Source organism: Anolis sagrei, chromosome 4 (assembly GCF_037176765.1).
Source record: "Anolis sagrei isolate rAnoSag1 chromosome 4, rAnoSag1.mat, whole genome shotgun sequence".
Taxonomy (NCBI): Eukaryota; Metazoa; Chordata; class Lepidosauria; order Squamata; family Dactyloidae; genus Anolis; species Anolis sagrei.
The window spans coordinates 35,600,553-35,888,910 of NC_090024.1; the positions used below are offsets into that span (position 1 = coordinate 35,600,553).

The following is a 288,358-nucleotide window of genomic DNA, read 5'->3' on the forward strand; positions in this document are numbered from 1 at the left end:
TATCTTCTTAACTGCAACTAATGGGGAAATCCTTAACTTCTAATCTGGGCAGTCTGTACTTGCCTCTGTTGGCGTGGAGCCCCTGCACCTGCTACCAACTGCGTCTGGCTTCCGCGAGCGACCCTTACTAAGCAGAGCTTTGTAGACTTCCAAGGGAAAAAAGGAGTTCAGGTTTCAGTGATGGCTGGCTGATGTCCTTCAGCAAAGGAGCTGTAAGGCTGTACAACCCCAGTCAGTCTGTAGGCTATATATCTCCCCGGCCAAGCTGTAGAAGACGAAGCTTTCTACAGGAGCTCTTGGTTTTATGTCCTGTACGAAAGGCTTCTCTGTGTGGACTGAACTCAAAAAGGCTCCTATTCCCTCCAAAACCCCAAAAAGGGGGCGGGACCAGGGAACCTAACTATAATTGACAGGTGGCTTGCCCTATGATTGCAGCCAAAAGAAGCCACCTATCTGCAGAGTCCCTGAAACTTAGGACTACAACAAACATTCAATGCAAAGCAAACAAAATTGGAGCTCCTGGTACAGTTGTACCTGCACAATTGCACTGTATGCACCAAACACTTGCAAATGTATGTCTACTTAAATAAAATTTAAAAAATTTAAACAGAATAATAATAATACAATATAATTATATATTTCATATTTCGTGTAATATTACTAATAACATTACAGTATAGTGGTATAGTACAGTATAGTAATATATAATACTAATATTGTGCTGTGATAATAATGTAATATATAGTGTACACATATAATATTGATAATATTATAATTTAATACAATATAATACTAATAATACAATAAAATAATTTTATATTTCATATTACATGTAATAATATTACAGTATAGTGGTATAGTACAATAAAACAATATAATACTACTAATAAAATATAATAATTATATATTTCATATTACATGTAATATTACTAATAACATTACAGTATAGTGGTATAATGCAATATAGTAATATATAATACTTATATTGTGCTGTGCTATTAATATAATATATTGTATACACATATAATATTGATAATATTACAATGTAATACAATATAATACTAATAACAATACAATATAATAATTTTATATTTCATATTACTAATAATATTATAGTATAGTGGTATAGTACAATATAGTAATATATAATACTTATATTGTGCTGTGCTAATCATATAATATATTGTATACACATATAATATTGATATTATTATAATGTATTACAAAATAATCCTAATAATACAATATAATAATTTTATATTTCATATTATTAATAATAATATAGTATAGTGGTATAGTACAATATGGTTATATATAATACTAATATTGTGCTGTGCTAATCATATAATATATTGTATGTACATATAACTTGTAAGCCGTTCTGAGTTCTCTTTGAGGTGAGAAAGGTGGCATATAAATATCATAAATAAATAAATAAGAATCACATGTGATTCATATATATATATATATATATATATATATATATATCTCAACATTATGTAAATTGAAGATGATAATACATGCATAATTATATATATATACATATATATATATATTGCATGTATTATAATCTTCAGTTTACATAAATTTGGTACTTACTTTGGGTCTGTCTCTACACTGTAGAATGAATGCAATTCAACCCCACTTTAATTGCCATGGCTCAATGCCATGAAATCCTGGGACTTTTAGTTTTACAAAAGTCTTCTCTGCCAAATATTGCTGGAGCATCTCCAAACTACCACTAGCACGATTCCATAGTGGTGTCAAATTGCATTCTTTCTACAGTATAGTATATTCAACCTTAGATTTTGCAATCTTTGTATATATATCATGATATATTTTGAAGAAGGGACTACAGTCTAAACATGAAATGTATTCATTCTCAATGGATCTACATTTAAGAATTAATATAGTTTGATACCACTTTTAGCTGACATGGTTCAATGCTATGGGATCTTGGGATTTGTAGTTTGGTGAGACACCAGAACGTTTTGGAAGAGGAGAAAGATCTTGTAAAAAGACAACTCCCAGGATTCCATAGCATTTAATTAAGATTAGTGAAAATTGTGTCAATTTACATTAATGCTAGCTAGTGGCTAGTTAGTCCTCCCTAAGTTTCCCAGTCTTTTGGAGTTATGCTTGCAAAAGAAGGAACAGATAAGACTGATTCATTAAGGCAGTCATGGCCAGAGAACAATAGACTATAGTTGTACTATTGATAAGGTCCCACGTGTGCCTTCATGCCTGCCAAAGTCATAAAGGGCCAATGCACATCTGTATAGCCAGCATAGACCATTGAAATGATTGATCTTTGGACACCAATGAGAATGTGTTTTCAATTTACTGTCAAAGTGATAAAAGTTTTGCAACCCCATTTGGAGGTGCGACAAAACCTTTGATTGCATGTTTGTTGTTATTGCTAGGGTCACAATAAAAGCCTTTGTTGTAAGAATCCAATTTATGATTTCCTCCTTGCACTGCTCCTTGGGCTTTTGAAGGGACTTCTAAACTTGTGCATTTGGAGTGCTGGTGAGCTGGTACTCCTACATTTGTGCCCTTCAATATAAGCAAGAATATCAAGATAGAATAACCCATATTATCTGCTTTGAACTATATTATATAATTCTACACTGCCGTATAATCCAGTTCAAAGCAGATAATCTGGATTTTGTATGGCAGTGTAGAAGGGGCGTTTGGCTGAATAAAATCCCACGTTTTACTTTGAACTGGGATATATGGCAGCATGGTCTCAGATATTCCAGTTCAAAGCAGATATTATGGGTTATTTTGTCTTGATATTCTGGGTTATATGGCTGTGTGGAACGGCCCCTTGACAGGTGCCAAATGAGGTATCGGACACAATGGTCCTTTTTTCAATATGTACAATTGAACAGAGAGACTGATATAATCCCAATTGTTGTTGTGCTCCTATAGGTCAGTTCCAATTCATGGCAACCCTACCATGGGGTTTTCTTTACAGAATTGATTCAGAGAAGGTTTGCCATTGCCTTTTACTTAGGATTCGAGACAGTCACTTCCTTAGGGACACCCAGTGGGTTTTCATGACTGAGCATGCATTCAAACCTGATTCCCCAAAGTCCCAATGTAATAGTTAAACCATTTGAAATTAAATTGATAATGCATCAGATATTAACAAATGTTGCCCTACTATTATTGAGCAGTAATCAACACATGTCATGTGGGGTTGATAACCTTTTCCCATTTCTAACCCACAGGAAACACAGCTCCTACTGTTTCTATGTGTATGTAATGTTTACCTATATATATATTTATAAAAATTATTTCCTCTAATTTGTTTATTTTAAAACATGTAAGATTTCTTTTGTAGTTATGTGTATGAGTGTGTATTTATATGATATTATATTGTCGTACATTAGGCATGCAGAAAGCTAGGACAAAGCAATATTTTTAGGTTTTGCCAGTCAGTTCCTCCCCCTCTCTCTCTCCTCAAAATCCATACTTCATATTTCCAACAAGAATGCTTTTAAGTCTTGCAACGGAAAGTTCTATAAATAGGGTTAAGAAAAATAGCAGACAGATTAGAGAAGAAATGACAGAAGCGCCATATGGAATAGATGATAGGATGTTGCAATAGCTCATGTTTCAAGATAAGAATAAGAGAAAGCTTCCTTTGTGTAAATGAAGACCTTGTCACCATAACTACTGTCATGTTAAATCTGCCACAGTAAAGGGAATTATGTGTCAGTAGCATATGCCAACTGGATTGACACTCCATCCTTTCATATAACACAAAGCACTTATAGAGCTGAATATTTCATTAGAAGAAAGTGTTTGGGGCACAAGTGATCGCAGAAAAGTATAGAAATAATATGCAAGGTGCTATTTTATTGCATACACTAATAGGAGCTAGCTAATATGCCATTAATGGGTTACAGATAAGGTTTCAGCCAGTTATAGGGTGTCAGTTTTTTGAAGAAAGAGGCTTGTATCCCAATTTTTCCTGTGATGCAAAATCATCTGTAATATTGAACTGTTCCTAACAATGCTGAGTTGCTGAACATCTAGGAAAATGTACTTAAAGATCATCTGTAGTTCAGTTCTGAAAGTAGAAGGACAATTGAGGAATAGTATGTAATCTTGGCTCATATATATATATATATATATATATATATATATATATATATATATATCCGATCTTCTTGATGAGGAATCAGTCATACATTTTCATTTCTATTTCTTATGCAGGTTACCACAAAGAAAGCAAATGCTGTTTATGGTAGCAGCTACTCATAGGAATAGCAAACTTTTAGTGGGCATACAAGGGAAAGGTCAAAAATCAGCACATAACCATCCTAAACAACAATTCTTACTCCCCAGCTGGAATCTATGGGGCTAGTAGAGATGGACTAGCGCAGAGATGAAGGATGATTGCATCTAATTTCATGTAGATGAAGGCCAGAAAGACAGCTGGCTGGACTTCCCAGGTCAGGATATGTAGGCAAAAGGTCATTACAAGACTTCGTGGCAAAGCTTCTCCAGAAAGGTTTTATAATTAAACATAAAGCATAACAGGTTAAGCACACACATGAGAGTCCACGAATACCGAAGCAACCCAGTTAAGATTGGTATCCACGGGAAAGGGGAAAACATGCTCAAAAAAGACCCGCGGATACTGGGGGAACCCTTTCAGGTTTCGATATCCACGAAGGTTAATGTTGACACAGATTGTGGAACATAGAGTGAGGTACAGGCAAAGGGATTATGAGGAGATAGTATATGAGTCAAAAAGAAAAATGATGAAGTTTTGTGGAAATGGAGGCTCCCAGTGTGAAAACTGGGACACCCATAGAGGCGGGAAGTTGGTGAGGGGGCTCAGGGGGCCATGCAGGAAACATAGATCATCTGTCCGCAGATACTGGGGGAGGAATGATAGATCTCGGTATCTGCAGTTCAGGGGAGCATGTATCAGGGTTACTAGGCCAAGGTTAATGCTCTCAAGGAAGGGGAAAAAAGGAAGGAAAGCACTGTTTTCAGGGCTGGCAGAAAAATGCAGAAATGGGAAGAAACAGATAAAAGAGAGCAAAGGAAAGGACATGGAGGCACAAGTTTAGGGAAACCCTTTTATGTGGGGTTTAAGACAATAAAGTGGGAGTCAATGAGTCTCCTGGGTGTTGGTAGCTGCTGGTGGGCTCCTCCAGACCTCTAGACGTATGAGTATATTTCTATAAATTTAAAAGGCACCAGTGACCTGCAGAACTCTCCGATGCAGTGCCAACTGTGCCAATGTAGTATCTGCCCTGGGAGCGGGGGGGGGGGGGGGGATGTCTGCCCTCGACAGCTGAAAATTTCTCCCAATCACAAATTTCTGCAAAGTTACCATATCTTGAAAAGCAAATAAGACAACATATTTACCAACAGGCTACTTCAAGCCACTGGTGGCTATCACAACTCTACCTTTAAATATCTCTGCTTTATAATCACTATTAGAAATACAATTGAGTCTCACTTATCCAACCTTCACTCATCCAACGTTCTGTATTATCCAATGCAGTCTGCCTCCTGCCCAGATCCACAGCTGCTTCAATACATTGAGATGTTTGGGTGCTAAATTCATAAATACTATAACTACTACATAATGTTACCATGTATTGAACTGCTTTTCCTGTCAATTTGTTTTAAAACATGATGTTTGGGTGCTTTATTTGTAAAATAATAACATAATTTGATGTTTAATAGGCTTTTCCTTAATCCCTTCTTATTATCCAACATTTTCGCTTATCCAACATTCTGTTGGCCCGTTTATGTTGGATAAGCAATACTCTACTGTATTCCTAAACTTTGTAGTATTTAACAACTGCTTTGACTATTTAATGACATTTTGTCCCATAGACTTGCATCAATCACACCTCTGTATTTCATAATTAAGCGGGGGGTGAGGGGAATCTTGTGAGAAAACCGATACTTTTTAAAAAGTCCCTGCACAGAAATGTTAGCTCTGTAAAAGAGTACATGTCTGAGGAAAGAATACTGTATGGCAACCCTTCTTGTTGCGTGCCTTCAAGTCATTTCTGACTTACACCATAAATGTAACGCTGAAGAGTCACAGTTCATAACTGACCTTTGAAAATGACGTCAGGCAAATAAATATACATGACACACGAACGGCATTTATGCATTCCTAATGTCATCTGAATTGTAGTCCATGGATGATGCTGAAATTACACGCTTCTTTCTGGTTCTTCATGTGGCAGATGTTCAAATTAAGCCTCAACCGTACACAACTTATATGCAACGCCCTTTCAAAGCAACATATTTGGGATGCCCTAAAACATTTGTTTCCATGACTGGAGGAATGTCGTATTTAAAAATAAGTGTTGTTGTGTGCCTTCAAGTTATTTTCAGTTTATGGTTACTCTAGATTGAACCTATCACAGGATTTTCTTGACCAGATTTGTTCAGAGGGGCTTTTCTTTTGCCTTCCTCTGAGGCAGAGAAATTGTGACTTGCCCAAGGTCACTAGATTTCCATGGCCTGTCTATTGAGAGTGCCTTCCTGCATGGCAGGGGGATGGACTCTTCCAGCTCTAGGATTCTAGGATTCTATATCAGGAGTAGACAATATAGGGTCTAATGGATACATTTTTTTCTCTCCCATCCACCATCTCATCCTGACCAAGGCCAACCCCTTTGGGATCCAAACGTTTCCCATCTTTCTTTCACTTTCTGCCTCCAAAAGAGAAGAGGAAGGGGAGAGGGTGGGTGCGTGGGTGGGTGGGGGACTAGGGGAGAACCCCCTCCCTCCTGGCCCGTCCACCCTGTTCCAGTCCGCCATGTGGCCCCAACTTAGAAAATTTGCCCGTGCCTGCCATAGACTATATTCAGAAGAAATAACTGATAAACCACCTCTGAGTATTCCTTGCCTAAGAAAATTATGAAATTCATAGGGCCACCATACTTACTTCCCCACTCAAATGCATACACACATTTTAGTAAGTGTTGTCAGGCTAAATAAATAATATGCAGCTACCCAGAATCCTGTGTTCAGCTAGAAATGCCCTTTGCTCTTATAGAAGCAATTGCTTTTGGATAGGTCTACAAGAACATTCAGGACAAAAATGGCTGTTTTCTAAAACATCTGCTCTTGATTTATTCCTTATCCAGTTTAAACATACGTGTTTGCATATTGGCTCAGTGTGCACTTGAATTAAAAAGTATTTTCCCAACTTGGCAGGACAGGAGTCCAAAATCACCTGGATGCTCGGCTATATCCACTTTGCCAACTTCCAGTATCTTACAGCAAACACTCTTTTATCAGCCAAACCCACAAACCAGTTAAACGGGAGCAATCCATGTACACCTCAGTTCCCAAACATCTGAATGCATCTCTGCAAATATGTGAATATGTGCTGTGGGGAGAATGAATGAACTGCAGCTGCATTGATACCACATCACAGGAAATACAATGATGCATCCAGACAGAGCTGGGAAATGTTACCTTTTGTCAAAATCCCACAGTCAGCACAATCTCCATACCAGAGGGAGACTTCTGGAAGTAGTCATCCAGAAAATAAAACCCTTTTCCCCAGGTCTGCAGCAGGGTTGCACGATATACAATTGAATTTGCAGGCAGAAAATGCAAGCATGCATAATTCAAGAGCCTTTCCAGACTGGCTTTCTTTTATCTCACAAGGCTATTCTATTCACCTTGCACACCAACTGTGCATGTGTCCCTTCAAAGTTTTGTTCCTTATTCCTTAAGGATTTTTATCAGCTTGCTGCCACATGTTCAAGACAGCGCAGGAAGTAAACTCCTGCTAAGAGGAAACTTTGTGTAGCATAGCAGGACATACTGGAATAAATCCTTTGTAAATCCGTTTTGAAAATACAACTGGTTCAGACTGATATATAGTTTTCAGGATGTTCATTAAAACAGTTTTTTTTTTCTAAACTTAAAACTTATAAGTGATAAGAAAACCCATATGCATTTTTGTATATATTTGATGTCTCAAATAGTTAATGCATAACACCTGGGCAAATACCTTCTTGCCTTTAGTTGACTGAATGGCTAAAAGAAAAGATGTAAATGTGATTGTCAGGGCTATAGCTCTAAAAGCATAAAACGCAGATACTCAAAATATTACATTTATATTGAGACTGTAGAGATCTGCACTTTGTAGTTATATTAATTTTTTAACATTAATTTACTTAACTGTTTGATGTTTTCATTACCATTCTTAATGAGACTGTGGAGATCTGCACTTTGTAGTTATATTAATTTTTTTAACATTAATTTACTTAACTGTTTGATGTTTTCATTACCATTCTTAGTCACCAGGTGGCAAACTTCCTATTATTTTTTTACTATTATTTTTTATTTACTGCAATTAAATGTCTGAAATAGAAATGCCTAAATTAATCACTCTCTCCAAAAATGTATTTGCAGGTATCACTCCTGAAATGCAAAACCTAGTACAGCATTGTCTTTATCTTTTTCTACTCATGGTGGTGGTTTTGATGGGGATCTTATACTTCCAGGTCCGTCAGTTCAAGCACCTTGTTGGACAGTGACTGGTGAATTATGAATGAAAAGCTGGGAAACAAGTGACATTGCCGCTGCCCCTCCCCCTAATCTTCACAATAAGTCCTCCTATTATTATTATTATTATTATTATTATTATTATTATTATTATTAGAAACACCACAAGATGAGTCAACAACAGACAAGATCATTCTGCTGGCTGTTATATTGGCTAACATGTCAGACACTTCCCGAGTGTTTAGGACTGTGTGATGTATCGGCGAATAATGTGTGCAGATCCCAGTAAGGTGGCCTTCTGCAGCTGGTAGATGGTAATTATGTCAGCGCCGAAGTGCAGGCCAAGGTCTATAGGCACTACACCCAGTGTGCCAATCACCACTGGGACCACCTTGACTGGCTTGTGTCAGAGTCTTTGCAGTTCTATCTTTAAATCCTCGTATGTGTCAGCTTTTCCAGTTGTTTCTCTTCAATCCTGCTGTCGCCTGGGATTGCGACATTGACGATCCATACTTTGTTTTTTAACACGATCATGAGGTCAGGAGTATTGTGCTCCAAAACTACTACTACTACTATTACTATTATTATTATTATTATTTTAAAATTGATTATTATTATTATTATTATTATTATTATTATTACTTTTGCTTTTCAAAAGTATTTATTCAGCCTTGTTTGCATTTGTTCTGTAATGCATCTGCTGGTGGTATGTATTATTGGTGGAGTACATCTAGCATGCCCGATTTAGCTGGATAAGACAGGTTAGCCCAGTGTTGCTTTTCATTCTATTTTAAAGACAGTTTCAGACTGTAACATTTAGTGCTGAAGTTGTTTGATCTATTTCTGAATTAAAATCTGCATGACATTTATGACTCATTCTATGATTTATTTTGCAGGTATATTTATCAGCTGGTGAGCACCTAGAAACTTTCCACTGGCTTCCCTACAGAGAACCAGATAGCAATAATAATTATTAATAGCTGTAAAGTATGCAAAGTTTTTTTATATGAACTGATCAAACACTAAGAGATATTAAGATAGCAATTGTTGAGCTCCCTCCCAAGTATAAGAAAGATTGCCAGAAATCTAATACAGTTCCAAGGTTCCTGAGTGCATTTATGCTGTAGAATGAATGCAGATTGATGCCACATTAATTTTATAGCTCAATGCTGTGGAGTTCTGGGAGTTATAGTTTGGTGAGACATCAGTAATCCTTGGCAGAAAAAGTGAAAGACTTTGTACAACTACCAGGATTTCATAGCATTGACCGCTGGCAGTTAAAGTGAGATCAAACTGCATTAATTCCATAACTCACTTGAATACTAACACATCCCAAGTGTTACAACAAGACCAAAATGCAGATGTGGGACTCCATTGCCACAATTTCATACCTTGTTGTAGACAAAAGCTAATAATCCTTTAAAGCCCTGCACCACTTGCAAAAATCCTAAATCTGCCAATCATTTTAATCCTGTTCACAAGGAGGAAGAATTTTCATCATGAGTTCACTGAGCCTTCCCCAAATACATAATTGGTTCCCGAATAGTTATCTTTTAATTACAACAATAGAATCAGCTTATACAGCTTCTCTTGACACATAACCAGACAGTCAGAATTCTTCACATGACTGTTGCTTGAGTTCATTGCAGAGGCAAATAGATCATTCACAGAAACTCTTCTTCTTCCTCTACCTTTGCTTTGCTTCTGCTTGCCTCATCCTTTTTGCTCTTTCAAGCCTCTCTCCCCCTGACCATCTTAGAAAGACGAGCTCCTGGTCTGTTGTTTCTTAAGATATTTTGCTACAACTGCAGTATAGCCTTGGAACAGTAGTAATTACAGAAGGTTTCTGGAAGTGTTCCAGTGAATAGATTAAGAAAATGTTGCAGAATAAATGGGAAATAATTGCAAGATTTCCTACAAAACTGGATTTGGAGATGTTTTTGCCTAGGGAGAGTAAGGGCCATTTGCCACTACAGTTAGGATTAATGAGTTAAAAATAACTGGCCACTTGTAATTAATTACTCTGTGTCCAGTAACAAAGATAAAGTTACATTATACTAGGATTATAACTTCATGATGGATAACTTCATTCCAGAGTTTGTTGTATAACACGAACTTTTCACATATGGTCTCACTAAATGATATAGAAATATCACATGCTTGTTCTATGCCTCTTATGGTACATCTACACCAGGCATGGGCAAACTAAGGCCCGAGGGCTTGATGCCCCCCCCCCCCGGGTGCTTACTAGGCTTGGTTGATCCAAACAAAAAAAAATGGTTCAAAACTTGTTTTGGATGCTGGTGGTTCAATTCTAAAGTCACTTCCAAATTTTTCCAAAAAAAATCCGAAACTATCCAAAACTTCTGAAACTTCTGAATCAATTTGTTAATGTGGACACACATGCACAGTAGGAAAAAAACAGCACTGGCACTGAGGAAATTTCAGGGGATTCTCCCCCCCTCATTTGTTGACCAATCCTGACGAAACTTGCTACAGTGGTAGAACACATGGACCACTGTTAGCTTACCAAATTTCATAACCTTTGACTTCTCCATGGATTTTTGACGAATTTTCAAAGTATATATATTTTTAATAATAAAGAAAATCTGTTCCTGGTTTGAAAGTGCTATTTCCTGTTTCATTTGATGATCTTTACTTTGAAAGTAGTTGTTCTACTCCAGAAACTTTGTTTGTGTGGCACAAACTCTGTTAAATTAGTGGAGAACAGAAATCATAGTACAGAACCCATCAAGGGACATCTAGACTGACCCCCTTCTTCTATAGTTGACCTCCTATAGTTTTTACTATAAGGATGCCTTCGGACTGAATAACAACAAAGAAACTTTTTTTTTTATCAAGGAATACATTGAAGGACTGATACCCGCAAGAACGAGAAATGGAAGATTTCCCCCCTCTTTTTTTACCACTCCCCTTTCCTTTTCACTTCTCTTTCCATAATCCTACTTCTCCTTCCTTCCTTCCTTCCTTCCTTCCTTCCTTCCTTCCTTCCTTCCTTCCTTCCTTCCTTCCTTTCCCCCCACTCTTTTTTCTTTCCAATCCCCATCTAATTTTATTTTATATTACTTCATTTGAAAATTTAATAAAAACTATTTTTTAAAAAAGAAAATACATCTTGCATTTCAGATATTTACATTACAATTCATAACAGTAGCAAAATTACAGTTCTGAAGTAGCAACGAAAATAATTTTATGGTTAGGGGTCACCACAACAAGAGGAACTGTATTAAAGGGTCGTGGCATTAGAAAGGCTGAGAAACACTGCCCTATGAAGAGCCCTCTGTTTGCAGAAAAGAAGTTTGAAAGGGGACAGGATTGCCATGTTGACATCTTTTAAAGGATGTCATATTGAGGAGGGGGAAAGCTGGTTTTCTGGTGCTCTAGAGCAGCATTTCTCAACCTTCCTATTGCCACAACCCCTTAATGCAGTTCCTCATGTTGTGGTGACCCCCAACCATAACATTATTTTCGTTGCTACTTCATAACTGTAATTTTGCTACTGTGATGAATCGTAATGTAAATATCTGATATGCAGGATGTATTTTCATTCACTGGACCAAATTTGGCACAAATACCCGACACGTCCACATTTGAATACTGGTGGGGTTGGGGGATTGATTTTGTCATTTGTGAGTTGTAGTTACTGGGATTTATAGTTCACCTACAACAAAGAGCTTTCTGAACTCCACCAACGATGGCATTGAACCAAACTTTTGGCACACAGAACTCCCATGACCAACTGAAAATACTGAAAGGGTTTGGTGGGCAGTAGACCCTGAGTTTCAGAGTTGTAGCACTGTGGACTCAAATAATGATGATTAAGACCAAACTTGGCACAGATACTCAATATGCCCAAAGGGACTCAGGGCAACTTACATGGGGACAAGCCTGAACAGCATAATAAAGTAAAATTGTTATTGTTGTTCATTTGTTCAGTCATTTCCGACTCTTCATGACCTCATGGACCAGTCCATGCCAGAGCTCCCTGTCTGCCGTCACCACCCCAAGCTCCTTCAAGGTCAATCCAGTCACTTCAAGGATACCATCCATCGATCTTGCCCTTGGTCAGCCCTTCTTCCTTTTTCCTTCCATTTTCCTTCCATTTTCCCCAGCATAATTGTCTTCTCTAAGCTTTCCTTTCTTCTCATGATGTGGCCAAAATACTTCATCTTTGCCTCTAATAAAATAAATAATAATAAATAATAAAATAAAATAGCACATTAAAATGATTGATTGATTGCTTTTATTTACAATATTAATAGCCCTCCTTTTTCAGCCATATGGTGACTCACGGCGGGTTACGGATTGGCACAATTCGATGTCAGGCATTCATAAAAGTACCATTAAAAATCAACATTACAATATAAAACATATATACAAACCATTAAAGCATATAATCATCGGTGTCATCCGGTTAAAAATGCCATCCAGTAAAATCATCTGGCCATTCCATGTTCATTCATAGTTCTGTGTTAGTTATTTATTTACTTTATTTATATACCGCTTTTCTCAGCCCTCAGGCGACTCAAAGCAGTGTTATCTATTCCACTGCATTCTCAAAAGCTTGCTCAAAGAGTGAGGTCTTTACTTTTTTTTTTGAAAGTCAGGAGGGAGGAGGCTGATCTAATATCCCAGGGGAGGGAGTTCCATAGCCGGAGGTCCACCACTGAGAAGGCCCTGTCCTTCCTCTTTCCTAATCGCACTTGCGAGGCAGGCGGGATCGAGAGCAGGGCCTCCCCAGACAAGCTCCTAGATCAGGGGTCCTCAAACCTTTTAAACAGAGGGCTAGGTCACAGTCCCTCAAACTGTTGGAGAGCTGGATTATAATTTGGGGAAAAATGAATTAATTTCTATGCACACTGCACATATCTTATTTGTAGTGCAAAAACACTTAAAACAATACTATAATTAAAATGAAGAACAATTTTAACAAATATAAACTTATTAGTATTTCAGTGAGAAGTGTGGGCCTGCTTTTGGCTGATGAGATAAGATTATTGTAGTTGTGTGCTTTCAAGTCGTTTCAGACTTAGGTTGACCCTGAGTGAGGGCCCAGTAAATGACCTTGGAGGGCCGTATTCGGCCCTCGGCCCTTAGTTTGAGGACCCCTATCCTAGATGGTTCATAGGAGGAGATACATTCGGACAGGTAATACATTGTAATACATCCTGCATATCAGATATTTACATTACAATTAATAACAGTAGCAACATTGGGTTGTTGTAGGTTTTTCCGGGCTATATGGCCATGTTCTGGAGGCAATTTTTCTCCTGACGTTTCGCCTGCATCTATGGCAAGCATCCTCAGAGGTAGCGAGGTCTGTTGGAAGTGGGAAAAGTGGGTTTATATATCTGTGGAATGACCAGGGTGAGACAAAGAACTTTTGTCTGCTGGGGCTAGCTGTGAATGTTTCAGCTGATCACCTTGATTAGCATTCAATGGCTTGGAAGTGCCTGGGGGAAATCTTTTTTTGAGAGTGATTTTATGTGCCTGTTTGTTTTCCCTCTGTTGTTTTGCTGTTGTAATTTTTGGGGTTTTTTTAATACTGGTAGCCAGATTTTGTTCATTTTCATGATTTCTTCCTTTCTGTTGAAATTGTCCACATGCTTGTGTATTTCAATGGCTTCTCTGTGTAGTCTGACATGGTGGTTGTGAGAGTGGTCCAGCACTTCTGTGTTCTCAAATAATATGCTGTGTCCAGGTTGGTTCATCAGGCGCAGTAGTAGTAGCAACATTACAGTTCTGAAATGGCAACAAAAATAATTCTATGGTTGGGGGTCACCACAATATGAAGAACTGTATTAAGGGGTCGTGACTTTAGGAAGGTGGAGAAACACGGCTTTATAGTATAGCCACCTTTTGAAAGTTTTTTTAAAAAACATCAGCTGGGGAACTCAGTAATGCAACCCCTTAACACACAAGGGTTGCTTGCATTCGACCAGGGAGGCATCAATAAAAGATGACTCTCTTCCTCCCTTCCCTCCCCAACTTTTCCTGCGATTGCAGAGAGAGCAGGAAGCGATTCCTGGGAACCCCTCCTCCTTTCCATTGATTGCCCGGGTCCCTTGGAAAATCATTAAAAAAAGAAGAAGAAGCCTGGGCCGGCTTTTCCCATCCTCCCCCGACTTTCTCTCCTCCTCCTGCTTCCCTTCTTTGCTCGCCCTCTCCCTCCCCTTTTGCTGCCTTGTGACTCGCAGATTGGGAGAGTGTGGGCTCCCTTTGGCAAGAGGCAGCCGGATCAGGAGCACACCCGCCTCTGCTTGGGCTCTTGCTGCAGTAGCCATGGCTGCGGATGGGGTGGATGAACGCTCCCCGCTGCTGTCAGCCCCCAATTCAGGCAATGTGACGCCCACCGCCCCTCCGTATTTCCCAGACAGCAGCCCCAGAGGTAAGCGCCAAGCTCTCCTTCTTCTCTCTTGCTATCTCTCCCATTGGCCTCTCCTCCAAGGTCGCCGGCTTTCCTTTCTCATGGCGCAATACGCATCCAACTCTCAACTCCCCCCTGAGCCTGGGAAAGGGGAGGAAAAGAAATGCCGTGCCTCTTGATGCCTATGCCTCACATTGATCCTTCCTTTCCTAGGCTTTCCTGGCCATTGCAGGGCTTTTCCCAGGAAGGAAGGGGGCGGAGATGGGTTGGCAATGCCTGGGTCTCCCCATCTCTGCTTCTCTCCTTCCCTTTCCAAGCATCAGCCATTTCAATGCGTCTAGCTGACTTCAAGCAAGCTGTGAGGGTGCTGTCTTGGACCTACTCCTGCTCTGAGTGGGTTCTGGTTGGAGAGATTGGGAGCCACTGGCCACACACGTGGGCTCCTGTGTCCTTGAGGGTCCACAGCCTTTCAGTCTGCATTGCTCTGCCTCCATCTTCCAATGGTGCTGAATCTAGGGACTCTTTTGGGTATGATGGGAGGCCACAGGTAGAGCCTTAGGCACCAGGTTTTGGAGAGTGTGGGGTGCTTTGCTGCTCTCCTAGCTCTATCCCTCATGTCAGAACCCACCCACACTTCATCTTGTGGTTAGAAGGATAGGAAAAAAGGGCTTGCTTTTGCTCCTCCAAATCAGAAGAAAGAGAGCTCAGGAAGTTGAATGGATGGATAAAGGCCGCATCTACATCAGTGTTTCTCAACCTGGGGGTCAGGACCCCTGGGGGGTCATGAGGGGTCATCAAAAACATTGGAAAACATCATATTTTCTGTTGATCATGGGGGTTTGTGTGGGAAGTTTGGCCCAATTCTAACTTCTGCAAGAATAGGACATACCCTCCAAGACAGTGTTTCTCAACCCCTGGAGGGGTCATGAGGAGGTGTCAGAGGGGTTGCCAAAGACCATAAGAAAACACAGTACTTTCGGTTGGTCATGGGGGAAGCTTGGCCCAATTCTATCGTTGGTGGGGTTCACAATGCTTTTTTTATTGTAGGTGGACTATACATCCCAGCAACTACAACTCCCAAATGTCAAAGTCTATTTTCCCCAAACCCTGCCAGTGTTCACATTTGGGCATATTGGGTATTCGTGCCAAGTTTGGTCCTAATCCATCATTATTTAAGTCCACAGTGCTCTCTGGATGTAGGTGAACTACAACTCCAAAACTCAAGGTCAATGCCCACCAAACCCTTCCAATATTTTCTGTTGGTCATGGGAGTTCTATGGGCCGATTTTGGTTCATTTCCATTGTTGGTGGAGTTCAGAATGTTCTTTGATTGTAGGTTAACTATAAATCTCAGCTACTACAATTCCCAAATGGCAAAATGAACCCCCACCCCAACCCCAGCAGTATTCAAATTTGCGCCTATCAGGTATTCGTGCCAAATTTGGTCCAGTGAATGAAAACACATTCTGCTTATCAGATATTTACATTATTATTCACAAGAGCAGTAAAATTACAGTTATGAAGTAGCATTGGAAATAATTTTATTTAATTATAAATCCCAGCAACTACAACTCCCAAATGGCAAAACTAACCCCCACCCCAACCCCAGCAGTATTCAAATTTGGACCTATTGGGTATTTGTGCCAAATTTTGGTCCAGTGAATGAAAATACAACCTGCATATCAGATATGTACATTACAATTCATAACAGCAGCAAAGTTACAATTACGAAGTGGCAACAAAAATAATTTTATGGATTGAGGGTGGGGGGTCACCACAACCTGAGGAACTGCATTAAGGGGTTGAGGCATTAGGAAGGTTGTGAACCACTGATCTACACTGTAGAATGAGTGCAGTATGAGAACACTTTAGTTGCCATGGCCCAGATCGTTGAGATGCTGAGAATTGTAGTTTGGTGAGGCATCAGCACTCTTTGGCAGACCAGGCTCAAGACCTTGCCAAAGTACAACTCTAATCAGTTTATCAAAAGGAAAAGAGCATAGACTAGGCATGGGCAAACTTCAGCCCTCCAAGTGTTTTGGACTTCAACTCCCACAATTCCTAATAGCCTACTGGCTATTAGGAATTGTGGGAGTTGAAATCCAAAACACCTGGAGATCCAAAGTTTGCCCATGCCTGGCATAGACTGACAAAAGATGCATCTAATGCAGTTTGACACCACTTTAACTGCCTTGGCCCAAAGTTATGGAATCATGGGAACTGTAGTTTTACAAGGTCTTTAGCCTTCTCTGTCAAAGAGTACTAGTGCCTCACCAAACTACAAATGCCAGAATTCCAAAGCATTGAGCCATGGCAATGTGGTGGCACGCTGCATAAATTTGACAGTCTTGATGCACCCAGAAAGGAACAGTGTTTAAAAAGGCACCCAGGGTTATAGGTTGAGTTTAATTTTTTGGAACATGGGTAAGTGAAAGTGTGGATATTGAATCTGTGGATAGGTGGTTCATATTGTAGCTGGAAACCCAAGCTTCCCTGATTACAATACAGTTATTTCCTCAGACCTGGAAGTGCCAAGTAGAAGCACAGTGGCCAACAGGACCTCACCACTGAGAGAAGAGCACTCTGCATATGCTTATGAAGCTAATTTTAATCCCTTTATTCATGTTAGATTTTTTTTGCAGCAGCAGCAGCAGCTGAAAGGTCAGAGCCCTGTTGCACTTCAATGACTAATAAATTTGATTATTTCCTAAGCTTTGGGGAAGTAGACCATAATTCAAAGAAAATATTTACTATAATACTTCAGTCAGTTGGCAGATGCCACAGAAATCTATAACAGGGAGCCTCAAACTTAAGCCAAGGGCCAGTTTATGGTCCCTCAGATTATTGGGGCCATATTATAGCTTGGAAAGTGAACAAATTCTTGTGCACACTGTCCATGTCTTATTTGTAGTGCAAAAAATAATGATGAAAGAATAATACAATATTTAAAATAAAGAACAATTTTAACAAACATTGACTTACCAGTAGTGTGGGTCTGATTTTGACACGTGTGATAGTCAAGTTAATTAGGATTGTTTTTGTGTGCCTTCAAGCCATTTCAGACTTAGAGCGACCCCAAGTCTGACGTTTAGGGCCGGGGGCTGGATAAATTATCTTGGAGGGCCCACAGGCCTTAGTTTGGGGACCTTTGATCCACACTGTAGATTTAACCATGGGAGTTGCAGTATTACAACAACTTTAGCCTTCTCCACGAAAGCATGCTGGTGCCTTAGTAAAGATAAAGGTAAACATTTCCCCCAACATTAGTTCTAGTTGTGTCCGATTCTGGGGGGTGGTGCTTATCCCCATTTCTAAGCCAAAGAGCCCTAAACGTTGTCCATAGACACTTCCAAGATCATGTGGCTGGCATGACTGCATGGAGTGCCATTACCTTCATGCCTGAGCGGTATCTATTGATCTACTCACATTTCCATGTTTTTGAACTGCTAGATTGGCAAAAGCTGCGTCTAACAGCAGGAGCTCACCTCGCTCCCTGAATTCGAGCCACCAACCTTTCGGTCAGCAAGTTCAGCAGCTCAGTGGTTTAATCCACTACATCACTGGGGGGCTGGTGCCTCACTAAACAACAAAATCCCAGGATTCCATGGGACTGAGCCATGGCAGTTAAATTGGTGTCAAACTGCATGAATTCTACAGTATAGACACACCCTTTGTCATATTATTGATGTTTCTTATGTTTCACTGCACATGAAAAGAGTTCGATACACCTGAAACATAGCCCTTGCTTTGTCTTGTTTTGTTTGTACATGCATAAGTGATCAGGAAATTGAGGTGTAAAAAGAAGGTTGGTCTTAAGTCTCAGTTGCTCAAATTTACAACATGACAGCTAATTGCATCCCGGAATATCATGCAGTTTTCAAACAATATGGAAGACTTATGGTTTACAGCAAAATCCTATGTATTGTTATTCAAAATGAAGTTCTTCTTTTGTCCATAGAGTTAATTCCAGATTGGGAGTATGCATTCTCCTATATATCTATTTAGAGTTGTTTGATTTCATCTCCTACCAGTTCTCACATTGCTGGTAGGAAAGGCCAATGACCAACTCCAATATACTGTCAGCCTGTCAAATTTGCCGGGTTGTTAGGGACACAGGATCGGTACTATCAAGGTGGATGGAAGCAACTTAAAGCAAAATTATTTTTTATCCCAAAATAACAAATCTCTATGAATCTCTTGGGTCTTCCATTTGGCAGAAGTTGATTGCAATATTGCATTGGACTTCTAGAGAGGTGTCCTCTTTAGGAATCTTTGGGTCCTTCAACACAATTCTATAGTCAACATATAGTGAAAGTTGACATGGAGTGACACTGGAAGACCTAGAGATACCTAGAAAAGCCATATTGTTCAAAATTTGCAAATAATCGAATTTGCAAAAGTTCAACCTGCAAATATAGAGTGCCAACAGTAGTGTATTGGGATTGCTTGGGCTAACACCTGGTAGTTCTAGACCCCTGATTCTGTCTAATACTGTACTTTTTACTGGTCTCTATTAACAACAGGTAGTTCTTGAAAGCAAGCAAGAAGGATCATGTTGCTCTTTAAACTATATCTAGATTAATGTCTGGACAATGTTGCACGTGTGTTTTGAAGCTGTAAGGCAAACTTGAAACAATCCAGCAATTTTTTTGAACAAACACATGAGCTCTTGGATAGGGATTATTTTGTTTTTATTAGAGGCAGGGTTAAGTGAAACTATGGAAAGGTATTTCCAGTTATTGTGATAAGTATGGTGAATTGTTTGATTTGAAGTTAAATAGTTATGTTATGTTCTTGATTTAAATGGATACCTGCTCTGTCATTTGGACAGTGAGATATAGGAAATGGTTAATCTCATGGTTAAAGTTTTTTGATTTATGACTATGGTTGCAACCCTAAACATACCGCAAGAACCCAATATTTGTGGAACCACTACCTGCAGTTTCACTAGGAGCCATGGTTTCACATATCCACGTGAAGTCCTGGAATGTATCATCTGTGACTATAGGGGTTGTAACTCCCCCAGCTTTTTTTTAAAGTTACAACAGATACAATATATTAGACCTTACTTGTGTATTACTTAGGGCACTTGTATAATGTGTGAGTTATAACAGTGGTTCCCACACCAGTGGTTCTCAAGAACAAAAATATGGTCCTCTGCCTCACCATTACTGTACCATTGCCTTGAAACCACGTGGCAACAAGAGTGACTAATCTCACAAAACTCTCTTATAGTGCCGAGGCAATGGGGATGTCGGGAAAGGAGAAATGCTGACTACCCAATAAATATTACTACTACCACATCAGCTCTAGATTATTAAATATGGTTTTCTGTGGGTGAGCAGATGGTTATTACTGATGGTATATGTTATGTATCAGAAACTAGAGCTGATGTGGTCTATCCAATGCAGCTTTCTGAATCAGCATCCCAAATAACCTAACCGAATCTAAAGTTGACCAAAAAATTATTTGTAACCATTTTGGTACTAATGTTGGAGAGTGAGTGGCCCCTGGTCAAGTGGTCCCTGGTCAAAAAAAGATTGGGAACCACTGAGTTAGAAGGATTTCCCCCCCACATTTCTGAGATATACTCATAGAACCCAGGTTTTAAAAATGATCACCTAAGAAATGCATGTTTTCCCTTTTGCACTTTCTAAATAACCATATCCTATAACTTCCTTTGATCTCATCAGGAATTAAAATCCACATATTTTCCTTACCACAGCCCATGTGGCTCTGTCTTGTCAGCCCTGAGACAACAAAATGCTCAAAGGCAGGGCTTGGTAGTAGTTACTGAGCATAGCATTTTAGGTAAAGGTAAAGTTTCCCCCCTGACATTAAGTCCAGTCTTGTCTGACTCTGGGGGTTGGTGCTCATCTCCATTTCTACGCCGAAGAGCAGGCGTTATCCGTAGACACCTCCAAGGTCACGTGGCTGGCATGACTGCATGGAGCGCCGTTACCTTCCTGCCGGAGTGGTACCTGTTGATCTACTCACATTTGCATGTTTTTGAACTGCTAGGTTGGCAGAAGCTGGGGCTGACTTTGTACTAGATGCCAGTACATTGAATGTTTTAGTATTATAAGCATAGATATGAGATACATTATTGTGAGTATATAACTGTATTACTTTTTGGTCTATAGTGGCCTTCCGCCCTTGCTGACAGAGGGAGCTCACCCCACTCCCTGGATTCAAACTTGTGATCTTTTGGTCAACAAGTTTAGCAGCTCAGCAGTTTAACCCACTGCACCATTGGGGGTTTTTATGCCCCAAAAATAAAAAAAATTAAGTACGTATTTTTCTGTGTATAGAGACTTATTCATAATGAGAGATGTCAAAAATTGTCTAGCTGGAGAGTATATAGACAAACAGGAAACCCAGCATGGTTTTTTTTAGTATTGATTAAATCCTACCAAGCATGTATTAAAATAAGCAGAGGTAATTATATTTTAAGGATCCCTGTGGAGTATCATAGCAAACTACCATATTCCAAAGATAAAGATCATTTATCTTATTCCCATTACTCCACATAATTATTTAGTGTTAGGTATTCAGCAAGTAAATATTTGCAGTGTGATCCTGCCGAAAGTTAAGCATTTGTTAAGCTTTATTGGTCTCAGTGAGAGTGAGATAAGCATTTTTTCAATGGAAAAAATGCTTATCTTTGGTTGGATCATACCATAGTCATTTGACAGGTCAAATTCTGATGACAAGAAATCTGATGTTTTCTTACTTTATCACAAGGCCATAACAAATAGTATGTCTTCATCTTAACTTGAAAGCACATTAAAAAACCCAGCATTTTAATATGTCGTGTAAGGTACCATCCTCTTGGGAAACTGATTTCCAGTTGTATTTAATCTGTGAATAAAAACCAAGAAATGAGATACGCAAAATTGGTAGGAGCATGTGCACAATACGAGGAAAGGGTATAAATGTAGTTAGTGAAATGTGATATAGTCACTTAGAGGCAGTGATGATAATTCTCCTAGGGTAGGAAAAAAAATCTGCTAGTAAAATCTTATAAGCAGCCATACTGACCTAGTGAGTATGTGAGTTATTCAGAGCTGTAATTGTTGTCTAGCACAGGAAGGAACTTTCTTTTTCCTTAAAATGGAAAGGATGAAACTTTGGGTTTTTGCAAATCCTTGGAAGAGAATCTCAATGTGTTCACCCTTTAACACACTATGTTAGAGACCATAAACTGTGTTATGTTAATCGATAAATGGTCAGGCTAGCACAGCGCGTTAAACCACCTGCTATAGAAAATCCTGCCGACCAGAAGATTGGCAGTTCAAGCCCAGGTTGGGGTGAGTTCCCACCATTAGCCCAGCTTCTGCTCACCTAGCAGTTCGAAAACAACAATGTAAGTAGATAAATAGGCATTGGTGGGAAGGTAAAAGGCACCCTGAAAAACATGCTGGCAAAATCCAACCAGGAAAGGTGTCCATTAACAACAGATTCCTTGGCATGGAAATTGAAACAACAGCACCTCCCCATGGCTGAGTCTAGCACAGCTGGATGTCAGAGATTAAAAGAGGGAAGCCTAACTTCTATTTATGTCTGTCTTTATCAATTGTATAACGGCATTAAATATTTGCCATATATGTACTTGTAATCCACTCTGAGTCCTCTCGGAGAGATAGAACAGAACATAAATAAAGTATATTATTATTATTATTATTATTATTATTATTATTATTATTACCCTAAGAGGGGTTGCTAATACTGAGAGTGTGACTCCCCCAAGGTCACCCAGTGGGTTTCATGGCTGAGTGGGGAATCAAACCCTGGTCTCCGGTGTCATAGTCCAACCCTCAAACCACTGTACCATTCTGGTTCTCACATATAATTGGGTCATTCTTAAATTGCAATAATGAGTGTCCCTAATTAACATAATAAAACTTAAGCTTAATTAATTACTGATTAAATTTACTGTATATATTCATGTGTAAGGCAACACAATTTATACACTGAGGGCAGATTTTGGGGCCAGAATTACATATTTTGATACGTTCCATGGATAAGTCGAGATTCACCACTGACTTGGGGTGCAGCCACCTTTTCTACCATTGCCATTTCCCTCCTGGGATTCAAAAAGGCCAGCAGTAGTACTGCAATGGAGAGGGTAGAGGGGCTGGTCCTTATTTTGGGTTCTCCTGGGATGGACCCAGTCTTAGCCACTCTACTCATAGGAAAAATAAAGAGTCACAGTACAGTACTTGTGTTGACCCAAGTTTTTTGAGTCAATGTTTTGATTGACATTCCTAAACGAATACATGAGTATATACAGTAGCTAATTCTTTCCACATAATATATATCACGTTGTATGTATTTTGCCCCTTGTATATCCCATTGGAGCCCCCGGTGGCACAGTGGGTTAAAGCACTGAGCTGCTGAGCTTGTTGATCGAAAGGTCGCAGGTTTGATTCTGGGAAGCGGCGTGAGTTTCTGCTGTCAGCCCTAGCTTCTGCCAACCTAGCAGTTCGAAAACTTGCAAATGTGAGTAGATCAATAGGTACCGCTCCGGCGGGAAGGTAACGGCGCTCCATGCAGTCATGCTGGCCACATGACCTTGGAGGTGTCTACGGACAACGCTGGCTCTTCGGCTTAGAAATGGAGATGAGCACCACACCCCAGAGTCAGACATGACTGGACTTAATGTCAGGGGACTACCTTTACCTTTTATATCCCATTACTTGTGCTCTCAAATCTCTCAGTGACAGAGCCTTTGACCTCTGCAGTATTGTTAATCTACATCTTCTGTCATCCTTGACCATTAGCTATGCTGGCTGCACTGATAGGAGATACAGCATAATATCATTTGGAGGGTCACACGTTTGTGACCTATGCATTGCACAATAACATTACAAGACTCATGGGGACTAGGCATGCTCTGTGCTCCATTCCTTCATATAATTCATTCCCAGCAAATGTTTGACTTGATTTATGCCTAATTCTGAAGGCAAGCCCAAGTGGCCAGTCTATATATTTCTTGATCGACATACTCTAGTAATGAATTTTACTATATTAAATAGAGCTCTGTGGGCTTGTTATCAAGGCTGTTGATATAAAGCTGTTGCCCGATAGCTTCTCTTTCCTGTGCATAAAACAGAGGTGTCAGAACATTATATTGAGGTCTAGTTCTGTGAAAATAATTGCACCGTCTTCCCAGTAACACCCCACCCCATCCTCCAAGATTCAAATGCTTTCCTTGGATCTATTGCAGAGTTTTTACAGGGCTATGATTTCTCCCTAGTCTTTCTGGATCATTTTGATCAGTTAACTGCTTTCTTGCAGCCTTGATTGCAGATGCCTGGTTTTCATATGTCTGGATAATCAGCTTGCTACTCATTTTAATGGAAGTGGGTTGAAGCTAGCATATCGAGGCTAACCTTTGCTTGTCTAATATCACATTTCAATCTTAAGGAGTTCTGCTTTGTCATTAAAAATGCCTGACTTGCATATATGTTTTGTTCAAGCTGAAAGCCTCTTAATGGTAATTTTTTTAAAAAGTAGCTGTGTTAGACTCCTGCAGAATACAAAGGAGGAATTAGGGGAGTGGTTGTTGTTTATTCGTTCCATTGCTTCTGACTCTTCGTAACCTCATGGACCAGCCCACGCCAGAGCTCCCTGTCGACCGTGACCACCCCCAGCTCCTTCAGAGTCAAGCCAGTCACTTCAAGGAAACTATCCATCCATCTTGCCCTTGGTTGGCCTCTCTTCCCTTTTCCTTCCATTTCCTCAAGAATCATTGTCTTCTCGAAGCGTTCCTGTCTTCTCATTATGTGGCCAAAGTACTTCATCCTTGCATCTAATATTCTTCCCTCCAATGAGCAGCTGGGCTTTATTTCCTGAAGTATGGACTGGTTGGATCTTCTTGCGGTCCAAGGCACTCTCAGAATTTTCCTCCAACACCACAGTTCAAAAGCATCTATCTTCCTTCTCTCGGTCTCCCTTATTAAGGGGGAGGAAAAAGAATTATGGCAGCACCTTTAAGACTAACTGGTTTTCATTTTTGCATGACCTTTCATGGATACAAACCCACTTGTTCAGATGCCACTGTAATTGAAACAATACTGTATCCAAAGAAGCTCATTTTTTTAAAAAAAAAAACAAACCCTAAACCAGTTTAATGTGCTGAAACATTTCTTTTTTCCTCCTCTTCCTTCCTCCTCTGTATGTTGTACCTCCTTTTAACATGAAAGTATCTTTGTTAGCTGAGCATCCAAGACATAGCAGTAGGTATGATGGTGGAGTAACTAACTACTCAAAACCATAGAAAATCAATTTTACGTCATTGGGTTATGCCTTTTATCAGTCTTCTCATCAATGTTTGATTGTTGCTCTCATCAACCTTAGCTAGAATGGGGTGGATTGTAGAATAATACTAAGCTTGCCTTATATACTAAGCTTATCTGCCTTGGTCAGACCACATCTGGAATACTGGGTCCAATTCTGGGCACCACAATTTAGGGGAGATGTTGACAAGTGGGAGTGTATCTAGAGGAGGGCAACTAAAATGATCAAGGGTCTGGAGAACAAGCCCTGTGAGAAATGGCTTAAAGAGCTGGGCATGTTTAGTTAGCAGGAGAGAAGGCTGAGAGCACACATGATGGCCATGTATAAATATGTGAGGGGAAGTCATAGGGAGGAGGGGGCAGGCTTGCTGCCCTGGAGACTATGATGCGGAGCAATGTCTTCAAACTACAGGAAAGGAGATTCCACCTGACCACGAGGAAGAACTTTCTGATTGTGAGAGCCGTTCAGCAGTGAGACTCTCTGCCCCAGAGTGTGGTAGAAGCCCTTTCTTTGGAGGTTTTTAAACAGAGACTGGATGGCCATCTGTCGGGGGTGTTTTGAATGTAGTTTTCCTGCTTCTTGGCAGGGGGTTGGACTGGATAGCCTACAGGGACTCTTCTAACTCTATAATTCTACAATTCTAATATTTTAAGAAGTGGCTTTAATTTTTACACATTTTCTTCCTTCATCAAAATGTGATGGGAATTTATGGTGTGTTTGGTCTATTGCTGTCCCCTTCACTTCTCTTCCGCTTCAGCTATAGTATGTTGTGAGTTCATCTGATCATTATGGCCTTGTTACTGCTAATTTCTTTCCGTGCATGGATAAACTGCAGACTGTGTAAATTGCCACACTTGACATTTCTTTTCAGTGGGAGTTAATTTTTTTTTGACCGTTTGACCCTTCCCAAATTGGATACATTGGGAAATTTCATTTGAAAAATAAAAGTATTTTACACATCACTAAGGGTATATCTGCTTTGTAGAATTTATACAGTTTGAAACCACTTTTATTATCTTGGCTCAATGCTGTTGAGTCATGGGAGTTGTAGTTTTGCAAGGTCATTTGTTTTCTCTGTCAAAGTACAGGGTTAGTCAAAATGAATAGGCCAATTCGGGTACAATTAATTTTCTTATTGGCCTATTCATTTTGACTAACCCTGTACTATCATCTCTCAAAACTACAGGTGCCTGGATTCAATAGCATTGTGCCATGACTGTTAAAGTGGTATCAAACTACATTAACCCTACAATGTAGATCCATCTTAGAAAGAAGCAGCTCAGTTTTATTGCATTTTTTACCTCTTAGTGTAAATCATGTTGGTGAAAGAGAATTTGAAACAGAGAATAGGGTTATTTTTGAGTTAATAATTTGATGTTTTTGTCCATAATCAATATTTGCAAAGGTTTGTTTACAAGGACAAAAAGCACTATGCTGTAGCCACATATTCTTGGCTATGATGACCATTCTCAAACACTTTCTGGAATCGTAGCTAAGTTAGTCTGTTGCAAAAAACAAGAATAAAAACAAAATTAATATTTTTAGGACTTTCAAGACCAACCAGTTTATTAGAATATAGATTTTCATAGCCTGAAGTCCACTTCATCAGATGTGTGAGGCATTATGCTGAGCTGAACGTATGTGTGCACAAATGGTGTCAAGGCATAAAGTGAGGTCAAAAAAATTTGAAATACTGGAAATGCAGACGTTAATTATTTTATTCACAAAGTTGTTGTTGAAAGGATAAGAAAGGCAATTTTGCATTGGTAAGCCGATTAGTACATGGTAATTGCAAGCGGGTGGTTGGCTCCTTTACAAACTTGCATATCTGCACAGGATGCTATAAATTATTGCAAGGCTAAACAATTTTGACCGCATATAACCGTGACCCAGAAAATGCATGAAATCAGGGGAAAATATAGCAAAATTGAAAGTCCTATTCTGATTTCAGCTGTTGTGGTTTTGGGGTTACTGTGAGTTTACCGGGCTGTTCCAGAAGCATTCTCTCCTGACGTTTTACCCACATATATGGCAGGCATCCTCAGAGGTTATGAGGTCTGTTGGAAACTAGACAAGTGGGGTTTAGATGTGCTTTTTGTTTGGAGTTGTCTACAGATTCACTGTTCCTGAAGGCATTCTGAAGTGACAAGGATGGATTTGGGATCAATTTTTATTGCTGGGATGGAGCTGGGTCAGACCCTTCATTTACCCTAAGTGATATGTTAAATGCAAGAAAAGAAGAGAAATAAAGAATTCTCTTCAAAGAAGTTATAACTCAACTGTGGTCTGAATATTTGTGAAAAACCTGCTTTCTTCTTTATCTCGGGGTTCTGTACTATAGGAAGAAAGAGGGAATATGGATCCATATGGCATCTCAAATGAGGAAATTACACAGATTTAAAGAAGTTCGCTCCTGTTGCTCTTAAAATACCAGTAACTTCTGCAAGAATAAGACACGCCCTCTAAGACAGTGTTTCTCAACCTGGGGGTCGGGTCTCCTGGAGGGGTCACGAGGAGGTGTCAGAGGGGTTTCCAAAGGCCATCAGAAAACACCGTATTTTCTGTTGGTCATGGGGGTTCTTTGTGGGAAGTTTGGCCCAATTCTATTATTAGCGGGGTTCAGAATGCTCTTTGATTGTAGGTGAGCTATAAACCCCAGCAACGACAACTCCCGGATGTCAAGGTCTATTTCCCCCAAACTCCACCAGTATTAGTACCAAATTTGATCTAGATTCCTCATTGTTTGAGTCCACAGTGCTCTCTAGATGTAGGCGAACTACAACTCCAAAACTCAAGGTCAATGCCCACCAAACCCTCCAAGTAGTTTCTGTTGGTCATGGGAGTTCTGTTTGCTAAGTTTGGTTCGATTCCATCATTGGTGGAATTCAGAATGCTCTTTGATTGTAGGTGAACTATAAATCCCAGCAACTACAACTCCTAAATGACAAAATCGACCCCCCCCCCCCCAACCATGCCAGTATTCCAATTTGGGTGTGTCGGTTATTTGTGCCAAATTTGGTTCAGTGAATAAAATACATATTGCATATCAGAAATTTTCATTATGATACATAACAGTAGCAAAATGACAGTTACGAAGTAGCAACAAAAATAATTTTATGGTTGGGGGTCACCACAACATCAGGAACTGCATTAAGGGGTTGCGGCATTAGGAAGGTTGAGAACCACTGCTATCCCTTTCTCTTATTTTAAATCCAACACTACATTAAATTATTAAGCATTACATTATGGCCCCTGTCCCACTGGTGGATCGGTATCCACAATTTCACTAATCTGCATCCAACAAAAAAGTCCTCTCTAGGAGGATTCTAGGTCCTCCAGGGCAATACTATAGTAAATTCCAGCAGAAGTTGTTTATTTATTTATTTACAGTATTTCTATACCGCTTTTCTCACCCCGAGGGGGACTCAATAGGGTTCAGTCATCCATGTTTGTGATGTGTCCTGGGGAAAGCATTTAATTTCATTGTACAATGACAATAATGCTATTCTTTTCTATTCTATTTCCTGTTTCCACAGTTAGGTTAGGAATGTATCCCCTGCGGACACAGGGATCATATTATGTAGCAATATAATGTCAAACAGTACAATGTTACAATAGAAATTGATTGATTTAATGCAACATTAAAATAACTCAAGTCCTTCTTGCATCACCTCTAGCTGTGAGTTTTGAACGCTGTGGCTCTAAAACTAACTTTTACAAAGATAAAAACAGAGTTCTGTTGCGTATTTTGTGTTTGTTTTGTGTTGTTTTTTTAATATGCGTATGCTAGCCTGTCTGTGGGACTATACAAAGAAGACATAATAGAAAAATATGCATTGACTGATTGGTGTTGTAGCTTTCAAACTGTACTTCTTTCCGCTATATTAGCATTCATTATGCATCCAAAAGTAATTAGAGGGTTGTCATCTCAAGGCTCCATGCTGGCAATTTCAGCATTGCAGACTAGAAGGGAAGTATAGCTAAAAAGAGCTGAATCTTCTTGTTCATTTGTTTCACTTCTCAAAACAAATGTTCAGCTAAGCTGGCAGTCAAGCAGGCATTGGGGAGGGGAGTCAAGGGAGTCCAGTGATGGTGACTCAGACTTCCTCTCTTTAGGGTGGAGTAAGATAAGCACCTCCTACATAGCTAGCCCCAAATCAGAAGGGATGAAGAAATTGCAATTTGCAGAGGTTTTCCTTTTTTTGTACTGTGGGAGCATAGACTCTTCCCAACTTCAGTTCTATCTAGATAAATAACAAGCATAGATAGGACTTTAAAATAGTGGTGATCAACACTATTGGAGAGGCATGTTAATTTCAGACCCATGTCTGGAATTTAATTACTGGCTTCTAGGACTGAGGGTACATTTATTGTTAATTTTATTGATGATGTTGTATAATGTTTTAAAATGATTTTATTGTTAATTGTATTTTTATGGTATTTGGTAGCATCTTCTGATGATTATGTGAGTCTGCTCAGAGTCCCCCTTGTGGGGAGAAGGGTGGGATAGAAATATACGAAATAAATAATAAATAAATACATTTACAATATAGAATTAATGCAGTTTGGTACTTTTTTAAATGCCATGGCTCAGTATTACAGAATCGTGAGAGTTGTAATTTCACAAGAGTTGTAATTTCACGAGAGCCACTCGTGAAATTACAGAAGCATACGAGAAGCTTGGCCTCTCATTGAACATTGAGAAAACTAAAGTGCTTCTCCAGCAGTCATCAGCCAATCCCTCTGCAATGCCATAAATATAGCTTAATGGTGTAATGCTAGAAAATGTTGACCATGTCCACCAACTTGGCAGCCACCTCTCCACAAAAGTCAATATTGATACTGAAATGCAACACCACCTGAGCTCTGCAAGTACAGCATTTTTCTAAATGAAGCAGAGAGTGTTTAAGGTGCTTGTTTATAAAGCTATTATCCTCCCAACCCTGCTATATGCCTGTGAAACATGGACTGTCTACAGACATCACATGCAACTCCTGGAACAATTCCATCAGCGCTGCCTCTGGAAAATCCTGCAAATCTCTTGGGAAGACGGGACAAATGTCAGTGTGCTGGAAGAAACAAAGACCACCAGCATTGAAGCGATGGTCCTCCGCCATCAACTCCGCTGGACTGACCACATTGTCTGAATGCCTGATCTAAAGCAGTTACTATACTCCCAACTCAAGAATGGAAAATGAAATGTTGGTGGATAGGAAAGGAGATTTAAAGATGGGCTTAAAGCTAACCTTAAAAACTGTGGCATAGACACTGAGAACTGGGAAGCCCTGGCCCTTGAGCACTCTAGCTGGAGGTCAGCTGTGACCAGCAGTGTTGTGGAATTCAAAAAGGCATGAATGGAGGACAAAAGGGAGAAACGTGCCAAGAGGAAGGTGTATCAAGCCAACCCTGACCAGGACCGCCTTCCACCTAGAAACCAAAGCCCTCACTGTGGAAGAACATGCAGGTCAAAAACAGGGCTCTACAGTCACCTATGTATCCACTGCCAGGAGACTACTTGGAAGGCTATAATACTCGGACAACAAGGGATCACCTAAGCAATTTCACAAGGTTTTTATCCTTCTTTGTCAAAGCGTGTTAGTTCCTCACCCAATTACAAATCCCATGATTCTATAGCAGTAAGCCTTGGCGGTTAACGTAATATCAAATGGTATTAATTCCACAGCATAGATGCACCCTGGGAAAGACTTGTGCCTGAAACCCTGGAGAGTGGATGCCAGTCAGTGTTGGTATAATATTAAGTTAAAAGTATGAGTGATATGGTCCAGTAAAAGACAGCTCTTTGCATCTCATGTTAACTTCTTGACTTTACAGCCAGCCAGCCAGCCTGCCTTATGGGTCTGTGGGGAATTTCTGAAACTGCTATGTAAAGAACTTAGTTCTACTTAGATATGACATTAACAGCCAATCCTCACTCTAAACCAGAAATATGTTCTCTCTGGGTACATTAATTCTACAGTTTAGATGCATCCTAAGTGTGGTTGATACCTTCCAAACGATATGTTGTAAAGTAGAATTTGCAGCTGCTTTGAGTCTCCTTGTGGGGAGAAAAAGCAGGGTATAAATAAACATCATCATAATAATGATTTGGAGTTTGACCATTTGATGTTTTGAATTTGAATTGAAACCCTTCCTGCTTTTTCCTTTCCCAGTCATCTCTGACATTCTTAGTTTTTTGTGAAATAGTGGAGTATGTACACACTGTACACTTGTAGCAGTTTGATACAATAGATATAATGGCTTCATTCTATGGAATCGTGGAATGTGTAGATTGGTGAGTTATTGAGAATTCACAGAGAGAGCGAGCTGTAACTCAGGGACTCCATTACAACTCTCTGTAGAGGATTCAAAATACCAGATGAAATTACAAATTTTAGAATTGTCAACAATTAGACCAAATAAGTCAAAGTGATATAAAACTACTGTAATTGGATAATATAGATGCAGTCCAAAATCCTAGATTTCCATTGGTAATTGGAAGAGGTGGCCAACAGAACCAAGGAGCTTGAGTATTTTCTGCAGTGTTAATTTGAACCTTTAAGGATCTCTGTATAGTTTAGAAGTGATAGCGAGCTTGTTATGGTCTTTATTTTTGTCCCAAATCAGAAATTATATTAAATTATATTAATCACATTCACTTTATAATCTTAGAGAACCTGCATGAGAATAAACAAATAGTACATATTCCAGCCAAAGAAATCTAAGTTATTTGTAAGTCTAGCTGTAAATTAAACTCATTCAAAAGCTTTAAACAATAGATTAAGTATTGCCAATAACAACTCCTCTTTTTACCCTGCTTATATATTTAAAGGTCACATTTTGAAATGGTATTCTTGGGGGTAATGCTTGGTTTATCCAGAAGAGAATACAAATTTATATGGCCTGTACTCCATGGATGGTTTGGCTTTCTTGGAAGTGCGAGAGAACTATTTATATCCTTTTCAACCTTTGCTGAACTGATGACCAAGCAGGAAAATGCCTATAGGATGTGAGTTAAATAGTACAGTTTGCATTCTTGCTTGACCTAGTTTTTCCCTTCTCCTGCTTATTTTGAAGGAATGGCTGATATGTGTTTAGAAGCAGCTATAAACATTTACAAGCATTAGTGCCAATAAGATGAATCAAACTTTATTACTTCAGGAATGTTGGAGAGCTTTGTAACTTGTAAAAGTAAGTCTTACTGGTAGCAGCTAGAAAACTAAAACAGAATACAGTAATCACTTCTATTTGCATTTTCACAGCTAACGCATTAATTGTCTTTGGCTGGATCTACATCAGCATTTCTCAACCTGGGGGTTGGGACCCCTGGAAGGGTCATGAGGGATTTTCAGAGGGGTTGCTGAAGAATATCAGAAAACATATAAATACCAGCAACTACAACTCCCAAATGTCAGGGTCTATTTTCCTCAAACTCTACCAGTGTTCACATTTGGGCATATAGAGTATTCGTGCCAAGTTTGATCCAGACCCATCATTATTTGAGTTCACAGTGCTCTCTGGATGTAGGTGACCTACAACTCCAAAATTCAGGGACAATGTCAACCAAACCCTTCCAATATTTTCTGTTGGCCATGGGAGTTCTGTTTACCAAGTTTGGTTCAATTCAATTGCTAGGGGATTTCAGAATGCTCTTTGATTGTAGGTTAACTATAAATCCCAGCAATTACAACTCCCAAATGACAAAATCAGTCCCACCCCCCACTCATCCACACCACTAGTTTTCAAATTTGGTTGTAACAGGTATTTGTGCCAAATTTGGTCCAGTGAATGAAAATACATCCTACATATCAGATATCTACGTTACGATTCATAACAGTAGCAAAATTACAGTATGAAGTAGTAACAAAAATAATTTTATGTTCGGGGGGGGGGGTCACCACATGAGGAACTGTATTAAGGGGTCATGGCATTAGGTAGGTTGAGAACCACTGAGTTCAAACTCCATTATATGGCAGTGTGGATCACATAAAGCAGTTCAAACCGTATTATATGGTAGTGTAAATCCAACCTCAGACATAAAAAGCCCAACTATCTTTGCAGTCTGGGCACTGGAAATCTTGGATTTTTTTAAAAAAAAGATGTAACTTCTGTTTCCTTATTTCTTACAACAAACGCCTTTTGGAAGTGTTGTTCACTTGATGCTGGAGCCCCTCCAAAATGTGTATTTTAGAATGAAGTCTGTTGCCCCGAGGTTGGTTTAAGCTTGTGTTGACCTTTTGCCCAGTTTGCAATCTGTCTTGCTCAGCTAAGCTCAATGCTGCTCTTGTCTCCAGTGCACTTAAAGTTAGCCATATTCCTTCTCATGTGTGGGAACAGATAAAATGGGCAGCGCCTTGCACAAGCTGAGACTTGCCAGGAAAGTAGCAGGAGGGAGGAGAGGAGATGTTCCGTTTTAACTTGGGTTGTAGGCTGCCATGGGTCTTATTTTGAGAGAAAGGTTCAAACAAACACGTACAGTGACCTCTGTGTCTGCAAACTTTGTGTCCATGGAATCAAATTCCCATTAATATTTTTTAGAAATTACATAAAGCAAATCTTGATTTTTCCATTTTATATAAAGGGCATCATTTTCTACTGCTATTGTAAATGTATAACAAGACTTGAGCATCTACTGAGTTTATTAATTATTATTTGTATCCCACTTTTCTCGCTGGATCGTATTAGACAACGTAATTTTTGAGAGAAGAACCAAAAAACCCTTTAGAGCAGAATGTCCTCTTGTAGTATACAACCCAGTATAATTATGCTAGGCAATGGTTTCAGTTGTTAGACTGTTGAATAGGCTGCAATCTCTGATCTGTCAGGAAAACAGACATTTGCCAATGCATAAAAGCAACAGAGCTTTACAAGTGTTTTTTATTCAGTGCTCAAAAAGGTGCCCCCATAAAACAACTTGTGTCATATCATCCATGAAGTAGACTCTGAAGTAAATAACATTCTTTGTTTACTCACAACTTTCATGTGTTCAGCACACACAGGTACAAAAAACTTACTAGTCTAGTTTCAAATATCTTTGAGATGGTTCCCTGTGCCAGCTGGCCAGGGCATCTCTCTTGTATTTCTCTTGTAACAAAATGGCTATCAACAGGTCACATAGTCAAAAGGAGAGAGAAATGAGAGCATGTCTGCAGCCCCTTCTATAATTTCTCAGGAACCAAAGAGTAAAGGAAGCTGCACACCTGGATATACATACAGGAAACAGTAAGCAAGAAGATTATAGACAACAGATTGCTAGGGAAGGCTTGATGAAGGTTGTAATAATAACAGATTGGAACCTAAAGTGGCTCATAACTTTAAAAAATAGAAATATTAAAATAGAGTGAAACATACATTTATTAAAATGAGTCAGTTAGAATCACATAAAAACACATCAGTTAAACATGTTAAAATAATTGAAATATCATACAGCACTCCTGTTTCAATCTTAAGAACTTTCTGTTTTAAATGCCTACCCAAATTTTAAAAAAGCCAGTTGTTGGAAGGACTACAGGGAGGGATCCATTCTAGCCTTTCTGGTAAGGAAATTCCAGAGTCCAGGGGCAGCCACCAAGAAGGGTTTCTCTCACCTCTTTACGAATCCTGGGTGCAATGGTGAGAGTACTAAAGGTGTGTCTACACTGTGTAATAAATGCAGTTTGGCACCACTTTATGTGCCATGGCTGAGTGTTATGGAACCATGGGGCTACTGTCAGAAGTTGACCAAAAAGGACCTAGCGATTCCTACAGAGGTGTTCTTGCAGGTCAAAAAATGTTTGGGTTTTTAATTTGCAGTTTTCCCTCCTTTGACCAACCCCAGCAAATGGTAATTTCATAATATTTTAAATAATGTTATGCATGAAACAAAATTTGTGTAGAGTAAGCCATTGTTACTCCTTTTACAGTTTCATTATTTGATCCCCTCATCAAATAATCCCTGGTTTACAATCCTAGTTTGGCAAAAGGAACAAAAATTAAATACACTTAGCCTGGGCTTGGGAATGTCTGGTCCAACAAGGGTGTGGGAGTGCAGTTCTCATCAGTCACTGGTAGCCCGGGCACTGGTCGGAGATGATGAAAACAGTGGTTCATTAACATTTGGAGGTCCATAGATAGCTTCTGATTTATACTAGTGTGTTCCTCCCATAGGTCAGATAGCACCAGAAAAGTAGTAAAGAGTGGACAGTACACAATGACACCAACACTTATGCTACCAGGAAGAATCCTGTCTTGTCATTCTGTGCACACACAGCCCAAGTTCAGCATTATGTAGATTGTGTGCTAACAGAAAGCGCTTTAGTATGCAAAAGCCTTGCATGTGTTTTTACTTTCCTCATCTTCAATTGAAGGTAATATTTAATGTGGTTTACTAACAGTTGTCCTTCTGGGTATATTTTAGCCTTTTTGTGAGGTGGGGATGGGTTGTCTTGCTCTCAATTTTCAATTCCCTGTCAGATCCTATTAGTCATCCTATAGTGCTTTTGTCTTTCTGTTTCTTTCATATTTGGTGATAAAACGCGATTGTCTCCTTCACCTCGCTTTTTCTTAATGCCCCACTTACCCTGGTGCTTGTTTGTTTACAGTATTGCAGAAATGCTTGCAGTATTGCTGAAGCTGTCCTGTCACATCCTATTGCTCTTCTCCTTAGTGATGGGATATCCTTGTAGTTCCTCCATTCTCATGCCCCAGTTCTATAATTGCACAGGTTATGCACCGTCCTGGAGAAAAAAGAAGTTATTCCAGCTCTGTATATAAATGCATTTACACAAAGAAAGAAAGTTACAAGTCTGCAGACAAAAAGTAATACTGTACAATTATGTTTCAAGGTATTGGAAACAGCCAGAAAGCATGGGTTTTGTTGAGAAGCTCAGGTATTTACACCTGAAAACTCATTCAGATTTTCACAAAACGTACATTGTTCAGTTCTCCCAGGACACGTCCACGTGGGAATGCAGAGAGCACACCATATGGCTGAAAATTACCGTAACCTCAGCTCCTTGCCAAATAGAAGCCAACCGTGTCAAAGAAAATAGTTTAAAAAACGAATGAATCCAACCACCATCAATAATGTGAAAAACTCAAATGTAGGGAGCTTTATTGATTTAAATCAGGAGTGGTTAGTGGGTTGCCCACCACTACCACGTTTTAGGTCTTCTGTTATCATCACATGATGCACTCCTTTGTGCAAAATCGGATGTGACATTCTGGTCACTTCTGGATGCAGTTTAAGTTTTAAGTCCCTTTTCTGGTTTGGTTTTCCAGAAAACAGCAATGTACCTGTGAATCACACTTCTTGGAGACCTCTGGGGATGTGATTCATCTCTTTTGTCATGTTTGAGGAATGCTGCAAATCACATGCAGCCCAAAGTCTGCAGATTTCTAACCCCTGATTTAAACAAAACACAAGTGCTTTCTATTGTCTTATCATTCTTTTTGTAATAGAAAAGCCAGATTTTTTAAATGGTAGAATATTGCTTTTCAGAAAGAATGTATGATAGTTCCCTGTATTACAGATATGATACAGCTGTGCAATTTGTATGATTGCATGCCTTCAACACTTTTACGAATATTTGCTTTAAATGGACAGCATGGCATTTAGTTCATGGATGAATTCATGAACTGCATTAATGGCTGTAACCCTGCTGTGAGATGTCACTAGTTCTCTTTTAGGGCAATTTGTCGAAGCTTGTAGGTTTCCCTTCACATTTCCTTTTGCAGAGGTTGATGGGAAGCTGAGGCCAGAATGTCATTAGTCCCGGTTGTATTTGATTTCAAGTAAAGCAGATTGAGAAATGAATCCTGAAACAGTGCCATTTTAATTTAAGGTGGTCTGTTTTCTACCATGAACAAGTTGATGAAACTACAATGTCATGTGAGCTGATTAGTCTGATGTTCTCTGTATTAACGACATGTTGTGACTGTGTTGTAGTGTGCCTTTAAGTTACTTACAACGTATAGCGATCCTATTGTGGAGCTTTCTTGGCAAGATTTGTTCAGAGGGGTTCCTTTTGCCTTTCTCTGAGCCTGAGAGACTTGCCAAAGGTGACTCCATGGATCTCCATATTGGTTTGAATCTGGTCCTCAGAGTCATAGTACAATGCTCAAATAACTACCTTTAATTATTTTTATTGATGGGGCAAACCCAAGACTGAGTGACACATTATACGGTTCCCCAGCCCAGTTGACACATGTAGTACCCTAAATTAATTGTGGAGTTTTTCCCCCACCCCCTGAGCCTGAAAATCTCATCATCTCATCTCCTTCCTGGCATTAAAAATGCAGTAAGTTATAACTAACAGATAGCTCTTCCATGACATGCAAATTCTCCTGTGTATAGCAGCTGTCTCACTCTTTCTAATGATGGTTGTTTCTGAGTTATAGTGACCATAAGACAGATCTGTCATGAGGTTTTCTTGGCAAGACTTATTCAGAGGGTGGTTGCTTTCCTATGAAGTTGAAAGAATGTGGTTGGCCGAAGAGCACCCAGAAGGTTTCCAAAGCCAATGTGGGCTTCATACCCTTAGGGCCCATTTCTGACTGAGCTGTTCAGTGTGGTGGAGACTCCTTCTATGGAGGCTTTTAAATAGTGGCTGGATGGCCATCTGTTGGGGGTGCTTTGAACACGATTGTCCTGCTTCTTGGCAGGGGGTTGGACTGGATGGCCCATGAGGTCTCTTCCAACTGTATGATTCTATGATTCCACAGCCATATAACCCAGAATATTAAGGCAGAAAAATCCCACAATATCTGCTTTAAACTGGATTATCTGAATCCACACTGCCATATATTCCAGTTTAAAGCAGGTAATGTAGGATTTTACTCAGCTGTGTGGAAGGGGCCCTAGAGTCCTACTTGAACATGCAACTAACTATACCACATTGCCCACCAATAGAAATTATGTATTATCAAGATATTTTCAGTTCATATGTATGCTTGCTTATTCTGATTGCTTTTCATCCTTTTTTGCAGCTGAACTCCCGCCACCTTACACCGCCATTGCCAGCCCAGATGCCAGTGGGGTTCCTGTAATAAATTGCCGCGTGTGCCAATCACTAATCAATTTGGAAGGGAAGCTTCACCAGCATGTTGTCAAATGCACAGACTGCAATGAAGCAACGGTAAATGGCTTTGCAGGCTCCCAGCCTGTATGGCATACTTTAATGAGTCCTTTCAGGTTTGAAACAAGGTGTGTCGGCATTGCTGTTCAGCAGCCAAGAACATGCATGTGGTTTTAGAGATCACTGGTGTGTGAGAAAGAACACAGTGAGTCAGTTAGCTTGTTGGCAAACACAATATCCAGATAATGTCAGGACTGTTTCGGTTTTCAGACGTCAACATTTTGATTATGCCATTCTTCTTTGAGAAACCACCTGCCCCTGTCAAAGAAAGTTGGGAAGCTTGAGTTTGCTGTCTGCTGGTTCAGCTAAAAACCTGCAAGTCAAAAGATTCATGTCCCAGATGACTCTATAAAACATGAAATTAATGAAGATTGAGCAGAACTGGAATGAGCAGATCTTCTGCCCATGGTGCTGTCCAGGAGTGGCCAGCTTCTGAATGCTGCTCCATTTCAAAGTTTGGAAAAGATACTATCTTGGATTATAGTTTCCAGAACTCTCAAATCAACGTGGCCAGGTCTAGGAGTTATCATCCAGGGTTTGAAAAGTTTTGGCCCTTCAGATACTTCAGACTTCTTCTGTTCCTTAAAGCCCTCGCCAATACAGTCAGTGTTACGAGATTGTAGAGTTACAGTATCTGGAGGCAGAGTCAGATTCCTTACTCCTGGATGAAATAATAGATAGAACTGCCTGCATCTTAAAAGTTTTTTCCTCTTGCCTCCTTTTTTTCCAGAGTGGAAAGTTTTCTAAAGGAATACAGTAGCAGACAGAATCAGAGGGAATATTTGATGCATTTATGTATAAAGAGAATAAAAGAGTGCTATTTGTTACATAATACACAAGCTTGTCCAAACTTCTAATTGTTCATGTAAATATTTTGTTTTCAACAGTGTTGTAACCAATCAGTTCTTGCAGGCTCTTATAAATGTAGGAATTCCTAATCACGAAACAGGATTAATGATTTCACTAGGTAGATTTCAGTTATTTCAGCCAAGCAGTGGAATATAATTATTTATACAAAAATGTCAGCTGACAATTAAATAAGTAGGTAGCTCTCTTCTCCGCTCACCACTATAAACTGCAGAGCATCCAATATTATTTTGCTCAGTTCGTTAAAATGTATTATAAAAGAAATACATGCATGCTTTTACTAACCAACCCAATCCAAAAATGTTCTGTTCTCTGTCATGGTCCCCCATTTTTGGAAACTTTATTTTGTGTCAAAAGCATTTCATAAATTCGTCTATTTGTGGAGGGAAGAAACACACTTCCAGGTTAAGATGTTGTAAAGCAATGCTTTTGGGTTGGAAAGATTAGCTGTTTACAAGAAATGTTGCCCAGGGGACGCCCGACTATTTACTCTGTCTTTGAGAAGGCTCTTTCCATGTCCCCATTTTTGAAAATTGTTCTCAGATCTGTTCTCACAGTTCAGTCAGGCCCCTTCTACACTGCCATATAATCCAGATTATCAAATCAGACAATCCAGATTATTTGCTTTGAACTGGATTATATGAGTCTATATTGCCGTATAATCAAGTTCAAAGCAGACAATCTGGATTTTATATGACAATGTAGAAGGGCCTCATTAAAACTCCAGACTCAAGGGATTTTTTTTGTTAACTTTTGGATTTAAGTGTGTTGTCATCCCAGAGGATCTCATTATTGTTCTTCTATTGAATTCAAATTTTATATACACTTTACTTTTAAAGTTGCTCATTTTTATTATTAGCTGTCCTGTTAGGTACAAGAAGAATGAGACATAAAAATATTAAATAAATGCATAGATTTGTGAACCATATCTATTTCATTAATATTCATTATGTATTTAGTATAATATCCCACTATTCTCCTTAGGAAGATTAAAAATACTTTAAAAAGCCCAAAAGCTTTTCTTCATCTCTGTCTTTCTTATGTTCTTAATTAGTTTCTAATGTCTGTCATGCTTATATGTCATCTTAAGCGTGTTCACAGATATAAATATTTATGGTAATATAAAGATTTTTAAATAGAAAGTCAAAGAGAAAAATATCTTAACAGTGGAGAAGAAGCCTTTGAGCAGTTGCTAACACATATGATGGATTCAGTATTCTGATGAGATAAAGAATGGGACTATTATACAAAGTTTGGCAAATGTTTGTATTTTTAAGTGGTTGAATGGTAATTGGGACCAATAGGTCACTTGATAATATGGCAATCCTACAAGCTCTTATTTAATTTCTTAGTTGTGTTTTTATTCCTCCATTTCTCTGGTGAGCCCAAGGTGGTATGAAATGCTCTCTTATTTATTTATTTATTTATTTATTTATTTATTTATTTACTATTCTTGTATACCGCTGTATCTCAAGCCCGAGGGCGACTCACAGCGGTTTCCAAACAGCAAAGACAGTAAAAACAGCAATAATTAATATACAATAACAGTTAAATTACACATTTCCCTTAATAACTAATAAGCAATCATCAATACACAATAACTAATAAGCAATCATCAATACAATTTCCCTTAATAACTAATAAGCAATCATCTCTTCCTCTCTGTATTAGCTTCAGAGCAACCCTGTGATAAAGATCAGGATGGAAGAGAATGATTGCCCTCAGTGGGCTTCACAGCTTGGTAGAAGATACATAGTACCATACAGCACTCAAACCACTACATCACAAGGCAATCACACAGAAATAGCTGCTGCCCTTAGATATTAATGCTATTTTCATTTAACACTTTTTGATACTAACTTTTTCAACAAATTAATAAAATGCTGGAGATTCTTTGAGTCCCATATTAAGAAAACGGCAGGATATGGTGAAAGTATGATAGCTGGGACCCAGTACTGGAAGCGCTATGTTGGTTGCGTAATGTGGCTCTGAATTAGAGAAGGGAACACGTGCACGAGTGACCAGACGCAGTGAGAGACACACCTGCGACAGAGTTGACAAGGTAGTTTGGTAGAAACGGGGAGGGGAAACAGGGAAGCATAGTGATGTAGGCTATCTGGAGATCCTAGGCAAACACGTTCAAAAATGTAGTTGCATTGGAATGAAGGATAAAAAAAGGGGGGGGGGGGAGAAATACCAGCAGGGGTAAAAAATGAATGAAATCCAATAACTGTTACATTACTTCACTGTTGTTCTGTCCCACCTGCGTTACATTACTTCACTGATGTCCTGCTGCAGCTACGTCTCTTACTCGGTGCACTGCCTCATGAGAGCCGTATTGTGCAACCAGCATAGTGCTACCAGCACTGGGTCCCAGCTATCATACTTTTACTTGGGATATTAATCAAACACAAATTATTTAAAAATGTACATGTCACTTACTTGTAATAATAAGGACTTATGACTTGCAGGAGTGTTTCCCAGGTGCACAAGCCTAATTCAACAAAAGTGTCATGTGTCAAAAGGTGTGGGCTGGAGTAATTAATTCTACCTGTATGTGTCTTATCTCACATTTCTGTCTTCTGCAATTGATAATGAGCAAGGCATCTCCAACGGATGCCTTGTTGATAGCAGGAAAAGTACTTTCTCGACTACTTGGGTTGAAAGACTTCAAAGGGCAGATTAACTGGTTGTTAATGCAGTTCTCTAATGTGATGGCACAATGGGTTAAACCCTTGTGCCAGCTGAATTGTTGACCTGAAAGTCGGTGTTTCGAATCCGTGAGATGGAGTGAGCTCCTGTCTGTCAGCTTCAGATTCTCATGCAGGGACATGAGAAAAGCCTCCCTCAGGATGGTAACACATCCAGGCATCCCCAGGGCAACACACTGCAGATGGCCAATTCTCTCACACCAGAATCAACTTGCAGTTTCTGACATGATAAAAAAATGCAGTTCTTTCAGAAGCATTATGATATGATCTCTCCTAGCCTTTATTCTATCAGGCAGGGTGCTGTGCTTGAGCCCCATCTCATAGTTTGGAATAAACTGTTTTAAATTAATGCTTAATTCATTTGTTTAATTGTTGTTTTTATTTCCAGTTGTATTTCCGTTGTTTTAACTTCATTTGTTTTATCTGAAATTGGGAGCTGTGTTCTCCATCCCTACTTTCGATTCTATAAGAAAGATCTCTCTTTTGTGAACAAGCTGTTTAGATAGATAGATAGATAGATAGATAGATAGATAGATAGATTATTCCATTCTATGTGGTGTCATCCTTAATACCCCTCAAATAACCTGGCTATTTACAGAGTTTAAGGTAGTAGTTCTCAACCTTTTGCCTACAACTCCCCGAAATCTCAGCCAGTTTACCAGCTTCTAGAATTTCTGGAGTTGAAGGCCAAAACATCTAGAGACCCAAAGTCTGAAAACCAAGGGATATAGACCTCCCATCCTTTGCACTTTAGTATGTATGTCAATATGCATGTGCCTTCATGTCAGCTGTCAACTTATCATGACTCCATAAATTTCAGGGGGGGGGGGGGTGTTAAAACAAGGAATAGTCACAGATGATTTTGCAAGTTCCTTCCTTTGAAATATAGCTTACAGCACCAGATATTTATTGACAATCTTCTATAGAGGCACTAGCCAGAGTAGTGAGAATTAAAACTGGAGATAACTTTAACACTTGCTTAAAAGAGGAAATTTCAGCAAGTGTTGCTTATTATCTGGCTCCATGACAAATAACACCTTCCAAAATCTGTTCTTCAATGCAAACATTAAAGGGAGATAAGCCCTCTCTGTTTTTCACTCTGACAGTATTAAGTCACCATATAAAAACATATGAAAACCAATGGAGAAGGGGAAAACAATGAAGCACTGAAACAAAGCACTGATGCAAATTAAATTACTTACAATGTTAACATGTCAGGAGTAGTAACTGCCGGTAAAAACTATGTGGTCTTCTACAAAGATTTGTATTATTTCTGTTGCCGTATTTGAATCACTGTATTTATTTCCACCTGCTTCTTTTGACAGTCAGTTCACTACATGTCATTTCTTTTTTCTTGTTTTATGTAGCCAATCAAAAACCCTCCTTCAGGGAAAAAGTATGTTAGATGTCCGTGTAACTGTCTGCTTATCTGTAAGGATACATCACGGAGAATAGGATGTCCAAGGCCTAATTGGTAAGAAAAGTTACCGTTTGTGTGGCTTTTTGTCATTGTTTTCTGACAAACATTTGTCCGGCTATGGTGATAAGAATGGCATAACTAAATAATTGAAGAATGCTTGTTTGTCCATTTATCTCTTTAATGTTTCAAATAGTGTTAGCCTGTTGAAGCAAAACACAATTAACAGTCTTGAATAATGAAAACATTTACTCACCTTTTCCATGACTGAATTAATTATAAGGTTTGATAATTATGAGAACCAGTGCGGTATAATGGTTGAGTGTTGGACTGTAATTCTTATTGGACCAAAGTACAAATCTCCTATTGGCCATGAACCCACTGGGTGACCTTGGGCAAGTCACACTCTCTCAGCCCCAGAGAAAGTCATTGGTATTGCATGTTTAATAGAAAATAATGCCCATTGTACAAATGGGGATTATTTCTTGATGTGTTCAAAGCTGTAGATCTGTTCACCCTTTTATATACTTGATGCAGTACATAAAAAAGGAGAGAAAAAAATATTGTAATAGGATGTGCCCAGGAGAGACAAAATTAGTCCATTTACATCAGTAGTTCCCAGCCTTTTTTGACGAGGGACCACTTCCCAACATTAGTACCAAAAAGGATTACAAATCAGTTTTTGGTCAACTTTAGATTTGGTTTGGTTATTTGGGGTGCTGATTCAGAAAATTTCACTGGATAGACCACATCAGCTCTAGTTTCTGATACAGAACATATGTCATACAGTAGTTGACATCTGCTCACCCACAGAAAACAATATTTAATAAGCGTTGGCCACAGACCACAGGTTGGGAACCAATGATTTACATTTACTTCTGTCTTACTAACTACTCCTAGTGTTCTAGGAGGCACGTTGTTCTAGAAACAGCCTGCATTTGTTTTGTTCATGCAAATGTTTGAAATACACAGAATTCTCTCTTCTGTATTTTATAGTCTTGCTTTGGGATTTGATGTTGGAGTCATCTCAGTTTAGCTAGAGGAAATTGGAACAAGCTATTGGCTATGAAACAAACTTTCCTATGCTGTATTGAATAGTATGTGTTCACTTCTCTACCTACAGTAGACGCATCATTAATCTTGGTCCTGTTATGCTGATCCCAGAGGAGCAGCCAGCACAGCCTGCGATACCCGTCCAGCCAGAAGGCACTAGAGTGGTGTGCGGACATTGTGGAAACACATTCCTAGTAAGTGCATTCATTACACTCTACACAACGGACCACACTTCCCCCCTGATTGATACCTTATTCAAAATAAACGAAACATCAGCTTAAAACACCCTTAAAATGACATATTTGACTGTCTTTTCTTTCATTGTCCAGATTTATTGTCAGATTCATTTTTTTTACATAGATTTGGATCTTTAATAAAATATAAACTTTTTCTCTAAGAATATGGTTTTTGGTATAAGTTATTCTGTGATTGAGAGGACGAGGGGAATTTCTTGCTGGCAGGCTATGCACTTCACCCGTAAAAGGTCTCCAAGTTCAGTCTATGACTTCTTCTGTTAAAAGGATGATGCAGCAGATGGTGTAAAAGACCTCTGTCCCATCTGCTTCCAGTCAGAAGAGACAGTGTCAGGATCAACTGAGAACCAGCTTCCCAGATTTCTATGATAAATAAGGAAAACATGTCTTAGGACCCTTCTACGCAGCCATATAATATCAATAGGAAGTGAGAGGCATCAGCCAGAATATCAAGGCAGATAATCCACAATATCTGCTTTGGACTGGATTATCTGAGTCCACACTGCCATATAAAACAGTTCAATGTGGATTTTATACAGTTGTGTGGAAGGGGCCCTAATCACACCACATCTCTGGTCTCTGATAACATCAGTTAGGTTTATGCCGATATTTGTGGGATATAATTCAGAGAGGAATTTCAGGGGAATGAAAAGTCTGAGCGATAGGAAGTGAGACGCATCATTTCCAATGATTGTATATGCTTGTGTATAAATGGTTCTCGTGTATAATTTGAGAGTGGGTTTGGAGACCAAATCTTCTTTTGTACAATATTCTGGCTTTACAGCTTGTACCACATATTCAGACAAACAGATTTTTAGTAATGTAGAGGTGATATTCATAGCTCTGAGTGCCCACTTCGATTATTTCAATAGTTCGATCAAATCATTAATACAGTAAAAAGGTACAGCTTTCCCCTGACATTAAGTCTAGTGGTGTCTAACTCTGGAGAGGTGGTGCTCATCTCAATTTCTAAGCCAAAGAGCCGGCATTGTTCATAGACGCCTCCAAGGTCATGTGGCCGGCATGACTGCATGGAGCGCCGTTACCTTCCCACCAAAGTGGTACCTATTGAACTACTCACTTTTGCATGTTTTCCAACTGCTAGGTTGGTGGAAGCTGGGGCTAACAGCGGGAGCTCAGCCTGTTCCCTGAATTTGAACTGCTGACCTTTTGGTCAGCAAGTTCAGTAGCTTAGTGGTTTAACCCACTGCACCACCGGGGGCTCCTATTAAAACAGTGCCACATCGGTATGCACAGGGGATATGCACAGATTTTCACATGGATACATGAAACCGTGAATAATAGTGGAACCTATTATTTTCAGCGGGATGAATGACAGAGGTAATGAGAAGAGGGTATAGCTCGTACAAGAGACTCTATTACAACTCCCATTATTCCATAGAATTGAGTCATGGTTGTTAAAGTGGTGTCAAAATCCATTAATTCTTCAGTCTGTCTCCTCTGAAACTTTAGTACAGCATCGTTTACAGATGAGGGATGTAAGAGCTGCCTTTACAAGCTCCTGCTCTCAGAGTTCCAGAAACAGATCTGCTTTTCACAATGCTGATGCTCTTTGCTCCAGGGAATAGTTTTATTACAGGAGTTTTTGGTCAGCTGAAAAGATGCAGAATGGCATTCTATCCTATTTAAAGCACCACAGAAAATAAACTTTTTCAGTTTGAGAACAGAGACATAGAAAGCTGATATTAGGCATTGACGGCCTTTTTCTTATTTCTTTATTGCATCTTCAAAGTCCAGACATCGTTTGTTTATTTTATTACTGTGTTACATTATTTAAGAACTGTTTTAAAGGGAAAAGTAATTAAAAGAGATCCTTGTAGAGTTATCAATGAAAAAACTAAAGAAGGAAGACCGGCACTGGTATAAGAATAAAGTAAATAAAAGATTTATTTACTTTATTCATATACCAGTACAAAACAAGAAACTCTTAGATATAGTGTAGGTCTCCTTGTCTCTGTGAGTCTCTAAATCCTGAAGAAAAAGTTTGAAATAAAATTCATTTCTTGCATCAAAAGCAACCAGTAATGTTTTTGATTTATTGTAAATTGCAAGATTGATAAATTGAACTCCAGCTTTGCTGAAATTTGTTGTTGTGGATCTTTTGATATTCAGGCTTTTCTTGTGGTAACTCTCCATTCTTGAAGGAAGGCTTTTGTTTTACAACAACATGGCTGCCTGGGTATGCTAGTGTTCTGTATTAATCGCACTGTGCACATTCCTTCAGTGTTTGCTTTGAATCAATAGGGTTTTGGAGAAGAGCTTTGGAGAATGCACCCTAATGCTCAACATGTTGCTCACATGCTGTCCAGACATGCTACCCTGTCAATCCCTTTGCTTTGATCCTTTGTCGTCCTTCCTATCACAATAACTCTCCTCAATCCCAAAGTACATGTCATGTTAAATATGTGGCTTGCATTGTGTTAGTCTGAATATGTGTGCATGAGGCAGAGGTCTGGACTGCATTATAGGAAGAACCCAATGCCTTTTCTCCCCATATTAATTCCTAACAAAAACAGCCTTTCCCAAGGTGTTACTTGCATGAGGAGTGTTCGTTTGTCACTCAATCTACCTTTGACATTTATTTTGCAGTGTTGTTTATATTTGATAGTAAACTAATTCTCAATGTTCCTGTGTAGCCTGAGCATTGCACCATTCATGCATTAAAGCAGTGGTTCTCAACCTGTGAGTCCCCAGATGTTTTGGCATTCAACTCCCAGAAATCCTAACAGCTGGCAAACTGGCTGGGATTTCTGAGAGTTGTAGGCCAAAATAGCTGGGGACCCACATGCTGAGAACCACTGCATTAAAGGGACACATTAGTAGATTTGAGAAAATCCCAAAGTTTAATAAGTACTGTATATACTCGTGTATAAGTCAACCTCATGTATAAGCTGTGGGCAGGTATTAGGGCCAAAGTTATGGATTTTGATGCAATCCATGGATAAAGACCTCATCATACTAGAGAATGAATCCACTTAAAATCTGGTTTCTGCCTCCTGCAGAATTCTGGGGTTTGTACTTTAGGGAGGAACCTTTAACAGCCCCATTAAACTACAAAGACCAGAATTCTGCAGGAGGCAGAAACTGGATTTAAAGTGGATTCATTCTCCAGTGTGATGAAGTAGAAAGTTGGGTCAGTCCCCAGAGATGGGAAAGTGTCAATACTATCTCAAGGAGTCACCCTTTTTCTGGCCCGGGCTTTCAAAAAGGCCAGAAATGGTGTCAAGATTGTCATGACCCTTGACATTGAAACACTGACAGGGAGTGTATTACATTCCCCACTATTCTGCTAGGTACCACTGTAACTCAATGAACCAATAATCTTCAAGTCAACTTCAAAATGAAAGTGTATAACAATACTGTGAATTCTGTTCCCATTCCCTTTAGATAGTAATGATTTTTCTCATTACATTTTCTTCCCCGTGTTTCTCATTTTTTAAGAAATTATGATCCAATCATCACTTTACTGATAGTAAAGGTAAAGGTTTCTCCTTGACTTTAAGTCTAGCCGTGTCCAATCCTGGGGGGTGGTGCTCATCTCCATTTCTAAAATAGAGGACAAGAGCCGATATTGTCTGTAGACACCTCCAGGGTCATGTGGCCACTATGACTGCATGGAGCGCCATTATCTTCCTGCGAAGCAGTACCTATTGATCTACTCACACTTGCATGTTTTTGAACTGCTAAGTTGGCAGAAGCTGGGGCTAACAATGGGAGCTCACCATGCCCTGAGGATTCGAACCATTGATCTTCCAATCAGCAAGTTCTGCAGCTTAGTGGTTTAACCCGCTGCACCACCACGGCCCACACAAAAAGCCTGAGAATACAATAAAGCAGGTATTGTTAAAAACATACGAAGTTAAGATCAAAAAAGTTTTAAATAACTCCAGAATGAAACCAATTAAAATCTCACTTTTAATCGGACTAAAAATTGTACAATAAAACATATTTCATGTCATAATCAGTTTCCAAAGTGGGTTGTTGTGTGTTTTCCGGGCAGTATGGCCATGTTCCAGAAGCATTCTCTCCTGACATTTCACCTGCATTCTGGCTATGAAAGCCTTCGACAATACAGTTTCCAAAGTTTTACTGAGAAAGATCTTAACCTGCTACCGAAAGGACAAGAAAAAAAGAAGCAATGATGACATTATTTAATGGGAAAATATTTGTAAACCTCACTTAAAAAATAGAGGACAAGGGAGAGGCTAACTGGACCATAGAGAACTTCCCATAAATACTGATACTGTAGTCATAGTTATTGAATGTCCATAGTACCATATAAGGTATAATTACTTTATTAATGAAACTATTGCTGATATTTGTAAACAGAAGTGCGTCAGACAACCTTGCAACTAGTAAGTCATGGGAAATGGTTTTGAGCTGAAATCCCAAGGGTGCAAGGGCGTTTCCTGGTAAAAGGGCATTCGGGCATCCCAGTGACGGAAGAAAGCATGAGACAAAATCTGAGAGAAACGTGAGAAATAAAATATCCCGTGATCCTCTGTGACATTTATCATAAAGCAAAATAACTTTGGCAATTTTCAACGCTCTCCCCCTAACCCCTTTATTTTTTATTGCAGTGGATGGAACTGAGGTTCAACACTCTGGCAAAGTGCCCACATTGCAAAAAAATGTAAGTTCAACTTATCACATGTTTATGTTATTTTAAATATTAGCCTTCATTTGGGGCTATTTTTTAAAATCTCAGAGTATTGATAATCAATGTCAGCTGACACTTCTCTTGCCATTTATAATTTTTTTCTGAGTTAAGAGCTATTGAACATTCTTGCTTGATTATAAATGCTTGGATGGTCATTATCTGAGGGATGAAGCTCTCCATGGAGATGCAGTTGTTAACATTAATGGATGCTGATTTCCAGCATACTGAACAGGAAAATTTATCTTAGAAGTGAAGGGTTTTGACAAGGATATGGAAGATCAAGCTGTGCACTGATTGACATATAAATTACGACTTTTTCAGTGCCATGAACTGAAATATTTAATACTATGCTCATTGTCCTGTTTAATTAATACTTTTGTGATGGTCGTTTTGATAAAGGTAAAGGTTTCCTCTGATATTAAGCCCAGTCATGTCCAACTCTGGGGGGTGGTGTACATCTCCATTTCTAAGCCAAAGAGCCGGCGTTGTCTGTAGACACCTCCTAGGTAATGTGGCCAGCATGACTGCATGGCGTACCGTCCAGGCTGAGTATTTTATCTGTAATTATGAAATCCAAAATATTCCAAAACCTAGAATTGTCCAGATAAAGTGGCATTTTTGCTCTCCAGTGCTTCAGTGTACACAAACTTTGCTTCATGCACAAAATTATTAAACATATTGTGCATAAAGTTATCTTCACATTAGGTTAAATGCTATAGTTGAAACATACATGAATTTCATGTTTGGGTTTAGGTCACATCTCCAAGAGATCTCATGATGTACTTTACTTACTTACTTATTTACTTACTTAGGTGATCCCTTGTTGTCCGAGTAGGATAGTCTTCCAAAATCAGTGTACTGGCAGTGAGTCCATAGGTGACTGTGGAGCCCTATTCTTGATCTACATCTTCTTCCGCACTGAGGGCATTTGTTTCCAGGTGGAAGGCGGTCCCGGTTGGCGGTCCCTTCCTCTTGGCATGTTTCTCTCTTTCACCCTCCATTCGTGCCTCTTCAAATTCTACAGCACTGCTGGTCACAGCTGACCTCCAGCTGGAGCACTCAAGGGCCAGGGCTTCCCAGTTCTCAGTGTCTATGCTAGAGTTTTTAAGGTTGGCGTTGAGCCCATCTTTAAATCTCTTTCCCTGCCCATCAACATTCCCTTTTCCATTCTTGAGTTTGGAGTAGAGCAACTGCTTTGGGAGACGGTGGTCGAGCATCTGGACAACGTGGCCAGTCCAGCAGAGTTGATGGCGGAGGACCATCACTTCAATGCTTGGTGGTCTTTGCTTCTTCCAGCACGCTGACATTTGTCCACTTGTCTTCCCAAGAGATTTGCAGGATTTTCCAGAGGCAGCGTTGATGGAATTGTTCCAGGAGTTGCATGATCTTTGTTATGTCAAGAATTTCAAACAATAATACAGTTTGAGTATCCCCTAACTGACTCTTTGGATATAACTCCACAGTGAAGTATTTCTTAGAGAATAATAACACTATGATAGACTCAACTCTAAAAATCCAGTCTTTCACTAGGAGAAGGAGTCTTCTGAGCTAAAGATCCAGGGGAAACTGTAGGAATATATACTTGGGAAGATTCGACATTGTTATAGGGCAGTGATAGTGAATTTTTTAGAGACGGAGTGCCCAAACTGGTGCAGCAAAATACTCTGGCCACCAGACATGCCCCCTGGTGACAAGTTATATTGCTACTAACAAAATGCATACTTCTCAATCGCACACAAAAATAGTGCTTCTATGAGGGAAAACTGTGTAGTTTTTCAAATACTACAATTAGAAACACTCTGTTTCTGCAACATTTTGCAGACGGATTTCAAGGGATTACTGACGGGATAGGATAAACGTCATGTGATCAGACTAATTGGAAATCGTCCTCAAACAGTCTCAGAAATGAAGTCTTTCCTAATGTGATGCCCATGATTCAAAAATACTTGGAAAAAAATGAAAACAAATCTTGAATTCGCTATGAATGGTATGTTGGTATCAGATCCCCAGGATCTCTCTAGTATTTGTTCTTTGCCATTTTATATTAGTGATGCCAATTTACCATACTACCGTATATAATGAGACATGAGCATCCATGGTTTTCAGTATCCATGGGGATTCCCAGTGGATAAAGTGGGCCCACTGTATCTCATTCTTTTAAGTTCTGCCAGATTTCACTTAGCCTTAGCATGGCAAAGTTATTGTGTTTTGAAATGGGAATTGGGAACAAAAATCACAGCATTAATTCCTTCAAAGTATCAAATTCATTTTTCCCTAGAGAAAAGTAGCCTTCATGTACAAAACAAAACAAAGGTGGTGCTCAAAATAATTTCAGAATGTGCACATAGCATTATGAACAAAAGTTTGATTTATTTGAGTTAGGTTTGGATTGGTGGGAAGTTGCAAGCTTTGAACTGAAAGTCTCAATAATCAGCACCCAGAGAATGTCATTTTTTGATTTACAAACCAGGAAATTCTTTTTTTGTAGTAAAGCTGCTTAAACCAATCAAATTGAAAGCTTTCCAGCAAGAATCTTTTTTAAAAAAAATCTAATCACACGCTAGGCATGAGGGATTTTTCTGTGCTTTTTGCTGATTTTTGAGTTCTGAAGTTTCTGGCCAAGCACATGACTGCCTACTGGTTTGTTTACGCTGCTGTGAATTATATTGCAATATCAAGAACTAAAAATCTGGCTATTCATTAGTGTTCACAGAAAGCAATATAACTTTGAAATAAAAGCTGATCATAGAATTTGTTACTATATATTATGTGACACTTAATGAATCTTCAAAATCATTGAGCACTGTTTTTCATTCTGCCCTCCTGTTGTAGTTCTTCTGTCGGATGTGCGCTCCCTCGAAGACGGTGTTGTGCATATATTACTATTGGAATGATATTTGTCTTCATTGGAGTTGGATTAACTGTGAGTAGAATACATTTAATTTCATTCTGATTGCTCAGCAGAGCTAGTGGTTTCAGCAGTTAGTATGTGGTCAAAAATGTGGAAGTTTCTGCTTTTTCATCTGTAAGAAACTGTCTCAATGTCTGGGTTGCTGTGAGTTTTCCGGGCTCTATGGCCATGTTCGAGAAGCATTCTCTCCTGATGTTTCGCCAACATTCTCTCCTGACTTTTCTCAATTCCATTTGAAGCCTTATGTCTGCATTTGTGATGGTGTTGGACGATTTGGCTCTTTTAACTGTGATGATAATGTTTTAATGTGTATGGTGCTGATATTTTAATCGTGTAATGAAGTGGCATTGTGTTGTTATTGTATATTTTTTGTATGTTAACACATGTTATGAACCGGTCCGAATCCCTCTTTGAAGGTGAGAGGGTCGGTATATAAAATCTCGAAGTAAATAAATAAATAAATAAATAAATTTCAGGACATTTAAAATGTCCTGTAGAAACATGGAGCCAATCTAAAAAGAAAAATGGTAAATCAGCTCCTACCTCAATGGTAAGTGTCCTCATGGAGGTCCTCATGGAGGTCCTGCCATAAAAGGGATATGTATGGTATCCTGGTCTGTGTTAGATGTGATTGATCAAGATGTAATCAGAATATTAGATTATTTATTTATTTCGCGTCAAAAGCGTTGAATAAATAAACAAGTATAAAACTGATAAAATAGAGGGAATACAAGCGATTAAATAAATTTAGACCAAAAATGGGCAACAGCAACAGCATTTTCTGTAGCTTTAAACAATTCTTCATCTGTGCATGAGGCAGGGCATGGTGGGCAAACATACAGATTAGGATTTGTTTGTTCTGCTCCACAGTCAGAAGATTCTTCTAGGTACTGCCATTTTATCTTTTGATCTCCCAACACCATGTCTGAGTCTGTTCAGGAACTTCCAAGTGGCCCATTCTTGGTTTGTCCCTGGAGGCAGACCCTCAAATGTTAGGTGAGCCTACTGCAACGTATTAATTGCATGGCAGGCTTGTTAATAGATGAGAGGTAGAGTGAGTGAGAAAACATCCAAGAAATGTTTGCCTTGGGCCTGGCAAGATAAGGAGAGGAGAACCAGGAAGGATGGAGCTGAGAAAGGATAGAACATAATGTTTTGATTAAGCAATCAATTAATGTAAAAGCCGGGAAGTGTAATGAAAGACCAAAAAACACAGACATGTGAAAAATGTAAACCATTCTAAGTTGTTCATTTGCTGACAAAGCCTTAGACCTGGTAACGAAAGTGTGTCAATTAATGTAAAAGCTGGAAAATGTAACCGATGACCAAAAAACACAGGCATGTGAAAAATGTAAACCTTTCTAAGTTGTGCACTTGCTGACAAAGCCTTAGACCTGATAATGAAAGTATGCAGTTTGATATTCTGTCTTTTTAAATAAATATCTCTTTTAAATTGAGACTGTTTTTGAGACACAGTTAGGCCTACATCTGTCATCAATGATAAGGGTTCTTTAATGCAGCCAAATCTATATTTGGTCAAAGGGGGTCTGCTTGAGACAACTCTATTTTGACCACAGTTTTGTGTGCATTAATAATAATAATAATAATAATAATAATAATAATAATAATAATAATAACAACACTTTATTTGTACCCCGCTACCATCTCCCCAAGGGACTCGGTGCGGCTTACATGAAGCCGAGCCCAATACAACAATACACGCAATAATAACAACAATATAAGCAATTAAAATAAAAGCATGGACAATAAGATTGAGATTATTTTTCTCAAAATAGCCAACTCTATTCCAAGTGCTTTCCCACATTAGACCAGCATTGAAGGTCCCAGTGGCAGATTCAGCATCTCCACTCCATAGACCAGCGAGCACACAGCCATTCAAACATGTGCATCTGCCGACATTGTACTGTATATAGTTTAGATAAGAAAGTGGGCATAGTGTGCAGTCCCTGGACCCCACAAATCTCCAAAAGCCCATCAAACATCCCCTTTTTAAATGGATTATTTTCAGGTTATGTTCATCCCCCCCAAACCATGTTAAAAGCCCACCAAACATGAAACACGCAACTATTCCAACACACATCCATTGCACCCAGAACCCCATACTGTGTGGGTGAGTGAGCTTATTAACAAAAGACCCTCCTCATAAATGTACAGCAGAGTAACTTATCAGCAGCATGACCCAGAACCTTTACGCACAGCAGCCTTCACACTGGAGCTTTCTCACATGAGGCTTCTCTCACACAGAGGTTTACCTCACACTCCACAGGCTGACACTAGCTTTGGGCCACTAATTCTAACAGGCTTCAGCCTACTCACTCTCCTCAGGACAACACTAGCTTTGGCCCACTGGCTCTAACAGGCTTCAGCCTACTCACTCTCCTCAGGACAATACTAGCTTTGGCCCACTGGCTCTAACAGGCTTCAGCCTACTCACTCTCCTCAGGACAATACTAGCTTTGGCCCACTGGCTCTAACAGGCTTCAGTCTACTAACTCTTTCAGTACTTGACTCACATTTTTGTAATCAAAAATACTTAGTTAACTTTTAATATTTCTAACAACCCTCCTATTTTTTATTACAAAAATCCCAAATTTAAATCATACATACATACATAAACAATTTGGTGTTAAATTCACAGGATTTTACATTTCAGTATTTACCCTCCAAATATCTCAATTTTCTTCTTTGGTCCCTTTTGAAATGACAATTCCTGGGAGTAATGCAATTTCTATTGCTATTTGCAGATGTGAGATTAACACAACACTGTCTGTCGTAAATGAGTTTGTGCAGAGAAAACTGAAAACAATTACAGTCTCCAGTAACAATTAAAAGTCTGATTCTCGCTTTTTGAATGGTGGTTCCAATAGGTGGACCTAATATCAAAGCTTTTTCAAGTTCAAATTGGGTTGATTGTTTTTGGAAGCACCTTTCACTTAATTTTTTAAAATTGTTACTATTTTACCTTAAAGACATAATCACAAGGACATTATTTCATTTTTTTTCTGTTTTTGTTTGTTTGTTTAACAGGTTGGTACGCAGGATTTTGCGAGAACCTATCACGCCACATACGTCTCTTGGGCTGTTGCCTACCTCTTAGGCTTGGTCTGTCTAGTTCGAGCCTGCTACTGGGGAGCCATAAAAGTCAGTTATCCAGAGCACAGTTTTGCATAGACACCTCATGGTATTTTATCAAAATCAGAGCTTTCTTAGAGAGCCTGCTGATGATGACTAATTTAAAACTTTTTTCCCTCCTTTTAATGTTTCCATTCTGTTACAAATAATTTTTAAGGCTGGGGATCCTTAGAACAAATGTTCGTTGCACTACATTATATGCAAATAGTTTGTTTTGCTGCTAGATTCCCAAGCTTTGAATACTAAAGCTTTGTTTACATCATGACACATCTGTCTTAAAAAAGTACTGTTGCATTCAACTCTGACATACAGTCTTCTTTTTCCGTAATACGCCTTGGTCTGTGCCATTTGGGGATGAGTATGCAAAAGCAAGAAGTGTTTATTGGTGTTTCTACAATTGCTTCACATTTGTATGTACACTTCCAGAAACAATGTCAGAATGGCTTGCTTTAAAATCATAAGCAATAAGCTAAGCCTCTGCTTGACTGCTCAATGTAACTTTTACCTAAAACCAGAGTGACGTTACCAAGTGTGCATCATTTTTGAAAAGTGGAGCTTTTGCTTGGAAGACATTATTGTAAACACTGTATGCTATCAGATTTCCAGGTTGAGCAATGCAATATTTTGATAGTCCAGCTGAAGATGAAAGTTCATTTCTCTATTACTGAAATTCAACTTGGGTATTTTATTTTATTTTATTTTTCCCCCCTCAAGGACCCTAGTACTTAATTTTTAAATAATGTTTTTACAGGTAAAGCCATCACTGGATTTATGGAACTTATCTCCATGATGTGTATGAGTTCCTTTACAGGGTCTAAGTAAGGGACGCATTTGATAATGACTCGTTTTTATAAATTTAGATGATTATCAGGTGATAATGGGTTACCTTTTTGTGTGTTTGGATCATGGTCAGTTTTCCATGATAGGAGAATAATTCTCCAGTCAATGCAAAGGGAGGCATTATAGCTTTACACTGATATGAAATGGAGTAAATTGTTACTCTGATCATTTAAACAATGTATAGCTGGTCAATACAGTTCCAAGTAGTTGTGTGATACAGATATGAAAGACGTTTTCTCGAGGGCTGTTTGCAGATAGATTATGGGGACCAGTTATTGCACTGCCCATCTTTGAAACTTTACACATAATGTTTTTCTAAATTCTCAAAGAATAACCTGAGCTCTCTAGATTACAGTAGTCCTTACTTAGGTAATGGGGGTCGAGAAGGTAGATGTGAATGTTTCAGGATTGTGTATAATATTTTCAATTATCTATATTCCTGTTTAGGGGGAAAGTAATGCTTGGATGAGGATTTGGAGCACAATAAATGTATCCTTCAAACTGTAAATGGAGGTCTTTGTATATTGTTAAATGTACAAAAGCAGTAGCTCAGGATTACCATGTACCTTTTAAAAGACACTAATAAAGATTATTATTCAAAACTCATTTGTAGTCTCTTATTGGATAATATCTCCGAATTTCACTGTTGTGGGCTGAATGCTTTTACTGACTGATTCAAAATCAACACTGAAGGCTGCCTAGGCAGATGTCCTAGTCTGTGAAAGAGAACTGGAGCTAACATTTCTATCTAATTTATATTTAATTTGGAAAATGCTATTTCTGACTTTTTGGGAATGGGAACCACATAAAGAATCCAATCATCAACTTAGATACTCTACTTAGGTAGAAAAAATGAAATGCAAAAATACAGAATGGGGGACGCCTGGCTCGACAGCAGTACGGTACATGTGAAAAAGATCTTGGAGTCCTCATGGACAACAAGTTAAACATGAGCCAACAATATGAGGCTGCAGCTAAAAAAATCCAATGGGATTTTGGCCTGCATAAATAGGAGTCTAGTGTCTAGATCCAGGGAAGTCATGCTACTCTTCAATTCTTTCTTGGTCAGACCACACTTGGAATACTGTGTCCATTTCTGGGAGCTGCAATTGGAGGGAGATGTCGACAAGCTGGAATGTGTCCAGAGGAGGGCAACTAATAATAATAATAATAATAATAATAATAATAATAATAATATTTATTTATACCCTGCCACCAACTCCCCAAAGGGGACTCGGGGTGGCTAACATGAGGCCAAGCCCAAAGATACAACACAACAAAATAAAATACAGAATGCAGACAACAAAAATTACATCAAAATAAAATATGTTCAGTAACAAAATGAGATACCAAATGAGAGACTCCCTCCTGGGCGCACAGAAAACTGGGCGACTTGGAAGGCGCCAAACAGACTGTGCTCTGGCACCACGAGATGCAGAGCCAATCTTTAGAAATGGAGCTACAGGGTGGAATCCACGACATGCGAGTGTGGAGAAGAGCAAACCACTGACCACCTGCTGCAATGCAACCTGAGCCCTGCCACATGCACAATGGAGGACCTCCTTGTGGCAACACCAGAGGCACTCCAAGTGGCCAGATACTGGTCAAAGGACATTTAATCAACTACCAAGCTTGTAAAGTTTGTGTTTTGTCTGTTTGTTTGTTTTTGTTAAAAATGTAATACAAATGTCTGGTTGCTGCTGACACGATAAATAAATAAAAAACAAAATAAGTTAAATAAAACAAATATATATATATGATATAAATGCTCTGTGCATAATGAGTACCTTAAAAACAAAAGAACCAATGAACGAAATCACACCAAATTTGGCAACAAAATGTCTCACAACACAAAGAGTGGCCATCACTCAAAAAAAATATGATTTTGTCATTTGGGAGTTGTAGTTGCTGGGATTTATAGTTCACCTACAATCAAAGAGCATTCTGAATGCCATCAACGATGGAACTGAACCAAACTTGGCACACAGAACTCCCATGAACAACAGAAAATACTGGAAGTGTTTGGTGGGCATTGACCTTGAGTTTGGGAGTTGTAGTTCACCTGCATCCAGAGAGCACTGTGGACTCAAACAATGATGGATATGGAGCAAACACAAGCACTCAATATGACCAAATATGAACACTGGTGGAGTTTGGGGAAAATAGAATCTTGACATTTGGGAGTTGTAGTTACTGGGATTTATAGTTCACCTACAATCAAAGAGCATTCTGAACCCCACCAACGATAGAATTGGGCCAAACCTCCCACACAGAACCCCCATGTGGGCCACAGCAACGCGTGGCAGGGGATGGCTAGTACAATATAAAATTGAACAGAATGGGCAGGCCAAATGGACAAAGTAAAATGATAAAACCCTGGATGAGGTAAGAATGAAAATGTGTAATTTAGGGGAACTCAAAAAGAATAAACAGTGGGGTAGGCATTCAGTTTCGGATGGGGGAAAGTGCATCATAGGGGCAACACTATAGATGGAGCAAACAGAAATGGGATAAATGGCCACTCTCCAAAGAAGAGCCGTGTTTTCAATTTTTTCTTGAAGGTTGCTAAGGTGGGGGCCTGCCTAATCTAACCAGGTAATGAGTTAACAGATATTGGTTCTTTCTCCCACCTTGAACACTCCACAGGTATGTGTACTCCACTTGTTTTACCACCATTGGATCCTCTGAAGATACCAGCCACAGATGCAGGTGAAATGTCAGGAGAAAAGGCTGCTAGACTTGGGACAGGTCTCCAGTAGAGGAGGATTCTTCTCAGTGTTGCAGCAAGCTTGGAAAGAGTTAACCTGACCTCCTCCTTGAGGAAAGCATCACAGGCTTCTGCCATTATCTGTACAGGCTTGCTGAAATGAACAGCAGCTGAGATCTCATGATAAAAAGGGACCTGTAAGCAATAGCTATTGGGTAGCAAGGACTATCATACCTTTGTACTCTTTCATAGAATTGGAAGAGACCACATGGGCCATGTAGTCCAACCCCCTGCCATGCAGGAAAAGCACAATGAAAAGCATCCCTGACAGATAGCCATCCAGCCTCTGTTTAAAAGCCTCCAAAGAAGAAGTTCCCTGGGGTTAGAATCATAGACCCTGTTGGATTCTGAAACTCTGACTCTGAATTCTTGACTAACTTCCTGGCTTTGATTTATGGACTTGGGCTTCAGTTTGACTCCTGACTCCTGACTCTCACTTTGGTATGTACTTGGTTGGTTGACCCCTGGGTTGCTAGTAAAACTGAATGGCTGTATTGTGATATACTTACTTACTTACTTACTTACTTAGGCGATCCCTCGTTTTCCGAGGATGATTGTCTTTCAGTATTCTGGTGGGTCCGTAGGTGACTGTGGAGCCCTATTCTTGATCTGCATCTTCTTCCGCTGTGAGGGCATTGGGTTCCAGGTGGAAGGCGGTCCCGGTCTGGGTTGGCTTGATGCACCTTCCTCTTGGCATGTTTCTCTCTTTTGCCCTCCATTCGTGCCTCTTCAAATTCCACAGCACTGCTGGTCACAGCTGACCTCCAGCTGGAGCGCTCAAGGGCCAGGGCTTCCCAGTTCTCAGTGTCTATGCCAGAGTTTTTAAGGTTGGCTTTGAGCCCATCTTTAAATCTCTTTTCCTGTCCACCAATATTCCGTTTTCCGTTCTTGATGTAATGGCTCTATTGTGATATAATGCATGCCTAAAAAGTATGTTACCAACACGATATGTTTGGGAAGCTATGACATACAGATTCAGGCAAAAGTATGATATCTGGGACTCTACGCTGGTTGCGCAACGCGGGTCTGAATTAATGAGGGGACACGTGCGCTGGACAGCTCAGTGACCAAGAGACGCAGCTGCGTCAGAGTCGTGGGAACATTGTTCTCCCAGAAAGGGGGAGAGGAAACATTACTATCCAGTACAGCCTTCGTAAGCTGTTGTTTATCATTTAACAGTAAATAACTCTAACATTACTTCACTTGCCTTAAGCATTATTTATTTATTTATTTATTTATTTATTTATATTCCACCCTTCTCACCCCGAAGGGGACTCAGGGCGGAGCACAGCATATGTACGGAAAAGATTCATTGTCGGGACACAAATTCATATACACATACATAAAGATTAAAAGCATTAATCTTAATATTAAAACACACCATTTAAAACTGTCCTAGTCATCAGCGTTGGCCTGGTAATCTTTCCTATTGCTCCTTTATTGCCCTGTCCCGAAAGCTTGGTCCCACAGCCAAGTCTTTACCATCCTTCTAAAGGACAGGAGAGAGGGGGCCGACCTGATCTTACCAGGAAGGGAGTTCCATAGCTGGGGAGCAATCACCGAGAAGGCCCTGTCTTTTGTCCCCACCAATCGCACCTGTGAGTATGCTTGGCTGTTTGTTGTCCCCCCCCCCCTTTCTGTCCCCTTCCTTTTCTGGCGAACTATCTTGCCACGACTGTCACACCTGCTTCTCTCACTTGCTCCTCAGTCTCACTCATGTCTTCCCTTCATTAATTCTGACCCGCGTTGTGCAAGTAGCATAGCGTAGGGTCCCAGCTATCATAGTTTTGCTCAGGCTCTATTTACTATGATCATTGTTATGTGTCCTCTAAGGTTTTATTTATAGTAAAGGTTTCCCCTTGACATTAAGTCTAGTCGTGTCCAACTCTGGAGGTTGGTGCTAATCTCCATTTCATGACTGCATGGTGCGCCGTTACCTTCCCGCCGAAGCGGTACCTATTGATCTACTCACATTTGCATGTTTTTGAACTGCTAGGTTGGCAGAAGCTGGGGCTAAGAGTGGGAACTACCCCTGCCCTGCGGATGTGAACTGCTGACGTTTTGGTCAGCAAGTTCAGCTCAGAGGTTTAATCCACTGCACCACCAGTTAATAATTATGTATTTCTTATTTCATTATATATTATTTATGGCAACTCTAAGGCCAATCTATGGCAGAGTTTTCTCAAAAACAATTCATCCAGAAGGGGTGAACTGGCTCTGCCTGCCTTTGGTGCTGAGAGAATGGGACACACCCAACTGGGTTTTCATAGCTAAATTGGGGATTTGAACTCCTAAGTCATTTGGGTGCATCTACACTGAAGAATAAATGCAGTTTGACTCCACTTTTAACTGCCCTGACTCACTCCTATACAATACTGGGAGTTAGGATTTGTTGAGGCAGGAGCACTATCAGGCAGAGAGAGCTCAAGAAGACCTTACAACTCCTATCAAGCTGGAATGTGTCCAGAGGAGGGCGACTAAAATGATCAAGGGTCTGGAAAACAAGCCCCATGAGGAGAGGCTTAAGGAGCTGGGCATGTTTAGCCTGAAGAAGAGAAGGCTGAGAGGGGATATGATAGCCATGTATAAATATGTGAGAGGAAGCCACAGGGAGGAGGGAGCAAGCTTGTTTTCTGCTGCTCTGGAGACTAGGACGTGGAACAATGGCTTCAAACTACAAGAGAGGAGATTCCATCTGAACATGAGGAAGAACTTCCTGACTGTGAGAGCCGTTCAGCAGTGGAACTCTCTGCCCGGGAGTGTGGTGGAGGCTCCTTCTTTGGAAGCTTTTAAACAGGGGCTGGATGGCCATCTGTCAGGGGTGATTTGAATGCAATATTCCTGCTTCTTGGCAGAATGGGGTTGGACTGGATGGCCCATGAGGTCTCTTCCAACTCTTTGCTTCTATGATCATTCCGTAGCATTGGGCCAGGAGATTTAAAGTGATGTCAAATGCATTCATTCTGCACTGTTAGTTCCCCAATGCTGGCCTTCCAAGGCATTTTGGACTTCAGCTCCCAGAATCCCTGATCATTAGCCAAGTCAGCGGAGGCTTCTGGGAGTTGAAGTCCAAAGGAGGGGTGGGACATTACTTCCGCATTGGCCCCTCGGCGCGTGCCGTTAGCTCCTCCCCTTTTCCTCACAGAAACACAACAATGGGCAAGTAGGGAGGGAGGGGGGATACCGGCGCGTGTCCCGCGTCAACGTCCGCCGGGCCACGCCCCCAGCACGCGGCCAAGGGAAACCGTTGGCCTCGCGCCACAGCGACTTCCGGCTTCAGTTGCATCCGTTTCCCTCCTTCGCAGAAGGTGTGAAGGCGTGAAGCCTTGGGAGCAGGCATTGCGCTCTGCGGGTCGGAGGATGAGGGAATGGTGAGCGGGCTTGTGCTACTGAATACTGGGGAAGGGAGCGAAGGGTGCTGGTCTTCTGTGGGAGGTGTAGTTTGCTAAAGCACTCTGGCAGAGAAAAACCTTTTGAAACTACAACTCCCAGGATTCCATAGCCTTGAGCCATAGCGCTGTCAAACTGCATCACTTCTACAGTGTAGAGCAGACAGGGGCTGACTTCGGTCCTCCAGGTGTTTTGGACTCCAACTTCCACAATTCCTAACGGCCTCAGGCCCCTAACAGCTTAAGAGGCTGGGGGGGGGGGAGGGGAAGGAAGGGGCCTGAGGCTGTTAAGCTGTCGGGAATTGTGGGAGTTGGAGTCCAAAACACCTGGAGGGCTCAAGTTTGCCCATGCCAGGTGTATTGATTTATTGTCTTTATATACCCCTTTTGGTGCAATGAGTTAAAACCCTGTGCCAGCAGGACTGCTGACCAAAATGTTGGTGGTTTGAATCTGATGGTATAACATTAGAAAATGTGGACCATTTCCGCTACCTTGGCAGCCACCTCTCCACCAAAGTCAACATCGACGCCGAAATACAACACGGCCTGAGCTCTGCAAGTGCAGCATTTTCCAGAATGAAGCAGAGAGTGTTTGAGGACCGGGACATCCGTAGGGAGACCAAGTTGCTTGTCTATAAAGCTATTGTCCTCCCAACCCTGCTATATGCCTGTGAGACGTGGACTGTCTACAGATGTCACATGCAACTTCTGGAACGATTCCATCAGCGCTGTCTCCGGAAAATCCTGCAAATCTCCTGGGAAGACAAGCGGACAAACGTCAGTGTGCTGGAAGAAGCAAAGATCACCAGCATTGAAGCGATGGTCCTCCAACATCAACTCCGCTGGGCCAGCCACGTTGTCCGGATGCTGACCACCGTCTCCCAAAGCAGTTGCTCTACTCCGAACTTAAGAACGGAAAACGGAACGTTGGTGGACAGGAAAAGAGATTTAAAGATGGGCTCAAAGCCAACCTTAAAAACTCTGGCATAGACACTGAGAACTGGGGAGCCCTGGCCCTTGAGCGCTCCAGCTGGAGGACAGCTGTGACCAGCAGTGCTGCAGAATTTGAGGAGGCACGAGTGGAGGGTGAAAGAGAGAAACGTGCCAGGAGGAAGGCGTGTCAAGCCAACCCCGACCGGGACCGCCTGCCACCTGGAAACCAATGCCCTCACTGCGGAAGAAGATGCAGAGCAAGAATAGGGCTCCACAGCCACATACGGACCCACAAGGAAATCCATAACAGAAGACCATCTTACTCGTCCAACGAGGGATCGCCTAAGTAAGTAAGTAAGTAAGGTTTGAATCCGGTGAGCCGAGTGAGCTCCCATCTGTCAGCTCCAGCTTCTCATGCAGGAACATGAGAGAAGCCTCCCACAGAATGGTAAATCATCCAGGCATTTGCTGGGCAACATCCTTGCAGATGATGATGATGATGATAATAATAATAAAAACTTTATTTGTACCCCCTACCATCTCTGAACTGTTTAAAATCTTAAAAGATGATGCTGTCAAGGTGATGCATGCCATATGGCAGCAAATATGGAAAACACAAGAATGGCCATCAGACTGGAAAAAAATCAACTTGTATCCCCATACCAAAAAAGGGAAATGCAAAAGACTGCTCAAACTTCCGTACAGTGGCCCTTATTTCTCATGCCAGTAAGGTAATGCTCAAGATCCTGCAAGGAAGACTCCAGCAATACATGGAGCGAGAGTTGCCAGATGTTCAAGCTGGGTTCAGAAAAGGCAGAGGAACCAGAGACCAGATTGCCAATATCCGCTGGATAATGGAGAAAGGCAGGGAGTTTCAGAAAAACATCTACTTCTGCTTCATTGACTATTCTAAAGCCTTTGACTGTGTGGATCATAATAAATTGTGGCAAGTTCTTGGTGGGATGGGCATACCAAGCCACCTTGTCTCTCTCCTGAGGAATCTGTACAAGGACCAAGTAGCAACAGTCAGAACTGACCACGGAACAACAGACTGGTTCAAGATTGGGAAAGGCGTACGGCAAGGCTGCATACTCTCACCCAACCTTTTTAACTTGTATGCAGAACACATCATGCAATGTGTGGGGCTTGATGAATGCAAAGCTGGGGTGAAAATTGCTGGAAGAAACATTAACAACCTCAGATATGCAGATGACACCACTCTGATGGCCGAAAGCGAGGAGGAGCTGAGGAGCCTTCTAATCAAGGTGAAAGGAGAAAGCGCAAAAACTGGGTTGCAGCTAAACATCAAAAAAACCAAGATTATGGCAACAAGAATGATTGACAACTGGGAAATAGAGGGAGAAAACGTGGAAGTAGTGACAGACTTTGTATTTCTAGGTGCAAAGATCACTACAGATGCAGACTGTGGCCAGGAAATCAGAAGACGCTTACTTCTTAGTAGGAGAGCAATGTCCAGTCTCGATAAAATAGTAAAGAGTAGAGACATCAGACTGGCAACAAAGATCCGCTTAGTCAAAGCCATGGTATTCCCTGTAGTAACCTACGGATGTGAGAGCTGGACCTTAGGGAAGGCTGAGCGAAGGAAGATAGATTCTTTTGAACTGTGGTGCTGGAGGAAAGTTCTGAGAGTGCCTTGGACTGCGAGAAGATCCAACCAGTCCATCCTCCAAGAAATAAAGCCCGACTGCTCACTGGAGGGAAGGATACTAGAGACAAAGTTGAAGTATTTTGGCCGCATCATGAGGAGACAGCAAAGCCTAAAGAAGGCAATTATGCTGGGGAAAGTGGAAGGTAAAAGGAAGAGGGGCCGACCAAGGGCAAGATGGATGGATGGCATCCTTGAAGTGACTGGACTGACCTTGAAGGAGCTGGGGGTGGTGACGGCCGACAGGGAGCTCTGGCGAGGGCTGGTCCATGAGGTCATGAAGAGTCGGAGACGACTGAACGAATGAACAACAACAACCATCTCCCCAAGGGACTTGGTGCGGCTTACATGAGGCTGAGCCCACAATACAACAGTAAAAAATAACAACAGTAATACAAAACAATAAATAAAACTCATAAGCAGAAAATAAGCAATAAACTTTAACAATAACACAACGATGTTTAAAAACCTATGGCTGGGCCAAATGTAATTATTAAAATTTTAAAAGTAATGGGTTGTAGGTTTTTCAGGCTATATGGCCATGGTCTAGAGGCATTCTCTCCTGACGTTTCGCCTGCATCTATGCCTTACACTAGGACTTTTTAAGTGAGGGCCTGGTTCACAATTCTTCAGATTGTTGGGGGGGGGGGGCGAACTATAGTTTGGGAAAAAAATGAACTGATTCTTATACACATTGCACATACCTTATCTATAATGCAAAAAAATAAAAATAAATGAAAACCAACACAATATTTTAAATGAAGAACAATTCACCAACATTAACTTACCCATCTTTCAATGGGAACTGTGGGCCTACTTTTGGATGATGAAATAATCAAGTTAATTAGGGTTGTTGTGTGCCTTCAAGTAATTTCAGACTTAGGGCAAACCTAAATCTAAAATCTAGGGCAGGGGCCAGATAAATGACCTTGGAGGGCCGCATCCGACCCACAGACCTTAGTTTGGGGACCCCTGCCTTACACATATAAAACAGCACATGTCAAATTAACCACATATAAAAAATATATCAAAACCTATAAAATTATAAATAACAATCACAAACACAACATAAAACATTTAAGTCTTGCATCGATCTCGAAGTTATCTTAACTATTTCCATATTTCAATCCTGTCATTCACCGAATGCCTTCTTGAACAACCAGGTCTTCAGTTGTTTCCTAAATGCTAGGAAGGAGGGGACCGATCTAATCTCAATGGGGAGGGAGTTCCACAGCCGAGAGGCCACCACCAAGAAGGCTCTCTTTCTCTTGTCCTTTCCAATGCACATGTGAAAGCAGCAGGAACAAGAGCAGGACTTCCCTGGCAGATCTTCATGTTCTTGCTGGCTCATAAAGGGAGATGCATTCAGACATGTAAGTTGGACCAGAACCATTTAGAGCTTTATAGGCTAAAGCCCTCTGGTGGTACAGTGGGTTAAACCGCTGAGCTGCTGAACTTGCTGACCAAAAGATCGGTGGCTTGAATCCGGGGAGCAGGGTGAGCTCCTGCTGTTAGGCCCAGCTTCTGCCAAACTAGCAGTTCGAAAACATGCAAATGTGAGTAGATCAATGGGTTCTGCTTCTTTGGGAAGGTAATGGCACTCCATGCAGTTATGCTGGCGACATGACCTAGGAGGTGTATATGGACAACGCCGCTTCTTCAGCTTAGAAATCGAGATGAGCACCTTCCCCCTAGAGTCGGTCACGACTAGATGTAGGAGCCCCCGGTGGTGCAGTGGGTTAAAGCCCTGTGCTGGCAGGACTGAAGACCGACAGGTCGCAGGTTCGAATCCCGGGAGAGGCGGATGAGCTCCCTCTACCGGCTCCAGCTCCTCATGCGGGGACAAGAGAGAAGCCTCCCACAAGGATGACAAAACATCAGAAATCATCTGGGTGTCCCCTGGGCAACGTCCTTGCAGACGTCCAATTCTCTCACAACAGGAGTGGTTGTTTCTGACACGACCAAAAAAACAAACAAACCAAAAAACGACTAGATGTAATGTCAAGGAAAACTTTTGCCTTTACTTTAGGCCAGTGGTTCTCAACCTTCCTAATGCCGTGACCCCTTAGTACAGGTCCTCATGTTGTGGTGACCCCCAACCATAATATTATTTTCGTTGCTACTTCACAACTGTAATTTTGCTACTGTTATAAATGGTAATCTAAATATCTGATATGCAGGATGTATTTTCAGTCACTGGACCAAACTTGGCACAAATACCCAATATTCCCAAATTTGAATACTGGTGAGGTTGGGGGTGATTGATTTTGTCATTTGGTAATGCTGGAGTTGCTGGGATTTATAGTTCACCTAAAATCAAAGAGCCTTCTGAACTCCATCAATGATGGAATGGAATCAAACTGGGCACACAGAATTCCCATGACCAAGAGAAAATACTGAGAAGGTCTGGTGGACATTGACCTTGAGTTTTTTGGAGTTGTAGTTCACCTACATCCAGAGAACACTGTGGACTCAAGCAATGATGGATCTGGATCAAACTTGGCAGAAATACTCAATATGCCCAAATGTGAACACTGGTAGAGTTTGGAGAAAATAGATCTTGCCATTTGGGAGTTGTAATTGTTGGGATTTATAGTTCACCCACAATAAAATAGCATTCTGAACCCCACTGATAGAATTGGACCAAACTTTCCACACAGAACCCCCATGACCAACAGAAATACTATGTTTTCTGATGGTCTTTGGTGACCCCTCTGAAACCCCCTCGCGACCCCCATGGGGGTCCCGAACCCCAGGTTGAGAAACACTGCTTTAGGCTAAAGCCAGCACTTTGAATTGTGTACGGTAGCAGACTGGCCGGCAGTGGAGCTGACGTAGCAGGGGAGTGTAGACACATCATCATGTCTAGGATTGGCAGAAATATTTCCTCCTTTGAACTTGCTCTCCCACACTCTGTGTTTGAGAACAAATGTTCATGTTAAAGAGAATTAAAGCTTTCTGGTTTTAAGTGCATTTTGGAGGTGCTGAAGGATTTTAAATAGGATTTTTATCCATCATGTTTCTAATAGTAATAATAATAATAATAATAATAATACTGGAGCAAACCATTAGAACAAATGCAGTTAAGGCCAGGATTGAAAAATCAGCTGATGACCCAAAATGCAAACTGTGCAAGGAAGCTGATGAAACCATGGATCATATCCTCAGTTGTTCCAAGAAAATTGCACAGACGGACTACAAATAAAGGCACAACTCTGTGGCCCAAATGATTCACTGGAACTTATGTCCCAAGTACCACTTACTAGCAGTAATAGAATCGGTGGGATCATAAGCCTGCAAAGGTAGTGGAAAATGAACATGCAAAAATACGGTGGGCCTTTCAAATCCAGACTGACAAAGTTTTGGAACACAATACACCAGGCATCACAATTGTGGAAAAGAAAAAAGTTTGGATTATTGATGTTGCCATACCAGGTGACAGTCACATTGAGGAAAAGCAACAGGAAAAACTCAGCCGTTATCAGGACCTCAAATTCGAACTGCAAAGACTCTGGCATAAACCAGTACAGGTTGTCCCAGTGGTAATTGGCACGCGGAGTGCTGTGCCAAAAGTTCTTATCCGGAATTTGGAAACAATGAACATTGACAAAATCACGACCTGTCAACCGCAAAAGGCCACCTTACGTGGATCTACACGCATCATTTGAAAATACATCATACGGTGCTAGATGCTTGGGAAGTGTTTGACTTGTGATTTTGTGATACGAAATCCCGCATATAGATCTCATTTGCTGTGACATACTGTGTTTTTGTGTCAGTAAAATAATAATAATTTTATTTCTTACTCGCCTCTCCTCATGGCTCGAGGTGGGTTAGAAAACAAAATACATAAACACAGCAAAAACACTACAAATGTACCTCCATAAAAGTTAACATACTAACACATATCTCTATGAAATACATATCAAAACAGACAAAACAAAGATTAAACAAAGGACATGGACTAAAATTCATGTTTAAAGTCTTTCTGGGTAGTACTGCCAGAAGAGATAGGTCTTCACTTCTGTCTTAAATTCCAACAGCTGATTTAGCTGTCGAAGCTCTACCAGCAGGTTGTTCCACAGCCTTGGGGCAGCCGATGAAAACGTTCTGTGGGTGGTGGTTGCCAGTCAGGTTCTGGCTGGTTGGAAAAGGTGCCCCCAGAAATGTGTGGGACGAGTTGTATAGGAGAAGGTGATCCTTTAGGTAACCTGGACCCAAACCATGTAGGGCTTTAAAGGTCAAAACCATATAGCAACAACCCTGTAATAGGGTTGCCATTGGTCAGAAACAATTTGAAAGTACACAACAACAAAAAATCTGACTTGAAGGCACACAAAAACATAATAAATATAGGAATAAATTTTGTGTAATAAAATGGTTATTGTAACGGATGTTAGAAAGAATGCCTTGATCAATTGCTTCGTTAGGTTTCTGGGCATTTTTTATAAGGTGGTGGACAAGAGAATAGATTTTGATAGAATATCAGAAGGAACCTCTTGACAGTAAGAGCATTTCAGCATCACAATCAACTGCCTCTGTAAGTGGTGGACTATGCCTTCCCTGGACGTTTTCGAAAAACAACTGGGGACATTATATCTTGAGATCTTGCAGAGGATTGGATTAGAAGACAGACTAGAATGCCCCTTTCAACTCTGATTCCATGATTTTTATTATTATATTTATTTATGCCCTGCTTTATCTGCCCAAAGGGGACTCAAAGTGGCTTGACATAAAAGTGTTAATCTACAATTTAAAATATACATTGAAACAGAATTAAACACAAAAAGTGCTAAAAATTCACAGTTAAAATTGTGTGTATTCAAATCATTTCCAGCTTAAGGCAACCTTAAAGATGTTCTTGACAAGATTTATGTAGTGGGGTTTTGCTAATTTCCTCTGAGGGCGTAAAAGTGAAACTTGCCTGAGGTCATCCAGTGAGTTCCCACAACAGAGTCCATTACATTACATGAAAAATGTGTCTTGTTAAGGGTTTGGGGAAAGTACAGTCAAATTCAATGGCTGTATCTAAACAAAAGGTGTGAGTAACAAGACTTTTGAGGCATATATGCTGCTGATCTGTTTCTTGATTGACAACTTGTCAGTTTCTAGATCCAGTTCAAAATGCTGCTTATATGGGTTTGTCTGATAATATCTGAAATGCTGTACTCCCTATGCGAATCTGCTTGCATTTTGAGACCCTCAAGGGATGGTTTTGGGGGAGGCGTCCATTACCATTCCAGGCACTTTTAGTGAGGTCCCTTGAGTAGACCTTCTTAATGTCTGATTTGGAGGTAGGAAATCCCTCCCAGAGGAGGCTAGGCTGCCCTATTTCTATTCTCTTTCCACTGCAGCCAAAGTTCACTTTTGACTGTTGACAGTTGTTTCATAAAGGCCTTTTAATGTGAGATGCTGTACTTATTATTCTTGCTTATATGTCTTAAACTTTTTAAAATTGTTTTAAATTAGTGCTTCATATAGACAGGGGCAAGCATGAATGTGAAGAAAGAGACTTTATGGGACTTCCTTTTATTATAAACTGAGTTTTAGTAATATTTCATTTTGTCTTGTGCTGTGAGCTGCTTTGGATCTCAATATGAGGGTATAAAATAAGTAATAGTTTAGGAAGAGGTGTTATGTGATAATTATTGGTAATTTATAGGACCTGAGGATTCATTATATAATTAACAAATTACACAATACCAATAATGCACATTGATTTGAACAAGAAGTTAATAAAATTATTAATCATGAAGCATTTATACTCTGTATTTAATGCCTGTGTGTCTTAAAAGAAGAGACACTGTCAGAAAATGAGTTGTACAAGAAACTGTGAAATAGTTTATTGGAGCAGTCCCCAAGTTACTGATTGTAAGCCTGATGTTTGTAACTTGGGGACTGTCTGTACTTTAAAAACATTTTTCTTAATACTTTTGAGTTTTGTAATTATTACATGTATATTTTGTTTCTCAGTTCTTGTGGGTTTTTTCGGGCTATATGGCCATGTTCTAGAGGCATTTCTCCTGACGTTTCGCCTGCATCTATGGCAAGCATCATCAGAGGTCTGTTGGAATTAGGACAACTGGGTTTATATATCTGTGGAATGGCTGGGGTGGGGCAAGGAGCTCTTCCCTGCTGCAATTAGGTGTGAGTGTTTGGCTAATCACCTTCATTAGCATTTGAAGGCCTGCTTGAGCCTGGGAAAGCCTGTAGCTGGGAGGTGTTAATCTGTGCCTGGTTTCTTCCTCTCTATTGTTTAGCTGTTATAATTTTAGAGTTTTTTAATACTGGGAGCCAGATTTTGTTCATTTTCATGGTCTCTTCCTTTCTGTTGAAATTGTCCACATGCTTGTGGATTTCAATGGCTTCTCTGTGTAGTCTGACATGGTGGTTGTTGGTGTGGTCCAGCATTTCTGTGTTTTCAAATAATATGCTGTGTCCAGGCTGGTTCATCAGGTGCTCTGCTATGGCTGACTTCTCTGGTTGAAGAAGTCTGCAGTGCCTTTCATATATTTTCATATATATTTTGTTTGTTTGTCTTTACAGCATGGCATTCCAAAGTGTTTTAAAAAATGGAAACAAAAAGAATGATTGGTAAACCACTTCAGCCAGCAAGACCTGTGCGACATCTCACTCCTTATGGTAACCTGTGCGACATCTCACTCCTTATGGTTTTTCAGTGAACAAAATATAATACCTTTGTTACTACCAGCAAACCGCTACATAATTTGTCCCTAAGTATAGTAATTTCAACAGATTTTTTAAAACTAGTTACAGAATGAACCCCATATCCATGGGATCATTACCATGGTCTCACCTAAATTTCTAAGTTTTCTAGAACATTGCTTCTTAAACCCTTAGTTCTGTGTTGGGGTCATAAAAGTGGATAAAGTACCAAGTTTCTGAACACCACCATTTACACAAACCTGTTAGCAACAACATGCAGTGTTTATAGTGGACTCTGCAGAAAATGGTTCAGCTGCACTTCACAATATTAAAAAGCAACTTTCTTAGCTAGTCTTGCAAATTTGTATTTGTTTACAGTAAAAAAAAAAATCTTGCTCGAAAAATTCAGTAAAAATTTCTCAGGTGAAAAGCGGTTGCAAGCATAAAAGTCTTAAGAAACTCTTTTTTAGAACACTTCAGGAAAGCACCTTTTAAAACTCCTTAAGGTAGTGGAAGACAGGCATGTAGCCGGGGGGGGGGGGGGGGGGGCTTGGGGGGCTTCAGCCCCCCCCCCCCCGAAATTCTCATGGTGGTTCATGAAAAGGCCTTACTGGTGCATTACTTAAACTGTTATGTTTATTCATATCATGATCTGATCACCATACTCAATATATCCCATATGCATGGGGGTATTGGGGTAATGATACAAAAGGTTTGCTCAGACTCAGCCCCCCCCAAAACTCAGCCCCCCGACCCCCCCTGAAAAAAATTCAGCCCCCCCCTCCCCCGAAACGAAATCCTGGCTACGGGCCTGGTGGAAGATTCTTTCTTATCTCTCCTTTTTTTTCCAAAACAGGCTCCAGATATAGACTTACAAAATAAGAGATTCCACTTAGAAAGATTAGAAACATAAAGAATTTTCTGAGCATAAGAGCTGTAAGACACTTGACTTGGAAGTTGTAGATTCTCCTCCTTTGACAGCTTTTAAACAAAACTGAACTGGGTGCTGTCTTTAGTAGAAAAAATAAATAAAATGTATAGATATAGGATAGGTGAAAAGAAACATGTGAAAAGAAACTAGGAGTCTTAGTTGACCACAAACTGAATATGAATTGTCAGTGTGATATTGTCAGGGATTCAAATCAGCATGAAATCCCCCGTTGTATAGCAGAAGGGACTCTTCGCTCCTGTTAGGGAGCCAAACACCTTATTGCAGTGAACTTGTCTTCTCAGGAACAAAAACAGTATTCGGACACAAAGCTGTTTGTTCCAACTGGAAGGCTTGTCTTAAGTTACAGTAATAGTACAAATACTAACACAGTATTTCAATATGCACAAACTCTTTATTCCCCTCTCCTTCATTGGACTTAGTCTGCTCAGCAGAACACTTTTGAACTTACACAAGGTTTTTTTGCTCCAATAATATATCAGAGGCACAGTCCAATGTTAAATCGGCTTCAGGTACGGTCTGCATTGTGAACACAACATTATCCCAACTCTCATCTGGAGAAGAAAGTAAAATAAATGATTTATGCGTCTCCGTGAAAGTCATCTGACTGTCATCCAACTCCATAAAAAACTACAACTGTTCTGATACACTTCAACCCCTTTTAAACTTCAATTTATAAAGTTGTCATGTCAAAATACTTTTGATACCGGTAGTCTTTGTCTGGTAAACATTACGCAGACACTCCCAACTATCTCTTGCTGTCATTGCATTCCTGAGAGAAGCCAGCTGAATGTTTTCCACCTAAACATTAGGGAAAACTTCTTGACGGCAAGAAAGGTATGGTGATGTCTCCTTCTCTGGAAATTTTTAAATGGAGATTGGATGAACATCGGTCAGGAGTAATTTGAATATGCATTCCTGTGTGCCAGAGGTTTGGACTGGATGGCCTTGTGGTCTCTTCCAACTCTATGATTTTATGAAAGGTTGGATGACCATCCCCAAAGAGCTTTTACGTGTTCCTTTGTGGTGGGCACTAGAAATAGATGATCTTGGCAATCTCTTCTAGCTCTGTGATTCTACAATTTGTTAAGAGATCCAGGGCCAAAAAGTATGTTACATTAACATATAATGGGATACCTACAACTTAAAAAACATAGTAATGCTATTATAGATGTTACTGATTTATTTCTATTGCATTCTATCCATAGTATCGCCAACCAATTTCAGCTTCCAGGCGAAGATTTCATGCAGTACTCCTGTACATTCACCTAATGAAATTGGCTCAGTAAGTTTACTATAATATACCAAATAAATAGTAAGTTTACTATAATATACCAAATAAATAGTAAGTTTACTATAATATACCAAATAAATAGATTTCAATTGTTGCAATTGAACTGGAGCTTGCTGTATAACTGCCATGTAATGCCAGCTATGGTTTAATGCTATGAATATCAACAATTCTGAAGTTGACCAGAGTTTTATTTGAACAAGGACAAAATAATCTTCCTTAAGCATTCATAACTTTGAGACAGGTATTATAGCAAGGAAAGGGGACTAAACTACTATGAAAGCAGTTTTATATTGATTACAAATTTTCATAAACACTTAAAAAAACCTAGCTTCTTATTGAAGTTGAAAATGGGCTGAGGGAAGATTGGCAAGACAGGTGCCAAGTGGTGTCATTAGCTACCAAAGTGCTTGAGAGATGGCTACAGCATTGCTGCAGACGTTTTTGAAGGGTATGGATTTATGTGTGCCTATTTCAGTCTGCATTTTGGACGAAATTTTGGACGATTTTGGACAAAATTTGCTTTGGCCTGATTTTGGGCGAAATTTGCTTTGGTCACTGTGATAAATAATTTCAACAGGAGAGAGATAAGGATTATTGCCTAGCTGCTTTTTAATTTTTTATGCCATTGACTGTGGCATTCTCCTAAACCACCGGCTCCATGAAATTAGAGTAGAAGTCACCGACTTAATGATTAGGATCTTGTGTGTAAATTTGGTTTTTCAGACTGATATGGATAATTGTGTCTCAGCCTGTAGAAAATTTCTGTATATTTCCAAATTCCCCAATAAAATTCTAAATTTCTGTAAAATGTTATATATTTTTAATTTAGATATGTAAATCCAACCAACTACTGGTTTTAAATGAAAGTCTGATTCCGCACGTATCAGAACAGCACAAACCTGAAGTTACAAAAGGTAAACATTGTATATACACAATCAGTGAAAAATACAATAAAACTATGGGATGCACTTTATATGTCTTAATCTGTTAATATTCTATATGTTTTATGACTATGTTTTAAGTGACATTGAATCTTGCCGGAGTTGTAAGCCACCATGACTCCCCCTAAGGAGGTGAGAAAAGCAGGCTATAAATGAAGCAAATAATAATAATGGGGAAAATGTGAAATTATACAATAATACCAAGTACTGTTTTATTTGAGACAACGACTGATGTGTAGCTAGATGTCATGAGTAGCTTCAGAGAAGTCTAAAACCAGTTTACAACCTAATCAATCTTGTTTTTAAATTTTCAGATATTTGACAGACTAAAACGGTGACCTATTAATATTGCAAAACTCATTCCAAAGACAGACTTCACTGCAAGATATTTTAGTTACTAGGATAGAAAAACTGTATCAGTCACATGGTCTTTCCTATTCCTTCCATAGGACCATTGATATTATAACACAGTCTGCTTTTGGTATTGTCAGATATTAAGACTACGACATAAAGGTTATCCCATCACCTCCATAAGTTAAAAATGGCTACATTTAAGTATCAATTAATAAACTTTCAAATCCCATAATGTAGAACTCAGGGCTCTTCCAGACAGGCCCTATATTCCAGGATCTGATCCCAGGTTTTCTGATTTAAACTGGATTATATGAGTCTGCATTGCCAGATAATCTGGGATAAATGGAAAACCTGGGATTAGATCCTGATGTATAAGGCCTCTTTGGAAGGGCCCTCAGATTTACTTACTTTGATAACATTTACAGTTTTAAAAACACGTCTTTGTTTTGGCGATGTAAAAATAATAAATAACATATTTATCTTTAATTTCTTGTTTGCCCAAATGCCTCTCAACTAAACATTTCTTAATTTTGTGTTGGCAGAAAGAATAACCTATAGTAGAGATTACCTTTTGAAACTTTCAGAAGTTTCACTTGCTCAAAAGAAACCAGAATTTCTGCCTGATCATCCTATTGTACTTGAAAAACCAGTAAGTATTTATTTTACAAATTAAGTTTTGAATGGATTTCAGTGCCACTTTAGCGTGGAGCTCATTCCTAGAATTCATTGCCAAATAATGCTTTTGCAAAAACACATTCTTAATCTCTTAGACTATTAAAACATTTCCCTGGGACGCGGTGGATGAAGGATCAGTGAGAAAAAATTGGCTAGGGGTAACTGATGTGAAGAGAGCTCTAGCGTCCATAAGCAGTCACAAGGTACACACACTACATTGAAGTTGGGATAGACTGTTGCTTGTGTATGTTTGAGCAACTCAAGATTATTGTAATCAGCATGCCCCACCCCAATGCCATTGAAATGTGTTGTATTGTGTCCCATCATCAACTAGTCAGAATAAAGGCTAGGTTCCGGAGGGGTCATGAAAGTTATTTAATGCATCTTGAAGGGATCAGGTTGGAAGAAGCTGTTCTAAATTACCCATATTTACTGAAGTGTAATGCACTATAGAATGTAATGTGCACTTCAATTTTGAAAGTGTACATTACAAACATTTTGAAGGTTCACATTGCCCTTGAATGTAATGTGCCCAACAACGGAGGTGTAGCATGTTGGAGAGGCAGACAGCTTGAATTAGAGCATCTGTGAAGCCATGCCGTCTGTCAGATCAGGATTGTGCTCAGTTCCCATCTGGCGTCATTCATGAGGCTTTCAAAACTGGGTGAGGGTGAAGGCCTTGTGAATGGGGGCAGTTGGGAACCTCATGGTACTGAGCCTGGGTAGGGGGTGGGCGATGGAGGGCAAGGGCAACCTGGGAGGCAGGATCCATAACTAAATCACCTGCTGGGCACTCCTTCTCCAGGTGCCATTGAGCCCCAAGACTGCTGCCGCCACCTGGAATAGCCTCCCCGTCCAGCCTCTGGCGTTCCAGTTTCCACCAGGCCTTTTCACACAGGTGGGTTTATGTACACAATTCTAACACACCATTGAATATAGTATGCATGTTGCTTTTGGCAATGTGATTTAGCCAAAAAAGGTGAATATTAGACTCTAGGAAATATGGTATTTTTCATGAAAGTGTGTGTGTGTGTGTGTGTGTGTGTGTTTTCAGCCCTTGGGAGAACACCCTTCATTTGCAGCATTTATTATGCCAACAAAAGGTATTGAATGACATGTTTAAATTTCTTGTAGTTCAGTATTTTTTATCGAAACTCCGTAAATTCTATTACGCTCCTGAAAACATTTAGAGTAAATTTGATCAGAAATATTTGAATAGGATTTTGGAGTAATGAGGCAAGGCTTAAAATTTCTTTAAGTTCAAAGCACAGTCGGTTGAGGGAAGTATTTTAGATTACTGAGATACACATCCTGCCTCACCCCAGCAGTAAGGTTTTTTTCTTGTTGGTACAGAACATTATTTGATTATATACTGAGAAGTTCTTCAGAACTGCTTTTATTATGTTGGTTGTTCAAGTTACTTTGATTTTCCTGATTCTATATTCCTGTACAGCAGGGGGGTTGGACTAGATGGCCCTTGTAGTCTCTTCCAACTCTATGATTTATGAGTTATCTGCTCAGAATTGAGTCAGGATCCATTATAAAATATTTCACTGTCCACCTTGATTAGCATTTAATGGCTTGGAAGTGCCTGGGGGGAAAGGCACTGCAGACTACTTCAACCAGAGAAGTCAGCCATAGCAGAGCACCTGATGAGTGAACCTGGACACAGCATATTATTTGAGAACACAGAAATGCTGGACCACTCTCACAACCACCATGTCAGACTACAAAGAGAAGCCATTGAAATCCATAAGCATGTGAACAATTTCAACAGAAAGGAAGAAACCATGAAAATGAACAAAATCTGGCTACCAGTATTAAAAAACTCAAAAATTACAACAGCAAAACAACAGAGAGTAAATAATCAGGCACATCAAATCACTCTCAACAAAAGATTCCCCCCAGGCACTTCCAAGCCATTAAATGCTGATCAAGGTGAACAGTTGAAACATTCACACCTAGCTCCAGCAGGCAAAAGTCCTTTGTCCCACCCTTGTCATTCCACAGATATATAAACCCATTTTCCTACTTCCAACAGACCTCACTACCTCTGAGGATGCTTGCCATAGATGCAGGCGAAACATCAGGAGAAAATGCCTCTAGAACATGGCCATACAGCCCGGAAAAACCTACAACAACCCAGAGTATGTTTAGCTTGGAGAAGAGAAGGTTAAGAGGGGACACGATAAGCATGATTAAATATTTGAAAGGTTGTTATATTGAGGAGGGGGGCAGGCTTGTTCTCTGCTCTTTAGAGACTAGGACACAAGGAGCAAAGGGTCCCAATTGCTGGAAAAGAAATTCCACCTAAACATTTGGAAGAACTTCCTGATGGTAAGAGCTATTAGACGGTGAAATATGCTGTCTCTGAGTGTGATTGACTTCCTCTGATGGTTTTTAAACAGAGGCTGGATAGCTGCCTGTTGGGACTGATTTAAAGTTCAAATCATACAATGAAGTAGCAGAAGCTGAATGTTGTTATCAGCTCCTTATTAATATATATGAAAACAATCACAAATCATTTGTTTGCAAATTTTATGTATCATTTCCATATACGTGGTGAGGCTGACGGTACTGTACATCAAATTATTAAGCCAAGGCAGCAGTGACTATTATAAGCAGTATTGTTATGTTATCCTACTTGATTTCTAAAAATTCACAAAATACATTACAAATAGTTAACACCTATAATAAAAAATAAATAAAACCAAAAGACAGTCATATGAAACAAAAGACCAGTTCACACCATTCCTGAAAGCAGCTGTGAGAATTTGTACAGTTTAGCTCTGTTCTTAAATGGGAGCCTGCGTCCATGAAGTAAAGCTTGTCATCTATTAACTTTATTGATTTTACAGTGATTCTGTTAGTGTTGTTTTAGTTATGTACAGATTATAAGGTAATTGTAATGAAGCTTCTAGTTGTTATTCAAGACCCACCAGGAAGCTAGAAAAAGAAAATAATAGATGGTTAGAAAATCATGTTCTTTTAGTAAAATATTTATCTGTAAGTTAAGATTTCTTGCTGCTGCTTAGAACATAACAGCTTTGCAGTATGCAGCTTATTCTTTTCTTTAACATCTAAGCACTGACTTAGAGGACCTTATATCTCTGTCCTCCCTTTTTACACTGTTTGAATTAGGGTTACAATGCTTCCCAGTCCCAGTGGCAACAAAGAGATGCAACTTTTGTTTCTGTGAGCAACCCCTAAAATTTCACATTACTTAAATTTGTACTTGCTCCTTGCAAGTCTCCTCATCATGAGTGTTTTTGTGTTGTAAAGCAAATACGTTCTTTTTGGTTGTAATTTGTATTTTGCACTTTTAGGGAGACTGTCATTGTATTGCTATGCAATGCAGTTATTTTGTATATCTTGATTTTTGTCTGCGCAGTAATATTCCCCCTTTAGAGAGTTATTTGTGAATGTGGTTTACATGTTTAGTCTAAAATGCAGTATTTGTCTAAAACACAGTATTTTCATAGGTATAGGTAAAGGACTCAGAATGCATAGGAGTTCATATATATGCTGTGAGTGCATACCTGCTAGTAGACCCCAGAAAGCAAAATTGTCCCCTGGAATTTGTCCATACCACCCCATTTGGTCTGAATGGAATTGTTGTTGTTGTTCATTCGTTCAGTCGTCTCCAACTCTTCGTGACCTCATGGACCAGCCCACGCCAGAGCTCCCTGTCGGCCGTTACCACCCTCAGCTCCCTCAAGGTCAGTCCAGTCACTTCAAGGATGCCATCCATCCATCTTGCCCTTGGTCGGCCCCTCTTCCTTTTGCCTTCCACTTTCCCCAGCATAATTGTCTTCTCTAGGCTTTCCTGTCTCCTCATGATGTGGCCAAAGTACTTCAACTTTGTCTCTAGTATCTTTCCCTCCAGTGAGCAGTCGGGCTTTATTTCCTGGAGGATGGACTGGTTGGATCTTCTCGCAGTCCAAGGCACTCTCAGCACTTTCCTCCAACACCACAGCTCAAAAGCATCGATCTTCCTTCGCTCAGCCTTCCCTAAGGTCCAGCTCTCACATCCGTAGGTGACTACAGGGAAGACCATGGCTTTGACTAGGCGGATCTTTGTTGCCAGTCTGATGTCTCTACTCTTTACTATTTTATCGAGATTGGACATTGCTCTCCTCCCAAGAAGTAAGCGTCTTCTGATTTCCTGGCTACAGTCTGCATCTGCAGTAATCTTTGCACCTAGAAATACAAAGTCTGTCACGGCCTCTACGGTTTCTCCCTCTATTTTCCAGTTGTCAATCATTCTTGTTGCCATAATCTTGGTTTTTTTGACGTTTAGCTGCAACCCAGCTTTTGCGCTTTCTTCTTTCACCTTGATTAGAAGGCTCCTCAGCTCCTCCTCGCTTTCGGCCATCAGAGAGGTGTCATCTGCATATCTGAGGTTGTTAATGTTTCTTCCAGCAATTTTCACCCCAGCTTTGCATTCCTCAAGCCCCGCACATCGCATGATGTGTTCTGCATACAAGTTAAAAAGGTTGGGTGAGAGGATGCAGCCTTGCCGTACGCCTTTCCCAATCTTGAACCAGTCTGTTGTTCCATGGTCAGTTCTGACTGTTGCTACTTGGTCCTTGTACAGATTCCTCAGGAGAGAGACAAGGTGCCTTGGGATGCCCATCCCACCAAGAACTTGCCACAATTTATTATGATCCACACAGTCAAAGGCTTTAGAATAGTCAATGAAGCAGAAGTAGATGTTTTTCTGAAACTCCCTGCCTTTCTCCATTATCCAGCGGATATTGGCAATTTGGTCTCTTGTTCCTCTACCTTTTCTAAACCCAGCTTGAACATCTGGCAACTCTCGCTCCATGTATTGCTGGAGTCTTCCTTGCAGGATCTTGAGCATTACCTTACTGGCATGAGAAATAAGGGCCACTGTACGGAAGTTGGAGCAGTCTTTCGCATTTCCCTTTTTTGGTATGGGGATATAAGTTGATTTTTTCCAGTCTGATGGCCATTCTTGTGTTTTCCATATTTGCTGGCAAATGGCATGCATCACCTTGACAGCATCATCTTTTAAGATTTTAAACAGTTCAGCTGGGATCCCGTCGTCTCCTGCTGCCTTGTTGTTAGCAATGCTTCTTAAGGCCCATTCAACCTCACTCCTCAGGATGTCTGGTTCTAATTCATTCACCACACCGTCAAAACTATCCTCAATATTATTATCCTTCCTATACAGATCTTCTGTATAGTCTCGCCACCTTCTCTTGATCTCTTCAGCTTCTGTTAGGTCCCTGCCATCTTTGTCTCTTATCATACCAATTTTTGCCTGAAATTTGCCTCCAATGTTTCTAATTTTCTGGAAGAGGTCTCTTGTCCTTCCTATTCTGTTGTCTTCTTCCACTTCCATGCATTGCTTATTTAAAAATAGTTCCTTATCTCTTCTGGCTAACCTCTGGAATTGCGCATTTAACTGGGCATATCTCCCCTTATCCCTGTTTCCTTTTGCTTTCCTCCTTTCTTGGGCTACTTCCAGTGTCTCAGCAGACAACCATTTTGCCTTCTTGGTTTTCTTTTTCTTTGGGACGTACTTTGTTGCCGCCTCCTGAACAATGTCTCGGACTTCTGTCCATAGTTCTTCTGGGACTCTGTTTACTAAATCTAGTCCTTCAAATCTGTTCTTCACTTCCACTGTATATTCGCTAGGAATGTTAGTGAGATCATATCTAACTGGTCTGTGTATTTTCCCTGATCTCTTTAGTTTTATTCTAAATTGGGCAATAAGAAGTTCGTGATCTGAGCTACAGTCAGCCCCAGGTCTTGTTTTCACCGACTGGATGGATGTCCGCCACCTTTGGCTGCAAAGGATGTAGTCAATCTGATTTCGGTGTTGACCGTCTGGTGAGGTCCATGTGTAAAGCCGTCTTTTAGGTTGTTGGAAGAGAGTATTCGTTATACACAGCGAGTTTTCCTGGCAAAATTCTATCAGCCTGCGTCCCGCTTCATTTTGTTCTCCCAGACCATGCTTGCCTGTGATCCCTGTTGTCATTTGACTTCCCACCTTGGCATTCCAGTCTCCTGTAATGAAAATAATGTCTCCTTTTTGGTGTATTATCCAGTAGTTCCTGCAGATCCTCATAGAACTGATCTACTTCTGCTTCTTCAGCAGCTGTGGTTGGGGCGTATATTTGGATCACTGTAATGTTGAAAGGTTTTCCTTGCACTCGAATTGAGATCATTCTGTCATTTTTTGGGTTGTATCCAAGCACCGCTTTAGCGAATTTCTTATTAATTATGAAGGCTACTCCATTTCTTCGATGTTCCTCTTGTTCGCAGTAGTAGATCTGGTGGTCATCTGATGTGAAGTGGCCCATTCCAGTCCATTTCAGTTCGCTGACCCCCAGAATGTCTATCTTTAGTCTTGACATCTCACCAATAACAACATCCAATTTGCCCTGGCTCATAGATCTTACATTCCAGGTTTCTATGGTGTGTTGATCTTTAGAGCATCGGATTCGTCGTTCGCCTCCAGTACCGTCGGCCGCTAGCCTTCCTTTCGGCTTTGAGCTAGCTGCGTCATCACATCTGGGGCTAGTTGAACTTATCCACTGCTCCTCCCCAGTAGCATTTTGGCCATCTTCCGACCTGGGAGTCCCATCTTCCAATGGCATACCGACATATCTCTGGTTGTACTGGTCCATTTAGTTTTCTTGGCAAGGATACTGGAGTGGTTTGCCATTGCCTTCCCCAGGGATCACGCTTGGTCTGACCTCTCTGCCACAACCGTCCCGTCTTGGGTGTCCCTTCACGGTTTCGCTCATGACATCATTGAGGTGCTCAAGCTCCAGCGCCCCGACAAGGCGGTGATCCTTTGCTGGAGGAATGGAATTGTATTCATGTTATATTCAGAGCCCATAGCATTCTATTTTTGGGACACTCCAGACATGCATTGTCATGGATGCCATTCTTGGTGCCATCATACTTTATGGATGTGTTTTTGGGTATGTGTAGAGATTTCAAGAGCATTTGTAAATATATGAGATGGATAAAGCTGTATGCTCAGCAGTGGCATGCAGCTATATCCAATATAGGTCCTCCGTTGGTTCCTATATTTCAGGGTCCTATGAAGGAACTCAGAGACAGCCCAGAGGTTATCTGTCACTGGTTTCCAGATATAAGAATAAAGCTGAGCACTTCTCTACCGCTCCCTTTGCTCTCTACAAGCCAGAGAATGCTCATGAGTGATGTGCCTTTCAATCCAGGATCTTGTCCTGTACATCCAATTTTAGGATAGAATCAGTGTTTTGGGGGCTGTGTTTGAATGGGGGAGAGGATACAGTTTGCATGATTCCTACCCATGTGTTAAATTATAAAACCAATTGTAGTTAATAAACATATTATTGTCAAGTGGTTGTAGAGGCAGACATGCATATATTTGCTATTTACAATAGATAGTGCTGTAGTCAGGTCCAGTAAAGTTTATATGCAAGGAAACATGTCTTATGGAATTTTACTGGAAGTAAACTAAATTGTCTTAGTTTTAAATGAGCTTGCATAGGCCAGGGTTGCAGCTTTAGTTGTAATGGACAGTCAAACTGACTAAAAAGAAGAAATTACTTAATGGGGTGCTTTGTTGCTCTCCTTAGAATAAAATACAGGTGTAATGGGAAGACTGAAGAGAGATAAAGAAAAGAGTTTTTGTTTACGTAAAATTCAAATATTATTACCAGGCACTAGCATTGTTGTTATGTGCTCTGGAGTTTCTAAGCAATCCACATTACTCCTTTGGAATGTCTTGCTGTAATTTGTCTGCAGATGTCTGTAGAAATAAATATTACATTTAGACATTTACAGCACATTTCCCTTTCTGTATCAGTCCACACTTCAAAATAAAATATGCCAGTAAACCATATTGATTTACAAGTTTCCAGTGTATTTGTTATATTAGTTTGTTGGACAACTGCATTGACAGTGATTAATAGCTGAGTCTATGCTTACAACTTCTCACAAACTTTCAGTTCAAAAGTACACAGCATTACCTGTTGGATAACTAAGCATAGCTCAAGAAGAATGGTTATGAAGATAATGCTCTCTTTGGAGGTCATATGATTTGTCTTACTAAGGCTTCTTACTAAGTAGTAAAACGTCAATTGGTGGTCCCCAAATTTCTCATTTCTTTGATAATTGGAAATTTAGTAAAGAGAAAAATGTTTCTCTTCTGGAATATTTTCATACTATGTTAGAGTCATTTTCAGATGTATCACATACTTCATTGTGTTCAGACCTATTAGAACTGACAACATTCTTTCACCTCTTTCTTACATGCTTCTGCCTATTCTATTAATATGCCGATTCAAGTATTCCAAATAACATTTCAAGGTTAAACATAGCCAGAGTAGAAACTCTAGAAAACTATATTTGGAAATTACTTTTCTGTTTAGCATTACAGACTTTTAACTAATAAACTACTATAGAAAACTGGCACAGAATAAACAACTTATGTGTTTAAAATGCACCTTTCCCTACAGAACTAGATGATACAAATACTGAATCTTTTTGGAAAATTAAGTTTCACTTCTAGGTCTAGATCTAATGTTGGCAGTATGGTTGCACAAAATTGTGCAAGGCCTGCATATATTCCAATCTTCAACAAGGAGAATCCAATTCTTTCTTGGGCAGGTGGTTCTCACAATTTGCCCACGTTACAACCGAGTTAGGTGCCACAATGAGCACAGTTGCATGCTGTTTGGGCATCTGACCACAGCTGCTCCCAGCTCTAAGCCAATATGACCACTAATTAGCCCACAATACCCAGATGGATTTGTGGCTAGTCAGATTTATTATTTCAGGATAGATAGCTTTCTTGAACTATCTCTCTGGGCGCAGGACTTTGTCAGTCCTCAGTAACAATACTAGCTGCATTTTTTTTCTTGCTCTGCCAGGATTACATAGGATCTTGGCCTTTAAAACAACAAATTCAAATCTGACATTTTCAAAAACAGTCATCAAAATGGGCACAGCTATTTGAATACCTGTTCCAGGCATTGTCATCCCAGAATTCATAAACAACGAAGTGGGATCCACTGGAAAGTTTCTGAATGGAAACACTAGAAGGGGGGTGAGGGGCAGAGAGAGAGAGAGAGAGAGAACAGAATTAATTTGATGGATATTAATTAATATGATGGCAACCCAACCAGAGTGAAGAAGTGATTGGCTCAAGTGATTCAGACACAATGGGAAATCTGTCTGTTATGAAAACAAGTGATAGTAAGGCAGGCTCCCCTTCCTTTCTCATGCCCACAAAATGGAAAGTGATTTTGAAAGACACCACAATTCCCAAGAATTACAGGAAACCTGTTTAAAACCAAGAGACGTCTGCGAGACTAAAACTCAACAGCTGTTTCATAGCAGGAAATTGTGGTTTCTGTGCTTCACACAAATGGTGTAGTGCCAACACAGAGCCACCAGCTGGAATAGAGAGAATAGTCTTAGTTGGGGGCCCTGGCCTTTCCTCTTATGATTCTACCAAAATGTAGAAATCATTGAACAGTACACAATTTAAAGAGGCAGACCTTCCATGTGGTCATTTTCATTAGAAAGAAATGAATTTGGTAAGAAGTATTAATTATTGCACCAATTATGATTGGTGCAAAGATGAATCCAGACAGTTTGAATTATGTCCATCATCAGCCAGCCAGAGATGGGGGATCTCATCTCATGGGATCTCAGTCCCTTCTACCACATCATTCCCTGCTTTGCTCCAAATAAAGCTAAATCCAGAGCTTTCTACCTCTTTTTTCTTGTCCTACTCAGCAGCCATTTTCACCAATGGATCCTCAGCTGACTGGAAAGATTTGCAATTGAGCATCTAATTGAACTGGAAAGCAGATCTTCAGCAGTGGAATGCTGTCAAATTTTACTTTGTTCAGGGGAAAATAATTATGATAAATGTACAAATTGTCAAATCTAGAAGCACCAGCAGGTGGCACCATGTACATGTGGAATGCAGCATGTCAGGCAAAGGAGTAATATCAACAGATTATTTTACAAATATTTTTGTCCACTAATTCATTTTTCCTAACAAAACCATTGTTTTATTGTAAGTATCTCTTCATTTTTTTCCATTTCTATGCTTTCATTTCCTCTATGTTGATAAAAGTTCTCAGATACTACATTGTTATATTAGCAGCTAAGGCAATTTCACCTGAACCCTCATATATAAAAATAAAATGAGCAATCTGTATAGAAAATGTTTAGTAAGTAGACTAATTATTCTGAAGAGGAGAGGAACACCAGGTTTTCTCACTGGCCACACAGTTTATCTTAAATTAGATTCTCCAGTCACACGCTGAAGCACACACAATATAGTTACTGTATTTACAATTACTTTTTAGAGACACTAGTTTCTTCATTTGAGAGCACCTTCATAAAATTGATAGTATGAACTAACATCAAGGTGGCTTATAATGCATTAGCTTATTTGGCTCTTATCTCTCTGTATGTCTGTGTTAATTGTTTCATCATTCTGCTGCCAGTGCATGTGGCAGTTGAACGTTGGAATTTGATCTTCTTCACAAATATTTGTACAGACAAATCTGTTCCTCAGCATGTAGTCCTTAATGGCTAAATGTGATTCCCGAGATTGTAGAGATCACTCAAGCACAGCCTGGGAGTTCTCGGAGGCAGAGAAAGCCAAGCGCAAATAACACCCTGCCTTTTTTTTTTCCAGCTTACATAAAACACATACTTTTCTGCTTTTCAATGACAACATCGATTACAAAAATAAATGATCAAAATACCACAGAGAGGCACATTAAAAAGAGCCAAAAAAGTATTGCCCTGCAATAGGAAAGGAAGGGGCATTTAAATAAATTCTCCTTAGTTCTAGCAGCCACCACAGGAATCAACTGCACGTGAATAACAAAAGTGGTGCTCTCAAAATTCTTCAAGGTAAAGGTAAAGATTTTCCCCTGACATTGTCCAGTCATGTCCAACTCTGGGCCTTGGTGCTCATCTCTTTCTCAGGCAAAGAGCTGGTATTGTCCATAGACACCTCCAAGGTCATGTGGCCGGCATGACTGCATGAAGCACCTTTACTTTCCCGGGGAACGGTACCTATTGATGTACTCACATTTACATGCTTACAAACTGTTAGGTTGGCAGAAGCTGGGGTTAACAGCGGGAGCTCATGCTGCTCCCTGGATTTGAACCTGCAACCTTTCTGACAGCAAGTTCAGCTCAGTGCTTTAACCCACTGCACCACTGGGGGCTCCCAAAATTATTTAGCAAACTAATTTATTTGACTTTCACTCCTTGGAAATTTACAGAATATTTACTCAGAAGTAGCTTGAAATATGTGCAGAGAAGCTTACAAGTATACATCTGGATATCCTTGTACAGACTGAACTGCATTATATGGTTCTCTACTGACCATATAATGCAATTCAAACTGCATTATTATTTGGCAGTGTAGAACCAGCCTCACTTAATGAAATACATACAATGGGGATTATAAGTATACCTCACTTAGCAAAGCAAAACATGGAAAGGAATAGGTTCTTATACCACAAAAAAAGAGGAAGTCAACATGTTTCAAGAAACTGAATCCAGAATTAACCTCAAGCACATTTGAAATGAAATCAGGTGAGATAAGCCTTCCATGAGTAAAAAACATTTTGAATCTTCCTGAAATGCATCCAGAGATTACTGTTTGTCCCACCACCCTCTGCTGTTACTATTTTCACTGTGGTGGCTAAATATAGATCGCTGATATATTAACATATTAGGGTTGCCCAGTAAGGCAGTTTTACCTGCTCCCCCCTTTTCTGTGTCTTGCTGTTTCTCACATGTTCAGTAAGGGATTTTGGAGCATCTTGCAGCAGGCTAGAGAGCAACCCTGCCCTACTGCTGCAATCCCAACACTCAAAATGTTTTTTCTCTAATCCTCAACCATATTTTCAATGCCAGTGGTGCTAAAAACAAAACAACAGGGAAGAAAAGGAGACTACATAATATTAAAATAAGTTATAAAGAGGAGCTTATTTGGCAGTCTTTATTAACTGATGGAAGCCTCCATTTCCTACTGTGTTATGGATTGCTGCTTCCATCTGCCATTTAGCTTACTGTGGGTTGTGCTGTATTTATTTGTAATTTAAATCCTACTGAAACTGAAGAGAGAAACTTTTAAGACTACTAGATTGGGCTACATCTCGGTTATAATATCAAGAGTGTTTATAGAATCCATTCATTCATAACTTTTGGTGCCTATCCAGAATGGTGATCTAAATAGTTTAAACCTAAGAGAGGAATAAATGTATGGTACTCACTGCAGACATCCATCTTGAGAAGAGGCAATATCTACATACTGCTTCAGAGCAAATCGGAACTTCTCTAGTTCTTCTGTTATTACTGACATCTGGCGCTGAACAATCATGATGTGCTGACAAAAGCAATAGAGTAATGTAATCAGTAAACATGCACTGTATGCCTGCTACACAAGTGTTTTGGCTGCTATATCATACAATCACAGAATTGGGTTGTAGGTTTTTTGGGCTATATGGCCATGTTCTGGAAGTATTCTCTCCTGACATTTCGTCTGCATCTATGGCAAGCATCCTCAGAGGATGCTTGCCATAGATGCAGGCGAGACGTCAGGAGAGAATGCTTCTAGAACATGGCCATATAGCCCGAAAAACCTACAACAACCCAGTGATTCCAGCCATGAAAGCCTTCAACAATACATTAATCACAGAATTGTATAGTTGAAAGGGAGACCCAAGAGATGCCTTGTCTCACTTTGTGCAACTGCAGGAGTCTACAGCTGAAACATCCTGAGAGGCGCCTATCCAAACTCCCGTGGAAGAGAGGTCATCACCATCTGATATAATATCAAACAACCTTTACCATCTTCAAGTAATTTTTCCTATATGTTAAATTTGGAATCTTCTTTTTTATAATCGGAATTGGATCATAACGTTTGGAACAAAAGGAAATAGATTTTCTATATCTACCATTCAACAGCCCTGCAAATATTTGAACACAGCTAGTGTATTGGGTATTACACTTCTCTAGACTAGACACACCCAATTCACTCTACTGCGGTTCACAAAATGTTTTCTATACTATTTGTCATTTTAACCATAGTACTCAATCTTCATTAAAGGAATGCACAGAACTGGACACCGTACTCCAAGTTATATATGGCCAAATAGAATAGGATGGTGTTATTTTCTTGATCTGGACATCATATATATCTGAACAGGATGTAATCAAGGCACGAGTCACTAAAACCCAGATACATTCACAGTTTATGCCCTAGCTTTAACTGCAAATGCACTTCTGACCACAGTCAAAATCTAGTCACCAAGACTCAGTTCTGATTTCAGGAGAATGTCTAAATTGCAAACCTGAGATTTCAGGAGTGTAACGTCATTCAGGCCGAATCTCTATTTCCCAATCTTCCTTGCAACTGACCAAGAGGACCGGTGTCTTGTCTCTAGTACATTTCCATTTGTTTACCTTCATCCAAACCTTTTTTTGACAATCAATCAATTACCAACAAATATAGTTCTCTCTCTATGTGCTATTTTGGCTTTTGCAGATTTGATTATTCATGGATTTGATTAAAAATGTCTCAAGGAATCCTCCCATGTAACTCTACTTATACTATGATCAACTTCCTCCAATCATACTAGAGGATACAGAGACTTCTTTCTAGGAATCTCTAGGTCCTCCAATATGATTCTGTAATTAGCTTCTAGTGTCAGTTGACCTTAGAGTCATGCTGGAAGACCTAGAAATACCCAGATAGATGTTCTCTCAGGCAAAAATATAGTAATTCTTTATTCATGTTTTTTTACTTTCACGAGGACCTATATTCCCAGTCCCAAAAAATGTAGAAGACTGTCTTTAATTCCTTGCCATTTTCCCTCAAGGAACATGGATAGACTTTGAAGCTGAACCATAATCAATTCACAATGGAAAGAAAGAGACTTACAGATTTAGTGTCTCCATCTGATATCTCTTCTTCCAGTGGTTCAAACTTTAACTCCTTTTCAATCGTAGGAAGTAGAAAGCCAAACAAAAAACACCAAAAATTAGCTATAATTGCACTTGAAATTACTTGAAAAGTAAACCATCACAAATCCTGTTTTGTTAAAAACTAACATGAATATGGAATAAAAGATTTTGTAGAACTTTTATGGAGTTATCAAGAGTGATCTTATATTTTGGGAGAGATATTTGGGAAACATTCTTGCTAGATTGGGCATACTTTAAAAGGGTAGCTTAGATGTCACAGTAAACAAACGAACACACCAAAAATAAATATATTCTGATATAATCTCACTGCTTATGATGTTAACTTCAGCTGGGTTCTATCCAATATTATGTTGGTGGAAAACATACAAAAGCTTCATTAGTACAATCACTGGCAGACCAACTGACACAATTAACACAAGAAACATCCAACCCAATAAAGTTGCTGTGGTTTTATGCAATGGCTTGTGGAACAGTTTATATAACAACTTTTGTGATGGCATACAGCTCAATTTATGAAATAGCTCAGCATAACTAGCAACTGATACAACAGCCTATTTAGAGTTTGTACAATGATCCATAGAATGATTTAGAAAAGTGGAATCACAGTGCAATATTACCTCCTTATCAACCGGTTCAATATCCGCAGTTACATATACCCATGCTCTAAAAACATTCCCACCCAGAAGTGGGTGTGGGCCTCTTTAAGTCCTCCAGTGTGCTTCTATGATATGCTTCAAATATGGTCAAAGAATCAGATTTATTTATTTATTTATTTAGAACATTTTACCCCGCCCTTCTCAACCCCTAGGGGGACTCAGGGCAGCTTCCAATTGGCAATAATTCAATGCCGCATCATAAAATACAAAATAACAAATATAACAATTAAAAACATGAACATTAATAAATAAAGATTAAAACAGTATACTTACGATCCATAAAATAGTCTGCTGGCTATTTATCTAGCCATATATTACTCCGCTTAATTTATCCAAATCCACTTCCAAGCCATAGTTGAACATTATCCATTGTCCATTAACCTGATTGCCCGAAGGCCTGGTCCCACAACCACGTTTTGACTTTTTCTAAAGGTGAGGAGGGATGACAATGACCTAATTTCCCCTGGGAGCAAATTCCACAGGCAGTGGGCTACCACCGAGAAGGCCATGTCCCTCATCCCCCCCCCCCAGATGTATTTGAGACAAAGGCGTGACTGAGAGGTGAGACAAAGGCGGGACTAAGCTCTGATGTGGGATGGAGAAGGAGATACGTTCGGACAGGTACACTGGATCGGAGCGGTATAGAGTTTTATAGGTCAAGACCAGCACTTTGAATTGTGCTCGGAATTGGATCGGCAGCCAGTGGAGCTGACATAACAGGGGGGTGGTATGCTCTCTATATGATGCTCCGGTGAGTAATCTACCTGCCCCCCATTGGACTAATTGCAGTTTCCAAACAGTCTTCAAAGGCAACCCCACGTAGAGTGCGTTGCAGTAATCTATTCAAGATGTGACAAGAGCATGGGCCACCGTGGCCAAATCTGACTTCCCAAGGTACGGGCGCAGCTGGCGCACAAATTTAACTGTGCAAAAGCTCTCCCAGCCATCGCCGAAACCTGGGGTTCCAGGCTCAACGATGAGTCCAGGATCACTCCCAAGCTGTGAACCTGCGTCTTCAGGAGAATGTAACCCCATCCAACACAGGCTGTAACCCTATGTCCTCTTCAGCCTTACGACTGACCAGTAGGACCTCTTTCTTGTCTGGATTCAATTTCAATTTGTTAGCTCTCATCCAGCCCGACATAGCAGCCAAGCACCGGTTCAAAGTTCTGACAGCCTTCTTGTAACTGGTGGGAAGGAGTGACAGATTTGGATGTCATCCACATAGAGATAACACCTCATTCTGAAACTCCAGATGATCTCTCCCAGCGGCTTCATGTATATATTAAACAACAGGTGTCATTCAATAACACCTTCTGGGACCATCCCTCAAGAAAGGACTGGAGCCACTGCAGAACAGTACCCCCAAGTCCCATATCTTTGAGGCGTTCCAGAAGGATACCATGGTATTGAAGGCCGCTGAGAGGTCCAGCAGAACTAACAGAGACAGACTCCCCCTGTCAAGCTCCCAGCAAAGATCATCTACCAAGGCTGTCTCGGTTCCATGTCCCGGCCTAAAGCCAGACTGTGACGGATCTAGATAATCAGTGTCTACCAGAAACCCCTGGAGTTGTGAAGCCACCGCACATTCCAAGACTTTGCCCAAATAGGGAAGATTGGAAACTGGCCTAAAGTTGATGGGTCCACCACCCCTGCAGAGGCTAAGAGAGGCAGTAAGTCTAAACCTGATCAGGTAGTGCTCGGTCCATGGCAAGGGAGCGATGGTCAGCTCCTCCACCCCACCACCATCATCCCATCCATGACAGAAAACCAGGTCTAGTGTGTGCCCAGCACAATGAGTGGGACCAGATATTCATTGGGACAGACCCATGGTTGCCATGGCGGCCATGAAGTCCTGAGCTGCACCTGACAGAGAGGTCTCAGCATGAACATTGAAGTGTCCCAGGACTAAAAGTCAGTGAGACTCCAATGCCAGGTCCGAGACCACTCCGGCTAGCTCAGGTAGGGAAACTGTAGTGCAGCGGGGTGGTCGGTACACTAACAGTATCCCTATCCTGTCCTGGTCATGTACCCTAATGCCGACACATTCAAAGGAGGTTGACTGTGGGATGGGGCACTTGGTCAGGGAAATAGAATCCTTATAGACCACTGCAACTTCGCCTCCCCGCCCTTTGCTATTATGCAGTGTTTGGTATTCATAGGCTTTGTCTGTGTGTCTTGGAACATGTCCCCAGTGGATCCTGGGGTTGTACTATTTTAGATCAGACACACAAGCAAGGAGGAAAATGTGATCCCCACAAGCTGTAGCTTTGTGATTGCTAAATGAAAGAATTGGTTGCAACCCTCTGATGTATACTATGTTATACTGTTACCATGTGATAACAGGCAGTGCAATGATTGTCATTGCAGAATTAGTTTAAATATCTCTTTACTGTCATCCTCTTTATTGTGGGCCTTACACAATACAGCAGAACCAATGAAGCCCTAAGTATGTTAGGTAACACATTTTCATAGCTGTAAGTTTTGGATTAATCTCTCATAATAACTGAAAAGCAAATAATTCCACGATATTGATATGAATGGCAACATTTCATTGAATTCATTCAAATTATTAGCAGAATTTCATACTTGTCACTGGCATGCTGAAGTTCCCAGAACCTTCAATAATTAGGACTGGGAAGTCAAATAATCAAATATCTGCTGATGGATAGAGGCTAAAATATTCTATCCTTTTGCAATGTCGAGATGTTCAGGTTTGGAGGGATTCTGGAAAAAGCATATATCTCTCTTATCAACTTCTCCTGATTCCACAGCAAATAAATTTCACAAGCTATTAAAGAAAAATGAAGGAGGGCATGAAGCACACCCACCTTCTGTTCCAGCCTGTCAATCAGCTTCTGAAGTCTGTCTATTTGGGTCATCCACTGGTTGTCTTCCTCCAGCCAACCTTTGGAAGACAAATGCCACAGAGCTGAAAATGCATTTGAAAGCTAAGAGTACATTTAATTATCTGTTTCAATGAGCATGCTTACATCCATGTACAATATTCAAACGCCTTTCAATTTGGTCGAATACTCCACTGAACATCAGTAATGGATAACATGTTATTGCTATTAGTACTTCATAAGGCAAAAAGAAGGATAGAAAAGAGGAATAAAAATGGTGAGGGAGGAATACCCATTGAACCCACACACACATTCTGAATAGAGAAGATCACATGGAGAAGTATAGTGCCTCCCTTAAAGAATCCAAACTTTATATCATTGCTTTTACAATAGGACTGTATTGACTATACATTTTTAAATGCAGATATTTGTTCATTTCAAGGCATTTCATAATATATTACTACCATTCTGATGAATTTTCCTTCTTTGTTTCAAACAAACCCACCTACTCTTTCTAGCCCTTTCTCCAATAATAATATATTGCAAAAACATCAAGGTAAAGTTTTTCCCCTTGACATTAAGTCTAGTCGAGTCCGACTCTGGGGGGTGGTGCTCATCTCCATTTCTAAGTTGAAGAGCCAGTGTTGTCCAAAGATGCCTCCAAGGTCATATGGCCAGCATGACTACATGGAGAATTATTACCTTCCAGATGGAGCGGTACTTATTGATCTACTCACTTTTGCATGTGTTTGAACTGCTGTGTTGGCAGCAGCTGGGGCTAACAGTGGGAGCTCACACCGCTCTCCAGAATTGAGCTGCCAACCTTTTGGTCAGCAACTTCCGCAGCTCAGCGGTTTAACCCACTCCATCACCGGGGGCTGCTGCAGAAACATAGCTTTATCAAATCTCTTGCGGCTGAATTTTTTCAAGCTCTCACATAGCATATTATCATAATGATATTTGTTGTCAACCCATAATTTCACTTGATTGTTTAGTGGTTAAAATTTGCCATTGCTTTGACACATAACTAACAAATGATTTCCATGTAATATCAAATAAGTCTTCTTTTTCTCATCTTTTGCTAGCATTAATTTATAGATTGTCTTCACTGATAGCTATATCTCTGATATATAACCAGTTCTTTATTAACAAATTCACCATTTCCCCCAAGTTTTGACTATTTTCAGTCTCACTGCACATAGCATAAATGATATGAGGTCTTTATTTGACACATCCTTATTCTCATGATAATGAGAAGTTCAGTTATATTTATATCGCAGCTCATGTAGTTGTTTCAGGATCAATACTGTAAAATACAAACAAAAGGGTGGAAAGAATTCAATTCATTTTCAGAATGAATGTCATCCAAGCAGGATCAAATTGAGAGTGACACCATGCAGTCCTAAATGTTCACGCATAGCAAAATCTCCAGTTCTAATGCCAGTCACGCCTCCACACGAGTTTGATTGAAGTTACTGCTGTTGCCCTTGGCAAGCTCTTTAAGAATCAAGATGTTATTGTTGAAATGGGGGATCTAATCTCCTTCCCATGTGTGAGTTTCTAAGAAATGTGTATTTTTTTATTTAAAAATGAAACTACAACTACAAGAGGATAGAATCAGAACTGGGCCTCTATACAAGACATGGAGAGGTTGAACTCTTTCCCTTCATGCTGAACTCCTCATGAAATCTCATACAAGTGGATGTATAGGGTTGTGTTTTCAGGGTAAACCTTGATGCGTTTTGTGTCCCGATTCATTTTTTGGGAGCCTCCCAAAATCGGGAGGGCAGATATCTGTTTTCGCTCTGTGGTGGCAAAAGATCAGTTTTTAGTCTGCCCATTATGGTTGGGGGTGGGGACCGCTTCCCAGGCTCCCTTTCCTGTCATTTTAGGCATTTGAGCTGTTTTACTCTAGAGGAGAGGTGCACAGCTGCAGGCATGCATGTGCTTTAAGGAGGCTTGTAGTTTCTGCTCTAGAGGAGAGGCGCTCGGTTGCAGGCAGGTGTGCGCATTTTCTGGGCCTGCACGCCACAGATGCACTCTCTCTTTCCAAGGCTTACTCTAGACGAAGCACTGGCTGCTGGCAAGCACTCATGCTGGGCCTGCACGCCACAGACACACTTTTTCTTTCCAAGACAAGGATGCACATTCTGTCTTTCTTTCTCTAGAGGAGCTCGACTGCAGCAGGTGCCCATGCTGGGCCTGCACATCACACATGCACTCTCTCTTTCCAAAGCAAAGGAGACAAGTTCTGATATTCTTACTCTAGAGGAGGCGCTCATTTACAGGAAGACACCCATGCTGGGCCTGCATGCCACACACACACACACACTATTTCCAAGGCAAAGAGGCAAGTTTTGACTTTCTTACAATAGAGGAGGTGCTCGGCTGCAGGCAAGCATGCATGCTGGGCCTGCATGCCACACACTCTCTCTTTCCAAGGCAAGAGGGTATGGAGTGCCACATGCTCACAAAAGCAGAGGGGGGAGGGGGGCTAATGATTGGCTCCCGCTTGCTTTTGTGTCAAGCAGGGTTTTGTACCAGGGCCCCCCTTTCCATTACATGCTCCCGAAAGTGCCAGATGTGCCACAGGTACCAAAGAAAACAGGATCTGTGCACAACCCTAATATATGCGGGCACATACTGACTAGCTATGATTCCTGGAATTGAAGATTCCTTTCTACAAAAGCCTTTTCAATCATCACAAAGAAAGGTTATGCTTTTATGAGTACAAAGAACAGGAACATCTCTAGAAACCATACTCTTTTATTCCAACAAACAGCTATCTCTCTTTAAGTATATATAGAAAGGATATAAACTGAGAAAGAGAAGTGATTCTCATGGATCAGTCTCCAATGACAGCTCATTCTCCTAACCAATGAGTATTTTAAGCTGACAAGCAACAAGATCCTGAAATTGGGAAGTTTTTCATTTTTATGCTTTGCTTCCAAAAAGAGTCGGCAGGACTTGTCCTGAGCTAGAAGCAATGTTCTCATACTCAAAGAGAGGATTTTTGGATAGCCGAAACATTTCTTTCTGCTGTAATTTTGTTTTGATTTTCCTTGCTTCTCATATTGAAATTATGTAGTTAATCCAACCTTTCTTCCATCAATGGGTGCAAGTTATATCAGTTTGTGGCTTCTAAATTATTGAGTTAGTGGATCTACTCCAGGCTTTTTTTAGACTGAACTTTGAAGAGGTTATCAGAATCACTTATTCAGTTTTGCAGATAGAAATCAGTCTCTTAGCTCCTTTAATATCTGGACCAATAACATGGAAGTTAATAGACACCACTTATTTCTTTAATTTCTGCTTCATTTTAACCAGCATCACCCAGCAACGTGATCCAGTTACAAGACACCACGGGACAAATGTTGGTAGGCCACTGGTGTGTATTTAAGGACACCATAAAACATACATGTAGAAAAGTGTATCCAAATGCTTGCACACATCTCAGAGATCCAGAACTGAGTGCAGTTCTCTGCCAAATAAGGTAGATTCTTGTTGCTTATTCCATTATGGCAAAATGTAGAATATCAATATCATTTATTTTGCTTGACTGCCATTTAAAGGAATGTTGAATATTCAAATATTTAAAATTGTGGAAAAAGCAAAATGGAGCACTTCTCTTTCATATTACCTTGGTTGAGAAGAGGGCTGATTGGAGAAAAACTGTTATTCCTCTGGAGTCGTCGACTCAAACGTTTTCCTGGCTGCTGAATTTTGAGGACTTCTGGTTTTGCAGGCCGTTGTCTTAAAAATAACCAGACATCAAACATTTTGAAAGAATGAACCCATTTCTTTATTCTAGGGATGTTATCCCACACATCCTCCCCTTTCCCCCACTTCTAAACACTTGTGAAACATTAAAGAAACAAAGTACAACTGAGTCCATCACACAACACAGGGAGACGTCCGCCTTTTGCTTTTGTTAGGGAACTTTTTTAAAAGTGTGAAGAATCGGGGAGGGGGGGGCAGGGAGAGATAATAAAAAATAATCTTCTGAGCTCAGGAATCACTATGAAACAGGAGAAATGGTGAAAAATACATGGGATGGGATCTCTCAGATTTGCCCGTGTTCATGAGGAATATTAAATGTGCTACTTGGAAATTGTGCTACTTCAGGAGATTGTTACTTGATTCTAACCTTTGAAAATTCAGCCAGACCCCATTTCTCTCCATTGGCTCTTCTACTCCCCCTCTCAGTGGTTTTTTTTTTTTTAAATAGATCATTAACTCATTTTTTTTTTAAATAGAGTTAATGCTCCATAAAAAAAACCAACTGAGAGGGGGAGTAGAAAAGCCCATGGAGAGATATGAGGTCTGGCTTAAGAATGAAGCTGCCCATCTTTTCAAGATTTGGGGCATTGGGAAGAACAGCAGAAGAGCCCATGAAGAGAAATAGGGTTTGCCTTAACTGCACTTGCTCGTGTGATAAACCTGAAAATTGATAATTTCAGGACAAAAGACAAGAAACAATACAATATGATGGGTATTGATAAATGCTACAATTTGCTTTTTAATGCAATGGGACTAAACGCCATGATACTATGACACTCCCCCGCCTCCTCCATGGGATAAAGTCCTATTTCTGTTTCCAGCTCTTTTCAAAAACTAACATTATTCACTGAGGGCCCTTCCAGACAGGTCCTATATACTAGGATCTGATCCAAGATTTTCTGTGTATTCCAGATTATCTGGCAGTGAGGACTCATATAATCCACTTTAAAGCAGAAAACCTGGCATCAGATCCTGAGATAAATGGCCTGTCTGGAAGGGCCCTGAGTTGCTACAAGTGGCGGAAGGTTTATACATGTTCCAACTTCCAAGGATCTATCACAAATACGTTACTGTAAAGCAGGGGTCTTCAAACTAAGATCTGGGGGCCAGATATGGCCCTCCAAGGTCATTTACCCAGCCCTTGCTCATGGTCAACCTAAGTTTGAAATGACTTGAAAGCACACAACAACAACAACAACAACAACAACAACAACCTATCTCATCAGCTAAAAGCAGACCCACACTTCCCATTGAAATACTAATAAGTTTATATTTGTTAAGATCTCCATTTTAATTATTGTATTGTTTTTAAGTGGGTTTTTTTTGCACAACAAATAAGATATGTGCAGAGTGTATAGGAATTCATTCATTTTTTTTTTCAAATTATAATCCAGCCCTCCAACAGTTTGAGGGACTGTGACCTGGCCCTCTGTTTAAAAGGTTTGAGGACCCCTGCTGTAAAGAATGAATATTTGAATACATGGAAAAGAACAGAAGAAACAAGCCTGAAGAATCAACATGGAGTTCGCGCAAAGCATGATATGGATTGGACTTGGTAGACGAAGCGAGGAAGCAGCAAGGCGTAGCTGAAAAACAATGGACAATGTGGTGTGTAACAAGGCGTGTAAGGAGTGTGCAGGTGGTACCCCATAAGTCATGTGGCCTGGAATGACTTGAAACTACGAGAACAGAACTACATGTTCATTACAAGACTGACTTTGGCCTATAAATGCTGGGATCCCCAAGATTAAGCACATTTCCTGAACGGTGGCAACAGGAACGCCCATACTTTCTCAGAAGACAGCTGATCATCTTCATCCGGAGAGGCCTGTGTGTGTGTGAATGTTTGGGATGAATGGATGAGAGCTCTCTCTTGATGTGATTCTGATGTGATTTTAAGGTAAATGTATTTCAATAAATGTTACATGAAAAGTGTTAAAACCAAATTTGATCTCTGAAGTGTCTCATTGATCTAAACTGCCTTACTGTTCCTTGAACAGTCTGCATCAAAAGAACAGGAACCTTTTGGGGTTCGTAACATTACCCATCCTCTCATGGTGAGCTTGGCTCTTGTTTTTGATTTGGACAGACTTGGAATCTCCAAAAGAGCTACTACAAATCTGCAGCAGTTTCTCCCTGAAACACTTCAAACTTTTGTAAGATGGGAGGGGACATAAATCTCACATACTTTTCTTGACGTGTTTGTTCTTCTGTTGTTTCCATGGCGCATTCCAGAGAATTATGGAGAGACTGCAGCTGATTCAGCGTTTCTTTCAGCAAAAACCGGGTCACAAACTGTTCCAGTTTAGACGCCTCCTGATAAGTCTAAATGATATTCATTCATGGTAATGTCAATGACAATGATAAAATAGACATCCATGGAAAGGAAAACATAATATTTAATCATTGGGCATACTTTCCCCTAAAGCTCAGGCGTCAATTAGAAAACTCCTTTTAGTTGCATGAGAACAGCTTTTTAAAAATATGTTAGGCAGTTTTTATTTTATATCTGCACATCAATTAGTCCTACTGAAGAGATAGTAGCACCAAAATAGAACTAATTTTTTTTAATCTTCCTTCGGTTTTCATGGTCTGGAAGTTTGGTCTGGAGCAGGAATGGGCGACACAAAGCTGTTTTAGCGACCTCTAAGCTTTTCCCAAACAAACTGAGCCACTGAAACTCAGCAGCAATCTAGGAAAACCTGTTTTAAAAAAGCAGAAAAATCTGTGCTCAATGGTGTTTCCTGCTCTACTGTGGAACTTTACCAATGTAGCAGTGTGCATTGCATCTTGGACTGGCTTGAAATTACCCTGCTTTGATATTTTGTGGGACCCCTCATTGAATTTCACAAGTAAAGAAAAGCAGAATTAAATGTAATTAATGAAACTATCATCCTTTGTTTTATTATTTTACTAGCTTGGGTACCCAGCGTGGCCCAGATTATTAGAATAAGTTATTATTTTATTTTATAAAATGCGTAACTTTGTGGGTGACCTACAACTCACAGATTAACTCCCTGAAACTTCATCAATATTTAAAGTTTGTTATGTTGGGCAAGTTTGTTATGTTGGGCAAGTTTGCTCTAGATGCAACATCGGTGCAGTTCAGTATGCTCTCCAGCTGCAGGACGAATTACAACTCCCACCAAGGTGGGTCAGTCCTGTCAAATCCCTCCAGTACATTCAGTTGGTCACAGGGGTTCTGTGTGCCAAGTTCGGTCCAGGTCCATCATTGGTGGGGTTTGGAGTGCTCTTTGTTTGGAGGGGAACTATAAATCCCAGTACCTACAACTAACAAATGTCAAGGCCAATTCCATCCCGAATCCACCAATATTCAAATTTTGGCATATCAGGTATGTGTGCCAAATTTGGTGCAGATCCATCATTGTTTGCATTTACAGCTCTCTCTAAATGTAGGTGAACTATAAATAAAGGTGAATTTTCACCAAAGCCCTCTTGCATTTTTTGTCGGTCGTGGGGGTTCTGTGTGCCAAGTTAGGTCCAGGGCCATTGCTGGTGAGGTTCAGTGCTCTTTCATTGCAAGCAAACTATAAATCCCAGTACCTATAACAGCTATTAAATCAAGGTGAATTACCCCCCTCCCCCCAAAAAAACCCTTTCTAGTATGTTTCTTTGGTCATGGGGGTTCTGTGTGCCAAATGTCATCCAGGTCTATTGTCAGTGGGGGTCACAGTGCTTTGACTTGATGTGTTGTAGACTACAACTTCCATCATGTGGAGTCAATCCCCAAACTACTCCAGTATGTTTAGTTGCTGATTAGTTCTGCTTTGTTTGTTGTGCAGACAGAGTTGAAAAAAGTAGGAAAGGGTTAAGGGAGGGGTAGTGGGCAGGATCATGCAAATTCCACACCAATGGAGAGAGTAAGAAACACTGGTATGTCTGCATTGGAGGAAACATGTAAAATCTAGAATGAAATTGTCCCTGAATGAAAGTATTCCTTGGATGGTGGGCTGTAGTGTTTGGGGAGGACATTGGCAGGGTTTTGGTTACATGTTCATGGTGCTTGCTATAACCTGTAATGTCATTGGAGGGAGGGCTTTTGCTGGCTCCTCAGCACTGTTAAAGCTGTTTGTGGAAGTGGGAACCAGTCTGTGGAAGTTGGCATCCCAGTCACACACACACATACATATCTTCACTGTTATTGCGTATGCAGATAAGTTGTCGCTTAGCTTTAGGACTTCCCTCCCTGCTCCTCACTAGACATTCCTCCCCCAAACTGCTGCACATCAAATACTTTCATGAAGCAAGAATTACATGCTATTCAGCTTGTTCTGCTGCTGTCAGAAGAAATCCCAGCTGTTTGGCTGCCCCGTGAATCATGCTTGCTAATTGTGTACCTGTAAGCATTAAAGTCATCACCTACATTTATTTAGCGCCCGTGAGCATCAGTCAAGCTTGTAATAGTACCAATCAAAATAGATGATGCTTGTAAAGCTTGCATAGAAAATGCTGGCAAGATAGACTGTCTGTCACTCCCTTTGGCACCTCAGTGAAGCCGACACCACAGCAGTGTGAAAAATATTTGTGACAGCCTTTTGAAAGGCGATAAAACTCATTTGTACCAGTAAGGCTAATTTCTACCTCCCTCAGAATTATTTGACATGGCTCCTCTAATTGGATTAAAGCTGTTGTATCTGGCAGACCTAATTTCATTGCTGGAAGCTTTGATTCTCTGTGACAGAAGGCTGGAGAAGCCCATGGGAATGTTAGGGAATGATGTCAAAATGGGCAGTGAAATTCAGATTTCCAGACAGCTTCAAATGAGCCCCTCTGAATAGCAGTAATCTTTCTTAACAAATGAACATCGAAAATCAGGGCATTTTCAGAAGATCCATTTTGTATCTATGAGGCTTGATGTTGCAAAAGATATTTCTCAGTGATGGATGATCAAAAGAAGTTGAAATTCTGCAACCATCCCTAGAATATTTGTGAAAGTGCTGTATAGGTCTGTTTCCATTTAAAAAGGGGGAGGAAGGAGGAAAGTCTTGTTAAAATTAATCAATTTATTTTATCATGAGCTTTCACAGTTTACAGTGAATGTGGGAAAGTGAAAGACCTGCTAACATATATTCGTAATTCATGAACATGACACAAGACTTCATTTCTCTTTTACCCCTTCTTGGGGAAAGGGAAAAATCATATTTATATCACTATAGCTGCAGCAAACAAAATAACACTATTTAGAGTGAGATAGACCTTTATTTTCTGGTTATGGGAAGTACCGGGTTGTGGTGCAGCTGGTTGGGAGTCAGCTGCATTAAAATTACTACTGACTGAAAGGTCATGAGTTTGAAGCTAGCCCGTGTTGGAGTAAGCTCCCGAGCATCTGTCTAACTTGCTGTCGACCTTTGCAGATCGAAAGACAGTTTCACCTGTCAAGTAGGAAATTTAAGTACTGTGGGGAGGCTAATTTAACTAATTTACGACACCATAAAAATCTCCAGCAGCGTGCAAAAGAATGAGGAAGTACTCTATGGGTGTCACAAGTGGATGGTGAAGCAACAGCTCCCCTGGTGGCCGGAATTCAAAGCATACCCTCATGAAGCTGGAAAGTTTAATAGCCTCTGTGTATATGTGATGTATGTCTATGGCATTGGGTATTTGCCATGAACATGTTCGTTGTGATCTGCCCTGAGACCCCTGCAGGGTGAGAAGGGCAGAATATAAATACTATAAATAAATAATAAAAAATAATTTTGTATGGCTTCTAAAGCTTTATGCTGCAGAATAAAGAAGTAAATAATAAAGCATAAAAGATGTGATGTTTGTTGTTGTTCATTTGTTCAGTCATTTCCGGCTCTTTGTGACCTCATGGACCCGTCCATGCCAGAGCTCCCTTTTGGCTGTCACCACCCCCAGCCCCTTCAAGGTCAATCCAGTCACTTCAAGGATGCCATCCATCCATCTTGCCCTTGATCGTCCCCTCTTCCTTTTTCCTTCCACTTTCCTGAGCATCATTGTCTTCTCTAAGCTTTCCTTTCTTCTCATGATGTGGCCAAAGTACTTCATCTTGTCCTCTACTATCTTTCCCTCCAATGAGCAGTCAGGCTTTATTTCCTGAAGTATGGTTGGATCTTCTCGCAGTCCAAGGCACTCTCAGAACTTTCCTCCAACACCACAGTTCAAAAGCATCTATCTTCCTTCGCTCAGCCTTCCCTATATGGTCCAGCTCTCACATCCGTAGGTGACTACAGGGAATACCATGCCTTTGACTAGGCGGATCTTTGTTGCCAGTGTGATGTCTCTATTCTTCACTATTTTATCGAGATTGGACATTGCTCTCCTTCCAAGAAGTAAGCGTCTCCTGATTTCCTGGCTGCAGTCTGTTGCTACTTGGTTATACAGATTCCTCAGGAGAGAGACAAGGTGATTTGGTATGCCCATACCACCAAGAACTTGCCACAATTTATTGTGATCCACACAGTTAAAGATGTGATAGAAAAAGGTAATGAGAAGAAAAATCCCCTGCCTCTTTCCGAAGCCTCAGCTGGACTGCCTTACAATCTAGTATCAGAATTCAGTTTAACTGTATTGAACTGGATTATATGGCAGTGTAGACTCATTATAATCCAGTTCATTGCAGTTCAATCTGCACTATACGGCAGTGTAGATGGGGTCTGACTATTGAGTTTTTAATCCTTAGGGTATATTAGACTAAAAAGCACAGCTTTCCCAGTTTTACTTTGATCAGGCAAACTGTAACCTGATAGAGGCAAGAAAAACCTTTCTGCAACCAATTGTTACTCTAGTCACAATTCTGTTTTGCAACGGAAGTGACTCAAAGCTGCTCAGCTCCAGGAAAGAAGTAATTGGGCATATATGCAACATGTCTTTCTATCTCCTTTTTGCAACATAGTCCACTCCAGATGCCTTTTCATTCCTTACCTTTTATGTTCTGCCTCAGTGACACAATAAGGCATTCAGGAAAACTGTTTTTGTAACGTATCTCTAGTATTCAAGCCCTGGCTCCTTAGAAAAGGGGCCAACTTTTGAAGACATTTCATCTATTCATACAGTTTTACATTTCTTTATCTTGAGGAACATGCATGAAAAAAAGATTTGTCAAAATGAAATTGAAAGATGTTGCATACCAAGAAGTCTGTCATTTCAAAGCATTTTAAAATCCTACTCAAAATTCCCTTGAAGGTGGCTATCGTGCACACAGTCAATAGGTAAGATTAGGTGTGAAGTCTTAGCTCTGCCTTCTCTTCTCTGCTTCACTTCCCCCTGCTTATAGGCCTTCCCAATAGTGCAGATACCTTCCTCTGTATTTGTTTTTTGGTGGAGCATAAAAACACCCCTCAGAGACCAGTCTTAGTTGGTCTATTGCATTTCCCTGCACAGAGCTCTTTGCTGGACTCCTCCTTTTTTCTACAGTAGAGCTACAGAGGATTGGGCATTGTCTGGTAATCCTAGGCCTAGCAATCCAAAACAGGCATTCTTAGCTTCTGCTGCTGCATGTATCAGTATTTTATACCAACAGTCCAAAGGACAACAGAAGCTTTTGGCCACCCTAGGATTCACAGGAGAGAAGATTGAGTTTGTAAGCAACAATTTATAATCCATCACTTTGCATCAGAGGCAGAAGATCCCAGAAAGATGACTGCAACCAGTATCATCTCCCTTTCTAATGTGTTGTTTTAAATTTTCCTATGATAGTCCCAGGTGGAGTTAACCCTTTATTCATCTTTTTTCAGTAAACTCATTTGGTTATCTTTTCACCATGCCTCAAAGTGTTTCTGTCTGCTAAGGGTCTTAATCTTAATAGAAGGTATCAGATAGCCCCCAAGTAAAGCCAGACAATATAGTTTTCCCAAAGGCTTGGTCATGCCATCACAGCAGGCAGGGTTGAGAAAGCATCATTTTCTGCTAGTTTCATGTTAACATCCTTCATTTTTATAAGGGAAGAAATATTAAGATTTCCTCCTGGTTTCTTGCTTTAATACAGGGTTAATTCAGCACTTGAGAGAACTCAGAATCTCACATTCAATTGTAGGTTTCTGGGAACTGAAGTCCAAAGCCCCTCCCTTCAAAGTTCTCATCAAATTTCATATGTCTTGTTGGCTACTGACTGTTAAAACAGTTTTCCTCCCTGGGTCACACTGGATAAATGGGGATTTGTGTCACATGCCCTTTGAAGACCCAACTGGAAACAAGTATGGGAGAGAAATTATGTTGTCTACTTAAGGTAAGATTATTTAACAAATAAATGACCTACTTTAAAAAATCATTTACTTTCCCCTCTTTAGGATAGCAAAATTGTTTGCTGTGTATCAAGGCGACTGTAGACCACGCAATATGTTTACAAGATAATAATAAAGGGAAACCTGGATTCCATAGTGGGTTGCTTTGACTTTTCTGGGCTGTATGGCCATGTTTCAGAAGCATTCTCTCCTGATGTTTCACCCACATCTATGACAGGCATCCTCAGAGGCTGTGAGGTTTGTTAGAAACTATGCAAGTGAGATTTATATATCTCTGGAATGTCCATGTCGGGAGAAAGAATTCTTGTCTGTTTGAGGCAAGTGTGAATGTTGCAATTAACCACCTGATTTTAGAGTTTTAAAAAACTAGTAGCCAGATTTTGTTCATTTTCATGGTTTCCTCCTTTCTGTTGAAATTGCCCACATGCTTGTGGATTTCAATGGCTTCTTTGTGTAGTCTGACATATTAGTTGTTAGAGTGGTCCGGCATTTCTGTGTTCTCAAATAACCAGAGATGTCAGCCATAGCATAGCATCTGATGAACCAACCTGGACACAGCATATTATTTGAGAACACAGAAATGCTGGACCACTCTCACAACTACCATGGCAGGCGACACAGAGAAGCTATTGAAATCCACAAGTCTGTGGACAACCAAATGAAAATGAACAAAATCTGGCTACCAGTATTTAAAAAACTCTAAAATCAGCACACTAAATAAAAGGCAACACTCAAAAAACAGGGGAATGCCTGACATGAAACAATCAGGGCCAGCTAACACCTTCCAACAAAGGATCCTCAGGAAGCAACCAGCCAGGCTTTGAAGCTACAAGGCCCTTAAATGCTAATTAAGGTGGCGAACTGCAGCATTTACACTTGCCTCAAGTGGACAAGAGTTCTTTCTTCCACCCTGAACATTCCACAGATATATAAATCTCACTTGCCTAGTTTCTAACAGACCTCACAACCTGCCATAGATATGGGTGAAACGTTAGGAGAGAATGCTTCTGGAACATGGCCATACAGCCCGGAAAACTCACAGCAGCCCAGTGATTCTGGTCACGAAAGCCTTGAACAACACATTGATTAGGTATTTGCTCGCAGAGACTAGGAGATCTTGCGAAGAGTGTTCCCCTCTCAGTAAATGAAGATTATAAATTCTTCACTGAGACCTGAATATAATAAAAGATGAAGTGATGGCAGCAAAGACTTCAAGATTTGTCCTATAACTAATGTTCCCTTGGCACTTGACTATCCACATAACACTTCTTTGCTTCATTTACTTCTGTTGGAAACTCTGCAACACTTCGCACTTAAAGGAGTCAAATATGTCTTAGAGAACGATAGGGTTAAATAATTTTCAGTGACCCAGACTTTCTCATCTCTTATCTGCCTTATTGTTTCTAAGATGTAAACAGATACTGTTAGGGACCTTTATACCTCTTCCCATCGGCTTATTCTCTCACTACTACCAAAACCGAAACTATTTTAGTTCAGTGTTTGCTTAGTATCTTTAGAGAGCTTTTTATCATCAATGGAATTCTTGCAATAAAGTCTTGATTTCCCTCTTTAGTCATTTGTGGATTTACTCCTTAACCAGAATTGCTCTCAGTTGCACACACCCAAAATGGCACTCCCCATATGGCTTGAACTACTATTACTCCTACCACAACCACCTGTGAGTAGTGATGGGTGTATATTATGTCAGTCGTAATTCATCCCACCCAGAAGTCATAGGGTATTGGGGAAAAGTTACTCAAAACAGACTGGGCCAAACATTTTCTTTCAAAGTATGCCTCTATGTTCTTAAGCAACCAAATCCAGCATCAGACCCTGAACTTTGAAAAACAGTAGAAATAAAACTTCCTTCTACCTTCTTTGTTGTGTCCATTGCCTTCAGTATAGATGCATTGAGGTCTTCCAAAGCTGACAGCACATTTTCATACTCTCCCAGGTACTGAGAAAAATATTCTAGAGGAAATAGAATTTCAGAATTCAAGTAAAGAAGGGAAGAGTCTGGATTTTTTAAAAATGTGAATAAAAGGTAAAGGTAGTCCCCTGACATTAAGTCCAGTCATGTCTGACTCTGGGGTGTGGTGCTCATTTCCATTTCTAAGCCGAAGAGCCAGCGTTGTCCGTAGACACCTCCAAGGTCATGTGGCCAGCATGACTGCAAAATGTGAATATGAATTATAAAAATATATACTGGGAACATAAAGATCTCTCCTCCAATTAGAGGATGATACAAGACCAATGCTGTGTAAAGCATGGTGACACTTTAGGTTCTTCTGCTTTCTAAGAACAGAATCAAAAGCTGATGCATGGACAAGTGACAAGAATGGTAGGCGACCTTCAGAGATTGAAGAGTCACACATGCCTTTTCTTGTATCTCTAAGGGATTCCTTGCCCCCTTCCAAATGTTTGTTTTAATAGACATTTTGTACCTTTTGGGGTACAAATTTCACCATCTTTTTGTCACTGCTGACATTTCAAAGGCTAGATGGGATTTCAAACCTACACATGGGTTTCCTCAAGTCTAGAACAGGGGTAAAATATGCTGCAATTGCTACAGAGACCACTTAGACAGTGGTTCTCAACCTGTGGGTCCCCAGATGTTTTGGTCTTCAACTCCCAGAAACCCTAAAAGCTGGTAAACCAAGTTTTCCAAAACAATTTAGTCTGGAAAACTGTGGGAATGGTGTCTGGATTGCAGTCCAGACATCAGAAATAGTGGGTTTATCCTGCACCTTCGAAGACATGGAATAAACCCACTATCTAATTAATTAGCTACAAACCAGGGTAGTCATAACACTTCACTTTCACCCTCTGGAATACACCTGAATACTTCCTAAATGGGTTTTCCTGGTTTGAAGCGAATTAATTCAGGATTGTCCAGGATGTCATCTGGACAGTCCCTCCTTGATTGTAGGAATTACTGCAATAAGTGGGCTGTCTGGATGCGCCCTTAGAGCTGCGACAACCAAAGTTGAAATTCCCACTCAGTCATAGAAAACGACTGGAGGATCTTGGGCAAGTCACACTCTCTCAGACTAAGAGATAGGCAAAGGCAAATCCTCTCTGAACAAATTTCACCAAAGAGGGAATAACACAAAGACACATGATAACAAATATACACACATAACAAAAATAGAAGTCAGATTCAACTGCCCAGAGCTTCTCAGAGCCTAAACAATGTTTTTTTAAAAGTATAAGCCAGACATCAACCATGGCATTTGACAAAAGAAACTGCTTTAGCTACACAAGTATGTCATATAATGCAAACCCTATGAGATGCAGAGAGAAACAACTAAAGCAGAACTTTTGTCTGCATGCACACTTTAGAAAGTATGACAAAATGAAATAAAAATAATAACATTGAAGAAACATTTAAGTATCTTCTAAAAATCTGAAATAACTTGTCCTTTTATTAAATATCAAAACTTAGTCAGAAACAAGATTGACAAAGCATACAAAACCATAAACAATTTTGTTACAGAAACTACATGAAGATGAAAAGAAAAAAATAGCTTAGCAGAGAATCCATGAAATTATTAAATGATCCAGACTTTTCTCCCTCTCGGCTGGAGAAAAGGGAGAGCATCATTCAATATGTGTGTATGGGTATAAATGTGCACATTGCTCATTACCCCTTGAGCAAATGAATATATTTCAAATACATAAGTAGAGGGAGAGAAATTAGAAGAGAAGGAAATTAAATATGGAAATGATATAGGATTTCAGAATGGCTGAGGAGAATTACAAGGCCAAAGCAAGTGGGGTGATATGTGTGTAAAAAATGCTACTGATGAAATCTATTCTAAGCACAGGCTAAGCATCCCTTATGAGGAATTCTGAAATTCAAAATACTCCAAAACTTTCTACATGGTTGAAATAGTGACACCTTTAGTTTTAGATGGTCCAATATACATAAACTTTGTTAGATGCACAAAGTTATTTTTTATATAAAATGACCTTCAGTTATATGTATAAAATGTATATGAAACATACATTTAGACTCCAAGATATCTTATTATGTATGAATATACAAATTTATTTATTTATTTACTTTATTTAATTGGCATTGAATGTTTGTCATATATGTGTACACTGTAATCTGCCCTGAGTCCCCTGCAGGGTGAGAAGGGCGGAATATAAAAGGTATAAATAAATAAATAAATAAATAAATAAATAAATATTTGTATCCCACCTTTTTTTTTTTACCCCGAGGCAGACTTAAGGCAACTTTACATATGGTAACTATTCAATGCCTTTGGACAACAAACAGAATAAACGTAAGTTAAAAATTAAAATTAATATTAAATGCACATTAAAACATAGAAAACATTGCATTCAGTATTAAAATTATGCCAACCTGTGTCATAATCCAGGGCCGCTTCAAAGATCAATTGCATGTATTTCGAGGCTATTATTGCACTATAGATTAATATCCAAAGGCTTGACCCCAGAGCCAGGTTTTCACTTTCCTCTGAAAGCCAGGAGGAAGGAACTGTTTTAATATCACTGGGGAGTGAGTTTCACAGCCGAGGGGCCACCACTGAGAAAGCCTTCTATCTTGTTCCCACCAAACGTGCCAGCAACGGAGATGGGACCGAGAGAAGGGCCTCCCCAGACGATCCTAATCTCAGCGATGGTTCATAGGAGGAGATCTGTTCAGACAGCTAAACCATTTAGGCTTTTATAGGCTAAAGGCAGCCCTTTAAATTGTGCCTGGTAGCAGACTGGCAGCCAGTGGACCTAACGCAACAGAAGGGTTATGTTCTCCCTGTACATCGCTCTGGTGATCTACCTAACTGCTGTCCATTGGACCATTTGAAGCTTCCAAAACAGTCTTCAGAGACAACCTCACACTGAATACAGGCATTCCAAAATAAAAAAGCGTCCAAAATCCAAAACAGTTCTGGTCCCAAGCACTTCGGATAAGGGATACTCAACTTTTTTGATATTCATTTTTGGCGCAGATCTTTTTTTAATCTCAAACTTTTACAAATGAATGTCAGCTGACCCTTCTCTTGCCATTTCTCATTTTTTTCAAGTTAAGGGCTTTTGAAAAAAAATGCTTGATTATAATGGCCTGGATGGTCATTATGTGAGGAAGGAAGCTCTTTGTGGAGATGCTGTTGTTAACATGGATAGATATTTATTTCCAGGATTTTTTGAATTTTTATCATTTCATACTGAATAGAAAATATATATCTTAGAATGAAGGGTTTGGGCAGAGATATTATTATTATTATTATTATTATTATTATTATACTACGTTTATACCCCGCCCTTCTCACCCCAATGGGGGACTCAGGGCGGCTTACAGACCATGGCATACAATGCTGCACTACACATATAAAAATAAACATGATATATCAATTTAAACAATTAACATATCAATTTAAACATACAGTAATAAACATGACATATCAATTGAACCATTTAAATATGAATACAATAAAAAGCTTAAAAGCAAACATTCAATCCCAACCAAAGTGGGCTGATGACATATCAATTAAACAAGCAATTAAACAATTCAATAAAAATACAATATATGAAATATACAATATATGGATATGGAATAGCAAATAAACTCTTCATTGACTGACATGGAAAATATGGCTGCTGCTTTTTCCATGTAATGGTGAAACTGAAATATCTATGGTAATATGACATTCATTGTCTTGTTTTGTAATCATTGTTTTGAAACAGGTTTATTATTTCTTATTCAGAACTCTGAAAGCCAAAACATGAAATCCAAATGTATTTAAAATATTGTGCAGAAAATTACTTTTAGGAGATGTGTATAAGGTGTATTTAAAACATAAACAAATTTTGTGTTTAGATCCCATCTCCAAGATATCTCATTATGTAAAAGGTTTCCCTTTGACATTAAGTCTACTTGTGTCCAACTCTGGTGGTCAGCAAGTTCAGCGGCTCAGCGGTTTAACCCACTGCACTATGAAGGGCGCCTCTCATTATGTACATATATGCAAATACAAATATTCCAAACTCCAAAAACAACCCGAAATCCAAAACGGTTCTGGTACTAAGCATTTCAGATAAGGGACACTCAACCTTTATATGAAGAGAACGGTCAGTGTGTTTCTTAAATGGCTGTTTGGGTCCTGGCCAGAGCTTCCACCCATGGATATGATCTAACAGATCATACAATGAAAGATGTCTAGATTAACACAGCTTTAAAACTCCCATTCAAATTGCAATGAATGGGAATTCCTGAAAACTGCAAACAATGAGATAAATATATATGGAAAGTACATTTAACTCTGCACTATTCTCTCATCTTATTTTAATTAGCAGTAATGGCTTGTCCATCTTTCGCAGCTACCTTAAGTGCCACTAGCCCCTGCATTATATGCAGTTAACTGGGGCTCTTGAAAATGATCTCTTCTGGATACAGCAGGGTCTCTTTGTTGGGATCCACCAACTTGTAGCACCCCAAGAAGTCATAAATGGGTCCTTTATTCAAAGTCAAAGGTCACTTACCAAACAGTTCTTCAGTGTCAAGATTGCTGAAAAGAAAAAGAGATTGTAATATGAGTCGTGTGTTGTTATCTGAATATACAGGGTTAGTCAAAATGCATAGGCCAATAAGCCATTCAATTGAATGGCTTATTGGCCTATGCATTTTGACTAACCCTGTATTTGGGATCCAAAGTATTTATGGCATCATTCTAAGTCAGTCTGGCTTTGTCAGGGATTAAGAGCACCCACTGGCTATAGAACAAGACCCAGCTTTAAGTTTTTTTAAAAAAAGATAAAGGTAAAAGTTTTCCCCTGACATTAAGTCTAGTTGTGTCCGAGTCTGGGGGGGTGGTGCTCCTCTCCATTTCTAAGCTGAAGAGCTGGCATTGCCCAAGGTAATGTGGCCAGCATGCCTGCATGGAGCGCCGTTATCTTCCTGCAGAAGCGGTACCTATTGATCTACTCACATTTGCATGTTTTCAAACTGTTAAGTTGGCAGAATCTGGCCCTAACAGTGGGAGCTCACCTCACTCCCCAGATTCATACCACTAACCCTTCGGTCAGCAAGTTCAACAGCTTGGCGGTTTAACCTGCTGTGCCACCAAGGGTCCCCAGCTACAGGTAGACTACAGAAAACCAGTGCAGACTGAACCATTGGACAATGACTCTGGAGACCTGGGTTCAAATCCTCATTCAGCCATGGAAATCTATTTGGGGTAAATCACATTCTGCTGGCTTCATAGGAAGGCAGCCAACTGGTGATGCAATGGGTTAAACCCTTGTGCCAGTAGAACTTAAGACCAACAGGTTGCAAATTCAAATCCGGTGAGCTCCTTCTGTCAGCTCCAGCTCTCCATGCCGGGACATGAGAGAAGCCTCCCAGAAGGATGGTAAAACATCAAAACATCCGGGCATCCCCTAGGCAACATCCTTGCAGATGACTAATTTTCTCACACCAGAAGTGACTTGCAGTCTCTCAAGTTGCTCCTGACACGGAAAAAGAGGAAGGCAAATGTAAACCCACTCTGAGCAAACTTACAAAGAAAACCCCATGATATGGTTGCCTTTTTCCAACCACAGAAATGACTTGAAAGCACAAAACAAGAATAATCTGCCTGGTAAGCAGGAACACCTAATTGATATTTCCCTGCTTGGGGTTTAGGAACTATAAAAAGGGCAATAAAGCAACATAGCTTTGCAAATTTAGGATCATCACTTTTGGCCACCAAGTTGGAGAGTGGGGCAATTAATGTTGGTAATGAGGGGATTTCCTAGCCAGTAGATTGCCAGGTTCATGTAGCCCAACCCTGCATGAAGCAGGTTGGTACAATTCCAGCATCTAAATCAGATGAAGAACTTTGCACCATAAGTTTAAAAAAAGTTGGAAAAATGAGGAAAAGCAAGGCTCATTGTTAGTTGTCATCTTTCAGTTACCTGTCACACAATGATGTTCCCAAGGGCCCAAGAACACTGAATATTCTCTTTACAACCTCTTGGCTGCTTCTTATTTTGGTGAACAATCTTCTTTTTTGACACATTTCCATCAAGGATGCCATTTTAAAAGCAATTTCTGTGCAGATGCAAGACTTAGCTATCAAGTATCCTGAAATCTAAAAGGAGTCACATCTTATAAGGGAACAGGGAGAGAGCTCCTTTGGCAGATGCATAAATTCAGAAGTAAATGTACACTATTACCATTAAAATAGTTTTCTAGAGGGGCAGGATGAGAGTCCAACAGTATTGACAGTCAACCTAAAAAATAAAACACAGCACCCTCTGGCATTACCACTTGTGCCATGCAATGAATACATGGAGAATATATGTAAAACACCAAGGCAGGGAAGCAGAAGTGTAAACTTAGTCACCACATGCTTAGTCACCACATCTCCTTGCCTATATAACCTTGTTGTGTTATTCTGTAGGGGAAACAGCGTAATCCGCCTCTTTCATGGACGATAGCTCTGAGGTGAGAGGTTGAATGCCGCAGCTGGTATTAATAAATGTAATTGGTGCCGCTTAGTAAAGGAAGGATGCAGAGCCAGTCTGTGCCACCTGAGCCCCAGATCTCTAATTGTGATGCCAACTCATCTGAAAACAGAATACTTAACTCTGCATTGGCGAAATGTTGAAAGATGTGGAACACCATTTTTTTCTAATTTGCATAGTCTTGCCCCACAATTGAAGGGAGATGTTGACAAGCTGGAATGTGTCCAGAGGAGGAGAGTGACTCAAATGATCAAGGGTCTGGAGAACAAGCCCTATGAGGAGCGGCTTAAAGAGCTGGGCATGTTTAGCCTGAAGAAGAGAAGCCTGAGAGGAGACATAACAAGGACCATGTATAAATATGTGAGAGGAAGTCATAGGGAGGAGGGAACAGGCTTGTTTTCTGCTGCCATGTAGACCAGGACACGGAACAATGGCTTCAAACTAGGGAAACAAGATTCCACCTACACATTAGGAAGAATTTCCTAACAGTGACAGCTGTTCAGCAGTGGAACTCTCTGCCACAGAGTGTGGCGAAGGCTCCTTCTTTGGGGGCTTTTAAACAGGCTGGATGGCTATCTGTTGGGGGTGCTTTGAATGTGATTTTCCTGCTTCTTGGCAGGGGGTTGGACTAGATGGCCCACAAGGTCTCTTCCAACTCAATAATTCTATGATTCTATAACTATTAAAATCAGTACTTGCCAATAAATTCTTCTGCTTGGCATTTCACCTGAATCCAAAATTAACCCTGAATATTGAAGTGGTGCTAAACATTAAATAGGCAATTGCTTCTTTCAATTTGTGTTTGGCAGCCGTTTTCTCTGCACTTTAGCCTTGGCCTGAGTTAATATCTCCCTCCACCCCACCCTCCATCAGCACTTAAGGGCTTTTCACAGACGCATGAAATGGAGACATTTCAAGTGGAAAAATGCAATAGGCATGACTTTCACAGTGGCTGCATCACTGTATCAGAAGCCCTGTTGGATTTCTGCTGGTCGAAGGAAGAAAACATAAGAATTGAAGTTATATTCCAAAATAATACTTCCTATTACAGTAGAGTCTTGCTTATCCAACATAAATGGTCTGGCAGAATATTGGATAAATGAAAATGTTGGATAATAAGGAAGGCCTTATTAAGGAAATGCCTATTAAACGTCAAATTATGTCATGATTTTATGTTTTACAACAGAAAAAGCAGTTCAATACACAGTAACATTATGCAGTAATTATTGTATTTACAAATTTAGCACCAAAACATCACAATGTATTGAAATATCTATGGATCTGGGGGGAGGCAGACTGCATTGGATAATATTGTCATATGTTCTGTAGTTGTTGGTGATGGAAGGGTTAATGTGAGTATTAGTTCTAGAGGGTTTGGTAATTGGGAGTTCATGGGTGAAAGCAATTAGGGGTGGAGGTGTGCAGGAGATGGGTTGCAGCTAGGTGTTACTGGATTTAAGGAGCTAACCTTGAGACTGATCTTTGGGAGAAAAGTATCTGTTGTATTTTGGTGGTGGATGCTGCTGGTTTTTCCCCCAGGCCTGTTGGATTTTTTGGTATCCTGACCTATCTCCTGTAATCTTGGCATCCTGGAACCTTGAATCTTTGGACTGGCTTTTGACTACGGTATAGACTCTTGATCCTTGGACTTTGTTTATTGAACTCCCGGCATTTGACCACTGGACTGGACCCATTTGACTATGGAGTTGTTTTTGCTATCAGTTTTTGTTTATTCCGTGGCTGGGTGCTATCTTTATGTTTTATGTTTTGGTTTATTAAAACAGCCAGCAAGTAAGTGCTGCTTTAATTAAACTGTTCGATAAAACTGGGAGTTTGGTTCATCTCTACCTAAATAAGGTAGAACCATGGCAACATGACAAATACAGAACGTTGGATGCATGAAGCTTGGATAAGCGAGATGCTACTGTACTAGTGATATCTTACACATCCTCTGTAGAACCCGAAACTATGGGTTCCACTGAATTCAGTGAGTCTTATTCCCAAGTAAATGTACAGATTTGCAGCTTTCATGAATATGATTGGAATCCATCATAGGGAAGGGAAGGATTATTATGTACAGGCACTGTTTGCAGGATTCCACAAAGGCAAATTGAAGGCTATGAACGGACTCTACTAGTAGACTGAAAATAGCAATTTAGAGCGTAATCTGTCACACATACTGATAGTCTACAGACTACCAGACATACACTAAGCTTATATAATATTCTTACTCAACTGATGTCACTACCTAGTTTTGCAATAAAAGGCTATGTCAGTCATGCAAACTCAGCACTGTTTCCATTATATGATTGTTGCACTTGTTCTTTATACCTCTCATTAATGTTCCAGCTGGTATTTTATTTACAGAATGGGTTCAAATGTTATAGTATATAGGTCAGAACACTTTGTATGTGTCTGGGCTTACTTGACATTTCTAAAAGCTTCCAGCATTTTCTGTGTCTAAGCAGATAACTTTCTGCATAATGGTTCTGTCTTACTTGGAATTAGATTCCTCTTTGAATCCCATAGGCACTTGGTTGGCCACTGGATTCTGAATTTCAGTGCTCTTCTTCTAGTTGGTGGACAAAAACTTTTCTTTATATCCTGCTCTTTTCCATATAAAAACTAGAGCAAATCTCACCACACATACAAACAATAGAACTAAAACAATCTGGAATATGTACAATCCTCTTAAATAAATCATTAATTTAAAGTAATTAAATACACATTAAAATTTTGTCCATTGCAATACTCCAACCATATTAAAACATCTTAAATCAAGAAATAGCTTCCAAAGATCTACAGAGATATTTGCAGGAACACCTCAGTAATCGAGAATCCAAAAGTGGCAGGCTAAAACCTGGAACCTCCATCAGTAACTGAGAGTAGATGAGAAACTCCCTCCTGGGCACACAGAAGTCTGGGTGATTTGTAAAATGCTTTTTTAAATCATGTCAGAAGCGACTTGAGAAACTGCAAGTCGCTTCTGGTGTGAGAGAATTGGCCGTCTGCAGGGATGTTGCCCAGGGGACGCTCGGTTATGTTACCATCTTATGGGAGGCTTCTCTCATGGCCCCTAATGGGAAGCTAGAGCTGACAGATGGATTCTTGTGGATTCAAACTGCTGACCTTCAGGTCAGCAATTCAGCCGGTACAAGGGCTTAACCCATTGTGCCACCGCAGCTCCATTTGGAAGGTGCTGAACAGGCTGCACTCTGGCACCACAAGTTGCAGAGCCAATCTTAAAAAACGGGGCTACAAAGTGGAGTCTACGGCATGCAAGTGTGGAGAAGAGCAAACCACAGACCACTTACTACAATGCAGTCTGAGCCCTGCCACATGCACAGTGGAGGACCTTCTCACCAGGGACACACCAAATGGACAGTTTCTGGTCAAAGGAAATTTAGCATAATGCCAAGTTTTTAACTTTATTTATGGTTTTTAATACATTATAACTGTATTCCCAATTTGCTTCTGGCACAATAAATAAATAAATAACCATATTAAAAGCTGAAGACCTGTTTAAATGGAACGGTGTTGGTCTGCTGGGAGAAGGAGTGGTAAGAGATATGCACAAGACCTCATGCAAAACAACAGATGTATTCTAAGATTTGTATTGCATTGGAGAGCGGTTTAAGTAGTGATGACTACAGCCCAATTCCACCATGGAAAGGTTTTCTAAAATAATATTTTTATAACATGTCATGTCTCTGTTTCTGTTCTTCTCAGAGCTGAAAATCAACTTTTCTGCTGCTCATATTTGGGGTGTAATATGAAATGTACTCTCCAGCAAAATCTCAAAAAGGACATGAGAAAAAAGAGTTTCAAAAAGAGATGCAGAAACATGCATGGAAATTTAGAGCACTTGTCCCCATCCTCCATATACTTTTGACTTCAGTTCCCAGGGTCCTTAACCATTGGTCATGCTGGCTAGGCCTTCTAGGAGATGAATTGAAAACATCTGGCAGACCAGAGTATGAGAATTAACTGATATTTGGGGGAAAGGTGCAGAATAGGACTTTTCTATTGGGACATATATTAATAAGGAAGTCAAAATTTGGAAGCTACTTGTGAGCAATAAATTTATTAGCTCAATTTTTCCAGTGAAATCTTCACCCAAAACCACATCAGAGGCACTGATTCCCAGCCAAAGAATGCATTCATTCATATATTGTTAGCAAGCAGTGCTTTTCCAGATAGATCCATATAGCAAAACCACATGGCCTTTCCAAGGAAACCATATGCCTTCAAAGACTTCCCCAATAAATCCTACTCACTCTGTCTTATGCGCATCGATGGTGTGAAATAACTCATGCAGCTCCTCCCTGTGTAGGATCCCATCAGCAAAGTAGGCTTTGAATTCATCAAAGGATAATTTGCCATCATCTGAAATTAAAGAAACAAAAGAAAATTTGATTATACATTGAACCAGGCCTGCCTTTTCAAATGGGATTTTTAAAAGACTGCAGGATTTCTAATTTGTGTGTGTGTGTGTGTGTGTCAGGAGCGACTTGAGAAACTGCAAGTCGCTCCTGGAGTGAGAGAATTGTCAATCTGCAAGGGCGTTGCCCAGGGGACACCTTGATGTTCTGATGTTTTAACATCCTTGTGGGAGGCTTCCCTTATGTCCCCGCATGGGAGCTGGAGCTGACAGAAGGAGCTCATCCATACTCTCCCCAGATTCAAACCTCTGACCTGTTGGTCTTTAGTACTGCTGGCACAAGAGTTTAACCTTAGGATTTCTAATGATTCAATGTTTACTTCCCAGAAAATGTCATTGTTGCTTTCAGGTCTACAATCTACTAGTCTTTTGCACACTTTGGTCTTGAATCATTTTAGGTTTTTTTTTAAAAAAATGCTTAAATTTGTCTTATATCTAACTGCCAGATCAAATTTGGGGGCAATTCAGAGAAACGTAAGATACAATCAAAACTCTTTTACGGTGCATATACTCTGAAATGAATGCGGTTTGACACCATTTAACTATTATGGCTGAGTGTTATAGAATCCCGTGAATTGCAGTTTGGTGAGACACCAGCAGAGAAGGCTAAAGACATTGTAAAATTACAATTCCTTTGATTCCACAGCATTGAGTCATGCAGTTAAAGTGGTGTCAAACCAAACCAATTCCACAGTGTAGATGCACCTTCAGTGTCAATAATATATTCCTCTTGATAAATTCTTTCATTGAATATACTATGAATTCAAGTAATATATTGTCTATGCAACAAGTTTGTCTAGTTCGCATTTTCCACAATTTTGTGAATATTCTTTTTTTTAAAAAAAAATACACTTGAAACCTTAGTATGAATTTCTCATGCAAGAAGATATACAGATATTTCTCATGCAAGAAGATATACATTCACTTTCTCTCTGGGATGTTAGTGCAACATTTAAAAATTCAGGAAAAAATATCACTGCTTATAGATTACAAAATTAATTCACATTATTAATACATTTTGAACACCCCAAAATAATCCACATAGGTGGATTTGCTCTTTGATGTTTCAGTGTACACAAACAGTATTTCATGCACAAAATGATTAGAAATATCATAGAAAATTACCTTTAGGTTATATGTGTGTGTGAAATGTACATAAATTTTAGGTTTATAAGTTGGGTCCTATTTCTGATATACTGTATCTCATTATAGACATATATGAAAGTATAGATATTCCAAAATTCAAAAACACTTCTGATTCCAAGCATTTTAAATTAAGAGATACTCAGCCAATTTAGAAAATGAGTCATTGTGATTTTGGCAGGAACTGTCCTGCTATTCAGGCTGTTTATAATGGCTTGCAACAATATTTATTAACTTGGGAGCCTGGAATTCCCAGTCTCCTGTTTAGATTCATTAGTTGGAGGAGAATGGAGAACATTTTTAAGACTCCCTGGTAACAAAAAAAATGTTCCGCCAAATCCCTCAGGCCTTACAGCTGAGGCTGGCAACTGTGGGAAAATAATCAATGCAATATTCAACCAGTTCAAAATACATTAACCAGATTACCTGTTGGGAATGTATCCAACATTGGCTCCCTGTCTATTTCTAAGCACCAAATCGATAGGACTAAATTTTGTCATGTAAACCTTTGTGATGCAAATACTCTTCAAATCACGATGAACCAAATAGCAACCATTTTCCTTCCCTCTTTCTGTTTGGTGGAGTTATGAGTTTTCAAAATATATTAGTCATTTTACTTTTGCTGTAGTTATTGCTGCTTGAGGACTTTGGGGATGTATTTATCAAACCCTAGATTAAAAAGCACTGTTGTGGTCCAGCCAGATGAAGATGAGGGATTTGGGTGTTCAGGGCCTGATGATTCTGTAGGTGAGCAAACAGAGGGGTTTTTAGAGCAAAATAGTTCTGTAGATGAGGGAACAAAGGGGGGGGGGAGGGTTCAGAGCAAAATGCTGTCGCTGAGACAGAGTGTGAAAGTGGAATCTAAGAGAGAGGAGGACAACATTAGCTCATCTGAGGGAGCAGCTGGCTTAAACAGAGATACCAGGCTGCTTCTGAGGGGGCAGAGATTCAGGTGAAGGAAAATCCATGAGAAAAAGAGGCAGAAGCATGCCTCTCAAGAGCAAAGGAATGTGTTCATGCTTTGCAGTCCTTAAATTAGTGAGAGAACTCTTAGGATTTTAGCTCAAGCAACATCGCTACTGGAGTGAGGAACTCCTGTTTAGTTCCTAGTTCATGCCTTAGTTCAAGACCCAAGATTCATGCTCAAGTTTTTCTCCCTGTTTTATGGATTTACCTTTGTATTCCTTTATTTATTCTTGGATTTTTATCTTTCCATTTGCTTAAGGTGCCTTTGGCCCTTCTTATATGTGTATTACTGTGTATTACCACAGTTGCTGAGGTGCAACAAGCTGAGGTGCAACAAGCACCATCTTAACACAAAGTTCACACTGCGGAATTCGTTACAGCAAGATATTGTGACGAACACCATACTTACAAGAAATGATAAACTTTATGTCTTTACTAAATTGGGTTGGTAATAAGGTTGACCTCATGTTTTATTTTTATTTAAGAATCCACTGGTTCTCAAAAGAATGTGAAGAATTACAAAACAAACATAGAAATAAACAAGTTCACCACCCATCACCCAACCTCAAAGGGAAGTGAGGTTCTTCAAAGAAAGCGTCAGAAAACTGCCCACAAAACACCTGAAGATAAAACGAGCAGATTCCTTTTGAAATACTGAATCACATCTCAAACCACCAAAGGCTTCCTGTAACTACAAGAAAATCACACTTTCAGCTCCCCAAAATGTATTATCAAGCACGAGGCTCTGGTATTAGAAAATGATAAAGCATCCTTAGAGGGCTTTATCCAATTTCTTCCAGTAATTGACAAAGCAGAACATCCTCATTTTTGTTCTTTGATTCCTCTCAAAGTTCACCTCTTCTAGTGTGTTCATATGAAGAGGGATGATTCATGAAACAAAACCCTTTCCTGAAATGACATTTTCTTCATCCAGATGAAAGTTAACCAAATACAGTATTGTTTGTCTTGGCAACATAGCTTTCAAGAAATTATTTCACCCACTTTCGTGATCTTACATACTGTCACTAATGTGTTGCTTAGCATTTCTTAAGTAGCCATAGAAACCTATGTTCAACAAAACTTCCTTCACCTCACTCCCCCTTGGAGAATAAACGAAACAGTAAAATGCATGTTTTCTTTTAGACAAGAATGGCATTTATCTTTGACAAGTTATGCACAAACAGTGTACTCTGTAAAGTACTAGAATTTTCTCTGCAGGCTGCAAGGTAACACTCAGATCCTAACCATATTATCATTAAGTGCCATTAAGACAAATAGGTTCACTTAGATGAATGTACCTAAGATCCAAAGTTTCAGTAACCTAGTAATGATATATCTGTATATATAATAAAGAAGAGTGTTTGTTTGTATAGGACAGAGGGAGGAAAGAGGAAGGAAAGAGGGCGGAAGGTGTATGTGCCAGCGTTCTGATTGGCTGCCGCTGTGGTGCTATTTGCATATGGTCTCTGATTGGCCAGCTTCAATAGGAGCCCCTGGTGGAGAAGAGGGTTCATGGCAGAAACGGGGCATGACAGAAGGAAATTTGCATATGGTCTCTGATTGGCCAGCCTCAAATCCAACATTCTGAGATGAGAAAGAGAGGAAAGGAAAGGCCAAAGGGGGCTGGGTCAGAACACTCCCAATACAGACCGAAATAGGCACACAAAGCCCCCATCACCCACTCTACATCCTACTGCAGTTTGGAGGAGGATGAACCATGGATGATGGGACTTGCAGTACCACCAGTCACATTCTGAGACCACTGTTAACCTTATCCAATGACTGATCAGGACCAAACTTCGCACAGAGACCTCTCATGACCCACTGTACATCCTGGTGTGGTTTGGCCGGGGATGGACCATGGATTATGGGACTTGCAGTACCATTGCTCAATTCTTCATACCACTGCAACCCTCATCCAATTACCAATAAATACCAAACTTGGCACACTGAGTCTCCATGGTGCACTCTACATCCAGGTGCAGTTTGAAGGAGGATGCACCATGGGCGATGGGACTTGCAATACCTGCACTCCCTTCCTAAGACCATTATAACTGCCAACAATGATGGATCAGGACCACAATTTACACAGAGAGCCTGCATAACTCACTCTACATCCTGGTGCGGTTTGGAAGAATTTGACAATGGATGATGGGACTTGCAGTCACTTCACTCACTTCCTGAGACCACCGAGACCCTCGCCAATGACTCATCAAGACTAAACTTGGCACATGGAGCTTCAATGACCCACTCTACATCCTGGAGCAGTTTGGAGGATGACAGACCATGGATGATGGGACTTCAAGTACCTCCACTACCCAAGACTGCTGCAAAACTCATCTAATGACCAATCAAGACCAACGTTGGCACACAGAGCCCCCATGACCCACTCTACATCCTGCTGCAGTTTTGGAGAAGGGTGGACCATGGATGATGGAACTTCCAATACCTTCACTCACATTCTGAGACCTCTGCAAACCTCATCCAATGACGGATCAAGACCAAACTTGGTACATAGACCTCTCATGACCTACTTTACGACCTGGTGTTGTTTGGAAAAATTTGGGGATGGATGATGGGACTTGCAGTACCTTTGCTCACTTCCTGAGACCACTGAGACCCTCGCCAATGACTAATCAAGACTAAATTTGGCACATGGAGCTCCAATGACCCACTCTACATCCTGCTGCAGTTTGGAGGAGGACAGACCATGGATGATGGGACTTCAAGTACCTCCACTCCCTTCCAAAGATTGCTGCAACCCTCTTCTAATGACCAATCAAGACCACACTTGGCACACAGAGCCCCCATGATCCACTCTACATCCTGCTGCAGTTTGAAAGGGGATGGACTTTGGATGATGGGACTTGCAGTACCTTCACTCACTTACTGACACCACTGCCACCCTCATCTAATGACTGATAAAGACCAAACTTGGCACACAGAGCCCCCATGACCCACTCTATATCCTGCTGCTGTTTGTAGGAGGATGGCCCATGGATGATGGGACTTTGAAGTACCTTCACTCACTTCCTGAAAATAATGCTGCCATTATCCAAAGACCAATAAAGACCAAACTTGGCATACAGAACCACCATTACCCACTTTCTCTAATAACCCGGGCAACGCCGGGTCCCCAAGCTAGTTGAGAAATAAATATAGACATTTCCCCTTAATGTTTTAAAAACCTGTTGTAATGAAAAAGGTTGTTTCCTGAAGAAAGAACGTGTAGCAATAACCTGACTTCCAATGAAGTTTGCATGGGATCACTTTCACCGAAGAGCTTGAAATGGTTACTTTTTTGAAGCATAAAAAGATTTTTTACTTTTGATGTATTGTCGAAGGCTTTCATGGCTGGAATCACTCAGTTCTTGAGGGTTTTTTTGGCCTATATGGCCATGTTCTAGAGGCATTTCTCATGACGTTTCGCCTGCATCTATGGCAAGCATCTCCAGAGGTGAGGGTTTTTTTCAAAGTAAAAAAAAAACACCTCTCCAAAATAGCAGAAATGAAACAAACAAATTATCTCACTTATCTGCACTGCGACAATAGCTTTTCCTAGCTTGGAGAGGGCCACGTGTCATGTTACACCAAAGCTGAGATTTTAATGTGACAAAAAGGGTGGTTTCCATCCCCATTCAGCAGCACAAACACTGTTGAATACATAGGAATTCAAACACAGATTTGCAAAACTGGAAAAAGGAGGAATTATCTTTTCCCTCTGTACACGTGAAGTTCTTTAGACTTGCCTCTGTCTATGCCTTCTTTCACTTTTTTTACATAGTAGTTGGGAGTCACGATGATGCAATGGATTAAACCCTTGTACCAGCTGAACTGCTGACCTGAAGGCCGGCAGCTTGAATCAGTGGGACAGGGTGAGCTCCAGCTTCCCATGTGGGGACATGGGAGAAGCCTCCCACAGGATGGTAGTTATTTACGGCATTTCTATGCCACCTTTCCCAGCCTGGAGGTGACTCAAGGTGGCAAAACATTCAGGCATCCCCTGGGCAACGTCCTTGCAGATGGCCAATTCCCTCATACCAGAAGCGACTTGCAATTTCTCAAGTTGCTTCTGGCACCGAAAAAAAATAACAACATTGTAGTTAGGGCTGTCAGACTAGAACTGTGGACAGCTCCTGTATTTTTAATTCTTGTGTAAGTATGGGCATTTTAACAAACATTGCTTGTCACACAACCAGGTCACAAATCAAAACCTGCTGAAATTCCCTCTTCCATTGTTGTTGCGTGCTTCAAATCATTTACAACATATGGTGACTCTAAGGCTAATCTATCATGGGATCTTCAGGGAATGTGTGATTTGCCCAGCATTACCTCTCAATGGTTTTCATGACTGAATGAAAAATCAAACCCTGGTCCCCAGAGTCATCATCAATGCTCAAACTATTGCATTATTTTGACTTTTGTCTACATAACAATTCAAAATATAAGAGCCATCTCAACTTTTTACTCTGACAATCTTAATAGCAGTGTATATGTATGTATGAGCATGTTCATGCGATGGGTGATTGGCACCACAGAGCAGCAATAATGACAGCTCTTTATAAAGGAACATTCTTTCAGGTCAGCAGTTAGGGATCTCTGAGAAACTGTTTCTACTCCTTGTTCCTGGACTGTAAGCATCTGAAGTACACTATGGCACCTGATCCTTATCTGAGGCTGCAAACAGCTGGTTGGTGCCGTCCATCTCGAGAATGGTGCTCTGGGAGCTATTTCTTATGGAAAATTAAGAACACCAGTTTAGAACAGGTAATAAATACCCCAAATCAGTTCTCTAGTCATCTATCTCAGGAACAGGCAAGGTTGTCAAAGCTGCTGAGCATATCGAGGCAAAATAGCAAATGGTATAAAGGCACAGAAGGCAAGGCTTTATGAAGAGTCCGTGGTGTACAAAATGACATAGAGAGAAATGGAATGGCACAAAAGCTGCAGAGCAGAAGGAAAACTGAAAAATGATAATGTAGTCTTAAGTACTCACAGGGGAAGCTACTGAAGTAGGGAAATTATAAGATGAATACAGAGTACAAATCACTGATCCTCTGTCATGAGAATTCTACCAGATTCAAGCAATATATCAAGAGAAGAAAATCCTTATAGATATACAGTATCCAGTTCACCAGAGATGGCCAATGGTCTGGGCCCTCAGTGTTTGGAATTAGTATCTATTGCAGGTATGGGCAAACCAAAGCCTGGGGTCCAGATACGGTCCTTTGGGCTCTTTTCTCAGACCCTTTCTCTTTCCTTCCTCCTTCCCTTCCTCCCTCCCTTCCTTACCTCTGTCTTTCTCCTTCTATCCTTCCTTCCCTTCAGTCCGTCCTTCCTCCCTTCCCTATTTCCTCCCCCCTTAGCTCTTTCTCATTTGCATTCCTTCCTTCCCTTCCTCCCTTTCCTTACTTCTCTCTTTCCTCCCTCCATTCCCTTCCACCCTTCCTTCCTTTCAACCTTCTCTTCCTCCCTTCCTTTCTTCCTTCTCTTTTTCCTTGTCCTTTCCTCCTGGGGGATGTTTAGTTGAGAGAAGAGAAGGTAGAGAGAGAACATTGGAACCATGTTTCAAGATTTCAAAGGGTGACCCATTGAGGAGGAGGAGGGGAACAGCTGACTTTCTGCTACTCTGGAAACCAGGGCACAAGGAAGCAATGGTTTCAAATGGCAGGGAAAGAAATTTGACTGAAAAGATTAGGAAGAACTTTCTGGAGAGTGGCATAGTCTGCCTAGGATTGTGGTGGAGTCTCCTCTGGAGGCTTTTCCACAGAGGCTGTCTATCAGGAGTACTTTGATTGTGCTTTCCTGCATGGCAGAGGGTTGGGCTGCATGGCCCTTGGGGATCTCTTCCAGCTCTAGGATTCTGTCTCAGGAGTGGGCAATATAGAGTCTCATGGATAGGTTTGAACATTGAATAGCGGCTAGTGAAAAGAAGACATAAGCAATTCAAAGTGACAATGAATTGACCCAGACTCTGATTTTAACTGGCATGTTTTAACAACTGTTTATTTCACGTTCTGATTTAATGAATTTGTTGATTCTTTTTATTATTGTGATGGCACCAAATGGTGCTTGCTGTGAAGCCACCCTGAGTCCCCCTTTGGGGCTGTGAAGGGCAGAGTAACAAGTATGTGAAATAAATAAATAATAAATTGATATACTTTTACTTTCCCATCCATGACCTCATCCTGACCAAGGCCAACCCCTACTCCTCACTCCAATGCTACACCGAAACACCCATCAAAGTAAGAGTGAGATCATAGGCCCTCTTGTACTTTTGGTAGCTCAAGAGCAATTTGGTTCCACTCCATCACCAAATTGACTGAAAAATTAGAAAGCCCACCCTTGGATGCCTCCAAGTATATCAATGCTTTTGCAACACAACGTTCAGAAAATACATTCAGCTTTGTTTCTGAAGAGTGGAGTAGCCTGCAGCAGGCCCCAGGAGTGGACAATTCCTTCCAGAATTAAGAGGTTCTTAGACTAATTTGTCCAGAGGAAGCAATCTTTTCCCTCCTTCAGTTGTTTCCCTTTTTTCTTGGAACATAGTCATTTTCCCTTGAATAAAATAAACTATATTCACCTCATGTATTTGCCACCATCCCTGCTGTGCCTTTCATCTCTCCTTAATTACTGCATTTTCAATGCTTTGCCTTCAGGAATGTTATTGGAAAGAAATGTAAGCACAGCACAGGTGCAGCTTCTCTCTACTCAGTTTCTGTCTGCACTTAATAATTCTACTTTTCTGTGGCTTCTGGAAAGAAAAGATTTCTGCTTAGGGATAGGGTTGTCGTAAGTTGGAGCTGACATGAAGGCACATAACAACAAAACATTTCCCTGGTCTGGTGTAATTGAGATGTATTGGACTAATAAATTTTTATGAATAAGCATTGCTGTTGTGTGCCTTGAAGTCAAATCTAACCTGTTGCATATTTATCATAAGGTTTTCATGACAAGATTTACTCAGAGGAGCTTTGTCATTGTCTTCCTACAGACCCAGAGTATTTCCACTGCTAGCCCAATTCCAAAACCACTAAATCACACTGATTCTGTTTTGGATTACAACTCCCCATATTTCACAGAAAATTGCACTGGATAGACCACATCAGCTCTAGATTATTAAATATGGTTTTCTATAGGTGAGCAGATGATGACTACTAGATGGCATATGTTCTGTATCAGACACTAGAGCTGATGTGGTCTATCCAATACAATTTTCTGAATCATGACCACAAATAACCAAACCAAATCTAAAAACTGACAAAAAACTGATTAATAACCCTTTTTTATAGTAATGTTGGAGAGTGGTCCCTGATCTAAGTGGTCCTTGGTCAAGTGGTCCTCGGTTAAAAGAAGTTGGGAACCACTGATCTAAAGATTCCTAAATAGAACATATTAATCAAATTTTCAAAAGTTAAATCTGCAAATGTGGAAGGCCAATTGTACATGTAAAGCATAAGGTCAATGAACAGCATATACCATTAAATCCCTTTTGCCACACTCAGTGAAAACAGTTCACATTAGGAGCTAACTTTATCTGGAGGTCTACAATTTGGAGCAGCACAGAGAATGTCCCCTATTGTTCCCCCCCTAACTATATATGTAAGGGTTGGACAGACGGAGGATCTGCCCCCCAAATGATATAAAGTTCAGGCAGAATTATAAGGGGAAATATGATCTTTGTAGGAACTTTCTATCTGTATAATATCCTTTGGACTGAAATGGTACATTCATTCTGAAACTTATATTTTTCCTGAGTTTGGAAAAGGTACTTTTTTGGACTATAATTTATAGAATTCCTTGGAGGGCATAAACACTGGGCAATCCTGTTGTGGTGGAGAAGGATTATAGGTTGAATTGGAGAAAAAAGCATTATGCTTTCTCTAAATGCCCCTGCTGGCTGGAGAATTTTAGGAGTTTGACCCCCCCCCCCAAAAAAAACCCCACACCCCAAACCTTTTCCATGTTATTAACATATTATTCAGCCATCAGCTGAATAATATGATAAATTAATTCAATTGGGACCACCATACACTATCAGTACTGTAGAAAGTTTGTTCTGGAACAGATTCCTCAGTCACATATTATAGTGACTTATGAAGTCATAGTGGAAGGTGCAAGAAACAGAACTGTGTTCCACTGTACGTCTTACCATTTATTTATGTGATTCTTCCGAAACACAGACAAATCGTAGGACTTACCATTTTTGTCTGCTCTTCTCAGTATCTGAAAAAATAAAAATAAACAAGGTTTACAGATAGTTCTATGCAGCTAGGATAGATTGAGTCCATTGGGAGGACAGCACATTGTTTCATACTATAAATTCCATAAGTCTCGGTCAGTGTGGCTAACGGACAGATATGAGATGCGTAGTCTAAATTTGCTTGTGAGCATTAGGTTGCCTACTTTTCAGTGCAGCTAATACTTCTGAGGAAGATGAACTTTAGAAGTAACACTAAATCTAAAGTGCATCCAAACTGATTGATGTGCCAGTCTGATTGAGTTGTGGCATCCAACTACTGATTGTGCTATCATTCCTGCATCCTTTTGCTGTCACAGTAGGAAGCTGATATTTCATCCAGAGATATATTGAGTCACACATTGGATTCCTTATATGAATGCAAAGAACCCTAAGGACTGCTGTAATTCATCATTTAGAAATGTCGTGATGCCCACAAACAACTTCTAAATCATAGCTAGGTCTTTGTATGTTTTGCTAAAATTTGAAATGAATTAACAGACATCTTCAAACAATATCACAACTACTATTCTGTTTGGTTTTCATGGGATGTTCACCAAATAGTTATATAGCATTTCAAGTATTTCATTTTGCATATATTTGGTAATTAATATCAAACATTACTAATTAATGTAACAACTGACACACAGTGGTATTTACTGTTGAACAAGAAGCTGACAACTGACAGTTTATGTGGTTTTACATTTGTTGTTTTGTGGTTGTTTCCAACCTATGGTATTTATTTATGGTGTCAGGGGCAGCCAGAAAATTGTATTACATTTCTAACAGAACAAAACAAACAAACAGACAAAAATGTGCAAGCTTGGTAGTTGATTAAATGTCCTTTGACCAGTATCTGGCCACTTGGAGTGCCTCTGGTGTTGCTGCAAGGAGGTCCTCCATTGTGCATGTAGCAGGGCTCAGGTTGCATTGCAGCAGGTGGTCAGTGCTTTGCTCTTCTCCACACTCACATGTCGAGGATTCCACTTTGTAGCCCCATTTCTTAAGGTTGGCTCTACATCTTATGGTGCCAGAGCGAAGTCTGTTCAGCGCCTTCTAAGTCTCCCAGTCTTCTGTGTGCCTAGGGGGGAGTCTCTCATTTGGTATCAGCCATTGGTTGAGGTTCTGGGTTTGAGCCTGCCACTTTTGGACTCTCGCTTACTGAGGTGTTCTAGTGAGTGTCTCTGTAGATCTTAGAAAGCTATTTCTTGATTTAAGTCGTTGACGTGCTGGCTGATACCCAAACAACAGATGAGCTGGAGATGTCACTGCCTTGGTCCTTTCACTATTGGCTGCTTCTTCCTGGCGGATGTCAGGTGGTACAATACCGGATAAACAGTGTAATTTCTCTAGTGGTCCAACCTATGGTGACCCCAAAGAGAACCTATTCATCTCTTAGAGTGAGAGAGTAGGACTTATCCAAGGTCTCCTTCCAAAGTCCTAGTCCAATACTCAAATCACTATGCCACTTTGACTATTCCTATTGATTGGTTGCCAAAATCAAAACAATCAAAAGATGCCAAAATATCTGAAACAATTCAGTTTGCAAAGCAAACATTCATTCAAAATCTGATGCATGTTATTGTCTAGTACAGAACTGATAGAGAGGTGACTAATCCTTAATCAAATGCCAACAATCACTGTAGATCACCCTTCCCAAAACTGTGAGCCCCATCAGTAGAGAAAGCAGGGATAAGTACAAGATCTGCATCTGGTGCATTTTGGTGGCTTGTCTTGGAGTTACCTTCATTTGGTATGTAAACTAAAGAATAGGGACTTTGGAACTCTTTTTAAAGGGAGCACCTTCATATTAGCAGGATTCAAAGACATAGCTGTGTTAGCCTAGGGGTGCATCTACATCAGGCGTGAGCAAACTTCGGCCCTCCAGTTGTTTTGGACTTCAACTCCCAGAAATCCCAGCCAGTTTACAGGCTGTTAGGAATTGTGGGAGTTGAAATCCAAAATACCTGGAGGGCCAAAATTTGCCCATGGCTGATCTGCTCTGTAGAGTTAATGCAGTTTGTCATATCTTTGACTGTCATGGTTCGATGTTATGGAGGCCTTGGAGCTGTAGTTTGGTGAGGCATCATTGCTCATTAGCAGGGAAGGTAAACACCTTGTAAAACTACAAATCCCACATTTCCATAGCTTAGAACCATAGCAGTTAAAATTGTGTCAAACTGCATTAATTCTACTGTGTAAATACAACTCTAGTCTGCAAAAGCTTGTGCTGTTAACTTTATGCTCTTAATTTGTCTCTAATGTTCAACAAGATCCATTTCTATAATGGCAGGCAGGGCATTCTTTATTTTGCCAGCTTGTATTTACATTGACACAATAATGAAAACACAAACCCTGGGCACAGATATATAAACCTCACTTGCCCAGTTTCCAGATGATCTCACAACCTCTGAGGATGCCTGCCATAGATGTGGGTTAAACGTCAGGAAAGAATGCTTCTGGAACATGGCCATGCAGCCCGGAAAACTCACAGCAACCCAAAACACAGAATGCACAGCATTAAAATAACAATAGTCTTTTAAGTGAAACAAGGAAACAAACTGGCTACCATAAAACAAACTAATGAATGAATGTTACAAAATCAAGTAAATGTATTTATTTAGCTTTTAAAAGCTCACTACATATCAAACAAAGCCCAAACATATAAATGAATGGAAATGTTCCTACTTTGTTACTTTAAAAATATAATACAGGCAGTCTTCCCTTTCCACAATTCTGTGTCTATGGATCCTGCTATTCCCAGCTTGAAGATATTAAAAAAGCAAATTTCAAAATCAAATTTTGATATTGCCATTTTATATAAGGCACACCATTTTAGTACACCACCTTTTACAATGGGGCTTGTGCATTCATGGATTTTGGTATCCATGGTGAGTCCTGGAGCCAAACTTCAGTAGATAGCAAAAGCCGACTGTACTCTCCAAAAACATAAGACAATATTGTTCTACCAAGGCTGAGGAGTAAAGAATCAGGTGCAGGGCATAGTTGAGAAGGGTAAATGACCTGTCCCAACCCTTTTCAACCAATATCCTTAAATATACAGAATCTTTGAAGCCGACGGTGTACTTAGCGTGCCCTCCACATGTCCCTTGTAAACAAAGATGCACAGTTTAGATTGCAGGCAACCAACCTCTGAATGGAAGAACTGATCCACAAAATATATCCTAAATACAATCTCTCTGTTTGTATCTATTCTGGTATTGGAGACTACAACTCCCATCCTCTTCATCAACTTGCCTATTGAATCACGGAGCGTGATGAGACCACAAGGACCATCTGGTCCAACTTCACTCCATGTAGGAACACACAATCAATCTCTCCAGATAGATGGCCATCCAGGCTCTGCTTAAAAGCCTTCAGAGAAAGAGAAATGAGCATCACAATGAATATCACCACCACTATGAACAACACATGCCACTGTGGTCAGCATATCACCTTTGAATATGCCTTGCTATGAAAAGCCTGTGAAATTCATGATCCATTAGCTCTGTGTATTGTCGAAGGCTTTTCAGGCTACACAGGGAAGCAACTAAAATCCACAAGCATGTGAAGAATCTCAAAAGAAAGGAAGAAATCATGAAAATGAACAAAATCTAGCTAACAGTATTAAAAAACTCTAAAATTACAGCAGCAAAACAGCAGAGGAAACAACCAGGCACATTTTAACACCTCTCAACAAAAGGTTTTCCCAGGCTCAGGCAGGTCTTCAAATGCTAATGAAGGTGATCAGCTGAAATATTCACACCTAGCTCTAGCAGGGAAGAGCTCCTTGCCCCACCCTAGTCATTCCACAGATATATAAACCCATTGTCCTAATTCCAACAGACCTCACTACCTCTGAGGATGCTTGCCATAGATGCAGGTGAAACGTCAGGAGAAATGCCTCTAGAACATGGCCCTATAGCCCGAAAAAAACCCACAAGAACCTAGTGATTCAGCCATGAAAGCCTTCGACAATACATTAAAAAAACTCTAAAATCATAACAACAAATAAAGAACAGAACTCAAAGAAAGGGGAAGTCCAGACAAGAAACAGCAAGGGACAGCTAATCACCTCTCAACAAAGGATTCCCCCAGGCAGTAACAAGCCACACCTAAAAACTGTCAGGCCATCAAATGCTAATCAAGGTGGCCATTTACAACATTCATACTTGCCTCAAGCAGACAAGAGTTATTTCTTCCGCCCTGGACATTCCACTGATATAGTAAAGGTAAAGGTTTTCCCCTGACATTAAGTCCAGTCCTGTCCGACTCTGGGGGTTGGTGCTCATCTCCATTTCTAAGCCGAAGAGCCGGCGTTGTCCGTAGACACCTCCAAGGTCATGTGGCCAGCATGACCGCATGGAGCACTATTACCTTCCCGCTGGACCTACTCACATTTCCATGTTTTCGAACTGCTAGGTTGGCAGAAGCTGGGGCTGACAATGAGAGCTCACGCCACTCCCCGGATTCAAACCTGCGACCTTTTGGTCAACAAGTTCAGCAGCTCAGTGGTTTAATCCACTGCACCAACAGGGGTTCTTCCACAGATATCTAAACCCAATTTTCCTAGTTTCCAACAGACCCCACAACCTCTGAGGATGCCATAGATGCAGGTGAAACTTCAGGAGAGAATGCTTCTGGAACATGGCCATACAGACCGAAAAACCTACAACAACCCCTCCATTAGCTGTTTCAAGGGGAAAGACCCTCCTTAATGCATCGTTACTCAAACACACACAGAGATATAGACAAAACAAATAAAGGGAAGCAGAAGGAGCCCAGCCAGGAGAGGAAGGTATGGGCGCCCCATGAACCCTGTTGCGCTTACATCCTGGAAGATGGAGAGCCCTTTGGTCATGGCCAAGGCGGAGCGGGTGGCCTCGGGGTTGCTCGAGGAAGAGGAGGAGGAGGAGGAGGAGGAAGGCGAGGGGGCTTCTCCCTCACTCCCTGCATCCATGCCGGCTACTTCGGAGGTTGTCGCTGCGCTTCAGCCGGGATGGGAGCTGCCCGGGGCTGCCTGCTTCCCTCGCTTTGGAGGAAGGACTGTCTCCCCTCCTTCCCAGGCAGCTCAGCCTGCGCCTTTTCCTGCGTCAGGCGCGCCTCTCTCTCTCGCCCCCCAAATTCACTTTGTCATCAGCCACTAGAGCCACTAGTCTAACCCGTCACTGGAATATGACATGTGCACCCCTTCGGGAACCTAGGACTGGGTTTTTTTTTTAAGTTAACACAGGCTGGTTGTTTCAGGTAGCGCATGGCTACAGAGAAGCAATTCTGGGGTTGCTGTTGTTCATTCGTTCAGTCACATCCAACTCTTCGTGACTTCAGGGACCAGCCCACGCCAGAGCTCCCTGTCGGCCGTCGACACCCCCAGCTCCTTCAGAGTAAAGCCAGTCACTTCAAGGATAACATCCACCTATCTTGCCTTAGTCGGCCACTCTTCCTTTTTCCTTCCATTTTCCCCAGCATCATTATCTCCTCTAAGTTTTCCTGTCTTCTCATGATGTGGCCAAAGTAGTGGCCAATTCTCTGGGTTTCTATCTATCTATCTATCTATCTATCTATCTATCTATCTATCTATCTATTCACACACACACACCCCAGAATTGGCCACTACTTTGGCCACATCATGAGGAGACAGGAAACCACGCGTGTGCACGCACGCACACATACATATATGTAATGTTCACTTGTGGGATTAACATAACTCAAAAACCACTGGACGAAAAAACCACTTGACACAAAATTTGGACACAACACACCTATCAGGCCAACGAGTGACCATCACTCATAAAAACGTTGAAAATCACAGTGAAAGGGACTTAAAAAGCCAAAAAATAAAAACATACATTACAATGCATGCACAAAACCACATATATATACATATACACACATATATACACGTATACCTGAATATATATACACACACAAAGCACATATTGAGGATTTGTGCCAAATTTGGTGCAGATCCATCATTGTTCTTTGGATGTAGGTGAACTACAACTCCAAAACTCATGGTCAATGCCTTCCAGTATTTTTTGTTTGCCGTGGGAGTTCTGTGTGCCAAGACTGGTTCAATTTCATCCTTGTTGGAGTTCAGAATGCTCTTTGATTCTAGGTGACCTATAAATCCCAGAAACTACAGCTCCCAAATGACAAAATCAACCCCCTCTCAACCCCATCAGTATTCAAATTTGGACATATCAGGTATTTGTGCCAAATTTGGTGTAGTGAATGAAAATACATTATGCATATAAGATATTTACATTAGCAAAACTACAGTTATGAAGTAGAAATGAAGATAATTTTATGGTTGGGGGTTACCACAACATGAGGAACTGTATTAGGAAGGTTGAGAAACACTGCCCTATGAGGAGCCCTATATTTAGCTTGCAGAAAAGAAAGTTGTAAGGGACAGGATAGCCGTGTTAACATCTTTGAAAGGATGTCATATTGAGGAGGGGGAAAACTGGTTTTCTGCTGCTCTAGAGCAGCGTTTCTCAACCTTCCTAATGCCGCGACCCCTTAATACAGTTCCTCATGTTGTGGTGATCCCCAACCATAACGTTATTTTTGTTGCTACTTCATAACTGTAATTTTGCTACTGTGATGAACTGTAATGTAAATATCTGATATGCAGGATGTATTTTCATTCACTGGACCAAATTTAGTACAAATACACGATACACCAAAATTTGAATACTGGTGGGGTGGGGGGTTGATTTTGTCATTTGTGAGTTGAAGTTGCTGGGATTTATAGTTCACCTACAATCAAAGAGCATTCTGAACTCCACCAACAATGGCATGCAGAACTCCCATGACCAACAGAAAATGCTGGAAGAATTTGATGGGCACTGACCTTGAGTTTTGGAATTGTAGTTCACCTACATTCAGAGAGTCCTGTGGACTCAAACAATGATGGATCTGGACCAAACTTGGCACGAATACTCAATATGCCCAAATGTGAACCCTGGTGGAGTTTGGGGAAAATAGATCTTGACATTTGGGAGCTGTAGTTGCTGGGATTTATAGTTAACCTACAATCAAAGAGCATTCTGAACCCCACCAATGATAGAATTGGCCAAATTTCCCAAACAGAACCTCCATGACCAACAGAAAATACTGTGTTTACTGGTGGTCTCTGGTGATCCCTCTGACACCCCCTAGTGACCCATCCAGCGGTCCTGACCCCCATGTTGAGAAATGCTGCTTTAGAAACTAGAACAGGGAGCAGTGGATTCAAATTGCAGGAAGACATTACACTTAAATATCGGGGGAAACTTTCTCATAGCGAGGGCTGTTTGACAGTGGAATATGCTGTCTTGAAGCATGGTGGGGTTACCACCTCTTGACTTTTTAAAGGGGAGCCTGGTTGGCCATCTGTTGTTAGTGCTTTGAATATGTGTTCCTGCACAGCAAAATGGGGTTGGACTGGATGACCCTTGGGGTCTCTTCCATCTCTATGATTTTATGTGTTTTAGTCTCATTGCAATGAGTTTTACCCATTACTTGCTATCTGCCTGCCCCAGCATAAAGGCTTCTAACAGAGGTCCTCAAACTTTTTAAGCTGGTGGAGTGGGGGGTTGATTTTGTCATTTGTGAGTTGAAGTTGCTGGGATTTATAGTTCACCTACAATCAAAGAGCATTCTGAACTCCACCAACAATGGCACGCAGAACTCCCATGACCAACAGAAAATGCTGGAAGGATTTGATGGGCACTGACCTTGAGTTTTGGAATTGTAGTTCACCTACATTCAGAGAGTCCTGTGGACTCACAGGTCACGGTCCTTCAAACTGTTGGAGGACCAGATTATAATTTGAAAAAAATGAATGAATTCCTATGCACACTGCACATATCTTATTTGTCATGCAAAATCCCTTAAAAACACAATAATTAAAATGAAGAACAATTTTTAACAAATATAAACTTATTAGTATTTCAATGGGAAGTGTGGGCCTCCTTTTGGCTGATGAGATAGGGTTGTTGTTGTTTTGTGTTTTCAAGTCATTTCAGACTTAGGTTGACCCTGAGCGAGGGCCGGGGTAAATGACCTTGGAGGGGTGTATCCGGCCCCTGGGCCTTAGTTTGGGGATCCCTGGCTTATAGGGTAAGGATGTGGAGTAGAGCAGATGGAGTCTTGACAGATGTGGAGGTTGGCATTTCCTTCAAAACCAAAACAACTGGAAACACCATGAAATGCTGTACTACCCCCTTATCAGCTGAATTGATATTCATGGTTTAACTTAACTGTGCTCCAACAAATATTCCCCCTTGAAAGTATTTGTGGATATATCTACATTCTCCAGTGCTCTTCTAAGAATGCCTTTGGCCCATGTATAGTCAAAGTATTGGATGCTATAAGCTGCAGTTTTAGGTATCCACAGCAGATCTTGGAACCTATCCCCACTGGATATGAAGGTCATGATGTATGTACTACAGAAGAAGTAGTAGGAGTGAGAGGAAATAAAAGGAACTGCAATCTCATCATTTCTGATCATTGGCTGTCCTAGCTGGATATATGTTGGGAGCTGTAGTGCTGCTCTCACAAAATCCTTGGAGGCTTTTAAACAGAAGTTGGATAGCCACCCTCCAGAATTACTTTATCTATTTCTGAATGTCTGGAATTTGAACAAGGTCTCATGGAAGATCTGTTATAGTTTATTCAGAGCTGCAGGTGCTGGAAAATTGGGTCAGGTTCTGAGTCAGGTTTATTGCCCTCTTGAAATCACCTTCTCCGAGCTACTATTTAAAGCTTGGAATCATTACTTATGTGGTCTAAATCTCTCAGCTAGCATAGCCACTAGAGAAATAGGAGAAATCTCTTAGCACCATAGGGTGGATGGAAAGAAATACAAATATTATATTACCTGATTTCTCTTCTGTTGAGAAAGCAGTGTGTGTTCTTTCAATGAGGAAAAGAGCACAGATCAAAAAATTAATCCCACTCTGTTACTGCTGCTGTCCATTTTCTTGTAACCATTTTAATTGGCAGAGGGGGGAATGCACAGGATCCAATCAAATCTCATGCAATTTGACAATATTGCAAGATACAGGTTGTGCTTTCCTTCCACCTTGTCCTGCAGCATTCTTTCTTGTCTATCTGGTCTCACCTTCAAGATTGGTATCCAGGATGTTTTATGAAGATGAAAGCCTGCTGATTTCTTTGAGACCCTTTCCCGTGGTCTAATGAACATAAGCATATGCATGGTAAAGTAGAAGGCAGAAGGAAAAGAGGAAGATGTTGTGGATTGAATTGACAAAGAAGCTCTTGTTCTGCATGGCCTGAGCAAGGCTGTTGATGGTAGAGTGACTAAGAGGTTTCTCATTCATGACGTTGCCATGTCAAAGTAGATTTGATGGCTGTTAATAAAATGCACATTTAAATGCTGATACTTTCAGAGACAGAACAAGAGAGCTTAGTGGTGAGATTTCCTTTTAAATTGCTCCTGCTGTAGCTATAGTCAGCAAAATGTAGAACAAAATGGTTGTCCTCTTTTCCCACCTGCAACCCACAGTCAGAGGAGGGATTTTTGTTTCTTCTATACTCCATGTGTACCCTGAAAATCTCCTTTAGGTACTCAGGAGACCCTCCATAGCTGATCAGGGCTGGTAGAGATAGGGGAGGAATGATGACAGAAGGGGAGAGGTCCATTGGGTGAATGGAAGTTAGCTTGGGCAAACTAATATATAGCTGTTGCTAGAAATTAACTGACTTCAGTTGTTCAAGTGTTCATATTGGCATCCATAAGGATACCAAGATGCTTGTTTATAAGCTGTTGTCCTTTCAACTGCCTGTGAGATATGGATAGTCTACAAACGTCACTCTCAACTTCTGGAAAGATTCCATCAGTGTTGCCTCCAGAAAATCTTGCAGATCTCTTGGGAAGAAAAGGCTGATAAACATCAGCGGAAGGAAAGACCGCCAGCACTGAAGTGATGATTCTCCACCATTAGGTTTGCTGAACTAGCCTGATCAAATGCCTGATCACTGTCTCCCAAAGCAGTTACTTTATTGGGTTGTTGTAGGTTTTTCCGGGCTATATGACCATGTTCTAGAGGCATTTTCTCCTAGGAGAAAATGCCTCTAGAACATGGCCATATAGCCCGGAAAAACCTACAACAACCCAGTTATTCTGGCCATGAAAGCCTTCAACAATATATAGTTACTTTATTTTCAGCTCAAGAATGGAAAATAAAATGTTAGTGAACAGCAAAAAAGATTTAAAGATGGGATGAAAGCTAACCATAAAAAATGTGGCATAAACTCTGATAACTGGGAAGCCCTTGGCCCTAAAGTGATCTAACTGGAGGTCAGCTGTTACTAGCAGTGCTGTGGATTTTGAGGATGCACAAATGGAGGGTGAAAAGGAGAAATATGCCAAGATGAAAACTCCTCAAGCAAACCCTTGTCAAGACTGGCTTTCATCTGGAAATGTATGTCATCACTGCGAAAGACCACGCAGATCCAGAGTAGGTCTCTACAGTCATTTGCAGGCCCACCGCCAAAACCCTACACTTGGAAGACAGTCATACTCAGCCATGAGTCATCACCTATGATGATGTTCAGGAGGGAGAAAAAAGCTTGCTAGATCTTTCAGGATGAGTTTAAACCTGTTTGCATCCCAGGAGGAATCATACAACTTGCTGTTGCTGTTGTTGTTGTTGTTGTTGTTGTTGTTGTTGTTGTTGTTGATCACTGATATCCCATCAGCTGTGGGATCAATGTAACACAACACCATCAGGCTGAATTTCAGATTTGGCTGACTTTTTTGTGTACAAGCAGCTGTGTCTTTTTTGTACATTATGTCCTCTCTGTGGTGGCACTGCCTGGGCATTCGATTTGCCAGCTTTTAATTGGCTACTGTAGCTTGAAACTATGGCAGCCACTTGCTGTGCAGACATTAGGAAGCGGTGATGCTTGTCTCCATGCTGTGAAATGCTTCACTAACTGCTTTCAAAGATCTAACCGGCCACCAGCACTAGATGAATAGTAATATTCATGTTTCTTACTTTGCATGTCTTCTCCCCCTCCTCCTCTCTTTTGATAAATATAGCTTCCTTTGGCTTCTCCTTAATGATAAGACTAAACAGATTATTGCCAAACTTGGGTTTTTTTTGTAATGTAGATTTCAAAAGCTTATTTTGCTCACTTGCAGATAGTCTTGAATTGTCACATGTGAAATGTAAATGAAGCCAAGTTGTCTTGGCTTTCAAGACCTCGAAAGCATTGCCAAGCCTCTGATGCTCTCCCAAGAAATTATGTTCTGTGGCAGTTTAAGAAACAGCCAAATAAGCATGTTTATTTATGAAGTGAATATTTATATTCTGCCTAGTATTGGAGGTTCTTGGGATGTCATATAATAAAACATTTCTTCCATTTTTATATAACTTAATATTTAAAAGGCAAAATGGTCTACACATATTAAACAATTTTAATTAAATTAATGTTTTTATTGGAAACATTAATTTCATTGTCAGGGAGTCACCATTGGTGCAGTGGGTTAAAGCACTGAGCTGCTGAGCCTCTTGACCAAAAGGTCACAGGTTGAAATCCAGGGAGTGGCGTGAGCTTCTGCTGTCAGCCCCAGCTTCTACCAACCCAGCAGTTCAAAAACATGGAAATGTGAGTAGATCAATAAGTATCGCTTTGGCGGGAAGGTAACGGCATTCCATGCAGTCATGCCGGCCACATGACCTTGGAGTTGTCTATGGACAAAACTGGCTCTTTGGCTTAGAAATGAAGATAAGCACCAACCCCCAGAGTCAGACATGACTGGACTTAATGTCAGGGAAAGCCTTTACCTTTTTTGCTATTGTAAACACAGGTAGAATAATATCAAAACCAGACACCATTTTAAAATACATACATAATGTTGTTCTCTTAATATTCTTAACCCTGCCGATTCCACCTTTATCTCCCACTTGTGTCCTTCAATATTACTCCCTTCCCACTCCTCTCTCCCTCCACCAGCTGAACTGGAAAAATGTTAATGATTTCTTAAAAGAGGGATCTGTGTGTTAACCTAGGAATTCTTTTTCTTTCTGTTAACTTTTAGAAAGTCAATCATGCTGCATTTTAGCCTGGGAAGTGATCCCTACAAATTAGCAAAAGACCTTGCTCTTGTTTTGCTATTCCCTCCAGCCCAAAATCTAATATTCAGTGTTCAACTTAATACTGAAATTAAAAAGGGGTTTAAAGTGGAAATATGTTGATATGTATTTTCCGCTGTACTTGAGAAAGCAGAAAGACGATTCTTCCTTCCCTCTGCAACATACCAAAGCCCACTCCATCCCACTCACTTCAGAAAGGCTTGTTAGGTGGGGTTCAGTGAGCTCTATCCTATTTCCCTATCAACATGTGATGCCGGGACCAGGTGGCTCAAGACTAAAGGCTGACAGGCCATGTCAGTCACAGAGCATTCAGCAGGATTGTGGGAGAAGCAATAAAATAGTCATTGGTTGATTCAGAAGTTGTTAAGCAAACTATTAGTCACAGAATCAAAGAGTCATATAATTGGAAGAGACCACATGGGCCATCTAGGGCCAACCCCCTGCCATGCAGGAAAAGCATAATCAAAGTACCCCTGACAGATGGCCATCTATCCTCTTTTTCAAAATCCCCCCCCAAAAGGAGCTTCTTTTACACTTTGAGGCAGTGAGTTCCACTGCTGAACAGCTCTTACAGTCAGAAAATTCTTTCTAATGTTCAATTGGAATCTCTATCCTGTAATTTGAAACCATTGCTCTGAATCCGAGTCTCCAGGGCAGCAGAGAACAAGTTTGCTCTGCTCCTTCCTCCTTAAGACAACCTTTCACATATTTATACATTGCTATCATGTCTCCTCCCAACCTTCTCTTCTGCAGGCTAAACATACCCAGCTGTTTAAGCCACTCCTCATAGGGCATTGTCTCATTTTAGTTGCCCTCCTCTGGACACTTTCTAGCTTGTCAATATCTGTTTTAAATTGTTGTGCTCAGAATTGGTCACAGTATTCCAGGTGGGATCTGACCAAAGCAGAATGGAAGGATACCATGTCTTCCCTCAATCTATACACTATACTTCTTCTGATGCATCCCAAAATCCCAATGATTTTTTAGCTCCAGCATCATAAGGTGTGCTCATGTCCAACTTGTTGTCCACAAAGATTCTAGATAAACAAAGCCAGCAAGACATAAACCAGAGTCATAAACTGTAGCTAGTACAAAGTTAGGAAATCACAACACTGGAAAAGTGCTGCTCATTATCAAGAAGTAGGGTTGATAGTAACAAAGCTGCCAGGGAGTGATTAGGATATTTATAGACAACACCAGGTTGTCTAAATTAGGTCAGCATTCCCTATTTAATCAACTCTGGGAACAAAACAATCTCTCTTTGTCTCTTCATTACTTGATGAATGATGGTAATAAGTCTTCAGTGCCTGTAGCCTCTTGCTGTGCTATATGGCCTCCCTTGGTTCTTCAAACTTAGAAAGACCATCATTATGATTTCAGATTTGTGGCAATCTGTCTCCTCCTTCCTGTCTGAATCATCTGACTCTAGAGGGTGATTTATGATGGGCTTCTGGGGGAACAGGAAAAAGGGAGTTGAAAGTTCCATACCTTTCATACCACTGCATAGTCAGCCTCAATTAATAATGCAGGATTATGTTTTCGCAAGTGTATGTGTGCGTGTGTGTCTGTGTTTGAAGTGGCAAGTGGTGGCATCCATAGCAGTGGGTGGTGAATCCACTCTTGTTTTTAGTCTGTGCATTGAATGAGCTCTTTCAGTGCTGGATCTATTTAGTGCACGCATGGGCAAACTTTCTAACTTGGGCACCACATGGTGGAACAGAGCGGGGCGGGTCAGCCAGGAGGGGTGTTCTCCCTAAGTCCCCTCCCTGCCCTTTTCTCCCCTTCCTCTTCTTTTTTGGTGGCAGAAAGGAAAGTCGGGAAACATTTGGATCCCAAAAAGGGTTGGTTTTGGTGAGGATAGGATGGTGGATGGGAGAAAAAAAAGTCTATCCATTAAATCCTGTATTGCCTACTCCTGATATAGAATCCTAGAGATGGAAGAGACCCCCAAGGGCCGTCCAATCCAACCCCCTGCCATGAAGGAAGGCACAATCAAAGCACTCCCAATAGCCTCTGAGGAAAAGCCTCCAGAGAAGGAGACCCCATCACACTTCAAGGCAACCTATACCCTTCTTCGGGAAGTTCTTCCTAATCTTTTCAGTTGATTCCTTTTCTGTGCCATATGAAACCATTGCTCCCTTGTGCACTGGAGTGGAAGGGAAGGCGGGAGAGAATAGGGAGGGAAGGGAAGGGAAGGGAAGGAAGGAGGGAGGGAGGGAGGAAAGAGGGAAGGAAGGAAGGAAGGAAGGGTGCAAGGGAAGGATGGAAGGAAGGAAAGGAAGGAGGGAGGAAGGAGGGAAGCAAGGAAGGAGGAAAGGGTGCAAGGGAAGGATGGAAGGGAAGGAGGGAAGAAAGAGTGAAGGAAGGTAGGACGAAACGGTGAAAGGGAAGGAAGGATGGAAGGAAAAAGAAAGAGGGAGATAAGGGAGGGAGGGAAGAAGAAAAGAGAGAAAAGGAAGGAAGGAAGGAAGGAAGGAAGGAAGGAAGGAAAGATACGATGGAGAGAGAGAGGAGGGCCTGAGACAAGAGCTCAAGGGGCAGCATCTGCCCCCCCCCCCCAGGCCTGGGTTTGCTCATACCTGGTTTAGTGGATTCAGCACCTTGAATAGCTCCTTTTAAATTCAAATTACAAGTCAAAGAGGAGGAGGAGGAAGAAGAGGAGGAGAATTCTATCCTGCTCTATATCAAAAGATCTCAAGGACGCACATAAAAAAAACAAATTAACATAAAAGCAATCTCAAATAATAAAAGTAACTTAAATAATTAAAATATATTAAACACACTTAAAAATGAAAACAGATATAAAGGATGAAAATTGTTTAAAAATACCTGCTTAGGCATTTTGAAGGAAATCGGTGGTGCCCAAAGGCTTTGATAAATAGCTGTGTTTTTACTTTGCTCTGAAAGGAAATCAGCACTGGGACTGATTTAGTCCCCAAAGAGATTGCATGCCACAGTTGGAATATCACAGCTGAAAACCCCCTCATTCACATCATCGTACAGTGTATTGATCTCATTGGTGGCTCAAGTGGGAGACAAAGGAGACCCCTCCAATTCCCATAGATCTCAGTCCAGAGACAAGCATATATGGGACTCATGGTGACTCCTTGTATAAAATTTAACAAGACACTGCCATGGAAATCACTCACGGCCACTGTTGTCTGTGTGCATTTAAGTGGGATAATCTCATTTGCCTACTTTTTCCCCTACAGCTTGTCAGGTCATTAAGTTCCGATTTAGGAGGGGGAGAAGAGGACTATGCCAAAATCTTCAGACTGTACAACCTATTTGAAACAAGAAGCAGGAAGTTAGCATGTAATGATTTTGTTCTTCCAGCTGGAAAAAAAGAGCACTAGCATTAAAATGAACATTAAATTGACTGTTTCATAACTAAAGTGCCATGTATACTTACCAGAGCTTTTTGAAAGACTCCCTTTCGGCTGAGCAAATTTAAACAATCTCCATCTCTAATGAGGCAACCAAATCATTTCTTAATGGGTGGCGGTTTCTATGCTTCTAAAATGACTGGAAAATGCACTGTATAATAGCCGCATCCAGAAAACAACGTGGGACACCCTGAAGGACCATATCTTTTGCTCGCCTTGGGTTGTGTAGAAAAAAATGGCACAGAAAGTTGGGAATAAGAGAGGATATGCTTGCGAGAAGGAATAAATATTTTTTTCTCACTGTAGAAATATTACTAGTGTTCAAAGACAACACAAAACCAAGCAGTCCATTCTCTAATATTTACTGTGTAGTGGAGTCAGCTTTTTATAATTATTTATTTATTTACTTATATCTTGGTTTTTCTCTCCATAATTGTGAGCCAAAGCAACTCACAATTAAAAGCATTACAACTTAAAATATACTTTCCTTAATTGGTTTTTAATAAATTAAGTGAACAGAGTAATTTATTAAGAATCCTTCAGTCAATTAAGGAAAGTGTCCCTCAATTCTCAAGTGCGATATTAAAAGTAGAGGCACAGAAAACTAATCCTTCTAAACTGATGTTTCTGTTTTCCCCTTTCTTGTTTTTTTTTATTTTTAAAAGAAATAAATATTAATTAGATAAAGGTAAAGGTTTTCCCCTGACATTAAGTCCAGTCGTGTCCAACTCTGAGAGTTGGTGTTCATCTCCATTTATAAGCCAAAGAGCCAGTGTTGTCCTTAGATGCCTCCAAGGTCATGTGGCTGGCTTGACAGCATGGAACGCCATTACCTTCCCACCAGAGCAGTACCTTTTGATCTACTCACATTTGCATGTTTTCAAACTGCTAGGTTAGCAGAAGCTGGGACTAACAGCAGGAGCTCACGCCGTTCCCCGGATTTGAACCTGTGAACTTTCAGTCAGCAAGTTCACCAGCTCAGCGCTTTAACCTGCTGCACCACCGGGGACTCCATATTAATTAGAGGTCTCCCGAATGTTTATTTATTTATTTTATTACAACATTTATATCCCACCCTTCTCAACCCCAAAGGGGACTCAGGGCAGCCTTACAAAGGCAACAATTCAATACCATATATTAATACATCAATAAATAAACAAAAACAGTAAAGCCAAACTCATTAAAAACAGCATTAAATCATCAATTAAAATCACATGAATCCACTATTCTTTCCTCTGCTTCTGCTCTTCTCTCTGAAAAAAAAAATGCTCATTTGTTTTAAGACCTGCATTCAAATTGCCTTCAGCAAAACATCTAGTGTGTTCCTATCAAAGTAAGAATCATGGTACATAATACATATATATCTCCTGGACTTCTGGAAGTTCCTCTAATTAGCCTTCCACATTGTGCTCCCAAGCATTTCAGAATTTTTCTCATACTGTAAGAGGATCTCCATGGAGAACAGGAGGAGAGTTTCACTAAATCTTGTGACCATAGGAGATGTCCTTCATTTACATCCAGATTTTCTGCCACATTCTCTACATGGTGGCCACTCGAGTGAGTAACTCTTTCTTTCTTTGATGGAAAAAGAGAAGCAGAGGGACCACGACTTCCTTATAGTTATTCTTGTTGAGCATTGACTTTCTTCTAGGACAAATTGGAAAAGCTTACCATTCTGAACACTTTGAAGATGGTTTCATTACAAGACAGTTCTGTAGTCTTTTTAGTAATTTTTTTAAATCAGTGGAACATCCCATAATTCTGTTTGTTTAAAAATCTCTCTCCCCCACTCCCCCAATCTTTTGGCTTTAAGCAAATGCAAGTTTGTACACATTTAATCAATTCAATAATTAAAATGCTATGAAAAACCATGACAGCTCTTCTAAATGGAGTGACTAATTAGTGGCAGCTGAAGTCACTATCTGTTTTGCTATTCAGGGGATTTCTAATTTTTGTTCAGCCGAGAGCATGGCTTATATTCAGTTTCTATTCTTCTCTGACCATCTAAATTGAGACAGACTTGTGTTGAATAGTTTAGTAAGACTTTAAAATTACTAATATCAGGAAGTGATAAAACTTCCATATCAAACATGCCCTCTTCTGGTTCCAAGAGAGAATTGTTGGAATTGTCCTGAAGGAACAAATATAGTCTGTGAGTCTCACTGCACTTTAAAGATAGGATAGCTTTTTGATACAAAAAGTATTCAGATTTGCAAAGATTTTTGAGATGCCAGAAAATTATTTTTAATCAATTCACTGGAAGGAAGGATATTAGAGGCAAAGAGGAAGTACTTTGGCCACATAAAGGGAAAACAGGAAAGCTTGGAGAGATAATGATGCTAGGGAAAATGGAAGGAAAAAAGAAGAGGGGCTGACCAAGGGTAAGGTGGATGGATGGTAACCTTGAAGTGATTGGCTTGACCTTGAAGGAGCTGGGGGTGGCGATGGCCGTCAGGGAGCTCTGGCGTGGGCTGGTCCATGAGATCACAAAGAGTCAGAGCAACTGAACAAATAAACAATAACTGTCTTCCCGTTGTTTCTTAACTAACCTACTCTAAGGCAAATCTATTGTGAGGTTTTGTTCAGAGGGGGGTTGCCTCTCCCTTCCTCTGAAGCTGAAAAAGTATGACTTGCCCAAGGTCACCCAGTATATTTCCATGGTAGAACTAGAATTCAAACCTAGGAGTGCATATATACTGTAGAAGTAATTCGGTTTGACACCACTTTAGTTGTCATGCTGTGGAATCATGAAAGTTGTAGTTTGGTGAGGCACCATCCCTTTTTAGCAGAGACAGCTAAGGACCTTGTTAAACTACATCTCCCATGGTTCCATAATATTGAGCCACAACAGTTAAAGGGAATGTCAAACTGCATTTATTCTACAGTGTAGACACACCTCTGGTTTTCAGAGTTAGAGCCATTGATTGCACTATGTGATGCTGCCTTCGGTAATCTGCACAGCTAGGTCTGGAATCTTTCGTTATTTTTATATATGTTAATAGCTTGCCATTTTGACCCTGAAAAAAATGTATTCAATTTACAATTACACTGATAAACTACAAGTAGCATTTTAAAATTCAGTTGGCCGACCTCTGATTGCTTATTTATGAAACATTAACCCTCTCCCCAGGGCCATCATGAATCAGACCAAAGGCCTATCTCGTTCAGTTCACGTAATGGCCAGCGGGTTGCCTGTGGGAAACCTTCAAGCAGAATAAGAGGAAAACAGCATCCATTCTCTCATGTTGTTGTTTATTCGTTCAGTCGCTTCTGACTCTTCATGACCTCATGGACCAGCCCATGCCAGAGCTCCCTGTCGACCATTGCCACCCCCAGCTCCTTCAGAGTCACTTCAAGGATACTTTATTTCCTGAAATATGGACTGGTTATGCTGGGGAAAATGGAAGGAAAAAGGAAGAGAGGCCGACCAAGGGCAAGATGGATGGATGGTATCCTTGAAGTGACTGGATTGACCTTGAAGGAGCTGGGAGTGGTGACGACTGACAGGGAGCTCTGGAGTGGGCTGGTCCATGAAGTCAGAAAGAGTCGGAAACGACTGAATGAATGAACAACAACATGGACTGGTTGGATCTTCTCGCGGTCCAAGGCACTCTCGCATTGGAGCGTGGTGACAGGCTTGGGATTCCTGTCTTGGTCAGTAACTGCCATCTCAGATCCCACCATGTATATGAGAAATATGAGAGGTCTTATGTATATACAGTGTATGTAAATGTGTGTGTATATGTATGTGTGTGTGTGTGTGTGTATGCATCATTTCACACAGAATCAGAAACCCTTTGCAGTGAGCTCCTACTTTTCTCTTCAATATGTATTGAACTACTCACTATTAGCTATATTGCTGGGACTGGCAGTCCAAGAATATCTAGCAAGATGTCTAACATCTTGAGGGAAGCCGAAATCCAATCTCTTGCCCCAACTAGGATACACTTCTTAAATCAACAGGATGTACTTTCTATTCAGGAACTGATTCTATTGGTCTGTTCTAGTTGGGGCTAAGAGCCAGCAAAGGATTGGTCTTCAATACCTCTGAAGACCAAAGCTTGATTTCTCATTTCTCTATAGTTGACCTTGGCCAAGTCAGACACTCTCAGCTCCAGAAAACCCTGTGAGGAGCCCCGGTGGTGCAATGAGTTAAACTCATGTGCCGACAGTACTGAAAACTGTCGGAGGTTTGAATCTGGGGAAAGTGCAGATGAGCTTCTGTTAGCTCCAGCTCTCCATAAGGGGACATGAGAGAAGCCTCCCACAAGGATGGTAAAACATCAAACCCTCCGGGTGTCCCCTGAGCAACGTGTCCCCTTGCAGACAGCCAATTCTCTCAGACCAGAAGTGACTTGCAGTTTCTCAAGTCTCCCCTGACATGAGGGAAAAAAGGTCACCATAAACTGGAAATAACTTGCAGAAAAACCAACAACAGTAGCCCTATAAGCTGGATTTGGGCATATTTGCCCTGTGATCAAGCCTCTTTAAACATACCGAGATTGGCTTCCTGAGCTTGCACTGTGACAAAAGGTGCATCTGCACAGTAGAATTAATGCAGCTTTATGTCACTTTAACTGTCATAGTTCAATGCTGTGGAATCATGAAAATTGTAGTTTTGCAAGATCTTTAGCCTTCTCTTCCAAACCCCAAGATTCCATAGAATTGCACCATGGTGGTTAAAATTGTATCAAACTGTATTAATTCTACAATGTAGATTCACCTACAGTCTGGCATGTAGCTGTGGGTGGGGGGTGGCTTGGGTGGCTTGAACTCACCCTCAAAATTCTCAGGGTGGTCCGCTAGAAGGCCTTACGTACATTATGTAAACTATTATGTTTATTCATATCATGATCTGATCACAATGCTCAATATATCCCATATGCGTGGGGGTATTGGGATACACAATCCTAAGGTTGGCATGAGTCCCACCTCTGTCCTAAAAGAACCCTGCATTGGAAGCTGTCTTACAGCAAGTTAGACCCTTTATCCATCTAACCCCACTTTGTCTAAGCTGAGCACTGGCTGCTCTTCAGGATTTTCCACAGAGATCTTTCATAGCACCAGCTACCTATTTCTTGAAAGGAGAAATTTCCACTCCATGCAAAGCATATGCTTCCTAGAAGTACCATAAATCTTTGCTCAAGTACCATTGGACTTCTGCAGAGGTTTATTTAATTGGCTTTGTCTCCCCAATTTAAAAGTATGCTGTATATATGTAAATGAACATCCCTTGTTTTTTTTCTAATCGCCTTGCTTATAAACCAGACTCCTCTTGGAAAAAAAATAATCTCCACACACATTCTTTGTGGAGACATATATTAATCTGATGTGTAATTTCAGTAATACCTTTTTATCCTCTTCTCTAATTCCACACCACTCTAAAGAAAACCAATTAATTCCTTCATTTCCTTGCTATGCAGATGCCCAAAAGAGCTTTTCCAATTAATTGAACTGCAATGTGGCATTTAGTTTTGCAACATATAGTTCTTTACAACATCCTCCTTACTTTGAATTAAGCTTCTTTTGTTAATCCACCCATTCCTCTTGAGTTAAACACATGGAAAAAGCACTCTTTTTTGCTCCTTAAAGGTAATAAAAACCATTGAAGAGATTCAGGGTAAATCCACTCTGTAGAATGAATGCGGTTTGACCCCACATTAACTGTTATGGTTCAGTGCTATGGAACCATAGTATGTGTAGTTAGATGAGGCACCAGCACTCAATGTTCAGTGGTTCACTATCTGTGGTAAACATTTCTAATATTATGGTCTGATCAAAATGGAATGAGGGCAAGTGCAGTTTGTTGACAATTTGTTGACAGGCCCATTTCTAACACACACCAAACTGATCAGAATGGCCTATAAAAATAACCCAGCTTTGAAATTAGTACTTAATTGGCCAACAACAAGCTGCTCTTGAATGATTCAGACATGCTGCATGCGAAAGAAATGAATACATAGCAAAAGTATCTTCTTGAAGATTTTTTTCTTCCTCTCAATAGTCTTCCCATAACAATACTGAATGTGGTAAGCTAAAATACATACATGCACACATATACACGGCTAAAATATCAAGATGTATTCTTACTGCATTCCATAAATGTAAAAAAAAACAAAACCTCAGCATTACTTTATAAAAAACGTACAGTCCTATAGCAGGTTTTCTAGTTTTTCATCTGATTATCAGTTATTGTCTTTTACAGTGCAGACACACACACACACACACAGGGCCGTAGCCAGAAAAAAATTTCGGGAGGGGTTGAGATTTTCGGGGCGGGGGGGGGGGGGGTGGTTGAAATTTTCGGATGTTTCAGATTTTTTAAAAAAACCTGGTTTACTCATTAATTTTAACTGGTTAACCCAATCCCTATGCTAAGTCTAAGAGATGCAAAAAATCAAGAGTCCCTCCAGAACTGCAAGCACTATCTCAAGCAAATATTAGCAATTTATTCACACTGTCATTACTTGCAGCAATAGCTGATGTAGTTGTTCTGGTACAGCTGTACCAGGAGCTCCAACTTTATTTCCTTTGTATTAAATGTTTGCTTGCAGTCCTAGGTTTCAGGGACTCTGCAGATAGGTGGCTTCTTTGATTGCAGTCATAGGGCAAGTCACCTGTCCATCATTGTTAAGTTTTGGTCCCGCCCCTTGCTCAGGGCAATTGGGAAGGGAAGGGAGCCATTTTAGTTAGTCTCAGCAAGGTAAGCTTATGTATAGGATGTGTGCAAGCTTCCCCTGTACAAAAGCTTCAACCCTTAAGACCTTCCGGGGGAGAAAGGTCTTAAGAGTCTCCAAAGAATTTCCAGGAAAACAGCCCTAAAGACCAAAGAACTCCAGCTGGAGAACATCTACTGCCTTGCTGGTAGGTCCACTCGGCGTTTGAGACGCAGTTCAACCCGGTAGCAGAGTCCACATCAGTAAGGGTTAGATTACAGTCAACCTGGGAGAAGTTAAAACTGGGATTTTTCTTTAAAGAAGAAGTTATAGAAGACAGTTGCCTGTTCTTCGTGGGCAAGATTAGGAATTCACCACTTGCCTAAAAGCTTGGAATCATTTGCTTAACTTTACTGAAGACTAAAGAAGTTTCTGTTTGATTGTTCATTAGTAAAAGACTTTGTTGTACTTCTCAAGCCATCTAAAGACTGTTTGTGGTGGAAACCTCTGAAACCTTTGGCTTCCCGCTGGCCAAAGGTTGCACATCCTGTTCTAAAGACAATTATTTACATGCCCAGCGCGCAACAGAACAGTAGTGAAGCAACCAAGTTGGGGGGGGGGGTGTTGAATGCTCTCATTAAGGAGGCCAGACTTGGTGGAGGTGGTTGACAAGGGCGGAGCTGCAGGCTATTGAAGGCTGCTCTGCCCCCTGCTGTGCTCTTTGCTTCAGCGTGAGCTAGGAGGCAGGTTTCAACCCCCCCCCCCCCGTGAAAATTTCAACCACCCCCCACCCCGAAAATCTCAACCCCTCCCGAATTTTTTTTCTGGCTACGGCCCTGGCTGTCGCCACCCCAGCTCCTTCAAGGTCAAGCTTACATAGGAAGTTGGTTTGTGGTTAAACGCAAAGTCTGCAGGTGCAAGAAGGTACTTTCCATCAAGAGGTTGATGGGACAGGAAGAGTATAGGTCAAAGTACTTTCCATGAGAAACATATTCTTGTTTACCTGAGGGTATATAAAAGTTTACAAAAACAGAGGAGGGTGCGGCAGTCTGTGGGAACACTTACAAAAGTGCTGTCTGTCTGCCTCATGCTGATCAGCTTGATTACAGGATAACATCCATTCATCTTGCCCTTGGTCAGGTCTTCTTCCTTTTCCCCTCTATTTCCCCCAGCATCATTATCTTCTCCAAGCTTTCTTGTCTTCTCATTATGTAGCCAGAATACTTCATCCTTGCCTCTAATATCCTTCCTTCTAGTGAGCAGCCAAAGGGGAAACCAGTGAACCTTATACAAGCTTAGGTCTTCTGTATCCTAACTGTTAAAGTGGTAAGAACTCTGAGGTGTGAGGGTCTCACCCAAACTTTTCTTGGAATGAGGTAACTAGAGTTTAACTTTACTATAGCCCCTCTTAAACTCTAGTTACCTCATTCCAAGAAAACGTTTGGGTGAGACCCTTCGACCTCAGAGTTCTAATCACTTTAATAGTTGGGATACAGAAGACATAACAAGCTCATATAAGATTTGCTGGTTTCCCCCTCTTCTCCGGCCATGTTATTAGCAAGGGTATTTGGTGATAGTAGGAGCTCCAAGGGCCTTCTCGGCTGTGCCCCCCCGCCTATGGAAAGCACTCCCAAATGAGATAAGATCAACTCCATCACTCCTGGCTTTCAGGAAAAAATTAAAATCATAGTTTTGGGGCCAGGCTTTCGGACAACAGACATAATTAGCACTTTAGTTGGACATTGACTGGAATTGGCATTATGGCAGATGATACTGTGATATTGTTTTACTGTTTTTAATTAATGTTGTATGTACTAGTTTTAATGATTGCTTTATGTATTTAATTGTGGTTATATTATTGTAATTGTTATGTAGCAACATTGTATCATTACTAAATGTAAGCTCTCCCGAATCCCTCTTTTGGGGTAGAGAAGAGACAGGGTAGAAATACCAGAAATAAATAAATAAATAAATATGTGGTGGGCCTGATTCATTATTTTTCCAATGTGCACTCTTCAAGGTGAGTGTGAACAGCACAACCGGTTCTATTCCAAACAAGTCTACTGTCCACATGGACCCCCACCCCGTTTTCCCTGTGCTTGTAATTAACCAATTGTTGGGACTTGTGTCATGTTGTTGTTGTCTTTTGCCATTAAACCTGCTTTGACTTACAACAACCTTATGAATGAGAGACCTCCAAGAGCTCTTGTCACAAAGCTGCTGCCCTGGAGTTTTGCATCTCAGAGCCATGACTTCCAACCATCTGTAGTGTGTACTTCCTCTTTTCCTACAACCTTCCACTTTACTGAGTATTAACCATTCTTTGGATTCATTATGAGAAAATCTGCTTAGCTTCAGATAGTCATTCTGGCCTCTAGGGAAACTTTAGGCTTGATTTGTTGTAGGAACTTCATTTTTTTCTTTTTGGCAGTCGATAGTATCTGTAGAACTCCATCATCACATTCAGATGCGTTAATTTTCTTCCTGTCAACTGTTTTTTACTGTTCAGATTTTTGATTGCACATAGAAATAAAAAATACTATGAAATGCATGATTGGATTGGACTTGGGCTTAATGATATATCTTTATACTTGAGAATATAATTTGAATGCTTTTCCAGGTCTGACTCTTCTGGTTTGTTTGTTTTAAATTGCAGTTTCCATTTTTGTTATTGACTGAAGTAAAGTATAGAAAATCTCCTAAATATTTCTATATCTCCGTCTGTTACTTTAAAGTTATGTAAATAATCTGTGCTCATTGTTTTTGTTTTTTTAATATTCAGGTGTAGTTTTGCTTTGAGAGACACAGAAGAAAAAACTAGCTTCAAATGAATGTGATCATGCAACAGTTCTGTTAAATGTACGTACATCTGAATTATAGTACCTTGGTAAAAAGAATCTTGAAGACTTGAGGAAAATGTGTCTATTTTTAATCCAGAAGGATAAAGTCCAAAGTGTTCTAACACCAGCTGACATCAAATGCTGATTTTCCAGGAGGGTATTAAGCAGCCTCACAGCTTCTGGGATGCAATGGCCTCTTTCTTGGTCCCTGAGAAAAGATTGCTCCCCTGCTCCTCTGTTGACAGTAAAGTGATGGCAACAGCAACAGCTGCTAAGGAAAGGACACAGAATTAATAAGAGAACAGCTGGGCAAGAGATTATGACTGGAAATGATGGAAGTACACAAAACATGGACAACACAGTGATGTAAGCATTCAATTCTCTGTGTAGATATGCAACTCCCAGGAAAAAAAACCCCACAATAATAGTTTAGAAAAGGGAAGGAGATGTGAAGGACAAAGTGGTCTTTGCCATTTTAAGCACTGAAATGAAATTTCATTTTACTCAGATCCCGTACATCATCATCTCCCACCTTTTACCTAAAGCTGGAACACAACTCAATTCTCACAAAAATAAAATCAAATAGAACTAAAAACTGATGTCTGTAAAACATAAGATAAAAACATTAGAGAGGGGACTAAAATATGTTCTAAAATGTAAGAAAATTAATATTATAGGAAAAACATGTGTTGAAATAATGTTTGTAAATGGGGAAAATCTAAACCGTTTGAGGTGTGTTTTGAAAAGCCAAACAGAAATATCTGACAGGAGTTTTGAGAAGTGGGCCTGGAAGGTCTGGGATACAATTTGTTAGCAGTTTTGAACCTCTGGATACAAAATATGACTAGCGTGTTTGCTACTGAAGTGGCCTTGTACAAATAATTTTTTTCTGGTTCCATCTCTAAAATACTTATTTCCATGTTTTCCATTGGTGTTATTATTATAATAAGTGCAAAACCACATGCAATATTTTCGTTTCTGCTTTATATGTAACCTTTGCACTTTATCTCTTTTATAGATCTCCTTCCAACTGCTTTAATGGTTATTGCTTTACAGCCTGTTGTATACTCTTACATATAATTAAGGATATATTCATAGGATTTTCATTAATGCAAATGAAACTGCTTCTTCATTCTTTGATCTTATTTTGCTGTAACCATGACATTTGGTTCTGAAGTGGCTTGAATTGCCTTGTTATGATTTTATATGGTGGGTTGGTGTACACAGCTGCATTTTATGTCTGCATTGTTATATTTGTTTTTGAATGCTCTTTTCAAAAACTACTCTGAGATTATTTCTAAAAGAAATCCTTTCCAAGAAGGGTCTGTTAAACAATTATGAGCTTGATCTACTGATTGTTCTCCTTGGTGAATGTTAAGTCTGAAATTCAGATGAATCTCTTGGAAAACTGCATTATCATAAATAAGATGAAATAAATGTAAACTGCAGGCCAGATGAACTCAGCACATGGTATAGAAGTCTTCTTCAGACATCATAATTCACAAAACTCTTGAGAATCTTTGAAGGGGCTAATAAACTGGCCCTCACCTCTTACCACACCACAGGGGTGAGCAATTTTGATGGGTTTGGAGTGATACGTTTTTCATCTCCATCACCCACAAGGAACCAATCAATGCAAAAATAATATGAACACTCAACTTTAAATATGCCAAGTCCAGTACTCTGAGTGCTGGGCTTAGTCTTTGAGGATGCTTCTCTATGTTGCAGTTCCAACCTGTCTCATCCCAAGGGCCAAACCCACCAAGCAGGTCTGAGCAACTTGTGGCACAGAAATGTTGCTTAAACCCAGAAATAATTATGGCAGGGTTATTGGTTGTTTTCATATTCTGTTATAATGTTGTTTTTATTTTGTTTTATGCTGTTGTTTTTGTATTTTTATTTCAATGTCTTATATTTTTTAAATTATTGATTAGGCTTGTCCCCATGTAAGCTGCCCTGAATCCCTCCGGGGAGGTGGAATACAAAAATAAAGTTGTCGTTGTTGTTGTTATGGTCTTCCTTATTGGTGGGGTAGATTTTAACTCTTTTGCCTTTTTCTCTTATTTGCTTCAGGTCTTCCTGGGGCCCTTCCACACAGCCATATAACCCAAAATATGAAAACAGAAAATCCCACAATATCTGCTATCAGCTTTGAACTGGGTTATCTGAATCCACACTGCCGTATGTTCCCGTTCAAAGCACATAATGTGGGATTTTATTCAGCTGTGTGGAAGGGATCCTGTTCATATCTTCCTGCCTTGGATCATGTCTTCCTTTGATTCTGAAACTGCCGTGCTAGTCCTGCCTGATCACTATGCCCCCTTCCACACAGCTGAATAATACCCCATATTATCAGCTTTGAACTGGAATATATGGCAGTGTGGACTCAGAAACCCAGTTCAAAGCAGATATTGTGGGATTTTCTGCCTTGATATTCTGGGTTATATGGCTGTGTGGAAGGGCCCTTTCACACAGCCCTTCCACACAGCCATATAACCAAGGTCTTTGCTTCTAACACCTCTTTTCCTTGTTTGCCTGACTACAACTGGATCTCTGCTGGTTTTTGATCTCACACATCTTTCTGGTCACTTGGAGTGACATTCAAGTGAGCTCCCATCAGGCTGCATAACCTGCTTATAGCCGGATCCTTGCTGAATTAAGCAGGACTTACATTCATGTAACAGCACCACTCTGATTGTACCCTTCTATTCTCCTCTTTATAAATCAGTTTTGCATTTGATTCACTGCCTGTGGGTGCAGTAGTGTGTAGGTTGCATTTTGTGCAGATTTATTGTTATTGAGAGCCATGCCATTGGCACAGTCTTCTGTAGGCACTCTGAGTCTCCCTCTCCTGCTATAAATTGAGTGGAAAAATAGAATTGCCTACAGCACAATGCAGATAGAGTTCTCCAGCAGTGAAGTTTTCTTTCAGCATAGTTTTATTCAGTGAGACCTGAAAACCCGATGAAATCCAATTCAACATGCTATCATACTACAAGATGAGGCAGGGAGACTAGTTTAGTCATTGTGTTTGGCTTCTTATCCTAAGACAAGTGTGACACATTCAAATCTTTTAATAACATCAATCTAATATCCTTTCAGCATGCCTAGCAATTGCAATTCAGTTCCATTTCCCAATAGCTTATGGTACTAATGTATAAGTAATACAGTCGTCCCTCCACATTTATGACTTTTGCAGATTTGATTATTCACAAGTTTTATTAAAGTGTTCTCTCTAGAAATCTCTATGTCCTTCAGTGTCACTCTATGGCATGAATGGGCAAACTTTGGTCCTCCAGGTTTTTTGGACTTCAACTCCCACAATTCCTAACAGCCTACTGTTAGGAATTGTAGAAACTGAAGTCCAAAACACTTGGAGAGCCAAAGTTTGCCCATGCCTGTCCTATGGTCTAGTTCCTTTGGTCATGCTGGAAAATCTAGACTTGCAGAGGTTCTCAACCTTTGCTTTGTGAGGTGTTTACCAGGAATTATGGGAGCTGAAGTCCAAAAGCACCCAGAGGGCCAAAGGTTGAGGACCACTGATTAGAGATTTGTAGAGCCCCTTCCACACAGCTGTATAAAATCCACATTGAACTGGGAGTGTGAACTCAGATAATCCGGTTCAAAGCAGATATTTTGGATTATCTGCCTTGATATTCTGGGTTATATGGCTGTGTGGAAGGGTCCTAGGAATCTCTAGGTCCTCCAATGATGGTGGACATTACACACAATATCATTATACAGTATGGGAGTGGAAGCAAATTTCTTCTCAATGGCCACATTTTCTTTTTTCCAAGGTTAATAATAAATTGGAGTTTCTGTGGGTGGGAAAAGCAGATTGTTATCCTGTCCTAGGACCAAAGCGTACAGGACAGATGGGACCTACCAAGATGATCTTACATTTAAATAAAAACAAAGATAAAAGGAAAGGAAATTCCTCCATATATGATCTCTCCTGGGAAACCTTCCCTCCATGGCCTTTGCTTCACCCAGGCAAACAGGATCTTCAGGTGTAACATGCAGAGCTGTGGCTGTGCTACTCTATTGCTCCAAAAGTGCAACCTTAAAAGATTAATGTTTATGCATAGAAGAGGTTTTGTGGTGAGACTGGAATCTACTTCTCCAGATGCTTAATGTGTTATCCTAAGTTGGCAGGCTTATGAACCTGGAAACACGCGTGGGAGGAGGGTGAGAGAAACAAGCAAACAGCGAGGCCAAATGCCACAGTCTGTGAACGGGGGCCTTTGAAGTTTAAAATAGCAGCTTCTGAAGATGGGAAAAAAATCAGTTTGCAAAATAACAAAGAGGGAAAAAATTGCACAGGTCATTTCAAGGGTGAGAATCATGCAGCTCTCCAGAGATTTTTGGATTGAGGCTCTCAGTACCCCTCAGTATTATTCTGCCAACTCAGGGCCCTTCCACACATCCCTATATCCCAGAATATGAAGGCAGGAAATCCAACATTATCCGAGTGTGAACTCAGATAACACAGTTCAAAGTAGATATACTGGGATATAAGGCAGTGCGCTGCCATATATTCCAATTCAAAGCAGATAATGTGGGTTTTATTCAGCTGTGTGGAAGGAGCCTAAAGGCTGCTGGGGCACCTGGTGGAAAAACCTTTGGAGGACTGCCTGAGGGCCCTTCCATACAGCCATAAAATCCAGAATATCAAGGCAGATAATCCACTTTAACTGCTTTGAACTTTTGTCTGAGTCCACACTGCCTCAGAGAATCAGTTGGAAGAGACCTCGTGGGCCATTCAGTCCAACCCCCTGTCAACAAGCAGGAAAATCGCATTCAAAGCACCTGACAGATGGCCATCCACCTTCTTTTTAAAAGCCTCCAAAGAAAGAGCTTCCACCACACTCCAGGGCAGAGAGTTCCACTGCTGAACAGCTCTTACAGTTAGGAAGTTCTTCCTCACATTCAGGTGGAATCTTTTTTCCTCTAGTTTGAAGCCATTGTTCTATATCTTAGTCTCCAGGGCAACAAGAAACAAGCCTTCTCTCTCCTCCCTATGACTTCCTCTCACATATTTATACCTGGCCATCGTGTCTCCTCTCAGCCGTCTTTTCTGCAGGCTAGATGCCCAGTTCTTTAAGCTGCTTCTCATAGGGTTTGTTCTCCTGACCTTTGATAGTCACCCTCATCTAGTCACCTTCCAGCTTGTCAACATCTCCCATCAATTGTGGTGCCCAAAATTGTATACTGTATCCAGTTCAAAACAGATAATGTGGATTGTATACAGCTGTGTGGAAGGGGCCTGCATCTCACCACTGGGTCACATCCTTTGTCCTCAATACAACTCCTTAATGACTCTGTGATTCCTACAGCTGCCTTGATTTTTAAGCCATCGCTATAAGGATTGTGTCCGTTGCTAAGGTGGAGTACCCTCTTGGTATGCAGGATACCCCCATTAATACCAAAATCTGTTTAAATTGAACTTCCTCAGGCCTTATAGTTGGGAACAATAGGCATACTATTGGTCGGTGCTGTGTGTTTGGTATTGGTGGTCCCACTGATTTAGTGCATTGCTGCACAATGCTGTCACTCACAAATAGGAGGTTGGGGCGCCACCTCCCACTGTTGTAGAATGCTACAACATGAATAGTTGCAATAGTTTATGCAATTCAGCCCAGGAGAGGACAGCCTCTCCATTTTTATCCTCCTGAGCATAGCCCCATACGTGGCTATGACTGTTAAAGTCACTAATTACTACCGCACTTTGGTGCCTATCAAAGTTCTCAGGAGAGGGGAAACAAAACTATTCATATGTGGGCTGGTACATAGAGGTAATGGTGTGGAGATATTGGAAATATAGATATTTATACACATATTGTATGTACATTAGAAGCACTGAAATGCAGAAAAATCAGGTTCTCTCTGTATTAGGAGGCCAAGCTGACAGGACAAAAGGATGCTGAAGGAGATCTGTGTTGAAAGGGGGAGGAGAAGGGGGGCATGTTATCTATACATTCCAGAGACATAGTACAGCTTAGTACAGGCCATACCTTCTTACTTCTAAAAGTAAGGAGTCTCTTTTCCTCCCTCCTGACGGATCAAAAGTAGGCCTCTTGATGGATCAGTGTAAGCTGAATCCTAGTCTGCTCTTTATTTATTTATTTGTATACCGCTCTTCTCAGCCCTCAGGGCGACTCAGAGCGGTTAACAAAGCAAATACAATACTTAAACATGATTAAAACAGTTAAAAACAAGTTAAAAGAATAACATTATAACAATCAATAAACATCATTTAGAAAAAAATATGGAGACATGCCCTTGCATGGAGATATTTCTATGATGCTTAAGGTGACATAGTGATGATGTGTAGAAGCATGTCTCTTTGTTTGCCTGCATTTGAAGATGTATAAAAGGGAAAGTCACCGCCTTCACTCTCACTCTGGTTTGCTTTCGGAGGAGATTCCACGCTAGGGTCTCAATTGAAAATAAAAAGGTATTTTCTGCCTATACAAAGGATCACTCTTGGTATTATTTATTTATTTATTTATGTATTTACAGTATTTATAACCGCGACTCCGCCCAACTCTATTGGTGCTCCTCCCTCTCCCTCTAGAAGCTCCTCCCCTTTTTCGGCTCGCGCTGAAGAGCGAGGGCGAGCGAAACCCCTCCCCTTTTCCGACTAGCCCTATTGGTACTCCTCCCCCTCCCTCCTGAGGCTCCTCCCCTTTTTTGGCTCGCGGTGAACAGCGAGGGCGCGAGAAACGCCTCTCCTCCGCCCAGCCGCATTGGTGCTCTTCGCTCTCCCTCCTGAGGCTCCTCCCCTTTTTTCGGCTCGCGCTGAAGGGCGGGGGGCGCGCAGAACGCCTCTCTCCTCCGCCCAGCCGCATTGGTGCTCTTCGCGCTCCCTCTAGAGGCTCCTCCCCTTTTTCGGCTCGCGCTGAAGAGCGAGGGCGAGCGAAACGCCTCCCCTTTTCCAACTAGCCCTATTGGTGCTCCTCCCTCTCCCTCCTGAGGCTCCTCCCCTTTTTCGGCTCGCGCTGAACCTCCTCCGCCCAGCCGCATTGATGCTCTTCCCTCTCCCTCTCGAGGCTCCTCCCCTTTTTCGGCTCGCGCTGAACCTCCTCCGCCCAGCCGCATTGATGCTCTTCCCTCTCCCTCTCGAGGCTCCTCCCCTTTTTTCGGCCCGCGCTGAAGAGCAAGGGCGAGCGAAACGCCCTCCCCTTTCCGCCCAGCCCCATTGGTGCTAACCCCTCTCCCTTCTGAGGCTCCTCCCCTTTCCTGAACAGCGAGGGCGCGCGAAACACCTCCCCTTTCTGCTCCTCCCCCTCCCTCCCTCCTGAGGCTCCTCCCCTTTCCTGAGAGGCCCCGCCCTTTATCGGGGCTGCCGGCCTTTGCCACATCCTCGGCGCCGCCTCCGCCTCCTCCAGTCCTCCCCATCCATCCCCCAAAGCAGCGGGGCCTGGAGCCAGGGATGGAGCCCCGAAGAAGCCCCGGCCTCTCTTAGTGGGCCAGGCCGCGCCTCCTGGAGCCCTCCTTCCCTCCCTCGGCGTGCCTTGTCCTGGCCGCTCTCTCTGGAGGCGATGCTCCCTCCTCTCCTCGCCAGGAAGCCAGGAAGGAGAGCGTGTCCTCGGCGGCGGCGCCTTCTCCTCCTCCTCCTCCTGCCTTAAGACGCTCCCGATGTGGAGCTCGGCGCTGCCGCTGCTCTCGCGGGCCGCCGCCGCCGCCAAGCACGCCTTCGCGCCCGGAGCGCGCCGTTGGCTGGGCGCGAGGGAGGCCGAGGCGCCCCTCCCGTGCCACCACCACCACCCGCACCCCCTTCTCGCTGAGGCGGGCTCCTCGGAGGGCATCCGGACGGGCCCGCGCTACTACTGCTGCTGCTGCTTGTGCTGCCGCTGCTGCTGCTTCTGCTTCAAGGGCTGCCTGGGCGCCTGCTTGGTGGCGGCGCTGTGCTTCGGCTCGCTGGCCCTGGTGCGGCGCTACCTCCGCGGCCTGATGCTGTGGGCCGAGGGGCTGGACAGCCTGGCCGGCGCGCTGCTCTTCACCGCCGGCTTCGTGGTGGTCTCCTTCCCCTGCGGCTGGGGATACATCCTGCTCAACGTGGCCGCCGGGTACCTCTACGGCTTCGTGCTGGGCATGGGCCTGATGGCGCTGGGCGTGCTGGTCGGCACCTCGGTGGCCCACCTGGCCTGCAAGAAGCTCCTCGCCCGATGGGTCCTGGCCCGCATCCAGGGCAGCGAGCGCCTCAGCGCCGTCATCCGCGTCGTGGAGGGCGGCAGCGGGCTCAAGGTGGTCGCCCTGGCCAGGCTCACCCCCATCCCCTTCGGCCTCCAGAACGCCGTCTTCTCCGTGAGTGCCGCTTCCCTTCCAGAGATGCCCGCCTTCGGGATCCTTTCCTGATGCTTTACACCAAGCCTAGGCAAACTTGGGCCCTCCAGGGGGTTTGGACTTCAACTCCCACAATTCCTAACAGCCGGTAGGCTGTTAGGAATTGTGGGAGTTGAAGTCCAAACCCCCTGGAGGGCCCAAGTTTGCCTATCCCTCGTGTTGGGTGTTGTTTGTTTACAAGTTTTATAAAGATGCCTATTTGGGGATGGGTAGATGCCTTAAGATGCAGCAGGTTAAACCACTGAGCTGCTGAACTTGCTGACCAAATGTCAACGGTTCAAATACGGAGAGCAGTGCAAGCTCCTGCTGTTAGACCCAGCTTCTGCCTACCTCGCAGTTTGAAAACACGCAAATGCGAGTAGATCAGTAGGTACCACTTTGGTGGGAAGGTAACGGTGCGAGCTCCTGCTGTTAGCCCCAGCTTCTGCCAAGCTACCAGTTAGAAAACACGCAACTGCGAGTAGCTCAATAGGTACCACATTGGTGGGAAGGTAACAGCGTGAGCTTCATTAGTGGGAAGGTAATGGCGCAAGCTCCTGCTGTTAGCCCCAGCGTCTGCCAGCCTATCAGTTTGAAAACATGCAGATGTGAGTAGATCAATCGGTACTACTTTGGCGGGAAGGTAATGGTGTGAGCTCCCAGTGTTAGGCCCAGCGTCTGCCAACTTAGCAGTTTGAAAACACGCAAATATGAATAGATCAATAGGTACCACTTTGGCAGGAAGGTAATGGCGTGAGCTCCCGCTCTTAGCCCCTGATTCTGCCAACCTATCAGTTTGAAAACATGCAGATGTGAATAGCTCAATAGATACCACTTTGGCAGGAAGGTAACAGCATGAGCTCCCGCTCTTAGCCCCAGCGTCTGCCAACCTATCAGTTTAAAAACATGCAAATGTGAGTAGCTCAATAGGTACCTCTTTGGCAGGAAGATACGGTGTGAGCTCCTGCTGTTAACCCCGGTGTCTGCCAACCTAGCAGTTTGAATACACGCAATTGCGAGTAGATCAATAGGTACCACTTTGGTGGGAAGATAACGGCATGAGCTCCCACTGTTAGCACCAGTGTCTGCCTATCTAGGAAATGTGAGTAGATCAATAGGTACCACTTTGGCAGAAGGTGGGAAGGTAACGGTGCAAGCTCCTGCTGTTAGCCCCAGCTTCCGCCAACCTAGCAGTTTGAAAACATGCAAATATGAGTAGATCAATAGATACCACTTTGGCGGGAAAGTAACGGCGCTCCATGAAGTCATGGCAGCCACATGTCCTTGGAGGCATTTACGGACAACGCCGGCTCTTCGGCTTACGACTAGACTTAATGTCAAGGGGAAACCTTTACCTTAGATACTTTTGGGTGTCATTTTGAGGAGGTTACAGGGTTTGTTTGCTGCTGTAAAAACTAAGGGTTAATCCCTACATGGCAGAGTTTTTTTAAAAAAAATAAATGTAAGTTTTACCGAATTTTCATTTCTATGGTATAACCAGAATGGTTCCTTTCTGGTCTCATTGAGGAGAGGACAGGATTCTTTTCTACTGCTCTAAAGATTAGGAGTTTATTTACACCAGTGGTTCCCAAACTGGTCCGTGGACCACCAGTGGTCTGGAAGAACAAAAATGTGATCTGCGGCCTCACGATTACTACTTTGTTGGCTCGAAACCACGCGGCAAGAGCAACTGGTTTCGTGAAATCCTCTTACATAGCCGAGGCAACGGGGATGTCGGGAGGGGAGAGGCTGAATATCTACAAAAGATTACTACTACCATATTAGCTCTAGATTATTAAATATGGTTTTCTGTGGGTGAGCAGATGGCAACTCCTGGACTGCATATGTTTTGTATCCGAAACTAGAGCTGATGTGGTCTGTTCAATGCGATTTTCTGAATCACTGCCCCAAATAACCAAACTGAATTTAAAGTTGACCAAAACCTGATTCGTAACTCTTTTGGTGGTAATCTTGGAGAGTGGTCCCTGGTAAAAAAAAAAAAAAAAAGGGGGGGGGGTTGGGAACCACTGATCTACACTGTTAGCTTTTATACTTAGATTTTATTGAGTTTTGTCTTCTGGGGTGTGTCCAGAAGGATGTATTTTGGGTCCCTGTCTTCTCTGTTAGTGGTACTTTGCAAAGATGCCCATTTGGGGGCGGGGGGGGGGGGCACAAGTAATGCCATTGCCTTGAAACCACATGGCCATACTGAAGAGGTGGATTGTTTTCAGCTGCTGTAGAGACTAGGAATACATCTACATTGTAGAGTTTATTTAAAACCTATGCTGCATTGCATTCCATTTCTGTGGTATGTTTTAGAAGGATGCCTTTTGGGTCTCGTCTTCACTTTGCCCCCTACTGGGGCAGCAGATTAAATCGCTGATCTGCTAAATTTGATGACCGAAAGGTTCGCAGTTTGAATCCAGGGAGCGGTGCAAGTTCCTGCTGTTAGGCCCAGCTTCTGCCAATCTAGCAGTTCGAAAATGTGCAAATGTAAGTAGATCAATAGATACTGCTTCTGCTGGAAGGTAATGGTGCTCCATGTTGTCATGATGGCCACACAACCTTGGAAGTGTCTATGGACAACGCTGGCTCTTTGGCTTAGAAATGGAGATGAGCACCACGCTCCATAGTTGGACAAGACTAGACTTAATATCAGGGGAAACTTTTACCTCTCTGTGAATGGCACTTGTAAAGTTGCCCATTTTGTGGGAGAGAGGGATGAACAAAAGGATGTCGCCCATATTTCAAGGGGGTAGGATTGATTTCTTCTGCTCTTCAGACTACTGCATGGAGCAGTGGGTCCATGGAGAGATGCAGGAAAATAGATTCAATTTGAACATTAGGAGGAACATTCTGCCAGTAAGAATTGTTCAACCGTGGAGTATACCACACCTGGGGTGTGGTATACTCATCTTCTTCTCTGAAGGTATTTAAGCAGAAGCTGGATGGCCATCTGTCAGAGGTGTTTTGATTATGTGTTCCTGCATAGCAGAATGGGGTGGACTTGGGGTCTCTTCCAGTTCTGATTCTGTATTAGTGAATGTGGCCCATCCGGCCTGCGAGAAGCTCAGCACCATCATTTGCATGGTGGAAAGAGGCAACAGGCTCAAGGTGGTGTCCCTAACCCGGCTCACCCCAATCTTCTCCAGGCTCCAAAGCACTCTTCTCTCGAACAGCATTTACTTGCAAGGATTCCTAATTTTGGGGGGGGGGGGGGGTTGTGAAGAAGGATGCCATTTGGGTCCTAGGTGCTTCACTTGCAATGGAATCACTAGGGTTGGTGTCATGTGGTTCAATAACTTTGTGTATTAGAATCATAAAATACAGTTGGTAGAAACCACAAGGGCCAGGCCCGTAGCCAGGATTTTGATTTGAAGGAGGGGAGGCTGGGTTTGATTCGGGGGGGGGGGGGGGAGCTGAGTCTGAGTGAAAGAGGGTCTACCCTAGCAAACCTTTTGTATTGTTACCCCAATACCCCCATGCCTATGAGATATATTGAGCATGGTGATCAGATCATGATATGAATAAACATAACAGTTTAAATAATGTATCAGTAAGGCCTTCTTGCGGACCACCGTAAGCATTTCGGGGGGGGGGGCTGAGGCCCCTCAACCCCCCACCCCACCCCCACCTACATGCCTGACAAGGGCCATCCATGCACAAACACACAAAGAAGTCCCAACAGGAAGATTGGACTGGATAGCCCTTGGGGCTCTTCCAGCTCCATGATTGTATGATGCTGAACTTCTAATTATTACTTTTAAAAACTAGATAAGGCTCATCTGGCATGACCTGTTTTTGAGAAACCTATGATGATTTTGAGTGAGCATGGCATTCCTTTCTAAATCCTTCCAGATTGACTGTTTAATGATCTATTCTAGAATTTCCCCCCAGGATTGAGGTCAGGCTAGTAGGACAGTAATTGAGCCCCCCCCCCCCCCCTGTTTTTTAAGATGGATTGCCTATAATTTTGGACAATATGAATATTGTGTCTGGATTGAGGGAAGTAATAGACCTACGTACTCTTTTCTGCTTTGGTCAGGCCTTGCCTGGAATACTGTGTCCAGTTCTGGGCACTGTAATTCAAGAAGGATATTGACAGGTTGGAATGCATCCAGAGAAGGGTGACAGAAATGGTCATTTTGGTGCCATCCAGTTTGATGGTGACATCTGGTATACTTTTCACCTCCTAGTGATGCCGCTGTTTGCCTGTCAGTGGAGCCAGGGCGGTACAGAAAGCAAATGTGAGCCAATTCTTAATTGATTCCTGTATTCTGGCCAAGTGAGTTGGTGCAATTAAATTATAGGCTGAGTCAATGTAAATAATTGAAAATTATGGTGTGTGGAGCTGGAGCCATGTAAAGATGGGTTTAGAATGGGATTCTTTTTCTCCCCTCCAGAAGAGTGATTTTAAAGTTTGCCATGGAAATGTGTTATTGAAACATGAAAACTGATTAAAAAACAAAGATCAGTTGCCACCAGGTGTTCTGCAAAATGATCAGATGTTGTGTAAAAATGTATATGATGGTTGCCCATCATTTAAATTAGATAAAGTTCTTGGAAATAGGGACACAGGTGAAAGTGGAGATATTTAGGTTTACCACTGTCCCAGATTTTTGTCTCAATGGATTTTCCCCCATGGGGAAATGCTCCTTTTAGAACCGTAGGCAGAGGGGGAAATACTTTAGTTTGCAGTCCTCAGTGTATTTACTGTTTACTGAACGGAGGCATATATTTCTGTTGTTAAAATGGATAAATGAGCAGGGAAAGAGTAAAGTAATCTAACCCTCCTTCTGTCTTTCTACATCTGTATACAACCAGGGCATTATATTCTCTACAGATAATCTGCTGGACTACATTTACACACTGAATGCCACAAACTTAAGAGGCTATTCTTTCTCGCTGTCCCCTATAGCTTTTCAAAAAGGTGTCTTTTGGAATCCCATATAATTTTGAATTTTTTACAGGAAACTTTTAAAGAAGTTCTTGTTGCATCAGACTCTTTCCTTAATTTATTCTTCCTAATGAGAAAGAAATGAAAGTTCAGGGAAATTGGGGGTTAAATTCCCTCTTTAGATTTTATTGTCTTATTGAAGTGAAGTGTTATCTACAAGTTACATACAGGTACTGCTGCTTTGGCCCTTGTCAGACCATTTTACTTTCAGGTCATAGAAGCGACCTTGTAATTAACTCTGCCTGCCTCTTCAGTATTAAAATTCTGAGTGTAGAAACTAATTAAGAACTTGTGCATGTAAACAGTATTTTAATCTTCTGTGTTTTTAATATATGTAATTCATAGAAATAAATTTTAATATGTATTTTACATCATGTTTTATAATAATGTGTTTTTAACTGTTGTGCTCCACCTTGAGCCTTCAGGAGAGGCGAGTAAGAAATAAAAAATATTATCATTGTTATTAAACAAATTGTTTTTATTCAGGCATTTAATTTTTTGGAGGCACACATAGTTGCATCTCACCGGAGCCCCCGATGGCGCAGTAGGTTAAACCCCTGTGCCGGCAGGACTGAAGACCGACAGGTCGCAGGTTCGAATCCGGAGAGAGGCGGATGAGCTCCCTCTATCAACTCCAGCTCCTCATGCGGGGACATGAGAGAAGCCTCCCACAAGGATGATGTTGTTGTTCATTCGTTCAGTCGTCTCCGACTCTTCGTGACCTCATGGACCAGCCCACGCCAGAGCTCCCTGTCGGCCGTTACCACCCTCAGCTCCCTCAAGGTCAGTCCAGTCACTTCAAGGATGCCATCCATCCATCTTGCCCTTGGTCGGCCCCTCTTCCTTTTGCCTTCCACTTTCCCCAAGGATGATAAAAACATCAAATCATCTGGGTGTCCCCTGGGCAACGTCTTTGCAGACGGCCAATTCTCTCACAACGGAAGCGACTTGCAGTTTCTCAAGTCGCTCCTTACACGACAAATCAAATTTTTGTTTTATGAATAATCTTAAAAGAACATTCAGAAATCAAGGTAGAGTCCAGAAATTGAAGTGCTGATTTACCTTCCCTATTGTCTCAAATATTTTTTGAGGGGAAAAACAATCCAACTTCTTGGGATTTCTTGTGAAACGATAACCACAAGTAATAAAGAGAAAATGACGGGGACTATGCAGATGTTTTAAAACATGAATTCATTTTTGGTATATTGTAAAGCTGTAACAGAGCCATATTTTGCATATCAAATTGGTTAAGTTATTGACATAAAAACTGGGCAGCTCATCTTAAAAGCTCCTAAGGACAGATGGAACAAAAGTGTCAGGAAGTTGGAGCATTGGTTACTATAGTTCAAAATTCAAACAATATGTCTGTTGTCCTGAGCTATTTTCTGGCCATACCTGATGCCAACTTCAGCATTTTATTCCCAGTCTTACCTTTTTATTTCAAGGCATGATGAAACAATATATAGGTAACTTTTCCCAATTTTTATTTTTTTAAAAATTTAGAGTATAGAGTATCAGTGAAAAGGCACTTTTGCTTTGCAATTGAAATTAAAGAAAAGGGCTGAGAATGGCGGTTAATAAATGCATCAAATAAATTAATAAATGCATCAAATAAAAACCAAAGGCTTTTCCAGATTAGTTTATAGAAGGGTGAATTCTCATGAAATAGCTCATTGGGGGTTGCTTTGTTTTGCTGTTTGTTGTCTTTGTTTCCACTTGCTTCATCGTTTTTGCAGGGAATGTTTGTAGTAGTTTATTGGGTCTTCACTTGGAGTCTTTCAACATTTATTTTTAAGAAAACTGAGGTGTTTGCTGAGATGGTGCAATAGTCTGAAGGGCAAATTTTCTTCTCTCTGTTTTTTTTCTTCTTCTCCCTGAGCTCTAGTTCAAAAGTACTATTTCATGGATGCACTAGCGCATTATAATTATTTAAAAAAAACAGGGGGGATGAAAATTGCCCTTTAAGCTATGGGCTTATTTAAACGTGACCCGATAGATAGATTGATAGATAAATAAAAATGCTTTTCAGTGCAGGTCTTTGAATTATTTACAAACAGCACCCCACATGGACAAAGAACATAGAAGTGGCAGGTGTCAAAACCCAAGAAGATGTACCTTAAGAACTCACCGTTCTTTAGATCAGTTTGAAAGGGCATTAAGTATTGGCTTAATACAAGTTGAGCATCCTTTATCCAGAATTCCAACATTCAAAATACTCAAAAAAATTCAATTTGTCCATATTAGACAAGTGACAGATTTGCTTTCTGATGGTTCAGTGTACACGTACCTTATTTCATGCACAAAATTATTTAAAATATTGCGCAAAAAATTGCCTTCAGGCTAGTAAATAAAATTATATATGAAACAAATGAATTTGGTTTTTAGAAATGGTTCCAATTTCCAAGATATCTCTGTGTATATGAAGATACAGGTATTTAAAATTCAGGAAAAAGTCCAAAATACTTCTGGTCCCTTAAGATAAAAGATGTTCAACTTGTAATGAAGATGTGGCATTGCATCCTGCATTCTTTAGTTGGGCATTAACAGTAAGTAGTGTTGCTGAAGTTACATAGGTTTGGTTTCAGTTTGCATTTATCTTAATTCTGTGGTGTAGAAGTAATGCAATCTGATGCCACTTTTTTTACTTCTGTGGCACGATGCTAAGGAATTATGGGAACTGTAGCTTTTCAAGGGCTTTAACTATCACTTCAAAATTGTAGTCTCTCACTAAACTACACATTCCAGATTTCCATAGCATTGAGCCATAACAGTTAGAATGGTATCAAATTGCATTAATTTTACCGTTTAGATGCACCCTTAGTTTGTCTTCCTACAGCAACCTCTCCATATATAGTTTCTGTAAACCGGGTAAAATTTTAAAATTGCCTATGTACATAGAAAAAAAGGAAATCATATTAGTATCCTCAAGGAATCAGTCAACATACTTATGGATCTTAGGACAGGGTCCTACTGGGGCTTTATGGTGGTGCAACTTTATGTTTGGGTTAGAGATTATGCATTCTTGTGATACATGTAAGGAGCTTCCAAAGACAAATGTTCCCCTCTGTGGTACAGCAATCCACAACATACATACATTCAGCTTGAGCCCACATTCAGTTCTCTGCACAGATTTCCTCATTTGTACCAGCAGAGCATTATACTGTATTATCTCTGTTCTCAACAGGATCCTGGCCTTGATAGGTAATGTTCTTCTAGCTGTTTGGAACTATTCATTGGTAATGACTTCCTGAAGGCTAAGAGGCTTCCTGGGGAGTACCTGTGAATTATTATTTAAATCATACAGTGTACTTAGTACAACTGCAACATGTAATTTTTAGGCAGTTGGCATTTTTAAGAGATCACGAAAAGTAGAATCACAGGGAGGACTCCCTTGGATACCAGAATCTATGCATGATCAAATCCCATTGTATTAAAAAGGTGTGGTAAATTGGTGTTACTTATATAAAATGGAAAAATCAATGTTTAGTTTTTGGATATTTTTTTCAATATTTTCATATTGTGAATAGTTGAATCTGGATGCAGAATCTGTGAATATGAAAAGCTGACTATAATTTAAAAATAATTTGAAAGTTAACTTGTGCAACCATGTGCACATGCAAATAAGAAAATATATAGTTACTCCCAAGATATAATGACTTCCGGTGATACTAACACTTTCTAAGATGCAAAAGAATGAACATCTTGGAATATATAAAATAACATCTTAAAAAAATTATGGAGAAACAGTCCAAAGAGCATTGTTTGGGAATATAAATGTTTGGATTTAATATTTCAGTAGACCTCTGAAGTTCAATCCTTTGCATTTTATGAGTATCAGTGTGATGACCTCACTTTTAACATAGCAGTTATTAATATATTTCTGTAACCTACCTTGTTTCAATTCCCCTTAATTTTTTTCTTTTTGGAATATACCTTTAAAAATTACTGGAAGCTGCACCTACCTAAGGACATAATGTCTGTGGAAAATATATGGAATAGGTTATAGGAAAACAGTTTCTTTCAGAATTGGTTAATGGCAATTTGCTGGAATAAATGTACTTGGGAGGTTTTGGGTGTGGAGGAAGATTTGGATGGTTGTGTCAAGCAATCCTTAAATTGTTTACTTTGACGTAAAGTTCACAGGGACTTTAGAATTACAGCTATAAACTAGGTTCATAGTTGTGCGAGGCAGACATGTAAGCACTTAGAACGTAGACTTTTATTTGTTTCTAAAGTATTCTGCAATGCAGTGTACTGGACTGCGTGTTAAGTGCTGCTGTAGATTTTTATTATTTCACAGAGCTTCTCTCCTATTGAAATCTCTGTAGGAGAGAAAACATATGTCCACTTTAACATTATATCCACATTTCTCTCAACAGGTATTGGAGTGAATTGTACTAAAATACCGTGATAATGGTAGGCTCACACCAAATGTCTCCATTTTCAAAAAGGTGAAAAAAGAGGAGCAGAAACCTTAGCTGCCTTGGCCAGTGATCAGGAATTCTAGGAGCTGAAGTCCTAAACACCTGAAGATCAGAGTTTGGGAAACACTGATATAGCTTATGATGATTTTTGTAAGGCCTTTTACACCCTGCCCCCGGCATTCTTGCAAACAAGCTAGGATAATGTGGGCTAGACTATGCTGCTTTTAGGTGGGTTTGTAATCAATTGTCCAAGTGAACCTAAGGGGTACTCACTAATGGCTTCTCTTCATCCTGGAGAGAAGTGATTAGTGAGTTATCACAGGGGTTTGTCCTGGGCCCAGTGCTTTTCAACATATTTATGAATAACTTGAGTGACAGAATAGAGGAATGCAGGATGCAATGCTTATCACTTTATCAGATGACACAAAATTAGAGAGGGTAGCTAATACCTCAGAGAATGGGATCAGAATTCAACATGAACTTAACCTATTCAAGAATTGGGCCAAAAACTCCATCGATAGGCATATAATGTCTAGAAAAAGAAAGTAGTAGTTCCATTATTCTGCTCTTTGTCAGATTTCACTTGAAATACTTCATCTAGTTCAGTAGTTCCCAACCTTTGGGCCCCCAGGTGTTTTGGTCTTCAGTTCCCACAGTTCTTAACAGCTAGTAAGCTATCTGGGATCTCTGGGAGTTTGAGAAAAAAAAAACACCTGGAGGCCCAAAGGTTGGGAACCACTGATCTAGTTAAAGATACCACAATTCAGGAAGCACATTGATAAGCTGGAATGTGTCCAGAGGAGGCCAATCAAAATGATAAAAGGTCTGGAAACCACGCACTATGATAAGATAGTCATGTTTTAATATCAAAAAGGATGTCATACTGAAAGCCAGGATATGGACCAATGGATTTAAACTACAGGAAAAGAGATTCCACCTAAACATTAGGAAGACTTTTCTCATAGTAAGAGCTGTTCAGCAGTGGCATATGTTGCCTTGGAGTATGGTAGAGTGTACTTGCAGATTTTTAAAGAGAGGATGGTCCTTCCAACTCTCTTCCAAAGCTGTATTCCCTTTCAAAGAGTTCACAAACCTCCCCGAAAAAAATATTCATAAATTTTAAATTTCTGTTTGCAACTGAATGAAGCCTTTACATTAGTTACACATATATTATGGGTTTTTTAAATGCAGGCTGCAAGTGCAATGTTGAACTATATCTGCTGGAGGGGGAATGTGCAATTATGAAACTAATTGATTTTTGTTGTGCTTTCTCTGTACAGAAGTACGAAATGCAAGTGAGATTACTCATGAAGCCTGGCAGTATATCCCTCTGCATATTTATTCAGAAACAAATCCCACTGCATTATGTTGGTCTTGTTCTCAAGGATGTGTACTTTTCAGCCCAAGGCTGAAGTTATAGTCACACACATTTGGTAATAAATCTCCATAAAAGCAGTATACTTGCTTCTGAATAAACATACAGAAGGATACTAGCACTTGGTATACTAGCACATACCAAGAACACTGCAGAATATGGTGGTATTGGAGTTCAGCCATGTGATCAAAGGCTATTTGTCTTTGCTTCTTTTGACATATCTGGTTGACATATAAGGCCAAAGCCTTATACCCACTTATCAGCGAATGAGCATCACTGAAATCAATTGAACATCCTTCTGAATAGATCTGTAGAGGATTGGGTCATATCAATTTCCACTAAATTCCATTATATGTAACGCTATTTTTTAAGACGCATAATGGAAATGTTCAAAACTCCCAAGTTATTTTTTTTTAAAAATTACCCCATTGGTGTATTTTTAACACTCTTTACATGGGTCAGGAGAAGGCACATATAGTCCTGACAGTAACTAACTGCCTTGAGTATTTTTAAGCTTTGTCACGAGACGGATTGCATTTTAAGCATTTTTGGAAACTACTATTCTTAGTTAATAAATATTTCACTGGAAAGCAGGAAAAATCTCCAGTGGGAAATGCATTCTTTGACTCTTTCATTAGCTAACACCTTTGTGACAGAGTTACGATGTGACATTGTGATATGGCTAAAAACTCACATTTGAAAAGTGTGGGTTTTTTTTTATCTTGGAGGTACAAGATAATTTTTTTGCACATACAAACTACAAATACCAAAGAAAAAATTGTATAGACTTACTGGTATGAGTGACTGGAGAAATGATTCATCTTTTCAGAAGCGATTTACAGCATAGCATGACCCCTATATCTGCAGGGATCATACTATGTTCTTCTGGGATGGGTTCACCTCTGACTTTTTGCCACTCGTCTCAGAGAAGGGATTGGTTCTTTTTTTGATAAAGCATTAAGGTATAGTGCTCACATTGACCCTTGGGTAAGTTGACCCAGTTTTTTGAGTTGATTTTTTAAATGAAAACTTTCAGCACTTATACATTAGTATCTTGGATCAGGTACCATGGACTCTTTGGTGTAATGAGGACAACATACAATTTTTCAAAAGCAAACTAGATTTGTGGAACAAATAAGAATATTGTGCTATATGTAAATATACAAGCTTTCAGTATTTGAAACTAGAATCATTTTTAATAAGCTACAAGGAGTAACTTTACTCATTAAGGTAAAATAAAGCACTAATCATACAACAGTCCTGTAATACCACAGTGTGCTACCACTGCTGTTTGACTCTGAAAAGATCCTAGCAATGTAAGCTTAATGATGAGATTGCAGGTGGCCTTATTTTCTATATGCCTCTGTAATGGAAATGAGAGTGCTGTGACTATTTCTCAAATATGCTCCTAAGCCAGTCAACTGAATACACAAATAGACTGTTTCCAAAATTCTAATTCATTGTTTTTCTCTTTGGGAAACTTCAAAATGCATGTTAAAACTACTGTTTGAAGGATTTTTACACAATATTTTAAAGGACTAATATAATTTATCAAGTAAATGACAACAGCTCAAAACTATAGTATACTTTCACTAAAAACCAATTGTCACCATTTCTTCAAATTACTTTGTCTCATCAGTAATAAAACACATTCCAGTTAAAGGTGACTAGCTGAAGTATTGGTATGTGACACATAGATTAATAAGTGATTTCTCCGAGTCATACTAATAAGTTTTTACACAACTGAAGGGTTTTAGTCATCCACAATTTTAAACTGGGATGACAAAGATATGATATATTCAATCTGAACGGAGGTTTTCTGTAGCATTCTACGGCAAGCATGTGATTAAGAATATTAGGGCTGCACTTTGAAAAGGCACTAGCTAAATAACTCTTGCAATTCTACCATGGATCCGGATGGATTCCTGATGGCTCTTGGGAAGTTTCCCGCCGCCTCGGTAGGTGATCCTGTCGAGGCCCTGGTCACTCTCTGGAATGGGGAGATGACTAGGGCAATTGACACGATCGCTCCGGAACGTCCCCTCTCAAGTAGCCGAGCTAAACCAGCTCCCTGGTTCACCGAGGAGCTGGCAGTGATGAAGCGAAGGAAGAGGGAACTAGAGAGTGTGTGGCGTTCAGATCCGAGTGAGCCAAATCGAACACGGTTTGTGTCCTTTTTAAGGGCATATGCCGCGGCAATAAAAGCCGCAAAGAAGGCCTTCTTTGCGGCCACTATTGCGTCTGCAAAGAACCGTCCGGCTGAGCTGTTCCGAATTGTCAGAGGCCTTTTAAATCCCACCACTCAAGGTGGGAACCCTGACGATTCGACTTCTCGCTGTGAAGCTTTTGCTCAGTTCTTTACAGACAAAGTCGTTTTGGTCCGTTCTGGTCTGGATACCATGTTAATGGCAGTCTCTGAGGATGTAACACGAGCACCTGCTTGTCCAGTTTTGATGGATTCATTTCAATTGGTGAAACCCGAGGATGTGGACAAGATACTTGGAGGAATGAGGCCAACCACATGCATCCTGGACCCCTGCCCATCCTGGCTTCTAAAGGAGGCCAGAAGGGGATTGGCTGAGTGGGTTAAGGTGGTGGTTAATGCTTCCCTTCGGGAAGGCAAGTTTCCAGCGAGCTTAAAACAAGCTATAATAAAACCGCTGTTGAAGAAACCATCACTGGACCCCACTAAATTCGACAACTATCGGCCAGTTTCCAATCTCCCCTTCTTGGGCAAAGTCTTGGAACGTGTGGTTGCCTCACAACTCCAGGTATTCTTGGTAGACACGGATTATCTAGACCCGGCACAGTCTGGCTTTAGGCCGGGACATGGTACCGAGACAGCCTTGGTCGCCTTAGTGGATGATCTGCGCCGGGAGCTCGACAGGGGGAGTGTGTCCCTGTTGGTGCTGCTCGACCTCTCAGCGGCCTTCGATACCGTCGACCACGGTATCCTTCTGGGACGCCTCGCAGGGATGGGTCTTGGAGGTACTGTTTTGCAGTGGCTCCGGTCATTCCTGGAGGGTCGATCTCAGAAGGTGTTGTTGGGGGACACCTGTTCAACCCCACAACCATTGTCTTGTGGGGTTCCTCAGGGCTCAATATTGTCTCCCATGTTGTTTAATATCTACATGAAGCCGCTGGGGGAGATCATCCGGAGTTTCGGGGTACGGTGTCATCTGTACGCGGATGATGTCCAACTCTGTCACTCCTTTCCACCTGCTACTAAGGAGGCTGTCCAGGTCCTGAACCGGTGCCTGGCCGCTGTGACGGTCTGGATGAGGGCGAACAAATTGAAATTGAATCCAGACAAGACAGAGGTACTCCTGGTCAGTCGCAAGGCCGAACAGGGCATAGGGTTACAGCCTGTGTTGGATGGGGCCACACTCCCCCTGAAGATGCAGGTTCGCAGCTTGGGTGTGATCCTGGACTCATCGCTGAGCCTGGAACCCCAGGTTTCGGCGGTGACCAGGGGAGCATTTGCACAGCTAAAGCTTGTGCGCCAGCTGCGCCCATACCTTGGGAAGTCTGACTTGGCCACGGTGGTACATGCTCTGGTCACATCCCGTTTAGACTACTGCAACGCTCTCTACGTGGGGTTGCCTTTGAAGACAGCTCGGAAGCTCCAACTAGTCCAACGCTCGGCAGCCATGATTTTAACAGGAGCGGAGCGCAGGGAGCATACAACCCCCCTGTTGCGCCAACTCCACTGGCTACCGATCTGCTACCGGGCTGAATTCAAAGTGCTGGCATTGGCCTTTAAAGCCCTAAACGGTTCCGGCCCAAGCTACCTATCTGACTGCATCTCTGCCTATGAACCCACCAGGAGTTTGAGATCTTCCGGGGAGACCCTGCTCTCGATCCCGCCTGCTTCCCAAGCTCGGCTGGCGGGGACGAGAGATAGGGCCTTTTCTGTGGTGGCCCCCCGGCTTTGGAACACCCTCCCCATAGAGGTACGATCAGCCCCTTCGCTGATGGTGTTTCGGAAAAGATTGAAGACATGGATGTTTAAACAAGCATTCGGTTAATCCGTTGCAACGAATTGTGATGACTAAGGATTGGTTATACACGGACGATGAATTTTGGATTACGATTCCAGTTATGAGATGCATAGGATTGTTATTGGTGGCCCAATAATTTGTACTGTATATGTGTTTTATGCTTTTAACTGAATATTGTTTTTTAAATGTTGTAAACCGCAATGAGTCGCCGATTTAGGCTGAGATATTAGCGGTATACAAGTGCATTAATAAATAAATAAATAAATAAATTCTACTGAAATCTGGGACATGTGAAAGTTTACACACGGGAGAACTACTTTACTAAGTAGGTCTAAAAAAGGATACAACACTCACTTTCTCTGTCTTTTAAATATTAAATCAGAAACTAGATATACTAAGTAAGGCATTCATTAAATTTGATCGTACTTGGAAGCAATCATGAGGATTACATGAACACTTCTAGATGTTAAGGTATTCAGCTTGTAATGTTCCCAAGCTAACAGTAAGATGCTATCTGCACCGATCATGGTCTTTATTTCAGTTTTAATCCAAAAATGGCTCAGGAATAAATATTACAAGGCAAGAAAGAAATATATAGCAATCTCATTAGCAAAATGCAGTCAAACAATCACAAGTTGCTATGAGTTTTTTCTAGCAATTATTATTATTATTATTATTATTATTATTATTATTAACTTATTTGTACCCCGCTAGCATCTCCCGAAGGACTTGATGCGGCTTACAAAGGCCAAGGCCACGAAACACAACACAAACAATATAACACCAAAAGCAAATTAAAAACAGTTAAAGCAATATTAACAACATGCAATAGACAGTATATCAAGACAAATAAAAACTGGGTCGGGCCAGAGTAGTGGGTACAGGATTAAAAGTGCTGATGTGGCAGGAGGTATACGAGGATTATAGGGCAAGTGCAATGTGCAGTGTGCAATAATCTTAGTTCTACCAAAGGTGCTTCGAGGACTTGTTATTGGAGATTTCCTATTCCGGAAAGGCACATCGGAACAGCCAGGTCTTCAGGTTCTTTCTAAAGACTGCCAATGTAGGGGCCTGTCTAAGATCTTTTGGGAGGGTGTTCCAGAGTCGGGGGCCACCACAGAAAAGGCCCTGTCTCGTGTCCCCACCAGCCGCGCTTGTGACGCAGGCGGAATCACGAGTAGGGCCTCACCAGATGACCGAAGTGAACGTGTGGGTTCATAGATGGAGATGCGGTCACTCAGGTAGGCAGGTCCCAAACCGTTTAGGGCTTTGTAGGTAAGGACCTGCACCTTGAATTGGGCTCGGAAAATAAGTGGCAGCCAGTGGAGCTCCTTGAACAGGAGGGTTGACCTCTCTCTGTAAGGAGCCCCAGTTAGCATTGCCTTCCTGCTACTCTTCCATAAAGCCCAACTTTGTGGAACATCCAGTTGACAGTTGCCCAATGGAGAGTTTCTCCAAGCACATCTCTCCAGATTCCTCAGGACCTTTTCTGGCGAGAAGGCAGAGGAAACTTACAGTACTTAAGAGAGACAGAGAGAACATAGTAGCATAACCTTTAGTATCATCTACACTGTAGAATCAATGCAGTTTGGCACCACTGTGACTGCCATTGCACAATGCTATGGAATCCTGGGAGTTTTAAATGCCTTTAGCCTTCTCTGCCAGTACTAGAGTGCTAGTACCTCAGTAAACTACAAATTCGAGGATTCCACAACATTGTAAGCGGTATACAATGACATTAATTTTGTAGTATAGATGCAGCACTAGGTCGCTACACTGACCACTGAATGTGAAGTGTCCTTGAATCAGCTCCATGACAGCCAAAACTATACATAGAGCTTATCCAAGGTAACATAGGGCAAGACTATCTTAACATGGCCTTGGCTTCATTAACCAGAGTTGCATGTTGTTCCAAATTCTTCCTGAGAATTCGGAGCAACCTACAACTTTAGGCTGGTCCCAAGAGGCAAGAGGCTTGTCCATCTCAGGAGGACCTAAAATAAGTACCGGCCCTCTCTATTCATTTTGCTGCACTACTGTTTCTGCCGTTTTTGAATACGTGGGGAGATGACCACAGCAGCCAGGGGTGGATGCCCCCCTGAGGTGGCTTTGGTTCCCCCTCTGCAAAATCACCCTCAACGTCCATGATTATATCAAAATCCATACTTTTGGCTTCAAAACCTACGCTCGACTTATACATGAACTCAACTTATAAATGAGACACGTTGTGATTTGTACCACACTGACTTTCCTGAATCGTACTCAATTACCATCTTTCATTGTGAAAGTCTACATATATTGTTTTAATAAGAATTGGGACAGGAGGCCTCTGTGATATTATGGAAGATACTATAGAAGAAAGTTGATAGAGGACATGTGATTTCAAATTGTGTGAGATTGCCAAACAGCAGTGATCAATTTGAGGGGAGGGGGGTTCTTATGAGCTAATTGTTCTATTGTCCTATATGCATTGGATGGAAAGGCATTTTCCATGAAGACAAAATACTGCTCAAAATGCAAAAAGCACTACATAAATTTTGGCTGGTTGCTTTGAAATAGGAGCACTAATGTTTATTTCAGGCTGTTTACAGTTGGCAGTTCTGACACTGAGGGGAAGCTGAGTGATCCTAGGTCTCATTCATATTGAAATCATATTCAATTAAGTGCCTACTGTCATTATTTCCTGTCTGGATCCCTTAGAATCGCATCTTCTGTTGCCTTTGGCAAATACCCTTAATCATTCCTGTTTCAGCTGCTCCTTCCTTACTTGGCACAATGGACATTTTGGTGTATACTGTAAACTGACCCCAGATGCTTGTGGAACACATTTAACTTTTTCTGTGTGGATTTTAATATTCATCAACCATTTAAAAAATATTTTAGCCAATTAAAATATGCAAAAATAGCTTCCCAAGGGTTTCATAAATACAGTAGTTTCATAAACATAGTAGTATAAAAGATTTCAAGCTTCAAAATACATTTTAAATGACAGATGCTTGAATGGAAACTTTGTTTTTGTACACTTGGTTTACTGAAACAGGAGTCTCAAAAAGACACACTATATTTGAATGGTATTTTGAAAATTTAAATGTCTTTTAAGGGACTATTATACCCAAATATGCACTGCAGTCTCATCTTGTAAAGTAGGAGCCGCCAAACTAAGTCCCGTGGACCAGATGAGACCTTCCAAGGTCATTTATCAGGCCCCATCCCTAAGCTTTAGACTTAGGGGTCACCTTAAGTCTGAAATGACTTCAAGTCACACAACAACAATCAGAATTAACTTGACTATCTCATCAGCCAAAAGCAGGCTCACACTTCCCATTGAAATACTGGAAAGCTTATGTTGGTTAAAATTGTTTTTCATTTTAAATGTGGTATTGTTCTTTTATGGTTTTTGCGCAACAAATGAGATATGTGAAGTGTACATAGAAATTTGTTCATGTTTTTTTCAAACTAGTCCGGTCCCCCAACAGTCTGACGGACTGTGAACTGGCCCTCTGCTTAAAACGTTTGAGGACCCCTGCTGTAAAGGTTAGGCCTTTACAGATTTTTTTTTATACTGTAATGTGTATTGACAGTATTTTGCTATCTACTCTGAGCTCTCCAAATGTCGTATTTTGAAAAATCGAATGTAAATTCACTTTTATGAGTTGGATCTTGAAATAACTTAAGCCAAAGTAATTATTTAATTTGGTGTGGTTCATTTTAGTCACTATTAAGACAGGTGAAGGTCGAATGACTTGACCTTAAAATCCAAAAATCAAAGAATAGTATATTTCTGCATAGCTGTAAAATAATTGCGGAGCAGCAAACTTTTATGTATGTGAGCTGAATATAGTTTAGATGTAATCCAAGCCATATTAAAAATGTATTTTTGAATAGAAACATATCATAATTAGGCAAGTCTCAGAAAGATTATTCAGATTCCAATTCCATAAACGTGTTTCTCTGGAAAGAGCAAAAATAGCAAGTACATGAAATAATGCATATAAATTGTGCCAATAGACATGCTGTTGGTAACCATGTGGTTGCTTTTAAAGCCCCATTTAACTGATTTGGGCAAAACTTCTGAAACATTTGAGACTTTTATACAATCATCTTATGTTCTTGTTCTCTTTGAGATTTGTTTAGGACAAGAAATTTATAAATTTCATTTTTTACTGATCACTTTTAATGCATTCTTTTTATTTAGATCACGGATCTCTCCCTACCAAATTACCTGATGGCTTCTTCCATAGGGTTACTTCCAACACAGCTCTTAAACTCCTACTTGGGCACCACCTTGCGCACTATGGAGGATGTTATTGAAGAACAAAGTGTTAGTGGATACTTCATTTTTAGTTTACAGGTATGTTTTGATTTGTTTGTTTGTTTGTTTTTTGTCCAGGCCTCATTGAGTAATTTGTTTTGATGGATTTGTAGCACATTACTGTGTTTAATTGAAAATCCAACTGTTTGCTCAATATATTGTTCAGCACATTGTCTTGAATCTAAAAAGACTGATAAACACAAAGGTTTCACTCCAGTAGAACAGTACTGGGTAATCTATGATTGGATTGTTACCGCACTGCAACTCCCATCAGTCTTCACCATGAACAGGTATAATGGAAATTTCCCAACAGTGAATGGAATGCTGCAAGTTGAAGAAGTAGGAAGTATGTTTTTTGGCTAAATGTTCCTCAAAACTATACTAGCAGTTTTTCATGGAAGACAAGGGTTATAGAGGGAGAGGGAAATTTGTTGCAGTCACACCCGTTACATTTATAGAATTGTTCCAAGAGCAGAATTTAGTTCCTAACTGGCAAAGGAGATCTCATGGCTATTTCGTATGGATGGAAACATTATTGTAAAGTTTTTAAGCTGAAGCATGGTGAGCTTTTCAGTAGGCCAGACAATAAAGTAATTTTCTGCCTTAACAAAGTTCTAAGATCTTTGGATGTTTATACCAGAAAGTAATGGTATTACAGCTGGCCTTTTCCGGATTTGACTTTTGCAGATTTGATTATGCATAGATTTGCTTTATATGTTCTCTAGAAATCTCTAGGTCCTCCAGTGTGACTATAGTTGATTCTACATTCAGCTTCCTCTTTAGTTGATTCTACATTCAGCTTCCAGAGAGAGAAAGTAATAAGAGGTATGGATATCTTTTTACAAGAGAAAGAGAGAGAAATAAAGTAATATAATAATAAAAATTTTGGAGGATCCCAGCAATTCCTAGAAAAGTGTTGTTTCAGGCAAAAATAGCATTCTTTATTTGTTGTCCCATTCCCTTAAACCCAGTGAATGAAGGACTGGCTGTATATTTCAATCACTTTCCCTTTTGCAAGAAGTAAGTTAATTTATACTATGAAATATGATGAACATAACATCACCAAAGGTTGGAAATCACCATAATCATAAATTTTATTCATGCCCCATTGTTTTTCTTAATGTAAAACAAATACAGATTAAAATCCATATAAAGAGTTCCTTAAAAACCTAGTTTTTAAATGAGGTTGACCATCCCGCATTTGGAATTCTAAAAACCAAAACTGTAGAAACAGGTAGGTGAGATAGTCACACCTTTGTTTTGTGGTAGATCAGTGTCCAAAAACCTTATTTCATGATCTAAATTATTCATCATCATCATCATCATCATATTTAATTACTTATTAATTGCCCTCCATCCGAGAATGCTCTAGGCAATTTACAGCTAAATTGTAAAAGATAAAATACATAAATACAGAATTAAAAAATTAACAGAGATCGAATGCTCTAGTAAAAAGCCAGGTCTTAAGTGCTAGAGTAAAAGGCCCTAAGTCACGCATGGCTCTCATATAGGGTGGCAAGGAATTCCATAAGGCAGGGGCAGAAATAGAAAAAGCCCTGTGTCTGGTACTTTCCAAGTGCACTTCTCTAGGACCCAGTATATAGAGTAAGTTGCGTTGGGTTGGTCGTTGCGACCTCCGATGATGGGAGAAGGAGAGGCGAAATAGATTCAAGCGATATATATGAGGTTTATGTGAATCATAAATGAATTTCATTTTCACACTTGGGTCCCATCTCCAAGATATCTCATTAAATACATACAGTACATGCTATTACAGGTCTTCCAACATTGAAAAAAATCCAAAACACTACTGGTCTAAAACGTTTTGGATAAGGGATAAGGGATACTCTGCCTGTACAACTGAAACAATCTATAGAAATAAAACTATTTAAAGAAATTAAAAGTAGAAGATGAAAATCGGCAGAACATTAGACCACTAAAAGTCCATTGTAAACAATTTATAAGACAGTTTCAGTTTTCACTTGCTAGCCTTCCTATAAAATGGAGGCTAGTTTCCAAAACCTGAAGCAGTCACTGAGAAGGCCCATATGGAAACTACACATGCACCTAAATTTCATGTGTTCCATTCCAAATAGTGGGAGGATGCCCTGACAGAAATGTACTTTCTTGACATTCACTATAAAAAGGAGTCTGGCCATATAAATGGGGGCAAGGGAACTGAAGCATTGCTCCAAGTGTGCACTTTCAGTATGATAGTGGCACATGCATCACACTTTGATCTGAAACCAAGGGTTTGGAAATAAGTAAGAGGTACCTACCAGGGGCACATTGAAAAGCTCCAATCACTATTCTACCAATGTCAAGTGGAAGATGTGAAATACAGGATTGTAATCGCAGTAGCATAATAAGAATGCATAAAGTGCATTAGGAATACCAGTTCATTTTCTTAACTGGGCAGAGTTTTATGTTATTTTATCAGGAGATGCAAAACCTAGAGCATAGGTGTCAAACTCAAGGCTCATGGGACAAATCTGGCCTTCAATGTCGTTTTATGGAGTCCTCCAGATGCTGGACTACAACTCTTGTATTCCACATCATTCCTATTATCTCCAGTCCACATGATGGTTAATCAAAAGTGATGGGAGTTGTCATTCAATCACACCAGGGACCCAAATTGTTCAGGGGCTCAATGGCCGTTTGAAGGCAGTCATATGCTGATATGGTCCTTGATGAAAATGAGTTTGACATCCCTGACTTCGAGTTACTCAAACAGTCTTTAATAAACGTTATTCTTTTTTTACTGAATGTAAAATATCTTCCTTGTATTCCTGAAAATGTTAAGTGAGCACTATACCATCTGTTTTGTTCACAGATTCTAATAAGCATAGGCCTCATGTTCTATGTTGTCCACCGGGCTCAAGTGGAACTGAATGCAGCCATAGTTGCATGTGAAATGGAGATGAAGACATCGCTTGTTAAAAGCAGTCATCCAAGTAATAGCAATTCAACATATTGCAACAAAAGAACGTTTGCATTTTCTGGAGGAGGCATCAACATTGTATGACTCCCTCTTCTGAAGTATTATATTAAGGTTGAAGCCTAACCTATTGCCTGAACATTTTTTTTCCTGGACATCTCAGCAGGACTTAAATCCTAAACAGCTGGAGGATATGCTATGGTACCAATCATGCTTGCAGTTTTTAAATTGCAAAATGGGTGACATTTTGTAAGGATCAGTAAGTGGCTAAGTAATTTCAAATGCAGATCCACGTCTGGCTGCACCTTTTGTCATTATTATACTTGTCATGGCCTGTAGTTTGCACTTTAGATTTTCTTTTGTGTTTGCTTCTACAGCTGGATAAAAATGCCCTTGAAGCAAATATTTTTCCTGCTTAGTATTATTTATAAGGCTGTCTAATAATATACAGTAGATCTTAAAAACAAATGAGCAAGTGTAAAGTATGATAATTCCCGTGCAGTATTTTTAAATGTGCTTAGCTTTCAGTATGTTTCCAGAAAAGTAGTATGTTCTCCCATTAATATCGGGAATATCCAGCACAGAGAGTTTCCCACCTCTTAAGGCTGGGAAGGCAAATTAATAAGCACTTCCTGTGGAGGAAGGATTTCTCCCTGTATAGGCACTAAGTAGTCAGTTTCCTGTCTGTGACAGGTTACAAAGTTTCCTCCTGGCACTTGGGAAAGGGGACCTCTTTAAAAGGGGTGGGGGGATTTTTTTTCTATTTTGGGAACCATTTGAATTGCTTGCCCTTGTTTTTTAATTTGGGGTAGGAGCGGGAAGGACAAAACAGTATATAAATCTTGGGTTGAATGTATTTTTGTAAACCACTGAAACATTGTGGAGCCATTCATTATATTTCACTTACCTTTAAATCCTACATTGTGGGACTGAAGTGCTCTTATATAACCTTTTAAGTTACACTGTGTAATATGCAAAGCGAAAGGGAAACTATTGGGTACTTAATCGATAGTGGCAAATAGTGAGCTAAGGGAGAACTTGCAAGTGAAATGCAAGTCCCCAGCCTGGCATTACCATCTTATGAGTAACAAAGGGCTCCTAGTTCTAGTTAGACACAGAAAGAGTTTTGAAGGTGTAGACCGGCTTCACTTTGTTCAGTACACTGTAAGAATTACAAAAAAGGAACTGCATTTCTGAAAATATGGCGGTACTAATAAGTTCATGTGGCCTTTATTTTATAGGGAAGACCTCTTTGGTTTTTCTTTTGATAAAAGCTTTAAAACTCAACGGAATTCCTCCCTAACACATGTTCCTCTAATGATGCTCGTCATGTATACGTTTTGCATGGTACATTAAGACTTGTACCAGTGAAATGCTGTGAAGATTGCATGTGACCTTTTCTTCTTTGCAAGCTTGTTAAGCATTTGCAAAAACTAAGGAAAAGACAGGTTTCCATCTTCTAAGAAAACAACAAGACAAGGGCAGAAATATTTTTAAGGCTCAGGAATCTGTAAACATTTATTAAGAGAATTCATTTCATATTACATAATGGGACTCTGTGCAGAATGATTACCAGGTTATTTCTTTGTGGGTTTGAATGGACTGGAATAAGCCTAACTGTGCTTGTGTGTCTCAGCACCATTCTTTACAGATGCATATTTGTATATCTGAATTGTGCATTCCCCCCCAAAAGGTTCATAGCGTTTGGAACCAGCACCAGAACTGTTTTGAATTTAATATTATTTTGTCTGCAATCTTAGTTTGTTTTGGACAATAAAGTATACTTCTGGCTCTATGATTTTGTGCAAATTATTCCGCTACATCTTCAAGGCAATGTGTTGTTGAAGGCTTTCATGGCTGGAATCACTGGGTTGCTGTGAGTTTTCTGGGCTGTATGGCCATATTGCAGAAGCATTTTGGAACATGGCCATACAGCCCAGAAAACCCACAGCAACCCATAAAAGGCAATGGCTATAATCACATTCTAGGCCAGGCACAGAAGTCTATTGTGTCTAGCCCTTCAGGTTTGTTTTCAATCAACTTTTTCTTGGTTGTGGAAAGTTGCTTTCAGGGGTTGTCAACACTAATGCAAAGAATTATGTTCAGCATCACATTTTCTCAGCTAGCAACTCTGTTAATGCCACACACATCATAGTGAGACCACCATAACTAACCACACATTTTCCCCTGCTGAACTCACTTTACTGTTAGGGGCAGTCTATGTTTCCAATCCTTTCCATTATATTAGGTCATTTCCACCTGCCACTAACTTCTCTCTGTATGTTAAAAGTCTAGGTTTTCTGTCGAAATGGGAGGGGGGGACCCAAGTTGTTTTTGAACTTGGTTAAAGACTAAACAACCACATTGCAAGCAAATCATCAAGAAATTATTTGTCAGGATTGCAGTGCCTATGAGGTGAGTACGAGTATTTTTGTAGTCAGTATAGACAAACACAGTGTTATGTTAGTCCAGTATAGTCTTCTATTGGGAGCATACCTTTTTTGTTTTGTTTTAAGTGCATAGTTGTCCTGATAACACTTCCTTCATCAAATCTTTGGGTGTCTGGGAAGATGATGTGCAATTAATTGTGATTTTGGAGGTGGACAGAATTATTCTCCTATACTTGTATTGCTTTGAAACATTAAAACAGAATTTTGTTACTAAGGATACTGATTGCTTATATATATATTCCCATAAATAATCTGAATATTGATCCAACTAAGGCTTTATCAGCTCCCTTTTTCTTAATTTTGTGGAGAACGCTTCACTTTACAAAGCTATATTTTAAGCAGTTTTATTCTGTTATGTTTTGTAACTAGAATAATTTCACTCAATTTCATTTTTGGACAAAACCATTTTTTTTATATTTCTGTATTTTCATAATAATCTGTCTACCAGTCAATGGAAAATATGCATAAAGCTTCACTGTATCTTGCCTGTTTTACATAATAAATTCATTATGTCTGTTTAAAGAAATACATAAATGTGTATGAAATATACTCGACATATTTTTGCTGTCAGAAAATAGATGTACTAAGATAATGATGCATAGGAGCCAAGTGAGATTGCAATTAACAATAATATAAATGGCTTCATTCTTGCTTAACATATTTTCTCTGACTGTAAATGAAGCTGTTAAAGTATCAAGGATTTCTATAGAGATTTTGTTAGTAATAATATATTCCTAGCTTGTTCTACATAGAAGTGATTTTTTCTTTCTAAAATAGAACATTCAAATTAGAAAATGTACATAGATGCACAGGAAAGAGCCTTATCCTGAGTGAATACATTATTCAGATTCAGCACTGGATGCATTGACTAGCAGAGAGTATTATTTTTTTTTTGTAGATTCTACAGAAGAATAATTTCCAGACCAACCTAGGGATTCTGAAGATTTTGGCTAGAATTATCCAAAAGACAGATTTAAAAACTTGATTTAAATTTTCCCTGCAGACTATCTATCCAGGTATTGAACACTGATGTGATTGTCTATAACAGGATTGTCAAAATGACCATGCAGTTCTTGGCTCTTAAGGAAATTTGTTAAAAGCAATAGCTATTGATGTGTACTATGGTTGGCGAAAAGAGAACAAATTTCTTTATGTTCCTCAATGTCTTTAAGAATATGCTGCAATTGCCTGCATGGATATTCATGTGATACAAGAAGGATATTCGCAAGCTGGAATGTGTCCAGAGAAAGGCATCAAAAATGGTCAAAGGGCTGAAAACCATCCTTTGTGATGAGTGCCTTAGGGAGCTGGGCATATTTGGAGAAGAGGTTAAGACAAGATGGCTTTGTCATACTGAAGATGGAGCAGGTTTCTGCTTCTATAGAGACTAGGACAGGAAACAATATATTCAAACTACAAGCAAAGAAATTTGACCTAAATACTATGCAAAACTTTGATAGCTGAGCTGCTTAACTGTGAAATACATTGCCTTGGAGTGTGGCAGGGGGTCTCCTTCCCCGGAGGTTTTTAAGCAGAAGCTGGATAGCCATCTGTTGGCAATGCTTTGATTGTGTTTTCCTGCATGGCAGGGGACTGGACTAGATAGCTCTTGTAGTCTCTTCCACCTCAGTGAGATTCTATGTGTTGAAAAGCTTTTATCTGATGCTGCTTCTTGATGTTTTAGCCTTCATGTGTTCATTGGAGATATATGGGGGAAATCAGTATATGGTGTCCCCTTTCCTTTTTTGATCTATTTTGGATACCTCCCAGAATGAGTGTCTTTAAAATATTCTAGACACGGAGGGCATTTTTGAGCCCCTCTCCAACTCCGTTACTGCTAGATGAGATACCCCCCCCCATCCATCTATCTGTCTATCTATCATCTATCCACACACACACACACACACACACACACACACAGCGTGCGTGCGTGCGTGTGTGTGTGTGTGTGTATGTGTGTGTATGTGTGTGTATATATATATATATATATATATATATATATATATATATATATATATATATAATCTGAAACATTTCAGCAACTTCATGGAAATAAAATGGAAAACAAACTGCATTCAGGTAAGGGTCACTAATAATCTCTATTTAAAAGGATATTCCTAATCATTTTTGTCTGGAGTGACAGCTAGTCTGGAGGATAGAGTGTCTGAGCCATCAGCTAAGCTGTAGGTGTGTATGATATAATTGTGCAGGGAAGATTAAAGGAAGGTTGTAGGCTAAGCTCAAGCAATAGAACAAATAGGATCAGGTCTGCTAGCTTAATCAAAGAGGTCCCATTGCTTGATCCTCAAGGCCTGGCTTATTCCAGAGGTGTAGTGTGCATCAGAAAAATCTTTGAGTGAACAGATGAAGTCTTATCTATTGTATGCATGACTGTGATAAAACACACACATTGTTTGCTTTCAAGTATTGTTTTTAAGGGGTTCAAGTCACACAATGCTTGCAGCCAACTTGCTTCTGACTTTACTTTTGACTTCCCTTTTTTTCCAAGGCAAAACCTGCAGGTTTTCTCAGCTACAGAGACATCCAAATGGATTATATCTCTGCACGCACTGAAATTTACTCTTGGGTTTATATGTGTAGGAGTACGGCCTTAGTTAATTTTCCTTTGTGCCAAAAGAAAACTCCAGCTCATTAACTTTCCAACATATTTTTGAAAAAGAAGGGAAACATCTTGATATCCTGTAATGTAAACAACTTCAAATAAGGCCAAGCGTGTACAAAAGATAACCTTGTATGTTTTCTTTAATAAACTACTTCAGTGCAACATGGGATTCCACCGCAAACCTAAGATGCAAAGCCACTTCCTTTGCCAAGAACTTGGGCTATTTTGATAACATTATGTTGACAGACCCAAGCTGTACTTATTTTTTTGACTTGAAGTTTAACGGAGTAGCTTAAAATGTAAATTATATGCTAAATAATGTGCTATCATTAAGGGAAATGTAATTTTATTCTTGCTATACCTTGCAGACAATTTCCTTATTGGTGAAAGGAACAAGAGGATCACCAGTAAAGATATTCTAGTGAAGATGCGAGGTACAATGCAGTTGGCTGTAATCTTAGAAGAATTGGAGCAGAAGTAACAATTGTGAATTTTTGTGCTTCTAAGCATTCTGCTTTTCAAAAAATAGAAGACTAAGCTTCATATTTGTTCCCATTAATGATGCAACAGTGTTCTATTTGTCTCGCTGCTTAGTGGGTTGAACTCAGAAAGTATATTTCTGAGATGCCAGGTGTTTCTTAATAGCTGACTCATGCAGAGAACTGAAAGAAGGAAGGCAGCTGAAGGAAGGAGGCTACAAATCAGATGTATGAATACTTCTTCCTATAAAGCCTTGGGAATCATTGTCTGCAGCTGCTGACAATCTGAAACCCGCAGTAGTTTGGCTGTTGTTCAGGAATCCCATAATGAGGAGAACTAACAAGATCTAAACTGAAGTGTAACTACTTTCAGTCTGGCCAGGGAAAACATCTTGCACAATGTACATGCCACATGGAAAAAGTGCAAACTGTATTAGATGTGAAATAGCTGTATATTTCTTGCCCCCAGTGCATGAAAGAATAGCACCAGCAGTATTAGTAATAATAGTAGTAGTAGTAGTAGTAGTAGTAATAATAATAATAATAATAATAATATTTATATCTTACCTTTCCCCAAATAATGGGACTCAGGGCAGTCAATGTTTTTCAAAAAACAATACTGATTAAAAACTACAAACCTTTGATAAAATATAAAAGTTATTAAAAAATTATCAAACAGCATTAAAACAATGCAAAATTCTATAATCCATAAAATAGCACAGCACATCATTAAATATCCATCTCACTAAGAAAACCTTTTGCTTTAGATGCCTGTGGAAAGGGGGAGAGCCATGCTGGCTTTTCTGGGGAGGGAAGTACAGAGAATGGGAGCAGCCACCAAGAAGGCCCTCTTCCTTGAACCCACAAAGCAAGGATAGGATGGTGGTGGGATAAAGAAGGCTCTCTCCAGATGATCTGTTAGGAAAGGTGGGTAACAAAATGTTATTGGGATCATAAAAGGAGATATATATATCCGGGATGCCCCAACTCTTGCAATTTTTAGGAGGAGCCTGAAAACGTGGTTGTTCCAGTGTGCCTTTCCAGAATAATGAATTTCTCAGCAATATGCCCTCAAAATGCACTTTATTATTGATTTAGGATTGATTGATTTGCATGCCCTATCCCCTCTGAAAATTCCCATCCCAGTTATATCCTACCTTGCTCATGCCCAGCATTATTTTTTAAATTTTAATTTTACATTTGGCCCAGTCATAGGTTTTAAATGCCTGTTGTGTTACTGTACTGCTTATATTTTATTTTATTTTTGTTTATGAGATGTATTTTAACTGTTTTGTATTGTTTCTTTGCTATTGTTTTATTATTGATGTATTGTGGGCTCAGTCTCATGTAAGCCGCACCAAGTCCCTTGGGGAGATGGTAGCGAGGTATAAATAAAGATGATGATGATGATGATGATGATTATTATTATTATTATTATTATTATATGTCCTTCCATGTCAACTATTATCTTATGGTGACTGCATAGGGTTTTGTTTGGCAAGGAATAATCACATGGCCTTTTAAATAGGCTGGGCCCAAGCCATACAGAAATGGCTACCAAAACTTTATATACTCACAACCCCTTTCCAGGTATATAGGCTTATAAAATAGGTATAAATATTTACTGAAAATCAGCATTTGCAAGACTTGCGGAACAGACTAATTTTCCTTTTTGTACAATACAGCTTAAGTCTCCCTCCCCCCCCCTTTTTTTTACAGGGTCTACGGGTAACACAACATTGTTGCTAACAGATTTGCATAAATGGGTTGTGTTCAGAAACCTTTTGCTGTTGGCAAAATTTAGTGACCCCAACACTGAGATAAGGGAATGCCATTTGAGGTTGGAACCCACAGTGTAAAAACAATGATACAGGGCTTTATACATTACCAGCACTTGGAAATGTGAAAGGTAATGCAAAATGCAAGATAGATCACAAAGATGTTTTAAAAGTGCTGTTTTATATGCATAATTGCAGGAACCTTGAGATTTTCCAAAGTAAAAAAGAAACATTACAGACAAAAAACTGATGTTCTGTTCTGCCCAACCCTCCTAAATCCTAGCTGTATGAGAACTGAGAATACTCAATTACCACAATGTTATCCAAGCTGGCACAAAAATGGAAATACCTAAATGTATACCTTTCGACTTCCGATTTGGCAGAGAGAGTCCTAATTAATCTTAGATTATCCTACCAATTCATTTGCTTTAAAATGTTTTTGTTTTAAAATGTTTAAAATGCATTTGCTTTAAAATGTTTCTGTTTCTCTCTCCTCTTCCTACATAACCTCCTTTGTCCCTAGGTTTTCTTCAATCGCTGAAAACAGTTCAAAGTCCAAGAACGGTTTGCACTAATTTAACTCAGCAGGGTGAGAAGGAATGGAGGAGAGAGGATCTTGCCTTTTCTTGTAGGTTGAGGCAAATGCAAACTGCTCCAGCCTTTCCTAGCTTTTATATTCTTCCTTTTAAAAATGTTTGCCATCTTGACTACACTCCGATGTTGCTTGAGCACATGTGTCCTGGGTTTTATCAGTAAAATGTTTGAGAGCAGGAAAATGGACACTTAATGGGAGTAGTCTATTTGAGAGAGAGCACAAGGGCATCATCACATATTTCTGCCAAATGAGATTCAGCTATTGGCAAGACATGCAACAATTTGTTTCCTAATGACCTCAGAGTTAAGCCTCATAAAAAAAAACAAAGAGGCTATCTAAAGAAAGATAGAAAAAAAGAGACTGCTTGGCAACACCCAATGAAACTGTACAGGCTTGTAAGTTGTTCAGCATGTTTTTGTGGGCAAAAATTGGTAAGCTTTTTAGTTCTCCTTCAGGAAGCCATACCCACTGAAATTCTCTCTTAAAAGATATAGAAATCCTGTTCTGATTTTCACTGGCAACGCTCCAGGGGAAGAAGAGGTCAGAAAATATTCAGCCAGGACTTGAAGGAGTAAGCAGAAAAAGGATGAGGAAGAGAGAAAAGGGAAATCAAGAACTAAAAGAAATAAATCAAGTGCCAAAGCAGAGCAGAAGACAAACTTTTATGGCATGTTTTTTTTTCTCCCTCGTTTCAGATTGAGGAAATAAATTGCAGTCTAGTCTGACCATTTTGGGTGGTGTTATGAATGGGAGAATTAAATTGGCATTGTTAATATTATAATAGAAAAATCTACAGTCCTCTAGTACAGATTCAGTATGTGTTATCCAGAATTATGAAATACTCCAGAATCTGAAATTGTGCACATGGATGCCTGAGATAATGACATCTTTCTTCATTTCATGAACACTATTAAAAACATAGGAAATTACCTAAAGTTTGTGTACAAGGTGTATATGAAACATAAATGAATTTTGTATTGAGGCTTGGATCCCAGCTCTAAGATATCTCATGTAAGGTAAGGATAAAGGTTTCCCCTTGACATTAAGTCTAGTCATGTCCAACTCTGAGGGGTGGTGTTCCATCTCAGTTTTTAAGCTGAAGAGCCGGCGTTGTCCGTAGATGCCTCCAAGGTCTTGTGGCTGGCACGACTGCATGTAGCGCTCTTATTTTCCCGCCAAAGTTGTACCTGTTGATCTCACATTTTTTGAACTGCTAGGTTAGCAGAAGCTGGGCTTAGCAGTGGGAGCTCACTCCATTCTCCGGATTCAAACTGCTGACCAGTCAGCACTTTAGGCAGCTCAGCAGTTTAATCTGCTGCACCACTAGGGGATATCTCAACATATATGCAAAACATAACATTCAAAACAGTTCTGGCTCAAGCATTTTGGATATTCAATACATGTTGAGGTGGCTCAGTGTTTCTCTGTGCTGATTATTCCTTCTCATTGAGTTCTGCTATTGGCTGCAATTGAGACACTTTGAAAGGAAGGAAACAGCCAGGTAGGTCTCCCAGAAAATCTGAAGCAGTTTGCATCAGTAAAGGCTGTGTGTATACACACATACCTACACATATATTTTTTCAATGCAGTATGCTCAGTTTTAAGACTAGGTTAAAGTGCCTGAAGATGTGGAACAGTTCCCAAAAACCTGTCTGTGTCACGTGAGTAGCAGAGGTTGCATAGAGGTGAAATAAATAATACATACATTGTACAGGAGACAGCAGTGATATCAAGAAATCAGATCCCCAAATTATAAAAGATATGCCATATATGAAATCTTGGATGCAGCTTCACCGAACCTGGCAAGTGCACACACCCTTCTTGATAATAATCTTTTGTCATGAGTTATCCTTTGGAATGCTGCCACAAAACACCCAGACCTCTTTTCCTCGTTTCCATTATCCCTTTACAATGGACTGGGAGACAATTACTCAATAAATGTACATCAAGAGTGTTTCCTGCTCCCAATTACGAGATCAGGGCTGTCTGTGTAAGGCTCCAGCAGCCATGCCTCAAGCCAGCTTCACTTATTGAAATAGTTATCACCCACAAGAGGAAGAAGACACACCTTTTATGTTCTGCACTGGGCCCTTGCAGCAACTGGAATCCCGATAATTTGGCCTGTTTAATCTGAGACTTTTTCTCCATACTTCGAGAAGAGATGCCAGGTCTTGATGGAGAATGAACACTGAGGGAATTAGAAAGGTGTTCTTAATAGCCAATTACATACTTGTAGGTGTTTCACCAGACCTTGTCTTATTTTGGAAGTTAAACAGGGCCAGCCCTGGTTAGTACTTGGATGAGAGACCCATGAATACTAAGTCATATACGGCCCCATCATATTACCTATGGAAATTGCCAAACATCCATGAATCTGGCACAGGGTGTGGGGAACCCGTCACCTCACGCCCTGCATTGCTGGCTTCCTCTTTACCCCATCCCACGGGGGGAAGTGACCCCTACCTGGTTTCTCCCCGTTGTTGGTTATGCAACACATAAAGTCTCTCGTGTTGCTGCGGGGCACCGTATGACATTCCTACTCTACTTGTGCTATGGAGCCCTGCCAGAAGTAATTTAATGTCATGGGATGGGAGCTGGCAGTTTCTGTGGTGCAAGTAGATTAGGAATGTCATATGACGGGCAATTTAGCCTGATGGATAAGGTCCTATATAGGCTATATAACTGGAAAACTCACTTCTCAGTGGCTTCTTCCTTGCACTGGTATTACTTTCCAGGCTTTTAATGTGGCAATTTCTTATTGGGATGTATGTTTTATTTATCTTTTAACTGTATGTCTTTTAAATGTTTTGATGTAATAGTTTTAAACTACTTAATTTTTATCTTAGATATTTTAATTGATTTCCTTTGGTGTTGCTCCCATGGTGGGAGAAAGGATGCATGTGTATTAAATATTGTATTCTGGGACAATAAGCCACCAATCTTTCATCATTTTGATGATGGAGAATGGAGAGGGGGTAGATTTTGTTATCGCTAGTAGTAGTAGTAGTAGTAGTAGCAGTAGCAGTAGCAGCAGCAGTATATTTACATCCCATTTTCCTCTAGAGCAGTGGTTCTCAACCTGTGGGTCCCCAGATGTTTTGGCCTTTAACTCCCCAAAATCCCAACAGCTGGTAAACTGGTTGGGATTTCTGGGAGTTGTAGGCCAAAACACCTGGGGACCCAGAGGTTGAGAACCACTACTCTAGAGACTCTAGAGCAAGTATGGGCAAACCCAGGTCCAGGGGCCGGATGCGGCACCTTGGGCTCTTTCCTCAGGATCTCCTCTCTCTCTCACCATCCTATCCTTCCCTCTTTCTTTCCTCCTTCTCTCTCGCCCTTCCTTTCTTACCTCCCTTCATCCTTCCCTCTTTCCTCCCTCCTTCCCTCTCTCTTTTTCCTTCCTTCCTTCCCACCCTCCCTCTTGTCTTTCCTTCTTTCATTCTTCCCTCCCTTCCTACATTCCCTTCAACCCTTCCTTCCTTCCATCCTTCTCTTCCTTCTTTTCCTTTCTCCTGGAGAATGTTTAGCTGGGAGAAGAGAAGGTAGAGAGGGAATATGAGAACTATGTTTCAAGATTTTAAAGGGTGTCCCATTGAGGAGGAGGGGGAAAACTGACTTTCTGCTGCTCTAGAGAGAGACCAGGGCACAAATGACAATAGGTTCAAATAGCAGGGAAAGAGGTTCAACTGAAAAGATTAGGAGGAACTTTCTGAGATTGAGAGCTGTTGGAGAGTGGCATAGGCTGCCTCGGGGTGTGGTGGAGTCTCCTTCTCTGGAGGCTTTTTCACAGAGGCTCTTTATTGGGAGTGCTTTGATTGTGCCTTTCCGCATGGCTGAATGGCCCTTGGGGATGTCTTGCAGCTCTAGGATTCTATATCAGGAGTAAGCAATGGATCTAATGGATATCTTTTTTTTCTCTCCCATCCACCATCTCATCCCGACCAAGGCTAACCGTTTTGGAATCCAAATGTTTCCCGTCTTTTCTTCATTTTCTGCCTCCAAAAGTGAAGAGGAAGGAGAGGAAAGGGCAGGGAGGGGACTTGGAGAGAACCCCCTTCTTCTTGGTACACCATGCGGCCCCCAAGTTAGAATGCTTGTCCATGCCTGCTCTAGAGTCTAAAACACTGGGTTGAAGTAACCCAAAACTCTACCATTCCTCCCAACTCTATTTTCTAGTCTACTAGTTATCTTCTTGACTGGCTGCTCTTCCATCAGTTTCACACATACATCTGTTTATCCTTTTATATGAGAACTACCTGATGTTGGAGGACTTTAAGTATTCTGCCTCTCAATAGCAGCCATATCAGTATTTCTGAGAAGGGACTATATGGCTGTTTTGACTGTTGTTTGACTGCAGCATCTCATAATTGGAGATTCACTGTTGATAAGATATACTTCAGAAGAGCTCCTTTTTGAGGGCTATAGAACCTCCAGCAGCATGATCACCAATTATATTGGCTGGAGGATTTGGGGAGCTGTAATCTCTATTTATTTTTTCCAATGTGTAACCTAGACAATGAGTTTCCATTTGGATAGTGCTAAACATTGATGGACCTATTTTGAATTCATTCCTTTCACTTTTCTAATCAAAGCTGTCAAAGATGACAGCCATGACTCCCATCTCCCAGTGATGTATTCCATAGTTTTATTATGCAGGCAAATAAATACTTTGTTTGTTTTGTTTTGAGCTAACGAGGTATAAATTTCATGGGATGACCCAGTTTTGTGTTTCAAGAGCCAGAGGTGTGAAAATTATTGCCATATGAATTCTTTCCATAGTGTTTTCTTTTTTTCCCCTTCCCTTCTGAATAAATGCATGCCTGGATTTGGTTTTCCATCACTATTCCCTGTGGGACTAATCCTCAAGTTTGTTTTTCAAATGTTAACCTTAAAAGCACGGGAAGAAAGCTTTTAAAATAACCAATAAATTGGGATTGAAAGCAGTCTGTCTGCAAGAATTTCTCTGTCATTTTGTTATCCTTTGTGCCTGAAACATCATTGCTGGATCTGAAAGCTCAGTTGCCATTTCCAGGGAAAAGAACAATCAATTAGATTTATCACCATCTCTGAAACTGAAAGAGAATGTGTGGGTAAGCATAATACAAAGCTTGTTTTCTATTCTGGGGGTTGGAGAGCAGAATTTATGGCAAGGCTAAAAAAATTGTGTAGAGACAGTCTCAAGCACAGTAATATCAAGGATGGCTGTCTTCCCTAGAATAGGGCTTCTCTACAATAGTTGGAAGTGACAGTCTGGAAGGAAACTATGGCATTGTCCTCAGGTCTGCTACTTCTTGCGGAATGGAGAAAATTTAGTATCACGGTCATTTAAAGGTGCGTCTGCACTGTAGAATTAATGTAGTTTGACATCACTTTAATTGCCATAGCTCAAAGCTATGGAATCATGGAACCTGTAATTTTACAAAGTCTTTAGCCTGTTGTATCAAAAAAATGCTGGTGCCTCACCAAACTATGAACTTGAATTACATAGCATATTACCTCCAGTTTAGTAGATTCACACTTGCTAGGTTTGTACAAGGTGTTCTTTTGAGATGGTATGTCTTTAACTACAAAAAAGGCAATTCCCTACATAATATCCTAGTCTCGATTCTCCATCAGGGCTCTCATTAAAGGGGTATTTTCCTACATTAGTGTCGGCAAAGATTTCTCCTTGACATTAAGTCTAGTTGTGTCCAACTCTGAGTGGTGATGCTCATCTCCATTTCTAAGCTGAAGAGCCATCATTGTCGTAGACGCCTCCGAGATCATGTGGCCAGCATGACTGCATGGAGTGCCATTACCTTCCTGCTGAAGCATTATCTATTGATCTACTCACATTTGCAGGTTTTTGAACTGGTAAGTTGGCAGGAGCTGGGGTTAACAGCAGGAGCTCACCCTGGTCCTTGAATTTGAACCTCCGACATTTCAGTTAGCAAGTTCAGCAGCTTGGCTGTTTTACCCATTGTGCCACTGGGGGCTCCTTTCCTTCATTAGGGACATACATATACTTTTGATACAATGTTGTGAAGGAGGACCATCTTCTTCTCCAAGGGATAAACTTCTGTTGGCAGGGTCATCTGGGACAATTTGTTGACTGAGGCAGGGCAGGGAATGACCTCCTTCCCAAAATACCAAGGTGTAGAATACCCTAAAATGCTAAAATCCAATTTTAATCCTGACTAGAACCCCTGGGATCAGCTATATTAAGAATTGGTTCTACTGTAGTGAAGATTACTAATAGGATCCCAGCTATTACTTTGATGCATAAGTTTGACAATCCCACATGCACTTCTCATCTCATGTTACTGGTTTGGTTTGTGGTGAACCCATGCATTTCATTGGGTTTTCTTAAAGGAGATATTATTAGAAGTGGTTTGCCATTTTCTTCTTCTAAAATATAGACAACAGCACTTGATATTTCTTGGGTGTCCCCCATTCAAGTACTTACCAGGCTTGAGTTGGCATAATTTCCAAATTCAGATGGAATCTGGTGCCTTCAGAATATTGAGATGTCTTAGCGTCAGAAGTGTCCATTAGGATGCCGTAAGTGTGAAATCTGCAAATTCAAGGCAAAAAAATTAGAATATTTTAGCCAAATATGAAATTTCAGAGTGTTGCTATCCAACTGTTCTGAAAAGAGTACATGCACCATCAACTGCACATGATAGTGCAAACTGAATATTATTATTGTTATCATTGTCAAGTAGACAAGCCAATAAATTGGATTAGCACATTACTTTTTTAATTAAAATTAATTTTAATTTTAATTAAAACAGAAGATGCCTTTCAATTACAATTTGTCCAAAAAAGAAATATGGGATAAATCCACATTTCAGTACAAGAGATTACTAACATCCTCACTTCTCCCTGAAGTCATAACAAAATAGTACTGTTTCATTATCCAGGTGGAGGCCACAAGGGGGTGCTAGAGAGAGAAGGATAGTCCTTTTTACAAGTGGGAGTTGAAGAAGGACAACAATTTCCTCAGTTTTTACTGGTTATCCCCTCTCCCCACTTCCCATGTCATCAATGAGGGTGTATTTATTTATTTACTTCATTTATACCTCACCTTTCTCACCCTGCAGGGGACTCAAGGCAGCTGCAGACACCAGCAAAATTCAATGCTGCACATTAATGTAATAATAATAATAATAATAATAATAATAATAATAATAATAATATAACCTATGCAACTATAAAACAGTTAAAACACATGAGCAAATAAAACACATAGAACAATAAAACAGATCAAAACATATAAAATGCTTGATTCCATTAATCCATAATCCTTGTTTCCACAAGGGGGACATGGGTGGGTGGGTGGAAGTAATAGGAAAACAGAAAAAAAAATGGTTTAACTCCTTCAGCCCACCCTCCACCCCTTTTCTGACTATCCTTCTCTGTTTAGCTCCCCCTTGTGGCCTCTGCCTTTATAATGGAACAGTACTAACAAAAGAAAACTAGAATGACTACTTTGGAACAAGACATAAATAATTGATGCTGATGTTGTGGCTACTTAGAACTGGACAATGAAATGCAACGTTGTGTGAAAATTCCTTAAGAATGTGGCTGGGAATCCCATCAACTATCGGCTCCCAGTCCTACTCTAAAGACAAAAATGGGGAAAGTAACATTTTTGGTCTATAACTCTTAAGAATTTCTCAGTCGGAATGGCTAATATTTCAACACTGGAAAATGCAACAACTCCTGCACTGTAGTAAAAACATAGCATTCAGTAAGTTTCTTGTGACCAACTGATACACCCATTGATAAACTCTACAAGCTAGCTGGCATTGCCCCCCCCCCCCGATGTGCGACAGGAAGTTGCTGCTAAATGCGAGAGAAATAAGGTTGAACACTTTGAAAGCCATCTACTACATGGCTATCAGCCTCCTCCCAGTAGACTCAAATCAAGGAAAAGTTTTATGAGAACTACCACTCTTCTTGGCGTCCCCCCAGCAACAGCAAGGGTATCCCTTTGGGCAGCTAAACCAGGAAATCCCAACTGGGTGGCTCCCCACGAGGGTCTTCCTCCAGGGGCAAACCAAGAATGGGCAACTTGGAAGTCCCTAAACAGACTCAGAAGTGGAGTGGGCAGATCAAAAGACAACCTGGCAAAATGGCACTATCTAAAAGAATCCCACACCTTGTGTGACTGTGGAGCAGAACAAACAACTCTGCATCTGTATGCTTGTCCACTATGCCCTGCCTCATGTACAGAGGAAGAATTGTTGGGAGGCTACAGACAATGGCATTGCTGTTGCCCATTTTTGGTCAAAGGATATTTAGTTGCCTGTGTGCCTCCTATTTTTATCAGTTTTATACTGATTTACGCAATGCTTTTGGTACGAAAAAAACTGTATAGAACAATTGCCTCAGTCTTCAGAAGACATGGAGATGATATTGAAAGATTCTGCACATGGAATGGGCTCTGCCAATCAACACAGGAGGCAAAGGAGAATAGAAGAAGTGGTTGGTGGTTCTGACCTGATGTTTAGTGTTGACATGGGGCAAAAATCCGTGATGCAATACAGAGGCTGACAAGACTTGTCAAGTCTATTGATCTGTATTACTAGAGCCCCCGGTGGCACAATGGGTTAAACCCTTGTTGTAGCAGGATTGAAGACTGAGTTTGGAGGTTTGAATCTGGGGAGAGTGCAGATGAGATCTCTCTGTCAACCCCAGCTCCCCATGTGGGGACATGAGAGAAGCCTTCCATAAGGATGATAAAACATCAAAATATCTGGCGTCCCCTGGGCAAAGTCCTTGCAGACAGCCAATTCTCTCACACCAGAAATTACTTGCAGTTTCGCAAGTCGCTCCTGACGCAAAAAAAAAAAGAAAGAAAAAAAAAAGAAAACCAAAACAAAAAAACCTTGTCTATACAGAAACCAGTGGCACTGCAAGGCATATCCTTCAAGAAATCTTACGGATATGAGGCTTTACACATGAGACTGAAGGACATTGATGCACAAGTTGTCATTTCATCTCTCCTCCCTGTTGGCCAAGGAAGAGAGAGGAGAATAATGGAGGTGAACAACTGGCTCCCCAGATGTGCCATCAGAAAGGATTTGGTCTCTTACACCATGGTATACGATTTCATGAAGTCTAATAAATTTGACTTTATTAGTGGTGGTGACGGCCGACAGGAAGCTCTGGTGTGGACTGGTCCATGAGGTCACGAAGAGTCGGAGACAGGCCTGTAGCCAGGATTTCGTTTCGAGGGGGGGGTGCTAAAAATTTTCAGGGGGGGGGTTCGGGGGGGCTGAGTTTCGGGGGGGGGGGCTGAGTCTGAGTGAAAGAGGGTCTAGCCTAGCAAACCTTTTGTATCATTACCCCAATAGCCCCATGCATATGGGATATATTGAGTATGGTGATCAGATCATGAGATGAATAAACATAACAGTTTAAATAATGCACCAGTAAGGCCTTTTCACGAATCACCATCAGAATTTCGGGGGGGGGGGGCTGAAGCCCCTCAAGCCCCCCCCCCCCGGCTACATGCCTGGTCGGAGACGAGTGAACGAATGAACAACTACAATAAATTTGATCAGGAGGGCTGTAAACAGATGCTGGGAAAGGAAACAGCATTCTTTCAGAGACAGCAGGTCTAACAGGGTGAAGTAGTTTACAGTAGCTTACAGTAGTTTACAGGGTGAAGTAGTTTACAGTAAACTCTTCTCATCTCTTATCCACCTATTCTAACTCTGTAAATTGATGCTCTTAGAGAATATTTCCACCTCTTCTCTATCCCTTTTTTTCACTTCTATTTAAAAACTGAAGCTAGTTTAGGTCTATGTTATCATAGCAGCTTTAAGAGAGCCTTCCTACCTTTAATGGAGTTCTTACAGTAAATCCTTAGTTTGTTTTTTTATCCGGTGTCTTTATTCCATAATCAGAATTGTTACCTCTTCACACATGTACTCTGAAGAAGTACGTATGAAGAAGCTTTCAATCTATACATGCTCTACAGTTCAAACTACTGAGAAATAAAAACAACTTCAGTGGTTATGTTTTCATGATATTGGATAAATCAATATTAATATGTGTTTGCAAGCAAACTTTAAAGCATGCTGCCAAAAAGTACCAAAGCACATCCCTGATTGTGGAATATTAATTATTGTTTATAATCAGCCATGACTCATACAGTCCATGAAATGTAATCCCAACATTCAACTAGATTGATGAAAGGGCTTTCAAATTCAGAACAAAATAGAGGCAAAACCCATTGCTGCTGATATGGAGAAAAATAGGAAAATCAATTACATCTGACAACATAATATTTAGAGCAAGCAGCTAATCTTGTTTCTGATCACAAGAACATTAGAGCATTTATTAAATGTTGAAATGGAAATGCCTTTGCTTGAGCTGTAATGTCTCCCTGCGGTGAGCTGTTAAAATCATCTTGTAGAAAGAGATGTTTGTCAGGAAAATCTTTACACTGGACTGAAGCTGCAACCTCAGAGATAATTACTCTACTCTCTGAGATATAACCATATTATTAGTAACATTAAATGTACTGGCAAAGGAAATGAAAATGTCAACATATTGTGAAAAAGTCAAAGGGCTGAGTCACAAAATCTTCCTGGCTTAGAAACTCTGTGCATAAAATGATGGAGGAAATGAAATAAGATGTCTTAATAAAATAATAAAACTTTATTTATATACCACCCTATCTCTCTAAGAGGACTCAGGGCGGTTTCCAACATATGGGAACACATTCAATTGCCAAACCAAAAAACAAACAAACAAACAAAACCCATACAACAAAATTAAACATTATAAAATATAAACATACATCCTATTAAAACAGTCACAAAAAATTAAATACCAGTTTCAATTTTAGTCCATCAGATGGGATTCAAAATACCAATGGCCAGAATTACGAAGTGGACATGGTCAGCTATGAAAGGGCTGGGCAAGAGCTAGTGCAACAAAGTATCAATGGGCCAGGGAAGTGGATAAAGAGCAGAGCAAGGTCCTAGTTGATGGCTAAGGGAAGCACCTGGGGCTAATCATTTTTGAAGGCCTGATGGAACAACCACGTTTTCAGGTCACTGTGGAAGGAGGACAGTGTAGGGGCTTGTTCTTCAGTTCCTTAGAAGTCATTTGGGGCTAGCAGGTATACACATAATTTTATATGTCCATATATTCTACCCATTAGCAACTTTTGCGTATCCGTTCTCAGTAAATCCTAGTTCACATGCTTTCTGACTACATGTTTATTTCTTTTAATCCCTTTGCGTTTCTACAAGCCTATGGCCATTTTGTTTCCACTCCTTTTTGCTGCATTAAAGGATGCACATACCCATTACTTATATATATATAAGAGCCGGCTCTTTTTCCTATTAGATGTTCTGTATGCATTGGTTGGCATGAGATAGATCGTTGTTCTGCTTGTGCCTTGCCAATTGATTACTTATCTTGAGAGATCCACAACTATCCTCTCCAAGAATCCATCCATATGGTTTTGATATTAGACATACTGTACATTTTCAATGTTCTCACCAATCAAAAGTAACATTTTGTTTCTAAGGCAAAGTAAAAAAGGCCAGTGCCAAGTGCTTGTCTCACTACATACTCTTGCTAGAGATTGGAAAATTAACTTCCTTTTTGCTCTATAACTCCCAGACTCCTCTACTCACCAAGGCTAATGGAAGTTGTATCCCCACTAAAAGTAGTACAGCAATATTTATTATGATCCATAGACCCATTAGTCAAACAAACAATCATTTATAAATTCGTCCATATCAGGAGAAGTTCATTGTACAAGAAACATCTACATGGTTTCAAATAATGCCCTTATCAGAGGTTTGTTTCTTTCTCAGCTTTGTTGCTACTATGTGGAATTTTGCCACTATGAGAGTCACCCTGTGGTTCTTGTCCTCTAAAAGATATCTAACATCCCCTGCAAGGGATAGCTGGTCATGCGAGACAAAATTGGATATAGAAGTTGGCTACATAGCACTGTGTAGTAGTGGCACATCAATAAAATGTATTCTATTGTTTCTACTTCATTTCCTTCACAGGGACATAGTCTTTGGGAATAAGGAATTCCAGACAGTCTGCCATTCAAAGTAGTTACCATTTATTTCAGGAACTGATTAGATTTGGCTGAAAATCTCAGGATGCATTCTAGAAGCTATGTGGAAAATTATAAAGTGAGTGGCAGTCTCATTCTTGAGGCAAAACTTTCATTAACCAAGCCCCCACTCAAAATTTCAGGATTTGGTTAATTTTCAAGAATTGTTCTCTACTTTCAGAATATGGTGCCTGTTAGCTTTCTAGGTGCCACGGAATATGATTATAGCATAATGTCCAACTTTTTTCTCTCCACTGAACATTTTCTCTACTGATGGAAGTGCAGTTTCCCAGCACCTAAAAGCAAATGTGGTATACATGATAGTCATAAAAATAAACAAGCAAACAATCCAACGAGGTAGATGAGAGCTGGAGTGAATGGTAGAGCAACAAAAACAGTTTGATTTGTCCATTCGGGTCCAGAATTTTCAGCGAACAAATCTCAAAAAGTGTTAATTCCTACACATCTAGGCTTTCTACTTAGTCTGACTATTCACAGAGTCTTAGCAAAATTTATTATCTCCCTATGCCCTGTTCCAATTAACTAGCAAGCACAATGTCTAAAAATGCATCTCCTCTGTAGCATTAATGCAATTTGACATCATTTTAGCAGCTATGACTCAATGTTATGGAAATCAGAGAGTTGTAATTTTACAAGGTCTTTAGCCTTCACTTCGAAGAGTTAGAGGGACTCACCAAACTCCCATGATTCCATAGCATTGACCCATGGCAGTTAAACTGCAGTGTAGATGCATCCTACGTCCGTTTTGCACTGCCAGATAATCCAGGTTATCAAAGCAAAAAGTCCACATTATCTGCTTTGAACTGGGTTATCTTAGTATACACTGCCATATAATTCAGTTCAAAGCAGATAATGTGGATTTAATATGGCAGTGTAGAAGGGGCCTTAGTCACCATAGAACATTGTCTGGGGCCATTTTGAGAGCACACAACATGATTTCAGTCTACTTTGACAAATGAGCAGTGAATAATATTACAAGATCTCCTTAACTGTTAAAAGCTTTGGGCAGAGGCAGAAGAAACACCAGAGCAGCTGGGCAACAGAGGCACAAACCATGGGGCTAGGAAGAGGATGGTGATGACAACAGGAGCTAGCTCTTCATCTGTGTCTGAAAGCTTAGGCAGGCAGGTGAGGAAGAGTTGGCATAGTGGGAGTTTGGGGCCATGAGAATGAAGTGTCTGGTGATAGCACATTATCACCAAATGCCTTAACAGGAGTTGTCAGGAGGAGCTCATCAGTATGACTATTGGTAATAACAACCAGAGCATCCTCTTGTCACCCTCCTACTCCCTTATGCTGTGCCATATAGTCTCACCAAGTGTTTCTTGGAAGAATAATGTAAAAATAAAGCCAAAGGCTTTTTTCTCAAGTATACTGTCATTATTGTCATTATCATCTATTTTAGTTGAATTTTAACAACATTAGCTGACTAATGCTCTAGGGGACAAAGACAGGACACAAACATTGTGAAAAGAAGCACTCAACAGTAGCCTTTAAAAGCAAGAGCAAAATACTTTTTCAAAAATCAGCATTTTATATAGGTTTGCCTAATTCTAAATTTTTCGGAGTTGCCTTTCTGAAAATGGACTCAATGCATTTATTCTATAGGGTCTAGCACAGGCATGGACAAACTTGGGTCCTCCACATGTTTTGGACTTCAACTCCCACAATTCCTAACAGCTGGCTGTTAGGAATTGTCAGCTCACGGCAGCCAGTTCAATGATGACACGAGACTTCCATCGTAATCAAACAAAGACCTTTACTATTGGATGCATAGACACAGGAAAAGCCGGGATTGCCTGGCTGCAACAAGCAGCCCCTTATATACACTCCCACTCGTTCAAAGAGTGGATTCCCGCCAGACCCAAAACCCCGAGCGAAATTTCCCGCCACCAAGTAACTGCCTTCCTCCAAGGCCACCAGCTGCAGGGTCCTTATCTGAGTGAAGCGTCAGGAGTCTAGTTTTCAGCGCCAAAGCCTAGGCTCCGGAAACTGGATCCTGACAAGGAATTATGAGAGTTGAAGTCCAAAACACCTGGAGGACCCAAGTTTGCCCATGCTTAGTCTAGCATGTCTCCCAATTTTATCTAGGGGTGTTATTTTTGAGGAGCCCCCAGTGATGCAGTGGGTTTAACCACTGAGCTTTGGAATTTGCTAACCAAAAGAGCAGTGGTTCGAATCTGGGCAGCTGGGTGAGCTCCCACTGCTAGCCCCCACTTCCGCCAACCTAGCAGTTCTAAAACATGCAAATGTGAGTAGATCAATCGGTACCACTATGGCAGGAAGAAACGGTATTCCATGCAGCTTTGGAATTTGCTAACCAAAAGAGCAGTGGTTCGAATCTGGGCAGCTGGGTGAGCTCCCACTGTTAGCCCCCACTTCCGCCAACCTAGCAGTTCTAAAACATGCAAATGTGAGTAGATCAATCGGTACCACTATGGCAGGAAGAAACGGTATTCCATGCAGTCATGCTGGCCATATCACCTTGGAGGCATCTACGGACAATGCGAGCTCTTCGGCTTAGAAAACTAGACTTACTGTCAAGAGGAAACCTTTACTTTTACCTTTATGATTTTTAAAAATAGATTTTGTACCTATTATTGGTTTCCCAGTGAAAGTCAACTGGGAAGGACTGGCAATTCAGGCCCTATTTACACTGTCATATAATGCAGTTTGAAAACGTGCCAAAGACTACCAGATCAAAATTTGGAAGTCTTGGGTGCCATCTACACTGCCATATAATGCAGTCTGAAACTACTTTATATGGTCAGTGTAGAGTCATATAATTCATTTCAATGCACTTTCAAACTGCATTATATGGCAGTTTGAAAGTGTGACTAATGTGGAATAATGTAAAATAAAACATGTCTAGTTCACGTTTGATCAGCCTACACACTGCCTTGCCAGAGAAAGAAAACATGCCACACAGGCTAATAATTCCCTTAGCATTTACCCTAAGAATACTAGAAGTTACAAATGAGAGATCGATGAGAAATTTGTATAAAGGAAGTGAAATTTATTTTCTTGCAATTTGGATCCATTGACTTGAATCTGAGTTCGAGTAACAGATTATTCCACATTTGTTGATAAAACTTAGGCATTGGCCTATACAGTGTCCCCTCACTTCTCACGGGTGTTAGGTTCCAGGACCACCTGCAAAAAGTGAAAATCTACAAAGTAGGGGCTATATATATATATATATATATATATATATATATATATACATACACACACACACATATATCTCACATTCCGAGGGTGAGTCAGAAGCGAGGAGAGATTTAAAGGCTCTGCACACCTTTTTTTTTGCTACCTATAAGGAAGGGGCTATAAGGTCATGATTTACATACTGCTTTGTATCTCCTCTCTCTCTTTTTTATGATTGGCTGCCTCTCTCCCGAGGGGGAGGGTGAAATCCCCTTCCACACTCCATCATTGCCAGGAGGCAAAAACCAACAAAACAGCGAGTCCGTGAAAAGCGAACCGCAAAGTAGCGAGAGAACACTGTATATCTATTAGTTCTCCTGCCTTGAGTTGGCAAATAATAGCTGACACGGACATGTTCATAAGAAATGTTCACAGTCAAACAGATTTTAGCACCGTTACTTTCATATCTCTGAAACCAAAGCCTGAACTGACACAAAATCAAGAAAAAGCAAGGTATTCATCAAAATTACATAAGATGATCATTATGTTCTGACTGGGCATTGAAATTGGAATAAACTGGAACTCTGTAAAGTATGCACTTATTATATTTCAATTGAGCAACTATGATAGCAACACCTCCTCCAAGGTGAACTGAACCACCTAAACTGGGCTCCACAGGCCAAGGGATCCTCCACCACAGACATCAAAAGAGTTGCAAGACAGAGAGCAAGCCATGAGAGTAACGACAAAGATCCACCCAGAGGAAAAGTGTTCTTACTTTTCATCAAGGGAACCACTGACTGCATAGGGAACCTGATGATGAAACACAACCTACAAACAATCTATAGACCCACTAAGAAAATTCAATAATTGCTACATTCAGCAAAGGACAAGAGGGATCCTCTCACCTCTTCAGGACTCGACTGTATACCATGCAGCTATGGACAAGTCTTCATAGGGACCACCAAATGCAGCACTGCCCAAATACGAATCAAGGAACATGAAAGGCACTGCAGACTAACACAACCAGATAAATCAGCCATAGCAGAGCACTTGATGAACCAACCTGGACACAGCATATTATTTGAGAACACAGAAATGTTGGACCACTCCAACAACATCCATGTCAGACTATACAGAGAAGCCATGGAAATCCACAAGCATATGGTCAATTTCAACAGAAAGGAGGAAACCATGAAAATGAATCATAACAGTAAATAAAGAACAACACTCAAAAACAGTGGAATTCCAGACAAGAAACAATCAGGGCCAGATAATCACCTCCCAACAACGGATTCGCCCAGGCAGTAAGAATGCAGACCTTGAAACAGCAAGGCCATTTAATGCTAATCAAGGTGGCCAGTTACAACATTCACGCCTGCCTCAAACAGAGAAGAGTTCTTTCTCCCACTCTGGACATTCCGCAGATATATAAACCCCATTTTCCTAGTTCTCAACAGACTTCAAAACCTCTGAGGATGCCTGCCTTTGATGTAGGTGAAACAGCAGGAGAGAATGCTTCTGAAACATGGTCATACAGCCCCGAAAACTCACAACAATCCAGTGGTTCCAGCCATGAAAGCCTTCAACAATACATATGATAGATTGTGTTTTCCATCCCCTAATTTACATTGTCTTCTGCAAGTATTAAATCTAATTATCCTCAAATGGACATGAAACTCAATAAAAAGCAAGCCATTGATCAGTGATTGGACAGTGCTTGTGGGTTGGCTTCCAAACTGAAATAAAGCATAACAACTCTTGAAAATTTATTTCAGTTGAGCATGCATGATGGGCAATCATTTTGCCCTAATTTACCATAATGTTCCAAATTATTGAATGTGTTTGTTCTTTTAAATTGAGTAATTTCAGCTAATATCAACAGCACCTTTTATAATTTGATTAAAGGAGCGTTCTTTTTTAATGCATGAATACCAAAGGTGCATACAGTGCCATACTCACTGATACCAGAGGATGGCATGCTTGTGAAACTTTTGAAACTTGCATCCTTCCATATTTATAGCAGCTGCTAATTTGCAAGCTATTGCTGACTGACATTTTTAGCCAGGCTGAGGAACCTCCCACCTTTCAAATGTTGTTAAATTACAATTCCTATCAACCCTGCTAGCTTGGCTAATGATGAATGGAGAGAACACTAAGGGTCCATCAACATCCGAGCCAAAGCTTTCCTACTTTCTGTGCTATACAATTACTCTCCCTCTTTGCTGATCACGTCCAAGAGCAGTGATTTGTTTACCATCCAAAACAAGGAGGGGATTCATGTGACTTTCCAGCAGTCCTAGAATTATTAGATCTTAGGGTTGGAACAAGTCACAAGGGTTATTTAGTTCAGCCCCTGCCATCCAGTGATATATACAGTACTAGTTTGCACATCTTTGACCATCTTGTTCACCCTTTTCTGGAACGTCATAACTTGTTGATATCTAACACAGCTAAAGGTAAAGAATGCTGGGTATTCGAATCCAATAACATTGTGGACAGCTACTTGATTCCAACCACAGGATTAACATCAATCAGTCCCTGTATTACTGGGCATGTGCACAGAGAGGAACATAACAAATTACTATTGTGGGAGACTAGTAAAAAGTAAAGGTAAAGGTTTCCACTGACATTTGGGGAATGGTGCTCATTGCTGAGCTGGTGTTATCAGTAGACATCTCCAAGTTCATTTGGCTGGCTTGTCTGCATGGAGTGCTGTTACATTCTCTCAGAAGCGGTACCTATTGATCTAGTCACATTTGCATGTTTCCTAATTGCTGGGTTGGCAGAAGCTGGGGCTAACAGCAGGAGCTCACCTCACTTCCCAGGTTCGCACCGCCAACCTTTCAGTCAGCAAGCTCAGCAGTTTAACCCACTGAGCCACCAGGGGGCCAGGAGACTAGTAGTATGCATTTTATAGCTATTCTTCATAACTGGAAAGAATGTATAATTAGAAATAATTGGAACTTGAAACATTATCTCTCTTCTCAGATGCTTTCTTGGTGCCTCCTGCCATCCTCTTCCCTCACCGGTAAATGACCATGACAGAAGGGATGTGGAACTGGACACATTAAGTATTATGGCCCCCGGGATTCAGGAATGCTGTCTGTGACTCCCAGAATCCCCCAGAAACCATAGCCGGGTGGGATTCCAGAAATTCTAATTCCCAAAGGGGAGTTTTGTTTTCCATGTCAGGAGTGACCTGAGAAACTGCAAGTCACTTCTGGTTTGAGAGAATGGACCATCTGCAAGGACATTGCCCAGGGGATGCCCAGATATTTTGATGTTTTACCATCCTTGTGGGAGGCTTCTCTCATGTCCCCGTATGGGGAGCTGGAGCTGACAGTGAGAGCTTATCAGCACTCTCCCCGGATTTGAACCTACGACCTGTTTGTCTTCAGTCCTGCTGGCACAATGGTTTGACCCATTGAGCTTCCGGGGGAGTTAGCCAATATCTGTAAAATGCCCCATCTTTCTAGTAAGCAGCTATATAGGCAACATTAATGGTTTGTCCTCCTATGATTTCTCTGTATCAGTCCTGTGGGATAGGGCAAACTCACGATTATTCAGCAAACTTCCTTAGTGAAAGGAAGTATGATATGAACCTGAATCTTTCTAATCCTAATTTGATTTCATCAACACCACAGGTACAAGCTTGTATTTTTAAACATGCATCTTATGTTTAATCTCTGTTTTGTGTATTTTAATATGTATCTTGTGGAAATATGCTTTAATGTGTTTATTTTAAATAACATTGTTAGGTGAATGTGTGTTTTACAACATTGTAACCCATCTCGAGCTATGAGGAGAGGCAGGCAAGAAATAAAAATAAGAAATAAAAATTATTGGGTAGTACCTCTGAGGATGCTTGCCACAGATGCAGGTGAAACGTCGTAAGAGAATGCCTCTAGAACATGGCCGTATAACCCGAAAAAAACCTACAACAACCCAGTGATTCCAGCCATGAAAGCCTTTGACAATAAAAATTATTATTATTAATTATTATTATTATTATTATTATTATTATTATGTAAATAACCTTAGATCTCAAAAATGGGATAGCAGATAGATAGGTAGATATAGATGTTGTTGTTGGATATCCAGACCTTAAAATATTTTATCAAACTTCAGGTTTCACAGCAGAAGGGAATACTGATATTCTTAGTAACTCTGGAGTACATTAAACAAACAACACAGATTGTCTTCATTCCAACCAGGAAGGATTTTAAGATTCCATAAACCAAAATATGCACAGTTTGTATGATATATACACAGTCTCTCCTCCTTCTACTACTTACAGTATAATCTTTGCTGTGTCTTCATTTTTAAAGCAACATTTGATCTATACATTCACAGAATCAAATCCAATACACCCAACTCTCTTCTGTAGGGAAGCCCATAACACTCAACTGCAAAGAAATCCAGTTAAACTGATATTTCAAGTTCTGCATGGCTTGGGAATTTGATGCCTGAAGGAGAGGCTCTTCTTATATAGTGAGCTCTATCATTGGGAAACCCCAAATACTCCAGGATCCTTGGGAAGCCCATATTCTGTGGTTGCTTGCTTAATTTATATTCCCCTTAACCAATCACCTGCTGCAATACATCATCACCACTGCAGTCTATTCTTAATTGCTTACAGGTCCCATTCATTACTGTGTGATTTACTCAGAACTAATGTACTGCTTAGTTACTCTTGACTTTACAATTAACAATGAATCTGCCAGGTAGTTTACCAAACAGTTGTAAGAGCCACTTAGAGAACCCCAGTACCACCATTATAACCCTTCCTTGATCTATGCCATGACATGAGAGATGTCCATTTCAAATTCTCTAAGACTGAAGTTTTGGTGCAATCCCTCAGTCTGCACTAGATATTACACCTCTGCCTATTGCAGATCAGCAGGACCAAAATTTTCAATTTCAAGGCAGTTATATGGTGCAATGTGAGAGGTTCCTTCCCTTCTCATGCTTTCTGGGGTTTGCTCATAGAACTCAGTTGACTCTATCACTTCCTGACATATTTCAGAAAAGGTCAGAGTTGGTACTGGTCTTGTGTCATGGGTTCATGACACATTCATGGCATGCTTTTTCCTTTCTTTCCTAGTCAGCTAGAAACGGTATTGCAGAGATCTTAATATGAAATAATGTGCAATCCACCTGAAGGGATGTTCACTTGGAAGTAGAGCCCTGTGTTTTCAATGGGGCTCATTCAAAGAAGAGAGGAACATACACATACTTGAAAGAATTACCACAGTCTTTGCTAGGATTTGCTTCCAGATAAATTGTTCAGTTAGCCAAGGAAAACATCCTACACACAACAACTTAGCTTTGTTTTGCAATCTAGTGTTTCCTAATATGCCCAATCATACATATGCATAAACCATTCTTACATTTTCTGATAACAAGCTGCTACTGGAAGACCAGGGTCTTATCTCAAACAGTCACGAAGAAGTTTCTCTCTGTGGTGGGTTTACTGGAAGATGCCTTTTCTTTTCAAACTGCACTTTCAGCTAATTCAATGCAAGCACTCTTTTGGCATTCTGACGTCTGTTGGGCCCTAGATAAGGCAGAATAATAAAGCATTCCCTTCACATTTCAAAATGTTAAATGATGAGGATGTCTGTTGGGAACTGAAGGCACAGCAGAACAGAAAATGTCCAGAAGAAGGTGCAATAAAGAGTTTGTGTCAGGGTTCTCTCTTGGCAGGAGAAACCCACCATTACTTGTGGAACAGTCAATAAGCACAATACCACACAAACAGCCTTATTGTGAGGATCTTGTGAGATGCTTAGACTTCTCAACTGTTTTGGAGAACTTCCTCTGCCCCTTGCTTAGTGGCTGCTGCAACAAGTAACAGCCTACATCCAAGGATGAGATACCATGAATGAAATATGGCAAAGAAAGATTTTGTATTGCATTAAGTCAATCTTAGTGATTGCCAACGAGGAATTCCTCAAATTTAGCAGCATGTCTTTAATATGATGAAGCTAACTCTCAGGATCCAAAGAACAATGAGTACATTTGTGCTCTAATGGGGTTCATGAAGTTTTCTTAAAGTAGGTTCTTGTGGGGTTTTTTGGGCTATAGGGCCATGTTCTAGAGGCATTTCTCCTGACGTTTCGCCTGCATCTATGGCAAGCATCCTCAGAGGTAGTGAGGTCTGTTGGAAATAGGACAATGGGTTTATATATCTGTGGAATGGCCAGGGTGGGGCAAAGAGCTCTTCCCTGCTGGAGCTAGGTGTGAATGTTTCAACTGACCACCTTCATTAGCATTTGAAGGCCTGGCTGAGCCTGGGAAAATCTTTTGTTGAGAGGTGTTAAGATGTGCCTGATTGTTTCCTCTCTGCTGTTTTGCTGTTGTAATTTTAGAGTTTTTTAATACTGGTAGCCAGATTTTGTTCATTTTCATGGTCTCTTCCTTTCTGTTGAAATTGTCCACATGCTTGTGGATTTCAATGGCTTCTCTGTGTAGTCTGACATGGTGGTTGTTGGTGTGGTCCAGCATTTCTGTGTTCTCAAATAATATGCTGTGTCCAGGCTGGTTCATCAGCTGCTCTGCTATGGCTGACTTCTCTGGTTGAAGTAGTCTGCAGTGCCTTTCATGTTCCTTGATGCGTGTCTGGGTGCTGCGTTTGGTGGTCCCTATGTAGACTTGTCCACAGCTGCATGGTATACGGTAGACCCCTGCAGAGGTGAGAGGATCCCTCTTGTCCTTTGTTGAACGTAGCATTTGTTGGATTTTCTTAATGGGTTTGTAGATTGTTTGTATGTTGTGTTTCCTCATCAGCTTCCCTATGCGGTCAGTGGTTCCCTTGATGTTTGGCAGGAACACTTTTCCTCTGGGTGGATCTTCATCTTGACTCTCGTGGCTTGTTCTTGGTCTTGCAGCTCTTCTGATGTCTGAGGTGGAGTATCCATTGGCCTGTAGAGCCCAGTTTAGGTGGTTCAGTTCATCTTGGAGGAGGTGGGGTTCGCAGATTCTTTTTGCACGGTCTGCCAAGGCTTTAATGGTGCTTCCTTTTTTACTTGGGTGATGGTTGGAGTTTTTATGTAGATATCTATCTCTGTGTGTGGGTTTTCTGTAGACAGTGTGACCCAATTGTTGATCTGGTTTGCGGATAACTAGGACATCTAGAAAAGGCAGTCTTCCTTCATTTTCTTTTTCCATTGTGAATTGGATTTTTCTTAAAGGGTTTCTCAACCTTCCTAATGCGGTGACCCCTTAATACAGTTTTTCATGTTGTGGTGACCCCCAACCATAAATTTATTTTCATTGCTACTTCATAACTGTAATTTTGCTACTGTTATGAATCGTAATGCCAATATCTGATATGAAGGATGTATTTTCATTTACTGGACCAAATTTGGCACAAATACCCGATACGCCCCAATTTGAATACTGGTGGGTTTGGCGGAGATTGATATTTTCACTTGGGAGTTGTAGTTGTAGGGATTTATAGTTAACCTACAATCAAAGAGCATTCTGAACTCCACCAACAATGGAATTGAAACAAACTTGGCACACAGAACTCCCATAACCAACAAAAAATACTGGAAGGGTTAGGTGAGGCATGACTCTGAGTTTTAGAGTTGTAGTTCACCTACATCCAGACAGCACTGTGGACTTAAACAATGATAGATCTGGACCAAACTTGGCATGAATACTCAATATGCCCAAATGTGAATCCTGGTGGAGTTTGGGAAAAATAGACCTTGACATTTAGGAATTGTAGTTGCTGGGATTTATCGTTCACCTATAATCAAAGAGCATTCTGTACCCCACCAATGATAGAATCGGGCCAAACTTCTCACACAGAACCCCCATGCTTTGAAGGGACTCACTGTCGCGAGCTTCCCTCCAGCCTTGCATGCTCTCCCTCGCCTGTACATGCGCACCACGCTGCCATGCACCGAGGATGCCTGCTCTCCCCTCCTGGCTTGGAGTCTCAAAAACAGCCCTCCCTTGGCTAAGAGGCTGGCTAAGCCCAGTGGAGGAGGGCTTTTGGTGCCAGGATTTGCCATCTGTTTCCAAAAAGAAAGAGAAGGACAGCTGGAGAGATCTTCAGCCTTCTCTGCCAAAGGGGTTCCTAAGACCATCAGAAATATATGGCTTCTGATGGTCTTTGGCAACCGCTCTGAAACCCTCCAGGGGTCCTGACTCCCAGGTTGAGAAACACCGTCTTAGAGGAAGAAGCTCCATGATGGTAGCCTTGTTTTGTAATGACTGGTAAACAGCACCTTGAATTCGTTGACTTTTCTGACCACAAAGTATAATTTACTCAGCTGTTTTTCATAACAAAAAAAGAGAGTCGCTTGTGTAATTTATTTTGTTACCATAATGATGCAGTTCGTCTGGGTAACATAGCGATTTTCATGTTATAGTTAAACATTAAATGTGATCTGATGCCAGAACAATTGTGGTGCAGTCATAGAGCAGGTATAATATATGTCTGGCATGTGTCTGGCATGCAGTGTCACTTGTGACCTGGAATGGGCTATCTGACCATCTGACCATTCTTTCATCCCACTGGATGATTAATGTTCAGATCGGAAAGATCTATATCATTAGATCTGCTCACATGGATATTTTATTCACACACACTCTCCAATTTGGTTTGAACTGTGTGGTGAGGTGTGGATTAGTGAGGCACTTTTTAATAGGAGTACGAGTTAGTGAGCAGACTATCCTGCTTTATAAAAATCGTTTGAGCTCTGGGGTACACATTTGCAAAGCTATAAATCAACTCATCAAATATAAAACAGGAATTAAGTAGAACCTCACCCATCCAAATCTACGTTGCCTTTTGCCCTTCTTATATGGTTATGTCCACACTAATTCAATGACTTCAAACTTCAGGTCAGTCTTCTTGCCCCTTTCACAGTTGATATCAGTATGGGTATAATTGGTTGAATATGAATTTTAAAATGTCATAACTTAGGGCTCTTTCACACTACTGCTATGATTTAGCTTCAAATGCCATGGTAATATTCTCGGAATTGTAGACTCCCAATCATTTGACATTATTTCCTCATAAGAAAAAACAGCACTTCTATTATTATTATTATTATTATTACTGGTGCTTTTACCCCGCCCTTCTCAACCCCCGAGGGGGGACTCAGGGCGGCTTACAAAAAAGGCAGAATTCGATGCCTATACATAATAATACAGAGTATACAAAAATATAAAAGAACGATATACAAATGCAATTAAAACGATTATCATAATAAAACATCCGCACTGGTACCTAAGACATTGTATAAACATCATATAAACATCATATAAACATCATATAAAAGTCATTCTTATAATCAGCGTTTCGATTCCAGAGTTCCATATAACCAATCCGTTAGTCATTTCCTAGCCATCAGTGGAGTTCTTCTTTATTTACCCGCTTGTCCAAATGCCTGGTCCCAGATCCATGTTTTTAGTTTTTTCCTGAAGGAAAGGAGCGTAGTTGCAGATCTGACTTCTAGGAAGAAAACCAGTTTTTTCTTTGATTAGGAATCCTCAGCAGCCTTGAAAAGTTAAACTGCAATTTCCTGTTAGTGCAGTTTCAAACCAATCAAAATTGACAGATTAGACTCACACTGGGGGGCATTATGGCAGTTTAACTTCAGGTTATACTGATGGTTGGAGCCCCTGATGGTGCAATGGGTGTCCCGGCAGGACTGCTGACTGAAAGGTCTGTGGTTCAAATCCATAGAGTGGGTTGAGCTCCCATCTGTCAGCTGCAACTTCTCATGCAGGGACATGAGAGAAACCTCCCACAGGATGGCAAAACATCCGGACATCTCTTGGGAACGTCTTTGCAGACAGCCAATCCTCTTACACCAGAAGCAACTTACAGTTTCTCAAGCTGTTCCTGACACACACACGCACACACACACACAAATACCGGTGGTTGTATTTTTTACCAGAAATTGACCATAGAGTCACACTGGAGGATGCAGAGAAGTGTTTTCTCAGGTAATAAACAGTAGGTTTTAAAATTTGCAATTTTTCCACTTCCGCAGTGGTTCTGTGCCTCTAAACTCCATGAAAGTGGGGTGCTCACTATATAAGAAGAGCCTCTCCTTCAGATATCAAATTCCCAAGCCATGCAGAACTTGAAATATCAGTTTAACTGTAGTTGCTTTCTTCCACCCAGAATTTAAAAGCATATTGGTTGTTATAATGTTGAAATAATAGACATATTTTTAGTATAAATACCATTAATTGTGGAGAGGATCTAAATGTAATCAAGCGTCGATTTCACAAACATATTTCAGATCAGAATGCAGTCAGCCCTCCATATCCTCGGATTCTGCACCCATGGATCCAACCACCCACAGCTTGAAAATATCAACCTCCCCCATAAAAAATCTAAAAATCACACTTTGCATTTGCTATTTTATATAAGATAATCATTTTACTACACCATTGCATATTGACTTGATCATCCATGGATGATGGTATCCATGGGGGTTGTGTCCTGAAACCAACCACCAGTAGATACTGAAGGTTCACTGTATTACTACTGTTTTTACTATTTTTCAAACTTTCTGAACAACATCCCACCCTTCTTACTTTATATAGCTTCTCTCTCTCTCTCTCCCTGTATGTTTGAATTTCTAGGAGTTTGAGAACAGGCATCTGATGTTCTATTCTATTTATCAGTCAATAGGTTTTACAGCTTTAACTTAATGGCTAAGCATAAATCTTTCTCCTGGACTTCAGATGTCTTTCTTAAAATATAATGCCTTGCACTCCACTGAAGACTTCAAATTTTGTTTACTGTGTACACATATGACAATGATCCTAGAGCCAACCCCATTGCCAAATAATGAATTCAGATTAAATGGGGGAAATACAAACATACCCATTAGCAGCATTGAAAAGATTGGCTAAAAGTCATGGAAGAGAGACTGCCATTTCAGGTCTGAAGCAGGCAGGGCATCATCAGCAAAACAGAGTTAGTAAACTGGGCAGCTTGGATGCAAAATAAAACCCATGAGACAGAGGACTGTGTGGCTGAAGGTGTGATTTGACAATGGTTGAAAGCAGCATCCAGAAAGATGGAATGTATGCAAAATAATACTGACAGTCTGTTGAAACTTGGCTGTGTGATTAGACAGAATAACTTTGGCAATCCATCATAACTCTAAGCATAAATATTCATTCCCAGTGTGCATGTGGATATTGGCTTTGAACAACAGGTTCACTTTACTTGAAACCACGAGAGAAAATTCTACATTTAACATATTGTTTTCATTTGTTTAATAAGTCTTTCATATTAAATAGCAAAGCTATTCTCTTGTGTATAACTCTCTCCATTATGTGTTTCAGTCTTTGCTTAGCCACATGTGTCCCTGGTTCCATCTGTGAAATGTTGAAGGGTGTGCAACAGTTTGAAGGCACGGAGACTTTAACACCTTCTTTGTCTCTTCTTATGGGTTGAACACACACTCTAGTTAATTGTCATTGTGTGCCATCAGGTCATTTTTCTTAGAGTGAACTTGCCCAGAAAAGTAGTTCTCCTTGCTTCCCTCTGAGGCTAAGAAAAGGTGAGTCATGCCAAATTACAGTTTCCATGACCAAGTAGAGATTCAAACCCTGGATTCCCAGTATCCTAGTGCAACAGACCACTAAACCATGCTGGCTCATTATAAATATCATAATTGATGAATAAAGTTTTTTCAGAAACTGTGGCAGATTACTTCCTTTTGCTCCCTTTCTTAAAGTAAAAGAACATAATTTCCAGGCAAGGAAATTCTTGACATAAAATGCTAATCTCTGCAGCAAAGTGATCTCCTCCTTTCTAAATATGAGCGTAAAAACAGAGAATGTACCCATTTCTGGTGATGGCATCAAACTTCCATCCAATTTATGTGAAAGAGCACTCTTTAACTAAATGTAAATGTCATTCCTCTCCCTTCACTCAATTCAGTGCTTTGTAGAATCTCCAGAAAAGAGAACCAAAGAAAGCAGACTATCAGGAAGTTTATCTTAAGCGCCCAGTTTGTGGTGTAATGTAAAATAAACCACATAGTTCATGTTTGGTCAGCCCACACACTACCTTGTCAGAGAAAGAAAATATGCCATGCAGATGATCGATAAAGAACAAATAGTTTACTCTTCATAATTCGGAACAACATATTTATTATGTGATCAGTTGCATCAACTCACATAATGTCCTTTTATGAGAGATTTAAAATGGTTTTTCTTTATCCATGTGGATAAACTCCTCCAGCAGGTCATGAAGTGAGAGCACACTCCAAACTCTGTCTCTCTCTTCTTCTCAGCAAGCACCTGCATAGCACAAGCCTGAAAAAATGTAACCATAACCAAAAGTCCCAGGCTCAGCCTGCTCCCTGGGCATAGTCCGACCAATCAGCTTCATGCTTCTTATTTTATAGTTGACACATACACTAACTGATTCCTTACATGCTCCAACACACTCAAACACAGCTATAGCACTATGATTCCACTTTAATTATTCTGATTTCAGCCTATGGATTTGTAAGATTCAGAGTTCAATGAGGTGTCCAGAATTGCCCAGCAGAAAATGTGAAATATCCTTGCCTAAACTGCAAATTCTAGGGTTCCACAGGATGAAACCATGGCAATGAAAGTACTCTACATTATAACCATGGTCTCTGAATTAAAATGGGGTAAAATAATCCAGCAAGCCATGAACAATTAAATATATAACACCTGCCAGGCTATAGGACCTTCTGTCTGATTGAAATGGGCAAGTGACTATAAGTTATGAATGTCACATTAATCCAAAGCTTTGCCAGAGTGCTTGGAAAGGCAAGTCTTGATGTACAATGCATCACAGACATTTCCCTTTGTACAGGATAAACTGAAACATTCATAATTTTGGCTCTATCACAAATCCTTCTTTAATTTTCTAACATTCCAGACAAAATAAATATTATTTAATTGTCTTCCTTGCTGGTAAATCCTTAATCTCTGACCTTCACATCAATTAATCATTCACCTTCTGTCTGAATGCACACAAGCTGTTTCTTGCAGATGTGGCATTTTCCTTGTGGATCCCCTGCTCCCAAATACATATTTCTGCAAAAATAAGGAGCAAAAAAGTGATAACTAACCAAAGATGAAAATGAAACAAATTGTCTATTGCTATAGGAAGTATCTAAAGCAGCGTTTCTCAATCTGCGGGGTGGGACCCCTGAGTGGGTTGCAAGGATGGTTTCAGGGGGGTCACAAAAGACTATCAGAAAACACATATTTCTGATAGTCTTCGGAATCCCTTTGGCAGAGAAGGTTGAAGATCTCTCTGCCTGTCCTTCTCTTCCTTTTGGAAACAGACGGCAGATCCTCCCACCAAAAGCCCTCCACTGTGATTGGTCAGCCTCTCAGCTGGCCTCTCAGCCAAGGAGAGGGTTGTTTGTGAGACTCCAAGTGGGGAGGGGAGAGCCTGTTGGTCATGGAAGTTCTGCATGCTAAGCATGGTTCAATTCCATCGTTTGTGGAGTTCAGAATACTTTTTGGTTGTAGGTGAACTATAAACTCTGGCAACTAGAACTCCCAAATGTCAAGGTCTATTTTCCACAAACTCCACCAGGAAATAGATTCTGTCCATGTCTATACTGTTGTTCAATCTCTATACACACACCTTAACCCACTACAGTGACTCTTGGTGTCTACGCAGTCCAGCTGGGCGGAGATTGCATCAGACCACTGATCTGTTGCTTTACTTTCTGTGTCACTGTCACCATTTCCAAACATCTACAGGGCTCCATGTGAGCTCCTAGTTATCCTCAACACCTCTTCTTGATATCAGCAGAGGCATCTGTGTGCTCAGGAGAAGGAAGGGGCTGATTTCTCCACCTTCTTCCTGGTCATACAGATGCCTGTGCTGATGTCAGCACATGACACCTGCTATGGCCAAAAGCTCCCATGAAATGGCTGGATGCTGGTGGTGACTGTGGTGACATAGACACAACCCTTCCCCTGTGTAGTGATAGCCTCCCTCAGCCTAAGGACAGTAGACCTGTCTGAATTTGACCCGATTCAGCTGTCCAGACTTCCCTGAGGCTGCAGGATACTTCAGAATTTCAAGCAAACTCCAGAACATATCCTCTAAGGTGCTACAAAATCCCTTTGCATACTATTATCCCACTACTTGTTCAACTAGATTTCAATGTATTTCTGTTTGTTTACATGCTCTACACTTTCATTTTAGACTTCCGTAATTAAAAAAATCAGCTGAAGAAAATTGTTGTGATAAGCATTGGGTAAGTAAGGGGCTGGTGATAAAAAAGCTCAAAGTAGGTCATGGTATCTTAGATCTCTATAAAATGGCTTCTAGGTTTTTATGCAAGCGAAGAGAAGCTTTGCAGTTCTTAGCACACAATCTGAAAAGAGAAAAGTCTCCTTAGAAACCACTCACAAAGCGTTTGATGGGTTCAGAAATGACACTTCAGGAGCCATAATGACATTTCATATAGGGAATGGATGAATGAAGCAGAAAGCAAGAGTATTTCTATGTTTTTTTTAAAAAAATTATATATCCAGCATTAACTTCAGTTATTATACCATTCTAAATAACTCAGGGATTAGGGAAAAAGCACACAATGGATACTTTTTAACTGGTGTTAATTTGAGAAGTTAATGTCTCTGGAGTCTAAATTTTAAAAAATTACCTCTGGCAAAAAGTGATAATACATTCCTTAAAAGTGAACAGTAAGATAAGGACTTGGTAGAAGAAATGATCACCTTCAGCCTGGGGGTCACGGGAAGCTATTATGTCCTATGAACGAACAGTAGAGACAAATTATTTTAAGGGCATTTCGTGACTCAAGCAAAATAACGTTCCCAGAGGATTTTCAAAAGCATCAGTAAGAGTCCCATAGTACTTTGCATTTTCATCTTTTTGGTGAAGTACACTTTTTCCCAAATTAGGTCAAGTTTTCATTGTTGGCACTGGAAAATGGTTACTTTGAGATGGTACATGGCTAGGAACAATGTTTCCTTATCCAAGATACAGCATTATCTGTAATCGTTATTACATTGTATTGTATTCTAACCAAATGTTGTTGTTGTTGTTGTTGTTGTTGTTGTTGTTGTTGTGTACCTTCAAATCATTTCTGACTTCTGTAAACTCTAATGTGTATTTACCACAGAGATTTCTGAGCAATAGTTTTTTTTCAGAGGGGGTTGCCTTGGTCTGTGGAGCCCATCAGATGATGTTTGCCTACTTCTAGATGCCATCTGTTGTCCTTCCTCCTTGAAATGGAGATGAAACGCGTTGAAAGGAGGGACTTCAGAACATGGGTGAGTAATTCTGTTCTTGGTCCATGCTAAAACCATCTCTAATGCTGAAAAGCACATGTGCTGGGATCTGACAGATTCACCCATGTTGAATCATTTCAGTAATGTGAAGGAATGAGTGTTCCTCACGACTTCGCTGTCCCTTCATTTTTTATTCAATAGACTAGACACCATAGGAAGTGGTGGATTTCTCCATTACATTTCATGATCCTTCTGTTGTTTAAAGTGGTTTAAAGACAGTATGGGTCTTATTAAAATAAGAGTTTTTAAAATGTGCTCATCTCCTCTAGACAGAGACTACCAAATGGAAGGGAGTGTTAACGTGGAGGGAAGATTCCATTGAAAGAAGTGTTAAAAGTGGTATGATACTAGAGAAAAAAATCCATTTAAAATCCGGTTTCTGCCTTCTGCAGAATTCTAGGATTTGTATGAGGGTTGAATGAAAAGTAATGCCTCCACCTTCGTGACTCCTCAACAAATGGCAGTACTGGTATGCGGCAGGTATTGGCTTGTTCAGTAGACTCTCCTCTACAGTTCCATTTTGGTAGGCAGCCTTAGGATTGAACGGTTGTGTTGTTAAAGTGCGAAGTATGGAACCCTGCGCAGACGATCAGTCAATGCGACTTAAGCAACGTGCAATCATTGAATTCTTGACAGCAGAATGTGTCACCCAAAGGAGATTCATCAGAGAATGCAAGCTGTTTATGGTGATTGTGTTCATTTGAGTACTGTGCATCGTTGGGCAAGTAAGTTTAAAGATGTTGAGGTGGGAACATCTGACTTGTGTGACAAGAGTTGAACGTCCTGTGACAGCAACCACTGAGTTTCGCAAGCAAAAGGTTGACAGTGGTGGTTAAAGAGCACATTCTAAGGAGTATTTCTGTGTTTGATTTATTAAAATATTCAGATCCAAACCCAAATAATGAAGGTGGAGGCATTACTTTTCATTCAACCCTCGTAGTTTAGTGAGGCTGTTAAAGGCTCCTCCCTAAACTACAAACCACAGAATTCTGCAGGAGGCAGAAACTGGATTTAAAGTGGAATTTTTCTCCAGTGTGATGAAGTACCTTGTCTACTCACGGGGAGGAATTCAAATAGAAGAGGAGAATATCCCATTGCAAAGGATGTTTTAAAATTGTGACATAGGAGGAGACATCGCCTCCTCTGCTGTGCGGGGCTTTGGGGAAGGCAAGGGAACCCATTGACAGAAGCTTTTTTTTAAATGGTGTTCTGCCTCTTTCAGTGTAAGGGGCTTTAGAGAGAACAAGGGATCCCATTGAAAATCTTAAAATCCCACCTCTTTTAATGTAAGGGGTTTTAGGGAGAGCAAAGGATCTCTTGGCTTTTGGATATTGAAGTTTTCCCTGATTAAAAAACAGAACTTGAACCGGGCTGTTGTTTGGGTTAGGACACTGGGTTTGAAAAGGACAAGTTCAAAGCAATGAGACCTGAAATACATAAAAAGGGTCTCCAAATGGTTCTATGCCCCACCCTTTTTTATTTGTGGAACCTGGCAGACAAAAGTGGCAGCAGTGGTTAATAGAATTCAATTTCCAATTATGTAGACACAGAGGTTATCTCAATCTTCCCCAAGGGCAGAAAACAGTGTTTTTTCCTATTCAGAAGACTCGAGGAAGGCCATCTAACAAAAAGTTCCCATGGAAACACATTGCCTCTAGTTTTCCTAACAGGTGATGTATCTGACAACATTGCCAGGACTATGAAGGGAGTTTCCAACAGCACTTCTGGCTTTGTGAAGTGTGTGTTGAACTGTCAATATTCCATATTCAAGTTTATTATTACACATCCCAAACCAAATAAAAAACACAAAGGCAGAAATACATTGAATTACATTAAAAGTATATATAATATAGAAAAAGCAGTGCTACTTTATAATGAATATAACTCTTTAGAAGCTGTAATTTTAGATAATGTTTAGACACTTTAAAAATTCTTCCATATAATTATAACACTATGAGACAAGGAGAGGCGCCGGGTGGCACAGGCGATTAAACCGCTGAGGTGCTGAACTTGCTGACTAAAAGGTCGGTGGTTCGAATCCGGGGAGTGGGTGAGCTCCTGCTATTAGGCCTAGCTTCTTTCAACCTAGCAGTTCAAAAACATACAAATGTGAGTAGATCAATAGGTACCGCTTCAGCGGGAAGGTAACAGTGCTCCATGCAGTCATGCTGGCCACATGACTTAGGAGGTGTCTACGGACAATGCTGGCTCTTCAGCTTAGAAATGGAGATGAGCACCATCCCCCAGAGGCAGACATTACTAGACTTAATGTCAGGGGAAACCTTTACCTTTTTATGACTCAAGGATGGGAAGAAAATGCAGAGGAAGAGAACAAAACTGAGTTTAACTGCCATGTCTGTAGTGACTAGCTACTAATGCCAGTACTTCTACCTTAAGTTCTCTATCACCTAAGATTATTTCCATTTCTTATTAGAAAAAGGAATGGTGGTTTAGACTGAGAAACTACCATGCCTCATTCCTCTTGCTGTTGGTTCCTACTGTCCTTTCTACTTCATAGGATGTAATGGATGAAACGTTTTAGCTCATTTCAAGTGATAAGTGGTCCTGGAGGGCCCAAGTTGATTAATACAAGCTACTAGTGGGGATAAAGGGTTGATGCCAGAGGTTGGCTTGGGCAGTTGTTTGATCTTTCAGGATTTTTTGTTAATTCATTTATTCCTCTTGACACCCTAGTTCTTTTATGGGAAACCAAATTGGTCGGGCACACAGATGGGAAGCTACGTGTTTTTGGATGTGATCAATCAATTTGATTAAAGAGGAGGATTTTGCTAGGAGTCTTTAAATCACACACACACTCTCTCTTTTACTGAAAAGAGGGGAGAATTTTAGCTTGCTTTCCTCTGAAAAGAAGAGATGTCAATGAAAGTAATAAATTGCCTTAAAAGCGGAAATTGACATCCCATTCATTGTGAATTGGATGTCCTCTCCAAGGAGAGTCCCTCATTCCTTTCGGGTATATCTCTGCAGAAAAGCTTCCAGCTCACCCTAATTGCACTTAAGTACTTACTGGATGGCTTTGGTTGAAAACAGGCTCCCAAAATGAAATTCTTCCCAAAAGAGGAAATAATCAGGAGATCAAAGAGAGAGATAGCTGAATGGGCATAGCAGCCTATCCAAAATCTGCTCTGATACTTTACAGAGAAAGCAAAGAAGCAGCTGTCACAAAAGTCTCTAATTTTACAAAGTTTCCAGCTGAGGAAGAGCTAAGGAAATAACCTGAGTCATTTTTCTTTCCTTGAAGAAATTGCCTTTAGAAAATGTAGAAAGGAATCAAAGGGCAAGTGAAGGAAGCCACAAGAAGGGAGCCAGAAACTTTGCAAACTGGCATAATGCTGGATTTCCAAAAAAGATAGCCCTGAACAATACAAGTCCTTTTAAGTGCTTTTAAGAAATATGATGTGATTCAGCTTTTTATAAAAGGTAGCACCAAGGTTCAGACCTATCTGGAAATGACAGCAAGCCCCCGCTTAAAGGGGTGGTAGAAAGGGCAATGGGTACTATAAACAATTATTAAATGTTCCAAAATTGGCCCTTGGCATTCAGAACAGTTTCCAGCAATGATGTCCACCTAAAATAGACCCAGCTACTTATGCCATGAAAAGGAAGAGAGATCTATAAAAAATGGCCAAGAAAGAAAATGGTTGGTGTGTTAAAGTTAGCAACCCTTGAGTCTTGAGTTAGCAACCCTTGCACTTTGAGTCTCCCTTTCTCTACCTTGGAGTAGAGAAAGGTGTGGGGGGGGGGGGGGTTATAAATAGGGTAAAAAAAATAAACCCTTGCATTCCTGGGCTCACAAAATATAGTCTGCATTTTGGAGATTTCTGTTTGTTTGTTTGTTTGTTTGTTTTACCATATCTGCTCTATTCCTGCATTATTGTCATCTGTAGCCATTTTCTCTGTGGACTTTATTGCATGAAGGTGGCAAACTGGGATTGAAACAGGACTGCCATGTCACATTGTGAGTCTACTGCCTTGTGACAACCCTGCCCCCTGCTCGCTTGCTTCTCCTTCTTTCTCGCTTTCTTTAAATGTTGTCTTTGACCACGCACCACTTATTTAAAATAAAACTACGTTTATATATTTTACAGAGGACTATGCTAGGAGCCCCCGGTGGCACAGTGGGTTAAAGCACTGAGCTGCTAAGCTTGTTGATCGAAAGGTCGCAGGTTCGATTCCGGGGAGCGGCGTGAGCTTCCGCTGTCAGCCCTAGCTTCTGCCAACCTAGCAGTTCGAAAACATGCAAATGTGAGTAGATCAATAGGTACCGCTCCGGCGGGAAGGTAACGGTGCTCCATGCAGTCATGCCGGCCACATGACCTTGGAAGTGTCTATGGACAACGCTGGCTCTTCGGCTTAGAAATGGAGATGAGCACCACACCCCAGAGTCAGACATGACTGGACTTAATGTCAGGGGACTACCTTTACCTTTACCTTATGCTAATCTCTTTCTCTGCTAGAATCTGTGAGTGGATGTTCAGCTTTTGCCTTGCCATTCAGGATGCCAGTCCCTTACTTTCAGTATGCCAAATCCAGTCAGTCCCTCCATATCCACTACTAATAGATTACCCACAATGGAGAATTATAGTACAGTAGAGTCTCGCTTATCCAACATAAATGGGCCTACAAAACGTTGGATAAGCAAAAATGTTGGATAGTAAGGAGGGATTAAGGAAAAACCTATTAAACAACAAATTACATTATGATTTTATAAATTAAGCACCAAAACATCATGTTTTACAACAAATTGACAGAAAAAGCAGTTCAATACACAGTAACTGTGCTGGCATGGCAGTGCAAGGAGATTTGATTTTCTTTTTCTTGCACTGCTAGTTTGTATGAATTTATTTAGCCACACATTTTGCAATCGGGTAGCTTCCCCAGGTTGCAGTCATAGGGCTAGCAACCTGGCTATCATTGTTAGAGTCTTTAGACCTGACCCTTTTCCCAGGGTTTTGGAGGCAAATGAGGACTTTTGTTCAGTCTCACTGTTTGAAGCCTAACAGCAGGATGTGTGGGTTTCTCTATATCCCACCTGCATAAAGGCTTCACTTCTCACAGCTCTGCTGGAGGAGTAAAGGAATTTCCACAGCTTTTGCTGAGGGAATACAGCCAGTCTTTGCCCCACACAGTTCCTACAGCTTTCGTGGAGTAATCTAAAGGACACTTTTCAGCTTGGCAGATCTACAGCAGCCTTGTCTGGTAAAGGACCACTCGGGCTATCATAAAGTAGCTTGGAGCCGGGAGTAGGGGCCTCACGTCAGCGAGGTAGATTGCCCAGGGACGGGTCAGAAGATTTCCCTAAGGAAGAAAGGACCAGTTTACCACCGGTTGCCTGCCCTTGATAGCAGATTGAGGAAGCTACCGGGTTTCCAAGGTTATAAAGCATTTAATTCATTTGTTTGAAGATTTAAGCCCCAATAAAGAACTTGTTGAACTTATTTTGAGCCTCAATAGAACTTTGTGTTGGGAAATCTAAGGGGCCCTTTAGCTGAGGCACCCCGGCGTCCCATTGGGCAAACAGAAGGCAAGTCCTGTAAACAGACATTATTTCAGGCCCAGTGTGCGACAGCACAGTAATATTATGTAGTAATTACTGTATTTACTAATGTAGCACCAAAACATCACAATGTGTTGTGGATTCGGGCAGGAGGCAGACTGCGCTGGATAATACAGAACATTGGATGAGTGAAAGTTGGATCATAGAATCATAGAATCACCCTATTCCCTGTTCAGCCTTTTAACTGACCGAGAGGAACTCTGTATTGTCTGGATTTAGTTTTAATTTGTTAGCCCTCATCCAGTCCGACACAGTACCCAGCAACAGTTCAGGACCTGAACAGCCTCCTTAGTGACAGGTGGGAAGGAGCGACAGATTTGAACATCATCTGCATACAGATGACATCATATTTTGAAACTCCAGATGATCTCTCTCATTGGTTTCATGTAGATGTTTAACAAAATGGGGAACAATACAGAACCCTGCAGGATCCCTCAAGACCATGGTTGTGGGGCTGAGCAGGAACGACCTTCCAGGATGAATTGGAGCCACTGCAGAACTGTACCTCTAAGACCCATACCCACAAGGTGTCCCAGAAAGATACCGTGGTCAACAGTACCAAAGACTGCTGAAAGATCCAGAAGACCAGCAGGAACACACTCCCCCTCTCTAGTTCCTGGCACAGATAATCAATTAAGGTGACCAAGGCTGTTTCAGTTCCATGTCCTGGTCTAAACCAGGCTGTGCTGGATCTAGATAAGAGTCTTCCAAGAACCCCTGGAGTTGTGAGACCACCAAATGTTGCATGACTTTGCCCAAATAGGGGAGATTGGAAACTGGCTGAAAGTTGACTAATTGAGTGGAGTCCTGTGATGGTTTCTTCAATGGCAGTTTTATAACAGCTTCTTTTAAGCTGGCTAGAATCTTGCCTTCCTGTACGGAGGCATTGACCACCACCTTTACGCACTCTGCCAAACCCCCTCTGGCCTCCTTTACCAGCCAGGATGGACAGGGGTCTAGGATGCATGTGATTGCTCTCATCTCTCCAAGGATCTTGTCCACATCATCAAGCTGCACCAATTGAAATGAATCCATCAAAACTGGACAAGGAGGTGTTTGTGTTACATCCTCGGAGACTGCCGTTAGCCCCTTGAGCACTTCTTTATGTATTTTCTCAAGTCAATCAAAAACATGCCAGCATTGTATGTTAAAACTTCATGCTTCCTCTAAAGAATAGAAGTGCAATCTCCACCCCAGGGTGAAAAACAATACACTTTTTTGTTTTGCTCATTCCATGGCTACTTTTTTATTTGTAAACCTATTACTTGGTGTTGTCATGGCTACTGACCAGGAACTGAAATGTCTGCACACTGTGCTGTCTATCTGACCATAATTACATTGAGTCTAACCATCAGTTTCTAATAATTAAAGGAGGCAAGCTTGAAGGTGGGTCTGACAGAAATCGTTAAGACTACAGGGGGTAAAAACTACTGTTGTGTTTTTGGGATTATCCATTTTATTACTGAGATGAAAGCTGCTACAGCATCAACAGAGTAATTACAGATGTAGCCGAAAGTGAAGTGCTCCACTTTAGCTACAAATGGCATCCTTTCATAAGATAAATGCTACAGAAAGGTTCAGGAAGAATCACTAAAACAAATCTTTCTTGCTCAGAGTTGAAAGGAAGCAATTGTTTGGCTCCAGAAGACGAATGGAAATGGTGTTCTTTGTACTTTCTGAAACACTCATTGTTGACCTTCAGACGAAGCAGTTCTTGATTGGCCAGGGAGATTGTCTCAGGAACAGTATAAAGCCTAAATGGAAGTTTTGCTAACAAAACAATTTTTAAAGTTTTAATGAGAATGTTTTTATTGTCATTTATCCAAGCTCATTAGGATGGTTCATAACATTTCAATTAGAGTGGGTTTTTTTTTTTTGCATCATTTTCACAGGGAGACTTTAAATTCCTATCAAATACATTTAGCCTCAGTGGCTCAGTGTGTTAAAGTACTGAGCTGCTGAACTTGTTGACCGAAAGGTCGCATGTTCGAATCTGGGGAGCAGCATGAGCTCCTGCTGTTAGCCCATAGCTTCTGTCAACCTAGCAGTTCGAAAACATGCAAATGTGAGTCAATCAATAGGAACCGCTCTGGCAGGAAGGTAACGGCGCTCCATGCAGTCATGCTGGCCACATGACCTTGAAGGTATCTATGGACAACACCCGCTCTTCAGCTTAGAAATGGAGATGAGCACCAACCTCCAGAGTCGGACATGACTGGACTTAATGTCAGGGGAAAACCTTTACTTTTACCTGCCTACATTTAACCCGCTACGCCCCTGATTAAACCAGTGAGCTGCTGAACTGGCTGACTGAAAGGTTGGTGGTTCAAACTGGGGAGTGGGGTGAGCTCCCAACTTCTGCCAACCTAGCAGTTCGAAAACATGCAAATTGGTACCACTTCAGTGGGAAGGTAACGGTGCTCCATGCAGTCATGCTGGTCACATGATCTTGGAGGTGTCTACAGACAACACTGGCTCTTTGGCTTAGAAATGGAGATGAGCACCACCCCCATAAAGAGTTGGACACGACTAGACTTAATGTCAAGGGGAAATTTTTACCTTTACATTTTCAAAAATAGATTTGGAAAATGGGGGGGTTACCTTATTGAAATAGGGATTAAATTCATGATGAATTGGAAAAAAAGATGATAAGGCTAGGTAAAACAGGAGGCTGTAGTAGAAGAAGACCATCATCGAGATGGATTGATTCAATCAATCAAGGAAGGCCAGAGTTTGCAAGGCCTGAGCAAGGCTGCTTATGACTGGGGATCTTTGAGGTCTCTTGGTCATATGTTTGCTGACTTGATGGGAGAGAACAATAATATCTTCTTCATTTTCATGGGGGTTGGGAGCACAACTCCCCCTACAAAAATGGATAATCTCCATTGGTAAAGAGGAGGGGGTAATAGGATGCCACTGCTTCCTAAAATGTGTGTGAAATCTGCAAAAGTGGAGAGCTGGCTGTACTACTAACAGTAGCCTACTAGCAGGATGAGTCTTTCTCCCTCCTCTTTCCTTCCCATACAGCCCATGGTGCTGCCCTTGATCCCTCAGACTCCCAAGCCTCAGACCACCCTATATCATGTGGCTGGTCTGAGGATAAACTATGACTTGTGGTAGAGTATTTCCTACTCCTTTGGAGACTGGATAGGACATAAATGCAAAATTAAATAAAGACCAATGCAATGTGATGTTAAGAGGCTAAATTGCTCTTTCTCTGTTTAATGATTAAACCAGACTCTTGAGAATAGTTCAAAGTTCATATGTGTAGCTCTTCATTACAGCTAAATGAAGATTTGCAAAGTGTGTGTGCTAGAGAAAAAGGTCACCATCACAGATAAAATAACTATCTTTATAAAAAAGAAAGGGAAATGCATTTCTTGTTTAAATAGGATAGCTGAATCTTTCTGCTCTTGAGAAAAGGCAGCTCAAAATCAAGTGTGTAGGTTCTGTTCCCAAATCTGAAAAGCATTTTAAGACACGAGTAACCACCACATGATTATTTTCATTTATATACACATTTTATCTATGGCAACAGCGTGAGTGGGCAGAATAAGACTGGCTCCTCCTCATGAAGATTACATTATTAGGCCCCTTCTACAGTGCCATATAATCTGGATTATCAAAGCAGATAATCTCAATTTTATATGGCAGTGTAGAAGAGGCCTCAGATGAGAAGGAATAGGATAGGGTGACAATTTAGACATGCCAAAGAGAAGAACACAAAAGTCTGTACAAAACCTGCTCATCCCAATGTATATGTAGAGAAGCAAGCTTTGAAATAATCGCTGGCATTTATGCAGAAATGCAATATCTTTTGCTCTTGCAGGATAGTAAGGTTGCATCCACACTATAGAATTAATACAGTTTGACACCATTAACTGCCATAGCTTAATGATATGGAATCCTGTGATTTGTAGTTTCATGAGGCACCTGCACTATTTGACAGAGATGACTCAAGAACTTGCAAAACTACAAGTCCCATGATTCCATAGCATTGAGCCATGGCAGTGTCAAACTGAAATAATTCTACAATGTAGATTCATCCTAGGACTATATGAGCTGTATGGATACTCAGGATTCTGTCTGGGTGCTAAGTGTTGATAGAGATGTGAGAGTTCTTGCTCTCTTCTTATTTTCTCTACTTATTTGCTTTTCAAAACTGTCTTAGGGCAGTCATTCAAACGGCAAATGCCATCAGACAAAAGTCATCCTTCAGAAAGCCCTTCAAGTAGTAATGTCCTTCATAAACTAGAAAGTACAGGGTTAGTCAAAATGAATAGGCCAATAAGAAAATTAATTGTACCCGAATGTATGTTTACTGTAACCAAACCACAGCTACGTAGCGACAGATAAACTATCAAAGTTTTTTTTGAGCAACACACATGTACGTTAATGCCGCTAGGCGTCGCTAAGAGTCGCTGTTTTGCGGAATCAGGCAAAGAGAAGGCGTTTTGTGTGATGACATTTGCTAAAACAATGTCAGTAATTACGGTCCAGCGAGAATTTCGAGCCAAGTATGGCAAGGAACCACCTCATCGACATTCCATTGCGAGGTGGGTAAAGCAATTTGAGGAGACGGGCTGCTTATGCAAGGGTAAAACCACAGGACGACCGCGTGTCTCCGAAGACACAGTGGAATCCATTCGTGCATCCTTTCAACGAAGTCCCCAGAAGTCGACAAATCGTGTTTCCATGGAATTGAACGTTCCGCAAAAAACTGTGTGGCGCGTGTTACGCAAACGTTTGCAGTTCAAGCCGTATAAATTGCCAATGGTGCAGGCTTTGAAAAAAGGTGACTATTCGAAACGACATGATTTTTGCGAATCAATGCAGCGAAGACTAGAGGAGGAAGGCTTTGCCAACAGACTGGTCTTCAGTGACGAGGCAACGTTTCACCTGTGCGGGAAGGTCAATAGGCATAATCTCCGCTTTTGGGGATCTGAAAATCCTCATGCCGTATTGGAACATGTAAGGGATTCGCCGAAGGTAAACGTTTTCTGTGCAATAACCAACCGTCACGTGTTTGGCCCATTCTTTTTCGCGGAGAAAACCGTAACAGGCATAGTGTACGCTGACATGTTGTCTGAATGGTTGATGCCACAGTTAGAAGAGAAAGTGCCCAATTTCGTATTCCAACAGGACGGTGCCCCTCCGCATTGGCACAACAGTGTACGCGAGTACCTCAACGAACACCTTCCCAGACGTTGGATTGGCCGTGCTGGAGTGACTGATCTTCCATTCCTCCTGTGGCCCCCCAGGTCCCCCGACCTCACACCATGCGACTTTTCTCTCTGGGGGTATGTGAAAGACACTGTGTTCCGACCTCCATTACCGCTGACCTTGGACGACTTAAAACAGCGCATATGTGCTGCATTCGATGCCATTACGTTGGATGTGCTGCAACGGATGTGGAATGAACTGGACTATCGCTTGGACGTCTGCCGTGTCACACGGGGCGCCCATATCGAACATCTCTGAAGGTGAGACAAAACTTTGATAATTTATCTGTCAATATGTAGCTGTAGTTTGGTTACAATAAACATACATTCATCTAAAATTAATTTTCTTATTGGCCTATTCATTTTGACTAACCCTGTATAAACACCTAACAGTATAGAGAGAAGCTGAAGCTGAGAATAATGTGTGAAAGATATTAAGAAATTGGACCCTCAAATTATGAAATGTATAATGTATCAAAATATAAAATATAAGCCACAGCTCCACCAGACCCAACAAGCACACGCCTGTACCTAACTTAAAATCTTTGTTATGAATTCCCTTTGGAAAGTTGCCTGCTTGCACCCCAAACCCCTCCCAATAACTGGGAGAAGGGGGGGATTACTCAATGAAAATATGTTAGAACTCCAACCCAGCACCTAGGCTCCAAGCCAGTTTGACCTATTGAGATGGTCTTCAACCTTACGTATCGATTGTGTACATTGCACTAACCCTATTGGGTTCACTAGAGCCAGACTATTAAGCTCATCATGGACCCATTACCTGATATTGCACCGTATTCCTTTCGGGTCACGCCCCTCTCAGAGGCAGACCATTAAACGGACTGGCATTTCAAATGCTCCAATGACAGTTTATTGAATTTCCCACCACCACGAAGAGCCAACTAGCAATAATGTCCAACAGAGTACTGAGCCACTCAGGACACGAATCCTAGCCAAAATGTATTTCAACCAATCAGGAGCTAGTGTGGGTTTCTTGAATAGCTGTCAAATGAAATAAAAATGTTCTGCTTTCACAATTGCAGAATGTGAGTACATTGGAGTGCTGACATCTTCCATGTCCATTGAGAATAAACCTTTGGTTTGGTTTCTACCCATCTGTGTCTGATTTGTCTTTCTGGATTAGCTAGACACAGCAGGCGTCTGAGCCTGAAGTTCTTTCAGTAGCTGAAATCACTCAACATGACGAATATGCATTGAGTTTAGTTCAACTCTTTGGCTTTAGTTGTGTGGGAGCCCTGTCTACTCACCTCAGTCTAAAATCAATCACCAATCCCAACTAGAGTATTTTCATTGAATCAATGGGATGTATCTAAAGATTGATTTTGTTGTTTTTTGATGTCAGGTCTACTGTGACCTATAGTGACCTATCTTTTAGAGACTTCCAATATCCCTTTTTTGGCTCTTGAAACTCAGGGCTATAGCTTCCTTGATTGAGTTTATTCACCTGTAGTCTGGTTTTCCTCTTTTTCTACTACCTTCTACCTTATCAAACAGTATTCTCATGGTATGTCCAAAGTATGATAGTCTCAGTTTAGACATTGTGTGTGTCCTGTGAGACCACTAACACTAGCACTGTTGCAAGTATGGTGCTCCCATATCAGATGACCTTTGCTGGGGAGGCAGACTACCCGTGTCAGTTAACTATTGGGCAGCAGAAGTAGTGGAGAAGAACAGTGGTGGAGGATCTTAGAGACAATGACAGTAGCACCGTAGTGGACAGTTGTTAAAGTACAGAAGGAGGCACAATAAACTCCTTACCATGGGAACCCTATGATGAAACAATCCAAAATCAAAATTTAATTTACCATTCAGCAACTAATTCAGCGTTTCTCTAGTTGGGGCTAGGTATTGGATTTAGACATTTCAAGATGTCTAGTCTTCCCAACTGAGATATTTTTAAAAGCAGATATTTCAGAATGTGGTGAATTTTTTTAAACCAGCAGGTGGATATTTGTAACAATATGCCTTGTTCTCAAGCTCAGATCTCAGTGTGGGATAGGTCAGAAAGAAACTTTAATGAGTGTAGGCATCAGCCTAGGGCAGCACTGCAGGAGAAAGTGCTCTTATTTCCCAACACAATTCATTTCACTTCACAAATAGATATATGACATATATGTCTCACTGAGCAAATGTCTTAAGATCATAATTACAGACCAAATCATAATGGCATTTTATGCCTCTGGGCAATGCCCCTCCATTTCTACCCGCATCTCATACTTCTGTTATCGGTGTTATTTTTTCCGTTTTTTCGTTCAGTTACTGCTGCATAAATTGTATTTGTCCAAATGGCAGGTTTCTATTCTGTTCAGCCAGTGGGATTATCCATTAGTTTTACTTTGATAATTTTTAGGCGCAGTGCCAGCATATGGGATACTTGCCTCTTCTGGGGTCAACATATTCTGGCAGGGCCAATTGAGGGCCCAGTCCTTTCTTTCTTCTTCCCTTCCCAATATGCACTTGCCATCATTTTGGTCTGTGGGCATCAGTGGTTCAGTTGCCACCACTCTCTGCCTTACTCTCCCTCAATTTCACGCTTCGCTTCGTAGTGATTTGTAAATTGTTCTTCCCCAAAGCAGTATAATGGCCTGGGATGTTGATAGTTGGTCAATTTCACTGTAACGTGGTTGCATTGTCTATCACCCCTCCCCCCCCCCCCCCGCTTCATCAGCTCCATTGGCTGCCGGTCCACTTCCAAACACACTTCAAAATGCTGGTCTTGACCTATAAAGCCCCAAACAGTTCCGGCCCAGTTTACTTGTCCGAATGTATCTCCCCCTATGACCTACCTCGGAGTTTATGATTGTCAGGGGAGGCCCTGCTCTCAATCCCTCCATCCTCGCAAGTGTGATTGGTGGGGACAAGAGACAGGACCTTCTTGATGGTGGCCCCCATCTGTGGAATGCACTACCCAGTGAAATCAGTGTGGCTCCTTCTCTCCTCTCCTTCAGGCTGAAACTCGAGTCTTGGCTTTGGGACCAAGCATTCAGGCACCTGGCTGAGCAACAACTGTAATGACTCGTGAGAATTGTCAATTAAGAGACCTTGGACTGGAACTCTGGACTATGATTTGCATTTGCGGACTCAGACTTGGTTGTGTTAATATATTAAGGGCCAATATTTTTAGTGTATTTTTACTGCTGTTGATTTGTTTATGTGAATTGTTATGTTTTAACTGTTTCTAATCAAGGTGAAAGAAGAAAATGCAAAAGCTGGGTTGCAGCTAAACATAAAAACAAGAATGATTGATTACTGGCAAATAGAGGGAGAAAATGTGGAGGCCGTGACAGACTTTGTATTTCTAAGTGCAAAGATTACTGCAGATGCAGACTGTGGCCAGGAAATCAGAAGACACTTACTTCTTGGGAGGAGAGCAGTGACCAATCTTGATAAAACGGTGAAGAGTAGAGACATCACACCGCATAGTGAAAACAATGGTATTTCCCCTTGTCACCTATGGACGTGAGAGCTGGACCATAGGGAAGGCTGAGTGAAGGAAGATAGATGCTTTTGAATTGTGGTGTTGGAGGAAAGTTCTGAGAGTATCTTGGACTGCGAGAAGATCCAACCAGTCCATACTTCAGGAAATAAAGCCCGACTGCTCATTGAAGGGAAGGATATCAGAGGCAAAGATGAAGTATTTTGGCCACATCATGAGAAGACAGGAAAGCTTAGAGAAGACAATTATGCTGAGGAAAATGGAAGGAAAAAGGAAGAAGGACCAACCAAGGGCAAGATGGATGGATGGCATCCTTGAAGTGACTGGACTGACCTTGAAGGAGCTGGGGGCGGTGAGGGCCAACAGGGAGCTCTGGCTTGGGCTGGTTCGTGAGGTCACGAAGAGTTGGAAGTGACTAAACAAATAAACAACAAAAACAAATTGTTTCTTTGTCAGCATCTAATGACTATCAATTGTAAGCTGTCCTGAGTCCCCCTTCTGGGGTTGAGAAAGACAAGATACAAATGCTCTAAATAAATAATAAATAAATATATTACGTGGGAAAAGTATACCAGGTGTTGGTTGGACCTGACCAACCACTCTAGTTCCTGGCCTATCACAATGTTTCCTTGGCTAGATAGACTCATTTACAAGTGAGAATGTCATATATAAGATGAACTGATTGTTTAATTTGAAGGAAAAGCCTAGTTGGTGGCTGAGCTTCCAGGAATTCACTGATGGGTGATTGCACATAATCCTGTACGATTTTTGCATTGCTGCTGCCCAAAGGCTTGGTCCCATATCCATGTCTTTATTTTCTTTCTGCAGACTCAATGGGAGGGCGCTGATGTAATTTTGGTATGGAGGGAGTTCTATAGGTGAGGGGCCACCACTGAGAAGGCCCTGTCTCTCATCCCCACCAGTTTCACTTGTGAAGAAAGTGGGACCAAGAGCAGGGCATCATTGCATATGTAAATGCACATTATTTGGTAACAGACAGTCACCTGCCCACATAAAAATTGATAGTAATACTTCTTCAGTTGTGCATTTGGTTGTACATTATGTAGAGCATTTAACTGAACAACATTCTTATTCATCCCAAGAATCACATAATGCAATGAATGAGTAACTTCATATGTGGAGATTTATATTAAATAACCACAGTGTAAATCTTGGGTATAGCATATAAAAGACATAGGTTAAAAAAAAAAACCCCATGATGGTTCTATAAAGAAAAAAAAACAAATTATCTAAAAGTCCAGGCTGTTATTATAATGACCACCTGTGGCACTCAGTATGAATGTGCTACTCAGTATAAATGAAATTATTTGTGCTTGAATATTTATCTTGCAAGCTGTCTGAAGGCATTGCAGAATTGGTAAACACCTGTTTATGAAAATATAATGTAATCAGATCATTTAAACACCACCCATGGCTCTAAACAGACTCTTGGTTTCATTGCATCATTTGAAAAGAATCATAATTTCATCCTGGCAACCAGTTCATGTGATGCTATTCAGTGGAAATTTTTAAAATTGACTAAAGAAATTGGAATTGTTACTGTGGTTAAAAAAAGTAATCTTTTCAGCGTGGTTATGTCAATCAGATTATGGAACAATGAAAGAATGATCTATTCTTTATGCTCAGGGCGAATATCAATGTAAGTCTCTGGAAATTCAGTAGGCATTTGGCATAAAAGCATTGGGATTTTCTGCTTTCAGAAAGAATAATAAGATGCAGACACAGAATGATAATGTCAATCACGAAAGCAACAATCCACATGGGAGTTCTCTAATGTCATTAGCATTCCACTGAGATTGGGCTTAAAAGTAATTGAAGAGATCTCTAGCATCTCGGCTGCTATTAAGAGTAAGACAAAGTTGGGCAGAAAAGGGCAGGAGGGGAAACAGAACGGGACCACAATAGCCTCATTTCATTGTTTCTGTTTACATCCCAATAACTAGCTGGAATAGTACACACATTGTTAATACAGAAAAAATGGAAAAATATTTATGTTTTAACACACTGGCAGAGAAATGACTTGACAGAGAAGTAAGCTATTGCCAAAATGGGAAAGCAAAGAGGTGCTTTATTAATGTATTTCAGAGTGGCAACGGGAGTTTAATGACTTATTTTCACAGAAAGGTGGCCTTTGATATAAAGATCTCTAAAAGAGTTTGACATTTGGATAAGAATGAGATCTTACATTAAAATGTGGGAAGTGTCCATAATTGAATATTTGGGGGAAAAATGTTTTTACCTTAATGGAATTGAATAAATGCAGTTTCTGCAAAAACAATCAAAAGAGCAAAGCCAACTGAGTCAAATATTGTTCAGCAATACATTCCAAATTGCAGAAGAAATAAAACAAAAGTTAATGCGGCAATTGCGTTAGTTTAGTTTTTAGTGTGTATGCTAACATGATGAATGCCATTTTTAATTTTAAAAACAAACACCAAACCCCTATGGTTGTATTTTCATCTCTCTTCCTTTGATTATTTATTTATTTATTTATTATTTACTTCATATGTACCCTGCCTTTCTCGACACGAGAGAGGACTCAAGGCAGCTTACAAATCTGGCAAAAATTCAATGTTGTACAGGTAACAATAAAACACATCTCATAAAAATAAAAACAATCTAAGCATATAAACAATTAAAACTCATACCAATCTATCAAACAGATTAAAACCACATATAAAACGCAAAATCATGGTCTCGTATCCAAATCATTTTCCAAAACCCATAGTCCATTATTCAAGCTGTTAAAGTCTCATTCTAGTTTCCTATTCACCAAACACCTGCGTAAAAAGCCAGGTCTTCAGTTTCTTTCTAAAAACCAAGAAGGATGGGGCCTGCCTGATGTCACTGGGGAGGGAGTTCTACAGCCAAGTGGCCACCACTGAGAAGGCCCTGTCTCTTGTCCCAACCAATCACGCTTGCGAAGGGGTTGGGACAGAGAGCAGGGCCTCCCCAGCTGATCTTAAAGCTCTTGTAGGGTCATAGAGGAAGATACATTCGGACAGATAAACTGGACCAGAACCGTATAAGGCAGTGGTTCTCAACCTGGGATCCCCAGATGTTTTTGGCCTACAACTCCCAGAAATCCCAGCCAGTTTAGCAGCTGTTAGGATTTCTGGGAGTTTAAGGCCAAAAACATCTGGGGACCCCAGGTTGAAAACCACTGGTATAAGGCTTTAAGGGCCAAGATGAGCACTTTGAATTGGGCTTGGTAGCAGATTGGCAGTTAGTGGAGCTGACGTAACAGAAAAGTAGTATGCTCCCTGTACGCTGCCCCAGTTAGAAATCTGGTTGCCACCCGTTGGACTAGTTGAAGATTCTGGGCTGTCTTCAACGGCTGCCGCACGTAGGGTGTATTGCAGTAGTCTATGTGAAATGTAACAAGAGCATGGACCACCATAGCCAAGACTGACTTCCCAAGGTAAGGACACAACTGGCGCACAAGTTTTAATTGTGTGAAAGCTCCCCTGGCCACTGCTGAAACTTGAGTTTCCAGGCTTAGCGATGAATCCAGGATCACTCCCAAGCTGCGAACCTGTGTCTTCAGGGGTAGTATAACCCCACCCAACATACCCTATACCCTGTTTAACCTTATGAGTGATCAGGAGTACATCCGTCTTGTCTGGATTCAATTTCAATTTGTTCGTCCTCATCCAGACTGTCACAGCGGCCAAGCACCAGTTGATGACAAGGATTTGCTAAATTTCTGACTTCATTTTTAACTATCATCATGTTAACTTCATTTTATGGCAATCCTGAATGAGAGAAATCCAACTCAATTTTCATCAATAGTCCCACTCTAGTCTTACAAACTCAGGGAAGTGGCTTCCTTGACTGAGGTCCCTTCCACACAGCTATATAAACTCCCATATTATCTGCTTTGAACTGGAATATATGGCAGTGTGGACTCAAATAACCTAGCTCAAAGCAGATATTGTGGGGATTCCACCTCAATATTCTAGCTGTGTGGAAGGGCCCTGAGTCTATATATCTGCAATATGATAGTCTTCCTCCTTTCCTACTGTTTTCCAACTTGCCAAGCATTATTGTCCTTTCTTGTGTCTGTTCATGATACGTCCAAGGTACAACAGTCTCAGTTTAGTTATTTTTGCTTCCAGGGAAAACTCATACCTGGTTTGCCCTGTGACCCATTGATCTATTGTTTTGGTAGTCCAGGGTATCCACAGAACTCTCTTTCAGCTCCACATTTCAAATGAGTAATGGCTACAATAGGTCCAATGAATGCATTTTATTAACCTGAGTTCTGCCTCACCATTTAATACTGAATGGGTCTACTGTAGTTGGGATTCAGGTGCCAGTCATCGGACATCCAGCATGGCATAGGGATGTGAGTGTTGAACTGCGACCAGTCTGAAGCACCACATGGCCATGGAAGCTCAATGGGTGACCTAGCACAAATTCTACTATCTCATTTTCAGAGGAAGGCTGTGATAAAGTCCCTCTGAACAAACCACACCAAGAAAACCACACAACAGTTTTGCTTTAAGATTGCCATAAAGTGAAAATGTTACTGTTTGGAAGACACACAATAATAACAAAACATGTGTCATAGAGATACTGCTGTTTTTCTCCATGTCTTTAAGACATGTCCTCATCATAGGGAGAAAGATGGACAATTATCTTTATAAATAAAAATGTAATGTTTGTTTGTGGGATTAACATAACTAAAAAACCACTGAACGAATTGACACCAAATTTGGACACAATACACCTATCAGGCCAATGAGTGACCATCACTCATAAAAACACTGAAAAACACAGCAGAAGAGACTTTTTGCAAAAAAAGCAAAAAGAAAGGAGAGAACGGGGAAGGGAAAGAAAAGGGGGAAGAAAGGAAAGAGGTAGAAAAGGAAGGAAGTAGAGAAAAAAAAGAAAAAGAAAGAAGGAAGGAAAGAGAGAGGGAAGGAACAAGAGAGAGAAAGAGGAAGGTTGACCACAGCAACATGCGCCGGGTACAGCTAGTTGCTTATAAAAATATGTTGGCATTGTCTGTACATCTCAAATAATGGGTGAATAAGGCATGGTTAGTGCATAAAATATATTTCTCATCTAATAGAGTTACAAGCAACAAGCACCAAATCAAAGTAGCTATTGGGAACAGGCATTACAACCATGTAGGCAATTTACTGCAGAAAGCTTCCTGCCTTGAGGTAGAACTGAAAATAAAGTGGTACTAGGAAATGTTCTCCATGTTCCCGTCTACATTTGAAGATAATAGAAATGTGCCTATCATTTTATGTTTACTATGTTTGATGTTTGGGCTTTCTTTGAAAGCTTTGGTAAATAGATACATAAATAACCCTTTTATTAACTACCCAAGGCCTAAAGCATGTCATGAGGTAGCTTTCTAAAAGGTTGCCTTCTTGATCTTTATTTCAAACATCTCTATTTACTTCCCTTTTGGGCTGGACTGAAAGTCTTACACTTTCTTTCTGAAATGTATTTATCTATTTATTTACTGTATGGGGGAGGGAACTCAAGGCGATTTGCAACATACTAATGGCAAAAAATCAATACCAACATATAGTACACATAGCTATGAACGTAAAATCAATTAAAACCATTAAACATAAGGCATACATAAAATCTAAACATTCAGACAAAGCATAAAATCATCCAAGTATAAACATTAAAATCCCATGATCCAAAAATCATATACCATAACCATTACAAATTGTCATCTGCATTTATTGAATTTATATATTAATTTTCTACCATAAATTGTACCTAAGGGTGGCTAAAAAAAAGCAAAAATAAAGATTAAAAAGCAAATATTTGATTAAAACATAACATAAAAATGGCAATTAAAATACAATTGAAATCACAACAATTAAAGATATATCCATCTTGTTGTCTGCATTCAAGTTGTTTCCTTATGGCAATCCTAAGGCAAATCCATCACAGAGCTTCCTTGGCAAGAATTGCTCTTAAGGAGCTGGTTGTTGAAAGTGTGCAACCTGTCCAATATCACCCAGAAGGTTTCAATGGCTAGGTTGGGATTCAAATCATTGTCTTCCAAAATTGAGGTCCAATGCTCAACCCACTGTATTATCCAGTACCGAACTGGTTATACCACATCAGACTACCTTATATATTTGCCTGAATTAAAAAAGAAAATCTTTTGTGTGCCAATAGAAGATGATAGAGAGAGGCCCAACATTGCTTTCTGCTGAAGAGAGTACCATGTCCTGGGAATGACTACCAAGAACATACACTGTTGCACCCTCACCAATGTGTTTGTGGAATAAGAATAAGAAAGGGAAAGATCTGAAACCCAAGGCAGGATTGTATGAGAGAATCCTTTCTTTCAAACTATCCTGATCCTGGTTGGACAGGATTTTAAAGATCTAATAATTTGAATGATATCTGAAAAAGACTGGTAGACAAGGAATCTCTTCTAACAATAGAGTCCCATGGTCCATACAACCAAACTCATCAATAGTCTGATTGTAGCATTCTGGTGGGAGCCCTAGAGCAGGATATGCAATGAAAATGGGATGTAACTAAGAGCATGTGCCACTGTGGACAAATAAGTAATCTTTACGATTAGGAGCAAGCATATTCCATATATAGGAATGAATCTTGATTTTCATCCAAACTGTGAACCTGAGTTTTCAAGGGTAATGTAACTCTATCCAGCATAAACTGAATCCTTAATTCCTGATCTGCTTTTCAACTGACCATGGGCATCTCTGCCTTGTTTGGATTAAATTTCAATTTATTCATGCTTACCCTGTCCATTATCAGCACCAAACACTGATTCAAATGAACATTTAGTTGGATGTAGTGGGAAGGAGAGAGAACCGAATGTTATCAGCAGAGCTCTGAAAGCTACTTTTGGAAAGAAAATGACATGCTGAAGATATCTATAACTGAGCAGTGAAAGGAGGATGTGGTATTCAGACCATCATCATAGTTATGGATATTATTAAACTCATTCTTCTTAAGAGTAAAATTTAGTATGTTGGTGGTATCAAACCACACACTTTAGTTTTGTTTGTATATGTAAATGTTTTATATGTATACATATAGCACGGAATCTGCACGGTACAGTGTTTTTAGTGTTGAATTAGGAGTCTAGTAGATCAAGGCTTGAAGTGACTGGCTTGACCTTGAAGGAGCTGGGGGTGGTGACGGCCAACAAGGAGCTCTGGCATGGGCTGGTCCATGAGGTCCTAAAGAGTTGGAAGCGACTGAACGAATGAACAACAACAACAGATCAAGGCTCAGATCCTTGATCAGCCATGGAAACCTCCTGGGTAAGGATCCAGCAAGCCAACTTAGATCCCCTTTAGAATATTCCACACTACTGTTTCTTGGTTTTGACCCTGTCTCTCCAAGAACTCAGGTCTCTTCCACACTGCTCTACATCCCAGGATCTGATCCCAGATTATCTGATTATCCCAGATTATCTGGTAGTGGAGACTCTTATAATCCTGTTTAAAACAGATAATCTGGGATCATGTCTTGGGATAGTGAAGAAGGGGCCACAGTGTTCTTTAGTCATTGAGCGTATCTGTTCTCAGTGCTTGCCTTATTGGTTGTTTCCTCCTAATTTTTTCTGAATGTCTGCAAATATTGGATGATATTCTATTGGAAGTGATAGAAACAAAGAAAGAGCTTATGATATATTGCCTGCCCATCCCCAAAATAATGAGACAACACACCATAACTTTTGGGTTAAATTATGGGCAACTTTATTTAATGTTGCCTATTTACTTTTTGCCTTAATCTAACTAGCAGGTGTCATGAACTTGGGTACAAAGCTGAAGAGGTATCCCAGGTGGGTATACCCCTCGGCTAACTGGGGCGAAAAAACCTAGGTTCCCTGGTAACCATACCCGGGCAAGCTCTAAGGGAAATATGAAAGGGGTCTTTCTCAAACTTTTTGAGACCAGACTCTCCCATTTCTGGGCCATCTAATTTCACCTCATCAAATAACTTGACTTTCAGGTGAGTGTTTTAGCAAATGGCCCACACCCCTAAAAGGGGGTGCCTTGTGTGAACAGAAACTTTTGTGTTTCCCTAGCTATTTTCCGCTAAGGCCTATTTATAGAAAAAACCCACCATACTATGTAGCCCCCAAACAGTATAGGGTAGGCAACAAACCCTCCCAGAACATGAGAGGGGAAAAAATTCCTACCCGGTCCCAAAAGGCAACCAATGATTATACTGTTAATGGGCGGGTGTGGCGGGTTGACATCCAGATCCTGAATGAGGACCACGAGGCAGGCCAGCCCTTTTGATGGCCACACCCCTTCTCTGGATGGTTCCATTTGGAACTATCCATTCTCTCCTTCGGGGAAGTAAGGCAAATTGCTCTCTCTCCCTAACTTTGTTAGGGAGAGAAATTCTCTTATATAGATAGACTGTTTTTAATGCATACCTCACATGTTTAGCCCAGAAACAAACTGAACCCTGACCTCTACTCATTTGTATTCCTTCATTGTGTATCTTTAGCAAGTTCCTCCCTCCTCCTCATTCCCTGAACCATTGCTTTAAATCATTAAATACTTGTTTGAAAAGCTCCAGCAGTGGTAAAAAAAGGCAATGGACAACACACATAAAACATACCTTTATGTCTTTTTTAAAAACTTCCTTCTCCCTCCTCCCCAAACATGGAGAAAACTCAGCTTTAAGAGCGCATTGGTATCAACTGAATGAAGACTATGGCATGATTGGATTGACAGAAAACAACCTAGCAGGCCTGAAATTTTACCATTTGGGAGCAGATGAAATTATTTCCATGGCAACACAAAGAATAAATTATTCAAGAAGAAAAGAAAAGAAATTCTTAAGGAGTACAATTCAAATACAGGTTGCCAAGGTTTTGTCAAAATATGACAGCATACTTAGCACGGGCAAGTGAGAATATGTAACACATGCATGTGTCTATAGGTGTATCACAGGAAAGCTGAGAGAACTACCACAGGCAGATTGGATATTGTTTAAGAAGGACTACTTTGTTCCTCCATCCAAGGCAATATTGGTCTAAGATGTTTTGCTACCTGAGATAAAGAGCAAAGTACACATTAGCCTTAAATGAGCGTGTGCATTAAGAAGATCCAAATAGTACATGTATGTGAATGACACCACAAACACATATTTGAGATCAGTGTCAATGTAATAAAAGTAGTCCAAAAGACCAAAAGAAACTACGGAGTAGTTAATGCAGTAGGGAGAATGCTGGTTTGAAAGTTTGCATGGTGCATTTGGTTGGCCAATAAAACATGGCCAATAAAAGTATTACAGTTTTATGGATTTTGGATTTTTTTGTATTATATTAGAGTATTTGAGAGTGAGGTTCAAGGGTCCAACATTCTCTTTAGATTCCAGTGTGTTATGGTGGGAGAAGGAATTCATTTCTTTCCCTAAATAAAGTTGGACCCTCGATTCAACAGGTCTGATATTTTAATTTCTTCTAGAGTTGGGGGGGGGGGATGAAAGTCCCCTTCAAAATGGCATAGTTATTGGGTGAATACCATAAAGCTTGGTAAAGTGAAAACATAGGGAAAAAGGGAGACTGCACTACATGTGAATAGATTCAGTCAAGGATCTTGCAGTTCTCTTAGTCATAGAGTTGCCATAAGTTCAAGTTGACTTGACAGCAAATAAACAACAACATGTAGCTGAAACTGACCAGAAGGATTCCAGTCTATATTAGTCAAGAATCTTCAACCAAAGAGCACCAGAATGTATTTGATACAAAGACCTTCAGACAGTCTATACAATGGCTGGTATCGAATGGTTCAGCTGTTTCAGATCTTTTTACTGGAAAGGAACAGATGTACTTAGCTGTTCATATCAGCTATGATACCCACCTGCTATATTTGGCAGATAAAATTGGGTTACAACTATGCAGGGGAACACCTGTGCACAAGGGAGTTATAATGCTGACTATGAAATTATATAAGTTTTTTTTAATAAAAAATGAGCCCTATTTATTAATTGAACCAATCCCTTCCTTTTTACTAAGACAAGCAACCTACATTCTAGTGATAATTTTAGTTGTAGCTGTCCCTTGAGTTGACAATCCAATTTTGTGAGAAGCTGTGAAGCCATCAACCCTAGATCCCATTGCAAAAAAACTTAAGTATCTCTTATGAGAACATATGTAAAAGACTGAACTTTGTAAGTATTTCTAAATGCATTTTATTTCATTATGTTCAACCTATACAATTGTAAAATGTATTTATGTATGTAAAATTTCAGACCACCCGAAGAAGGCCTAAAGCAAAGGCCGAAACCGGTTGTGGGAGGCTGATTCATGAACATACAACGACATCACTAAAAGACTATACAGAACTTATTTCATATTGCTTAATTTTGTGACTACTGTGAATTGAACAGTCTAAGTTTCACAATTTACCTATTTGTTGGACTTATTCATTATGTTATCTTTATAAGTGGATTATTGGTATTTAACCTGTCAAGCCATCAACCCTTCCATGCTGCTTGACAAAAGATGTATTGAAGACTACAAATTCTGGCAAAATCCTTCATGCACCAGGTTTTGTTTTGGGTGGGGGAAGGGGGGCTATTTACATTCTTCCAAATCAGTCAAGAAACTACAGTTGACCCTTCACATTTGCAGGTTAAACCTTTGCAGATTTGATTTTTTTTGCAGATTTGATTAATGTATTCTCTCTAGAAATCTCAAGGTGCTCCAGGGTGACACTATGGTTTGACCATGGAATTGCCATGGAGGACATACAGATTCCTAGAGCAGTCTTTTTAAAAATTGTCCCACTTTTGGAGGGTCCTGAGTTAGAGAGCAGGCAACTGGATCTGAAGAAGTGAGTTCGCCAACTTGGGAGTAGCTACCAAGTAGGTTCTCTCTCGTGTCTTGGGATGGTGGTGAGACTAAGAGCAAGCCTTTCACTGCCGATCTTGGAGCATGAGCAGGTACATATGGGGAGATACAGTTATTCAAAAAGTCTGGACCAACTGTGTAGGGCTTTAAAGGTATTTGCAAACATTTACAATTCTGGCTGAAAATGGATTAGCAATCAGTGGAGTTGTTTTAACAAGAGCCTATAATCTGCCCTACTTAGCAACCTGGCCATAGCATTTTGGACCTACTGAAGTTTCCAAACAGTCTCTAGAGCAGTGGTTATTAACCTGTGGGTGTCCAGATGTTTTGGCCTTAAAGTCCCAGAAATTCTAACAGCTGGTAAACTAGCTGGGATTTCTGGAAATTGTAGGCCAAAACGCCTGGGGACCCACAAGTTGAGAACCACTGCTCTAGAGGCAGCTCTGCACAGAGTGTTCCACAGTAATCCAAAAGGGGTGTAATCAAAGCATGTGTCACAATGACACATCTTACAGTCTTGAGAACTGGCACAGCTGATTCACTCCTGGCCACTGCTGAAATTAAACATCTAGGCCCTGATCTGAGTACAGGAACATGTCCAAGTTGTGCATCTGAGATTTTAGCAGGAATACAACCTTGACCAATACATGAATCCTTATTCCCTGATCTGACTAAAAGCGCCCTTGTCTTTTATGGATTAAGTTTCAATTTATTTGTGCTCATCTAGTTCATTATTGATAGCAGACACTATTTTAGTACAGAGCCAGCTACCTTGGAAATGGATGGAAAGGAGAGATAGAGTTTAATATCATCAGTTTACTGGTGACACCCAACTCCAAGTCTCCAGATAACTTATCTCAGAAGTTTCATGTTAAATAACATGGAAGACAAAACTGAGTCCTGAGGAACTTTGTAGATCATTGGCAATGGGGTCAAATTGGAATCTCACAGCATCATATTTTAAGTTCACCCCTCCAAGAAGGACTGGAATCACTGCAGGACCCAAGTCCTCCCCAGAGAAGCAGTTCAGAAGAATATCATGATCAATAGTATCAAATTCTACAAGGTCCAGCAGCACCAACATGGATACACTCTCCTTGTCCAGTTTCCTTTGTAGGTCATCTACCAAAGTGACCAAAGTTGTCCCTGCCAGATCCAGTTTTGCAGTTGTTCTGGAGATGACCTAGTAGAATTGATCTAAAGGAAAGAGAAGTGTTCCTTAAGAATAATTTACTGTATGTTGAAGTTCGCAAGAAGTCTGGCTTTCTCAGACCAATAAATATATTTCCAGGACTTGTATTTTAATAGTCCATATATCTAGAAGCATCCAACAGTACCAAGGAAGCGACACAAAACTCAGTTTTTGGATTACAGTTCTCAGAAACCCTTGGGCATTTTGATTGGAGGGTGATTCCAGCAGCTGTAGTTCAAAAAAGGTAAAAAATTCTGAGTTTTGACAAAATTTCATTTATTCTACCAATGGACTTGTTTATGACTAATCCAGATGTAATCCAGACACAGAACTAGAAACTGATCTACAATACAATATTATACCATCCTTCATTTAAGGTCTAGGTAAATATCTCATGCATATAAGCCTAATGTGACAAAGAAAATTCCCATGCCACCATTGTTTTGCTTGCCTTCTATTGGCAATCTCAGGCAGACAGATGGCTAGACAAGGAACCAAAGTTGGCTGGAAGTAGATGTGGTTGTTATGATTGCAGTCTCACATAGCTACTGAAAAATGGCAGAAGTCCTTAATAATAATGTGCAAACAGGCCTAGAGTCTTGGACTCATATAGAGATAAAGCTGCCTGCAGGATTGTGTGATATAATGAAAGGGTTTCCACTGTATTCGGCAAATGAAAATACTTCAGTATTAACCACTAGTAAATTACAATATTCTCAGTCATTGTGATCAGTGTTGTCTCCAAATTTGCCTTGTTGTGCTGAAGGTCATCTTGTGTGCAGTAATTTATTTATTTATTTATTTACTTTGCTTATATACTGCTGTTCTCAGCCCAGGGGCGACTCACAGCGGTGTACAACATAGGAAAAACAAAATTCAAAACACAGTATAAAAACAATTCTCAATCCATTATGCAAAAAAATTATACAAAAAGCATTATACAAAACATTGTCATTACTACGAAAACCATTCAGCGTCGTCTCATCGTCCAAACCACAATCCAATATCATTTTCTGTTATTCCTTTTTTTAAAATTGTTTTATTGGTTTTTCCCACTCCCACCCTCCCCTCCTTGTACATGCCATTTATACATCAAACTACAGAAGTTACATTTGAAATATCAGTCTCAGTCTTAATTTTTCTGCTCCACATCCTAACACATTCTCTAAATAATTCCGAACTGGTTCCCACATCCTCTTAGTTATTGTAACCTTTTCAATTTTATCTATATTATTCCATTTGCAATTTGTTATTTCCACATTTAACATATTCACTATATAGTTATACCAATTAATCAGCGTCCATTTTGTTTTGTCTTTCCAACCCCTTTTCTGTTATTCCATTCCTATAGTCATTACCAATCATTGCACTTCTTGTTCGAACGCCTTCTTGAACAACACCTTAAGTCATAGTATTTGTTTGTTTTTGTTGTTAGTTGGTGTCACAGCAACTTTGATTTTTGGCAATCCTATGAATGAGAAACCTCTAAGATTGCCAATCATCAATTGCCTTGTTTCAGATCTTTTAGTTCTTGTCTGTGTGTTTATATACAAATAATAACAACATTCTTATGAAAACTGTCTTCTGTGTGTGTTTATATATAAATAATAACATTTTTAGAAATAGCTTCAGTAGGAGGTTGTTCAAAGATGATGCTCTTATATATTAGCTTGTGGGTGTGAGCCATTATCCTTAAGTAGATTATGGTTAAAATTTGCATCGGCTTATGTTTCTTCTTCTTGATGTATGTTGTAAAAAGTGTACAGACAAACTCAATAGGCATAATGTTTTTTTTAATTATACGAAACATAGTGGAACAAATAGTTACAAGTAGGAGACACCTTTCGGTGAGGATACCTCACTTATAAAGTATCTTAGATGATATCTATATTTTCAATGAAGAACTTTTTATTTTGTCTGGCATTTGAAGAACTGTTCTAATGGTGTTAGAACTTTGCAGTATTTAACATGCTGACAGTTTTTCATTTGCTGATATATATATTTTTTACTTTCTTCTCTTGGTTTTTATCTTGGTTTCATATTCTGCTTCTTTTGTACTGGTAGTTTTATTAACTTCACCACATTTACAGGATTAGTTTTTTCAGATTTGATAATTTGCGGATTTGGTTAATATGGTCTTTCTGGGAATTTCAAGATGATTTTATGGTCATCTAGCAGCAGAACTTGACTATAGAGCAGTGATTCCCAACCTTTTTTTGACCAGGGACTACTTTGACCAGTGATCACTTTCCATCATTAGTACCAAAAGGGTTACAAATCAGTTTTTTGGTCAACTTTAAATTTGGTTTGGTTATTTGGGGTGCTGATTCAGAAAATTGCATTGGATAGACCACATGAGCTCTAGTTTCTGATACAGAACATATGCCATCCACTAGTTGCCATCTGCTTGCTCATAGGAAACCATATTTAATCAGCCTTGGGTTTCATGAGACCAGTTGCTCTCACTGCAATGGTGTAGTCAAGGTGAGACTATGGACCATATTCATGGACCACAGGTTGGGAACCACTGCTATAGAGTCACCCTTGAGGACCCAAACATTCTAGAGAGATGTTGACTAAGGTTTAAAAACAGTGTTGCTTTTATGGTTTCCCCAATTTTGTGGTGGTCCTGCACCCATAACCCTATGCTAGTTTTACAAATAATCTTTACCAAATTGTAAAAGATGACTACATAGTCCTCAGGGGCTGCCATTTGACATGTTTCTACAGACACGGTGTTGTTGACTTTCCAGCCTATTTTCACTAATCAACATGTGGTTTATTGGAAATAGAAAATAACAAATTGAAATTCATGGGCGGCATTAAGGGGATCAAGCGCTTGTTAATTTATGAATTTCATCCATAGGATAACATGTGTACTTCCATGAGAACATTTTGTGAACAGCAACAAAGCCCTAACTAAAACTTCTGTAGGTTTCACAGTATCTTTAATTCATAAACCAGTTCTGTTAAAATCAGTAGTGATTTTCTATTAGAATACAGTAAAGGTAAGGGACATCTTTCTTCTTCTAAAAGCTAATTCTAAAAATCTCATATTAAAAACACAACTTAAAAATCACTCAGTTAAGGATAGGTTTCCTTAACCTGGTAATTTCCTGGTATAGGAGGTTACAAAACTCATCATCTCTCTCAGGTTGTCTATTGATCACATTGCCTGGAGTGATGAAAGTTGTGCTCTAATCCATTTTGATAGCACTGGACTGAGGAAGGCTGGATAATTCTGCAATCCTCTGTCTCATGGGATAGATTAGATTTCCCCTTCTAAAGGCAAGCAAACTATTGTCATGTAAAGTACCATGAATTAAAGAAAGTGGAATCTGTCAGCTCCCATTTCTCATGGGGTATACCTACATTGTACAATTAATGCAGTTTGATGTTATTTAATCTGCTATGGAATAATGGGAGTTGTAGTCTGGTGAGGCACCAGCACTATTTGGTAGAGATGGATGACAGCTCCCAAGATTCCAACATATGGAACCATGGCAGTTAGTGGTGTCAAACTACATTAATTCTACAGTGTAGATGCACCCTCTGTTTATCTTTCACATATTTTAAAGTTTGGGCATAGGTTCAAAAAATATAAATTAGGTAAGTTAGCATTCAAATGTGTTTCTCTCTCATCTCTACCAGTTGCTCTCACTGCAATGGTGTAGTCAAGGTGAATTATATTGATAATTTAAGTGTTATTATTATTATTATTAGTAATAGTGGTAGTAGTAGAATTACAACACTATTAATTTTTCTTACCCACCTCTCCCCAAAGTCTGAAGCAGTAAACAACAACATATTAAAATATAACATAACAGAACATCAGTTTAAAAGACCATATAAAATCAATACATTCAAACAATCTATATATAGTTTAAAATTCATGATTTAAAAGTAGCATTCATGTCACAGCGCCTTATCTCATGATGCACTCAAAATCACCCTGCCAGATGGTGAACTGAGGTGTTTCTCCCTCTCCCATATGGATGGTTGTGCTGGCTGTAAAGTATATGTGGGTATGAAAGAAGTATTTTAACAATTTGGGAGGGGGGGGGGCTCAAACAGCAATGTCTGCATATTATGACCCATGCCATATATATATCTTAGGACTTCATCACATTAGATGTTTTCAGCATCCTAGGATGCTTCCAGGATGCTGGGAGGATGGAGTTTGCTGGATCCCATCAGATGGTATACAGTTAATTCCAGTAGGGCTCCATCCTCCCAGTGTCCCGAAACTGTCCTATGATGCTACTCAGAGAACACGGGATGCTTCTCATGGTCTCATTGACAAGAACTTGGCCAGTGCGGAGGTAAGCGGGGCAGTGATCCTTTCTGCCATGGAATGGGGAAACCATGAGATGTGGGTTACTCCTGCTGCTCACTGTTTTTGCCATGCTTCCTGGCAACCCCCCCCCCCCCCGTATTGCAGTATTGCCTGCTTTTTAGACTTCAATATGATGAGGTCTTAAGTGATGCTTCTTCCTTCAAGATGTCCTTATTCTTTCTGGGTTAGAAAATTCCAGAGTAATGGCAAGGGGTGTAAATGTCCTCTATCCTTGCTGTGGAAACTAAGGCCCCTTCTAAATTGCCATATAATCCAGATTATCAAAGCAGATAATCCATATTATCTGCTTTGAACTAGATTATATGAGTCTACACTGCCATATAATCTGGTTCAAAGAAGCTAATCTGAATTTTACATGGCAGTGCATATGGGCCTTAATGACCATATTATGATGACAACAGGAGAAGACATTTCCAGGAGGTGTAGTTATCAGCAAGGGACAAAATGGAGTCACCAGTAATGTTATGGTGAATTTCATAGGGTTTTCTTAAGTAAGAAATAGTCAAAGGGAGTTTAGCTTGTTCCTTCCTCTGAAATATAGTCTGTATTCTGTGACTCATTAGCCCAAATCTTAGGAAAAAGATCACGGGACATAAGATTGGAGGCCATAACATGGCTGCGGAGGGACTATCAATCTCCTGACCGCTCCTCTCGCCTTCTAATAACACCAGAAGACAACCGCTGGCTTGGCGAGCTTATGTCAATGCAATCCTGTCTGAAGAAATGAGGCATTACCATCAGAAGGGTAATTGTGGACCCCTTCATTCGCCCCCTTCTTGACACCGGGGTGCCTTCTCACCCTGTTCCATCAGGCCCCCATGAGAATTCCACAGACAGTTCTCCGATTAGGGCTCCCCCTCCTGGTTTGTACCAATTCGAGACCCCATCCGCCCCAGTTGTCCCTTCACAATCAGTCACTCTCTCCCGCCCAAGGACTCTTCCCCTATTTAGTCCAATCAGTTCCCTTCGCTGACTCTCCACCCACCCCATCATCGGAAACATCCCTATCAAACACCCAGGGGAGATTATACTCCAGCCTCACCTCTTCTGAGAGTTGACTAGCCACAGATTCCATCCATGTAGGGGAGGGGGGCCCAGGGGGGCGCCATCCAGGTCGTGTGGGGGAGGAGACTCGCGGGTCACCAACATCCCAGGGAGAAGCGCAACAGAGTTTTTGCGACCCTGGAGAAGGTAGGAAGTGGTAGGCGCCATGGCAGTCCCCTCGGTCTCAAGGTCCTGCTGATTAACGCCAGATCCGTTAATGGTAAGACCTCCGCCATCCAGGACCTGATCCTGGATGAGAGAGCGGATCTGGCATGCATCACGGAGACCTGGTTGGACGAGCTGGGGGGAGTAAATCTCACTCAGCTGTGCCTACTGGGCTTCGGGGTCCAACAGCAGGCCAGACAGGGGGGGCGGGGAGGAGGGGTCGCAGTAGTCTTTCGGCAATCCATCGCCGTGACCAGATGCGCTGTACCGCAAGCACCTGGGTTTGAGTGTGTCCTCCTGAGGGTGGGGAACCGTGACAGTGTGGGGTTCCTGCTGGTGTACCGCCCACCCCGCGACCCAGCAGGTTCCCTGTCTGAGCTAGCGGAAGTGGTCTCTAATTTGACTCTGGTCTCCCAGCGCCTGGTGGTGCTGGGAGATTTTAACATTCATGCTGAGACCTCTTTGTCTGGCGCAGCTCAGGACTTTATGGCTGCCATGACGACCATGGGACTGTCACAAATTATATCAGGACCCACCCATCAGGCCGGACATACTCTTGACCTAGTCTTTGTGGCGGACAGTGAAATGATCAGAGTGGAAGAACAAAACACCCTTCCAGTGTCATGGTCTGATCACTATCTGGTCAGTTTTAGACTTGCTGCGACCCCCAACCTTCGCAGGGGTGGAGGACAAATTAAGATGGTCCGCCCCAGGAGACTGATGGATCCAGATGGACTCCTGAGGAATCTTGGGGTTCTGTCTGCCATGGAGCCTGGCGATCCTGTTGACGCCTTGGTCGATCTCTATAACAAGGAGATGTCCAGGGCGATAAATACGATCGCTCCCGAACGCCCCATCTCGCTGCGTCGTGACAGGCCGTCTACTTGGTTTACCGGGGAGTTGGTTGTGATGAAGCACATGAGAAGGGGGCTAGAGCGCAAGTGGAGAAAATCTCGGGACGTGTCTGATCGAGCACGGGCTAGAGCCTCTCTTAGGGCATACTCTGTGGCTATACGGGTGGCCAGGGAATCTTTCACGACCACCCGTATAGCGTCTGCAGCAAATAGGTCATCAGAGCTGTACCGGGTTGTCGGGGAGCTCCTTCACCCGCCTGTGGTGGAGGAGACCTCTGACGACCCGACAGCTCGGTGTTGCGATTTCGCACACCATTTTGCAGGCAAAGTTGCCCAGATACGTCTTGAGCTCGACTCCAATTTTATCGCAGTGCCAGAGGAGGTGACTGAGGCATCTGCTTGTCCAATCTTGTGGGATTCTTTTCGGCTTGTTCTTCCTGAGACCGTGGAGGAGGTCCTGGGGGCTGTGAGGGCGACCACTTCGGCCCTAGACCCTTGCCCATCCTGGCTTATAAAAGCTGCCAAGGAGGGGTTGGTTGATTGGTTTGTGTTGATCATTAATGCATCGTTGGAGCAAGGGATTTTTCCATCTAACTTAAAACAGGCTGTGGTTCGCCCACTCCTTAAGAAGTCTTCCCTTGACTCTACGGTGCTGAACAATTACAGGCCGATCTCCAACCTCCCTTTTTTGGGTAAGGTGCTGGAGCGGGTGGTCGCCCTTCAGCTCCAGGGTTTCCTAGATGACATCAATTACCTAGATCAGTCACAGTCTGGTTTCAGGCCTGGTCACGGCACCGAGACAGCCTTGGTCGCCTTGGTGGATGACCTCCGTAGAGGACTGGACAGGGGGAGTGTGACCCTGCTGGTTCTCTTGGACATCTCAGCGGCTTTCGATACCATCAATCATGGTATCCTTCTGGGCCGACTCTCTGGGATGGGTCTCGGAGGCACGGTCTTGTCGTGGCTCCGGTCCTTCCTGGAGGGTCGAACCCAGATGGTGAAGCTGGGAGATGCCTGCTCGGATCCCTGGCCTTTGACCTGGGATCTCCCATGCTTTTCAACATCTACATGAAACCGCTGGGAGAGGTCATCCGGAGTTTTGGAGTTGGGTGCCATCTCTATGCAGATGACACACAACTCTACTACTCTTTTCCACCTAATTCCAAGGAGGCCTCTCGGGTGCTAGACGAGTGCCTGGCCGCTGTGTCTATCTGGATGAGGACGAACAAGCTGAAGATCAATCCCGACAAGACAGAGGTCCTCCTGATCAATCGTAAACCTGATCGGGGTATAGGGTGGCAACCTGTGCTGGACGGGGTTACACTCCCCCTGAAACCACAGGTCCGCAGCTTGGGAGTTCTCCTGGACTCATCGCTCACGCTTGAGGCTCAGGCATCGGCAGTGGCTGGGAGGGCTTTTGCACAACTGAGACTTGTGCGCCAGCTGCGACCGTACCTCACTAAGGCTGATCTGGCCGGGGTGGTCCATGCCTTAGTCACCTCTAGACTGGATTACTGCAACGCGCTCTACGTGGGGCTGCCCTTGAAAATGGCTCGGAAACTCCAATTGGTCCAGCGGGCAGCAGCCAGGATGTTAACTGGGGCCCACTACAGAGAGAGGTCAACCCTCCTGTTCAAGGAGCTCCACTGGCTGCCGTTTATTTTCCGAGCCCAATTTAAGGTGCAGGTGCTTACCTACAAAGCCCTGAACGGTTTGCGACCACCCTACCTGCGTGACCGCATCGTTGTCTACGAACCCACACGCTCACTCCGGTCATCTGGGGAGGCCCTGCTTGTGATCCCGCCCGCGTCACAAGCGTGTTTGGTGGGGACACGGGACAGGGCCTTCTCCGTGGTGGCCCCCCGTCTCTGGAACGCCCTCCCGAAAGACCTCAGACAAGCCCCTACACTGGCAGTCTTCAGAAAGAATTTGAAAACCTGGCTGTTCAAATGTGCCTTCTCAGACTAGGAACCCTATGTGCCCTCTCTGATAAGAAACCCCAGTCCCAAATCCCAGAAGCACTTTAGTCAGAACCAAGACCACCGCACACTGCACACCGCACTTATATTATAATCCCATATCCCTCCGACACATCAGCACTTTTAATTCTGTACCCCTACTCCGGCCGGCTCAGTTTTTAATAATGTCTTGTTGTATTGCATTGTATTTGTTTTTTCTGCTTAATTGTTTTATTTGCTATGTATTGTGTTGTTGTATTGTGTGGGCTTCAGCCTGTTGTAAGCCGCATCGAATCCTTCGGGAGATGCTAGCGGGGTACAAATAAAGTTTAATAATAATAATAATAATAATAATAATAATCAGTTATAGCCTCCCATCTATCAACCCTACTCAGCTTCCAAGATCAGACAGGAGTGATAGAACTTTTAAACTTCAGCTAAACATTTGGGAGTACGGTTTTGACAGTTTAGACATCTAAAGAAAATGGGCACATGGACTTACAGTATACCTTACACATGTGACATATGTTTTTGGGTGGCTCACTTTAAGCAATGCTAGAAATTTGGGGAATGAAGAAGAATTTCATTGGGGGCAAAATTACAGTTTGAGGGGAGTGCAATGTGCTCATTTTATCCACTTGCAGCTAGGACCAATCTCTGTAGCCTGATTTGTCCTGACCTTATTGATCTAGCAAGATAGCATCAGTTAGAATAGGAATTTTGTATTTATACTTCTGTATGTACCATTCATTCTAATGTTTGAAAGAAAATGTTTTATTTAGCTTGCACCCTCCAAGTTTCTGTGTTATTAACAAGTTTAATATAGCTGAATGTTTGACCATCATTTCTTTAATTATGTAAGAGCATTATGTAAATTCCCAATTCAGTTTTATACATGCATTCTTATCAGATTTGCTATTTCTATCTTCATATATACTTCCTTTCATTTTTGAATGGAGATCCTCAGTTGTCTCAGTGGGTGTTTTGAGGTTGTATTTGTCGCAATTATGTTCCTCTCAAGGAAGCCTAGGGAAACAGTCCATGCCATTTCCAGTCTCTTCATAGTTGCCCAAGCACCATTAAGAAACAAAATGACTGCATTGCATTTTGAGCACCAGTGCAAATAATAAGTTTCTTCTCTCTGAATAGAAACTTGAGAGGCAAACCATTAGCTCAGCTAATCTGGCTAAATAAATTATGTCATCCCATGCTATCAAAAATGACTTGAAATCTGGTGTCTTTTACAATAAGAAACTGAAATGGAAAAGTAATTTTAAGATTACTAAGAACATTCTGTATCTCCATTCAAGAGAGTGACTCTGATATATACTGATATATAACTAAAAGTTCTTTGAAATGTCTTCAGTGAACTGTAAAGCTGCACAGCCATGGAAAAGAGATTTGGTTTTGGTCAAGTCTGGCCTCCTGAGGTATGTTTTCCTTGTGTGCCTGATATCAACCTAGAAATAAAAGTATACAGTCACTACTGATTGAAAACACAATTGATGGAAAAACAAAAAGCAATAAAACACAGTAAAAAGGGGGGAAATTCCTGGGTTGAAAATAACCTGTCTCTGGTCATCTTCTATCTCACTTTAGAAGGTAAAATACATGAGGATGAATATCTGGCAAAGGTCAAAGAAGTCAAGGAGAAGGTCTATCTATGCTTCAGTCTCATCATTATGATGTCTACAACTGATACTGACAAACATCTGGTCTTCCATCTTGAACCTGGGTAGGTGTTGTATTTCAGCCTTTGATTGTTTCATTGCCCGAGATTCCAGAGAACAGTGAACAATCTTCTGCAGACCCACAGGGGTCTGGAAATGGGGATTTTGGGCAGAAGAGTAATGTTAGTCATGATGAAGCTGAGGATTTTGAGATGGTCAGGACTGCGTTAGATGTTCCTTTACAGACAGAGAAAGAGGCTGACAGGCCTGAGTTAGCTTTCCCAAGAGAATCAAGGTCAGGATGTGAAAAGAATGAGCTAATTGGGAATTCAGAAAAGGATGCCTCCTTTGAGCTAGATATAAGGAGTCAGATCTGTCAACAAAGACAGATGGCCAAGGGGAGACATCGCTCCCTCAGATTACTAGACAATAGTAATCTAACCTCCTGAGTCTTCCCAAGGGAAAAACTACAGTTTTTTGAGTATATATAAGGTGATTGAGGCTGATTTCTCAGAGGAATCTACATCTGGTTTAAGGTAGCAATCCTCTGTCTTGTTCAAGTTTCACAGGCCTTGGATTTCATTTCTTCAAGTGTATGTGCCTTTATTTTTGTATTGCTCCTGGATTATATTGGGATCAAAGACTCTTGTAACTCCTTGGATTTTTGTCAAGTTTTTCATGTATTCTTGTTCCTTTGGATGAGTTTGGTATGCCAAGTCTTTAGTTGCAGTTTGCCTGTGCCTTGGTGTTTGGATTCCTGTTTCCAAGTTTAAATGACTATTCTTATGGACAATATTTTATATTACTTGTGATAGTTTTTTATTCTTTTGCTGAAGCTACATTTATTCTTCAATAAACTGCTTTGCTTATATACTGGACTCTGGAGTATGAGATTGGTTCAGATGTGCCTTCCCAGTCCTAGTGTGCGACAGTAGGCTAGACTTCATAATAATTCTCACCAAAGCCTGGATGGATGTACTTTGGCCCTCTTCTTGAGAGGTATGCTGAATGCATGGAGATTTCCACAGTGTGCTAGACGTTCAGTGTGAGTGCTTTTATTCTAGATTAGGGTTTTGTTCTATAATTCCATTGCCTCAAAGTTGACATTTTGCACCATTATCTTGCATTTGTAACCCACCCATGTTTCCCATCATTTATTTTGTATTTTCATATGTGGCTCTTTACAGACATATCGTATTTTAACCCCCTGCTTGATAAATGTTGTGCTTGCTGAAGTCTCCAGACTGTTGTCAAGGGCAGCAAATTGTCATTTGTCTGCATGGTTCAACTTGTTACACAAAAACCCGGTGAACATTAAGAGGTTTTCCATCTGTTGGAACCCACCTTTTAGCTTACAATTAGAAGTGCAAAGAAATCTGCATACAAACTCCCAAATCCACGAAATATCTGTACTTTTATTAGCCAACCAAAATGCTTTATTGGCTAGCCGAAATGGTTTAATCTTACCTTTTGGCTAACACGACTGCCCCTTAATACACTTTATTCTGCAAAGAAGTGTTTCACAAGAAGCATTTTTCTGTCTTTGAATATCTTCCTCTGATTTCCTCTTGACCTGTCCTGCCATTGCACATCCTGCCTTCACAGTCCTGATGGGCACCGCTTGCCCTTGCTTGGAAAATCCCCTATTCCCACTGCCTACAAGAGTAAAGTGAGGGCTTGAATTATCATAGGTTTCTGGCAGATGAAATATCTTCAAAATGACCTAGAAGCATGCATTCCTTCAGCTTCCTTTTCTTTCCACTACAATGTGGTGACCAAAAAGATGGAACTATTGCATGGGAGGGGGCATCAATTTGGGGTCTTTTTCTATTGCTAAAGCAGAACAGCCTATTTCTGTAGCCAAATCAGAGCAGTTGATGTTCTTTAGATTCACAGAGTGTTAATAATATCATCTCAGATGAATTGAAAAGTCAAACAAAAGATGATCCAAATGAATAACATTCACAAGAATCTATTGAGCTAGTAGTCTGCCTGGGGAAGCTAATTAATATAATGCCCAGGCAAAAGACTTTACATAAAGAAAGAATTCTGATTAAATGTCTTTCAAATGAATTTTCCATCTAGTTAGTTGGCCAACTAACAGGAATCTTTCAATTGAAGAGTTTTGACAATGATTTGTGTACTGATGAGCACAGTGGTGGCAGGGCTCTTTTTCCTTCACTCTTACATAGTATTATTCATGCACTTTTTTCCTTACAACATTATTTTTTCATCTTGCCATTCTCAACATAAAGGTAAAGTGCGTGTTTTCTTCTTTTAATCTAGGGAGAGATACTTCAGTTTGAAGTTTCAGTACCCACTGAGTTCTGGTGGGATGCTCATTATTTACTTTTCTGCAATAATGTAAACCAGCAAAGAAGAACTCTTTCAAGAATTATAACTGGGTCAGAAGCAATAGCTCATTCTCTTCTCTCATGAATTTAGAAAAAAATTATTACATATTTATTGTATCTTACATTAATAAATGTAATCCATGGGTCAAAACAAATTGTTCAGGACCACTTTTTTGGTGGACATTTCTACTGGACTGTATAAGCAGCGACACGTTTGTGATGCAGATGTGAAAATCTCTGTTCTAATTTTATACTCTTTGAGGCACATCTGCATCTTTTCTTCTTTTTGCTGGCAAAGAGCCTGTATCAGGAAACACAACTACAGAGACAAAACTACAATATCTCTTGAGGCAACCCTCAAAAATTCTCTCTTTGGAAGCCCCATAGTCATTTTTAAGCTGCTAGAGAAGGGGCAGTGAGTTATAATATATTCAGCACTCTCCCAATTAAGAGACACACTCAGACCAGCAGAATCCTATAAAAATCTTGTCACAGCTGCCACAAAGGCCATCCAACTCAATCATAATCAAAGCACTTCTGACAGATGGCTATTCAGAGTCTGTTTTAAAACCTCTAGAGGATGAGTCTCCATCAGACTCCGAAGCAGTATTATTCTACTGTTGAATAGCTCTTAGCATCAGGAAGTTCTTCCTAATGTTTAAGTGGAATCTCCTTTATTGTAATTTGAATTTGTTTCTCTGTGTCTTAGGGTCCATATACATGGGCCATAAAATCTATAGCTGAAGTACAGCAGCGGCAGGAATGGAGTCCTGAGTGTCCAGTTGGGCTGAACCCAATTCACTCCACCCTTCTTAACTTTGTTGTTGTTTGTTGCCATAGAGCTCTTGGTGGTCACTGGGACCTTTGACAGTGTCAGCAAAAGTGCCAATGTAAAGAGGAGTGAGATTTATGAATGGTAGTTTTACAAGGTCTTTAGTCTTCTCTCCCAAAGAGTGCTGGTGCTTCACAAAAGTATAAATTGCAAAAGTTCATAATACTGAACCATGGAATTTAAAGTGGTGTCAAAATGCATTAGTTCTACAGTACATATGTATCCTAAATGTGCCTGTGATGGTGGAGGATATTGAAACTGTGTCAAATAGATTTACAAAAGCCATCCTGGCAATTAAATTAGTAGGGATATTAATGAGAATAGATTCTCCCATGCACTCAAACTACCAGCAACAGCATGAACCTTTGGTGCTGGATCACAAGTAGTGTTGGGTCACATTGCAAAGATTACTAATTTCTTGTACTGTCAAAGGCTTTCATGGCTGGAATCACTGGGTTGTTGTAGGTTTTTCGGACTATATGGCCATGTTCTAGAAGCTTCTAACGCTTCTAGAACATGGCCATATAGCCCGAAAAACCTACAACAACCTAGTAATTTCTTCCTCCTTTCTTTTCATTGTCTTCTGTCTTGGAGGTGCAGCTAGTGGGCTCTGAATCAATAGCCCCTCATCCCCATGGGGGAAAGGATCTGGACTGTTGTCTAGTGTTTCTGTTCCTAAATTTCAGCTCCAGTTGGAATTATGAACAAGCCACTGAAAATGCTGTGTCCTTTTTCCTTGTTCTCTGTTGAAATCTCACTCATAACAGATGCAAACAATTGTTGTTTAAATGTCTAGGTGTCTTAAATGCATCTTTTATTGTTGTGTAGTACACCACAGCTCAAATTATGTGCATTAATCAGTAAAAGCCATAGTGAGGAAGATTATGTTTAATCTCCCTAATCCAGAGATGTCTCTGGGTTGAAAAGGTTGGATGTATATAATGCATTGCATGAAACTGACAGACATTAATGGAGAGAACAATCAATCCGTGACATCTTATCTGTGTGCCTATATTGGTGGTTGCAGCTGACCTAAAGAGGGACATTACAGCATTCTAGCTCATGGCAAAAGATATGTGGAGACTGTGCTATGATTCTGTTGACAATGGGAGGAATGAAATAAGGAATTTTTAAATAAAAAAGTATAGAATACTCTTTAGCATGCTATTTACAGCATGAGTTATTTTTGTTATTCTTTCTGCTACTCTGTCAGAGAATATTTCTTTTACAATGGTTGGTTTCCTGTGAAAACATTATTGTAAAAAGAAAAAAAGTGGTCAAGAAGGTCATTCAGTACTTCAAATTAGCAAGATGAGAGGTGAAATCCTGCAAAATGTAATTAATGACCTGGCTGCCAAATCAGAGATGAGCCCAAGTAATTGACTGAAACACGTCACTGGAATCAACAGCATGCCATGGAACAAGTGCCCTGATCTTTTCTGCAGGCTCGTCCAAGTACAAGCACTGTGAGATATTTGGAACACCCTTCCAGATAAAATTAACTACAGACGAAATGTGACACACCAAGACTCAATTCTCATTGAGGTAGCAAATCTGTTTCTCAGTTGTTTAACTTTTAGGAGGCAGTTGAGAACTCATGACATTGAATCCATTGCCACATGACAGAGAAGAGTGGCCTCCAGAAGTTTTGGATCACAATTACCACCAAGCCTAGGCAGTGTTGAATATTATGCAAGTTGTAGTCCAACAATATCTGGAGGAAAACACACACTTTCTCTTCCTGCAAGATAGTGAGCAAGGTGTTTTGGAGAAGTGTTTTAGACCCCCACCCCCCCAACATAATTTATTGATGTTGCTACTGCTATTGTGTGACATTGATGGCTGATTCAAACTCTGGTCTTCAGAGTCACACAACAATAGCAGCAGCAGCAACAACAAGTAATGTTACCAGGGGGAAGGAGGAGTCCAGAACACTTCTCCAAAGCACCTTGCTCAAGACAACACACCTTGAACAAATAGTCCCAGGAAAAGCCTGACGACCCAAAGCAATTCTATCACAGGCTTTTCTGGGACTATTAGTTCAAGGTGCGTTGCCTTTGCCTTCCTCTGAGGTTGAGAGTGTGTGATTTACCCAAGGTCACCTAGTGGGCTTCCATGGCTGATTCAAACTCTGGTCTCCAGAATCATACAACCTCATCAGACGGTGCTTTTTTGGCAGCATATGCAGTTTTGCTACAGAGCCTGCTGGCTCCAAAACCCCAACATAGAACTACTTCTGGTAGGGCACCATTGCAAAACTGCTGAGGAACTGGTGTATGCGGTGGCAATACGAGAGGCTTCCTGTGTTGTATTTAGATTAATGGGGGGGGGGGGGAAGCTGCTTCCCACCATGGGTTGAGGTAGGGAGGAAGCTGGGTGATGCAGGGCGTGGGGCAAAGGGTTCCCTACCCCCATCTTACAAGGCACTTTTGGATTTGCTATGATCTGTAGCAATACTGGCGGCATGTATGATGAGATCAATAGTCCAGTGCTCAAACATTGTGCCACATTGGCTCGATGAATGGCAAATATTCTTCAGCATGAATTCTTTCCACTACTCCTGTCATGGATAGCTTGGAAAGTGAGGATGATGAGATAATGGTGGAAGGTTCAACAGTCAAGATGTAACCCAACAGCTCCCCCAGCAAAGCTTTGAAGCAACACCCATGGAAGGAGCTACTACATCTCAGCCTGCAGAACACATGCAAGCGAGCTCCTCTGAGCAGGCTGAGCAATAGTTAACTGTTTCAGCTTTCATGGGCCTCCAAAGAGAGAGATCTCAGCTGTGCAGGTCCTTGAGATTAGCTAAAAAAAGAACCAGCAACAGGTAACACCTGAGAGCTTAGGATTTAAGGAGCTCAAAGGTGGCATCTTGTTTCTGGCTGCAACATCAGTTCTAGAAGTTATGACCGTGGACTCTTGCTATCTATCTTTCCAAAACCCCGGATTTACCTTTGGACCTTGGCTTACAGATTCTGATTCAACCTTGTACTCTGGACACCCTCGTTTTTGGCTTATGATCCTGGAAGGGACATTTGGCTTCTCTTTTGTGTTATCCTGCTAATGTTTGCATCTGTGTTGGTCTATCAACTTGACTTCAGATTGTTGATTAATATTCTGCTGTCTTTGGGGGGTCAAGGCTTCTGACAACCTCCTTTATATTTTCTCCTATATGTGCACTGGAAAACTATGCACATGCTCCTAAATACTGAATTGTCTTCATCAAAGCTTAAAAGTAATCTATTTTATAACAATGCCATTATGTAGAAACATTGCTTTTGAGAGTAACATAAAACATAATGTCACTTGTTGTTGTAGCTTGGTCAGATTCTGAGCATTCAGAAGATGAGACCGGGGATGCTGGGAATGATTTAGAGGGCCTAGAGAGAAATGTTTTGGAATGTCTTGGCAGAAATATTTTTGAATTTCCTGGTAGTTCCCAAGAGAACAGTGAAGGCTGTTCCCGTAGAAACCTGCCAGAAGCGCAGACTGAAGGAGATGAATATTTGTTGAGGCAAGAAAGTTTAGAATTGAGACAACAGGGTCTCCAATTGAGGACTTGCTTCTCCAAGCAGCTTCTAGATAAGGCCAGGGAAAGCAGGTGCAAATGAAATGATCTCATGGGAGAGATTTTGGCTTTTTAAAAGTGGTTCATGTCAATACAATTTTTGTGAGAGAAATGCTGCATTCAGGTACAGAACTCTCAGTGTCAAGGGTGGTGAAATTCATGTAACCAAGTACCAAGCTGTTCCTGCGTTCTGGTCTTGTGAGGCATAGTTTTGCCTGTTCTGGATTTATGTAGTTTGCCTTTGCATATCACACTGGCATTATCTTAGAGGCTGTTTCTAAAGAGATTTTGGACTTTTGGTTTTCATAGACATAACCTTTTGAACTTTGATTCTTTTGAAATGTTTGTTTGCTTTTAATATATCCAGCTTTTATTATACTTTGCTTTTAATAAGCTCTCACATTGGATTATCTGGACAGTTTATGGTTTTGTGGTGAAAAGAGGCTTCAGGGCCCAAGTGCAACATGTGTATGACTTGTAATATGATAAACACTTGCCCTTTGATATGTAATATCGACTTTTCATTAAAAAAATGAAGTTTATTTTGGGAAATTTGGAGTTAGATTTGTAATGAAAATAAAACCTGAAAAACAATGTAATAGTAAAATATTAATATAAAACTCTTTACACAATACAAAAAGATATTTAGTTACTTTTCAACAATAAAACCAAACAAGTAACTAAGCAAAGTATTTTTTAAAAATAAAACTACAAGCCCTACTCTTATTTCCAGGGGGAGAACAGTAGGAGATAATTCTAGAATGAAAACTGGCAAACAAACATCTGTGTCTTCACACTTTCCTGGGCGATATTCCTCTAGCAAATCATTGTAAACATACTACACTAGAGGTGAATATTTAATTCTCAGTTATCATGTTTCTCTCAAAATATTTTTAGAGGAACAACCTACATTCAAGCTATATCGAACTTGTTTACTGATGGATTTCAGTTATTTTTAAATGGGAAGAGAAGGGGAAATATTTGTTGTGTATATACATATACACACAAACATCTGTGCAAAATGTTGCATCCAGATATTGAACACATGATTTTAGTTTGGGTGGTTCTCTTTCAGGCACATGAATCTCACAATCTCATTGTTGTGTGCCGTTAAGTCCTTTCTGATTTATGTCACCCCTAAGGCAAACCTATCACATAATTTTCTTGGCAAGATTTGTTCCAAAGGGAGTTGCCATTGCCTTCCTATAAGGCTCAGAGTGCAGCCCTTATTGTCATTTTTATTAGTAGTATTTATATCCCACTTTTTCTCCTTCAAAGGAAACTTAAAGTGGCTAACAGTAAAAATCATATAACGTACTTGTCCAATGTCTGAGGAAAGATTTCCAGAGCCCTGCTCCAAAACTCAAACCACTACTCTGCATTGGATTTTATCAAAATGTTTAAATTTAAATGAAAATAATTACCAAGCATAAAACACAACCATAAATGACACATCTCTTTTCATCATTCCAGGATGACATACAAGCAGATTTTCTGACATGCAACTTCTAACAGCTGTCTGATCTTTTAATCTGTTGCATATGCTCTGACTAATCTCTCACCATAGTTGGAAAAGGTTAGTCTGTAGAAGCACCTGGCATGCTTACACTTCAGGCGAGATGTCTTCCTTGATAAAGCAAAAATAACTTTAAATACACTATAATGCAGTTGGTTTATGCATCTATTGCAACTGCTGTTTTATTAAAAAGAAAAATAATTATTATACCATGCTGTGGACTATGAAAGAGTGTAATCTGATTATAAAGTACCACAGTGCTGGGACAATACAAATTGGTCCTTTTCTCCATTTACCCATTTAATCAATTAAATGGTTATTCCTATGATACAAATCTCCCTTTAAACTCAGTCTCATAAGATCAGAAATTTCCCAAAGATTATTGCAGATGATTAATAGATCAACAGGAAAATGCTAATTTGCATGTTACAAAACCAGCTTTGCACACCCACTAAAGAGTAGGAGAAGTCAAACTGATTTATGAATATTATATAAGTCTATGTAATTCTCATATACAGAGTGGAATCTAGATATGCTGAAGTTTTGGTCCCCAAATGGTGAGACAATAGATTTTTTGTGTGTTTTTTAAATGTTGCTTTTCTAGTTATAGGTGTGTGACCTCACTAAATGGTTGAAGAAGAATATAACATGGCTCAAATGTTGGCTTATGCTGTAGCTTCTGCTAGTGTTCCATCATCTTTTGTGAGTGTTGAGACAACAGCGAAGTGGATGAGAGGAGAACACCGTTTGTAGCATAGGTAAGTGATGTGTGGCATTTGTGGGTTTTTATACATCAGTCATACTCTGTCTCCCAAGAGAAACATGGAGATTGAATGAGCCCTGAAATTGAGCAGGAAGGTGAGCATCAGCTACTAGACTTGTGAGTGAAATTTGTTTCTTCTGTTTCCTATGTTTCTTTTAGTACCTTTGGTACTTTGGGAGCCCATAATGGTAAGGGCCCTCCCGGTACAAAAACCTGCCTGACACGAAAGCAAGTGGGAGCCGATCTCCGCTCTTCCTCTGCTTTTTGGCATCACAGTTCAATCTTTTTTATTTATCCCCCAGTAAACTAAAAGAAAACCCTCCTTCACTGAAAACTACTCTCCTCTTCCAGGAGGTCATCACTCTTCCTTACCTGGAGATAGGAATCCTTCTTAAAATGCCTTGGAAAGAATGTGTGTGTGTGTGGCTGGCATGTTGCAGCCCAGGGCAGAAAGCGTATGTGCCTGCCTGCAGCACAGCACCTCTCCTCTAGAGTAAGAAACAAGAACCTGCCTCCTGGCCTTGGAAAATGTGTGTGTGGTGTGCAAACCCGAAAGAGAAAGCAGATGCACCTACCTGTAGACGAGCACTTCTCCTCTACAGTAGAAACAGGTAAGAAGTCTCCTTAAAGCATGCTCCTGCCTGCAGCTGAGCACCTCTCCTCTTGAGTAGAAACAGCTTAAATGCTTAAAATGATGGGAAGGCGAGCCTGGGAAGCCCCCCCCCCCCAATAATGGGCCAATAAAAATGGATCTTTTGATACCCCAGAGCAAAAACTGATTTCCCCCCACTAAAAGCCAGGACAAAAAAAAAAAAAACAGGTCAAGGTTTACCCAGATTGCACAAGCCTATCAGCTACTAATGCATTCTGGGATTCGCAATAGATAGTTGCTGTCACATTTCTGAAGATAAGTAAGCTTTCATAACGTTGTATTTTACTCATCAGACCATGATGTACACTGTCATTTATTACGATACCACATAATTACACGGTAAATGAATTTGTATGGTCTCTTGGGTAAATAGAGGGCTGTCCAGTTTTCTAAATAGCACTAATACAACCCCCCCTTATGCACAAATGCACAAAGGAATCCTGTCCAAGAATGAATACACAGAGATAATATCAAATAAAGTAGATCATCCACACATGAGTATATATCTGTCTCTCAAAAACAGAAGCATGATATCTCCATAAATAAACTGCATAAATCAATACAATATTCAGATGCGAAGAACAGCCCTGCTTCTTTCTTGATGTGCCCCTCACATTACATAACTTTTATAACTACAGGGAGCCCTCCAGATTTCCTGGGGTCAGGGGCAGAAGATCCCCATGAAAAAAAGTGAATTAAAAATTGCTCTTTTGAGAGAGAGAGAACACCTCTCTAGGAGTTTCTAGGTTTCCAACATGACAGAAGGACTGCCATCAGGGACCTTTCCACATTAAATAATTACAGCACTGTGATTCCATTTTAAATGTCAATGACTCCTGGGGGTAAGGGCCCCTGGTGGCTTAATGGGTTGAATCAGTGTTTCTCAACCTGGGGGTCGTGACCCCTGGGGGGTCATGAGGGGTGTCAGAGGGGTCACCAAAGATCATCAGAAAACACAGTATTTTATGTTGGTCATGGGGGTTCTGTGTGCCAAAAGTTTGGTTCAATTCCATCATTGGTGGAGTTCCGAATGCTCTTTGATTGTAGGTGAACTATAAATCCCAGCAGGTACAACTCCCTAAGGCAAGGTCTATTTTCCCCAAACTCCACCAGTGTTCACATTTGGGCATATTGAATATTCTTGCCAAGTTTGGTGCAGATCCATCATTGTTTGTTTCCATAGTGCTCTCTGCATATAGGTGAACTACAACTCCAAAACTCAAGATCAAGGCCCACCAAACCCTTCCAGTAGTTTCTGTTGGTTATGGGAGTTCTGTGTGCCAAGTTTTATTCAATTCCATAATTGGTGGAGTTCAGAATGCTCTTTGATTGTAGGTTAACTATCAATCCTAGCAACTACAACTCCCAAATGACAAAATCAATCCCTTCCAACCCCACCAGTATTCAAATTTGGGTGTATCGGGTTTCTGTGCCAAATTTGGTCCAGTGAATGAAAATACGTCCTGCATTTCTGGTATTTACATTATGATTCATAACAGTATCAAAATTTCATTTATGAAACAGCAATGAAAATAATGTTATGTATTGTCGAAGGCTTTCATGGCCGGAATCACTGGGTTGTTGTAGGTTTTTTCGGGCTATATGGCCATGTTTTAGAGGCATTCTCTCCTGATGTTTCGCCTGCATCTATGGCAAGCATCCTCAGAGATAGTGAGGTCTGACCTCACTACCTTTGAGGATGCTTGCCATAGATGCAGGCGAAACGTCAGGAGAGAATGCCTCTAGAACATGGCCATATAGCCCGAAAAAACCTACAACAACCCAATAATGTCATGGTTGGGGGTTAGGGTTAGTAGGTTTCTATTGCCTAGTGTGGAATTGAACCTTGGTCCCCAGAGTCATAGTGTGATGTTAAAACCACAAACCCATATTGGCTTTACCATCACAAAATGCATTCTAATGCATTATAAGAAGGAGGTAGAGCACTTAGCCCTTTGGCTGTTGTTAGCCCAGGATTCGCATTAAGTTCTGCAATACAGCCAATGGTCCGGGCTGGTGGAAATTGCAGTCCTGTTACACCAGAATGTTTCATGTTCTTCATTGATATATTACAGTACTGAAACTCTTGTGCTGCATGTTTCCACATGTGCATGGGATGTTTACCATTTCCATTAATGTTACTATAAAGATTACTATGTACTTTCTGTTAGCAAATTGATTAATAATTTTTGATGTGAGTTTTTCCTGCTTTTATACAGTACAAACAGTTTTATAAGCCTTGGTACATCTTGGACACCTTAATTTGATTTGTAAATGGTTCTTAGCCTGGAAAGGGGGAAGTAATAGAATAATAAAGTAGTATTTATATATCTTACAACATTAAGGGATTGCGGCATTAGAAAGGTTGAGAGCCAATGGGTTAAACTCTTGTGCTGGAAGGACTGCTGACTGAAAGGTCAAATATTCGAATCCGGGGAGCGGGGTGAGCTTCTATCTGTCTGCTCCAGCTTCTCATGTGGGGACATGAGAGAAGCCTCCCATAGGATAGTAAAGTATCTGGGTGTCCCCTGGGCAATGACCTTGCAAACAGCCAATTCTGTCACACCAGGAGTGACTTGCAATTTCTCAAGTCACTCCTGACATGAAAAAAAAAGCATAACTCCTGGGGTATGCGAAACCTTGCCAAAAATTCTATATTTTCCCCAAAACTCCCAAAGATCCAAAATTAATTTGCATTTTTAGAAACAAAGCAAATCTTGAGAATGCTAAAAGTATTTCACATTTTTGGTGGAATATTCTCATTAACTATAAAAATATATATCTTTAATCTTGGAGACACTGTTCACAACCCAGTGGTTAATTACTTTGGATGGCTCAGACTGAAATGATGAACTTGTTGTATTGCCTCTAGATGGCACTGTATATCAAGATGGAGTTTGGTCATTCCTTTTTCTACTTTAGTCTCCATTCCAGTTGAACTATCCAACCTATACCAGTAAGGTGAACCCTGGAAACCTCTACCTGCATTAGGATGCTAAAAACCCAATCACTACAAATTAATTCATACACTATTTTCCCAAATGGAATATTGGGACAATATTTTGTAAGTACTTGCATCTGAAACCAACGGAAGGCTACGGCTTTCAGGTTAACATCCACCAGTTTTATGGAAGGAGAGTTTTAATCCTATTTTGTGTGCTTGACTTGACAATTTCTTTTTGCAGTGCTTGTGGCGAGGCAGAGTTTTTATCACTGCAACTTTTCTTTAAAGCACAGAAACAAGGGAGGGACAAAGTATAGCAGCATGTTTAAGACTATCTAATCCTTTTTAGCAGATCCTATATTCTTCCGATGCCTTGAAAGTGATAGACTTTACAGACTGTGTGCTTTTGTTTGGGTGCTATTATTTAGGGGCTAGTAGAACTGTCTCCAGCCTCTTACGGGATTCCTATCCTTTACAGCAGAACTGAGAAATGTGTAGCCCTCCAGTTTCTCTTGGGTTACACTTAGCATGATCCCCCAATATCGATTGTGCTGATTATATCTGTTAGTACTTTTTGCATTGTTCAAATAAACATATTATTTGCATGAAGATGAAATGGTGTGGAAAGCACCATTGATTGAACTGTCTTTGGTTCAGGCTGCTTTTAAAAGCACAAGGACAAAAGGTCTAACCTTTTACAGGCTGTGATGAATGTCCCTCTGAACATTGCAATTTGTATTGTCAAAGTACAGGTGATCAAAAGCATGTGAGAAAAAGCTTCTTCTATGAGAAGTTTTACTTGTAAGAAAAGCAAATCAAAGAAGTCTTTTTCTAAACTATGAAAAAGATCAAAGTCTTGCATGTTCTTTGCCCCAATTTTCCAGCCTTCTTCATATTAAGAGGCTCTTTCACACTGCACAATTATAGTGCTATGGTTCTGGTTTAACTGTCCCAACAACATTCTATGAAATTCTGGACTTTTCAGTTTAAGAAGGGGTACTTGTAATGAATATAAGTGGTTGTAGGCTATATTTCAGAAGAAGGAACTGGAAAAACTACTTTTGATTATTCCTTGCCTAAGAGAACACTGTGAAATACTTCAGTAACCATAACTTGACAAGTTACCATAACAAGTCACTATAACTTGACAGGTGACTTGAAAGTACATAGACACATATTTAGATTTTTCAGCCAGAATGAACTACAAGCCCTGGGATTCCATAAAATGTTGCCATTGAAGTTGATGTGGAACCATAGTGCTACAATTATGTAGTGTGAAAGGGGCCCAGAGATGCCAAGTTTTCCTACTTTTCTAAAGATTTTCGGCAGTGTTTAGTACATTCCAAGCCCTGGGGCTAGTTTCTACGCCTTTAACAGCAGTTTGGTTTCCAGAAATGAAGAGAAAACTTTACATAGCAGGGAGGAGATAAACATCATTGCTTGCTGTTATATCTTGCTCATCTAGCTGTTGTTAAAAGTAAGGGGAGAGCCACCAGTAAAATCTTGGTAGCTCTCCTCTCTTCCCACTTTGTTCAGTCTGAATCTGAGTGCTTCCTAGAATTAGCAGTCTCGCCAATAGTCATCTTATTTATTATTTATTTATTTATTTATTTATTATTTCGAGGTTTTATATACCGACCCTCTCACCTTCAAAGAGGGATTCGGACCGGTTCACTTTCTAGGAGAGGTCTGGCCTCTGGTAGCCCTTCAAATAGTGACCTCTCCTCTGAAAAGTGGGACAGATGTTATTTATCCACCTTCAAAGAGGGATTCGGATCTGTGGAAACTGATTCTGTTGATAGATTGCCCTGTCCAAATTAAATGCAGGGATAAATAACATCTGTCCCACTTTTCAGAGGAGAGGTCACTATTTGAAGGGCTACCAGAGGACAGACCTCTCCTAGAAAGTGTCCTTGCATCTTATGAAGTGGACTCCACTCTGAAAACCCTGTGCCATAATAAATGGGTAAGGACCCTATCACACTACATTGTCAAAGTGCTAGTATCCCATAGCACCATGGTAACATCATGAAGAATCCCAGGATTTTCAGTTGAGGGTTAGACTTAGGGTTAACCCTAATCTGTGGAAACTGATTCTGTTGATAGATTGCCCTGTCCAAATTAAATGCAGGGATAAATAACACTAAGAAGGGAGACCAGGATCTTTGTAGTTCCTATCAGCAGTTAGACTGAGCAGCATTGATACATGGACCACCTTGTCTTCCCAACTTGACATTAACCACCTCTTCACATTTTATTGCATGGCAAAGATGGGGATTACCATGCACCATCACATGACATATGGCAGGCCCCACCCACATTCCTCCCAAAGTGGGGTGGAAGCACCAAAAGACACCTCCTCCACCACTACGGGGAGGAAAGTGTATTTTGGATAGCTCCGATGGAGCTATCCCCACTTTCCTCCCCTTTCCCCCATATGATGGGGGAAAGGTGGCTGGGGCAATGCGTGTTGCTGCCCTTTCTCACATCTGATAGGGACAGGGTGCCAACACACCCTATCCTGTCCCCACTATGTGATGGGATGAAGAGAAAGGGTGCGTGGGGCGGGATGAACTGTATGCTACTTCCCTTTCACCGGCAATTGCGGCCACAATGGCATGGCCCAAAAGGGCCATATGAAGAGGTCCTAAATGTGTTGTATTTCTTTTAAAAATACAATGACTGGCATTCTGCATTGCCATTATCCATTTGTAACTTCTGTGGATCTGTACCTGCTCCATATTAATATGCACTATAGTTGTAATATTGTCATGATTGTAAATGCTTTCTGCAACCCACATTACATTTGAGGGAGGTCTAAGGCAGTGATTCTAAACCTGTGGGTTCCCAGATATTTTGGCCTTCAACCCCCAGAAATCCTCACAGCTGGTAAACTGGTTGGGATTTCTGGGAGTTGTAAGCCAAAACACCTGGGGATCCACAGGTTGAGAACCACTGGTCTAAGGCATGAGCAAGTTGCATATGTCAGAATAATGTAGCTAGCCCCCCACCATTCTTAATAGTTATTTTTAAATCCCTAAATGCCTAGAGCTAGGGATGTTTAGGAGTGCTTGCGTTTTTTCAAGCTAATTTGGCTGTGTTTTGAGAATCTCTCTCAACTGTCTCCTTCAAACGTGTACTTTAAGGGACATATTGTATTCCACAACATTGACAAGAGTCTTTTTTTTTTTACAGTAGTTGCACCTTTTATTTGATGCCAATTCTACCATCTTTCAGATGCAGGCAAAAATAGATTTTGATTTAACTGCTTTATTTAACCACGTCTTTTTATTGGTGCTTGGTGGCTTCCATATCAGTGGGATGGTAAATCATCTTTGGACATCAGTTGTTTTTCCAAAGGCATTATCCTAGAATGTTGACCTTCTACTCAAAACAGTTTTAGGGACTTTAACGTTCAGACGAACGTTCATAATGCCATCAATGCAGGAGCCACCACATCACTCAAGATTTGAATTGATATTAAATGATTTTACCTTTTGTTCATTATCACTGCATTGCTTTGTTGTTGCAGTGATAGTTTGCTTCATACAGCCCTAGATTCCAGAAAAAAAGACAGATGGGGGATAGAAATTCTCCCAATATAGGGACTCAAGGAAACAAGATTAAAAAACATAAATAAAAGAAATAAAATGAAGTAAATAAAAATGGTTTTTTACAAATTCATCTCTGTAATTGCTTTCCAGAATGTAGGCCAAACAATGAATAATTCTAAGAGTTCTAAGAAAAGCGATGTGGTTGCCAAACATAGAAATTCAGTAGACATGGTACTGTATATTCACACTGCATCTGCCATATGTGGTCTGGTAAATAACCATCACCCAGTTGTTAAAAGTACAGAGCTTCTGCCAGTATTAAGAAAAGAGAAATAAAAATCCTACCTGTTGATTTTAATTAGAGGCCAGAGCTTAATCTATCCTGATGTGCTTTACAAAGTGAATGGGCAGTAACCATTTTGGAACTTCAATGCTGAGACCCAGCTTATTAAAATGGGGCAGGTCTTGATTTTGCTGTCTACACTAGTAAAGTTACTGGGCAACTTGTCATCCTGACCAACCTTTCTTGTTGGGTGTTGCTGCTGCTTCATTTGTTACCCAATATAGATGTGTAACACTTGGATATGGCTGGTAGTTCTTAGATAATCTTCTTCAGCGGTAGACAGAAAGGATTATGGGGGTTTAGGAACGTAAAGCAGCCTTTCACCTGCCCAATAGCTTTCCATGGCCTTCTACGATGGCAATGGGGTTGCTTTATAATTTGTTCCAAAGGGAAAGCTCTGTTGCATAATTTATTACACAGTACATAGGTAGCTTTGTGGAGGGAAGACCTGCTAATCCACTGGAGGTGCCATGTATTTGGAAAACAGGGATAAGAGTCAAATTATGACTCATCTCTCTGCAGTTTGAAAACAATTGGCATTTTGTAAACAGGGGTGTCACTTTTCAAATAATATCCAATATCAGCAGCAGTTTCCTATGCATCCATTTGCAAGTGATAGTATTTAGCTGCAGTTTGTGAAAAGCTTGACTTCCTCTACATCAAATGTCGGTTAAAGAGGCAGGATTTATTTTTGCAGGATTGTGGGTGGATGGAAGATTATCTGGATATTTGGCAGCCCTGCATAGTAGCATACAGGTTGGCCTTCTCAGCCTGGTCTTCTTTCAGCCCCAGGGGGGCTCAACCCATTACGCAAAGTAGGCATTTGCAGTATAGTTGATTTTGCCCAGGGGTGCTCTTGAGGCGCTCTTGGGGGAAAATAGACCTTGGCATATGCGAGTTGTAGTTACTGGGATGTATAGTTCACCTACAATCAAAGAGCATTCTGAACTCCACCAATGATGGAATTGAACCAAATATGGCACACAGAACTCCCACGATGAATAGAAAATATATATCAATGATTGGTTGGGTGTGTGTGTGCAAAATACTGTTTGCTTACCATTGAAAATTACCTAGGGCCACCTCTGTTCAGCCCCGAGCTCCCCTGCAGATGTAAGTTTTGACACAGTGCTACAACATTTCCAAGAAGGCTGTGTGGTGTAGCAGTTATGGTCGTTTCTTTGAAGCCACTGACTTTCAGATGTACTGACATCTCCCTTTATCCTCACATATCATGGCTTGTTCATTTGCTTGGTAGGAATGATAAGCATTGTAGTCTAGTACATCTGGAGGGTGACACTCTGTGGAAAGCTAGATTAGCAAGGTCTAGCTTCATGCCTTCTCTCAGCCATTTCAGGCTCACTGTCTGATTGTAAACCCCTTCTGCACTTTCATCGTAGCCTACATCACAGGCTTATTGAAACAGACAAGGGGGAAGAAAGCAGATTACATAATCCTGACTTCTTTCAAGAAAGAATAAAATGAGTGATTAATAAATTACTGAATATATAAACACTACTTGAAAAAACTTGCACTTTTCCAGGTTGGGTCAACAGAATAGGTTGTGGGGTTAGATGTGGTTTCACAATAAAAAAAATTTCCTATACCGCTAAACCTAGGTGCCAGGCTCCCCAATTTTGTCACTAAAGGATGCATTAAATTTGGACCTGTTTTTCCCACCTAAAGGAGATATAGACAAAAATTGTAAATATCACCTTACCATAATGGAAATATAACTGCAATATAGTTCACCACAATGATTGAAGCTAAGGGCTCTTTCACACTTCACAGTGCTATGATTCTACTTTAATATATATGGCAAAACCCTATAGAATTCTAGGATTTGCAGTTCAAGGAGGAGACCTCACCATTCTCAGCCAGAAACCACATGTGCCTCAGTAAGCTCCAATGTTCACAGTGTTGCAATGAAGATTTAGGTTAGGTGAATACTGAACCTCAACATAGGCAGGTACGTCACCATTAATTTTGCAAACTAAAGACCCATCTTTTCCAGCAGGCTTACCCAGTCAATTTTAATTTGAGAATTTTGATCTGCGTTTTATTGATGTGTTCTTGTGTATACATTATTATATGTATTTTAATAGTGTTGTGTTTTACCTATCTGTTTTAACCCTGTTGTGCCCTGCCTTGAGTTGCATTGGTATTGCCTCTGAAAAATCCTGCAAATCTCGTGGGGAAACAGGAGGACACATGTCAGTGTGCTGGAAGAAACAAAGACCACCAGCACTGAAGTGGCAATCTTTCACTATCAACTCTGTTGGACTGGCCAAGTTGTCCAAATGCCCAATATGGTCTCCCAAAGCAGTTACTATACTCCCAACTCAAGAATGGAAAATGGAATGTTGGTGTACAGGAAAAGAGATTTAAATACAGGCTTAAAGCTAACCTTAAAAACTATGGGATAGGCACTGAGAAGTGGGAAGCCCTGGCCCTTGAGCGCTCTAGCGGGAGGTCAGCTGAGACCAGCAGTGCTATGGAATTTGAAGAGGCATGAATGGAGGGCGAAGGGGAGAAACGTGCCAAGGAGAAGGCACATCAAGCCAACCTTGACCGGGACTGCCTTCCACCTGGAAACTGATGTCCTCACTGTTGAAGAACATGTGGGTCAAGAATAGGGCTCCATAGTCACCAAGACACTACATTTGGAAGGCCATCATACTTGGACAGTCAGGGATCATCTAACACTTTTGTTGTTGTTACTACTCTCAGAAGGGGTGGGGGGCAGACACAAATGACTTTCCTATCCATGGCCATTCAAACATCTTTACATATGAAGAATCTTGCAAGTGCAGTTTTTAGTTGGAAATAGCCTCTATGTAGCTTATTCCTAAGTAAGTATGTAGTATAGGTGGGTTTTTTGGTGTTCCTATAGGACTTGATGGCCATTGTTGTCATAATATCCATTTGATCACTCTGTACACTTTTGATTGACAATTCCTGAGGAGATTTAACTCCACAGGATTCTTAGTGATCCAATTTAGCTAGATTGCTCTGTGGAAGACAATAACTCTTTAGTGTGACAGGGCCCCAGATCAGTCTAGGGCTTAACTAGTGATGCACAACTTTAAGGTCTTTGTTCTATTTTTTAAAAGATCTTTTGGCTCATTATAAAGATGACAAACTTTCAAACAAAAGATGGATTTCTGTGAGGCTAGGACATATGGTCAGCCCTGAAGCAGAGTCCGAGTGTGTGGCTGCTGTTTTTCTTGTTGTTGTAATAGGAGAGTGTTACCGTGCACTCCCTAAACTCTGAGAGAGAGAGGGGGGGGGATAGCCTGCAGCCTGGAAAAAAGAGACTGTTGATCTTGAAGGAGGACTGAAATGCAAACTCCATTAAGGCTGCATAGGCTAGGCGTGCTTCAAAAAAACTGCATACGTGACCATCTGCAAGCACCTTTGTTGCCGTGCCATTGCTTCATAATCTCCTTTTTCTATTCTAGCAACTGTTAAGGAACAGAGGAGGAGGAGGAAGGGGGAGCAAGAACAAAGAGGGCAACACCATGCTGCAAGGATGGAAAAGGAACGGATTAACCTTTCCTTCCGAAAACTACTATTGATGTTGGAAAGGACGTCTCCACTGGGGTACCAAGGCTAGACTCTTCCTTTCTGTTCATTATGATCCACTGCACTTTGGGAGTGTTTGCCTACAGCTCCTATTAATATTTTAATTATTTTGATTTTTATGAAAATATATGAAACAACAACAAAACATACATAACAAACAATATACACAACAATAACAAATGTAATAATATAATAAAACTTTGTTTATATTCCGCTTTATCTCCTCAAAGAGACTCAGGGCAGATTCCAAACATAAAAGGGAAACATTTAGTGCCTGAATACAACAACAATACATCCATAATAGCAAAATTTAAACAACCCAACATATAAACATGAATTAGAACTAAATAAAAAACACAGCTTGTTATAACAGACATAAGACAAAACATCAAACATCGAATGGAAACAATAATTTCCCACTCAGTTCTTGTGGGTTTTTTCGGGCTATATGGCCATGTTCTAGAGGCATTTCGCCTGACGTTTTGCCTGCATCTATGGCAGGCATCCTCAGAGGTGAGGTCTGCTGGAGCTGGGAAAAAGGGGTTTATATATCTGTGGAATGACCAGGGTGAGACAGAGGGCTTTTGTAAGTTGGGCTAGGTGTGGATCTTTCAACTGCCCACCTTGATTAGCATACAATTTATTATTTATTTATTTATTTATTTATTTATTTGGTACACTTGTATACCGCTAATATCTCAGCCTGTGCGGCGACTCATTGTGGTTTACAACATATTTAAAAATACAATATTCACTTTAAAAATATAAAATAAAATATAAAAATACATACATATACATACATAGTATTGGGCCACCAATACAGACCGGAACATTTCATAGTTAAAGTCGTAATCCAATTCGTTATCCTTGATTGCTAGTCCATGATCAAAACATCATCACATCGGAATTAGTTGAAAACTTGCTCGAACATCCAAGTTTTCAGTTTTTTCCGAAATGCCATTAGCGAGGTGGCTGATCTTATTTCAGTAGGGAGGGCATTCCAAAGCCGGGGGGCCACCACAGAAAAGGCCCTATCTCTCGTTCCCGCAAGCCGCACTTGTGAAGCAGGCGGGATGGAGAGAAGGGCTTCTCCTGAAGATCTTAGGGTCCTGGTGGGCTGATAGGCCGAGATACGTTCGGATAGGTATGTAGGGCCAGAACCGTTTAGGGCTTTAAAGGTCAAAGCCAGCACTTTGAATTGGGCTCGGTAGCTAATCGGTAGCCAGTGGAGCTGGTACAGCAGAGGAGTTGTATGCTCCCTGCGCCCTGCTCCTGTTAATACCATGGCTGCCGCCCGTTGGACTAATTGGAGCTTCCGGGCCGTCTTCAAAGGCAACCCCACGTAGAGAGCGTTGCAGTAGTCAAGGCGGGATGTAACCAGAGCGTGGACTACTGTGGCCAAGTCAGACTTCCCAAGGTACGGTCGCAGTTGGCGCACGAGTCTTAACTGTGCGAATGCTCCCCTGGTCACCGCCGAAACCTGGGGATCCAGGCTCAGCGATGAGTCCAGGATCACACCCAAACTGCGAACCTGTGTCTTCAGGGGGAGTGCGACCCCGTCTAACACAGGCTGTAACCCTATACCCTGTTCGGCCCTGCGACTGACCAGGAGTACCTCTGTCTTGTCTGGATTCAATTTCAATTTGTTCGCCCCCATCCAGACCGTCACAGCGGCCAAGCACCGGTTCAGGACCTCGACAGCCTCCTTAGTAGCGGGTGGGAAGGAGTGACAGAGCTGGACATCATCTGCGTACAGATGACACCGCACCCCGAAACTCCGGATGATCTCGCCCAGCGGCTTCATGTAGATGTTAAACAACATGGGGGACAGTATTGAACCCTGAGGAACCCCACAAAACAAAGGTTGTGGGGTAGAACAGGAGTCCCCCAGTGACACCTTCTGAGACCGACCCTCGAGGAATGACCGGAGCCACTGCAGAGCAGTACCTCCGAGACCCATTCCCGCGAGGCGTCCCAGAAGGATACCGTGGTCGACGGTATCGAAGGCCGCTGAGAGGTCGAGTAGCACCAACAGGGACACACTCCCCCTGTCGAGCTCCCGACGGAGATCATCCACTAAGGCGACCAAGGCTGTCTCGGTACCGTGTCCCGGCCTAAAGCCAGACTGTGCCGGGTCTAGATAATCCGTGTCTACCAAGAATGCCTGGAGTTGTGAGGCCACCACACGTTCCATGACTTTGCCCAAAAAGGGAAGATTGGAAACAGGCCGATAGTTTACCAATTGAGTGGGGTCCAGTGATGGTTTCTTCAACAGCGGTTTTATCACAGCTTGCTTTAAGCTGGCTGGAAAAATGCCTTCCCGAAGGGAGGCATTAACCACCACCTTAACCCACTCGGCCAATCCCCCTCTGGCCTCCTTTAGAAGCCAGGATGGGCAGGGGTCTAGGATGCATGTGGTAGCTCTCATTCCTCCAAGCACCTTGTCCACATCCTCGGTTTGAACCAATTGAAATGAATCCATCAAAATCGGACAAGCAGATGCTCGTGTTACATCCTCAGAGACTGCCGTTAATATGGTGTCCAGTCCAGAGCGGATCAAAGCGACTTTGTCTGTAAAGAACCGAGCAAAAGCTTCACAGCGAGCTGCCGCGTCATCAGGGCACCCATCCTGAATGGTGGGTTTTAAAAGGCCTCTGACAACTCGGAACAGTTCAGCCGGACGGTTCTTTGCAGACGCAATAGTGGCCGCAAAGAAAGTTTTCTTTGCGGCTCTTATTGCCGCGGCATATGACCTTAAAAAGGACACAAACCGTGTTCGGTTTGGCTCGCTCGGATCCGAACGCCACACGCTCTCTAGTTCAATGGGCTGACTGTGCCTGGGGCAAACTCTTCTTGAAAGGTGATTAGATGTCCCTGCCTGTTTTTCTCTCTGCTGTTTTTGCTGTTGCAATTTTAGAATTTTTTAATATTGGTAGACAGATTTTGTTCATTTTCATGGTTTCTTCCTTTCTGTTGAAATTGTCCACATGTTTGTGGATTTCAATGGCTTCTCTGTGTAGCCTGACATGGTGGTTGTGAGAGCCTTCGACAATACAATAATTTCCCATTTCGTTGGGGCAAATGGATTAATCATTGCTCAAGATATCTATTGAACTGGTGAGGTGAGCAGGGCACGGTTACGGATGGCAACTATTAATCAGAGGTATAATGGTAGTATTACAAACTACTATTCCTCCTCCCCACAGAAACAAACATTATAAAATATATAAACATTCTGCAATACAAATATGCATAGAATATATGGAAGTGTCTTTCTAGAAGCTAAATTTTATATTGTGCTATCATGAATTACCATAACTAGTTTTCAAAGACTTCAAAAGTTATATTTTTTTCTCTAAAAATTGTATGAAATGTCCCCAGTCTTTCAAGATATTAGTTGATTTGTCCCTTAGCAGCATACTTATCAATTTCTACCATATCAAAGAAATTCAACAATTCAGTCTTCCATTCTTGGAAGAGTCTTGCTGCTGTTATAATGTATAGTGAAATCTTTACATCTTAACGTTTGAAATTATCACAAAGTATTTCTAGTAGAAAAGCCTCTGGGTTATTAAGGATTTTGTATTTAAATCAGAATCACCCCTGTATTTGTTTCCACTATCCTCTTCCTTTGTTGCAAATCCACCAAAGATTATAGGATGAACCTTCTCACTGTTTACATTCCGACACAATTACTACATCCTTAATACACTTTTTGCTAATTTTGTTAACTATTTACACATTTTTAATGGTTTGCAATTCAGTCATAGTCAACATAATAAGAGAAATTTCTTGACAGGTTATAAATAATCTATATATATTTTTAATTGCCTTTATTTACTGTATTTATATACCACCTTTCTCACCCCTGGGGGGACTCAAGGCAGTTTACAACATATTAATGGCAAAAATTCAATGCCAACATACAAAGAAATCATAATAACTAATTACTACATATAAACATGAACGTATACCAGATATTTATGTATTATATAGTAAGCCCTCTGTGTCCATGGATTCAAACATTCATGGCTTGAAAAACTTCCAAACACACATACAACCCCAAAAGCAAATCTTGATTTTGCCATTTGATATAAGGGGACACCATTTAACTGCATCATTGTATTTAATGGGACTTGGGTTTCCATGAATTCTGGTATCCTTGGAAGAACCTGGAACCAAATCAAAAAGATATTGAAAGGCCAATGCATGTATTTATTTACTATATTTATATGCTGTCCCTCTCAGCCCAGAGGCGACTTGGAGTGGTTCACAAATTAGAAACAATATGATGCCTCAACAATTATAACAAGCAAAAACAATCATGTGTGTGTGTTTATATATATAAAGCCTTCCGGGAGAAAAACTGGCAAAAACATTTGGCATGCACAGAACAAAATCATCATAAGTGGTGTCTCCATAAAAAGTACAAAACCTGAGTTCTTCTACTAAAAGGGGCCTTCAGGACTACTGCCTTCACTGTCTTGCATGTACTGCAATGCTGTAATCTTGTTTTATCTGAGGCTCTTGAAAGTAACTTGATCTCTAGTCAGAAGCTTTAAATAATACTGTCAGCTTCTTTGGAAGAGGCCAAGAGAGACAGCAGGAAGGCTGCTGTGGAGTCTTAGAAGGAGACAATAGAGGCCAAAAGGAGCAAAGAGGCTATTGAGACAAGACATTCCCAATCTACAACTTCATTTTCAGTTACATGGGGTCATGGACATTGTTAAAAAGAACCTCCCTCCCCTTTACAATACTGACCATTAGCTCCAATGGAATTGGTTTTTATATGTAAGCCGAAAATGGTTAAATTGTTTGAGGAGACACAACTGCTTTTTTAAAGTGGCCTTCGTCCTCTGCCTTAAAAATGTAAATTGAGTCACAAAAAGAAACCAAAGCATCAGTTACTCTCTTTCTGCAGAGAAAAACTTTGCCTGAGCCATCTGTGGATTGGGCCATTCAGAAGCAAGGAAAACTGTGGGACGCAGGAGACTTGGCTGAGGCCCATTTCACGCAGCTGAATAAAATCCTACATTATCTGCTTTGAACTGGGGTATATGGCAGTGCAGACTCAGCCCAGTTCAAAGCAGATATAGTGGGTCATTATGCCATGATATTCTGGGTTATATGGCTGTGTGAAAGGGACCATAATTGATGGAAAAATCACTCCAAGGGAATGGAATTGGTTCTAATGTGTATTTTGCTTACGTGGAAACTACCCCGAGTCCCCTAGGGGAGATAGAGCGGTATATAAATAAAGTTATATTATTTATTATTACCATTTAAAAGTAGTTTTGCCTTACTGTAGTGCCAGCTAATGGCTTCCACCAACCTGATCCAGGTTTTAGTCTGAATGTTAATTGAAATCTCCAAGGTGTTGGAACCTATTAAAATTCTTTTTTTAAAAAACAGCCAGCATTTTGTGTAGCTTCTTTAAAGTTCAGATTAAAACCCAGAATAGATTCATTCTCACTGTTCCAAGGAAAAAGTAACTATTGGCACAAACCAGCACATTTTCTAAAATTCTCATATTTATTTATTGTGCCAAAAGCGAATTGAGAATATAGTTATAATGTATAAAACTTGCTATTATAATACATTTGCTATTATACTTGCTATTATACTTGCCACAAACTTGCTATTATAATAAATTCTCTTTGACAGAAGCTGGCTACTTTGAGTGCCTCTGGTGTCACTGTAAGGAAGTCCTCCATTGTGCATGTGGCAGGGCTCAGACTGCATTGTATTAAGTGGTTTGTGGTTTGCTCTTCTCCGCACTCGCATGTCCTGGACTTAACTTTGTAGCCCCATTTCTTAATATTTGCTCTGAATCTCATGGTACCAGAATGCAGTCTGTACAGCACCTTCCAAGTCGCCCAGTCTTCTGTGTGACCAGAAGGGAGTTTCTCATCTGGTATCAGCCATAGGTTTTGGTTTCGGATTTTAACCTGCCTCTTCTTGCCTCTTGTTTGCTGAGGTGTTACTGTGAGTATTTCTGTAGATCTTAGGAAGCTTTCTTCATTTAAGTCTTTGGTATGGTGGCTGATATCTGAACAGAAGATGGGCCGGAGATGTCAATAACTTTGTCTTTTCATTACTGGCTGCTATGTCCCGAGAGATGTCAGGTGGTGCAATATTGGCTAAACAGTATAATTTCTCCAGCAGTGTTGGGCATAGACATCTTGTGATAATGTGGCATGTCTCATTAAGAGCCACACCCACTGTTTTAATGTGGTAAGATGCATTGCATATTCATGCTGGGCAATTCTGAGGAGCACTGTGGCTAATGATGCAACTGGACTCAAGCTGAAAGGCCGTCAGCTGTTGTTGTGCTCCGAGTTGAAACGAAAATCTGAAGCCACATAGAACATATAACACGGAATGTGGAAAACACGAATCAGGAAAAACTAGACATAGTAAAACCAGAAATGAAATGAATAAAAGGTAATTTGTTTGTGGTAATTGTTTCTGGGATAAAAGGTAAATAGTTTGAACTTCCTTGAGACCCAGAGGAGGGATTATTTTAGACTTAGCATATTTGATTGGCCACTTATTTAAGAGGATTTATGCAAAGTCCTCTGAAATGACTTTTGACTGGAGATGACAATTCTCATAGCCACTCCTCCAAGGAAAGTCCAAAAATAGAATGTCTTTTGATTGGAGATGCTCTTTGATCAACATCAAAAAAGTAGTATTAGAAGCTTTCATCTCCAGCAGGAGCAGATATTTTCCAAAGTGAATGAATTTTAACTATCTATTGAAGGTCAAGCACTCTACCTATTTAGTAACTCTCATAAAAAAAATCCAACCTGATTATTGAGACCTGTATGGCTCAAATTTTGTTAACATAAAAACTAAAGAAGTTGAGATCTCCCACAAACCCCAACAATATAAGCACAACCTGAAGGCCATTTTTGTGACCTTCTCAATCTGGTGCCCTTCAGATTGTTTGGGATCTTGTCCAAAAGATCTGAAAGACACCAAGCTGAAGAAGTCTGTTTCCATTACCTGTCTTACAGATTAATTTTAACCTTCCTTTCAGCAGTTCAAGGTCTACTTGATTTTTGCTGAAGGTTAGGTTCAGGGCAGTCTTCATTTTATTGCTGGGAGAAGCAGGGTTGCAGAGCAATGTCAAGATGGCTCAGGGCTCTGAGATATAGGAAGTCTTTTTGGACAGTCAGAAATTCCAACCAAATCTTATAAGCAAAATGGCTAAAAATAATCACTACTTATTCACGTAATCATAATTTCTTCTAAGGCTGGCATCTGTTCTTTCTTTTTATAAACACAGCCTGATTATATCAGACTTTAGAAGGGACAGGCTCTGATTGGTAAGCAGATATGTAGTATGAAGAGCTTCTTCTGATGAGTTTCTTATGGTGTTCCAGGTGAAACTCTTTTACTTTGTCTGTTTTGTGACATCTTTATTGAAATTTTTACTGGGAATTTAGATAATATTTTCTATTTTAACTGATCGCTTTGTCATCACTTCTTTTATTGTTCTGCCCTTAATTCTTTTTTTTTTTAAGTACATGGTGAAAGTTAAAATAGCTGCACATCAGAGGCTATAACTACTTTGGTCCTGCTAGATGGAGTAAAAAAAAAATCTATCTTTCCTCACCTCTTCAATGCCTTTCATTTGGTAGTGCTAAGAGCTGTCCTTCAGCAAACACCATGATGAACTTTTTAAAGTCAGGGTATGATTAACAAATGTAAACAAAAGCATACTTTTGCCATGCTATTTTAACTTGCTTTCCATATTCTATCAGATAGAGCATTGACATCTAACTGGATAACTTATATCAACACCTCCTCTTTACATAATCCAAACTTTCTTTCCTTATGTACAGTTGTTGCTGCTGCTATTGTTGTATGTCTTCAAGTTGTTTCTGGTTTGTGGCAACCCTAAGGTTAATTATCACAGTTTGTTTGTGCTGGGAATGTGACCCTCCTCGGGTCACTCAGTGAGTTTCATTATAAGGAGGTGGTACACCACATAGCCTTCTGACTGTTATTGGTTCAGGAATCGTATTAGGTTCTGCAGTACAGACAATGGTCAGGGCTGTGGAAGTTGCAGTTCTGTTACACCAGAAAGCTTCATGATCTTCATCATTGTATTATGGTATTGAAACTCTTGTGATGCATGCTTTCACACATGCATGGGATGTTTACCATTTCCATTAATTAATCTATATAAATAAAAATGTAATGTTCATTTGTGGGGTTAACTAAGTAAAAAACCACTGGACAAATTGCTACCAAATTTGGACACAATACACCTACTACCCCAAGGAGTGACCATCACTTAAAAAATGGATTTTGTCATTTGGGAGTTGTAGTTGCTGGGATTTACAGTTCACCTATAATCAAAGAGTATTCTGAACCCACCAATGATGTAATTGAACCAAACTTGGCATACAGGACTCCCATGACCAACAGAAACTACTGGAAGGGTTTGGTGGGCCTTGATCTTGAATTTTGGAGTTGTAGTTAACCTATATCCAGAGAGCACTATGGACACAAACAATGATGGATCTGGACCAAATTTGGCAAAAATATTCAATATGCTGAAATGTGAACACTGGTGGAGTTTTGTGAAAATAGACCTTGCCTTTAGGGAGTTGTATCTGCTGGTATTTATAGTTCACCTACAATCAAAGAGCATTCTGAACTCCACCAATGATGGAATTGGACCAAACTTTTGGCACACAGAACCTCCATGACCAACAGAAAATACTGTGTTTTCTGATGATCTTTGGTGACCCCTCTGTGTTTTCTGATGATCTTTGGTGACCCCTCTGAAACCCCTCGTGACCCCTCAGGGGTCCCAACCTCCAGGTTGAGAAATGCTGCCTTGAGGCCATCCAGTCCAAACTCCCTTCACCAGGTCAAGAAACCACAATTAAAGCCCTCCAGACAAAGAGCCATCCAGCTATAGATATAGATAGATATATATGATTCACACACACACACCCACACACACACACACACACACACACGTATATGACAGATATAACATCATAGATTTGAAAGGGACCCCTAAAGAAGGACAATAATATGTTCCAGAGTAGGCAAACCAGACAATCCCTACATCAACACTGACAAAGAAACAACAAGAAGTACTGTTCACCCACAAGCATAAAGAAATTACATATATTAGAAACCAACACTTTCTCATTACTTTATTTTTGAAATCACCAGCTTGGGCAACAGTAATGCGTGGCAGGGGACAGCTAGTGTTACTATAAGGATTGCCATGTAATTTCTGTTAGCAAATTGATTAATCAATTTTGATGTGAGTTTTTCCTGCTTTGTTACAGTACAAACAGTTTTAAAAGCCTGGGTACATCTTGGACACCTTAATTTGGTTTGTAAATGGTTCTTAGCCTGGAAATGGGAAAATAATAGAATAGTAAAGTAATATTTATATATCTTACCTCGTATGTTATTGTGTATCTTCATTTCCAACTTATGG

At 40.6% G+C, this 288,358-nt stretch overlaps 4 protein-coding genes across 7 annotated transcripts; 3 read left to right on the forward strand and 1 right to left on the reverse strand.

The window, feature by feature from the left end:
• The first annotated feature begins 14,631 nt into the window (after nucleotides 1-14,631).
• Nucleotides 14,632-56,812, forward strand: PIP4P2 (phosphatidylinositol-4,5-bisphosphate 4-phosphatase 2). The gene is made up of 7 exons (XM_060775584.2): nucleotides 14,632-14,926; nucleotides 38,171-38,319; nucleotides 43,265-43,371; nucleotides 44,438-44,561; nucleotides 49,223-49,275; nucleotides 52,135-52,225; nucleotides 55,262-56,812. The coding sequence occupies exons 1-7, from the start codon at nucleotides 14,821-14,823 to the stop codon at nucleotides 55,403-55,405; spliced, it is 774 nt and encodes a 257-aa protein (XP_060631567.1). The 5' UTR covers nucleotides 14,632-14,820; the 3' UTR covers nucleotides 55,406-56,812.
• A 5,381-nt stretch (nucleotides 56,813-62,193) lies between these two features.
• On the forward strand, nucleotides 62,194-89,440 carry C4H8orf88 (chromosome 4 C8orf88 homolog). Of its 2 annotated transcripts, XM_067467369.1 has the most exons (7): nucleotides 62,194-62,344; nucleotides 71,508-71,603; nucleotides 73,785-73,861; nucleotides 74,700-74,784; nucleotides 75,708-75,814; nucleotides 76,646-76,738; nucleotides 88,609-89,440. In XM_067467369.1, the coding sequence occupies exons 2-7, from the start codon at nucleotides 71,534-71,536 to the stop codon at nucleotides 88,630-88,632; spliced, it is 456 nt and encodes a 151-aa protein (XP_067323470.1). In that variant the 5' UTR covers nucleotides 62,194-62,344; nucleotides 71,508-71,533; the 3' UTR covers nucleotides 88,633-89,440. The 2 variants fall into 2 exon arrangements, with proteins under 2 accessions (XP_067323470.1, XP_067323471.1); XM_067467370.1 differs by lacking the exon at nucleotides 88,609-89,440 and having other exon boundaries at nucleotides 76,646-76,762.
• Nucleotides 78,365-143,590, reverse strand: NECAB1 (N-terminal EF-hand calcium binding protein 1). 3 transcript variants are annotated; one of them, XM_067467368.1, is made up of 13 exons: nucleotides 143,552-143,590; nucleotides 128,572-128,596; nucleotides 118,098-118,206; nucleotides 111,856-111,881; nucleotides 107,219-107,316; nucleotides 99,309-99,445; nucleotides 96,981-97,093; nucleotides 93,326-93,402; nucleotides 89,795-89,848; nucleotides 88,125-88,237; nucleotides 84,831-84,905; nucleotides 83,526-83,617; nucleotides 78,365-78,786 (listed from the first exon to the last, which is right to left on the reverse strand). In XM_067467368.1, the coding sequence occupies exons 1-13, from the start codon at nucleotides 143,561-143,563 to the stop codon at nucleotides 78,758-78,760; spliced, it is 960 nt and encodes a 319-aa protein (XP_067323469.1). In that variant the 5' UTR covers nucleotides 143,564-143,590; the 3' UTR covers nucleotides 78,365-78,757. The 3 variants fall into 3 exon arrangements, with proteins under 3 accessions (XP_067323469.1, XP_060631563.2, XP_060631564.2); XM_060775580.2 differs by lacking the exon at nucleotides 143,552-143,590 and adding an exon at nucleotides 133,441-133,809; XM_060775581.2 differs by lacking the exons at nucleotides 83,526-83,617; nucleotides 143,552-143,590 and adding an exon at nucleotides 133,441-133,811.
• A 17,324-nt stretch (nucleotides 143,591-160,914) lies between these two features.
• TMEM64 (transmembrane protein 64) lies at nucleotides 160,915-185,734 on the forward strand. Its single transcript, XM_060775579.2, has 3 exons — nucleotides 160,915-161,914; nucleotides 180,885-181,040; nucleotides 183,835-185,734. Exons 1-3 carry the CDS (start codon nucleotides 161,246-161,248, stop codon nucleotides 184,024-184,026), a joined length of 1,017 nt encoding a protein of 338 aa, XP_060631562.2. The 5' UTR covers nucleotides 160,915-161,245; the 3' UTR covers nucleotides 184,027-185,734.
• Nucleotides 185,735-288,358: the final 102,624 nt, after the last annotated feature.

What these genes read in the sequence shown, in the direction of transcription:
- TMEM64 (XM_060775579.2), top strand. Translation starts at nt 161,246, where the DNA reads ATGTGGAGCTCGGCGCTGCCGCTGCTCTCGCGGGCCGCCGCCGCCGCC. An exon ending in TCCAGAACGCCGTCTTCTCC is followed by an intron (nt 161,915 to 180,884) that starts GTGAGTGCCGCT and finishes CTTTTTATTTAG; the next exon opens with ATCACGGATCTCTCCCTACC. An exon ending in ACTTCATTTTTAGTTTACAG is followed by an intron (nt 181,041 to 183,834) that starts GTATGTTTTGAT and finishes TTTTGTTCACAG; the next exon opens with ATTCTAATAAGCATAGGCCT.
- PIP4P2 (XM_060775584.2), top strand. Translation starts at nt 14,821, where the DNA reads ATGGCTGCGGATGGGGTGGATGAACGCTCCCCGCTGCTGTCAGCCCCC. An exon ending in ATTGTGGAAACACATTCCTA is followed by an intron (nt 44,562 to 49,222) that starts GTAAGTGCATTC and finishes TTTTTATTGCAG; the next exon opens with TGGATGGAACTGAGGTTCAA. An exon ending in TCATTGGAGTTGGATTAACT is followed by an intron (nt 52,226 to 55,261) that starts GTGAGTAGAATA and finishes TTTGTTTAACAG; the next exon opens with GTTGGTACGCAGGATTTTGC.
- C4H8orf88 (XM_067467369.1), top strand. Translation starts at nt 71,534, where the DNA reads ATGGAAACAAAAAGAATGATTGGTAAACCACTTCAGCCAGCAAGACCT. An exon ending in CAAACCTGAAGTTACAAAAG is followed by an intron (nt 74,785 to 75,707) that starts GTAAACATTGTA and finishes TTGTGTTGGCAG; the next exon opens with AAAGAATAACCTATAGTAGA. An exon ending in CTATTGTACTTGAAAAACCA is followed by an intron (nt 75,815 to 76,645) that starts GTAAGTATTTAT and finishes CTCCTTCTCCAG; the next exon opens with GTGCCATTGAGCCCCAAGAC.
- NECAB1 (XM_060775580.2), bottom strand. Translation starts at nt 133,569, where the DNA reads ATGGATGCAGGGAGTGAGGGAGAAGCCCCCTCGCCTTCCTCCTCCTCC. An exon ending in GAACAAACACGTCAAGAAAA is followed by an intron (nt 97,094 to 99,308) that starts GTATGTGAGATT and finishes GTTATTTTTAAG; the next exon opens with ACAACGGCCTGCAAAACCAG. An exon ending in CAGATGGAGACACTAAATCT is followed by an intron (nt 88,238 to 89,794) that starts GTAAGTCTCTTT and finishes TGCTTTTGTCAG; the next exon opens with CACATCATGATTGTTCAGCG.